At 38.9% G+C, this 255825-nt stretch overlaps 3 protein-coding genes and 1 long non-coding RNA gene across 9 annotated transcripts; 1 reads left to right on the plus strand and 3 right to left on the minus strand.

Annotated features, from left to right (window-relative positions):
• Positions 1-29105: 29105 nt before the first annotated feature.
• On the minus strand, positions 29106-43746 carry LOC126930918 (uncharacterized). Its single transcript, XR_007717709.1, has 3 exons — positions 42091-43746; positions 34740-34856; positions 29106-32102 (listed from the first exon to the last, which is right to left on the minus strand). It is a non-coding gene; the product is annotated as an uncharacterized LOC126930918 (long non-coding RNA).
• A 40-nt stretch (positions 43747-43786) lies between these two features.
• Positions 43787-184799, minus strand: SLC41A2 (solute carrier family 41 member 2). 6 transcript variants are annotated; one of them, XM_050748473.1, is made up of 12 exons: positions 170141-170434; positions 164797-164911; positions 153957-154678; positions 139744-139851; positions 126308-126379; positions 120146-120290; positions 117398-117544; positions 104075-104222; positions 98397-98476; positions 83047-83178; positions 81356-81504; positions 43787-44728 (listed from the first exon to the last, which is right to left on the minus strand). In XM_050748473.1, the coding sequence occupies exons 3-12, from the start codon at positions 154509-154511 to the stop codon at positions 44543-44545; spliced, it is 1722 nt and encodes a 573-aa protein (XP_050604430.1). In that variant the 5' UTR covers positions 154512-154678; positions 164797-164911; positions 170141-170434; the 3' UTR covers positions 43787-44542. The 6 variants fall into 6 exon arrangements, with proteins under 6 accessions (XP_050604430.1, XP_050604429.1, XP_050604431.1 ...); XM_050748472.1 differs by lacking the exons at positions 164797-164911; positions 170141-170434 and adding an exon at positions 184670-184799; XM_050748474.1 differs by lacking the exons at positions 164797-164911; positions 170141-170434 and adding an exon at positions 184565-184799.
• Positions 184800-213013: 28214 nt separating this feature from the next.
• Positions 213014-214108, minus strand: LOC126931660 (keratin, type I cytoskeletal 18-like). The gene has a single exon (XM_050750017.1). The coding sequence runs from the start codon at positions 214106-214108 to the stop codon at positions 213014-213016; it is 1095 nt and encodes a 364-aa protein (XP_050605974.1).
• Positions 214109-223138: 9030 nt separating this feature from the next.
• On the plus strand, positions 223139-231511 carry NOPCHAP1 (NOP protein chaperone 1). The gene is made up of 4 exons (XM_050748499.1): positions 223139-223282; positions 224966-225052; positions 228532-228668; positions 231269-231511. The coding sequence occupies exons 1-4, from the start codon at positions 223168-223170 to the stop codon at positions 231485-231487; spliced, it is 558 nt and encodes a 185-aa protein (XP_050604456.1). The 5' UTR covers positions 223139-223167; the 3' UTR covers positions 231488-231511.
• The last annotated feature ends 24314 nt before the right edge of the window (positions 231512-255825 follow it).

Here is a 255825-nt window from a genome sequence, read left to right on the forward strand (position 1 = left end):
CATGCTCAGTATGGCATATGGACATGTAATTTCACATCTTTGTGGAGTGTGATTTTCTTTTTCTACATATTTGTATGCAGTAGAGGGCCTGTTGTAGAAGACGCTCCCTGTATCTTGCTGTACTGTTAAAGAAAGCTGAATTCCACATTGCCAACAAAAGCGTGAAAATGTTCATGAACCTTCCTCCAGGAAAAGCCATTCAAGCCTGATTATTTTTCTAAGTAACTTCAATTAAATTGAAGAAAAAAAGAAGCTGCTTTCTGTGTATGGTTTGTTCATGGCTCATTAACAAAAGACTGTAGGGGTGGGGTGGGCCGTGGACTTTAGCATGCGGGGGGCCCTGCTCATGTGTATCAAAGGATGAACATGCGGGCTCCGTTGGCAGACTCAGCCCTGGTAAAAACTGCCATAGATCCGAATTCTTTCTGTTTATCGGGTGAATGGAAGCTTTTCTTCATTCCATTTTTTCTATAAGCTCTTTGTAGAGTAACGCATTAGAAGGTCCACTGTGATCACACAGTTCCACTACTCTTGCGAAGAGGCCATGAAGGCTGTCAGTAAATGGCTTTGGTGGCAGAGCCAGTATTCAAGCCCAGGCTGATGCGCCTTCAGAACCCCATGTTTTTGGCACTGAACAACATGCCTCTCTAAATGGCCATCCATGGTGCCACTGCTAGGAAGTTGCAAGCCAGGAAGCTGCAAGCCTGCACTTCAAGTCCCAGTTTTTCAATCCATATCCAATCCTGTTCTGATTCCCCACAGAGCTTCTTTTGGCTCTATGGATGAGCATCTTTTAGCTTCTTTTTTTTTTTTTTTTGAAACGGAGTCTTGCTCTGTTGCCAGGAGGGAGTGCAGTGGCGAGATCTCAGCTCACTGCAATCTCCACCTCCTGGGTTCAGGCGATTCTCCTCCTTCAGCCCCAGAGTAGCTGGGACTACAGGTGCACGCCACCACGCCCAGCTAAGTTTTGTATTTTTAGTAGAGATGGAGTTTCACCATATTGGCCAGGATGGTCTCGATCTCTTGACCTCATGATCCACCCGCCCCGGCCTCCCAAAGTGCTGGGATTACATGCATGAGCCACTGAGCCCGGCCGTATCTTTTAGCTTTATTGGTAAAAATGATTTCTGTATATTTTTCCAAAGAAGAAATTATACTCAATGTTGTTTCTGTATTTCATTGTATTCTAATTTAATTTTAAGAGACAAGGTCTCACTCTGTCACCCAGGCTGGAGTGCAGTGACACGATCATAACTCACTGCAGCCTTGACCTGGGTGCAAGTTATCTCCTGGCACAGCCTCCAAAATACCCAAGGATTATAGGCATGTGCCACCATGCCCGGCTAACCGATTTCTTTAAACATAACATCTAAACATTTTTAACATTAAAATATTGGGTGAGAAAATAGATCCCATTTTCAACCATGCTAGATATGGTTTCTAATCACCAGCTGGCTTTCCCCACTGGTAGCTAGTGCCCACCCATGGGCATGATACCCAGAAAGACCAGGAGCCACTGGCTAACAATACATTTGGCCAAGAATACATTGCTGGTGTCATCACTGTCCTTGCTATGGTCCCATCTGGTTGGGAAATGCCCAGATCACAGAGCTTAGTCATCTTAGATTCATAGAAAACATACATCCTTTTTCATCAGTGAATGGATGTGACTTTGCTATAGCCTGTCTCTGTCTCTTTTGGAACATTGTAAATGTCAGTGGGAAGCAAAGCTAGACAAGGTCATCTCTAGCCTGTTTGCTCCCCTTGGAGTGAGACTAACATGCTTTCTTGCCAGCTAATCGGGAGGTGTTTCTGATGGCGCCCCAGGTGCCCTCTGTCTGACCTGCAGAAGCTGCAGAACCCGAGAAGCCTGTGGCCCAGAACACTGCCCGGGCCAGGTCAGGGTAAGGTTATTATTGTTCCCCCAAGTGGACAAAAATAGGATGAGGCAGAATCATTAGTGTAAGATGTAAAGTACTCTTTCTCGGGAAGAATTCCTTCTTCTCAAGTTACGTCTTTCCTACATTTTTGGATTAGAATACCTTTTCTTTTTTTGTTATGTTTTGTTTGTTTGTTTGTTTGTTTTTGAAATGGAGTCTCGCTCTGTGGCCAGGCTGGAGTGCAGTGGCGTGATCTTGGCTCCCTGCAACCTCCACCTCCCAGGTTCAAGCGGTCCTCCTGCCTCAGCCTCCCAAGTAGCTGGGACTACAGGCACCCACCAACATGCCCAGCTAATTTTTGTATTTTTAGTAGAGACAGGGTTTCACCATGTTGGCCAGGATGGTCTCGATCTCTTGACCTTGTGATCCGCCTGCCTCGGCCTCCCAAAGTGCTGGGATTACAGGCATGAGCCACCGTGCCCAGCCTCTTTTATGATAATAGATGTTAATTGATACCAGGACATAAAATATTGGTAACTTAGGGTCAGCCCCCAATGTCATTTTAAACATTTTCTGAAAAAGTCATGATATCCAAAAAGACCAGGAACCATTGGTCAAGAATACATCTGGGTCATGAAGCGATGGGAGAGAAACCTCAGGGCCTGGTGGACAGAACTCTGTGGAAATCCTTTCTGAAGCACAGTCCTGAGTGCCCCACAGCTGGACCCCACAATGTGGCCAGTGGCTATGGCCTTCGCGTTCTGGGGTGACTTACAAGAAGCTGAACACTGGGCTAGCTACATTCACTGTAGATAGTTCATCAGACATCTTAGGTCTGGGGTGATGAATACGTCTGGTGTAATGCGAAAAAGGAACATTCTAGCAAGGCTGAGATGAGAAAAACAACCACCTTTTCCCTATTTCGCAATCTTCACCTAGCGCCTGCCTCTTCCCCAAATTGTAAGAACCCACAGGTGGAGAAAGCAGTCAGAGGATGTGAGTGAAGGCCGCCTGCTGGTTCCCAATGCGTTGCTGGCTGAGAACCGTTCCCAAACAAACTCCCTTAGTCACTTCCTCTTTGAAACAGGGAAAACAGTAATATCTGGATTGTGCCACGATTGAAAAGAACCCTGTCCTGGCTGCAGTTCATCCACCAAGGAGCTGTCTGCAACCTACAGGTAATTACTTCCTAGGTGGGGAGGGGACCTCCATTTCCTCATCTGCGGAACAAAAGAGCTATATCTGTGGTTTTCAATGCGGTGTTTAAAAATGAGCCTCTTAAAAATTCTTGCATTCTGAACACTCATATGTAGAACAGATGCAGCAGAGATGCTGTGATTGAATGGGTCGAGGCCCAACTCTGCCTCTTTTTTCCCATAAAGTCCCTGTAAACCTTCATGGGCCGTAAGGTTCTAAGGAAAACAGTTTGAGAAGCGGTAAGTCATGTGACCTCTGAGCCTTTTCTGCTTTGACTTCTCTAATGATCTACCTGAATCCTCTGTGGCTTCTGCTGCTTTAGGCCTAAGAGATTGACCGGTTAGATGGTACCACGCAGGTAAAAACTGCTTTGAGAAGGGAGTTAAAGGGATGATGGTAGACGGAGATTAAGATGGAAGAACAGAAATTATAAGAAAAAAAAGAAAGAAAGAAAAAGAAAAACGTAAAAGCTGATGCAGGAAAGAGATAGCTCATAGCTAGATTCAAGATGGTAACCGAAATTTACACTCCTCTTTCCAAACGCTCTACCATGGAAACACAGGCTCCACCTTTCTACAAAACCCTATTATTCTGAAATACAAGAGACTGGAATGAAAAACTGTCTCTGCATTAATCTGCTTTTTATTTTTCCATGTTTTATTTGTTTTTTGTTGTTGTTGCTGCTGTTGTTTTTTGACACAGAGTCTCCCTCTGTCGCCCAGGCTGGACTGCGGTGGCGCGATCTCGGCTCACTGCAAGCTCCGCCTCCGGGGTTGACGCCATTCTCCTGCCTCAGCCTCCCGAGTAGCTGGGACTACAGGCGCCCACCACCTCGCCCCGCTAATTCTTTGTATTTTTAGTAGAGACGGGGTTTCACCGTGTTAGCCAGGATGGTCTCCATCTCCTGACCTCATGATCCACCCACCTCGGCCTCCCAAAGTGCTGGGATTACAGGCGTGAGCCACCATGCCTGGCTCCATGTTTTTTTTTTTTTTTTTTGAGACGGAGTCTAGCTCTGTTGCCCAGGCTGGAGTGCAATGGCCGGATCTCAGCTCACTGCAAGCCCCGCCTCCCGGGTTCACGCCATTCTCCTGCCTCAGCCTCCCGAGTAGCTGGGACTACAGGCGCCCGCCACCTCGCCCGGCTAATTTTTTTTGTATTTTAGTAGAGACGGGGTTTCACCGTGTTAGCCAGGATGGTCTCGATCTCCTGAACTCGTGATCCGCCCGTCTCGGCCTCCCAAAGTGCTGGGATTACAGGCTTGAGCCACCGCGCCCGGCCCCATGTTTTTTTTAAAAAAATAATAGAGCATCTCATTATGGGAGGAGAGCAAGGGCTTTGGATTTCACGTTGGTTTGGACAAGCCAGCAGCAGCTAGAGAAGGAGATTATTTTGTGGCTGGGACCAGCCTTGGGCTTTATCTGACAGATCAAGCCAGAAACAACTTTGTGCCTGGAACTAAACTGGCAAAAAGATGGAGAAAAAAAAAATGCCTAAAGAAGAGACGAAGGAAGAAGGACCTCTGACTATAGAAATGGTATCTTTATTCTGAGCTTCTTTGCACAATGAACACAAACTCAACTGTGGGTGGCTTGGAAATGTTCACTTTTAATGTGCTCTTTTCCAAATTCTATATTTTCATAGGGAAAGCTGACCATAAAGGTAGCTAACTTATTAACCATTCGTTTATTATATGCCACACAGTGTGTTACATGCTTTCCATTTAATCCTCACAAACAACCAACAAGGTAGATACTCGGATCCTTTTTACAGATTGATATGGTTGGCTGTGTCCCCATCCAAATCTCATCTTGAATTGTAGCTCCCACAATTCCGACATGTTGTGGGAGGGACCTGGTGGGAGATCCTTGAATCATGGGGGCGGTTTACCACATACTGTTCTCATGTTAGTGAATAAGTCTCACAAGATCTGATGGTTTTTAAGAAGTTTCCCCTTTCACATGGTTCTCATTCTCTCTTGCCTGCCACCATGTTAAGACGTCCCTTTGCTCTTCCTTCATTTTCCGCCATGATTGTGAGGCCTCCCCAGCCACGTGGAGCTATGAGTCCATCAAACCTCTTTCCTTTATAAATTACCCAGTCTTGGGTATGTCTTTATTAGCAGCATGAGAATGGACTAATACACACATAAAGATGCAGAAAATTAGAATAAATAACTTGCCTCTAGTTACCCCGAATTCAGATCCAGGTCTGGTTGACTCTCCAGCCCACTAAAATTGGGCATCATTGGTGGACCAAGAGTAGAGGATGCCAGAAGTCTAAATCTGGAGGCCAATGGTACTACAAAGAGACATGGATAGAGAGGAAAACTTTAGCCCAGTTGGCAAAAGCTTGGAAAACCTACTGGACTGATGAACATCAAATTTGGACAAACTGTTTAGAAAGCTTGGACTTCCAATAGAAGCCAATGAATAGCAAAGTGAAATTCAAATCAGGGGTCTCTGTGAGAGGGAGGGAGGGAGGGAGCTATAAGACTACTGAATGGAAAGAAAAAGCCATAAGTATTCTGATGCTGTAACAGAACAAGCCAGCCTGAGTTTGCAACATAGCCCCAAATCAAATTCCAAGGGCAGCCATTCAGGGTAGAGGTTGTGTTCAAGCAGCTGCACACACAGCAACACTGCCATGCAGTCCACTTGGGCAAGCAGCAGTGGGACTGGAGTCATTTAGCCCAAATGAAGGACATTTCCAAGCAGTACAGAAAGGCCAGACAAAAACAGGGTAAGAGAGAGAGACTCCAGGGCAGGTGGGAGTGTCTTAGGGCACCTTTGGATGTCTCTTCTACAGAGTTCCCTCTGCATGGTGGCTCCCTGCAGACAGCCCTAGGCCTTACTCTGTAAGCTGAGAGCTCTGAGCTTCCCCAAATTCCCTCCATCTCACCCCCAGGAACCTGCAGCTGTCAAGAGATACATTCATTCCTTCATCCATGCAAACATATATTAAGCATCTGCCTATGTCAGCTCTTGTGCAAGATGCCAAGAATATGGGAATTCTTAAGATTCATAAGTGGACAACATAGAAATGTTAACGGGTAGTTACGGAATAGTTGACACATGCATGAAGACAAAACACCAAACTCCCCTTGGGAAAGAAGTGATGCAAGTTTGTAGCTAGAGAGATGGAGAAAAGTTGAGGGTTTGGAACAGTGGCTCCCAACCAGGAGTGATTTTGCCTCCCAGTGGATAGATCCCCACAATCAAAAATTGCTTGGTTCACAGTGTCAATAATGTCGAGGTTGGAAAGCCCTACACTGGATAAATTGATTTGGGATAGAATCTATGGCTTTTAGTAACTGAATGGGAATGTAGGTGAAGAAGAGGAAAATAAGAAGGGAAGGAGGATTGCCACAAATCGAGCTTGGGCAACTGTAGCTGGATAGTGGGGCCATCATTGGAGGTCAGTTAATTAGGAGCAGAAACAGGTTTTGGGGAAGGCTGTGACTTAACTATGAGACATGCTGAATTGAGGTTCAGGTAAAACATCCAGGGGAAGTTGGAGCGGTTCTAGAGCCTTACTACTCAAAGTGTGGTTTGTAGACTAGGAACATGGAAATTACTTAGGAGCTTGCTAGAAACCCAGTGTTTCAGGCCCCACACCAGCCTTCCTGCATTTAAGGAATCTCCCCAGGTGATTCATATGCTTCACATTTGAGAAGCCCCTGTCTAAGCACAAGGGACAGCCTGAGGAGAAGCTGTGGTTTGGGAAATGGGGTCATGTTTCATTACCGTTTACTCTTCCAGCAACCCTGAGACACATATGATCAGGTCCACTGTGTCTGGTTGTGCAGGCTGTGCACTGCACAAAGGTAGGCCCAAGATGGGGTTGACGTTTGTGATTTACTCTGAAGGACTGGATGCCTTTTTCTTACCCTACTTGCCAAGTTATGTGCCCAAAAGCTGTAACCACCCAGAAAATGAATTGTCAAATTTGCACAAAAGCCCTGTGACTTAGCAGTGGCCCTAGATATAAGGGTTTCACATCCCTTTATCTGCAGTTCTGAAATCCACAGAACTCTGAAAACGAAATGTTTTTTCATAGATTTGCAGCAAGCTCACTTGGCAGAGAAACCTGACCTTAGCTAGCATGAGACTAATTATAGTCTTTATTTATCCCACTTACTGTGAATATTCATGCATTTTCCTGCAGAAATATTCATGTGTTTTATTATGGGAGTTCAGCCCCGTATTCTACTAGGGTATTAAGAAATACATGGTATTTGCATAGTATTTGGGGGGAGAAATTCTTAATTCTAAAACATGTCTGATCCAAGGGTTTCAGATAAGAATTGTGAATTTGTACTACCCCAATTTTAGAAATGGGTCAACTGAGGCTCAGAGAGGTTAAGTCACTGCAAAACTAGTACGTGAGAGAGCTAAGGTTCGTTCAGACCCATGCTCCTTTGGCATGACACTTTCTCCAAGAGGATTATTAATGAGCTAGACACTGCTCAGTTAACAGTCCAGGCCTTTTTTCTTTCACAAGCCATGTGGATTTTCAGACAGAAACACAGGGAAGGGGCACAAGGAGCATAAAATAAAATAATCTGCTTTTTGTGTGGGTCTGCCATAGCAGAATGCCAACTCCGACACCTGAGCTGTATTTTTCCAAACAAGTCTCTGCAAGTTCTGACAGCATTCAGCCCAAAGCCAGGCACCCCTGTGCTGGAAGCATCCATCAACTTCAGCCTCACTGGCAGACATAGAGAATCCCAGCTACATTATAAAAGAATGAAAGCAGGCGAATTCTCTTGTTAGATCTGTGATTGAGATGAGGCGAACTACAGCAAAACAGCAGGATGATCTTCTGTTGTACTATTCTTATTCACCAGAGACACAAGTCTCCATTAGCGGCAGCAGGATCCAAATACCAATTCCTTCTTTAAAAGACATTTGTGTGCTTTGGAGAACAATGCCTGTCATTGCTTCAGAACCAAGAGTTGCTCCCATTTCCCTTCTCCATCAAGAAAGAATAGGCTTTATTCTTCTTCCAGAAATAAACCTAGAGCTATAAATTATTAGCCAGATGAGAGTCAATGTACCTTCCTCTTTGAGATGTTGCAAACTCTAAAATTCTATTCATGTGATATACCCACGTCTGTATTCTTCCCTTTTGAGCTTACATGTTGGGGTGTTGCTACGAGTTGAATGTTGGAAATTTGGTATCTTGGCATCAAAATCAAGGATTATTCATTATTCATTTAAATGAATTTAAGCTTTCCTTAAAATATTTACATGTAAAAAAAAACCCTTTATTTAAATATATTCCACTGAATATTGAACTCAAAATCATTTTTGTGATTCTTTCCATTGTTTATACATGAATTACATATTTATATGTATGTATCACTTTAGATTATTCTATATACATATTCCTATATCTTCTTTGGAGAAATGTTTATTCAAATCATAAGTCCTTTATCAGAAATGTGTTTTACAAATATTTTCTCAGTCTGTGGTTTGCCCTTTTCATTTTCTTAATGTCTTTCAAGGAGCAAACATTTTAAATTTTGATGAAGTCTAATTTATCCATTTTTATTTTACAGCTGGGTTTTTTGTGTCCTGTGTAGGAAATCTTTACCTAACCTAAAGTCTCCAGGATTTTATCCAATGTTTTCTTTTAGAAGTGTCATAATTTTTCCTTTTACATTTACGTTTATGACCATTTAGTTAGTATTGTATATATGAAATAAGGGTCATAGTTCAGACCTTATAAATATCCAGTTGTTCCATTACCATTTATTGAAAGAGCTGTACTATTTTTACATTGGTGCCTTTGTCAAAAATCAAGTGATCACATCTATGCGAGCTTCTTTCTGGACTCTCTCTGTTGTTCTATTGATCTATATGCCTGTTCCTATGCCAATATCACACCGTCTTAATTATTATAGCTTTATAGGAGGCCTTGAAGTCAGTATTATAATTCCCCAAGTATGCTTTTATGTTTTTCTTTATTGCACGGGCTATGACTTCCAACACCAGGTTTAATAAAAGTGGTTAAGAGGAAAGCTTCAGTTTTTTACTATGAAGTAGGATTCTAGCTGTAGGTTTTTTGTAGATGCCCTTTATCAGATTAAAGTGGTCAATTTGCTAATATTTTATTTAAATTTTTTTCACCTATGTTCCTAGAAAATATCACCCTATATTTTTCTTGTGATGCTTTTGTCTGGTTTTGATGGTAGAGTAATTCCGGCCTCATAATACAACTTGGGAAATATTCCTTCCTCTTCTATTTTCTGGAGGAATTTGTGTAGAAATTGTATTGTTTTTTCCTCAAATATCTGGTAGAACTCACTTGCAAAGCTATCTGCTCCCGGAATTTTCACTGTGGGAAGGTTTTTGATTACAATTAATTTTACTTAATAGGTAAATATTTAATAGATAAATAAAATTATTAATGTTAAGTAAGCTACTTAAGTAATCTAATTTTTCTTGAATGAGCTTTGGTAAAATATCTTTTAAGGAATATGTCTGCTTAATCTAAGTTGCTGAATTTATTGGCATAATGTTGTTTATAATTTTATCTTATTAACATTTAATGCCTGTTGGATAAGTAGTTCTATTCCGTTTTTCATTCCTTCTGTTGGTAGTTGATGTCTTTCTTTTTTCCATTGTCTGGCTGGAAAATTTTCAGTTTTATTCTTTCTAAGAACAATCTTTTGGTTTTGTTGATTTTCTCTGCTTTTTTTGTTTGTTTGTTTGTTTTCAGTTTCACTGATTTGTGCTCCCATCTTTATTATTTATTTCCTTCTCTTTGCCTTGTGAATAATTTGTTCTTCTTTTTCTAGTTTATGCCAGAACTTTAGATTATTAATTTGAGGTCTTTCTTCTTTACTAATATAAGCACTTAAGGCTAAAATTGTCCTTCTAAGTACTACTTTAGCTGCATCCGATAAATTTTGGTAAATTGTGTTTCCATTTTTATTCAGTTTAAAGTATTTTCTAGTTTTCTTTATAGTTATTTCTTTGATTCATAGATTATTAAGAAGTGTTCTGGGAATATTTTTGATATTTTCATTTTATTTCCACTTAAATTCCATTGTGGTCAGAGAACATATTTTGTATTATTTCTGTCCTTTAACTTCATAGAGACTTGTTTTAAGGCCCAGAGTAGGGTCTGTCTTGGTATATGTTCCCTGTGGACTTTAAAACTATGTATATTCTGCTATTGTTGGATGGGAGGTTTTATAACTGTCAACTGAATCAAGTTGCTGGATAATGTTGTTCAAGTCTTCCATATCTTATTCATTTTCTGAACATTTATTTATTAATTATTGGAAAAGGGGAGTATTAAAATGTCCTATTATAATTGTGGATTAACCTATTTATCCTCTCAATTTTTGCCTAATTTTAAAACTTTAAAAATTAGTTGCATACATAGTTCTCTTGATGAATTAACTCCTTTATTATTATGCAATGTCCCTCTTTTTCCCAGCAGTATTCCTTGTTCTGAAGTCCACTTTGATACTACTATAGCTACTCCAGCTTTCTTTTTTCAGTGTTTGCATTATATATCATTTTCTCTCTTTTACTTTTAACCTATCTGTGTCTTTATGTTTAAAGTAGCTTTCTTTGTTAACAACATATATTTGGGTCTTTTAAAATCAAATTAAGTTTAATTAAAAATTTCTTTTAGAGACAGGGTCTCACTCTGTCACCCAGGCTGGAATGCATGGTGTGATCATAGCTAACTATAGCCTCTAACTCCTGGGCTCAAGAGATCATCCTGCCACAGCCTCCCAAGTAACCAGACTACTTGGGCAAAGGTGCACACCCTTTGCCCAAGTAATTTTTTACTTTTTGTAGAGGCGGGGTCTTGCAATGTCACCCAGGCTGGTCTTGAACTCCTGGCTCCAAGCAATCCTCCAACCTTGGCTTCCCAAAGTGCTTGGATTACAGGCATGAGCCACCACAGTTGGCTAGGTCTTAAAAAAAAAAAAAAAAAAGTAATCTGACAACCTCTTTCTTTTAGTTGGAGTATTTAGACCATTCACATTTAATGTAATTATTGATATAGTTAGGTTTAAACCTACTATCTTATTGTTTCCTATTTTTTATCTTTTTTCCTTTTTCCCTCTTTTTCCTTTGCTTTGCTTAGATTGAGTATTTTTATGATTCTAGTTTTCCATCTACTTTTGGCTAATTAGCTATTTCTTTGTTGGTTTGTGTTTAGTGGTTGCCTTAGGATTTATAATATGCATATTTAAACTTATTACAGTCTATCTTTAAAAAATTATGCTATATACACATTTAGCATAAGAACCCCACAACAGATTACTTCCATTTACCCCTTCTTTTTGCCCTTGTTGTCGTATATTTTATTCTACATGTTACAAACTAAAAAATGTATTATCATTTTTGCTTTATCTGTCAATTATCCTTTAAATATGCAAAAAGTGAGAAAGACAATTTAATATTTACTCACACATTTACCATCTCTGGCCCTTGTTCTTTTGCATAACTCCATACATCTGGTCTCATTTTCTTTCAACCTTTCCTTATCATTCCTTGTATTATAGATGTGCCAGCAGTAAATTATCTCATCTTTTGTTTGACTGAAAACTCTTGATCAGATTTGAAAAGTGTGCGGCCATTACTTCTCTAAATATTCTTTTCTGCCCCCATACTCTTTCTAGGACTCCACTTATATGTTAGGCCACTTGATGATGTTCCATTGATCATGAATGCTTTGTTCATTTTTTAAAGTTTTTGTTTTCTTGGTGTGCTTCATTTTGAATAATTGCTAATTGCTCTGTCTTCAAGTTTACTGATTCTTAATCCTGCTGTTAATGCCATCCCAGGGAAATTTTCATTTCAGATGTTGTATTTTTTATTTCTATAAGTTCCTTTTGGATCTTTAAAAGTATTACATTTCTTTCCTTATAATGATCATATGTCCTTTGTATCCTTGAGAATGTGGAAGAGAGTGTGTGTGTGTGTGTGTGTGTGTGTGTGTGTAATCTTTTAATGTTATTATCTGCTAATCCATCATCACTATCATTTTTGGGTCTGCTTATATTGACTAATTTTTCTCCTGATTATTCCAATTTTCTTGGCTTTTTGTATGTCTAGCAACTTTTAATTTGATGGTGGATATTTAATTTTACATTTTTGAGGCTGAGTTTTAATATACTCCTTTAAGGGGTATTGGACATTTTCTGGCAGGCAATTACACCACTTACGGATTAGACAGATTCTCTTCAGGTTTGTTTTTAAACTCAGTTAAAGTGGGTCTGGAGTAGCCTTTATTCTAGAGCTAATTTAACCCCATTTGTAAGGTGTGGTCTTTCTGAGGGTTCCACTTAATGCCATTAATATTTAATGAGGTCTTTTACACTTGCTAGAAGCAATTCAAATAATTCCTGGCATTGTGTAACCTCTGGGAAATATTTTTCATATAGCACCTCAGCAATTATCCTTTGCTTGGAAGTTGTTCTCATCTGGCCTTGTAGGATTTTACTCTATCCAAATTTCTGATGCTCTTTCTTAGTGTAGCTGTCTTCACTTGCATACCCTGCTCTGCACCTAATTCTAGCCACTGAGGCATTTCAGAATTTCGGTCTAACTCCTCGACTCAGAGAGACTGTATGGAATTTCCTTCTGTGAACCACAGTCTGGGAATTACCTCAGATAGAAAGTCTTGGCAATGTGGGCCTTACCTCCTTTGTTCCCTTTTCTAAGGAATTTCAGACACTGCCTGTTGTTCAGTGTCTGAAAATTGTTATTGTCTATGTTTTGTCCATTTTTCTAGCATTTTATTGTGGGAAGGCAATTCTGGACTGTCTTATGCTGTCATAGGTGGATGCAGAAAAATGCCTGTTTTAATACCTATAGTTAAGCCAACATCTTAAGGCTATTTAGTTAATCCCTTAACACTAAGAATTTAGTGTTATTTCTCTAGTTTTAAATATTATGTTTCATAATGCTTTTTCTAATTATTTCTATTTAAAACATTATACCTAGTACCAATGTGAACATTATTATTAAAAATGATTTTTTTCCTTTAGAGGATATTTCCTTGAGATTTAGAGTTACCAGAACAAAGGATACAAACAGTTTTATAGTTCTCATTGCAGTATTTCCTGATTGTCTCCAGAAAGATAAGACTCATTTACAGTGCCTCTAGGAGTATGAATACATATTTCTCCTGATTGCTAGCATTGGCCTTTATCACTCTAATTTATTTTCATTAGTTGAATGCGTGAGTAATGGTGCCTAGAAGATGGTTCAATTTGTTATTTTTTCTCATAGTGCTAGGAGTGCATTTTCTCAATAGATAATTAAATGTCTGATTTTTCTTGTGTATATACTATCTGTTCATCAATCTTGATGATGTAGCAAGTAGAATTATGGTATTTGTATTATAGATCTCCTTACATTTTTTAGAATTGTATGCTATTACCTGTTGTGTTTTTCACATAGCTTAATCCCTTCTTTTAGTTTACAAGTGACTTTCATTTTTCAGTCTTCTTTAAGCAACAGATTGCTAGATTTTGTTCTTAATTCTGTTAATGGTTCCTCCTCCTCTTCTTCTCGTCTCTTCTTCTTTTTTTTTCTTTGAGACAGAGTCTTGCTCTGTTGCCTAGGCTGGGACAATCATGGCTCACCACAGCTTCGGCCTCCTTAGCTCAAGCAATCATCCAGAGTAGCTGGGACTATAGGCATGTGCCACCACACCTGGCTAATTTCTTAATTTTTGGTAGAGATGGCATTTTACCATGTTGCCCAGTCTGATCTTGAACTCCTGAGCTCAAATGATCCACCCACCTTGGCCTCCCAAAGTGCTGGGATTACAGGTGTGAGCCATACTGCTCCTGATTCTTCTTTATCCAGAGGATTTTATCTTTTTGGCTTAAATATAAGTTGATACATTTATACTTTTTACTACATCTCAGTCTATTTTTAAGGGCTACTATGGCTTGTTTTCTCTTTTTATTTGCATTGCCACTGTAGTAAATTTCAGCATCTTGATTTCCCTTCATTCTGCACTCCCAATCTACTGGACTCTAAATTCCACGTCTGTGTTGTGAAACCACGTCTGTGTTGTAACTGCCATATTCTCAGTGTCTAGCACAGTGTCTGGCACATTGATTTATTCATTTAAAAATAATTATTGAGATCCTGCCGTGAATGCTATGGAGACCAGGTGTATGTGGCTTAACCCAGTAATCAGCTCTTTTCAAGAGTCAAGTTTTATCTTGTGCTCCTCATATTTTATTGTCTGTTTTATAGTTATTAATGTTTCTTTGTTAACTGTGCCCTCTGGGAATATCCTAGACAATTTCTCTTTCAGAAGGGTTTTCATGTAATTCAAATCTGCATTGCACCTGATGGAAGTTCTTGCAGCTGTGGGATGTGGGGTTGACAAATTATTTCAGTACCTCTGACATAGCTCATATTAACTCATAAAAGGTCAACCTGGCCTAGGTTAAAGGTCAAGCAGAAGGCCAACGAGACCTTGAAAGGTCAACCTGACCAGCCCTGCAAGGATACTGACAACCCCATTTCTCTTAGTTTTGTATGTTTTCCCCAAAGCCTTCCTTTTCTTTTCTCCGTATTAAGGGGTAAACTCCAAATTTGTTTTCTTCTTACATCTCTCAATACTTCCTTTCTTTTTAAATCCTTAAAAGAGGCTGTTTTTAATTCTGATGTCTAAAACATTGACCAGAAACTTTCTTTGAATGTTACTCTTTAATTTTTAAATTAATGTTATTCTTTAATTTTTTTAATGTGGATTTCTTTCATTCTCTCCCAGTGACTGAATTCAGATTGCCATTCAGGATAAAATACGGATCTTTAATGATTTTCTTGGCCCTAGTATATCCCTTGAAGCCCTAGACACTGTTGGGATCTGCTTGTCCTACTCTATTTAATGAGTTCTTCACAGAACTCCCAAGATCTGTCCATTTTTCCTGCATTCTAGTCTGTGTGTCTGTGATTTGGTCTTGATTTAGGTTGCTGTGCAGGTGCATCTCCCACCTTATAGACTGGCTTTTTGTGCTGATGCAATAGCATCTGTGTAAACTTTGCCAAATGCTTGGTTCAAATGAAATCTTATGCAGAAGTCCAGTCTGAAAAAGAGGCATACCCAGAGCTGCTTTGGTCATTGGTGGTGGTGAGGGAAGAGGATTGAGAGGGTATGGAGCCGTCCCAACTTCTCCATCCCCCATTGCCATAAGTCCCCAAGAGAATTCTGAGAACCCAAGGGTTCCAAGTAGTTTTACTCAAGCTGCACTTGCATCGGGTCTGTTTCCCCACCTTGGTTTTATGTCCTAGACACATTTATAAGCCTGAGTCCTGTCTTTCATGTTTGCTCAACTTTCCTTTTTAATACCATCATTTCTTACTTAATATTTTACATTAACCCATGTCTTATCCCTCATGCTCCCTTGAGGGTCCTTAGAAATCCAGGCAGATTTGGTTAATTTTTTAAAAATCTATTTACACTTAGGGATTGTGAAGAAGCCAGGAAAAAGTGTTTTGGATTTCTAAAATACACATATGGGCATCTTTTTATTTATTAACAGCTTTTATATGTTTTCAATATTATTCCTTAAAGCAGCTGTTTCTTTGAGTTCTCTTTCACACCTGCCTGTCACTTAGGATTTCCATTTGTTAATTTACAAATCTGAATTGGAAGTGACAAAAGCAAAGCACAAGGTAACTTTCCTGATTTTAAATTTTACTTATACATCTAAGGGTCATTTAGAAGCTCTGTGCATACCCAGCTAGGGTCACAAAGAAGCCACTGCCATTTACTCTATCCCTAAATACTGTTTTTGAGGTGCAAATACTAATATAGCACTTACCAGACTTATAATAGTTAGGTTTGTGTGTTTTTCCTCCATTAAATTGTAAAGCTCTGAAGGGAGCATTTTTCTCTTTATCCATTATAGTACTTAGTATGATGCAGGTGAATCATACATACTAAAATGGGAAGGGCATCATCTACTTTTACTTCCAGAAAGTCTTAAGGAAGCCAATTAAAAAGTTTAACTATCTTGGCATTGGAAAAAATCTGACACAAACTGACTTAGAGAGGGAAACAGAATGTGGATAATGTTTCTCCCCCAGATGGAAAAGGATTTAATGTTCACTATTGATCTCAAAAGGGCACATTTTCAGATGACAAGTGGCTCTTCAGGATAGTGAAATGGCAAAATGACTGGGTTGACATAGGACCAGTAGTGCTTTAATATGGAAAATGTAAAAGGGGAACACATCTAAACTACATAGACACAAGAGTGGTTTGGGATCACCATGTAGTTGGGAGCCATTATTTCCATGGTTTGTTTTGGCAACAGGTACCCAACAGTGAGCTCAGTCCCACTGGTGAGAATGAGCAGCAACCCAACACGGCAGGCAGGACTCTTTTCCTACTGGGGCTGGGCACATGTGAACCTTCTCTTGGTTACATGAGGTCTGAGCTGCCTCACCTGGAGCTGATCACTCAGGGCCTAGGCCGGGGCCTCTGCCACAGTCAGTAGTTGGCTGGCCAACATTATTTGGTCGATGTAATTTGAGGTGCTGGGCAAGGGTCTAAGTATAGTTGTTGCTTGGTATTCATGGGAGATTGATTCCAGGACCCCTACAGATGCCAAAATCCAGAGACGCTCAAGTACATTATATAAAATGGTATAGTACTTGCATATAACCTATACCTATCCTCCTGTATACTTTAAATTATCTCTGGTTTAATTGATGTACATGTTATACAAATAGTTGTTATACTGTATTTAAAAAAAATTTTTATTGTTATATTGGGTTTCTCTCCCAAATATTTTTTATTTGTGCTTAGTTGAATCAGCCAATGCCAAACCCACAATATGGAGGGCAGAGAGTAAATTCCCACCAGGCTTGGCTTATCAATTCATTCATTTCACATGCATTTATTCAGACATTAAGGAATATCAAAATGAATCAAAGTACTTGTCCTCAATTTGGTCACAAAATAGATGATAATAAAGCCAAATATGGTAAGGGCATAGCTCACCATCTTGGGGGACAATTCTGCTTAGACAATGTTACTTTATCACTGACATTTGCTGCTCTGTGATTGACTATGATTCCTTGCTTCCTAATGTGGAAATAAGCCTCTTGCAATATACATTTCAGTCAGGCTCCCAGAGAAGTGACCACCATAGAAATGCTCAATTGTCCTAATTATTCTACAGTGAAACCCATCTGTCAACAAATGAAGCCCATGCATGGTCTTTCTCTTACAACATATAAACACACAGCCAGGAATCTCCAAATATTTGGGAAAGCCAACCAACGCAAAAGGAAGAGCACAAAGCGAAGGCAAAAAATAGATATGGAGGAAATACAGAAGATTAAAACAGATAAACAAAACCAAGTAGAGGTAAGAGAGGATATTATATACATAAAACAAGAAATGCCAGGAGCAAGAAGAATAAGCAATAGAGAATAGAGAGGGGGAAAAAAAGGCTCTTGGAAATTAAATATAGCACACCCAAAATAAATTTAACTGAAGGATAGGGAGATAAAGTTGAAGAAAGCTCATAGAAAAAATTTTAAAAATACACAGATAGTGGCCGGGCGCGGTGGCTCAAGCCTGTAATCCCAGCACTTTGGGAGGCCGAGGCGGGCGGATCACAAGGTCAGGAGATCGAGACCACAGTGAAACCCCGTCTCTACTAAAAATACAAAAAATTAGCCGGGCACGGTGGCGGGCGCCTGTAGTCCTAGCTACTCAGGAGGCTGAGGCAGGAGAATGGCGTGAACCCAGGAGGCGGAGCTTGCAGTGAGCCGAGATCGCGCCACTGCACTCCAGCCTGGGCAACAGCGTGAGACTCCGTCTCAAAAAAAAAAAAAAAAAAAAAAAAAAAAATACACAGATAGAAAACAAGAGAGATGGAAGAGGTAGTTTATCTACCCAGGAGGTACAATTTCCATCTAATAAGAATTCCAGGAAGATAAAACAGTGAGTAGGAAATTATCAAAAAGTAGTGGAACTTTTCCCAGAAGTAAAGGAGACACTCTGTGTGCTCAGCACAGTGAAAAAACAAATGCCCACACCAAGAAGCTTATCATAAAATTTCATAACACCAAGAACAAATGCTTCTGGTAAAAGAAAATAAAGACAAATAGATAAGTAAAACTACCATATAATGGGAAAGGCAAGTCATAAAAATTACAATATAATGAGGTGTCTTTAGGTTGAAGATGATATACTGAGCAATTAAGTTTACCACCTCTTAGTCCTAGCAACGCATCAGGATTGAAAGAAAATCAAGCCGTAAAATTGCTGAGAATAGAAAAGAGAGTGGACATCTGCGTTCTTAAATTGTAGCTACCAATGGATAGAAAGTGGATGGGGTATCACAAAAATGCAGGGAACGAGCCCCATCCCCAGACATACTGTCGAGAGCTCTTTCCTCCAGGTGCCCTCAGAGTCAGCAAGTACAATGGACGAATTTCAGACAAAGAGCAGACGCTGATAGAAATTGTAGAAAAACATCAAGTACCTGCTTTCCTCACCCCTATGAGTGATGGTGGTATTTTCCACCAGGCTTAAACCAGATAAACATCCTCTAAAAAGTTGAACTAGGATTTAGGGTTCCTCTAGTGGTGGTTGAGTTCTCAAAGTAGAGAAAGTCATCCCCATTGGACATTTGGAAGAGAAAGTATATCTGCTTGTTCCTAACCTGGACATGTTTTCATGAAAGCTTTTAGTGATGCCCACCACTGGATATGCCCTACACCCCTAAACACAAATATACACATACACCACACACAGAAATACACACACATTATATAGTCCTTTGACCATATCATGCAAAAAAAGAGGCCAGTAAAGACAGAGAAAATCATGCCAATGACCTAAGTGAATGAATCTAGTGACACAGGATCCTTTTGGTGCTGCTTTGCCAGCCAGAAATCTCCATGGGCAACGGTGCCTCTGCCCAGGCTTTGCTTGGCCTTGGGTTTGACACTGGGCTCACTCTGCCCACTCGGCCTGACAGGCTATGCTTGGCTCATGCCCTGTCCTGGATCCTACACCCACCTCAGGATCTGTGCTCAGCCTGCAGCTGGGTTGGGTGTGCCGTGACCTGCTTCTGCCTTGGCTGCCAGCGTCTGGATGAGGGGAATGAGGTGGCACCCAAAAACTCAGAGATGCCAGTAACCACTGAGCCCTAAAGGGCATTACGGCTCTCACCTGGGGCGTCTCAAGGTTTGAGCCCCCAAGAAATGTTACAGCTCTCTCTCATCCCCACCTCCAGCAGTGTGGCAAATGGGGGATGTGTTACAGCTTATTTGTGTTTCATCTCATTCGCTCCTGCTGCCTGCAGTGCTGTGAATGGGCGTGTGTGGTACCTAGTGGCTTTTACTCCCCAGTTGCTTGGTGAATGGGAGGGAGGGTTGCAGTGTTACAGCTATTTTTGCTCCAACATTCAGCAGGTTCCTGGTTCTTGTCCTGTGACCAAGAAGAATGAAGTTATGTGGACACCAGAGAGTGAGCAAGGCAGGGAAGAATTTTACTGAGTGACAGAAAAGCTCTTGACAACAAGAGGGAGCCCAAAAGCAGGTAGCCCAATGTGTGACTGAGTCTGGGGTTTTTATGGGCTCAGAATGGGAGAGTGTGTGCTGATAGTCCATGGGCAGTCCTGGTAAAAGCACCATTTGATTGGCTAAAAGGCATTGAGGAAGTTCTTACTCCAGTTGTGGACCCTACCAGGAGCTGGTAGCTCAGTTTTCAGGCTTTAAGCTGTTTTTGGCTTGAACGTCGGGTTTCACCAGGGACCCATCCCTGTCTGCTGAGGAATCTGTCTGCCTCCTTTCGCTATCACTAATACCATAAGACATTCAAGGAAAAGCTACTTCACAAAGGAGAAAAATTTAGGGGAACAAAGAAAACAATGAATGCTACATATTAATCTGGGTTTTTAGCTGCAGAGTGGAGTATCTACCTGGGTTTATACATTTATTCAACAAATATTTAAAGGCCTACAATGAACCAGGTACTTTTTGAGGTGTTGGTGGTACAGCAACGAATAGATTGGACATGACACCTTCCTTTCAGTCAAGTGCAATCAGGCCTTCTGGATGAAGAACAGCCAGTGCAGAGGCCCTGAGATGACAGCAGGCTTTGTGTGTTTGAGGAGCAGCAGGGTGACAGTGTTACTTGGGAAGATAGCACAGGGAAGCATAGTAGGAGGTAAGGTGAGGCCACATAAAGCCCTTCAAGAGACTGTCTTTACTATGAAAGAGAGGGGAGCCACTGGAGAGCTTTGAGCAAAGGAGTAGAATGATCTGATTTTACACAGATCACTTTGGCTGTGTGTGGAAAAGACGCTAGAGGGTCAAAATGGAAGACAGGAGACCAGTGAGGTGGCTATTGCAATAATCCATACCAGAGATGACAGTGATTTGGTACAGGGTGGTAGTAGTAGAGATGATGAAAAATGGTCAAATTTTAGAGACATTTTAAAGATACAATTGGATTTGCTGGTGGTCTGGCATCAGTTATGAGAGAGGAAGAAAAGTAAAGGATGGCTTCCAAGTTTTTGGCCTCAACAACTAGAAGGATAGAGTAAGATAAATATAAAGATAATGATGAAACTAAGAAAAATAGCTAACACTTTTATAGGACTTACTATGCATGATCAACTGTTTTAAGCACTCAACATATATTCATTAATTTCAACCTGACAATAGTCCTATAAGTTAGCTAGTCTTATTATTAGCATTTTTCAGATGAAAATATCAAGGAACTTACCTGTGGATATATACCCAGTGAGTGGCAGAACTGAGACTCAAACCCAGCAGCCTGGCTTAGTACTCTTAACCACTATTTTCTTTTTTTTAGGAAAGACTATGAGAGGAGCATGTTGAGGGTGGACTTGAAGATCAGGAGTTCGGTTCTAGACAAGTTAAATTTATGACACCTGTATTCATTATCTATTGCTACAAAATAAAACTCAGTGGCTGAAAAACCCCAAACATTTATTATCTCACTGCTTCTGTGAGTTAGATCTTGAGTGCAGTTTAGTTGAGTACCTGTGGCCCAAAGTCTCTCTTGGAGTCACTGGGGCTTGGGCTGTGGTCTCATGGGAAGGTTTGACTGAGAGTGAGGGATCTGCTTCCCATCTAACTCACATGGTTTTTGGCAGACATTGGTCCCTCGCCACAGAGGCCTCTCTGCAGGGCTACCTTATGATATGAGAGTTGGCTTTTCTCAGGTTGAGTCATCCAAGAAAGGGCTAGAGAGAGTGAGTGCCCAAGATGAAAGGCACAGTCTTTTTATAACATAATCTTGGAGTGACATTCATCACATCTACCATATTCTATTAATTAGGAGTGAGTTAACATGCCCAGTCAGCCCACAGTCACGGAAAGAGGATTACACATGGGCACAAATGCCAGGTGGTGGGGTTCACTGCATATCCATGTGGCAAGGTCATATAGGCAGTTGGAAAATATCTGGAATCTGAGGGATAAGTCCAGGCTGGAAAGCCATCATGGGGAATGTATTTATTATTGGATAATCTTTGAAAGGACTGGAGGGGCCGGGCGTGGTGGCTGTAATCCCAGCACTTTGGGAGGCCGAGATGGGCGGATCACAAGGTCAGCAGATCGAGACCATCCTGGCTAACCCGGTGAAACCCCGTCTCTACTAAAAAATACAAAAACTAGCCGGGCAAGGTGGTGGGCGCCTGTAGTCCCAGCTACTCGGGAGGCTGAGGCAGGAGAATGGCGTAAACTCGGGAGGCAGAGCTTGCAGTGAGCTGAGATCCAGCCACTGCACTCCAGCCTGGGTGACAGAGCGAGACTCTGTCTCAAAAAAAAAAAAAAAAAAAGGAAGGACTGGAGTAGTCATCTCAGGCTGAGTCTCCAGGAACATCTCCCTGAACCATACTCCAGAACTGGTCTGAGAAGAGATCTGCTGTGGCCCCTGCTGCTATGGACTCCAAAAATGTTGCACCTCTGCCTTCCCCCAGTGCCAGCAAAATAGGCGCCAGGTGTCCTAGCAGGTTCTTCTTGCAACTAACTTTAGAATCAAAGCTCTCAAAAGAGCATATGCTGGTTGGCTGAACCAAAGTCTATATTCTAGTTACAAGGAGATGGAAAATGTAATATTTGTCATGTCTATGATGAGAAGATGAAATTAATATTATGAAAAGGTATCAAAATATGGAGAGAGTGCTCAAAGATTTCAGGCATCTATAAGTGACTTTTCTTCATCACATTCTGGGAGGAACTGAGATAATTGAGGAGAAAATGAAGGCCATAAAACAAATCTAATTAAGAGCCACAAAGATATGGATAGATATCATATCCATCCATTCAAAGTACTAACAAAAAGAAGCAAAAAACAAGAGTAGGTTGTGAAAATTAAAGATATAAATGCATAAATGAAGAATGTAATACATTGGGTGAAATAAATAGATGAAAAAATCTCCCAGAATACAGAACAACAACAACAAACACCCCAAAGAAATGGAAAATCTGAGGGGAAAAAATAAGAAATATGTAAGATCAGTCCAAGATGGTCCAAATTTAAGACATCCTAGAAAGAGAAAAGAGAGAAAAAAAGCATGAAATGGTTTTTTTTAAATCCCAGAACTAAAGGAAGATATTCAAAAAAGTTTCCTAAGTTCCAAGTTCAATGAGTGAAAAATGACCCACATAGCTATAGTACCATGATATTTTGGAACATGGAGGACAAATATAAAGATGCTGGTTAAACCAATAAAAATAAGCTAACATTTTAATAGGCTTACTATGTGTGATCAGCTGTTTTCAGCACTTGACCTATATTGGTTAATGTCAACCTCACTATAGTCCTACAAGTTAGCTACTCTTATTATCATTATTATCATTTTTCAGATGAAAGTATCAAGGAACTTACCCATGGATACATACCTTGTGAGTGGCAGAACTGAGAATCAAACCAGCAGTCTGGCTTAGTACTCTTAACCACTATTTTCTTTCATTAGTGACAGTGAATTCTAGAAAGCAGTAAAGAAATGCCTTCAAAGTTCTGAAGAAACATAATTTTAAATGGAAAATTACCTAAAATATCAATCAAGTATTAGAGGAATATAATACATTTTCACACATGCAAAAACTCAAATATACAAAAACCCATTTTCAAACATGCATGTGTGAGCGTGCATGTTTGTTATATAGGTTATATATGCATGTTTATAGGTTATATATAACATGCGTATGTTATATAAATGTTATATATAACATGCATATGTAGGTTATATGTGCATGTTTGCATATAGGTTATATATACATACATACATATATATAGGTAAGTATATATACTTTCCGAAAAAGTAACTTAAGGATTTAGTGCAACAAAAGGAAAAATAACTTGAAGACAAACAATGGCATGACCTCCAAGATCAGTGAACCAATTAAAGAGTGCAACAAAAAGTAATCCCAGATAACTTCTATGCAAATGGGCATAAGCACTGGCCATCTTGCCCCTATTTTTACACTTCTTTGGTAAGAAACTCAATTCCAGGAGACAGATTTTTCAGTTTGGAGTCTATCTGTATGCTTCCTTTTGTACTGAGACAGATATGATACTATAGTTATGGCCTGGAGATGGGCTGCAGGTAGGATCTGATGTCGTTTCCCAGGGAACTCAGGCAGACACAGCAGGGAGCAAGTGGGGCTGCTTCAGCATAAAAAGCTGCTGAAAAGCTATTGCCCACTGCTATGTGCAACATTCCATGGCTTCAGTTCAAGGATAAAGCCCTGTTCTGACCTCTCAAGTTTCTGCAGCTTTGGGATCCTGGGAGACAGTGCCTTAGGAGTAGACACCAGGACTCTCAGGGCAGGAATGGCACCAACAGGAGTAACACCCCTACCCAAACAGTGTCTTGAGCTTTGAGCATGAACAAAGGGAATCCTGAGCTGAAGACCCTGAGAGGATGACTCTTGCCAAAGTGAAGTGAGAGACCCCGGGGAGTCCTAGAAATAATTGGGTGAGGCTTAAAGAGAGGGAGCTAGTGTTTCGGTGATATGCAAATAGACTAATGAGCAGGAGAAATTTGAGTACTTACTGTAAACATATTGTAAACATAAGACCTTATTTGTACTCAGAGGTTGTTGAGGTCTGGGGACACCTGAATTATATTTATCCAGCTTAGCATTGTCATTATCATCATCATTAACATCCTATTCTGCACACACTCAGTATAATAGCAATTGTGCTTTATCTCAACTTCTTTTTGGATGCAAAATGATTTCAGTCTATGTGTCCTTTTTTACCTTTCCCATTCCAGCCTTGCTATTCATTCTGTGGTCCACAGACCAGCAACATCAGCATCACCTGAGAACTTTTTCGAAATGAAAAAGTTTGAGAACATCAAGCCTCACCCTAGGCCCACTGAACCAGAATCTGTAACAAAATCCCCCAGTGACTTATATACACATCAAAGTTTGAGAAGTTAATAACCACTCTTAAGGAGTGGTTATTGACCTGGCCTGGAACTGCTAAATTCCTGGAACTACTAAACTCCAGTGATAAATGTCTGGCTCCTGGAACTCTCAGAATCACCTGGAGACCTGGGTTTACAGTGCTGGAGTCTGGGAGCATGGCACTGGCATCTGGCAAGGGCCTTCATGCTGTGTCATCCCATGGTGGAAGGTGGAGGGGCAAAAGACGAAAGAGATGAGAACGAGTGGGAGCCAAACTCGCTTTTGTGACAACCCACTCAAGAACTAGGGCATTCCCAATGACAATATTAATCTATTTATGAGAACAGAGCCCTCATGACCTCATTACCTCTCATTAGGTCCCACCTCCCAACATGGTTGCATTGGGGATTAAGTTTCCAGCACATGGACTTTGGGGGACACATTCATGCCATGGCAGCCTCATTACAGATTCAAATATGCATCCTTTCTTCTTTCTACTATAGGCTTGCTCACTTCTGACTCCCTTTTTCTCAACAAATGATTCTTTGGCCATGGTTGACAGGAGTCAGCCATTGAGGAGTTGGGAGATAAGGAGGAATTGAGCTTACTGGATACAATGGATAATGAGGAGGCCAGCCCTAACACTGGCAAAAACACACGTCAAAGAGAAATGAGAGTAGTAGGGAGATTATGCAGGACCTTGTTGGCTGGGTAGAAGAGTTCATTTGGTGTGGTGGGAGAAATGAATGCCAGTGAAGATTGGAGAGAAGGGAGAAAGGATATGCTGAAAGTTAAGTTGAATTTAGTAAACAATTTGTATTTGAAGATAACGTATTTACCCACTTAAAACCAAGCATTGAAATGGTCATTTAGGCATTCTTCTCAGAAAACGACCTACCTAGGTGTTTCTCATACAAATCTGCTCTGAAGCCAGTAATGACATTTAATAAAGTCTTGTTCATTTTGTTCTCTAACCAATTGTGAGACTGCTTAATCCACAGTGCAGAGATTTGTATAGTCAATAACTGCGTTAAAGAGCCTCAGTTACTTACATACGGTGTCTAATTTTGGTGTTAATTATATCCATTAACCCAGACAGAATTGTTTTAAATTTCTGCAAGATGGTTAATGTGCTGATTCCTCTGAGGCCACTAACCACATTTTTCCTTTGGCCACATTCATAATTGGGGCTTAATAAAGCTTCTTAATCTGAATTTAGCCTCAGGATAAACGACCAAGAAGTCTAAAATTCTTCCTCATGTGGAATACTTCACAATATGCTTGAATTCAAACTCAAAATTAACCCTATTGGCGTTTTCCCATTTCTTTAATTTAGAATCTTTAAGATGGAGAGCACCCTTCAATGATTAGGAGAAATACAAGATGGAAATAAAGACTGTATTACTTACAGGTCCTTGGGCGGGACATGGCATGCCTAGAGGCCACACACACGGAGGTCAGAGAGCACAGGCAGGGAGAAAAAAAAGGGACCCATGGGCCAATGCCTTTATTGGGTACTGGGCATTATCCAAACAAGTTTCCTGTGTGGAGTTTTAATTGGTGGGTTTAAACCAAGCAGGCACAAGTTCAGAAGGTCATGCAGTAACTGAGAGGTGATCACTATGGCAGATCTGCACAGTTCCTGTGGGGTGTAAGAGTGAGTGGGGCCAGTCAAGCAGGCTGCATCTAGCTGTCCCATGGGGAAGTGGTCACTAGGGAGCAGTTGTATAAGGCAGGTATCTGGATGGGGCACATTGAGGAACTTGGTAGGGAGTTGGACTGGAAATAGTGTCAAGAATGACTGAGCCCTGCTTCTGGTATGAGAAAGTCTAATGTATTTAAAATGGATGCCAAGGCAACACAAAATACGTAAACTGTATAAACATAAACATAAATTTTGTGGGGTATAGTGAATTAAGCATTCAGTTTACCCAACAAAAAGTTGACTGAAAGAGGGGGCCAGACACAGTGGCTCAGACCTGTAAACCCAGGGCTTTGGGAGGCTGAGGCAGGAGGCTCACATGAGGCCAGGAGTTGGAGACCAGCCTTGGCAACATAGTGAGCCCCCCATCTTTTGGCTGGGCGTGATGGCAGGAGGATCACCTGAACCTAGGAGTTCAAGGTTCCAGTGAGCTATGATCATGCCACTGCACTCTAGCCTGGGCAACAGAGATCCTGCCTCTAAAATAATACTTTTAAAAAAAAAGTTGGCGGAAAGATATACTAAATAAAAGTACAGAGGTTTGTATCCTTCAGATCCTCTTAAAGAAAGATATTTATTATTGGAAGTTAGTAGTTCCAGGAGCTGAGGTCTTCCTCGGCTGAACAAGTCACCCCATCTACCTGGTTAACTGGGCTTGAAACGTCCCTGTATTTCACCCTTTACTTTTAGGGGCACCTACTGTTAATATTCTCAAGGGCACTATCTTACCTCTTATGGTGCATTTCAAAGGATGTGGTTGATTCGTTTGGGTCCAAAAATAGTACAGTCCGATAATCTGATCAGTAGCAAGACATAACATCACAATTGAAGTTGTATTTACTATATTTTGTTGCACACTAGGTCTTAGGGAGATACCAAGCTGGATAACAGTTGATAGAACAAGTTAGAATATAATTTGCCCAAAATGTCTGCAGACGTTTTGGAAGCCTGGGAAATGCAATGAAGAACTCTCGTTCTGTGTGCTCCTGGCCGTGTCATATAGAGGATTACTTGCTCACCAAAATCACCTTAAAAAGATGCAAGAAATCCTTAAATCACTATCCTGTGATGATATCAATCAACATGGTTTTATCACTAATGAGAGTGACAGGCAGTAGCCCGGGCAATGAGTATGCCACAAGTAAACCTAATATCCCCTATCGTAAACACTACAGCCAACTTCATTTGAAAATCTCATTTAGAACACACACTCTTGGCAGGTTTCTTTCTCTTCTAGGACACATAGCTTTTTAAAAAATACAAAAATAGGCCAAGCACAGTGGCTCACGCCTGTAATCCCAACACTTTGGGAGACCAAGGCAGGCGGATCACCTGAGGTCAGGAATTTAAGACCAGCCTGGCCAACAAGGCAAAACCAGGTCACCACTAAAAAAAAATACAAAAATTACCTGGGTGTGGTGGTTCACTCCTGTAATTCCAGCTACTCAGGAGGCTGAGGCTGGAGAATCACTTGAACCCAGGAGACAGAGGTTACAGCAAGCCGAGATAGCGCCACTGCACTCCAGCCTGGGGGACAGAGCAAGAATCCGTCTCAATAATAATACAAAAATAATACATGTTCATTGCAGACAATTTGAGAAAGAGAAGCATAAAGAGAAAATAAAATAATCTAAAATCTCACTGCAAGATAATGAACATTTCCTTCCAATCTCTTAAAAATGCCTGGTTACATATTACATGTATATTTTGTTCTGTGTTCTTTTATGTGATGGTCAGTCAGATGTGGCTACAAGAGGACACAGGAGAGGCTCAGGAAAACAACAGTTTATTGTATTCACAGATTCTAGAAAGAGGAAGCATGGCACTCCTGCAGGGTCACATGGGGAAGCCACATGGGATGATTAAGGGGCAGAAAGCGGGGGCAAGGGGAAAGTCTCGGCCAGGGCCTTTACAGGGGCTTCCTGGGAAAGGCAGGGCAGGGCAGGCTAAACTGTTTAGAATTGGCTAATTTGAATAATTTTGGTGGGCTCTAAACTATAGGAGTGGTCCCTGGTTGCCCAGTACCTGGCCCTGGGGTGACTAAAGCCGAGGAATACTGTCTCATGGGCCAGATGAAGCAGGTGTGGCTCTGGAGTGGCTAGTTTGCATATCAAAGGCATGCTCCCAGCTGAGTCTTTTGCTTTCCGGAATAATGGGCTAGCGGTAGAGAGTAGTCTGTCTCCAGCTCAGAAGGATTTTTTTTGTTTGAATCCCGTGTTGTTGTTTTTTTAATGGGACAAAAACTTTTTAATCTTTTTTTTTTTTTCCAAGTAAAGCAATTGGACAGCGTTCCTTCTTTTCTTTTTAAAAAAAATTCCATAGGTTTTTGGGGAACAGGAGGTATTTGGTTACTTTTTTCTTTTTTTTTTTGAGACAAGAGTCTGGCTCTGTCGCCCAGGCTGGAGTGCAGTGGTGAGATCTCGGCTCACTGCAACCTCCGCCTCCTGGGTTTGAGCGATTCTCCTGCCTCAGCCTCCCAAGCAGCTGGCATTACAGGCACCCGTCACTACGCCCGGTTTATTTTTGTATTTTTAGTAGAGAGGGGGTTTCCCCATGTTGGCCAGGCTGGTCTCAAACTCCTGACCTCAGGTGATCCAGCCGCCTCGGCCCCCCAAAGTGCTGGGATTACAGGAGGAGCCACCGCGCCCAGCTGAGTAAATTCTCAAGTGATGATTTGTGAGATTTTGGTGCACTCATTACTCGACCAGTATCCATTATACCCAATTTGTAGCCTTGTATCCCTCACCCCTTTCCTACCCTTTCCCCCCCGGAGTCCCCACAGTCCATTGTATCATTCTTATGGGTTTTTAAGAAGTCAAAACATCATGATATACAGACAATAAAATGTATACAAGTTATATTTTATTGTATCTATTACAATATATTAAAAATAACAACAATGCATATTTCTTTCTTCTGAGCCCCATCCCGACTCTTCCACTTCAAAGTCAGTGTGGGGGCCCTGTGGGAGTCCCTTCTTATTTCTGTCCCCAGAGCATGTCTCAAGCCATCTTAGGGGAAGAGGAAAGCTGGGACTTCCACTGGTCCTCGATGTCCCTCTGTGTTCAGTGGCCTACAGGTGAGGGGCTGCCGTCGTTCACTGAATGTAGGACGGGAGGCCAGCCTCCCCACCGGCCCCTTTGCTGAAGCAGACATACACGGCGCCCCGAAAGAGGATGGAAAGTCCTTGAATCAATCCCTCACGGCTGTCAGGAAGCTGAATCCGGGAAGCGGCAGGAGCGGATCAGCGGCGTCCCTGACTCACTGAACTTGTACCGCACTGCTCTCTCCTGTACTAGGGCTCTGAGGTGCGCAGGCCCCACAGCTGACTCAATTAATCTGAAGTGGGGTGGAGCCATCTGTGTTTCTTTTAGGGATTCAGGTGACTCTAATGTGCGAGTGTGAAACACTGGCTAAGCCCTCAGCGCTGTGCTAGGCGGCCCTCGCTTATACCCTACTTATTCCCACTTCTGCCTTCTCCCCGTGGTGTCCCCAACCTCTTCCTTTCCCTTGGGCACACCACCACTCCTGCAGAAATAGCTCACGACGACGTGCTCAATTCCACGACCTGTGGATTCTCCGTGGCCACTGGCCTCCTTGCAGTTTCTGCTGTTGACGCTATCAGGGGCAGCAGCGAGCGCGGACTCAGTGAAGAAGGCCTCTAGCTTGCGGCTGGGAGTTGAGCTGGAAAGGGTCTGGATAAGGGTGAGTTCTGATGCTGTTTTCTTCAAAATAAGGTCTGAAAGTACATACCTGAGCTTTGTGAGGATTCATTTACTTCTCCCTGAGTTGTATTACAGTTTCTTTGCTTTGACTTAGGAAAATTGATAAACCTATGTGACTTTCTTTGCTTCTCTCTAATCTCTGGGTGGGAGATGGTGGAGGAGTCCGCAGCAAACTCGAGTGAATCCGTTACTTCTCTTTCCCACCAAAGGTCTGGAGCTGAATCTAGTCTCTGGTTTTGGCCTATAGACACTGCCCTTTTGATCTGAGGGTGAAAAGGGGATTCAATCTAAGAGTATTTCATTTCCTAAACAATCTGGAAGAGATGTATTCGTTTAAAAATCATTCACTGTTTGAGGAAACACTTTCCACATATATTCTATGCATTCTCTCTATATATATGCCATGCCTTTTTCACTTCCATTATATTGGGAAATTTTCCCCTATGTCATTAAATGTTTTTGGAAAAGATGATTGTCCATGAGGATACATATTTTGCAAATTTTATGTACCATAGTTTTTTAACCATTTCTCTATTGCTGGACATTTAGTTTGTTCACGATTTTTACTCTTATCAATAACTGCTTTAAATTTTCTCACATATAAATCTTTGGTCCTCTCACATCATTTACCATGAATATTGAGAATGCCATATTTTATCCTTTTGGAGTCCTCTCGGTGTTAAGAACAGAAGTAGTTTCACATGTGATGCTTAATTAAAGCTTGTTAACTTCACTCATGGCCTAGATCAGCTTGCACTGGGGCCCTATAAAACCTGTCTCTTTAATAATTAAGCCATATGAAATCACAAGAGTATGCCAAATCTAGTCAGCATCTATCACGACTATCCACCGTATAAACAGGCATTTCATGTTTCTGTTACATTCAACTTCTGAAATGCCATTAGCAGAAACCATTAAAGCAAACAACGAAAACACAAGTAATAATTTCTTTAAAAAACACTTTGCAATGCCTGCATCATACATATTAATTTAAAGCTGCAGCAACAGAATCTCATATTCAGATGGTGTCCTTTCAAAAGGAAATGTGTAACAAATCCCTAGCAGTACTTAGCTTAATGTACCTTCCTGGTGATTTATATGATGCACACATCATTGTGTGCATAAAGTCCAAATTTCATGACACAGACACACACAATTTTATGGATGACAGTAATATTCCAATGAATGATATAAACATCAACTGTTAATTCGCTAAGAGAGATAGAAAGTCAAGGCAAAAGAGACTATGTCCCAAAACTACCTGACTACTGCCTTTAGGCAAAAGATGTTTTGGAAATCAGCTTTTAAAGACTTTAGTTTTACCATTGCCCTGAAGCAAGCTGAACCTAAAATGTTACTATCTGCCCAACCCTGGGCCCAGAGTTGCCCATGGAATACAGGTTGACTTCACCAAGATTCAAGTGAATCCATTACTTCTCATTCCCACAAAACGTCTGGAGCTGAGTTTAGTCTCTGGTTTTGGCCTATTGACATTGTCATTTTGATCTGAGGGTGAAAAGGGATTCAACCTAAGAGTATCTCATTTCTTAAACAATCTAGAAGAGAGGTATTAGTTTAAAAGTCATTCATTGTTTGAGGAAACACTTTCCACATATTTTCCATGCATTTCTCTCTCTCTCTCTCTCTCTCTCTCTCTCTCTCTCTCGGTGTGTGTGTGCATGTGTATGTGTGTGTGTAGACACTACCTTTTAGAATTTTACTCTGTTATATAACTTTACTTTGCAATTTTACTTTCCTGAAAGTGCCTGGATAAGTAATGTGTAAAGTGTAAGGCAAAGTTGTTTCTGTTCTATCTTGAGCAGTTCATAAAATAACCTTCAGGGCACCTTCCCTATGATCTGCAGATTGGCTTGCCGCGCACTGCAGAGGTGCCAATCATTCTTTTTCTGCTTACTCCTCTCTGTGAGAGGACTCACAGCACTGGAAGAAGTGGTCCAATCACCATGTGATCTCTGCTCCTTAACCTGGCCACAGCAGATCGAAGCCAGAGCCCAGATGAGTCATTAGATTTTCTGCCCTGAGGAGTTGGAATTGTGACTTAGTGACTGGGTCTGTTAGCTGCACGGGTTTCTCTTTCTTCTGTTTCTCAAATAGCCTCAAGCCCTTCAGCCTCCTGGGCGATGTCTTCCTTGAATATCCAAATAAAATGTCTTAAGTCCTGCGGTGGAGACAAATGCTATGTGTTAAACTCAATTTCATTTCTTCTTCCTCTTCCTGGGCACACAGGAAGACCACATTCCCGAGCTTCCCTTGCAGTTAAGTTGTGCCATGGCTGTCAGGTGCTAAGCAGAGAGGCAATGGCCAGGAAGAGGAGGCAGGAGTCTCTTCTTGTACAAGAGTTGACAATTAAAGAGGAGAAGAGTAGAATGGTGTTGGTAAGCTCAGATGGAGGCTTTTCTTTCCAAGGAAGATTTGTGCGTATGATAGAGCAGAGAAGTGGGCCACTGGTGCTAAAGAGAGGAAATGTGGTAGAAATGGATGGGTTGAAGGGTGAGCTTGAAACAATATGGGCATGTCAAGGCAGGGACAAGGAGTTACTGAGGAAGCTTATCCAGAGGCCTCAGCCTTCTCCCTGGAGTCAGAACCACCTGCTAAGGGCAGTGGAGGAGAAAGGGTGGGAAAAGAGAAACTCTGAAACTGCCCTCTGGCCAAGTTCGTGGAGCTGGACAGCATGGATTTGTAGTAAGCCAGACATGATTGGTTTTGTGCCAAATCCATGGAGTTTGGTGTGATCCGGGAGAAGGACCAGAGAAGGCTGACTGTGGGAATTATCAGAAGTCAGAAGCCTATGTTAGTATAACATTATCACTTGCCTAAAGAACAGATGATAGGGAGAAAAATGTTATTCTTCTAGGCCCATATTTATTCACTATTTCTTCTTACTAATAATACCCCAGTGTCTTTAAGTACTAAAATGTTCCATTTCTATGGAATATTTTCTCTCATCTGTACGAATAAAAAGGATGTTCATTTTTTTAAACATCAGGTACTCATTACTAAACAGGACAAAATCAATCTTTTTTTATTTTTTAAGACCCAAAACAATAGTTAACTACTATTTGAGCTGGGGATCTATTGTCTAGAAAAGTAATAATTATTAAGTAATTAAAAAAATAAATATAAAAGTAACAGGTTCATTTCTGAAAATTTGTTCAGCACAGAAGAGTTTTAAAAAGAAAAAAAATCCATAATCACATCATCCAGAGCAAAACATTTAAAATATTTTGGTGTCTTAAAAAATTAGTGTCATTCCAGATAAAGTTTTGTACTCAGTGTTTTTTACACATTATTTAATATTTTCCAAACTCATCAAATGAACTTTAAAATATAAATTTACTGACTATAATATATAGTACCCATTTTTTTTGAACTTTAAGTCTGTTTTGTTTGTTTTTTGAGACAGGATCTTGCTCTGTCACCCAGGCTGGATGGAGTGCAGTGGTGCAATCATAGCCCATTATAACATCAAATTCCTAGGCTCAAGTGATCTTCCTGTCTCAGCCTCCCAAGTAGCTGGAACTACAGGTGCATGCCACCATGCCTGGCTAAATTTTTTTTTTTGAGATGGGGTCTCACTGTGTTGCCCAGGCTGGTCTTGAATGCCTGGCCTCAAGAGATCCTCTCACTTCTTTGGGAGGCTGAGATGGGCGGATCACGAGGTCAGGAGATCGAGACCATCCTGGCTAACACGGTGAAACCCGGTCTCTACTAAAAAATACAAAAAACTAGCCAGGCGAGGTGGCGGGCGCCTGTAGTCCCAGCTACTTGGGAGGCTGAGGCAGGAGAATGGCGTAAACCCGGGAGGCGGAGCTTGCAGTGAGCTGAGATCCGGCCACTGCACTCCAGCCTGGGCGATAGAGCAAGACTCTGTCTCAAAAAAAAAAAAAAAAAAAAGAAAGAAAGAAAAAAAAAAGAGATCCTCTCACTTGGCCTCCCAAAGTGTTGGGATTACAGGTATGAGCCACCAGTCCCAGCTTGTCTGTTTTCAAATGAAAAATTTAAAGCTGAAAATTGCTGCAATGTATATTCTGATTATTACCTTAGGACCGATTTCTACAATGGCATATCAATAGAGCAAAGAATATATTTTTCTTTAAAAATAAATTTTCTTTAAAAATAAAAGTTCTAAATGATTTTTTGAGATACATCATTCAAAAATGAAAGTGACCTATAAAATATACACTGACTAGTCTTGTCCTCATCCCTGTTCCCATTCAGTTTATTATGCCTTGTCCCCTATAGGTAATCATTTTTCTCAGTTTCCTGATTTTTCTTCCATTGTTTCTTGCTCAAATGTTTATTTCCCAGTGAGAGAAATACCCTGTTTCTTACAACCTTACAAAAAGGGAAGATATTTTATACACCGTTCCATGCCTTGCTTTTTTCACCTTACTATGTATCCTGGAGATCTTACCATATACATTTGTAAAGATATTTCCTGTTCCTTTTGTCTCTCAGTTGCATAATGTTCCACTGTATGGATATACCATAATTTATTCCACTAGGAGCCCTGAGTTGTTGTCTTATCTTTTGCTATTACAAACAAAGCTATAATAAATAATCTTGAAGTATGTCATTACATATATGTCTGGAAATATATGTAGAATAGATTTCAAAAAGTTGGATGCAGGGCAGCCCCTAGGATGTGTGGAGCTCCAGACAAATATTCTTTGCAGGGCCACTGCCCTCATAGGCCATTTGGCTTTAAACTGTTTTGCAAAATTCTTGAACCCATTTGAAGCTTAGTGATTTATCGATGAAGATTTAGTGTAATGGATAGAAAAGAGGTACTTACACATTTGGCTATTGTCCAGTAAGTGCAAATGAAGATTCTTCATAGTGTCCAGATACTATCTTTTTGTGTTTTTTCTTTATTGTCAAATGTTATTCCTGGCTAATTTCCTGTCTCCCACTGCAAGGAAAAGTTACCAATATTGTTACTAGTTTCTATGCCAGGGCTCTTCAGAACCTATTTGTATTGAAATGGTACCACATTGACATCACCACATCGACGGCAGGCAAGAAGGACACCAATTGAAAGGGCCAGCTGTGGAGCAGTGGTCTTGAATACCTTTGGAAGAGAAAGGGACAGCCATCCCTAGAGACCTGCCTGACATGTGCTCTAGAGCCAGCAGAGGGGGTGGGGAAACCTCCCTGAGTGCAAGTGATGAAGTGTGCACAGGGTAAAGGGTGACTGCTACCACCGTGTCAGACTTGAATGCTCTAGATGGGAGGCAACGCGGCAGCCAGAATGCTGACATGAGACAGCTACGGCTTGAGTCCAAGGGTTAACTATGGACAGTTAGTGGCCCAGAGCTCTCAACTTGCCTTGTGTCTGACATGAGAGTCACACAAAATCAACATGTCATTTTGGTCAGTTAGAGTAATCAACTCATCAAATTGCCTTCCTGGAACAAGGGCTGGCCATAGAATCCTGGAACTACCCCATAGGCATGAGTCTCTGGTCTCTGGTGGACCTCAAGCAAGGGGAAAAACAGAAACTAGGCCCACTGCCAGCCCACTGGCCAGTCTCAGGCTTTGGATGGCAAATTACAAAACTGTAAGGTAGGAGCTTCTGCCAACTGGATACCATACAGGATCAGTTCCAAGTTGGGGCACCCTGCCCAGATGGCACTGCTGACCCCAGCTGGTCTTAGTATCGGGGGGAGACTTAGAAACTAGATTTAGAAATTAGGAATTCACTCTAAAGAAGAGGTAGGGGGTGTGTGTGTGTGTGTGTGTGTGTGTGTGTGTGTGTGTGTGTGTGTGTGTGTGTGTGTGTGTGTGTGTGTATAGGGACAGATAGTAAAGATTTTAGGCTTTCAGGCTCTATGGTCTTTTTTTTTTGAAGCTACTCAATTCTACTGTGTACAGAGAGAGCAGCCACAGACCTTATGGAAATGAATGGACATGGCTGAATTCTAATAAGCTTTATTTATCTAGGCAGCAAACTGGATTTGGCCCACTGGCTGAAATTTGCCAAACTTTGCTATAAATCATGCAGCAAAGGGTCCAGCCTTTCCTTGCCTAGTAATGGTGGAATTACAGGATAGGATGACAAGTGCATTTGTAATTTTGTTATATATGGTTAGATTCCCCACTACAGAGCTTTTATTCTGTTCTACCACCAGCAATTTTGTCTCCCTACAGCCTTGCCAAGGGAATGTTTTATCCAGTTTTGAATTTTGCCAATCTGATAGGTAAGTAGTATTTCAGTGTGATTTTAATTAGCATTTTTTTGAGTGGTATTAAAGATTTTTTTTTGTGTGTGAACCATCTCTTCTCTGGTTATTTTACTATTGGGTTGTTGGTATTTTTTCCCTTGATTTATAAAAGTTCTTTGTTTGCTAAGGAGATTAACCTTCAACCTGTATTTGCATTTGTTGGATAAAGTGTTCTATAGATGTCAATTGATCAAGGTGGATGACAGTGTTCAAATGCTTGAGATACCTAGTAGTCATTCAAGTAGAGTTGTCTGGCAGGTATTTGGAAATACAGATTTAAAACTCAATTGAGAGGCTGGGACTAGATAATTTTGGAATAATCAGTACAGATGATATTTATAACAATAAGATGGGTAAGATCACATAGGAAAAGAAAGTAGATAGAGAAGAGATGATAAAACTGAGTCCTAGAGCATTCCAACATTTAGAGACTGAGAACAAGAGAAGCAAACAGCAAAACAAACTGAGACGGGGCTTTTAGTAAGGTAAGGAAAGAAAGCGAAGGGCAGACTTTTGGAAGCAAAGTAAAGAAAATATTTCAAGAAGGAAGGAGATTCCTGTTAAATGACTTTACAGATTAAATAAGGTAAGAATTCTTATTAGAAATTGATCATTGGATTTGGCAATGTGGAGGCTATTGGTGACTTTGACAGTGAAGACATGTTTTTGGTAAGGAATTTTAAGAGGAAAAGAGTAATTTTGTATGAGAAAGAATCTTGAGTGGCATATTTTTGTCCTAACATCAAATGACTGGTTATTTAAGAAAGAGGAAGTAGAGGACAAAGCAAAAAAGCTAAGTGTATCGAGTGTCTGAGTAAATCATGATAAGGTTTGTGAAGAATGAATTTATAAAAGGAATTTTTGTGTAATCATGTTGGTTACAATTAGAAGGGAATTATTTGTAAGTTTTTCTAAGGATTGAGCTTTGATATTAAAAATACACTAACACAAAATTAAATTTTTGGTCGTCTATGCTAGAATAGCAAGGTTTTCTCGAATTATTGATCTGCTCTTAGCAAAAATTACAAGAGATTTTTATTTTTAATTCTAAAATCTGTTTCTTAGCAGCCATTTTCTAAACTGTAGACAATTTCTATTTCTGCCACATTTCTTCCTGACATTCATTTAATGTCCTTAGTTTCAGGCTGAAAATGCTCTCTTTATTCGGATTGGTAATTTCACTTATCAAGGTAGAGTTTTCCTATTGAAGCTTCTCAGATCTATTTCTCAGAAGTTCGACTTTGGCTGTATCTAGGTACATGTGATTTGCAGGTCATACCATCATTGCCTCCTGTTCTTTCTCTACTTGAGAAGGACTGAGATGATCTCTCTCTCCTTCAACTTTTTTCTCATTCCTTAACTTTTTTCTCCAGCTCTAACTCTGTTATTATAACCTGACAGTAAGATGCTTATTGAAGGCCTGGAAAATTAGTGTTTTCTTCTAGTATAACTTAATTCTGTTGGCTTTTCTTAATGTGTCTGAATTGTTCCATGTAACCAGGAAACTTCTGATGATGTTACTAAGACACATATATTCCCCTGCTCAAGGTACTGGTTTTCTTGTTTACATTTCTCTATAATATGGTATACATTCATAACCTTGGGCACACTCTTCCTGTGTCTGATTAAGTTCAAGTACCCTTTCATGAGGTTTGACTTCCAGATTATCTAAATAGGCTTCCCATAAGGAGAAGCAGTTACACTGGAGGAGGTTTTTCTTTATCTTTTTGGTAACTGGCCTAAAAAGCAAATATTTTATATTTTATCAAGATAATTTCCTCTTGTCTTCATTTTTATTATTATGTAGAAAAACTGAGCTTTGAAAAAGTTGCCTTTTTTTTTTTTTTTTTTTTTAATTTATGAAACTTCCTGTGTTGCATTTGAAGTCTTTGGATTATCAGTCTGGTTAAATGACTGGCTATTATTTCCCAGTGACCTGTTTTGATCAAGTATTTTGAACTTTTTGACATCTTTGGCAGGCTTCTCCAGGATCAACATTCTAAATTAAATCTTTTTGACCTAGAATTAACTTCAGGATTTTCCATGTGGGCCGCTGGAGAGCCTCAAAGGATGTATCTTTCATCTTGTAGAGACATTAAGTGACTAGGCTTGCTTAGTAAATTGTATGGGAAGTATTGTCAAATGATAAGTGATGCTAGGTTTTCTTTCAGTTACATTAATGGGCATGTTATTGATATGAATGGCCCCAAAATGTATAAAACTCTTAGAAATCTAATATCTTGTTGGCCATAATTCTGGTTATTATATTATATGCCACAAAACAACCAAATTTCCTTGTCAATCGCTGATTATAATGAACCAAAGTCAGATTTTTAATCATGACTATTGTAAGTCTCTGTCATTCACAATTATTGTTTTGATTTTTCTCCAAAAGCATTTGCAATTAGTTTCATGAAAAATACTCTAACAAGTACTCTTAAATACAGATTTCTAATAACTGTAAGATCAATGGACTACATAAAAAATTTTCAAAACACTAATGAAGAAACTGATGGGTTCATAAAATCGATAATCAAGCAAGACAAAAATTAATTACATAAGATTAAGTAACTGATGAAGATGTTTTCATGTTTATTTGAAACATTATTGGTTCTTCAATGTTTTATTTTCCGGATTTGAGGAACTTTCTTTTCTTAAGTTATCCATATTTTACAGAAATTTGGTAAAGTATACTTGTGTGAACAAAGATGGAAGCATTTGCTTTTCTACCTACTTGATGCCTCCAACATGTGGGAACAATTCATGGTTATTTGCATAAATTCAGTAAAAATCTGCTTTCTATAACTGTATACAATGAAAACACTGGTTATATTACCAAGGCTTTGACTGATATAGATTGGAGAATGTGCACAGAATGCCTGACTTCAAGGGTTCTCAGCCTTACAGTGAATAAAAACTCACTTCCTGGCAGGCTCAGGAGCCTTAGGACTGTAGGTAACATCTAAAGTCTTCCTTAGTTTGGCTTCCTCAAGAGGTTTTTAAATTTGAGGTTCCTGTGTGATCAACATAGGCAGAAAAAGTTATGTTTATAAAGAAAAAGCTATAATATATCTGCTATTAGATTGTAGCTCTGTGCACTGTTTTCAGGTTCTTATTTACCTATAGAGTAGACTAGATCCTGAATTCTTTGATATTCCTCTAATCCAACTTTCTTCCATGGAATTACTAAGAACAGGAACTGCTCTGTTCCTAAATCTCTATAAGCTGAAATGATACATTTTAAGGAACAAGTCTTGTGTCTGATGTATGGGCCACATAAAAAGTTCACCAAACTGCCTAATGCCATAACCAAAGATGTTCAGACTGCAAACAGGATAAGAAATTGACATTTTCATGCTGTAGACAGCTTTTCCCAAGATATTGGCACAAGACTCTATATCATAACAAGACCCTGACCTCCCTTACTGCTACCTTTTTCACTTGGCAGGATAATGGTGTAATTTAAATTTCTTAATCAGTAGCTTCTGCCAGTAACTAGACAGAAACTAATCTAAAAGATTCCTTAGCCCACTTATTGGGTGACTTTGGCAACATCCTTAATACAGTTAGTGCTCACCTTTTGCTTTAATTCAACCCAGTCATGGGATACTAGATGATGAATAGCTTTATATTATTTATTGGCTAAATAAGAAAATGTCTGTGCTATTGCAAATATTACATGCTGTACCTGGATAAATCCCTCTGGGAAAGTTGAAACCCATATAAGCAAAATAAAAACGTAGCCACATGGTTACAACAGGTCTTACCTAATTCCCTATGGTCATTTCCTTCATTCAACTGGTGCCTTTAAGCCTAGATTCACAGCTCAAAACCAATATGCAAACTGGGGTTTTCATATTACTATTATTTCCTTTTTAAAGTTTGCACTATTACTTGTTAAATTTTTGCAGAAGTAGAACTCCTAACAGAACAATGCTGGCCCAGCACTTTGAGACAACAGCAAACGACTATGGAACAGAAAAAACTGAACTTAATAATGGACTCCAGATAGACTTGGCCTGAGATCCACTCCCTGCAAACCTCCCTTGTTGCTCAAATGTGGATAATAGGGTTTTGACACTGACTCCTAGCCACCATTCACTTCCTCTAACATAGGACCAGATCAGCAACCCAGGACAGGCCCATCCTGGCACCAGGGGATATCAACACCTGAATACAGGATGGTTGGTCAGTGATGCTTTTAGAGAAATATCTTGATCAAAAGGGGGAAATGTGAAACTTGTCAGAAACATAATGGAGTCACTTGTGTTAATAAAACTCTGACAAATAGAGCCAGAGAAGGCTGTGAAGAAAGGTTTCTCATGCATAAATGCCCAATAACAAAAACCATCACAAAAGACTGCAAAAACCACAACGTTGTACAAAGGCCATTGCAACCTTACACACAAAAAATACTTCTGTGAGAGTATCTGCCCAGCAAATGCCTGTTCAACCTCAGACTGGCATCATGCTTGCTATCGATCCTTGTAGCCAAGGATAATTATCTCAAAATAACTCATAATCCTTCTTTAAAAACATCCTCCTTCCTTTACCTCCCTGAATATGCAGGTAGTTCATATGCAATGAGAACACTGTGGCACGTGTATTCACATTGCAATGCCTATTCCTGAATATCATTTCCTTTTAGAAACCTTATCTCTGTTTACTATCTAGGTTGACAACAAGTTTGGTTCAGTAAAGTGCTGGGGACAAAGACCTGTCTCAGAAAGTAAAGTCATTAGAGAAATAGAGTAGGTTGCTGGGTAGTTGAGGGTTAACTTGATATCCGAGGTGATAAATTTAAACATCTGTCAGAGGAGTTGTGTGTTTTTCATGAGCCATATTGAGCACTCAGGTACAGGCAAAACATAGAGAGCTTCTTTATCCAGAGTTTGTGTTCTGTCCTGCCAGCATGAGAGAGGCAGTTGCAGATGTATGGATTGATGAACCAAGCAATGTAAGTTGGATAATGAGAGGAGTGAGGAAATGAGGAGAGTATTTGACCGTCAAAAAGTAGTAAAGCAATGCATTGGAGGTATCATATGTATACATAAATTACCCCAGTCTCCTCTGGGAGATTTCCACACTGGCTTGATGTTCTCTAGTTCATCAAGAAGTAAGCATAACAAGACTGGGTAATTATTTCTTAAATTTTATTCTTATTTGAGTTTAAAACAATTCGAAGATGGCAGAACCCCATTATAAATGGGTACACTATACCATAGATATAAGGCAAGGAAGCCCAGTTACTGAAAGATTTTTTTGAATGGCCTTTATTTGGCCACATCATTGATAGTTTATGGTGTAGAATTTTTGGACATCTCCCAGAAGATATATTACCATAAGTTTCCATTTTATCAGGTTCTAAGAAACTTTATTTTTGAAAGAAAAAAAATGGGGAAGAAAGAAAAATGTTTTTAAAAGTGTTATCTGTGTATAAATAAAGTGGCTGATAAATTAGTGAAAAGGAAGAAGTTTGGAAAGCAGAAGTTTTTATGTTGTATAAAAAGACAGTGAATTAACACTACTTAAGACTAATACTAGATGACTGTTGTGGGTAAATGAGTCATTTTATCTGTTGCTTACTTGTGTGAAGGCTTTCAAAAGGTCAGTCATAATTTAAAGGAATCTACATCCCTTTTATAATCAGTGAATTGGTAACTAATTTTTTTTCTTCTATTACATGCCTTTTAGGCATTTGGTTGCTCTCACCAAGGTTGGGTAGCAAAAGAGAAAGGAGACAGAACTCTGTCAGTCATTATATTTATTTAACAGCATTTATGGCAAATGGCCAGACCTGGGCAGGGTGGTAGCAATGATAGATTTTACAAATTAAGGCATTGTTCTTTATTTCAATATTTTCATTTACCTATATTTTCCTTGTCTTAGGACTATGAATAATTTCGAGCTGGCAATACTCACCATCAGGATATAATAAATGGAGATTTCTTTGTCTGAAATTGAAAAGATGTAGTAATACTCTATCATACTTGTAAAAATTCTGTTTTTCCAGTTGGCTTCCTCTCGGTGAAGTAGTTAGGTAGTCCTGGTATATCTGGAGGGTCATAAACGTGTCATAGAAAGAGTACTGGCATTATGAAAACCTGGATGTTAGGGACTTCACAATTTGGTCATTTTGCAGTGGTACAATCTTAGAAATGCAAGTTCTCTGAATGTCGGTTTCCTCTGCTGTAAAATAGACATAGGAACATCCATCTGACATATTTCACAGGTACTACTGTGAGTATTAAATGATATTGTGTGCTGGAATGTGTACTGGAATGTGTAATACAATAAAGTTGTTGATTAATGCTTTTCAAACGTAGCTTGCCCTGTATATTTTTTAAAAATCAAAATAGAAATCATTGGGAAACGTAAATGTTTATGAATCATACAGTCAAAATGTAAATAATTTACAAATACTTTACAATAAAATCAAAGATATTATTCATGGATTTTTTTTTAAGTAAAAAATCTTTGCAGCTAAATATTCATCAACTTAAACTTATTCTTTCTTTTATAAGAATGTTCACTATGTGACATTACAACTCTCCAAAGGAGAAATTCTATAATTAGTTCAGTTCTCTGCCTTAAAAGTTTCATTATAAGGCAGAATGGAATAAAGTTTAAAAATAAGCAAAAATATATAACTCTAAACTACAGTACCCTCATTTAAAAGAGCTTAACAAGAATACTTTTCCCAATATATTTATAAACAACCTAATATTTGTATAACACAAAGTTACAACTTAAATCATGATGATCAAAGTTAATGTGCATTTTGATGCCCTTATCAGCTTAAATTATTAAATATCTAACGGTCTTGAGATTGAATTTTAAAAAATGAACTACACGTGCTTTAAAAACGGTTACCTATTCAATAACTAAGGTGTTGGTCAAGTGTTTAGAATATAGGCCAGAGTTTTAGAAAAAATATTTGAGAAATATAGTATATATGATAAGGTCCCATGTAGAAATAAGCCTGTACAAATGGATGTTTAAGCATGAACAATAATTGAGGTAACCCACCAACTTCTTTTTTAAAAGGGTAAGTCATGGGCTTCTTTAAAAGAGCAAATGAATCACTTGCTCATTTTAAATCTCCTATCTTGATTATATTAAATAGTACCACTTTTTAAAATAAGAAATTATTAATTACAGTGTAGGTAACAAATTAGCTGGGCGTGGTGGCACATTCCTGTAATCCCAGCTACTCAGGAGGCTGAGGCAGGAGAATCACTTGAACCCAGGAGGCGGAGGTTGCAGTGAGCCAAGATCACACCACTGCATTCCAGCCTGGGTGACAGAGCAAGACTCTGTCTCAAAAAAAAAAAAAAAGAAAAGAAAAGAATATAGGTAACAAATAGTAAATTCTGGTCAGTAGCAAAATTTTTGGACCAAATGACAAAACCATGTCAATAAAATGTGTTTAAGAATAACTATATTGCTGATATTCCAACAGCACTATGACCTTTGCTATCAGCAATCCAAGATTTAGTTCTTCATCAAAAGTCTCTCTCTCTCTCACACACACACACACACACACACACACACACACACACACACACACACACACACACACACACAACAATTTCTCATACCGTCTTGTCTCTACAAATGCATCTCAGGTTATCTTCTGTTTTTGAAGATTACATTTTTTAAAACACTTCAACATTTTTCCAACAAATCAACGATCAAAAAATAACCCACTGCTCTCATTAACAATCTCTCAAGATCACTCGATGTTTAAAGGTTAGCCTGACAAGAACTTGCAGAAATGAAATTGAATTGGCATCAGCACAGGGTAATTTTAGATGGAGGTAAAAGTGAGTTTATCTTATGCTCAGCAAAACATATTTAGGTCAGTTTAAATATGAGCAATTGGTAAATTTATCCTCAGTTAGCATAGTGGTGGGCATTGTTAATACGATTCAAAGCTTGGTTGGGCACCCTTCGCTTTATAGTATGCCTGGGATACAGCACATCTGTGAGACAAGAAAGGCTAAACTAGAGCTCTGCTTCTTCTAATCCTGCATTACAAATTAAATAATACAGTACATTTCTGCTATGTTTGTGGTTTTAAAATTATTCACTATAAACATCCTATATTCTTCCCTAATTAATTTCAGAGCTGGAGCTTATATCTATGTCTATGTCAAATTATTTATTCTATGAAAAGCAGCACAAATACTCTTCATTCTGGTTTTGACACAAATTCCTTAAAAAAAAATTAAGGCCATTTAATTGAATCAGGGCCAACTGAAGATTACCCTGGCAAAAGTCAAACCACTGATTTAAGAGTTTTGAAAAAGAGCCATAAGTGGTTGTCGTGTATTTTCTTCATTGGTAACTTGAGAGCAGTTTGTAGAATTTATTAGTCTCCAACATCTCCATCTCGATCTCCAATAAGCCAAAGAAAATGAAAACTTAAGGCTAACAGAGCTGTCCCGAGCAGATCACCCAATGCTGTTAGGTAGGGGATAGAGAAACTATCCGGGTCCTTTCCTTTCCTCCAGAAGTGATGGACCATCCAGTCAGCAATCCACAGCAAGGTAAATACCTAGAAAAGAACACCAGAGATTACTCCTGCTGCCTGGACATTCCTAGCCCATGAAACATGGCCACAAGCCTAAACCACTGGCTTCTGGAAGGAACCGCATATGTCTAAGTCAAGAACCATGCTTGAAAAGAAGAAATACTTAGTTGACAAGAATATCTCCATTTCACAAGAAAAAAAACAGCATGTATGTTTACAGGTACTAAAATTTTTCTTGAACTTTTCATATAGATCTCATTCTAGCCTAATAGCCATAATAATTTTGATATTTTAATAGCATTGTACTGTTTCCAAAAGACTTTTTCTATGTGATAAACCTGTGAAAAAGGACGATATTATGAAGAAGGAAATAAAAATTAAAATAAGGAATTATTTAACAGTCTCCTGCTGCAGGTATATCCAATAAAATAAAGATGGAAAACTGACCATTCATTTACTAACTATAAGGCCATTTGTGACTTGCCAAGGAAAATTTCAGTTCAGTAGTAAGACCAATAACTAGAAGGTAAATGCATTTAGAAATGGCTCATCTATGTAGTTATAGATACATAGATATATCCATAAAATGGAAATAGTTTAAAAGACTATTCAAACATGAAGGTGTTATATATAAATATTTTCTAGAATATCAGAATATAAAGACTTTTGTGATGCTTTGAATTTTGGGACCAGATAAATGATTTTTTTCTTTGATCCACCTAGAGTAGGGAGACTTTCTAATTTTCAAATCCCTGAAGCAGTGAAAGAAATCGGGGACTAGAAAGGATAATGTTCACTGGTTTTGGACAAGTTGGCAAGTATAGCACAGTGGTTAAAAGCACTTCTTTACGGCCCTTCTCTATTGTCTACTAGCTGACTGTAGGCAAGTTACTCAACCTTTCTGACTCTGTTTATCCAAATGAACATTAAAATGGTACCTACCTCGTAAGAATGTTGTGAGGATTAAATAATATACTAAATAATTCAGTACCTGGCACACAATAAACTTTCAATAAATGTCCGTTATTAGTCTATTTTAACAGTTTTATTCTTATTACTATTTGTGGCCCCTCAAGTATTGGGGAACACCTTGGTATGTGCAGGAGGAAGCCAACCCCAGGTCTAGGGTCTAGGCCAACAGACCTTTCACTAACCTGGCAAGTAGGCCGTGGGGGTGAGGCATTTGCCTGGGGACCTAAACTGCTGCGTGCTATCATTTTAGCTCTAACACCTTTACCAGGAAGGAGAGTGGCTTGTCCAAACATAGGAAGACATGTACCTATTCCAAATGCATGAACTTTACATGCTTTGGACATCTGTCAGAGGTTGTACTTTAAGCCCTATTGTCTTTTGCATGTGGTCAGTTCTTCATTAGTGTTTCACCGGTAGAGACTGTTTTGGAATCATATAAAGTTTTACCAGGACAATCTGTTTTGGGTATGGAGGAAGCATGAAATATTAGAAAGAATCCTGGACTTGGAAGTTATAAAATCTGGATTTGATTCTCAGTTCTGCCTTTGGGTAGGTTTCTTACCACTCTGAGCCTAGCTATTCTCATTTGAGGAAAATATGGGGCCTAATATTTGCCAAACTTACTTTGAAATAATAAAAACTTTGGTTTAGGGGGATGAAAGGAAAGGCAAAAAGGCAGCATGATGTCAAGTTCCATCACTGAAAGCAAAATGCACAGACTGAGAGACAGAGAGTCATCCCATAAGACCCCCAGTGAGCCAGGCCACATCTAGACTCTGTTTTGGATGCCCTATTTTCAGAGAAACTGGTTCACATCTGCGTCTTCAGTACCTAGCAAAGTGACTAACCTAAAAAGTAGACAACATCTGATTGATGGAATGCAAATCAGCTGGAGACAGTGTCATATAGGAGATTCCTATGAGAATAAGAATTGTTTGTCCCGGGCAAGGTGGGTGGGAGAAGTGAACCTGAGACAAAGGTTATGTCAGGAGACACTAGGTTTCTAGTATGTTGCTTCAGAGAGTAGAGTGTTAGGTTAAAGAAAAAAAGACCAAAAGCAGAACTTAAAAAAAATTGGCTATCTATAAATAGAACAAGTTATATAGTAAACTCAAAATTACTGAAGTATATGGAGGTTTAATAACTACATTTGCTGATCGAATAAGTAATATATACAGGAAGAAACAATTGTTTTTAAAAGAATGAGGGTAGCTAATTTCCCTGGGATTAGCAAGAAAAATAAATGAATAAATTTATATTCTATATTATAATATTACATGTTTACATATTAACAATGTGTTAAATATATACTTATATACACAAATTTATATATGATACATACATCATTTAGTAATTTCTTATATAATATCTGCCCTGAATGATTTTTCTAGACTAAGGTTGGCAAACTACAGCCCATGGGCCAAATTCAATCTGCCACCTGTTTTGTAAATAAAGTTTTATTGGAACACAACCCATTTTATTGCCTATTTAGTTGATTTTTTATTCCTTGCCACATTCTCAGGAAGTAGGTAGGCTTACTATTCCTAATGTTCATTTGGAGAAATTGAGTCGGAGAGGTTAAGTGGCTATGTAGCTGTCACAGAGCGCATATGTTCCACTAATCCTCTGACATATAAAAAACTTGCTGGCAGATTGCAGGGTTGAAATGTGTTTTATCTGTTTTATATTTTAAAAGATTCTGCCAGAAAATAAAACCAACCTTCTTCAAACAAACAAACAAACAAAGAAACTAAGGCAAAGTCCAAGAAACCTGCCCATGATCACACAGCTTACAGGTGGAGTCTGGTTCAAATTCACTGAGTCCAACACTAAAGCCAGTGTTCTTAACCATCACTACAGTACCTTGTTTTAGTAAAAAAGAACTTTACATTATGAGAACATAAACTGGTACAACTACTTTGGAGAACAATTTGGTAATATCTATTAAATTTGAAGATGTGCATCTCCTTAATTCAGCATTCCTACATAGAAATAATGTTTTGGTTTTTTTTTTTTTTCTGTGCCACTGGGGAAAAATAAAATTGTTCATGGTCAAAGGATACTAGCTCAGGGGCTCTGCTGACTCTAGGTCTCCCTGTTGCTACCCCAAGGACTGAGAAGACCAGTATCTTGGTGTACTTATGGAAACCATACAGAGAAATTCTTATAAAAGCATACTGAGAGATGTGCAAGAATATTCACTACATGTCTGTTTTAAGAGCAAAAAATTGTATCTGTTGACACAGAATGGCTAAATTCACTGTTAAGTCACACAACTGAACACTATGTAGAAGCTAAAATAAATGAAAAATGAACTATATAAATCAACACGAATATATCTCAAAAGCACAAGTTGAATGAAAAAAGTGGAAGACTATGCATATCATTTCAATAAAGTTTATAAGTATAAAACTATGTTATTTATAGATATATACATTTGTAGCAACAGTATAATAAATAATATAATGGCAAGAATAGATGCCCATTTAGAAGGCTGATAACTGTTAGGGAGGGATGAAATGAGCTCAAGAAGGGATACACGGGAGTTATCAACCATATATATGATGCATTTTTATTTATTTTGAAATATTTGCTTCAGATCATTGATAAAGCTGAGTGGTAAATACATGGTTATCTTATTTCCTATTACTTCCTGTATGTTTATATTTCATAATTTAAAAAAATGTAAACAGTTGGGTTAATGGTAACTCACTGGCCAGGGCCACATGAGCTACAACTTAGAATATCTACTGAGAGGGACACATGAGAAAAGAAGTCAGTGTGTCCTGTAGAATCCACGAAAGGTTTGGACTTGGAAGTACCAGATGGTGCTGAGGCTGAAAGCAAGGCTAAGGCCAAAAGATTACTTAAATGTCTGTGTGTAGAGCTAGCTCCACATTCACCATTTCTGCAAACTGTCCTCTCCATGTAGGAAAATAGAAGGATGTTTTCTGGAGAAACTGAGTGTTAGAGACTCAGGACTCAAAGACACTAGAAACTATGAGGTAGTAGCTGAGAATGGGGGTAACTGAGAGTCTGCATACCTAACCAGAGTATTCCTCCAGATTCATATTTTGTTCTGAGAACAGTCAGGAAGAGAGGAGAGTAGATGCTCACCTTTGGAGGCCCCCAGTTAAATGGCCAGTCCCCATGTCCATTAATGTAAAGCATCCAGTCAACAGCCCACCCCTACTTCCATGTTACTTAACCTCTCCATGTCTCAGTCTCCTCCCTGTTCAAGACAGAGATGTGATGTGAATGTTAAATAATGCAGAATGGTTAGAACAGTGTTTGGCACATTGGAAGAACTTAAAAAAGATTTGCTATGATTTTTAAAAACAGGTTATGAAGAAATAAGAATCTGATTTTTTTCAACAGCAACACTGGGAGACAAGGAGTAACATCTTCAAAATCCTGAGAGGGAAATATTTCCAATCTATACATCTGTGCCCAATTTATCAGTCAAGTGTTGAGAGTAAATGAAAGGCCTTTAAGACATGCATGTACTTAGAAAATATTTCTCCCATGTTCTCTTTCTTTGGAACTTTCTAGAAAATGTGTTGAAGCAAAATGAGGGCTTGAATCGAGAGAAAAATGGAATTCAGAAAATGGAAGAGGCAACATAAGAGAGCAGTGAGAGAAGGTTCCAGGATGACAGCTGTGCAGTGGCCCAGGGCACCAAAGCCCGAGCAGGAGAGTGGACTGCTCTGGATACGAGGTCTCCATGATAAAGGCAAGTGGGCAAATTATCTGATATAATAAACTTTGGAGGGGCAAAACACTAATTTAGGCATGTGATAGCTGTTGATGGAGCACCTGCAAAAAAAAATTAGAAATTTAAAAATTCAGGCTAGGCATGGTGGCTCATGCCTGTAATCCCAGCACTTTGGGAGGCCAAGGCAGGTGGATCACCTGAGGTCAGGAGTTTGAGACCAGCCTGGCCAACACAGTGAAATCCCATCTGTACTAAAAATACAAAAATTAGCCAGGTGTGGTGGCACAGACCTGTAATCCCAGCTACTTGGGAGGCTGAGGCAGGAGAATCACTTGAACCCAGGAGGTGGAGGTTGCAGTGAGCCGAGATCATGCCACTGCACTCCAGCCTGGGCGACAGAGCAAGCCTCTGTCTCAAAAAAGAAAAAAAATAATAAAATAAAAAATTCAGAAATGTAGAAAACTATGCAAGTGGAAAAATATGGTAATTAAAAAGAGATAAAGAGAAAGAAAATAGAATACACTACATGGCTCCGTGAGAAATGACATTTATAAGTCATAGTAATAAAACCATTTATTTAAAAAAGTTTGAGCATTACTACACTAGGAGGATGGAAGGTGGGGAAATAAGGCACAGGGCAAGGTAGCAAAATCCTCGTCTACCACAACTGGAAGTCAATAGATAATTTCTCAAGTTAATAAAGCAAAATTAGCAATCCAAACAAAATATGGGGATAAATAACAAAATAAATAGCTAAAGGAGCTTTGGAGGACTATTAGTAGTTAGAGTTTTACACATACACACACACAATTTAAATATATATGTATATATCCATATAAATACAAACGGGTTTTTTGTTTTGTTTTGTTTTGTTTTTGAGATAGAGTCGTGTTCTATTGTCCAGGCTGGAGTGCAGTGGCATACTCTCAATTCACTGCAACCTCTGTTTCCCAGGTTCAAGTGATTCTCCTGCCTCAGCCTCCTGAGTAGCTAGGACTACAGGCGTGCACCACCAAGCCTGGCTAATTTTTGTATTTTTCGTAGAGATGGGGTTTCACCATGTTGGCCAGGCTGGTCTCGAACTCCTGACCTCAGGTGATCTGCCCACCTCGGCCTCCCAAAGTGCTGGGATTACAGGCTTGAGTCTCAGCACCCAGTCACAACTGGCTTTTTAAAAAATTGAAATAGAATAGAATGGACTAGAATAGAAAGTAGCATGTGTAAAAAAGTAGCACTGTAAGGGTATTTCATAAAACTTTTGTTTTAGCTATGAATTTGCACATATTTATCTATGTATGTATATGTTTCAGAATAAACATATTTCTTACAAGTGCTGTGGTCAAAACATAAGAAAGCTACTCGGTCAGGCATGGTGTCTCATGTCTGTAATCCCAGCACATTGGGAGGCCAAGGCAGGTGGATCACTTGAGCCCAGGAGTTTGAGACTAGCTTGGGCAACAAAGTGATACCCTATTAGCCCCCTGTAGATCCAGCTACTCAGGTTGAGGTGGAAGGATCCCTTGAGTCCAGGAGGCAGAGCTTGCAGTGCGCTGAGATCTCACCACTGCACTCCAGCCCGGGTGACGGAGCAAGATTGTGTCTCAGAAAAAAAAAAAAAACAAAAACACAAAAACAAAAACAAAAACAAACAAACAAAAAAAACTGCTCATTTAACATACTCATCTTACATGTTAGGTTGTAGGGATCTAATGTATCAATCCCCGAAAGAAGAAAACCATGTCTTCTTTCTGTTTGGTCCCTTGGTTTCCAGCAAAATACTTATACATGATAAATGAAACAAATGTTTGCTATTGAAGAAGCTCTATCACTGAATAACTGTTACTGTCAACAAGTGAAAATTTCCTCATCTGTAAAATGGGGTTATCATTACCTACGGATGGGCTGATTGCCAAAATTAAACAACATAATATATGTAAAGGGCTAAGCAAATGCTTGGTTTAGAGTAAGTACTCATAAATATTGGTGCCATCATCACTGATACATCAATTATTACACTCTCTCAGAATTCATGGACTTTATTTAAAAGATTGTTGGAATAGAAGTCTGGTTTCTAACGCTAATCAGTCATATGATTTATCACTTCTCTGATCCCTCATTCTTTAAAACAAATAAATTTATGTCTTCATAATCTGTTCTAGCTCTAAATTACAGAGGTAAGAAATTTCATTGTGAACTACGCAGAAATTGCTCTACTCACCTTTGTGATATTCCCTCTCTGCTTTTGCACATTTACTTATACAATATGAGTAAAGTTCTCTTCCCGTGCAATTTATTTTTAAAGGTATTGTGATGATAAAGTTCAAGCAGGTTTAAATTTATGTGTTTTTTGCAAGTTAACAAAAGACATCAGTTTCCTTGGAACTCTGTGTGTAATAAATTATTAAAATGACAATAAGTGGCAGACACTTCTTAAATGCAACATTTTTTGTTTTAAAACTAAATGATAATTTAAGGAATGCATGCTTTTCCTTGGGAAAGCACATTGAACACACCAAGGGTAGACTGTGCTTTTATATCGTCTGTTCTTTATGAAATATGCATAACCTCTCTAGGTAAATATGCCTTTTGAAAAGGCAACTTTGTAACCTCAGCTAATTATGCATGTTCTAAATGTATTTCTTGGAATTTAAATAAATATATAAAACAAAAATATATATTTGCTTTGGACGATATTGATTCTTTCAGCCAGCTCCTTCTTTGAGCTAGAATCAACATTCCCTTGTGTTAGCATCCCCTTAATGCCTCAACTGCCAATAACCACCTTGTGTATAGTGTGAAGAAAGATGATTTCTTTGGGAGAGGAATGCTTAGAAATATGATACAAATAAACCCGAGAAGTAGCAAATTAATACAGTTCTTCCTAACCCCTAACTTTACAAAGGTTGAATTCAGGTCCCCTACAAAAATATGCTTCCCTAATCCAGGTTTCCAGGCTGGAAACCCTACTCATTAAAATCTAATATTTAAATGTCTGCTAAGAATAATTTAGGATTATCAATGAACAGGAATTCAGTCTACTTCTTATATTCAGATATAAGCATCTTTTCTTTGGCTTGAACTATTTCGTTGGGTGGCAGGTGGGGGAAGGTGGGAAATAAATGGTGTTGTTGAAAAGAAAACTAATGTTTGATTACCTTTTTCCTCCTGGGTACTATAGTGGGTATTAATATCTGTATTTTCATAAGGGAAAATTTAGATGCAGAATGGTGAAGTGGTTGCCCGGTAACACAGCTAGCAAGTGGTAGAGTCAAATCCAGGTCTGTTTGATTCCAAAGCCCACGCTGCTTCCCCCATACCACATTACCCCTGCTGCGCACTGATGGGGGGCAGCCGAAAAGGAGAAGGAAGTGTTTCTACTTGTAGATATGAAAAAACAAAAATAGAAACACAACCCAAAAAACAAGAACACAAAAAAGACCCAGATGAAACTTCCATTTTTAGCAGCATTATAAACAAAATACCCCAATGACCTACCAACAGAAAACAACGTAAAACGTTCAATAAAATATAAAAACTATCTTTTAAAATGCATCACTGAGCTGGCATGAAGGAAAGGAATCCTCGGAGGCCCAAAACAAAGGGAAATAGCACGCCAGGGTAAGACTATGAGGATTCTGAGCAGGCGGCTGCCCTAGGCCGTTTGTGCCCTGGGCCGTTTGTGCCCTCTGCCTCTCCAGGGGACATGGAGGCATCCTCTGCTGATTTTGATGGTGGCACAGCAGACGGGAGACAAAAGCAAGGCCTGTCTCAGGTAGAGAGTCTAATGGAAGATTTTCATGTAAAATAAAAAGCTGCATCTCTGAATAAGAAATACACCAGCCCCTGCAGAAGGAGCAGGAAAGAAACTTATCTGACTGTGGTACTACCATGGTGGGAAAAAAGTCTCCCCTAAGAATTTATAACCACAGGTGACCACTACATGGATTTGGGCCAGGATCCAACTACCTATGTGATCTAACAATCCCAAATTGAGGACAGTTGTCCCTCGGTGTCCACATGGGAGGATTGGTTGCAGGACCCCTATCCCGCAAGGATACCAAAATCCAAGGATGCTCAAGTCCTTTACATAAAATGGTGTAGTATTTGTATATAACCTATGCACACCTTCCCCTATACAATTATGCTTTGCTTAATAATGGGGATACATTCTGAGAAATGCATCGTTAGGCAATTTCATCACCGTGCAAACATCAGAGAGTATATGTACACAAACCTACATGGTATGGCCTACCACACACCTAGGCTATGTGGTACAGCCTACCGTTCCTAGGCTACAAACTGTATAGCATGTATGTGACTGTAATGAATACTGTAGGCAACTGTAACAGAACCGGAAGTATTTGTATACCTAAACAGAAAAGTTGCAGTAAAAATACAGTACAAAAGATAAAAAAAAAAAGGTACACCATGTAGAGCACTTACCATGAATGAAGACTGCAGGACTGGAAGTTGCTCTGGGTGAGTCAGTGAATGAGTAGTAAGTGAATGTGAAGGCCTGGGACATTACTGTACACTTATGTAGACTTTATAAATACAGTACACTTAGGCTACACTAAATATATAAAAAATCTTTTTGCTAATCATTAAACTTAGCTGAAAGTACCTTTTTTACTTCATAAACTTTTTGTTTACTTTTTAAACACTTTTGTAATGACAAAACACAGAAACATTGTACAGCTGTACAAAAATATTTTCCTTCTTTATATCATTATTCTATAGGTTTTTTTCCTATTTATTTTTATTTTTTCCTTGCCTCTCTCTCCTTTTTTCTATTTTTGAGTTTTTACTTTTAAACTTTTTTTGAATATAGTAGTAAGTACCCAAACCAGTAACAGTTGTTTACTATCATTATCAAGTATTATGCATAATGAAATGTGCTAGACTTCTATATGACTGGCAGTGCAGCGGGTTTGTTTATGCCAGTGTAACTAGGACACACTAGATAACTAGCGTACACACTAGGTACAGCACAACTAGTAACACACTAGGACGGTAGAGCCACAACATCACTAGGTGATAGGAATTTTTCAGCTCCATTATAATCATAGGATGCGATCATATATGTGGTCTGTTGTTGACCAAAACCTTGACACAGAGCACATGACTACACTGAAGATTGTTAAAAGAGTAGATTTTAAATGTTTTCATCACAAAAAAATAATTTTGTGAGGAATGGATATGTTAATTAGCTTGATTTAGCCATTCCACAATGAATACATATATCAAAACAGCATGTTGTATATTATAAATATATACAATCCTTATTTGTCAATTAAAAAATAAAAAGCATCGGTGTTCTAAAAGAGCAAGAGCTTGGTATAAAGAGTCATAAGACATAGACATGAAATGAAACAAGATACTAATAGGAAAAATAATAGAAAGCAGAATCAGAACCTGAAAGATTTTAGACACTAGAAAAATCTGGCACAGAATATAAGTATGTATCATATTTTCAAAGAAAAAGAAGAAATGAACAAATTAGTTAGAAAACCAACCAGAACTTTTAGAAATAAAAGTTTCATCCTCTGAAATTTAACTCAATAAATAGGTGAGATTAATAGCACATTAGACACACTTGAATATATACGTAATGAAAGATGAATCTAGAGGAATGGAAAGTAGCACAAAGATATAAAGAGTGGGGAAATATAAAAATAGATGTCATAAATATGGAGGGTAGCATAAATATGTAGGATAGTAATTCTCAAGCACATCTATTTGGAGATCCAGAAGCAAAGAAAAGAAAAAACAGAGGACAGCCGGACGCGGTGTAATCCCATTGGGATCATGCCTGTAATCCCAACACTTTGGGAGGCTGAGGTGGGTGGATCACAAAGTCGGGAGTTTGAGACCAGCCTGGCCAACATGGTGAAACCCCATCTCTACTGAAAATACAAAAATTAGCTAGGCGTGGTGGCAAGCGCCTGTAATCCCAGCTACTCGGGGGGCTGAGGCAGGAGAACTGTTTGAACCCAGTGGGTGGAGGTTGCAGTAAGCCAAGATCCCGCTATTGCACTCCAGCCTGGGCGACAGGGTGAGACTCTATCTCAAAAAAAAAAAAAAAAAATTTAAAGAGAAAGTCACCATCTTAGTGGGAGATGAGAAAACCAGATCATTTCAAATACACAATTAACAAATTTGATCTAATGGATGTATATAGAATACTGTAGCCAACATTTAGAAAATATACTTTTTTTCAAACACATAGGTAATATTTATAAAAACTGTCCACCTACTAGGCAATAAGAATATTTTCAATAAAATCCCAAAGGATTACTGTCACAAAGGCCACACTCCCTAATTGCAGTGCAGGTAGAAATCAGTAACAGATACCAAAAAAACCCCATATTTTTGGACACTTTAAAGTATACTTCAAAATAAATCATGTGTCAAAGGGAAATCATAATGCAAATTATTAAATATGTAGAGCTAATCAATAATTAAATCTTATGTATCAAAAATTGTAGAATGCTGGAAATGCAGCACCTAAATGGTTATATTAGAAAAGAAAGACTGAAAATAAATGAGTTATGTATGCATATCTAGAAGTTAGAAAAAGAAAAATAAACCTAAGGTAGAATGACAAACATGATAGTGAAGACAAAGTCAAAGTTGATCCTCTGAAAAGGCAAATAAGACTAATAAATGTTGGATAATCTTAAGATAAAAACAGAAGATACAAATAAACTATGAAGAATGAGTACTGTGCTAGATATTGACTATTGGCACTCAGCATCCATTCTCACTCCTTTTGTGGTCTTTCTTATCTTACGAGGAGAGAAACGCCTACAGCTATAATTCTCAGACTTCCTTACCAGTAGGGTTCCAGCTAGAGATTAGGTTACACCATGTTGCACTCGTGTAAGACTTTGGAGGTATGAATTCAGTAGAACCCCCCCTTCCCAACCCTTTTTTTCCTCCTGTAAGAATACAATGCTGTGGAGTCTTTAGTAGGCATGAGTTTTCACAAGGGTTGACCGGATTCAGCAGTTAACAGCCTCAAGGTCTGGGAATAGCTGTGATGCTGTAGTAGTTGTGTTAAGTTTCCTAACGTCTCAGTAATACCAGGCATCCTGACTCTCTGGACCAAATCTGCTATAGCAAACCTAAAGCCAGTGGCAGCTCCCTTCCCTCCACACTGGCTTTCTGTCCTCCCACCCTGGCAAGGTCTAACAATGCTTTCAAATACCTTCCTCCATTCCTATCAACACACCTCTATGAGACTGGTATGAGCATCGGTAAACCAAACCTAGGCCAGGCATGGTGGGTCGTCCCTGTAATCCTAGTGCTTTGGGAGGCCAAGGCCAGAGAATTGCTTGAAGCCAGTAGTTTGAGAACAGCCTTAGCAACATGATGAGACCCTGTCTCTACCAAAAAAAAAAAAAAAAAAAAAAAAAAAATCAGGCATGGTGGTGTACACCTGTAGTTCTAGCTACCCAGGAGGCTGAGGCAGGAGAATCACTTAAGCCCAGGAGTTCAAGGTGATAGTGAGCTATAATCATGCCACTGTACTGCAGCCTGGGCAACACAGTGAGACCTATCTCTATTAACAACAAAACAAAACCTAGAAACAATTTACATATACATTATCCTTGTGAATAGCGTTACAGCAGAGTAGATAAGTTAACAAGAAACAAGGTCATTTGTCATATTTAACATTTTAAATATTTACATACTTGACATTTAATCAAAATATGCACAGTCATTTAATGTAGGGTTTTTTTGTTTTTTTCAGAGTTTTGCACTTGTCACCCAGGCTGGAGTGCAACGGTGCGATCTCAGCCCACTGCAACCTCCACCTCCTGGGTTCAAGCGATTCTCCTGCCTCAGCCTTCCAAAGTAGCTGGGATTACAGGTGCCTGCCACCACACCCAGCTAATTTTTTTGCATTTTTAGTTGAGACGGGGTTTCACCATGTTGGCCAGGCTAGTCTTGAACTCCTGACCTCAGGTGATCCACTCGCCTCAGCCTCCCAAAGTGCTGGGATTACAGGCATGAGCCACTGCGCCCCGCCTAATGTAGGGAATTTCTATATCACTCTTGACTTTTTATTTAGTTCCAATGTGAAAAGACAAAAAGTTATGAGTATAATAACAATCTTCTATATTGTTATACAAGAACTTTCAGTGAACAATGTGTACAGTTTCTATGATTCTTTTCTTTTCCTCTATGTTATGTTTCTTCTGACTATATTTCTTGAAATGTAATTTTGTATCTATTGAATCTAATAATTTAAAAATCAGGGCTTTAAAAATATGTAATATGTATTTTACATTACATATATATACAAAAGTTGGTTTCCTTTATAATCCTATGTATTTTATTGCATGCATTTAAAAAAACTTGAGAAGAATCCCTAATATTAAAAAAAATTCCGAAGGAATCCATGACATAAAATGGTTAAGATCTTCTTTACAAAATAAACTCTTGTAATACTTTCCAGGAGACCTACACGATAATATTCATAGCCTTGATTTTTAATAGTAAAAAGCTAAAAACAATCTAAAAAGTCCATTAAAAGAAAAATGGTTGAATAAATTGTGGAATATTCACACAATAGAATACTGTGTAACAGTAAAATAGCTGAATGGTAGTCCAACTAAATATAGTAGATGAATAACACTTACATATGTGAATGAGTCTCAAATACAAGGCTGAGCAAAAAAAGTACTTAAGCATATATTCAGTATGATTCCATTTTCTAAAACTTAAAAACATGTTGAAATAAAACAACATTCAGGTGTCCAAATACATACAGTAAAATAACAAGGGAAAACATAGCCATGAAAGCTATCAGGATGAAAAGTTTCCTCTGGAGAGGAGAATGAGGCACATAGGTGTCTTCTAAACCTGTAGGTACTAGGGCAATTGTAGTGTTATATTTTTGAGCTGACAGGGAAGTGTACTAGTATTTACTATGTTATTATTCTTTATACCTTATACATATTGTTCTTTATTCAACAGTTAATGTACAATTTAGAATTTTAAAAAATATCATCATTCTTGGCTGGGTGTTAACTATTGCCTAGTTACACCTGCCATGGACACTCCCTCATCTGACCATGACATTCTGATGGAATAATGCAAAGAACTAGAGACAGCTAATGTCACCTGATATTAAGAAATGATAGCCTAAAAATCAAGGAAATATTCAAACTAAATAAGTTATTTCTTGGTTTCTAACAAGAAGAAGGAAAAAGAAAAAAAGTGTGAATGAAGCATATATAAATAACTAAAATAAATGAACATTTATTGATTTTCTACTATATGCTAAGTATAATTAGTGTAATACTCTTGATATCCATAGAATATTAAGGAAAGGTGCAATCAACAAAGGCTAGGCCCTGTACAACTTATGTGCTCCCTTTTTACTCTTTGTCCATAGTCAAAATGGCCCTGATTCTACTATCATGCCCGCTTCAAATAGGCCTTCTGCAGGTTGCCCAGCAAAACATTTCACTGGAAAAACGCATATTCGCTTATTGAAAAGTGTTTATTGAGTGTCTTTCCAAAGCACTACTCAAATTTGAAAAATTATTTTTAAAAAAGTTTTAAAAAATAGCATACACACCAAAATATTTGTGATGATGGCCTTTGAGTGTGGGGATTGTGAGCAATTTTGACAATAAGGAATATATGCTGTTTTATGAGAAGAAAACTCAATAGACTGAAAAACAAAAACAAAAATAGCCCCATGAAACAATGACCTAACATCCCTCTCTTGACTAAGCTCAGTATAGAGACCCATTTCTTAAGTAGGGGACATATGGTCTCAGAAAACAGATTTAGAAAGATGATTTTGAAATCTGTAGGAATTGAGTAATAGATACCTCTAGAAAGTGAAACTACCTGAAAAAATTTTAATTGCAAGTAAAAAAAAAATCAGAAGTATAGCTCTGAACTTCTTTGACATAAGAAGGGTAAAAAACAAAACAAGAACCGTGATAAGAAGAAAACTCATTATATTGAGAGGGGATTAAAGGAAGGGGCAAAGAAATAACGGAGAAATTTGAACACTATAAAATAAATTTTGTTTTGACATGGGAGAGTCTAAAGTCATTGCTTGGAGAAAGAATATAGAGAACAGCATAGAGTTTGATGTACAAAAGGAAAAAATGCTTAATTAATTAACATCTTGGAAAAAGCAGCTATGAGAAATGACAAGTGTGAAAACCCAGACATAATCAACTTGGACTTCCAGAAGGTCTGAGATACAGCATCACATAAGGATTTGTAGATATAATTACTACTGCTGTTGAAATGCCAAAACTCTATGTTGAGAGTAGAGAATAAAAGGATGTTGATTTTGGCAGAAATCACAGTGGCAAAAACATCTACATTACATTTGGTTATTCAGTATATCTATACCTATCAACATAAAAATACTCATATATGTATGAGAGCTACCTACAGAAGAGTTTGCAATTTAAATAAAGAGGTAAATGATTTCTTTTTAAAACTAAAATCAAGAACAAGTTAAAGCTTAAAAGAAAACAACAGTTGCTTAAGAATAGACATATAAATCAGTGGAACAGAAGAAAGTCTAGAAATAGACCTGCATATATATATATAGTAAACTGATTTTTGACAAAGATGCTAAGATAATTCAAGGAAGAATGATAGTCTTCCCAATACATGCTGCTGTAACAACCGGATATTCATACTGAAAGATACGAACCTCAAGCCTTATCATATACCATACACAAAAATTAATTCAAAATGGTCAGAGACTCAAATAAAAACTAAAACTAGAAAATCTCTAAAACAGAAAAGCCTCACAACTGAGGGATACGCAAAGATTTCTTAGGATATAAAAAGCACTAATCATTTGCAAAAACTGATAAACTGAACTTCATTAAAATTAGAACTTCTGCTCTTAAAATCCATGGTCAAGAAAACAAAAAGGCAAAATTTAAAGATCTAATATACAACATAAAGACTAAAGTTAATAAAATTGTATTGTATTAGGGATTTTTGTTAAATAAGTAGATTTTAGCTGTTCTTGTCACACACAAAAAAGTTACTACATGAGATGATAGATATTTTAATCTACTTCACTATAGTAACCATTTTATTATCTATATGTATTTCATAACATTGATATGGAAGTGCCAGGAGGGGTGTGGTCCCTTTAAATGATATGGAAGAGGGGAAGGGAAGTGCTGAGGGGAAGGGAAGTGCTGTGTGGAGGAGGGGCATGGTCCCTGGCTAGGGTTCCACCCTCAGGCCTGTGCCCATGGACCTATGTGAAGACAGGCATTTTTGTTTCTCTGCCCAAATGTTGCATTTCCCAAGAACACCCTGGCCTGCCACATCCCCATCCTGTGCCTATAAAACCCCCCGAGACCCTAGCAGGCAGACACACAGGCAACTGGACATCGAGAAGAGCACATTAGTGGAGGAACATATGGGTGGCTGAACATCAGGAGGAACACACTGACAGGCACCAGCATGCAAGCAGGCCATCCACCAGCAGAACAACGTGGAGTCTGGCTGGGGAAGGTGAAGGAGAGCCCAGGCCTCTGAGCGGCCTGGCTCTGGGGGAAAACCATCTCCCTTCTGGCTCTCCCATCTGCCAAGAGCTACTTCCACTCAATAAAACCTTGCACTCATTTTCTAAGCCCACGTGTAATCTGATTCTTCAAGTACACCAAGACAAGAACTCAGGATACAGAAAGCCCTCTGTCCTTGCGATAAGGCAGGAGTCTTAACTGAGCTAACACAAGCTGCCTACAGATGGCTAAACTAAAAGAGCACTCTGTAATACATGCCCATTGGGGCTTCAGTTTTAAACATTCACCCGCAGACACTGCTGTGGGGTCAGAGCCCCACAGCCTGCCTGTCTGTATGCTCCCCTAGAGGTTTGAGCAGCTGGGCACTGAAGAAGTGAACCACACTCCCATCACATGCCCTGCAAAGGGGACAAGGGAACTTTTCCCTTTTCAACTGGGGGCTCATCCAGGATTGTGGAAGGTGTGAGTGAATGTGAAACTGTCGGGTTTCCTCTCTTCTGAAACTCTACCACCTTTCTCTCTTTCCTGTGGGTAAGAGGCTCTGTCTCCCTTCATGGAGTTTTAAACCGCCCTAACTGGGCCAGGTAAAACCCCTAGACTTTGTCTCTTTTTTTTTCTCTCTCTCACATGGTTTAAAATGGCTCTTATCTCTTTCTTTATAATGTTAACAGTTTTGCTACAGGCTGTGGCAATGTTACTAAGTAAAATGAGCATTTGGCTCAGTCACCAAAGGTACAAATCAGACCAATTTTTTCCTAGAGGTGCATGTATGCCTCCACCTTGACATCCACAGGCATGCATGACTCAGGGCACCTCTCCTTATTCTTACCCCTCCAAGCCCAGGCACCTAAGCATGCCTGCAGCAGGCAAAAGCCAAACTCAACAGTCACAAGGAGGGCAGGAGAAAACCAGTGGTAGCCATAATCCCATGGGGTCAACAGATAGGGCGCTTCTCGCCTGCTGTGCCAATGGAACATTTCTCCTTTGGCCAAGGAATTTGACCCAGTCTGAACCAAGGGAAAGATATAAGAATTAGAGGAACCCAGCTGCACTAAGCAAGGGGTTCTTCCCCCAGAATCTCCCCCTTTTTGCCCCTTAAACTGTTTTTCTGTTTTTTTCCTTTTCTGTGTGAGAGGGCTCCCCCTCCCAACTATGTTTCTGATACGGAAGTTAAGGGAGGAATGACCCCTGCTGGCTGAGAACTGCAAATTCAGCAGGGCTCATTTGAGACACTCTAAACAGATACAAACAGCCTCTGAAATATCTTTTCAGTTCCAAACTCGACTCCAAGCTTCAGGCTGAAGCCCTAGAAAGAAAAACCAGGTCCAAGGGATCCAAAGCCAGGCAACAGGCACAATGTAAATGAGAAGGACCAATTTCTGCTGACTGAACCCCACTCCACGGAAGGAGGCCATGCTTTATGGCATAAACAGGCCCAGGGAACTCAAAGATTGCCAGCAACAGGGAGAAAGGGAGGCATAGGTGACAGCGGTTAATTCCTATTCTCCAGGTTTTCTCTGCTTCATGGGTACATACTGCAATTGTACCTATGGCCAGCACCTGCCAAGGTCACCAGGACTCAGGGATAAGAGGTGGAGAGTGAAGGGAGGATGCTCACTTTCTCTCTCCATTACATTCTGAGTTTTCACTGAAAGAAGGAAGGGAAATGAGGGAAGCCTCTATTCCCTGTCTTTCAGAATGGGCAACTAGTTCTCTTCACCACCCCCAGCTTATACTCCTCTGGAGTGTATCCTCAATCATTGGGACTGCTTTGACCCTCAGAATCTGGAGGAAAAGCACCTCATAGCTCCCTGCACAATGGTTTGGCCAAATTATGATTTACAGGAAGGACTGGCTTGGCCTCAGGAAGGGACCATTCATTTCATTACTATCTGGCAATCAGAACTTTTCTGTAGACGTGAGGACAGATGGTCTGAGGTCTCATATGTGTAGGCTTTCTATACCTTGCAAGGTAATTCCGACCTTTGCTGACAATGGAGGATTGACCCAGCCTCCATGTTTGCCATCTCAGGGAAGGCTGCAAGGGGCCAGGCCAGGAAATTAAAGATATGAGTCCCAGAGGCATCCCCAGCAGAGGAGCCAGCACCCTTAAGCCCTGCCCCTCTGGGTCCACCCCAACCTTTCTATCCAGCTTCAGCCTCTCCCTTACCCCCTCCTAGAAATCCTCACTCTAAACAAGCCCCAGTCTCACTCTTGCTCCTCCAACAGATGCCCAGTGAATTTGGGCCCGGTAAGGTCCAGGTCCCGTTCTCCCTACAGAACTTAAAGCAAATGGGGGATCTTGGCAAGTTTTCAGATGACCCTGATAGATATATAGAGGCTTTCTAGAATTTCACCCAAATATTTGAACTCTCCTGGAGAGACATTATGTTACTTTTGAATCAGAACCTGATGGACGCTGAGAAGCAGGCTGCTCTGCAAGTAGCAGACAGATCTGGGGATGAGTTTTGTATCACATATAGTGTCAGGGAAGGGGGCGAATATTATCCAATTGGAAGAGAAGCAGTACCAGTGTATGACCCTAAATGGGATCCCAGTGACGAGGTGGAGGACTGGAAGAGGAGGCAACCTTAGGTGTGCATAATAGAGGGCTTATGTAGAACTAAGACCAAACCTCTCAATTATACTGTTGTCCATGATCCATCAGGGATTTGATGAGAATCCCGCTGCCTTCCTGGAGCAGCTAAGAGAGGCCTTGGTAAAGCACATCTCTCTTATCTCCTGATTCAGTTGAGGAATAGCAATCCCAAAGGATACATTTATTACTGAGACAGCCCCTGATATCAGGAGGAAGCTATAAAAACAGGCCCTGGGACCAGATAGTACTTTAGAGAACCTCCTTAAAGTAGCCACCTCCGTCTTTTATAATAGACAGGGAGGCCCAGCAAAGGGAGAGAAATGCAGGAAATAGAAAGAAGCTTTAATGGCCCCCAAGCAACCCCAGAATTCCCGGAGTGCACCTATCAACTGCTAAAGATATGGCAAGAACAGCCATTTCTCATTCTAAAAGTTTATCCGCTCCCATATAGTCATACAGGGTCATAGAGTTAGTTCAAGGTACAATATTGTTTTTCTTTTATTTCACTTCTTATCTCTGTAATCTTTGGCACTAAATTCTTTCCCTGTATAATACACGTATAACCCATGTATTCTTAACCTTATAAAACTTGTTTTTTTCTCTCATGCCTAGAAGTCATCAACTCCAAACTGGCAACCAAAGCCTCAGACGATGACTCCCCTTTGCTAGGAACCCTTAGATAGACTGGGAGGAATCTGACTGCTGTTTTGCCCAAAACAATGCCCCCCATTGGCAGGAAACAGCTAAGAACAGTCATTGTCCATATTCTAACGGCAGTACCATGTACCTCTTCAGAGGGGGGAAATGATATGGAAGTGCTGGGAGGCGCAGGGTCCCTTTAAATGAGAGGGAAGTGGGGAAGGGAAGCGCTGTGTAGAGGAGGGCGTAGTCCCTGGCTAGGGCTCCACCCCCAGGCCTGTGCCCACGGACCTAAGTGAAGACAGGCATTTTTGCTTTCCTGCCCAAATGTTGCATTTCCCAAGACCACCCTGGCCTGCCACGCCCCCATCCTGTGCCTATAAAAACCCTGAGACCCTAGCAAGCAGATACACAAGCAGCTGGATGTCAAGAGGAGCACCATCAGCGGAGGAACATATGGGCGGCTGAACGTCAGGAGGAACACACCGACAGGCACCGGCATGCCGGCAGGCCATGGACTGGCAGAACGATGTGAAGTTTGGCTGGGGCAGTTGGAGGAGAGCGCAGGCTGCTGAGCGGCCCGGCTCCAGGGGAAAACCATCTCCCTTCTGGCTCCCCCATCCGCTGAGAACTACTTCCACTCAATAAAACCTTGCACTCATTCTCTAAGTCCACGTGTAATCTGATTCTTCTGGTACACTAAGGCAAGAACCCCAGTATACAGAAAGCCCTCTATCCTTGCGATAAGGCAGGAGTCTAATTGAGCTAACATAAACCATCTATGGATGGCTAAACTAAAAGAGCACCCTGTAACACACGTCCACTGGGGCTTCAGCGGTAAACATTCACCCCTAGACACTGCCGTGGGGTCAGAGCCCCACAGCCTGCCCGTCTGTGTGCTCCCCTAGAGGTCTGAGCAGTAGTGTATGGAAGAAGCCAGCCACGCCACCATTGCATGCCCTGTGAGGGGGACAAGGAACGTTTCCTGTTTCAACATCAATGTAAACCTCAAAAATACATAATAACATTTTTAAAAATGAAAATAAAAAGACAATTCATAGACTGGGAGAAAATATTTCAAATACATCTATCTAACAAAAAAAGTAGTATCCATAATATAAAAAGAACTCTTAAAACTCCATAAGTCAACCCACTTTTTTTTTAAAAAAAAAAAAGGGGCATAACATGAATGGTTAATAAATCCATAAAAATATAGTCAATATCATCAGTCATCAGGTAAATGCAAATTATGATCACCATGATACTACCTTTACAGCCACTACAATGGCTAAAGGTATTAATAGAAAGCCTGACAATACTAGGTGATAGCAAGGATGTGGAGCAACTAGAACTCTCATACTAGTGGGAATGCAGAATGGTATAATCATTTTGGAAAACATCTTAGCAGTTTCTTGTAAAGTTAAACATTTACTTCCATAAGACCCAGAAATTCTGCTATAGGTGTTTACCCAAGAGAAATGAAAATATATCTGCACAAAAATGTGTACATGAATATTCATAGCAGCTTCATGCATAACAGCTCCTACTGGAAAAAACCCGAATGTTCACTCACGGGTGAATGGATAAACCAGTTGTGATTTATTCATACAATGGAATATTACTCAGCAATAAAAATAATTAAACTACTAATACATGTAACCATATGGATAAGTTTCAAAATATTACATTGAATAAAAGGAGGAAACAAAGAGTACATATTTAGATTCATTATATAAAATTCTAGAAGAGGGAAATATAATTTATAGTGACAGAAAAGAAACTAGTGGTTGCCTAGTGCCTGGCATGGAGGGGAACTGACTGCAAAGGAGCATGAGGAAACCTTTTGGAGGTGAAGGCAATATTCTATATGTTGATTATAACAGTCATTACATGGGTGTATGCATATGTCAACATGGGTGTACTTTATATAAAGTATGCCTTAATGTTGATCTTTTAAATTGTCTTTGTAGATTGCAGATTTCGTCTTTGTATATTGAGTAGCAGTGTGCAGCCCTCCAAGCCAACAGCCTGTAGCCAGGGTCACCTAATGATAGCCTGTAGGGCAAATCTAGCCCTATATGGCCCACAAGATGGGAATAATTTTAGTTTTTAACATTTAAAAAAACAAAGGAAGAATATTGCTTTGTGACACATGAACATTATATAAATTTCAAATTTCAGTATCCATAAACAAAGTTTTATTGGGACATAGCCATGCTTATGTAGTTACATATCATCTATGACTACTTTTGCACTATTATGGCAGAGTTGAGTACTTGTGACAAAGACTATATGGCCTAAAGGCCTAAAATATTTACTATCTGGCCCTTTACAGAAAAAGTTTGTGACCCCTACCCTAGAGTACAGGAATTCTTCCTGTCACTTCCCATTACCAAATAATGGAATTAACCAGATTGTTCTCAGTCCTTTTACTTATCTCCTGTGATTGGGGAGGTGGATCATAAGCTTTGGAGTAATATAAGTCTAAGCTCAAATCTTATTTACCACTTAACTACTACAGTTGTCCCTCTATATCCATGGAGATTGGTTTCAGGACCTCCTGCAGATAGCAAAATCCATGGATATAAAAATCTGCAGACACTGAAGTCCCTTATATAAAATGGCACTATTTGCATATAACCTACATATGTCCTCCTGTATACTTTAAATCATCTTTAGATTACTCATATAATACCTAATATAATGCCAACACATCACTTCACTCACGAGGATTCAATGTAGTGTGAAACAAATTCAAGTTTTGGTTTTTGGAACTCTGGAATTTTTTTCCTGAATATTTTTGATCCAAGTTTAGTTGAATACACATATATATATATGGAACTCACGGATGTTGAGGGCTGACTGTGTATTACTTTGGGCAAATTTTTTAAGTTTTCAGTTTTCTCAGATTTTTCACTTGGAAAGTAGGCGAGATGATATACATCTCAGAGGACTGCTGAAGGATTAATGAGATAATGTAAATAAAATACATATTGTCTAGTTGTTAATAAACACTTAATATTTCTTCATATTCTCCTTCTAAATAAAGTATTTAAATACAGGGCTTGTCAAATGGGGAAAAAAGAATGAGCCTGATCACCTACCAGTTAGTTTTCAAATTAGAAGGCACAAGCTATTATTTCCTACATTAAATTAGTTCTTATGCTGGCAGAAGTTAGTTATCAAACTTCATTTACTTTTAAAAAACCTTTTATGCCTATATTCCTACTTGCTATAATCATACAATATGTAGTTTGTGTCTGGCTTCTTTTGATTAACCTTATGTTTGTGAGATTTACTACATTGTTGTATGGAGTTGTAGATCATTCATTATCCCTGATGTATATGGTATAATAGTACTTCACTGTGAAGCTTTACTTACTTTCTTTTCTTAAATTTTCATTTTCATTTTTAAGAGATGGGGTATTACTATGTTGCCCAGGGTGGTCTTGAACTTCTGAGCTCAAGCAATCTGTCCGCCTCAGCCTCCTAAAATGCTGAGATTACAGGCGTCAGCCACTAAGCTCAGCCTATTTACTTTCAATCATAAAATTAAAATCTCTTTTTCTCTCTGTCTCCGTAGAGACTGGGTCTCCCCGTGTCTTAAAAAATATAAAATGTCTTAAACTCCCAGCCTCAAGCGATTCTCCCACCTCAGTCTCCCAAAATGCTGGGATTTTAGGCATGAACCACCATGACCTGCCAAATGTAAAGTTTAGCATTCTAAACTGGCTATGATGTTAAAATACCTACAGTTATGCTCCAAATAATTACATTTCTGTTAACAATGGACCACATAGATGATGGTGGTTCTGTAAGATTACAATACCGTACTTTTACTGCACTGTTTCTAAGTTTAGATATTGTATCCCCATTGTTAAGCAACATATCACTGTAGTCGTTCATAGAATATTTTATTACACTTGTTGAGAATGTAATTTTACTTTTTAAAAATATACTTTCAAATTGTTTATGGGTGTAAGTTTAATCTCTCCAACTGATCTGTTACCTCTTTCAGATAGAGAACCTTGTCAGGTGCTTCCCTATTACTCATACAAAGTACACTTAATATATCTAATTTAATGAATACTTATTTATATCTAACATAGAAAACAGCGTGATGACATTCCTGGAGCATTCAAAGAATAAGACATAGTTATTGCTTTCAATGGGATATCAGAATCGAAATGAAGAAACATAACTGAAATGCCTTAAATAATTCACAAATAATACGAAACAGTATTCATTTTATAAATATTTATGTGCCAAGCAGAGGGTTGGGTGCTGAAGCTTCAGTGATGAATAAAACAGAATCCCTGGATGAGCCTGAACTGGCCACATCCTCTGCTATCCTCTGGAAAATGAAAGAGACTTTGACAGAGCTAAAAAGTAACAATTCATCAGAGAACACAAACTGAGGTTCTTCAGCATACCTTCAGAAGCAGATGATCTGTGGGAATTGACTATTAACCTAAGATTCTCAGAACAAAGAGATGACTACACAAAGTAGACAGATTCCACCCATGACCATTAGAACAAAATTTTTCTGTGTCACACTCCTTTGCATTCCTGTCTTTACAGATTATCTCTCTTGTACAATTCCTGGCTCTTTCTTCCTATGTAGAAATTAGTTTCTTTAATGCCAATCCAGGAACAGATTAATTGTTCTGCAGAACTATTTTAAAGCCAATCCAAGGATACGACTCCCCAGTAGCCTTGGATGGATTATGTCTCATTAGAGTCCTTTCTGGGAAAACAGTAACTAGTGGAACAAATGCCTAAAAATATCAACCTCATCAACAGGACAGTCAACTGGACAATTCGAATTGACAATTCAAAATTGTCCATGAAGATTTACCTCTCACTTTGGCTGATACAGTAAATAACACAGTCCAAGCCCTAGGGGAACAATTTAATTTCCTTAACTCAAATAGTTATAGTTAATTGTTACAGCTATAGATAATACAACGGTGTTGTATTTTCTCTTGGGCAACCTAAAACATTGCTAACACTTCACGCTACACCTGAACTAACATTACAGATGAAACGAAGCAATCTATATTTAAGCTAAAAAGGAAAAAAAAAAAAGGCAGCCAAGCTACCTGGAGAAACATACAGACTTGTTTTCTTGGTCGGGCCTCAAAATTCTTATGTCTTGGTACTGATGTGCCTTCTTGTCCCTTCTTAAAATATTTCTCATTATTTTTGTTTGTCTTACAGTCACTTAATGCTTACTGTCCAGTCTCAAATGCTTTTGCACAGCTATTGTCCCAGCAGATGGTTCAACAAATGATTCAAAGATAAAAAGAACATGAAATCATGCTGATTGACACTTAAACTGAAAAGAGTTCTTTACACTGAAATCTCATCTTTAAGGAGAATCAACAGCAGAGTTAAATGTCTGGATAATTCTTAATTATTTCTCCTGAGTGAAGAGCAAAAGTGAGAACTAAGAATAAAAAAGTTTCTACACTCCTTGGAAAAGACTGATTGTTCTTTAGCCACAGTAACAGGTAGCCACCAAAACTGGTTTTAAATTCATTCAATCAATAAACGTGCCTCATTGAACATGCTTTAGAAGTTAGCCAATCAATGATAGTCCTTGTTCCTGAAGTAGCCAATTAGGAACTAATCCATTCCAATAAACGTACCCCTGAGGGCCAACGGTCATACCCAAGTAATCATACTTCTACAGATGACATTAGTCCAAACATGCTTTTGAACATTTGCCAGTTCCTGAAGCCATGCTTCTCTAAAACCCTACAGAAGATCAATAGTTGGCTCTGCTTGTGCCTGATCCCAGTATAACTCCGTTACAATAGTAAGTAAAAATTCAGCTTTGTCTTTTTATTTCAGATACTGAGTGACGGTCTCACCATCCTTTGATACCCTTTAAGCTTCCCTTTTAATAAATGCAAAAATCTTTGGAAACTTTTTGCTTTAATACATTTTCCTAGATAGTACAAAAATATAATTTAATTACCTTTGTTATGCTGAACTAATACGGATGTTTAGCTTTCAAATTAAAAAGTAGTATTACGCTAATATCTATTCCTAAAAATAGCTAAACATTTTCAATTACAGAATCATTCAGGTCAGTGTTTTTTTTGGGGGGGTGTGGGGGGTGAATACTCTAGGGTCACAAATCAACCCAGATTTTATTCTGGCAAATTTCCTGAGTAATTATTTTTATGCTTTTCAATTAAGTGGTTTCACTCGGTTATGTTATAAGATTTTTTTGTAGATGATGTGAAAATTCCGCTAAATCATATCTGCAATGTCAGCAGGATTCAGAGCACAGGAAGCAATGTCCTAAGCAGAATACTTCAGAAAAGATGGCTCAGCTTCCCTGGTTCCATCTTCACCCTTATCAGGCTTGACAAGACCGAAAAGAGCTCTCTTTCCCAATGCCTCGCTACACAGGAATCAAGCATGCTGTGCTTCCAATAAGGCAGACAGTCATTTCATCTTCTGTGCATCACTGGCCTGGAGCCCAAGCATACCTCTCTAAAGAATTAACCATAAATATGGATTTAGAAAGGTGTCTCAATTTGAGACCTTACAACCTAAGCTGTAATAGCATAATCACACTACAACATAACACAAATGCAATCACGAGGCTGTTAAAAAATCATCTCAAAAATTCACCTGCTTCAAATTCTTATCTTAAGGTAACCACATTGATCAGCTCCAAAAGTTAAAGTAGCTGTTTTTACAGCTAGAAAAAAAATTCTAGGAACTATAGGTCTTCCCTTCACATCTCCTTTATCATTCTCTTTATACTTCTCCTTCAACCCAAGCTGACAGACAGAGAAACCAATTAAGAGACAGAGGCAGAACAGTCACATAGAAAAAATAAAGAGATCCTACTTTCAGTTAGAATCTGGTAGAATTAAGTCCTGAGGAGTGAGAAGAAATGTGAAGATTAAGTAACCTGTTTAAATATCCTGGTTGCTTAGGTTTATCCTTTGAGATGCCATCTGGGAACAGGGTTTGAGTTAGCATCATGATTTAAAAAAAATAAAAGACATAGCCACATCATGTAATGAGGGCCTACTGTGTGTCAAGTATTTAAATATTATAACTGCTGTGCAAAAAGGAAGCCTTATTATTTTATATGCAAAGAAAGTAAGACTCCAAGGAATAAAGTAACTTGCCTGAGGCTAAGCTAATTAACTTGCTCAGCTACTGGGTGGTTATCCTGGGATTCCAATTATAGTCATGTTGTTACCATATGGCTACATTCTTCCTTATCTAGAAGAGTGACTCCAAGGAATGGAGCAAGGTATCAGAATCAAGGTAGAGACTCTTAATGCTGGTTTCATAGGTTCTGATTGCTCCACTGCCACCCTCAGAGAGTCACCATCCCAGTAATCCACAGCTATTGATGATGATGATGTTGATAATAAAAAAAATAAGACAATAATGATGAAAATAATAGCACCTTAAATGCATTATTTCATCCTTATAACAACCCACAAGGTTGGTCTAGTCTTAGCCCCTTTCTACAGGTGGGAAACACAGTGCCTGAGCAGTGACTGCCTAAGCTGATGCAGGTAGTTGATGGTGGAAGCCAGAGCCCAAGCCCTATAAATTATCTCACACTGCATCAGATGAATGTGTCAGATCTCTCAAGTTTGTTGGGAGTGGAAAAATAGTTGAAAATCACCATTCTATAGAATAAACTAAACTCTTTATCATCTGTTCTTTAAGCTCCTTGATGATCTTGCTACAACCTGTAATTTCTAACCTTATTTTTCATCACTCCTTTTAACTCCCGGAAATTTCTTGCTGTTTTCCATAAATACCCTGAGTTTTTCTCATTTGCCTAATGCTACTCCTTTTAGCTGAAATGGCATTTTCTATGGATTCCAACAAAGCAAAATGTTATCCACTATAAAACTTCCCTCCTCACATTGAAAAAACTCTCCCACTATTGAACTTCCATAGTACTTTGTCCTTCTCTCAGAAAATTCAGGAGTTATTTATGTGCTTGGAATGGATTCCTACTTGACTTCAGTAGGCATTGATTCCGTGTGGATCCTGTGGAATGAATATCCTTCTGGGGCAATATGCCTGGCTGGAAGAAGTTGAAGATCTAATGAAACCAGAGAGAAGAGGCAGCTGTAAATCTTTAGAAGTCCTGAAAACTATGATCCTCAATAAGAGCAAAACAAAGCATCTTTTTTTTTTTTTTTTTTTTTTGAGACAGAGTCTTGCTCTGTTGCATAGGCTAGAGTACAGTGGCATGATCTCAGCTCACTGCAACCTCTGCCTCCTGAGTTCTAAGTGATTCTCCTGCCTCAGCCTCCACAGTAGCTGAGATTACAGACATGCACCACCACGCCCAGCTAATTTTGTATTTTTAGTAGAGGTGGGGTTTCACCATGTTGACCAGGCTGGTCTCGAACTCCTGAACTTAGGTGATCCACCTGCCTTGGCCTCCCAAAATGCTGGGATTACAGGTGTGAGCCTCGCACCCAGCCCCAAACCTATTCTTATAAAACACAGTGGTTAGGAATGTAGACTTGAGCCAGTCTCCATCTTGCTGTGTGGACTTGGACAAATCACTTAACTTCTATGCCAACTGCCTCATCTGTGAACAGGAAATGAAAACAGAACCTTCCTTACTGGGCTGTTGTGAGGACTCAATCAGTTCATATACATAAAGTGCCTAGAACAGTGCACGGCTCATGATAAATACTATACAAATATTTGCCATTATTATTTCTGAAACTCATATGTGGATTGGAAAAGTGGCTCCAGTTGCAAGAGGGGAACTGTTAGAGATCAAAAACTTTCAGAAGAAACAATTTAGATGAAGCATATAAAATGGCTTATCTATAACTGAAGCAGTACCATTTTCCTCTAAAAAGTTATAGACCAAGAGAAGATATAAGTGAACACTATAAAATAATAAATCAAATGATGGCAGAAATAGGAGAATATACACTTTCTAGGTAAAGTACAGAGACAACAGAACCAAGGAGTCCATCTGGAAACCTGAAGGAGATTGTTTTAGGTCAAACAAATTTAAAACTTGATAGCTTCTAACTTAACAGATGAATTTAAAATTAGCTATTTAGACTTGGAATACAATTGTTTTCAGGAAAACAATGTTTTAAGTATTGCCTGGGTTTTCTGGTTAATCCATAAAAGCCAATTTAACTTAATATTAGTCTAGTAGTAACAACAGATGATTTTAATATTAATAGACTATTTTAATTACCAGACTGTTTTAATATTAACATATATTTTACTAGTCATGTACAACAATGGTTTTGTAACACATCATCTGTACTGTAGGAATGGCAACTCATAAAATCATATATCATGAATGCAGGAAGGGATTTGAGTGACAGCTAGGGTCACTCAAATAATTAAGGTGGGTCACTCAAATAATTAAGGTGGCAAGCATAAACCACTACTTAGCTGGGCAAACTAGGAAGTATAGTTTGCCCAGCTAAGTAATGGTTTATGCTTGCCACCTTAATTATTAACAGCTCCCCGTTAATTAAATCACAGAGGAAATTAAGTCACAGAGAGTGTTGTGACTTAGCAAAAGTCATAGAGTTAAGAAGAGACTCGAATTAGAACCCAGAAATACTTATTCCTAGTCCAGGAGTCTTCCTATTAGACTGCATGGACTCACCAGTATGAAGACGATGATGAAGGCTATGATGGTCAGGATTCGGGGCACCTGTACACATGAGATACAGAATCTGTGGGAGTAAAGCTCTCCTTATCCCAGAGGGACTTTCTGGGGTCAAGGGCTGAGGGATTTAGGGGATCCTTGCTTGTGTATCTAAGGCTGGTCAATTTCCTTTTTTATTGTCCCTACTTGTGGCTTCTTGCTCAACACCTCCCTGGAATGGGAAAAGTTATGGGGGATATAAGGAATTTAGTTTGGGATGTGTTGAGTGTGAGATGTCTCTTCAACGTTTAACTGGAGATGTAGAACAGGAGTCCAGACTGGAGATATCAGTCTGAAAGTAAGCAATGAAAGCGTGGTATGTGAAGCTTAGGGCAGTCATCAGAGAATAAGAAGAGTTCTGCAGTAAAGAACAGGGGCCAAAAGGAAGGTAAGTGGTAAAGAAGCGAGAAGGGGCTCAGGGAATTGAATAACCAGCTGTAACACTGAGGGAAAGAAAAAAATGAGGCCGATGACAATAAACATGATAAACTGCAGCTACTACCATTATTGGAAACTTACTATGTTCCAGGCACTCTACCAATATATATATTATCTTAGCCCTCATTTCTAGCCTCTGATGTAGGGGAAAAATAAGGTTACAAGAGGTTAAGAAACCTGACTACGAATACAAAATAAGTAGCAAAGCAGAAATTCAGACTCAAGGGTGACTCTGAAGACTCTGATCTTTCTACAATGCTCTGCTTACTGGGAGCTTATCTTTTCCCCTTCGTATGTGATGTATGGATGACAGACAGTCTGGCTTATATTTTTCTTATGTGGAAAAATTTACTTTTATGTCTTTGTAGTTAAGATAATATTGAATCATGTGAACATGACTTCAGAATGAGGATACTGTCAATGCTCCTTCTGGTAAGTATGTAGAGGTCACTGGCTGTATTTCTGCTCCAAGCATGTTCTACTGGATGAGCAATGGAACATGTTTGCTCTTAATCTGCACTATTAGTATTGTAGGTATATTCATATTACAAACACATGTTCAACAACCAGGAGCTTTGATTATTTATAAAACAGAAATACTTATTAGGAAGTTTATTAGTTAATATGCTGATTATAAGTTTTGTCATGAGGGGCATTTATCTGTGCTCGGGCTTTGCTGAGAACAAGTATTTTTTTCTTGAGAATATGAATCTGTTGGAAAATATGAGTTGGTGTAATTTGCATGTATGTATAAAATTCAAAAACAAGTATTGCCTACTGAAAGTAATAGCAAAAACTAATGAGACTTCTGTTTTTAAAATTATATTAATAAGAAGTATGAACACTAGTATTTTGCCAGGCCCAGTTTTATATTTGTTAATATTGAGTTTCTCAGTGGTTAAAACTTATATTGTCTGATCTCCTCCCTCCAAAAAGAATATATTAAAGCACCTTCAAAGAATGAAAGTTATGCATGGGCACAAAATTTAATTTATTCTGAAGTTACAGAAGAAAAAGACTGTATTGTTACAAGGAAGTAAGTCTTGGGCTCTTCTTTAGCTGTTTCATGCATTTCAAACTAATCTACAGCTAAGAGAAGATTCTTAAGGGCAGGGACAATCTTTTTTATTTCTTTTGTACAGTGACCAGCACAGTAGTTGGCACACTATATGTACTATATACTTGATACAATCCTGATATTTATAATTCTCAACTTTATGTATTGAGAATTTGTTGTCATTCTACCCTTTAAAGGAAACATTTGTTTCTCCCATGTGAAAACACAGATATAGCCAAAAACAAAGTTTTTCTACAACTAAACTTTCAAAATAAATTTCCCATGGAATTTGGTGCTGTTAGAATTTTAGTAGAGTTCTTAATAATCTGATTTTCTGTAAGAAACAATAATTGCCTAAAATAGAGAATTCAACATTTCATTTAGAAATAGTTTTAATTCATTGTTTACTAATTATATTAACAAATACCTTGTTGGAATTCAATAGAATAGGGCTATTGAATTTAAGGGCTAGAGAAGTCTCATTTTTCTTTTCCCACTGGGATATTTTGCAGCAGAAAACATATTTATATACTTCATATTTACATAATCATAATAAAACAGAAAACTATAATAGTAAAATAAAAGGGGTTGTTTTTAATCAAATGAGTAAAATAGTAGATTATAAGGATAATGAGATTTGAATAGCAATAGACTTATTTACATTTGTGATCACTTATCTAATTATAGTCTTTTTTTCTCCTTTTTCAGTTTTTTTTTTTTTTTTTTTTTTTGAGACAGAGTCTTGCTCTGTCACCCAGGCTGGAGTGCAGTGGCATGATCTCGGCTCAATGCAACCTCCGCCTCCCAGGTTCAAGAGATTCTCCTGCCTCAGCCTCCTGAGTAGCTGGGATTATAGGCATGAACCACCATGTCTGCTAATTTTTTGTATTTTTAGTAGAGATGGGGTTTCACCATGTTGTTCAGGCTGGTCTTGAACTCCTGACCTCATGATCCACCCGACTCAGCCTCCCAAAGTGCTGGGACTACAGGCGTGAGCCACGACGCCTAGCCTCCTCTTTCAGTTTTTCTAGGGGCAGTCTTTTCGCCTCTTGTAGGATATGTCAACCGACAAGATGACATGTTTATGTTTTTGATTTTTTCATAGACAGAGGATATATATTTAGGATTTCTAACACAAAGGGGAACAACTAATAGAAGCCTTAAACAGTGAAACAAACCAAAATGTACTGCTGTTCCTTCTTTGCTCAAGAGATTGTCAGTATGCTTATTTAATTGAGAGTTTTCTTTGTACCTCCTCAGGTTTATTATGCTGTCAAGGGACTAGTCTTTGAAGAATACTGTAGGGCGTAAGACAAACAAACAGAAAACCCTGAAAATGACAGTAAGATTCCCTTTGTTACATCTTAAAAGGAAGGCTAACAATGCCCATCCTAACTTGGAATCCTATATTATGCTTTTGAGTTCGTAAGTTAACAGGCTTTGAGCAGTCAATGGAGCATCCAAATAAGTAGATGTGAAGGCTGGGAAAATCACTGCTTAGAGAGAAAGAACCCAATAAACATGTCAAAATTTGTAGAGGAAAGTATACTCTGCTTCTGTGAAATCAAAGCTGTGGGTTCAATGTGCTAGTTTGACATAAATTAAAAAATTATACTAAAACAAACAATAGTGCCTTAAGCACAGCTGGTAGTCTTATAAAAGCTGACTGATGGTATAAAAGGTATAATGGATCAAGATGGTCAGCTAGGTACCAACCCATCCTTACTGTTGAAGAAAAATAAACTCAAAAAGCCATGTGATTGGAGGTATGTCAAATAGGAATGTCTCTTAGCACATTACTGTGGTCTTGACACGGTCTAGCTACTCTGATTGCTCTCGGGGACTAGGCAAGAACACGAATAGAGTATAACCCATCACATCTTCTGACTGTGGTCCAGTGGCCTAAACATCGCCTAACAAAACCATATTTGATAGCTTCCTTCTAATTGCAAGACACATAATAAATACCCCTAAACAATGTAATTTGTGACTTATAAGTAGTTTTTCTTAAATTTAAAAAATAATTTCAAAACATGGGAGCTAGTGTGTGCCAAGGGCAAAATAAGAAACTAACTCAGCCATTCCAATGCCAGAGAATTTCAAATTTAAGTTGACTTTTTACTTTTCATTTGAAGTAAGAAATACCCATTCAGCTACAAGACCAAAATTGAGAGATGATATACTCTGAAAAAAAATCTTATACTAACATCTAAAATTTGAAAGTTTTATTTTAAAAAGTCCTTATTAAGGAAAACTTCAAGCATATACAAAAGTAGAATCGTACAAATTAACCCCACTCACTGTCAGGAACCATCACTGAGCTTCATCCATTATCAACTCATGATCAGTTTTACCCCGACACTTCTGCTTCCCAAGAAATCAAGTTATTTCATCTCCAAACATCTCAGGAAACCTTACAGTTTTAACTGATCACTATTAGAAGTTGTGGGATTCTGTTTCATTTTTTATTGCTTTTATTTCGGATATCTATGTCAGTGAAAGAGAGGAAACTGGTGTTTATTGAAGACAAGGAAAATAAAAATCTAGATTTTTTTAGTTCTTCTGTGATTTTCCATACTTAAATAGTTATAAAATTTTCTCCTCCTTCCACTGAAGGAGATGAAGCTGGCAAGATATAGTCATTCAGTTTTAACAAGCATTAATTGAGCACTAGGGACAGGACTGGGTGCTGGAGATACAAAAATGAGTGAAACAAAGAACCTATCTCTAGAATGGGTGAGACAGACACAATAAATATTATAGATAACGTCAATATAATATGGAAAATGCTAGGATAATGGTATTCACAGGGTACTTTGGGAAATAGAGAATAAGGCAATCCAGAGAAAATCAGATATTCAAGAAAGGCTTCCAGGAAGAGATGATATCTGAGTAAATGCAAAAGTGCTGCAAATGATTGTTACTATGTCATTATAATAAGTGCAATATGAAGGTTCCTTCAAATAGATTTCCTTCATTTAGTGGGTTGGGGAATTAGCAGGGAGGCTCCTCAAAGAGTATTAGTCTGTTGAAGAGTATAAAACAACATTAATTTATAAAAACAGCCACTATATCATGTCCTGTGGGGAATACCAAAGGGAAAGGCACGGTGTCAACCCTCAAGAAGGTAGGAATGTAGATGGGGAGAAATTCAGCATGCATTGGAAAACTGCACTATAGAATATCCAATCAAATTAGAGAGTTTAGGGATGAGAAGAGTGGCATGAACTTAAGTATTTGAATAAGAGCTTGGACCAAGGTTGTGAATATAAATTCAACCTAGATCAAAAAAGGAAGACAATCTAGTAAAGAATATTAAAAAGGAAGTTCTAAGTGGTCAAAGATTCTTTGTCTTTAAGGAGTTATTTCGTCCTTCTGTTCATCTTTGGACTGACTGCAGCCAGGTGGGGAAGGTCAAGGTCTTTTACCCAAACCTTAAAGAGGTGTGTGTGCATGTGCTTATGTGTATACTAGTGTCAGAACATGTAGATTTGACCTAAGAATTTACAACCTATTCTAAGCTATTCCATTAGAAAATGCACAATATCAGGCTGCAAATGCAAAGATCTACTCTGGCAGATATCTGATTCTTGGGGGAAAAATGAAAAGCAAAGCCCATAAAAATTAAAGTTATAAAAGACACATAAGAAAATTCAATGAACAGTATAGTTTCCAGTTGTCATTCTGAACCAGTGACACACCATTTATAATACTATCTTTTTCTTTTCTTTCTTTTTTTTTTTGAGATGGAGTCTCGCTCTGTCACCCAGGCTCCAGTGCAGTGGCGTGATCTCGGCTCACTGCAACCTCTACCTCTTGGGTTCAAGGGATTCTCCTGCCTCAGCCTCCTGAGTAGCTGGGACTACAGGCGTGTGACACCACGCCTGGCTAATTTTTTATTTTTAGTAGAGACGGGGTTTCACCATCTTGGCCAGGCTGGTCTCGAACTCCTGACCTTGTGATCCACCCACCTCGGCCTCCCAAAGTGCTGGGATTACAGGCGTGAGCCACCGCACCCAGCCTATAATACTATCTTTAATAACAACAACAATAGCATCAGATAACACTTACATGGCATCTACTATAAACACACTTTATATAAGTAACTCATTTAATCCTCAAAGCAGCCTGTCTGGTAGATAGTACAACCTTCTCCCATTTTACAGAGGGGGTAACTGAGACACAGAGAGACTAATAATTACTCTTTTCTCAATTCTAGTTATTCAACTTTCACTGGTGAGAATTTAGATCAGAGGTTTAAAAGGCATGTAGGTATACAGTGGATATATGTTGAAACTTTTTAATAAACTAGAAAAATTACTTATATCCTTCCTTGACTTAAGTGAAATGCTGCATGATAGTATGTTGGCACAGAACCATAAACATAAATGTCAAATAATCCATGAGGCTAAGAGGTAGAGTTGCAAATAGGAATATGCTCCAGCAATGGCTTGTTTATCAGCAATTCAAACACTAGTTTCTGAATATTTCCCCTGGGATTGAAGAATTAATCTTTATCACAATAGTTACACAGAGAACAGCATCAAACATATATGACAATAAATGACCATATAATATACAGCAATAAAAGTAGCCATTTGCTATAAGTTTTGTCCCTACTGAACAGTAGAAAAACATTACTCCCCAGGTAGAGGTACTTGCTTTTTCTTTCAAACTCTGAAAGCACTTCATATAGAGCTAAACTCAGTACTTACATTATAGTACATTGTAATTCTTTGTTCATGTAGTGGCCTTCCCACTAGACTATGAGACCTGAGTACGGAGTCTGAACTTATTCCTCCCCGGATTTAAAAGCCATCCCTCTATCTAGTAGCATGAAAGTTTACTGGATGAATAAATTAATTAATTATTCGATAGGTGACTGTCAGTAAAATCTAAGGCACTATGAAGTATAATAGACAAGCTAAAAATGTCAAGTTGTAAGGGTTTTGTTATTTTAAGAATAGATTCTAATTTCCCTTGTATTTAAGGCCTTTTCTACACCAGCCTTAATCAACCTTCTTAACCTTATCTTGTCTGTTAGATCCTAGATATGAATTATTGTACCTTGCACAAGCCCTGTGCTTTCTCACCTCTGTGTTTTAACTCAGTAATCTCCAAAAAGTTTTAGATTATGCAGCTCTCTCAGTATAAAATATTTGGTATACTTATTTAACATTGTGCTAAAATATATTTATTACTAAGCAAACACAAAAATAGAAGAAAAAAGATACTTTAAACAAATGAAGTTTTAATCTTTTCTTCCTCCACATGATGCATTGCTCTGTGTGTATCCCACTTTGAAAATCGCTGATTTATATCAAAAAAACAAATCTCATAGCATTTTGTGAGAATTAAATGAATCAATACATATAAAGCACTTATAATGCTTCTGAGCATATAGGAAACACTATAAATGCCAACTAATTTCATTATCATCATTATCATCAATGTAGTTTCTTTTCAGTGGAATAATGTCTACATACCTACCTTCTAGCCTCATTCCTACATGCCAAACTCCTTGAAAGTCAAATGATAAATGTTATCTCTTCAAAGAACTATTTGAATCCATCTCTTAAGGGATTAGGACTTACCTCACTGAAGAAGGTACCAAATCTACAAAGTTTAGCAAGGAGCCATGCCCAGGAAGCCAAAATAAAACTAGAACCATTGGTAAAAATTAAAGATGTGTTTATGGAAAATGATGCAAATGCAAAGAGATATGATTATTAGCCCCATGGGAAAGAAAATACAAGAAAAGTAAATATAAGCCATAGTGAAATTAACTGACTCTATAATAAACAATGTTTACATGGGCCTAATAATATAAATATTGATGACTAACAAAAAATTGTTTATTAGTTTTAAGAAGATCAAATCAATATGAAGATGGTTCAGTTGATTTTTGAGATGGTAAAATATGTCATGTGTTTTTAGATTTCCATAGTTGTACTTTTACAGCAGTCTCAGCTTAAAAGAGGTTTCAGAAGTTTTAACTCTTACCTGTAGCACAGCAGCAAATAAATACACTACTATGAAGATTATAGTTAAAGAAGTATGACCACTTTTCATCAAATGAATAGTGTAGAGGAAAATTAAATGTCCAGGAATCACTAAAAGCAGCAGAACTTGAGCAGACTTATTATTTACTCCTGTAATATAAAATGTAAAAGTAATTAAAACGAAATTATATTTTGGTTAATAATAGGTCATAGTTATTAAAATTTGAGGATTACTTTCTAGTTACTATACTTCATACTATCATATGAAATTTGATTGCCAAAAATAAATTTCAAGTAGTTACAATTCATTTCATTCTCTGAAATTTCCACTATATATGTTAATTAAATGAAAGGTGGTTGATAAAAACTTGCTATGAAGAACATCGGTCACACTTTAATATCTATCATAAAAACAGAGGGAAGACAAAAGAGAAAATATAAAGTTCTTAAAGTACAAGAATGTTTTAGTTTTACTAATTTCTTTAGACTTCTATCGCTGGTATTAAAAGGGTAGCCATTTCTGATCTTCATTCATAGGTCAATAATTGCCAGGCACTGTGGCTCACACCTGTAATCCCAGAGCTTTAGGAGGCCAAGGTGGGAGGATTGCTTGAGGCCAGGAGTTCAAGACCAGCCTGGGCAACATAGTGAGACCTCATCTCTACAAAAAATAAAAAAATAAAAAATTAGCCAAGCAAGGTGGCTCGTGCCTGTAGTCCCAGCTACTCAAAAGGCTGAGGTGGGAGGATCACCTGAGCCAGGAGTTTGAGGTGCAGTGAGCTGTGATGGTATGCTACTCTCCAGCCTGGGCAACAGAGCAAAGCCCTGTCTTAACAACAACAAATTTTTTTTAAAAAACAAAAGTCAATAATCACACTTATTTTCATCAGGGAAAAAAAATATATAAGAATTGTGAGGTTTAGGCCGGGCACGGTGGCTCAAGCCTGTAATCCCAGCACTTTGGGAGGCCGAGACAGGCGATCACAAGGTCAGCAGATCGAGACCATCCTGGCTAACCCGGTGAAACCCCGTCTGTACTAAAAAATACAAAAAACTAGCCGGGCGAGGTGGCAGGCGCCTGTAGTCCCAGCTACTCAGGAGGCTGAGGCAGGAGAATGGCGTAAACCCGGGAGGCGGAGCTTGCAGTGAGCTGAGATCCGGCCACTGGACTCCAGCCTGGGCGACAGAGCGAGACTCTGTCTCAAAAAAAAAAAAAAAGAATTGTGAGGTTTAAAATTATGGTCTTAGTTTTTTGGTAATCGTGTGCCTTTGTTTTTTCATAGTCACATAAATAATGCATCGTCCTTGAAACCGAGGTTATCCCTTCTCATCTGGTTTGTTTGAGATCAAGTTGCCTACATTTAGAAAGGCCAAAATAATAATATAGATAAGATAGTACATCTGCCTCCCAAAATCACCTGGCAATGATTCTTTTGTCTTTCACAAAATAAGGTTTCTCTTTCACAACTAATAAGCAAGATACCTCAGAAACAGGCATCAAAGAAACATTATACAAAGATCCTCGGCAACTGTAGAATTGATACACATGCCTTTTCATTCACTGGGATTAGCTCTCAGAAATAGGAAAGTTCAGCAACTCTCACAAAACACATTCAATAAATGCTGCCTGCCTATAATCTTAGAGAGCAATAGGCCTTGATCTAAAATATGCAAAAATCCATAAGCACATACCTGGACCAAAGAAAGTTCTAAATGGGTAGTAACAACCTTTGGGTTCATCAGGCAATTCTCCTGGAATGCTATGTAAATGGAGGTAGGTAGAAATCCTGCTAGCCTGAATGGCCACCAAATTACCACCAATACCTGAAACACAAGGAAAAACAAAGTAGCAATCCTCATATTTTAAACAACTTGCATAAATTCAACCAAAAGCAACCCTCTTCATGTAACATTATGGGCCAATAAAACAAAATAAAGAGTTCTGAAATGTTGATCTATTTAATGTTTAAGTAGACATTCCAAAGGCATAAAGTGATTGTTAGATAAGATTAATTCATTGTGTTTTCAAACTTGACTGTATGGTATGAAAGCAGACCAGAGCAGGTAATTTTTAAAAATCATTATCAAAACCAAGATATAAAATTAGGTACCAAGATCCTTCACGTTTATCACCTTAATGACAGGGAAGATAAGCTAGACTTACTCAAATAGATAAGGCTAGAAACTTTTCTTCTCAGTTTACTAAAGAAATTGGCACAGAGCCACTGGAAAAAATACTCATTACCCTCTAATATAATCCGAAGCAGAAGAGTTGATGCCAGGATGTGAAATGAATTCCAAAGAGTGGTAAGCCCCTCCAAGGTAAGACGGGATACTCAAATGGTTTCTCCTTTTGCAGAGTATAGGAGAAAGAAGTTAAGCCATAAAAGTGAGTAAGAAGAAAACTGAAAAATTCAAATTCTTAACTGCTGAGGGTAGGACTGCCTAAGATTGAGGAAAGAGCAAGAGAATCTCAAACCCCATCCCATGCCTTTCACTAAGAAACATCAGCAACTGACTGTGGGAGAAGAGGAAGAGCACAGATAGTTAAACCTTCTAGGCTGCAGGCATATAGCCCTCCAAGCTGCACACTAAGCACAGGATAGCCAGAGCATGCCCATAAAGAAAGTTGAGGTTAGTGGTGTGCTGAAGGTAATAATAATAACCACAAAAAACAAACCCAGTTCAAGTGCCGACTAGATTGACTCAATCCTCCATCCTAATGATGTAGCAGAAGAAAAGAACTCCTATTTCTAGGCAAAAATAATATTTATCTCAATCTCCAATGGTCTTGTATATATAATGTCCAGCATTCAATTAAAAAATTAAAAGACAGGGAAAAATAAAGAATATAAACCATTGCAGGAATTAAGAAGTCATCAGAGCCAGACCCAGAGATAAATCAGGTTTTGAAACCATCCAACAAGGAATTTAAAATAATTATAATTAATACGTTAAAGGATCTAGTGGAAAAGGTATACAAATATATTAAAAGACAGAGACATAAATTAAAAGTAAAAATATGGAAAAAGATATATCATGCAAACACTAAGAAAAAGAAAGTGAGAGTGACTATATCAATATCAGGAAAAAAAAGGCATTCTAACAGGGAATATTACCAAGGATGGAGACGAACATTGAATAAAGTTTAAGAAGGTCAAGATGGCCAGTAGCAGTGGCTCCCGCCTGTAACCCCAGCACTTTGGGGGGCCGAGGTGGGCGGATCATGAGGTCAGGAGATCAAGACCATCCTGGCCAACATGGTGAAACCCTATGTCTACTAAAAAAATAGAAAAATTAGCTGGTTGTGGTGGCATGTGCCAGTAATCCCAGCTACCCTGGAGGCTGAGGCAGGTGAATTGCTTGAACCCCGGAGTTGGAGGTTGCAGTGAGCTGAGATCGCACCACTGCACTCCAGCCTGGCAACAGAGTAAGGCTCTGTCTCAAAACAAAAAAACAAAAAAACAAACAAACAAAAAAAAAAGTCAAGTCTTCAAAATACATCAAGCAAAAACTGATAAATCTGAGAGGAAAAACAGACAGGTCTGTTTTTACGCACAGATTTTACCACTGTATCTCATTCATTGAGTACACATATAGTAAGTCCTCACTTAACGTCATTGATAGATTCTTGGAAACAGACTATAAGCGAAATGACGTACAGCAACTCCTAGAATAGCATCATTCAATGTCATTATATAACATTGATGAGAAAAAAGTTGGTTTTGTTATGTATTGTTTCACCTAAAGTCACAGTTTTAAGAACCTATTAAGGATGTTAAGTGAGGACTTACTATATTTTAAAAATCAACAATGATATAGAAGACTTTAATAATACTATCAGCCAGTTTAATCTAAATTACATTTATAGAACATACTACCCAAAACAGCAGCATACATTTCACACATGCACTCATGGAACATTAATGAATACAGACCATATTACAGGCAATAAGACAAGTCTCAATAAATTAGAAATGATTGGAACAAGCAATGTATGCTCTCTTTCCATAACAGAAAAGTAAGATATCTGAGGATTCCCCCAAATATCTGGAAAGTAAACAGTACATTTCTAAAAAACCCATAGTTCAAAGAAGAAAACAAAAGGAAATTTGGAAAGTATTTTGAATTTACTACAAATGAAAACATAAAATATTAAGATATGTGGGAGGCATATAAAGCAGTACTTAGCAATCCATAGCATTACTTATATTAGGAAAGAAGAAAGCATGGCCGGGCGCGGTGGCTCAAGCCTGTAATCCCAGCACTTTGGGAGGCCGAGACGGGCGGATCACGAGGTCAGGAGATCGAGACCATCCTGGCTAACAAGGTGAAACCCCGTCTCTACTAAAAAAATACAAAAAAAAATTAGCCGGGCGAGGTGGCGGGCGCCTGTAGTCCCAGCTACAGGCTGAGGCAGGAGAATGGCCTGAACCCGGGAGGCGGAGCTTGCAGTGAGCTGAGATCCGGCCACTGAACTCCAGCCTGGGCGACAGAGCAAGACTCCATCTCCAAAAAAAAAAAAAAGAAGAAAGCTTTCATATCAATGATCTAAGGCTCACATCTTAAGAACCAAGAAAAAAAAATTAAACCACAAGAAAGTATAAGGAAGGAATAAAATAAGAACAGAAATTAATGAAATAGAAAATAAAAAAGCAGAGAAAAATAAATGAAACAAAAAGCTGGTTCTTCGAATAGATAAAAAAGAGATAGAAGACACAAATTCCAATATCAAGAATGAAAGAGACATCATCACTATAGACAGTGCGTGCATTAAAAGGATAATATAGGAATATCATAAACTTTAAAAATACTAAACAATTAGCAAATCAAATCCAGCAACACATAAAATGTATATCATAACCAAATTTGATTTATCCTAGGAATGCAAGACTGATTTAATAGCTGGAAAGAAACTAAAGCAACTCAGCACATTAACAAATGAATGCAGGAAAAAATAATATAATTGTATGAATAAATGCAGCATAATTTATACAATTTTATATTTATCATTAACAACTCTTAGCAAACGAGGAATCAAGTAGGACTTCTTTAACTTGATAACCACACACCCACACACACACGAAATCTGAGATATGACAAAGGAGGAACTGCAAATCAATAAATAGTGCTATAGACTTGTAATAAGTAGTGCTAAGATAATTATGGAATATGCCAAAAACCTATGCAATTTGATCCCCAGTCTCATATCATGCACAAAAATAAATTCCACATTAATTAAACACATCATGCAAAAGAAAAACATATTAAGTTTTACAAGATGACACAGAATGGATCAAAAAGGATTTTTTAACAAAACAGATAAATTACACACCATAAAGGAAAAAGTTGACAAATCTGACTACAGTGTAATTAAAACCTTCTGTTCATCAAAAGACACCATAGAGAAAGTGGAAAGACAAGCCACAGAGTGGAAGAATTTTTTTCAACACATATAATTGTCAAAGAACTACTATCCAGAATATATAAAGAACTCCTACATGTAGAGAGAATCAGTAATTGCAGAAATGCGAATAAAAGCATAATAAATATCATTTCATACTCATCAGATTGGTAAAAACTTTTAGCGTAAAAACATCAACTATTTAGGCCGGGCGCGGTGGCTCAAGCCTGTAATCCCAGCACTTTGGGAGGCCGAGACGGGTGGATCACGAGGTCAGGAGATCGAGACCATCCTGGTGAACACAGTGAAACCCCGTCTCTACTAAAACTACAAAAAAAAAACTAGCCGGGCGAGGTGGTGGGCGCCTGTAGTCCCAGCTACTTGGGAGGCTGAGGCAGGAGAATGGCGGGAACCCGGGAGGCGGAGCTTGCAGTGAGCTGAGATCCGGCCACTGCACTCCAGCCTGGGCGACAGAGCGAGACTCCGTCTCAAAAAAAAAAAAAAAAAAAAAAATCAACTATTTATAATAACGTGGAGCAATGAGAACTCTTACACAAAGCTAGCAAGAATGTCAACTGTTACAACCCCTTTTGAAAACATTTTGGCATTGTGTAATACAGTTGTTGAGGCCAAGCATAGTGGCTCACACTTGTAATCTCAGCCCTTTGGGAAGCCGAGGCAGGAGGATCACTTGAGCCTTGGAGTTTGAAACCAGCCTGGGCAATATAGTGAAACTTCGTCTCTACTAAAAATAAAAAAAATTAGCTGGGTGTGGTGGTGCACACCTGTAGTTGCAGCTACTCAGAAGGCTGAGGCAGGAGGATGGCTTGAGCCCAAGAGATTAAGGCTGCAGTGAGCCATAGTCATGCCACTGCACTCCAGTCTGGGTGACAGAATAAGGCCCTGTTTTAAGTAAGTAAGTAAGTAAGTACATAAGTAAGTAAGTTAGTAAGTAAGTAAATAAATAAATAAATAAAGTTGTTGATAGCCATATCCTACAATCTAGCAATTCCACTCTTAGACAAATACTCAAAGAAATGCCTACATAGGTACAACAGTTGGAAGAATGAGCTCTGAAAGAAGTATGAAATCAAGAGAACTTGACATCTTAAATTTATGAAGGACTCCATTTAAATCACACCAAAAACACTGGCGAAGGAGATTTCTGAACAAGAAGAATTAGAGAACAATTGCAACAGGATGTCTGAACCAGGTGCTAAAGGTCGAAAGCTTTGATGATATCAGAGAGAATCAGACGGCAGCAATCCTCTGGCAAGGTCTATTACCCACTATTGATCCAAGTTACCTGGAAGCAAAATAGATTTCCCTCCAAAAAAAAAAGTGTGATGAAACTACCTTGTTTTTGTTTTGTTTTTATAATAGGATTATCTGACTTGTGCTAGATTATTAATTCTTTGCTTAATAATTTAGGATGTAATATTTAGGATCCAGTTTCTTACTAAGAAAAAACCCAGCTCTAGCAGCCTCCAAATCTAAGCAGTTTAATCTTGGGTATCCATAAGCATTATACTCAGAAACAAAGATTGAGTAATTTTGTTCAAAGATATTTAGGTCAATATTACCTATATATCACCTTTATATTGCCTGATACCTAGTGAAGTTTTGGCATTCACTGAATTCTAATAATGTTAATTTGTTATTGTGGAATAAGAATTTAATATTTTTTAATTGCAGAAAAAATGTAAGTACAGAAACAGGAAAAGCACGAGCTTCCCCCCTTCTAAGCTGAGAGGCTGATCGCTTTTTGTGCCAATGACCAAAAATGAAGCAATTTAAACATTATAGTTTTAAGGCTGAAATTATAATGTCTTGATCTTAAACTAAATGTAGCTTCATGATTTCCTCATCTCATTTAGTAAATAAAAAATTCATTAAAGCAAAGCTTAAGATAATTTAAAATGCAGTTCATCATAAAAATTTTAAAATATGTATCCCAGGGAGTTCTGAAAAAATTTATAAAGGAAAATAAATTTCTTTAAAAATGTGTTTAAAAGTCACATGGACCAGACAGAATAATAAGGCACATAAATGCAGAGCTGTGTTCTCTGTAACATTCTGACTGTGGCTCAAACTATGTGGGTTTGAAAATCACCTCAGTCACTTGCTATGACATCACTGATATTTAACTTCTCAGAGCTTCAATTTTCTAATCTGAAAATAAGGATAATTTAATATCTATCTAATAAGGATGCTGAGAGAATTAAATAAAATAATGCATACATGAAAGATGCTTAGCACAGTTTCTGGACATGGCAAAGGCTTAAAAATGTTAAATATTATTATCAATAATAATAAATTTATGTAAATAATGTGATTCTGACTTGGCGTTTTCTTAACTGTAGGTCCTGACATTTTCTGGAGAATTCATCGGTCAGAGGATGTCCAGAAACTGTATTGCTTTTCAATTCACAGACTACTTTGTTTTAAAAAATATATATGAAAGAGAATAAATCATTTAGTGCCCATTCTATTTATTTATTTATTTATTTATTTATTTTTAGAGACAGGGTCTTGTTCTGTCTCACAGGCTGGAGTGCAGTTGCGCCATTATGGCTCACTGCAACGTCGTACTCCTGAGCTCAAGCAATCCTCCTGCCTTGGCCCCCTACATAGCCGGGACTACAGGTATGCATCACCATGCCCAGCTAATTAAAAAAAATATTTTTTTCTTTAGAGATGGGGTCTCACTATGTTGCCCAGGCTAGTCTTGAACTCCTGGGCTCAAGAGATCCTCCTGCCTAGGCCTCCCAAAGCACTGGGATTTAGGCATGAGCCACCAAGCTTGGCTAGCACCCATATTTTAAATAATCAATTAAACAGCCTTCTGTTTACTCAATGAATTTTCCACTAGAAGTTAGAATTGACTATCTTTTTAAAGTCTGGATTTTTCTAAATCTGAACTTACTTTCTAAAGAAAAGAATAGAGGCTGGTCCAATGGTAGTGGGTTATCAGAACTTATTCACAATAGTGTTGCTACAGTTGGTATACAACTATCAACTGCTAAACTCACTGACGTTAAAAAACAAACAACTAGACAGAACATTGAATAATTAGCATGTATTGGTACTCATCTGATAATAGCATATAAACAAGGCCAATAGTTTATACCTCTAAGTGAGGGTAAATGAAAATGTCTCAGAAATTGAAAGCGGCAAGAATATTTAACTATATAATGCAAGCGTTTTCACAAAAAATTACTGGGTAAACCAATAAGGGGTAAATTAGCAAAAACAGCTTTGTAATCTTTCTCTTTATAGTCACTCAAAAGGAAAAGAATCTAATATCAAAAAACTATACTTAATGCAAAGCAGAAGATTACATTCAGATACGTTTTTCAATGATGGATATTTTCCATAGGAATGCATAAATTGCATTCCTCTTCAGTTACTCTGGGGATTTTCTTGGGGGTAATGTTCTATGTGGTATTTTATTGGATATGGAATGCTTCAATGCAAAAACAGACAGCATCTGCTATTAAGCCAAAGTATATCTGTTCTACAACTGCAACTTCCCTTAAATTGAGTTTGAAACAAAAAGCTACTAATGATTAATTGTAGCTCTCTTCTAAAACCCACAAATTTGTTGGTAAAACTTTATAAAACTACTTTTATATTTATTTGTTGCCATGTAACAGACAAAGATAATGATAATAAATATAAATAAAGTCTTATATAAACAGCTTATCACCTTATCACCATTGTAGTCCAGGAAACACAGACATAACTGATGTTATAATTGTACCAAACTAAAAAGAAAATGAATGAGAGACTTCAGAAAGACACTGATACCATTTTTCCAGATAAGGTGAATAAAATTTTTAAGTAAACAACATAATTATTGAAGGGGCTAATTAAAGTTTTAGCCTCTCATGGTTTCATCATGATCATTGGTTATATTTTTAAACTATAACAAAATTATTACCTTAGAATAGTTTTCTTTAATGTCAAAAAATGCTTTCTTGCTATAATGACATATACTATGTTTCTACTAAAAGCTAGTCTGTCAACATTTCTTTTAAATTATTTAAAGTCTTTAGGGACTAATTGTGTTATTAAAGCCAGTGGAGAGCATCTAAAGATAGTCTCACATAAATTAAAAGCATTAGTAAAAACAACTTGTCAATACGCTAATTAATATGCAAGATTCCTCAGTATCCACAAGACCGAATTTTAAGTGTCTGATGCTTGAATAAGCTCAGCTGATGAAATAAAGTTTGAAAGTAGGAAGAAATTATCAGTAGGTTCATCTAGGGACTGTTTTAAAATCCAAATTTATGTTTTGTTAAATATAGAAATATATGTTTCCAGTAAATGTTTAGCACTAACGTCATGGAATATATTTCAAATTCTGTCAAGAATTCCTTTGCACATTCCGAAGGGAACCCAAAGCAAAAGTTCATTTTCTTAAGAAATAAATCTTTATAATCAACAGTATAATAAGTCTGGCCCCTTCCTACATCCCTAACTATTTTCGCCATCTCTACGTACCTCTGCATTTTCACCTGTTCTCCTCTCAAGACTTACCAGAACTCACATGCAGAAATTACTCTTTTAGTTTCAAGAAATGCAAAAAGATGGAGGAGAAACAGCTTCCATTTTTTTCATATTTTTAAGAAGAAATACATTGGAACACCCTTTTAGTGAAGACCTTTTTATTTAAACAAGGGTAGGCGTATTCACCTCCCTAGTCCCTAATGCATTACCTTTACCATTTCCCTCCCAACACACTTGTAGACAAGGTGGTAAATGGCTGATGAACTCTCTAAATTTTCTACTTCCTTTACCATAGATCATGCATTCTTTTTTAAATAAATTACGTATGTATGTATGTATTTAGAGACAGGGTCCTGCTCTGTTGCCTAGGCTGGAATGCAGTGGTGCAATCACAACTCACTGCAGCCTTGATCTCCTGAATTCAAGTGATCCTCCCACCTCAGCCTCCCGAGTAGCGGGGACTATGGGTGTGTGCCACCATGCCTGACTGATTTTTCTTTTCTTTTTCTTTTTTTTTTTTTTTTTTTTTTTAGTAGAAATGAGGTCTCACTATATTGCCTTGGCTGGTCTCAAACTCCTGAGCTCACACAATCCCACCTCCTTGGCCTCCCAAAGTGCTGGGGTTATAGAAGTGAGCCAACGTGCTCAGTTTAGATTATACATTCTTAACAGAGGTGAAAACTGGTTCTTGAGGGGAGAAAAAAAATCACTCATTTTATTTATAAAGCCCATTTACACATACAGCACATAAATGGATAAAAAGTAGATGTGTAATATGAAAATTTCATGGGTAGGTACATTTAGAAAAAAAAAATGATTCAAACGGCTCCTTCAGAAGGTGATGATGAAAATAAAAGACGGAAAAACACTGCCTTAGATCAGCAATTCCCAACCAGTGTGGCTCAGATGGGTTACAGCTGTGTCAAGATACTATCCTCTAAGCTCTTGGCATATCAGGTACCTCTGGTTACAAATGGCTGCCTTCTTCACCCTAGGGTGCCATCCGAATATAATTTTTATGTGTGCTATGACATGAGAAAGATTAGAAAACACTGTCCTAGAGAAATGAATATCTCTACTTTCTTGGGACAACTGAGGCTGTCAGTTGTAAGGTCCTTGTTCATCTTAGTCTCTATCCCCTCCACCTGTCTTTCTTCAGGACTCCTTTTCTTACCACATTGAAATAAGGGGTTATCCTTTCTTTCTAAGGCTACTGTGTGGTCCATCACTTCATGGGCCTTGCTCCCTCATTATTCACCATCTCTCATGCATCCTTGATCTTTCCTTCTCTATTACTCCTTTGCCTCCTTGCCAACAAACGTACCCACATGTCTCTTCTCTTGGAAAAAGTTCCTCATCTGGACTTCCAAGTGTTATTCCAATTCTTTTCTTTTCACTGTCAATCATTTAACATGAAGTCTAAAAGTGCTACTTCTAAGATGTTTATTGTTTTATACTATTTAATAAATACAAAAATAACATTTATAAACATATGTAAGTTATAAAGATTTATACTACAAAAAAACACCCATGTACCCACCACCCAGTTTAAGAAAAGGAATGCATTATCTTTAGATTTGAAGTGCCCTCTGCACTCTTCCCTAATCTCATATCCTTCCTTCCCTATCAGAGTGACTATATTTGTGTTTTTTATTCTCTTGCTTTTCTCTGTGTTATTACCACACACATGTATATTCCTAAATACTATATAATTTGGTTTTACATACACTTGAACTTTATATAAATGGAACAATTTATCATATAAGTTTCTGAGATTCATCCTTGCTCTTCTGGGACATGTAATTTATCCATTTTTATTGTTAATAACATTCTATTGTAAGACTGTACTTTCATTTATCTAGTCTGCTACTCAACAAACCTGAACTCTCAAATGACTTCCTGATACTGAATAAATAGTCCCTCTTGATTCCTTCTTGGCTACAATAACATAGCTTTCATCCTCCTTCTAACCAATGCATCTCTAATTCAGAAGTTATTTCAAGAGCAGATAAAAATAGAGAGGATAAGGGAGAGGAAGTATGCGATTGGGGATGTCTTGTTTGGGACACTGGGTAGCTGACACCACTAACTGACACAGGAAACACCAAAGGGCAGGTTTGAGGGGAAGAGGATAAGTTCAGTTAGAAGTTTCAAATGTTCCATGTAGAAATATCCAATTTAAAGTATGGATCTAGAAAGGAACAGATATGTCAAGACTAGGGATAAAGCCATGAAATGAAGCCATATGACAAGGACAAGTTGTTCTCAAACTTTTGCATGTATCAAAATCAATTGATGAGTTCTACCTCAGAGCTGCTGATTCAGGCTTAAGAATTTGCATTTCTAATGAGATCCCAGGTGATATTGCTGGTCTAGGGACCACACTTCAAAAATCTCTGGATGAGACAATATTGCCCAGAAAGAAGGTTAAAAACTAAGAATAGGAGCTCAAGAGCAGGGACTTGAAGAATACAAAGAGGCAGGTAGAAAGAAGGAACCAGTGAAGGAAAACGAAAAAGAATTTTCAGAGAAGGGATGAGAATGGTAGAATTGCAAAAAGGGTATAGTAAATAGTATTAAACAACTGAATAGAATGAAGACTGAAAATAAGTCATTGGATAAAGTAATTAGGAGGTCACTGGAGAGCTTAGTAAAAGCAGTTTTGTAGAGTGAGAAGGAAGAAAAAATACTATAATGAGTTGAAAAAATACAGACTACACTTGGGAAAGTTTGACTGTAGAGAGTAGGAGAGAGAACAGAAGCTTGAGAAGGCAGAGCACTATGGGAAAGGTGACTTGGGATAAAAAACTTGTGCACATTCGTAAGCTAAAGGGAAAAGATGTAAGAGAGGAAGACACGGGAGATACCAGAAAAGTTAAAATAATTGATGGAGTAAGGCTCCTGTTGGAGTTGTAATGGAATAGTATCCAGGGCACAGGTGAACTAGTCGGTCCTGGGCAAAAGAATCAGCTCTTCTGAGATGGGGTGAAAGAATTTAAAAATAGACATTGTTAGAGATAAGAATAGTGGTGAAGGGAAAGAAGAGAGAAGCATGCTGGGAGAGACATGCCTAAAGCCTCTATTTCCTCTGTAAGCCTGCCCTACAACAAACATTAAAGGAATTTCTTCAGGCAGAAGGAAAATAACACCAGATAAAAACCTGCATCTACACAAAGAAAAGAGTGTTGGAAATATAACTTTATATGAGAAAATATAAAAGATATATTTTTTCATTTTTAGTCTCTTTAAAAATAACTGAAGCAAAAAATAATAACAATATATTACAGGACTTACTACAAAGTAAAATGTATTTCAAAAAAGAGCACATAAGAAAGAGGAGTGGTAATTCAAGTATAGTGACATAAGCTTCTTATCCTATATGTAAAGTGGTTCATTATTGTTTGAAAGTAGACTGTGATAAAAAAGATATAAGCCCTAGATCAATGGTTCTCAAAGTGTGGTCTAGGGGGTCTGAGGAAGGCTAGATCTAGAAATCCCAACACCTAGCTAACAGAAGTACCAGAAAGAGAGACTCACGTATATGTTAGCATGACAAAGGCTTTAAGAAATCCTGTAGTAAACAAGTTTGTTTAACTTAATGTTTACCAAATTTGATTGACCACAGAACTCACTTTTCAAGTTATACTTATTAACATCTCACAGAACTGGTGTTACCAAGAAATACATTTTGGAAAATGCCATTAGTTCTGAAAGACATTAATACATATTAAAAGATATTCTAGTCACAATATGAACACAGATAGGCCTTACTTTAAATAATGTATGCATTCTTGTAGCTAATAAAACATAAATTAGTAGCTGCATATTTTGAGGAAAAAAATCATAGGCTTTAGAATAGACCCAATCTGGGCTTCAATCGTGACTGACCACTCACAAGGTAAGAGACCTTAGACAACTTACTGATCTTATTGTGAGGATGACATAACATGTATAAAAGAAACCTGTGAGTTACCTGGTACTTAGTGGTAGGTACTCACTAAATAGCAGATAATGATGAGGATAGTGATGAAGATAAACAAGGGTCCTCTAAATAGTACATTCCCCAACACATTTTAAATGAAATTCAATTCTCAAATGTTCCATCTTCTTTCAGGAACATAGAATAAACCATTTCTATTAATGTTTTTTAAAGAGTGGAATTTATAAGTTCATGGTGTACCACCATGCCCAGCTAATTTTTGTATTTTTTGTGCAGACAGGCTTTGTTCGTGTTGCCCAGGCTGGTTTCAAACTCATGAGCTCAAGCGATTCACCTGCCTTGGCCTCCCAAAGTGCTGATAGCCAACTAACAGGTTTACTTACTGAGAGGCTAAAAATACATTACTATGAATATCACGCAATGCCACGGCACAGACGTCCAAGGAGAGCATTTCAGTGAAGCTCTAGAATTGTTTCTTATGTAAGGTAAAACAACTGAAATATGCATTAAAGTCTTATAATAAAAGGGTTATTGTAATTTAAGTTAGATTTCTTACTGAAATGTTGTTTAATATAGCTCTAACAGTCATTATGAGTAATGTTTATGCTCATGAACTCATCCATTAATATTCACAGAAGAGGATCTGAAGAGGTGGGAGGAAAGCAGTAGTTATTCCAGGCAGTGAAAATTAGATGAATCTTTGTGGGGACAATATAAAAACCTAGCTAGAATAATAATGAAAAAACTTGAACGTGTCTTTGCGAAACAATGAGTTCAACCATGTACAGAGGGCCTTGAAAGCTAGGAAGAAAAATTCAAATTTGATTTGATAGGCAGGGATAAAAAAGCCACTGTTTATTACATGGGTCTTAGGACCCATGTAATAAAAACAATGTTTAAGAATGACTAGGCTATTAGTGACACTTAATTTGCATCAAATAGAGAGTGAGTCAGGAAGGCTACTTTATTACTTGAATGATGGCTATATTGAGACATTAGGCTACAAGGGTAAGACATGCTTGTTATATAAATAAACGAGTGAGCAAGTGAACTGTGTTAAAGGGCAAGTAGACAATGGCTTGGTCACTTTTCAGTCAAAAAGGATGAAGGACCATGTTGAAATAGATGGTCCCACAATTTTATGTGTGGGCAATGGGGAGAATGGAGGCACGAAGAGAGAGACCTATAGGGAAAATGTGTTCATTGATATTCTAAAGGGATATAAAAATTAAAATACTCAGTAGAAATTTTAGATATGAAATTAGATTTTGAAGAACTTGCCTTTATATGTCATATATATATTTTACATATATACATATATACATTTTTTTTTGAGACAAGGTCTTGCTCTGTTGCCCGGGCTGGAGTGCAGTGGCATGATCTTGGCTCACTGCAACCTCTGCCTCCCTCCCAGGCTCAGGGGATCCTCTCGCTTCAGCCTCCCACGTAGCTGGGACTACAGGCGTGTACCACCATGCCTGGCTATTTTTATATTTTTTGTGCAGACAGGGTTTGGTCATGTTGCCCAGGCTGGTCTCAAACTCACGAGCTCAAGTGATCCACTTGCCTTGGCCTCGCAAAGTGCTGGGATTACAGGGATGAGCCACCATGCCCGACTGACACATTTTCTTTTTACACAGATACGCAAAGTAAATTACACTAAATATGTAGTATATCCTGGGACATGTTTTCCCCAAGTAGAATTACTGTTTAAATTGCATTGGTCTAGGCTATACTTAAAATCTACTTTAGAGTTCAACAGTGAGAACACATGGACACAGGGAGGAGAATATCACACAACAGGGCCTGTCAGGTCGGGGGCAAAGGGAGAGAGAGCATTAGGACAAATAACTCATGCACGCGGGGCTTAAAAACTAGAGGACGGGGTGATGGGTGCAGCAAACCACCATGGCACATGTGTACCTATGTATCAAACCTGCACGTTCTGCACATGTATCCCAAAACTTAAAGTAAAAAAAAAAAAAAATCCACTTTAATGACAGCCACCCCAGAAGCTGGTAGACTGGATTAAAATGATCTTATTAAATGTGATTCATACATAAATGTCTGTGAATTTAAATATTATAATTCCCATTTCATAGATAACAAAAAAATATATGACAGATTTTCAAAGGGGTCAGCTGAGGACCAGCAGATTTTTCTCTTTAATTTTTTTTTTTTTAAGACAGGGTCTCACTCTGTTTCCCAGGCTAGCATGCAGTGGCTAACTGTAGCCTCTAACTCCTGGGCTCAAGCAATTCTCCTGCCTCAGCCTCCTGAGGACACACCTGGGAATACAGGTGTGTGCCACCACACCTGGCTAATTTTTGAATTTTTTATAGAGATGGGGGTCTCACTATGTTGCCCTGGCCTCAAACTCCCAACCTCAAGCGACCCTCCTATTGAGGCCTCCCAAAGCACTGGGATTGCAGTCATGAGCCACTGTGCCCACCCTAGATTTTAATGAACTGAATGGACTCAAGCAATGTTTAAACCCAGCTGTCTCTAATTTATCCACAAAAATTGACAAAAGGGGCCGGGCGCGGTGGCTTAAGCCTGTAATCCCAGCACTTTGGGAGGCCGAGATGGGCGGATCACGAGGTCGGGAGATCGAGACCATCCTGGCTAACACGGTGAAACCCCGTCTCTACTAAAAAAATACAAAAAACTAGCCGGGCGAGGTGGTGGACGCCTGTAGTCCCAGCTACTCGGGAGGCTGAGGCGGAAGAATGGCGTGAACCCGGGAGGCGGAGCATGCAGTGAGCTGAGATCCGGCCACTGCACTCCAGCCTGGGTGACAGAGCGAGACTCCGTCTCAAAAAAAAAAAAAAAAAAAAAAAAAATTGACAAAAGGAACAACAGAACAATATACGATAGCAGATAATCCCAATGTAAATAATAAACTAAATCTGAAATGTATTTTGCCACATAAACTTAAGTCAGGTATCCCTGACTCTCAAACTAGTGGTTCATGATAAGATTAAGAAAGAGGACTTTTCAGAAATGTATTCCACCTACTGAGATCTGGGAATGTCATTCTCACTGTGAGCAACAACTTAGGGTTGGAGGGAGAATGGCTGGATAGGAGTACAGACCTCTTGAATCTGAGCCCTAAGACTCCTAATAGTACCTAAGAGTATACAAGATTTGATATTATCAGGAAACAGTATATCTAATTCTTACCATTAATAACTGGCGTGTAAACAACAATCCCAACCAAGTTTGGGTCAGATACAGTTGTGTCCAGAATAAGGCCCCCAATACTGAAAGAGATAAAATTATACAATTTAGAGAAGAGGAAAGAGAATATACTTCAAGTTATTCTGTACATACAGACACCCCTCCTTTTTAAAATAAAATACACATTTTAAAAATAGAGCAAAAAGAAAAATATTCAAAGTAAAAATCAATGTCAACAGTAAAATGTTGAAAATAAAACATGGCATAAGCTCTAGCCCCAAATTTCAGAATTCTGATGTCTAAGATATGCAACTTGTGAAAAGAAAAAGCATATGCTTTAAATGCATTAAAATGTCGTGAACAGCATACAAGAAATTATTAACCATGTCTATTTCTGGGGGTGAGGGTGACAGGGGACTGATGGTCATTTTATATTCTTCTGTGCTTATTAATTTTTTAAAACCATGCCATTGATCACTCTCATAATTTAAAAAATAATTTTAAAAAGAGTATGTTTTCATATTTGAAATAAATAAGGCATAAAATAGGTTATTTTTATTGTGTTAAAACTAGATATTGTTAGGATGTGTCTTATTACCGGCAAATTAAAATAATGAGTTATTGCTACAGAAAGAGCTGATCTTGAGAACAGAAATCTGGAAAACTAACATATCGTTATATGGTAGCAAGCGGTACACTTTCAATGTGTCAGTGGAACTTGGAGACTTTTAAGTTTCCAAGGCCATTATCAAATAGTTAACATCAGTTTCTGAGTCTATGTAGTATAAAACATTGCCAGTCCTAATATTCCATGGGATCCTGTGCCCAAATCTTCCATAAAAATGCCATCTGCATTACAACAAAATGAACTACATACTGTCACAGAATGGGATTGATTGTCAAAATATCAGATCAAATGTTCTTACCTGATAGTTAACATTAAAACAGTATCAAATCTTTATTATTTTAATTCTTTAGTAAATAAATGAATTATGTCTTAATATGCCTAAACTGTAGGCGTTCTCACTAAAGAGGTACATTGTAGAGCCCCAAAATAGTTCTCTTTAGAAATATTTTAACATTTTAAGCCCTAATTAAAAGAACAAAGTACATATTTCAAGAACAAACTAGTTATGAGTCAAAAAATAAACCTCTCTGACAGAATATATAGATCCTGTTGTGGATATAACATAACAACAATTGCTAAAAATACATTTTTTTAAGATTCCTGTTAAGCCCGGTGATAAAAGTTACTATAGAAAAAATTAGAAAAGACAAAATGAATAAAGTAAAAACCAACCCTAGTTACATCGAGTTACACTGTTAGTATGCTGTTATATAGGCTTCTAGACATTTTTTACTTATATATTTTGTTACTTATTTAAATTGACAATAAAAATTGCATATATTTATCCTATACAACATGTTTTTAAATATGTATATATTGTGGAATGACTAAATTGAGCTAATTAACTTATGCATTACTTGACATACTTATTTTTTGTGGTGAGAACACCTAAAATCTCTTGGCAATTTTGATGAATACAATACACTGTTATAAACTATCATCACCATGTTGTACAATAAATCTCTTGAACATGTTCCTCTAACCAAATTTTTAATCCATTGACCGACATCTCCACAACCCAGCGTTTTTACTATGTACATTTTTTAAAATAAAAATTAAATGATAAAAGTAGTTTTATTTGCTTTTATTAAATTTTATTTTTATCATGTAGATGTATGTCATTAAAAAAGTAAAAGTACAGCTGGCATGGTGGCTCGTGCCTGTAATCCCAGCACTCTGGGAGGCTGAAGTGAGAGGACTGCTTGAGACCAGCAGTTTAAGACCAGCCAGGTCAACACAGCGAGACCCTGTCTCTACAAAAGAGTAAAAATGTTAGCTGGGTGGGTGCATGCCTGTAGTCCCAGCTGCTCAAGAAACTGAGGCAGGAGGGTTGTTTGAGCCTAGGAGTTTGAGGCTGCAGTGAACTACAATCAAGCCACTGTGCTTCAGCTGGGGAAACACGGTGAGACACAATCTCTTAAAAAAAAAAAAAAAAAAAAAAAAAAAAAAAAAAAAAGAGGTATGTAAAAGTACCATAAAGTTTATAATAAAACAATAGTCCCTAGCCCCACCTCCAGGTCCTTCTCTCTACTAGAAATTATTTTTAACTTCTTTAGTAGTTTCTTCTGGCATTTAATTTTTCTAAATAACATGCTTATAATGCTATTTATTCATTTTAAATTTTAGACATTTAGCAAATGACTTCCTACTATGGCAGATGAGTATTTGACCTCTCTTACACTTCCCTCCCCACTTTGATCCCTTCCCAAATCCCTTCCTCCTCCCATCCTGCTAATCTGGTTGTAATTTCTGGTGAAATACTTAGGGGTGACTTTATTATAATCACGGAAATTTCATTATTCATAGCTGAGCCACAGAGTGTATTATTAGATATCTTCACTTACACTTTTTGTTTTACCTCCTATTTTTCTTCACTTTTTAGGTACCTATTACTAATTAACCTCACATGTGTAACTAAGTTGATGAAGTACCTTTCAATGCAGTCAAACTCATCAATTCTACTTTTCTTTATTTGTCTTAGAGACCTCCCTCCTTAAGCCCCTGTTCTCCTGTCAATCTGGATGGTTGCCTGTCTAGGCCTGATGCACAGCTGTCATCCTGTACCTTCCCTCCAATACCCCCTTGGATCTTGGTCTATGTACTATAACAAAATTCCACTATTTCGTGGGATCCTGTTGCCTGAATCCTCCAGGAAAAAAGCAATCTACATTACAGAAAAATGAACCACATGCTGCCACAGAATAGATTTCTTCTTTCCTGTATCATCTTTCTTGATTTATTTCCTAACTTTGATAGACCACACCTCCTTTCAGCTTTATACAAAAGGGTAGAGGGGCAGTAAATTCCATGAGATCCTGCCTGTCTGAAAATTTCTTTAGTCTTCTCTTACACGTGATTGATACTGTGACTATATTTTATGTTCAAAATAATTTTCTCTCAGAATTTCAAAGAAATCATTTTAGTGTTGCTATGGGACATAATTCTGGTTCCCAGTGCTTTATATGTAACTTATTTTTTCTCCGGAAACATTTGAGATTCATGATGATATGCTTTGATTTGGGTCCCTCCTCCTTTAATTTATTGCACTGGGTACTTAGCGGGCCCTTTCCATCATGCAGCTCGTGTTTTTCTGTTCTGGGAATTTTCTTGTATTATTTATTTGATAATTTTCTCTCCTTATCATTCACCTCCTATTGTCCATCTCTTTGCTTCATTGGTTGCTTTTCAGGAGGGTTCCTCTATTGTAACTTCGAACTTTTCTACAGAATTTGTTTGTTTCTGCTATTTATGTGTTTTTTAATTCCCAAAAGCTCTTAATGTTTTTCAGATCTTCTTTTGCATTATGTTCCTATATTATGAATATTATGCAATAGCTATTATGCAATAACTTCTCTTATTTATCTGAGGATACTGATCACAGTTTTCTGAAAGTACTGATGGTACTTTCCTTGAGTATCATTTTTTTTTCTGTCTTTTATGTTAGAGGCCTTTATGAAATGTCGAGCAATCCTTTACTGGCTGCCCCTGTTTAAGGGGCACTGCAAGGCATACTTGGAGTTCTCTGTGTACATGGGCAGAGTTTGTCAGCAAGTGGGACTCACAGAAGACAATCAGGTGGGCTTGCAGCTCTGTCATCAAAGGACTCACAAGGGTTAGTATCTGCAGGTCTGATCTTTTGTGCTGGTAAGTTTCCCCAGACAGGAATTATCTAATTTTTTGCCTGGGGGTAAAAGGCTGTCTCCCAGCATTATACAAAGAAAAGGAAGTGGGATAGGGTTCTCATTGTTCAGTGTGTAGATGTTTGCTTAGTCTTGCTATTTTTCATACAGTACTTAAGCCACATCCTCACATGTACATGTGTTTTTGAATCCAGAACCTCTCCAATTTAGCCTCTTGAGAGGTTATTCTTGTCTTCTGCTAGGGTGTGAGGGGACAGTCACATGGGTGCTAAAGCTGGAGAAAGATTTTGGGGATCTAGTTGCTCCTTACCTAAACTTTCAACCAATCTTCTTCATTGAAGCTTTCAGATTACTTGATGCCTTCAATTCCTCTTTCTGGGTTTCTGAGGCTTGCTTCTGATAGTTAGTTAGGTTTCAGCTTTTTTCATTCTGCTCATTCAGTTAACAGCTCTTCATCTGATTCCTATCTTCCTAACGTTGTCAGATCTCTCACCTGCTGCCCTCTTTGCTCCCCTTCTATCTTGGTGGTTTTATAACATTTTTATTCTCTTACTGTCCTTTTAGTAGTTTCAGGAAGGAAAAGAAATGTTTCTTAACCTACCATGTTTAGTAGGAAACTCATACTTTTTTTTTTTTTTTTTTTTTTTTTTTTTTTTTGAGACGGAGTCTCGCTCTGTCACCCAGGCTGGAGTGCAGTGGCCGGATCTCAGCTCACTGCAAGCTCCGCCTCCCGGGTTCACACCATTCTCCTGCCTCAGCCTCCCGAGTAGCTGGGACTACAGGCGCCTGCCACCTCGCCCGGCTAAGTTTTTGTATTTTTAGTAGAGACGGGGTTTCACTGTGTTACCCAGGATGGTCTCGATCTCCTGACCTCGTGATCCGCCCGTCTTGGCCTCCCAAAGTGCTGGGATTACAGGCTTGAGCCACCGCGCCCGGCCACTCATACTCTTTTCTAGGTTGTTCTTTTCATCAGATGTATAATAAACATCTTTCCGTAGCAATAGAAATGTTACAACGTTATTTTAATGGCTGATATTCCATTTTGTGACTATATAATAATTTATCTGATCAATACCATATTGCAAGACCTTTATGTTGTCCTATTTATTTTTTTTATTAAACACTCTGGGGTGATGAGGATGCTTGCAGCTAAATCTTTTACATACGTCCTTAATTACATCTTTAAGGTCATCAGAGTCCTAGATATGGAAATAGCCAACGGAATATACATTTCTTTTTTTTTTTTTTTTTTTTGAGATGGAGTCTCGCTCTGTCGCCCAGGCTGGAGTGCAGTGGCGCGATCTCAGCTCACTGCAAGCTCCGCCTCCCGGGTTCATGCCATTCTCCTGCCTCAGCCTCCTGAGTAGCTGGGACTACAGGCGCCCACAACCGCGCCCGGCTAATTTTTTGTATTTTTAGTAGAGACGGGGTTTCACCGTGGTCTCGATCTCCTGACCTTGTGATCCGCCCGCCTCGGCCTCCCAAAGTGCTGGGATTACAGGCGTGAGCCACCGCGCCCGGCCGGAATATACATTTCTAAGGCTTTATGATATTCATCTGAGCAACTTAATACTCAGAGTAAGTAATGTCCTTGTCAGGTTAACACACACATACACACACAAAGACAAACACCACTAAATTTTACTCAGTCTGGTAAGGCTTTGGTTGGAGAGAAGTTTGAAACTGGTAGCCAAATGAGGTTCTTTATGTCTACTGATTTCATTAATAATGCCTGTCATTCAGATCCCTTGTTATAATACCTGGGAGAATAATGAATTGGCTATATAAAATAATTAACCTAAGAAATAAAAACAGGCAATTCATTTGTTTTAATATGCATGTACATATATGCTTACAGAAGACACACAAAGACAGAGAGAGACATACACACACACACACATTTTAATACTAACCTACTTATAACCATAGCTGTTATGACAGGCTCCCAGCCTGAATGGAGAACTGTTCTTGTGGCTGGATGTTTGGCAGCTATTATAATCCAAATAGGAGTTAGAGCCAAGAAAAAGACACCAACTAATGGAGAAATGTAGTAATAGGTCTCTAAAATTAAAAAAAAGAAAAGAGAGAGACAACATTTAAATCTCTCTTCTGTATAGCAAATCTAAATTATCAAAGTTTACTAGAAGGTATGACACTATCAAACATATTAACATGCTATACATTTTCTATAAACTTCAAACAAATTTATAACTGTAGATAAGGCAAAAATATTAAACAATGTAACTGAAAAGTAAGACATTGATTGAACAAACATTTATTAAAATAGTTACATGATCTACATGGAAATAGCATAAAAACAATAACAACAAGAAGAACAATAACAGTAAAAGGGCTAACATTTATTGGGCTCCTACTATATACCAAGTACTATGCTAAATGCTTTACATTCATCATCTCATTTCACCGTCCCCATCCATATAAAATAGATACTGTCATTTCTATTTTATGAAGAAACCGAGGCTTAGAAACTTAAGAATTCAGTGAGGAAATAGGGAGAGCTGGAAGAAAATATGTATCTGACACCAAAGTTAATGCTCTTAACTTTAAAGGTATATAGGATATTGTTTTTGTCCATAGGGAACTTATAGTATGGGCATTCCATAAAATATTGGCTGTCTACTGATAATAGATATCCAAGCTCCAAAATGAAATAGAAAAACTAGGTTTGATTCTCAATTCATATTTAACTGTCAATCTCCCTAGGGTTAAAAGTTGCATATCCCTTATTGAAAGTCTTATCATCTCAAGGCATTTTTTTGATAATATCATTTTAGCTGATCAAAGTTTCATTACTATCAGGGATTTCAGCTAGGATATTCCTGGTTTCTTCTCCATAACTCTAATTAATTTATTATGCAAAGTAAGTACTTTTTAACTTAAAGGCAGAGTTTATCTTGCAGTCCTATAGCCTACAGCCTTAGATTCCTTAATCTAAGTCAAATGTTACTTAATATTTTGATCTTACAGAATGCTGCAACCCTTACCAACTCTTATCTTTGACTGAATTTTCTATTTCTTTTGCTTCTTAAGATATTTAAAGATCTTCTCACCTATGATTAAAGATGCTTGAACTACATACAAACCCAAAATTTTTATTTTTTCCATATCATGTAGGAATAAGCAATTATTATAGATATTAAAATAAAGCTAAACAAATTTTACTCCTAAGCTTTTGTATGGATTTGCCATCACATCTTTAAAATAATTATACTAACAAAATTAATTTTTATATTTTCTTCTATTTAAAGGAATATGACTAATGCTACATTGTGTCATTTTCTCCGTGATTTTTTAAAAGACGAAAAAAACCTTTTATTTGTTGAACGGATTCCCAGTTCTCCTTGTAAGCCAATAGATAGGGATAAATAACATTCCAGTTAAGAAGCATTTTAATCTACTAAAACAACTAAGGTTGCCAACAATCTCTTTAATAGAACTAAATAGAAAACAAAATGCATTGAAAACCACTAAACACAAATGAAAAGAACTATTCTGCTAGGTCAGATCATCTTAGTATTTTATTCTCAGGTCAAGGGAGGAGCACTCTGCTAGACTTTAAAGAAGTTATCCTCAACATTAAATCTCTGGAAGGACATCTGAGGTTGAAAAAAGCACCTACCACCCCCACCCCAGAATCACTGCCCTGAATTTTCAAAGAGGAGAAAAAATGCCTTAGGAAAGAAACTAAAAATAATGAGCAGGCAGTTCCTTAAAAAGTTAAACAGAGTTTAACTTGACCCAGCAATTCTACTCCTTCATGTACACCCAACAGAATGGAAAACATATTTACATAAAAAGTTGTACATTACATAAAAACTTGAATGTTCATAGCAGCACTACGCATAATGGCCAAAAAGTAGAAGCAACCTAAACGTTCATCAAATGGTGAATAGATAAAAAAAAACTTGGTATATCCATAAATGGAATATATTACTTGGCCATTTCATTAATCCATACAATTGAATGTTACTCGGCACTTCATATGATTCAAAACTGATGCATGTGACAACGTGATGAACCTTGAAAACATTATGCTAAGTGAAAGATGCCAGACACAAAAGGTCACATATCAAATGATTACTTTTACATACTATGCCCAGAATAGGCAAATCCAAAGAGAAAATAGATTGGTGATTGTCAGAGGAGGGGTGGAATGAGGAATAACTGCTAAAGTATTCTGTTTTGTTTACAGACAGGGTCTCACTTTGTCACCAAGGATGGTGTGCAGTGGCATAATCTTGCCTCAGTGCAGCCTCAAATCCCTAGGTTCAAGTGATCCTCCCATCTCAGCCTCCCAAAGTGCTAGGATTATAGGCATGAGCCACCACTCCAGGCCCAGCGTTTCTGTTTCAGGTGATGAAAATGTTCTGGAATTAGATCACAGTGATCCTTGTACAACCTTATGAATATACCAAAAACCACTGATTTGTACACTTTTAAAAAGTGAATTACGTGGCATGTGAATTACATCCAATTTTAAAAAATCCTCACAGAGGGGAAAACAGGAAGGAGGACTGCATTCTTCAAAAATGTCAATGTCATTAAAGAAAAAGGATATACATACATACATAGACAAAGAGAGAGAACAAAAGATAAAACAAATGGGGTAAAATGTTAACCTTAGGTGAATCTAGGTAAAGAGTATGGAGGTGTGTGTTGTTTTTTTTTTGGTACTGTTTTGATTTTTGCAACTATTCTATAAATACATAATTATCTTTAAATAAAAGTTTTTAAATGTTAAAAAAGTGAGAAAACCATGATAAAACCCAAATTTCCAAATGATTTACTGTAAATGTATTCTACTTCAATTATCTGCCAAATCCAACATGCCGATTCCCACCAAATTAGATCATATGGATAATTCTATAGGACACTCCTAACTTATTCCTGGCTAACTTCTAATCCAATTTTGATAGGTAGGGAAAATTACAAATATATAAAAAGAGATGATACAAACATTTCTCTTTTTTGGATATACTGGTGTTTTATAGACGTCATAAAATTAAAGAATTACTTTTAGAAAACCACCAATGACACAATCAAGAGGAAACAGTCAATTAAAAGCCAACTATGAACTTCCGCATTAATATTAAAATGTGAAATCATCTTCCTTCTAAGTGAAACACATTTAAAAGATCCTGGTTAAAATAATATTTTGTATTAAAATGTGGGTATATCATAATGGGTATTAGGGTAGGCTGAATAAAATCTACGTAATAATTCACAGGACCTGTGAAATGCTACCTTATATGGCAAAAGGGGATTTGTAGAAATGATTAAGTCAAGAATTTTGGGATGGGAAGATTATCCTGGATTATTTGTGTGACCCCTAAATATAATTGCAGGTATCCTTACAGGAGGGAGGCAGGAGCAGATTTGGCTGCAGAAGAGGAAAAGGCAATGTGACCACAGAAACAGAGACTGGAGTCATACAGCTACCAGCCAAGAACACCGGCAGGCAGCCACCAGAAGATGGAAGGGGCAAGGAACAGATTCTCCCCTGAAACCTCCAGAAGGATCCAACCCTGTTGATACCTGGATTTTATTCCTATATAACTCATTATGAATTTATACTTAATTGTAATTGTTCTGGCTTCCAGAACTGTAAAAACAAAACAAACAAAAAAACCCCAAAAACCTTTTATATTGTTTTAAGCCACAAGGTTTGTGGTAATTTGTTACAACAGCAATAGGTAACTAATACATGCATATTTAAAACTTTTTGGAATGTTAAGCCTAATAAATGTCCATATACATTTATACTGATTCTGTGATATAGGCAAACTACAGAAAAGTACAGATTAACACAGCTAAAGTGGTTCAAATTGCTCTGATGCCACCTAACTGGCAAACATAACTAGCATCTTTTGTGACTCACAGTTTTCATTTTATATTGTTGATGGCATTTCCCAACTGCTATTATCTCATTTCATTAATAGTTTCATCATTCTCACCCCAAATTCTTCTGAAATATGTAGCTGTTATGATTGACAATTTTTATGTATCAGCTGTTTCTGTGTAAACAACAAAGCAATGGGCACTGTAAGTTGTGATTTTTTTTTCTAAATGCCCCTTAATAATCAATCTAAATGTTCTCAGGGAACTGAAACTCTAGAAATCACTCTAACCTAAGATGGTACAGTGCTAAAAATCCCTCAAGCATAGAGACATTCAAGATAAATTTAGATTCTACTCACACCACCACATTAAGGCAGAGATATTCTAGAATGGTCTGTAAATAACCAGGTGGCATCCTTGTTAGTCTCCACAGGAATGCAGTAACCTGAGGCTAATTGCTACTGCTCTTACAGCTTCAGCCAAGTCATCTGTTTAAAGTTAATCTTGAAAAATGAAAAATCAATCAACATTTTGCCTTTCAGATCTTGCCTACAAAGAGAATATCTAATAACTTTTTCAAATCAATAAATATCATGTACACACAAGAATTATATAGCGTTATATAATATGTGAAAAGGAATTTTAAAAATCTTATTGGAACTTATGCAAACAGAAAGAAAGAGCAACAATCATGTGAACATACATATATTCCAGTTACTGGCCCAATGCTGAATCCTGTTAATAACTTTTAAAGATTACTATATGTTTAAAGATTACTATATGAATGTATAAATGCCTTTATATTGTCCCTGTAAGCCACACAAAAGTATATCAGAATCCAGAGCTTAGATTACTCTCTGAACTTTCTATTTCCATTTGAAATAGATCTTTTCTAGCCATGTGTTGTCATTTTTATTTTTCTATAGTGGTACTAATTCCCAGATACTTTCTGCTAAGGCAAGATATCCTTCCAATGTTTCCCCAATACTATATCCTCATCAAAAAGATTTTTTGTTACAATCTATTATGTTAGTGGACAGTTACTGTGCCAAAATCATTCTGAATAACTTCTAATCACGTTAACTGAAGTGCTTTCAAAAGCAATAAGGCATTTGGTGAAGTACTGTTTACTAAACATCTATTTTGTACATGGCACTATAGGGTGCTACAAAGAAATAAAATAAGAACACAGTTTTGTCCTTAAGAAGGTTATATCCTCATAAGAGAAGGTATAACATTTATAGAAAAAGCTATAATTACCAGCCAAACATTAAACATGTCATAAGAGAAGTGTCAATTAAGTGCTATAGGAATTCATAGGAGAAAAAAGATGACTTAAGACTAGGAAAATCTATAAATGTAGACTTTAAAAATGAGAAGGATTTAGATTGGCCTTGATGGGAAGAAGAGGATGAATTGGAGGAGGGGAATAAGAAGGAAATAAAAAAAAAAAAAAAAAACAGATGATATATGAGATCAGTAACAGCTGAGTTTGGCTTGAGTAAACGGTATAGAACAGGAAAAGCAGGCAGAAGCTTGAGAAGGTAAGTTTCCAACTGATTCTGCAAGGCCTAAATACCAGGCTAAAAACTTTAATTTTGTCCATTAAGCAATAAAGAGTTACTAAGGATGACTACAAAAAATAAAGTCAATTGGGGTAAACAAAGCTTTAGGCTTGTTTTATTCTTTTTTGGAGGAGTGGAGAGGAAAAGGAGGAAAACTGCATATTTACTTCAGATACCAAAAATCAGCAAATTTCAGCAGAAGCAAAAGAGAGGTAGCACACATTAGCTGGGTGTGGTGGCTCACACCTGTAATCCCAGCACTTTGGGAGGCCGCCACAGGTGGACCACTTGAGGTCAGGAGTTCAAGACTAGCCTGGACAACACGGCAAAACCCCATCTCTACTAAAATACAAAAATTAGCTGGGAGTGGTGGTGGGCGCCTGTAATCCCAGATACTTGGGAGGCTGAGACTCTGTCTCCAAAAAAAAAAAAAGAAAGAAAGAAAAGTAGCACACATTGAATTGCATGGATGCAGAGAGCCTTAGTATATGTACGAAAGCTAACAGGACATGACGGGGTATTCAGTCATTTCAGAATACCCAGAATTCTAAGTAGTTGAATAAGACTTTTTTCTTTTTTATATACATACTTAAGGTGTACAACTTGATGTTTTCATAGACATACATATATAATTATATGGTTAATTATATAGTTAAGTGGTTACTAGAGTCAAGTAACTAGATTTAACATCCATCATCTCAGATATTTAACCCCTTTCCACCTTTTTGTGGTAATTACATCTAAAGCCTACTGTATTGGCAAACTTCTAGTTATAATACAATATTACTATAGTCGTCATTTGGTACATTCATTGAATCTCTAGATTTATTCATCCTACATAACTGCAACTTTGTACTCTTTGATCTACATCTCCCCATTTCCTGCCTCACCTCCACCCTAACCCCCATTCCCTGTAACTACCATTCTACTCTTGGTTCCTATGTATCTGACACATTTTTAAAGATTCTCTATATAAGTGAGATCATGCAGTATTTTTACTTTGGCGTCTGGCTTATTTCACTTGACATAATGTCTTCCAGGTTCATTCATGTTGTTGCAAATGGCAGATTTTCCTTTTTTAAGACTGAACAATATTCCATTGTATATATACTACAATTTTGTTATTTACTTATCCATCAGGAACATTTAGGTTGTTTCCATATCTGGGCAACTGTAAATAATGCTGCAATGAACATGGGAGTGCAAATATCCCTGTGAAGGGCTGATTTCATTTCCTTTGGATATATACCCAAAAGGGAGATTGCTGAGTCATGTAGCAGTACTATTTTTAATTTTTTGAGAAACCTCCATACTGTTTTCCATAAAACTGCACCAATTTACATTTCTACCAACAGTGTACAAGGATTTGCCTTTCTCCACATCCTTGCCAACACTTGTTATCTTTTGTCTTATTGATAATAGCCATTCTAACAGATGTGAAATGATTATTTCATTTCAGTCTTGGTTTGCTTTTCTCTGATGATTAGTGACATTGAGTACCTTTTCATATACTTGTTCCTCATTTTTATGTGCTCTTGAGGGAAATGTCTACTCAGGTCCTTTGCCCAGTTTTTAACTGGGTTATGTGTTTTTGTTACTGAGTTATGTGAGCTCCTTATATAGTTTGGATATTAACTCTTTATCAAATATATGGTTCACAAATATCTTCTCCCAATCCATAGGATGCCTTTTCCTTTTCACTTTGTGGATTGTTTCTTTTGCTGTGTAACTTTTAAATTTGGTGTAGTCTCACTTATTTTTGCTTTTGTTGCCTGAGGTTTTTTTTTTGTTTGTTTTTTGTTGTTGTTGTTGTTGTTTTTGTGTTTTTTGTTTTTTGTTTTGAGACAGAGCCTTGCTCTGGTTGGAGTGCAGTGGTGCAATCTTGGCTCACTGCAAGCTCTGCCTCCTGGGTTCACACCATTCTCCTGCCTCAGCCTCCCGAGTAGCTGGGACTACAGGCGCCCATCACCCCGCCCGGCTAATTTTTTTGTATTTTTAGTAGAGACGGGGTTTCACCGTGTTAGCCAGGATGGTCTTGATCTCCTGACCTCGTGATCTGCCCGCCTCAGCCTCCCAAAGTGCTGGGATTACAGGCGTGAGTGATCACGCCCGGCCAAATGTTGCCTGAGTTTTTGATGTGATATCCAAAAAATCATTGCCAAAGCCAATGTTAAGGAGCTTTTCTCCTATGTTTTCTACCAGGAGTTACATGGCTTCAGATCTTATGTTTAGGTCTTTAATCTAATTTTAGTTGTGTAAGATAACTATTTCTGTGTATGTATAAGATAAAGGTCCAGTTTCATTCGTTTGCATGTGGATATCCATTTTTCCCAACACCATTCATTGAAGAGACTATTCTTTCCCAATTGTGTCTTCTTGGTGCCCTTGTTAAAATTTATTTTTTATTTTTTTTTTTGTTAAAATTTATTTTACTGTATATACTTGGGTTTACTTCTGGGCTCTCTATCCTGTTCCACTGTCTGTTCCCATGCCAAAACTAAACTGCTTTGATTACTATAACTTTGTGACATAATTTGAAATCAGGAAGTGTGATGCATCCAGCTTTGTTTTTCCTAAGATTGCTTTGGCTATTCAGGGTCTTTTGTGGTTCCATATGAATTTTAGAATTCTTTTTTCTATTTCTATGAAGAATGCCATCGAAATTTTGATAGGAATTGCACTGAACCTGTATATTGCTTTGGGTAGTATGGATGATACTAATTCTTCCAATCCATAAACATGGACTACCTTTCCATTTATTTGTGTCTTCTTCAATTTATTTCATTAATGTTTAATAGTTTTTATTATAGAGATATTTCACCTCCTTTTCTAAATTTATTTCTAGATATTTTATTTTACACAGTGTGCTGTATGTGAAACCATACTTGCATCCCAGGGATGAATCCCACTTGGTCATGATGTATAATATTCTTTATGTATTGTTGAATTCAGTTTGCTAATATTTTATTGAAGATTTTTGAATCTGTGTTCATCAGAAATATTGGCCTACAGTTTTCATTTATTTTGTTGTTGTTGTTTAGGCTGTTTTTGTCTTTCTGTTTTAGAGATGGGGGTCTCACTATGTTGCCAAGGCAGGACTCCAACTCCCAGGCTCAAGTGATCCTCCCATCTCAGCCTCCAGAGTAGCTGGAACTACTGGTATGTGCCACCACACCTCACTAGTTTTGTTTTCTTGTGGTGTCTTTGTCTGGAAAATTGGTATCAGGTGATGCTGACCTTATAAAATGGGTCTGAGCTGGGTGCAGTGGCTCACACCTGTAATCTCAGTAACTCAGGAGGCTGAGGCAGAAGGACTGTTTGAGGCCATGAGTTGGAGACCAAACTAGACAACATAGTGAGACCCTGTCTCCAAGAAAATATTTAAAAATTAGCTAGGCATGGTTGTATGCACTTGTAGTTCCTGATACTTGGGAGGCGGAGGTGGGAGGACTACTTGAGCCCAGGAGTTCAAGGCTGCAGGGAGCTATAGTGCCACTGTACTCCAGCCTGGGTAACAGAACAAGACCCCCATCTCTGAAAATAAAAGTAAAAAGAAAAATAAATGAGTCTGGAAGTATTTCCTCTAGTTCTATGTGTTTGGAAGTTAAGGATTGGTACTAATTATATGAATGCTTGGTAGAATTCAGCCATGAAGCCATCTGGTCCTGGGCTTTTCTTTGTTGGGAGGCTTTTAGTTACTACTTTAATAACTGTTATTGGTCTGTTCAGACTTTCTATTTCTTCCTCATTCAATTTTGGCAGGTATATGTTTCTAAGAATTTATCCATTTCCTCTAGGTTATCTAATTTGTTGGCTTAAAATTGTTCATAATCGTCTCTAGTGATTTTTATTTCTGAGGTCTCCACTTTTGTTTCTGATTTTTTAATTTCAGTCTCCTCTTTTTTTTTCTTAGTCTAGCTAAGGCTTTGTCACTCTTATTTGTTAGAAGAGCCAACTAAGTTTTGTTAATGCATTCTTTAGTTTTTCTATTCTCTATTTGGTTTATTTCTGCTCTGGTCTTTATTATCTCCTTCCTTCTGCTAACTTTGGGTTCACTTTATTCTTTTTTTTTTTTTCTAGTTCCTTGAGGTGTAACATTAGGTTGTTTATTGGAGATCTTTCTTCTTTCTAAATGCAGGTGTTTATCGCTATAAACTTCCCTCTTAGAACTGCTTTTGCTGTGTCCCTTAGGTTTTGGTATGTTGTGTTTCCATTTTCATTTGTCTCGATATATTTTTTTAATTTCCCTTTGGATTTCTTCTTTGACCTCTTGGTTGTTCAGGAGCATGATGTTTAATTTCCACATGTTTTTGAATTTTCCAGTTTTTTTCCTATTATTGATTCCTAGTTTCATACAACTGTGATCACAAAAGATACTTGATATAATTTCAGTCTTCTTAAATTTCACTCTTCTTAAAGTCTTCTTTGTTAAGACTTGTTTTGTGGCCTAACATATGATCTCTCCTGGATGTTCCACGTGCACTTGAAAAGAATGTGTATTCTGCTGCTGTTGAATGGAATGTTTTGTATATATCTGCTAGGTCCATTTGGTCTAAAGCATAGTTCAAGTCCAACGTTTCCTAATTGATTTTCTGTCTGGATGATCTCTCCAGTGTTGAAAGTGGGGTACTCAAGTCCCCTACTACTATTGTCTTACGATTTTCCCCTTCATATCTGTTAACAATTGATCATATATATATTTTGGTGCTCTGATATTATGTACATATATATTAACAATTTGTTATATCTTCTTGATGAATTGAGCCCATAAGACTTTTCTTAATGCCCAGTTCTTTGAGCACTATATAATATATGGCCTCTATAACTAAAGCCTACTGCTATCATAAAATCCTCTCTTTATCTCTAAAAACTGCTAAGTGTTTTCAATATAGTTCAGGAAATAAACTTGGTTTCCAAAAGTGAAGCTTCTCAGCAGGAGGAATGGGGTCTTGGAATTTAAATGTGTCTGTTCCAATCTTGGTATTCAGAATACAAATATAAGGCATCCAACTGCTGTTCTTATGAGGCCCCCTAGTGCTCACAGAGCAGACACTTTAGCAATGTGAACACAGACACTTTAGAAATATCTTTAACTCTTAAATTAACTATGGGATTGATCTGTAACACATTAAAAAATATCTTTAGGGGAATCAATGATACAGAAAAAATGTAAAAGACTATTTTAGTTCATTTATCTTGAATTACTTTGAGCCAACTTTCAGAAGACAAGGATTAGAAAATCCTAAGCAATATTTAATAACATTATTTTTCAAAATCATGATCTGTGATAGTAACATTCCATTTTACTTTATTTCTTGATCCAGTTAAATTATTAATGCACCACTATATGACATTCAAAATATTGAAAGCTTTAGATGGCAACACATTATGACTAAGTCTTTTAAAAGGAGAGTTTATCCCTTGTATAATTAAAAAAAGTAAAATTTTAGGTGGGGCAGGGTAGTTCACACCTGTAATCCTGGCACTTTGGGAGGCTGAGGTGGGCAGATTGCCTGAGCTCAGGAGTTTGAGACCAGTTTGGGCAATGCGGTGAAATCCCATTTCTATTAAAAATACGAAAAAAATCAGCCGGGCATGGTGGCGTGTGCCTGTAGTCCCAGTTACTTGGGAGGCTGAGGCATAACTGTCACTTGAACCCTGGAGGCAGAGGTCGCATCGCACCACTGCACTCCAGCCTGGGTGACAGAGCGAGACTCTGTTTCAAAAATTAATTACTTAATTAAATTAAATTGTAAAGGTCAGGTGCATTATTTTCCTCAATAGTTGTTTATCTTCTGGAATCTCATAGTACTTAAGTCTGTAACATTATAACAATTGTCATGTTTATCATGATAACATTCTTCAATGGCATTCTCTTTCTTACTTTCTTACCATTGTCTTTAACTGAGGAGATATCTGGTATTTGCAAGCAGCTGAAAAATGTGTTATAAATGACTTAATGGTAATTTAAATACCCAAATCTGCAAATAATATACCTGTATTTTTTATGTATATAGGGTAACCTGTCCCAGAACCAGTACCAGCCCTCCATCCCTACCCCCACCCTCTATGTTCCTGGGCAAACCCATAGAATTTCTGTCCTTTTAATGATATTGAGACAGAACGCTTTATCCTCTTCTACTCCTCTTTTCCTCTCTCTTTCCTCCTCCTCAAATTGGGAGAGACTTATCTAATTAGTAATACTAGGGAAAGGGGCACTAACTCATGCCTAACTCATGCTGTTACTGGCTTTCTCTTTTGAGATACAGCCTATTAGTGACAGTCTCTCTTCCCCAATACAGTTAACAGCTTGCTCTATGGGTTGAGGACTACAAGTTGTCCAGCTGTCTGGCTGAGAGTGTGTGGGTGAGTTTATAATAGAGTAAAAGAAGAACATTAAGCCATAGTTTCTATTACTAGCCATAGCTAATATTTCAATCCCTGACTTCAGCATCTATTTCTAAAGAAGGAAAAAGTATTATCAATTTATCATCCAAACAATATAAATGACAGCAGATTTAAGATTATCCCTTTAATAACATAACCTACTTTCTGTGCTTTTTTTTTTTTTGAGTGTGAGGGAAGGGAATGAAGTGTTGTCTTTAATATACTTGAACATATATCATTCTTTGCAAATTGCACAACAACATAAAAAAGCCAAGACCTTTGGAATAAGAGCTTACATTTAGGCCATTGATCATTTCTTGTCTTACACCTCACTTAAAGTAGATGCAACTTTATCTTCTAAATGAGAGAAATATTCTTTGAACATATACACCAAGTCTTATTAAATATTGTTTTTATGCCACCCACTAAATAACTTAAGGCAATTTTATATACTAAATGAAGCTTCCTTGGTATCTCCAAAGGTCACAGAAAACTATTGCCTTTGGTTGGTTAAAGCCCTTTATTTCAAGAACATATATCTGAGACTCTTACTTCTTCAAATGAAATATGCTTTAGATTTATTTTAAGGTATACCATAAATCTGTATAGAACCCATGAACATATGTGAGGATATGTGAATAAATGTTAGCCTCTGGCTGGCATATATACTCATGTTTTTTTCTTGTATTACTGTAAGTTTCTGTTTTCTTTAATTTGGCATCTAAAAATAATAAAACCACAACGAACTTTTAGCATTTAATCAACGCTCACAGATCATATTCATTTACCATTTACCCAGAACACAAATTTGCATTAAAACAACTCATTAGATTCCATAAATACTCTATCACTATTTATCAGGAATTACATATATGGCTCCAACTTTATACAGCATTCAGTCTAATTTTCGTGGTGATTTTTTTTTCCTTTTTGTTAGTAGCCACGAAGCTACTTATTGGTGTGGGTTTCTAATGGGGAAAAAACATTCCATTGGTAAATTTTAAGTACCACTTATAAGCTTATATTCTGAGATGATTCTAGGCAAAGAACACTGAAAGTTGACTCCTAGCTGCTGTACATTTAGAGGAAAGGACAGAAATCACAAAGTATGATAAGCCTGCGTTCAGCTTTTTAACTAGCAGTTATATAAACTTGGGTAATATACATAACTTCTGTGATCCTTGGTTTTCTCATCTAAAATTAGAGATGATAATCCTTATTTTACAGTTTTAAACTCTATGAGAAAAAAAAAAAGTGGGAACCATAACACATAGCAGGTATAAAACAAATGATAGTTATCCTTATCAGTCTCAACAACAGTTCTAATGCAAATGAAGGCTACCATGGATTCATGGCATTGCTGCAACGATATTTATTTAAAGAGACTTGAGACAACACACAATATTTAGTTTTAAATCAACTTACCAAGACAGGAGTATAAGCCCTGACTTATCCAAGCCAATATGGCAAGAGTTATAAGGTCGCCAAAACTAGCAGCAATGGGTGTAGCAACATTATCAGGATTTATACCAGTCTTCTTTGAACCAACGATAACCCCAACCATTATTATTCCTAGAAGAAAGAATGTTCATTAGTTTTTAGGCTATGATTTAAAGAAAATCAATCTCCCAAATACCAATATGTGTAGGATAGACAAACAGCCTATCAGTTCCAGTTAGACTGCTTAGATAAGCTGACTAAAGCAAACAAAACATTTACTCTAATGCTTTGGCAAAATGCCTTTCAACAAACTCCAAGTGGGGATCTTTGAAAATTTAATAAGTTCAGTGTTGCATTTAGAGGCCTGAAAGCTACTAAAATTATGTTAAAGCTAAAATTTCAAATTTAGTGACATGTATATCTTAGATATAATGTATTTGTGTGTAATGAATCCAAAGGTTTTAATTTTAACCCTCAAATAAAGTATGCAAACATTTAAAAAAAGGTGAGTCATATGTATATGTACAACAACTGGGAAGAAGACCAACAAAACTAGATTTGTTCACATATGGCAGCTAGAAATAAATGCTTGTTTCGTTTTATTATTTAAAGACGTTGAAGTGTTAAGCAGCGGCACATAATTAAATTTTAAAACATTGAAGGCGAGAACACAAGAAACAGTCTTTGTAAAAGATATTCTTTAAACCTGAAGTTTCTGTCTATAAACCTACGAGAGAATAAAAGATTAAAATTTAACTGTGTACTTGTACTTTTACATCCTAATTTTCTTAAATCATACAAATGGGATAAAACTATTAACATTTTTATTCACACTAAATTGTGTAGATTTTGTCACACCAAGATACTCATTAAGAGGATGTAGTAAAGAGAAAACTTTAAATGTGCTAACCACAAATCAACATGAAAGCCTAAGTATGGCTATGGAAAAAAAAATACCAGAATCTCACTGCACTTTTAGAGTTAAAATGACTCTAAATGTTTTTGCTCCAGCATACTCACTTCATAGATAACAAAACTGAGGTCCTATAGAGTAGGGCTTAAATTCTTGCCTAAAGTCACATAGCTTATGACTGTAGCCCAGTGTTTTTTACTCTACCTATTATAAAGCCAAAATTTTAATAAGCAGAATTTTTGTCTTGCATCAAACAGTGCCTTACATTTCAGTATTCTGGAGGCTTTTTAAATTACTAGAGACTTACCTTTCCCATAATATCATTGGGAAAAAAAAAAAAAAAAAGCTATAGCAGAAAACTTTTTTAAAAATGCATTATGCAATAATCAAGCAAGATGTAATTGCTTAGAATTTTTTTCCAAAAAGTACATTTGAAGATGTATATGGGAAGTTCTCCTATATATAGTATCATCTATATCTTTTCAGCTGAAAACAAACATTTTATGTGTATCATAGTCCAGTGGAAAGAGCTAAGAGTCAGGAAACTTGTGTTTTAGTTCTGATTCGACTGGTAACAAGTTGATCAGACTGGACAAGTCACCTTACCTAAGTTTTCTCACCTACAAATATAGCTAAGAGTTTCTACTTTACATATACTAAAGTGCTTATAAAGGTCAAGTTATCATAAAATTAGAACACACATTATTCAAAGTAAGAAGCTTTAAACAAATACATTTTAAAATTCTGAATTTTTGGTAGTTTTGAAAAGCTTTCAAATACTTGTTAGACTGAACAATTCTAAATGACACTTTCTAAATGAAATAAAATCAGAAAGAAAAAAGAAGTAAATGAGCCTTAAAAAATAGCATGCTGATGGTATAATTTTTTTTTGGTACCAAAAATTTAATATTCTGACAGCTTGACTTTACTCTGTTTTGGTCAATGTTAACTCCATTCAATTGTAGTAATTCTTTATAAAGACAAGAAACTACCCCTGATACAATTAAAGTACTAAAACAAAATGCTTGAAAATATTTTGGAAGTCATAATTTTAATAAGATTCCCTAAATTCCCAGAACCTAGCCAAAAAAGTTAGCTGCATTGTATGATCACCTCACGTGACAATAATCCATTTTAAACTTTGCTGGTGATACAAGGGCAAGAAAATGGCAATTATAAAATAAAAAGAAAAAACTCTTTATGATTTTGGTTCCACAATAAGCTAATTCTCTAGTGTAAAGTTCATACTAATAAATATAAAGAAAAATAACCAAAATAGAAGTTCTAAAGTAATTAATTTTTAAAACCTTCTGGCTCTTGAAAATTCTATAGCCAACAATATACTGTCTTAAGTATAAGGTTATATTTGTATTGCCACAGAAACGGAAGAAATTTTTCTTGAAATCTGAAACAAAAAAATGTCAACAGAGGATGGCTTTTGAAACCCAGAATTCCTGGAACACTTGTTACTCAAGTGACAAGCCAGTAAATCCCCTGCATGATGTCCAGAAAGAGTTTCCCAATTCATTTAACTTACAGAAACAAATCAATGTTTAGACAATTCTCCTGATGTTTTTGGGGAACTATAACAGAGTATCCAAGGCCAGTAGACAACCTCAGAAAAGCCTGTTGTACACTAAGGTTTATAAATAATGAAATGTAAATATATCTGGAATAATTGAGACATTTTTTAAGTTTGTAGATAAGATTTTTTTCTGTTGCTGTCATAACAAGTATCATTTAAATAAAAATAGTCATCTTAAGAAATAAACCGTTTAAATGTAAAAGGCTATAGAGTAGACATTTATAAATTCACTTACCCTGCAGAAGAGATGCAATGAAGGCAGTTGCCACACTGCTGGAGCACAAAAGTATGGAATGATCAAGGTAATATTTTCCTTCCGGAATCCAGCCCAATATAATTGCTGCCACAGCTGCTAGAAAACCAACTACTGTTGCCTGAACCTGAAAATTTTTTCATAAATCCAATTGAATTATTCACTTTAAAAACACATTTAAAAATTTTGATTATGTAAATATTACTACAAAAAGTCAAAAAAAGTATTGCATATAATAATTGAGCTACATTACCTTTTAGAGTAGTTACTATATTTCAGTTTTAATATTCCCTAAGATGGTGGGTTCTCAAACTGCCCTGATGATCTGGTGACAACAGGTATGGAATGGAGTCCAGGAATCTGTTTTTAACAAGCACCCCAAGTGATGCTGATGGTATAATTAATAGATCACCTAAGAAAATGCCACCTTCAGACTGAGAAGTACCCAATCCACACATCTGAAGTCTGACTCTAGAGGTAGTGTTGGCAAGAGATTGGATTTTATAATAGAAATATAGAAGTTTGACTCCTGGTTCTAGCACTTAATCTTGTAGCAAATATTTAAATTCATTAATTCAATGAGTATTTATTTAGATTCTAATACATATAATGTGCTATGTTTTGTGTTGGGCTACAGCAGTGGTCAATGTAGATTATTCCCTGCCCTCACAGAGCTCTTGGTCAGTGGGAGAGACAAACATTTGAAAATAACCTCACAAATAAGCACAACTATGATTAGTGCTATGAAAATTTCAGTTTCTAAACAGTAAGACAACAATGATAACCTCAAACTTTGTGATTTAAATTAATTATATAAATATATAAAATGCTTTCCACAGTACTGACATAAAGCAACACTAAAAAAACCTGTGACTAAGAAATAACACTGACCGCTAACTCAACTTCAGATTAATAAGATGTTAGAACTAAAAGAAACCCTAAGGGAATCATCTATTGCACTGATGAGTTTGTGTCATGGACTCTTTTGACAATCTGGTAAAAACTCTATAGAATAGAGTTCTCTTTCTCTAGGCAAACACAGAGGCACTCAGTATTTTGAGTAGAATTCTTGGTGTTCATGGACTCTCTGAAGCCTATCCATGTGCTGGAATTAAGGACTCCAAGCAAAAAATACAGTAAATCAACAGAAGAGCCAGGACTATAGAGACCAGATATCCTGGACTCCAGTCCCATGAACTTATATTAATACTATAGCTCCTGTGGATGTCATCCACAGATTCAGAGCTGAAATTCAAACTAATAAGCACCATGATGAGTGTAGCAGTTAAAATATTTCAGTATTTTCATTCTGGTTAGTAAATAATGTAATTACACTTTAAAGCAGTAAAATTAATTTATAATATAAATTCTAGCACTATGATTCCAAGTCCTGTCTGGCTTGACATTGGAACACAGAGCTAGAGAGCCTACTGCAGACATCATGGTGTGTATATATATATAAATCTATCAATTTCTGAGAAAATAAAAGCACACAACTGAGATGAGGAAGTCCTATTCTGGAAACCTGCAAAACAATGACTAACTGAAAAATGACTAATTGTACCCAAGAGAAAGCAAAGTATGGGTTCAAGTAGTAGATGGGAAGGTTAATAGGGGCCATGGGCCTGAAGAGATGTTGGTACAGGACATGTCCCTCCTGGTGAGGAAACAGTTCCTCATGTGGGACTAGAGACTTTGCTTTATTTGGCTACTTATATATGTATTTGGTCCAGGAGGCCATTCTGTACAATCATGAAGAAATCTGTGACAGGCGATCTGCCTGGGACTCCATTTAATAGTGAGAAGAGCACACCCCTGAGCAAGTGGGAGTGTGGGCCTCCTCTGTGCTTTCTACCCTTCTCTCTTTCTACCCTCCACGGCCAGTATCCAGGCAGAGGAGACTTGTGCAAGCCCATCCTACTCCCCTCCCCACACTCATCATTTACTCCTTCACAAGCGTTAGCAAAAGAAGCCTCAGGAAGAAAAAACTCTCTCTCCCAACCACTACCCCCAGCGCTCCATTTTCTTTTCTTCTCGCTTTTGTCTACTTGTGACTGGACTTCAACCAATTGCTGCCTCACTGGCTGGCACCAGGTGTGTCCTGAGGGGCCTGGTTGGGGTTCCCTGTTCTTCATACACCCTTGGCGGAGTAAGGCACATAAAGACACAGGCTTCGGGCTATGGCAACTAGAATCAGTGAATTCCTAGCCATGTCTGACTCCCATCTTGACTGACAGTTGCAGGGAGAGAGGATGATAAAGAAAAAGTGAAGACTAAGAATGGGAGGAAAAATGAAAAGCTGAGATGAAAATTATTAGAATAATTTGACAATTTATACTATAACTCATATTACTTTGTAAGAGTTTAGGGTATTTAAAAGTAAATGGAATATATTTTCAAATTTTATATACTATTTACAGTACTCTACTGGTTGTTAAATATTTTGATTATTACCCCAGCATAGATTCCTACCATTTCAAGCTGAAAAAGATCTTAGACATCTCTAATACAACAATGGTATTTAGAAGAGGAAAGAGACTTTCATGACTGTTATTTAACATACTACTATGAGTCCTACCTAAAGCAAGAGAAAGAAAGAAAGGGCATCTAAATTGGAAAGAAAGAAGTCAAATTATCCTTATTTACAGATGATATAATCTTATATTTGGAAAAACCTAAAGACTCCACCAAAAAACTATCAGAACTGATAAATTCAGTAAAATTGTAAGATACAAAATCAACACACAAGAATCAGTAGCATTTCTACATGTCAACAGTGAATAATCTGAAAAAGAAATGAAGAAAGTAATCCCACTTACAATAGCTAAAAGTAAAACAAGATAGAGCTAGAAATAACCAAAGACATAAAAGATCTCTACAATAAAAACTATAAAACAGGCCGGGCACTGTGGCTCATACCTGTAATCCCAGCACGTTGGGAGGCTGAGGCGGGTGGATTACATGAGGTCAGGAGTTCGAGACCAGCCTGGCTAACATGGTGAAACCCCGTCTCTACTAAAAATGCAAAAATTAGCTGGGCATGGTGGCGTGCCCAGTAATCCCAGCTGAGGTGGGAGAATTGCTTGAACCCAGGAGGCAGAGGCTGCAGTGAGCTGAGATTGTGCCATTGCACTCCAGCCTGGCAGCCTGGGCAACAGAACAAGACCTCGTCTCGGGGAAAAAAAAAAAAAACTATAAAATATTGATGCAAGAAATTGAATAGGACACCAAAAAGTGTAAAGATATTCTATGTTCATGGATTAGAAGAACCAATATTGTTAAAATGTCCATACTACCCAAAGCAATCTACAATGTAATCCCTACCAAAATGCCAAAGACATTCTTCACAGATATAGGAAAAAAAAAAAAAAAAAAATCCTAACATTTATGTGGGATCACAAAAGACCGAAATAGTCAAAACTATCCTAAGTAAAAAGAACAAAACTGGAGGAATCACATTACCTGACTTCAAATTATACTACAGAGCTACAGTAACCAAAAGACAGCACTGGCATAAAAACAGACACAAACCAATGGAAGAGCATAGAGAAACCAGAAACAAATCCATATATCTACAGTGAACTCATTTTGCCAAAAGTGCCAAGAACATACACCGAGGAAAAGGCAGTCTTTTTAATAAGTGGTGCTAAGAAAATTGGATACCCATATGCAGAAGAAATGAGACCCCTATCTCTCACCATCTACAAAAATCACATCAAAATGGATTAAAGACTTGTATCTAAGACCTCAAACTATAAAACTACTACACAAAAACATCAGGGGCACTTTCCAGGACATTGGTCTGGGCAAAATACATTGAGTAATATCCCACCAGCACAGGCAACCAAAGCAAAAATGGACAAATGGGACCACACCAAGCTTAAAACCTTCTGCACAGCAAAGGAAACAATCAACAAAGTGAAGAGACAACCCATAGAATGGAAGAAAATATTTGCAAACTACCCATCTGGCAAACGATTCATAACCAGAATATATAAGGAGCTTAAACAAATCTATAGGAAAAAAATCTAATAATCTGATTTTAAAACAGGCAAAAGATCTGAATAGATATTTCTCAAAAGAAGACATACAAATGGCAAACAGGTATATGAAAAGGTGCTCAACATCACTGATGGTCAGAGAAATGCAAATCAAAACTACAAAGAGATATCATCTCACCCCAGTTGAAACGGCTTTTATCCGAAGGATAGGCAATAACAAATGCTGGTGAGGATGCGGAGAAAAGGGAACCCCCGTACACTGTTGGTGGGAATGTAAATAGCACAAGCACTATGGAGAACAGTTTGGAGGTTCCTCAAAAAACTAAAAACGCAGCTACCATACGATCCAATAATCCTGCTGCTGAGTATATAATCCCAAATAAAGGAAATCAGTATGTTGAAGAGATACTTGCACTTCCATGTTTGTTGCAGCACTGTTCACAATGGCCAAGATTTGGAAGCAACCTAAGTGTCCATCAACAGATGAATGGATAAATAAAATGTGTACTTATACACAATGGAGCACTATTCAGCCATAAAAAAGAATGACATCTTGTCATTTGCAACAACATAGATGGAACCGGAGGTCATTATGCTAAGTGAAATAAGCTGAGCAGAAAAACAAACATTGGATGTTCTCACTTATTTGCGGGATCTAAAAATCAAAACAATTGAACTCATGGAGCTAGAGAGTAGAAGGATGGTTGCTAGAGGCTGGGAAGGGTAGTAGGAGAGTGTGGGGGAGGTAGGCATGGTTAATAAGTAGAAAAAAATTGAATAAGACCTAGTATTTGATAGCACAACAAGGTGACTTCAGTCAATAATAATTGAATTTTACAATAAAATATAACTACAAGAGAATAATTGGATTGTTGTAACACAAAGGATAAACGCTGGAGGGATGGATATACCATTTTAGATGATGTGATTGTTATGCACTGCAGCCTGTATCAAAACATCTCATGTACCCCATGAATATATACACCTACTATGTATCCACAAAAATTAAAAATGGAAGGAAAAGACCAGTCTGGACAACATGGCGAAACCCTGTCTCTACAAAAAGTACAAAAATTAACCAGGCATGGTGGCATGTACCTGTAGTCCCAGCTACTCAGGGGGCTAAGGTGGGAGAATCACTTGAGCCCAGGAGGTCAAGGCTGCAGTGAGCCATGATTGCGCTACTGCACTCCAGCCTGGGCAACAGAGCAAGACCCGGCCTTAAAATAAATAAATAAATAAAAGAAAAATTTATTTCAAAGAAAAAAAAAATAAAAGAGAAAAGTGAAGTCCGGAAAAGTCAAATAGATTAACAAAGGTTATAAACTGTTTAATGTTAAAGCTGAGGTCAGATTGCAAATTTTTCTATTTCCACGTCTGTGATCTCACAAGCACTTATACACATATTCAAAAAGTGTGCTTTATTTCTTTGTCCTTAAATTACATGAAATTCTGTTCATGCAACCACGTTCTCAACATTATGTCCTAGCTGAGCTAGTATCAAAATTAGTGTGCATTCCCTAAGCTCACACTAGCTAGAGAATTACTAGGGGTAGCCGCAGTCTTCAGTTTTAGGGGTAGGAGAGGGTGAAGGAAGAAGAAAAAGAGATATTCACCTAAGATTAGAGAGAGCTGTAGATTATACATGATCTACACTTCACAGTTCAGTGTATATGTAATTGGTAAACTACTGTATTGTGTATATTAATACTAGTAACATTAACAAATTAAGGAAAACAAACAAATATCTGACCATAATACATAGAAAAGAACTCAGTTTATCTTTAAATAGCAAAGTAAAAAAAAAAATAGCACTTAATGAAGTGTTAAATACTTACTAAACAGATATATTAATGCAAATTCTGGCTCTATCACACACTTATGATAGACAATATTTTGTATATTTTTTCCATATTTTGTATATATTTTTCATATTTGTAAAAACTAGTCTCTAAACAAAGAATAGCTTTCAGAGGTCATGGGTATCCATTTACTCCATCACTTTTTCAAGGTACTAAATTATTGTTTTGGTCTTTCTGAAAACAAAGGGTAGACTCACAGTACTAAAATTTACAACAATCTTATAGGTAACACTCAAAATTTGTACACCCAAGATCTGTAAACAAATACGTGTGCCACTTACCTGCTTTAAAGCCAGGTTTCCAATTATTAGGTTCCACTTTTCAATGGGCGAATCCATCTTCCCAATATTTACCTGTTAAAATGGATATTTTCATGTATCACTGAAGAAAATCTAAATGCTCTCTGCTGTGTTCAAACAGCACATGAAATCTTAAAGCCCCAAATAATTATTCAGTAAATCCAATGAGCTCACAGTGTACTTTGAAGTTAATTCCGAATTTACTACCAGCCTTTCAGCTAACGCTAGGTTTGCCTAACATGTTTAGAGAAAAAAAATTTTTTTTACTTACCTGTCTTACAAGAACTAGTGGACCCGTTAGTATTACCCACTCACTGATGTTAACTTACAACTAGCATCATCATGTATCATCTTAGTATGCCAAATTTTGTGTATTGAGGTCCATTGTAAATAATTACATAATTTTGATCCACTAGCAGTTAATTCCAAATTATAAAACTAATGTAACTTGAAGAATTATTGACCCAAAAAACAAGATATAAACAAATCATTCACATGTATACAATTTATATTTGAGTCATGACTAAAACTGTTAGCAATAAAATTCATTCAGTTTACAAATAAATTTTGATCATGTACTTCAACTATTAAATTTTACACATCTTTCTGCTAAATGGAAGAACACTCTCCAAAATAATATTATCACTTACATACTCAATTGCTCTGTGAGCTAATTCATATTTCTCAACCACTTAGGATTCAAAAAGTGTATTTCCAAATCTGCCAAGTTTTTCTAATGCAGTTGTTTGGAAAGCAATGAACAATCATTTAGTAAAAACACTACACGGAGTTGCATTTCAATTACTCATGATGTGCTTGGTCATGAAAGACTTTCAAATGATCTACAGATAAATGGATGAAGAGGAAAGTAAGTAAGGGTTGTATTCATGGGTAGTTTTAACCAGGTACAGACTACAGTTTAGGTCACTGGCTTTAGACAAGCAGGTTAAGAGTTATATAAACATTTCCTCTATCAATCTGGAAAACAGATTCTGTTCTGTAATCTCACTGTGGACTTTAGTCTCAAAGCATCCAGCAAATGCAAATATTGAGATTTCTCAGTATTTCAGAATAATTATTAATGCAGCCTTTATTTACATATTTCTTTACTAAGACTGGGAATCTAAATCATTGGTGAAATTCATGTTTGTAGTTCTAACAACCTGGGGCTTTGCTCAAGTGAGTAATAAGGTACAAGCAATGTTTACAGAGTGAACCTACCTCAGGTTTAGAGTTCAAGAAATAGGAATGAGTGAAATTAGTCTTATTTTTAAATAACTCTTATCTATATAATAACTCTTATCTATAGGAAGCAATCTAAAATGATTCCATGAAAAAGTATAAGACATCAAGACTCCAGGGTTGCTTAATAATCAATGGAGACATACACATATTCAGGTCTAGGAAAAGATCAAGAAAGATAGGAGTTACAGAATGAATGAGTGCTATGAATTGGGTTTGCAACTGTGCCACATTAATTTGGCACTATCACCACCAGCCCCTTCTAAGGCTTGTAACTACATTCCCCAAAATCCCCTCCCCTATAGCTTCAGGTAACAGTCTGCCAGTGAGAAGAACTTGCCTACGATTTGGAAGTCACCAGTGAAGCAGAGGCTATTATTTTTGGAAGGTGATCAGACACGCAGGTGTCCAGACTTCCTTGCTGTAATGTATGTATGGCTTTCTTTCCTGCTCCAGGGCTTCAGGCAGTTTCTCTGAGCTTCCTACCACAGATCTTCATTTCTCCAACTTCTACAATCATGTAACCCCAAATTTCTCTATTAAATTCCCTATTGATTCAATACATACCATGGCTCTGTCTTCCTCACCAAACCCAAAGTGACACTTTTCTTTTTCTTTTTTTTTTTTATTTTATTTTTTGAGACAGAGTCTTACCCTGTCACCCAGGCTGGAATGTAGTGGCATGATCTCAGCTCACTGCAACCTCCATTTCCCAGGTTCAAGCGATTCTCCTGCCTCAAACTCCCAAGTAGCTGTGATTACAGGTGCCCACCACCATGCCCAGCTAATTTGTGTATTTTAGTAGAGACAGGGTTTCACCACATTGGCCAGGCTGGTCTTGAAATCCTGGCCTCAAGTGATTTGCCTATCTTGGCCTCCCAAAGTGCTGGGATTACAGGAGTGAGCCACCACACCCAGCATCATTTTTTCAATTAATCAGTTTGCTTTTTTTCATGATCTCTAGGGTGGCATTAAACAATTAATTTGTTTTATAAATGAAGATCACACTCTCTGAGTCCCTTCCTAATCTAGAAGTCTCTGAATGTTTACTCTTCTTAGTCTAAGATAAAACAATAAATAACAAATTAAAACAATGTATGGCATACAATAAAAAATAAAATGTAGAATATATTTATAAATAATAACTTCTTTTATAAAGCAAAGATTTTCCAGAGTAAGATTTTTTTTTTAAAGTAAACTAAAGAGAAATGTTGCCCCAAATTTACCTTGTTACGGAAAATATGTCTAGTATAGGCTTGCATTGGCATGCGGATAGAGGTGTGGCAGGACACAGAAAATTGATTTTGTTGCCTCCATCTTGTAAAAACTACACCAACAGGTGCTGACCCATCCTACTGTCCAGTGGTTTAGTGTTAGTATAAGCCATCAAGTTTTTTCTAAAGTGGAGAGGGAGAAGTATGAGTGTTCTGTGTAAAGGCCTTTGCTAGACCTACTTTTTTAGATTAGCTGACCTGATGGTGCCCAGCTAGACAAACCAAGAGCTTAGATGGTGATCAAATATAATAGGGCATGATCTAGTGAAGACTTCTGTGTAACCCAGTTTTATTTAAATTATGTATATCTTAAAGTATTAGAAAAATAGACCAATATTTTTGCAGAGACATCAACTAATTTTTTAGGAAAGAGTAGAGCTGAGGTGGCCAGAGCCTGAAGATGTGTTATGTGTGGTCAGCACAGTGGTTTCAAAATTTTTGAATCTGAATGCCTTTAGGTAGAATCTGTCATCTCTAGTTTTTATAACCCCCAAATCCTTCTTCTGCATAAACAGACGTTACTTATCTGACACTGAGACATATTAGTTATGAGCAAGACTTAGGATTTATTGGAGCTACATACAAAAGGGGTCTTGGATGACCTTGAAATTATAGATTTATAAATATAGCCACTACAATACTAGAAAAAATATGTTTAATGAATAAATACTTGAAACAAAGGTACTGAAAGTCTCCATTGATGTTATGATCTTAAAAAACATGTATTAACTATATGTGCAAAAAAATAGATTTTTTTAAAAAAAACAGAAAGTTACCATTGTTACTTCCAAGTGTTCGGTGTATGGATAATTTCTATTTTTTACTTTGTCCTTCAGTGAATTTTTCAAATTTTTACCACTGAACATGTAGTACCAGTATAATCATTTTATTTAAAAACAGATATTTGCAAAAGAAATATCTAATAAAGGGCTGCTATCCAAATGATACAAAGAACTCTTAAAACTCAACTATAATAAACAATCCAGTTTAAAAAATGGGTCAAAGATGTTAACAGACACCTCACCAAAGAAGATATACAAATGGCAAATAAGCATTTGAAAAGATGCTCCATATCATATGTCATCAGAGAAATGCAAATTAAGACAACATAGCACTATACACCTATTAAAGTAGCCAAAAGCCAGAACACTGACAATACAAAATGCTGGTGATGATGTAGAGTAACAGGAACTCTCATTCATTGCTGGCGTAAAGGCCTTTGCTAGGTCTACTGATATTAGATTAGTTGACCTGATGGTGGGAATGCAAAATGGCACTCTTCACTCCAGACCTTCCATTTAATTCTTTTTTTATAGTTACTAGTTCTCTTTTAAGGCTCCCTATCTGATCACACATTGAAACATATTTGTCTATTATTTGAACATATTTCCCTTTAGTTTGAACATATTCATACTAGTGGCTTTAAAGGCTATTAAATCTAATATCTGGGCCCAATTGGAATCATTTTTCATTAACTGGATATTAATTATACTTTTCTTGAATGCCAATCACACTTTTCGGTTTCTTTCCATATCTAGTGATTTTGGGTTAACCAGACAGTGTAGATAATATGTTGTAGTGACTCTGGATACTGTTATGATCTTGTGATGATAATTGAGCTTTCATTTTAATAGGCAGTGAACTTGCCCAGACTCACACTATAGGCTTTTGTCTCTCCCATAGAGTGAAGCAGCTCATCTCTCTGCTTGGTTCTTTCAGCTACCAACAAATGCCTTTTAGTATAGCCCTTTGAAAGTCTCTTCTGTACCTGTGCACTTTAAGCAAACTACACCACCAAAGATTTGGGCACAAATTATGCTCAGATTTCAGGGCTCACTCTCCATGCAATCCTCTTGCTTCTGAGATTCCTTTATAAGTTTCCATATGCTCTGTCAGCTCCCAACTCTGTCGTCTGATAATCCAAGCCACTAAAACTTCAACTTTCTGCCACTATAGCTATGCATAGATCACAGAAGACAATCAACAAACACAGAAATCTTAACCAGTGCATTTGTTTTTCAAGTGTAGGCTTGTCTCACATTTCTGCCTACTTTATTGTTGTTGTTGTTGTTGTTGTTGTTACCAGACTCATTTAGGTTATTCCTATGCATACTCACTTTAGTACTTGGCCAAAGATTTCATCAGATCTTATACTCAGATTTTGAGTCTCCCCTTTCCTGCAATTCTAGAATTTCCTCCCTTAATTCCCAGCCACTCTGCCAGCTCTGAACTCTGCTTTGAGCTAATAAGACTATCAGTTTTCTGCCATATGATATCCAAAGATAGGGGATTTCCCTCAGGCAAAAACATCAATAACTTTGCAATTCTTACTCATTGTAGTATGGTCTTTTAAAGGTAAATGCCACTTTCTACCTGCTTCTGATCACTTTCCATTGCCTTCAAATAGTTTTCTAGATTTTATAATTGTTAATCTCTGGAGGCTTCACCCAACTATTTCATTCTGCCATTAATTAGAATTAGAAACACTGTTATATATTTTCATATGCTTGAAATATTTTATAATAAAACATTGTACACAAAAACACACACACAAATATCTGTCCGAATGTACAGAGATTATATATATGCTCCTTTTCTTGATTATGATGGTAGTTTTTACAGGTATATATCTAAACTCAGCAAACTGTAGACTTTAAAATTGCAGTTTATTATATGTCAATAAAGCTGCAAAAAGAAAAAAAAAAAGGTGGGGAGGAAACCCTAATTGATTAAAAACCTAGTGGACTATAACAGTTTTCGATTATACATAAGTAGTTCTACTCCACAAAGCTATGGCTAGGGATTGATATTTATAACTTAAGAAAGATACTTTAAAGTGAGGAACTAACAGGAATATGCAATTCCATTTGTATCTAGCAATCAGGTTGTACAAGAACATGCAGAATTATGCCAAATTTAGGAAATAATACTGAGATTGTAACTATAACTAAATTGTGCCATAGTTATTAATATCATTATCTGGGTTTTAATTTGCCTTTATTTTAGAACTTTTAGAATCTGAATTGCAAATCTAACTTAAAATTATTAGGGGAAGAGATTTTGCCAATTTATTCATATCCCTCATATCCCTCCACTGGAATGTAAGCTCAACAAAGGCAGAAATATTTTCTGTTTTGTTTATTACTGATCTCCTGGCATACACAGCAGTGCTTGGCACATAGTAAGGGCTCAAAAAATGTTTTTGCAATTAATGAATGAGAAAGGTAGAGTGTTACTAAATAATTTAGATAATCAAGTGTTCTCTGAGAAGAGGTTTGAGGCAATAGAAATCAGTTTTGCCTAGAGTAGAAAAGTACTAATCAAATCATGCTAGGTGATTTACTCCTGGGAAATAGTTTCACAAACTTTTTTTTAAAAAAATACTGGGGCCAGGAGTGGTGGCTCACGCCTGTAACTCCAGCACTTTGGGAAGCCGAGGCGGGCGGATCACGAGGTCAGGAGTTCAAGACCACCCTGGCTAACATTGTAAAACCCCGTCTCTACTAAAAATACAAAAAATTAGCCGGGCGTGGTGGTGGTCACCTGCAGTCCCAGCTACTCGGGAGGCTGAGGCAGGAGAATGGTATGAACCTGGGAAGCAGAGCTTGCAGTGAGCTGAGATCGTGCCACTGCACTCCAGCCTGGGTGACAGAGGGAGACTCTGTCTCAAAAAAAAAAAAAAAAAAAAAACAGTCTTTAGGGCAGTGAACACCATTTTTGACTTCTTTATACCTAACATTCAAAAGCTGAAAATTTTAGACCTCAAACAATAGAAAAACTCAACAATTTATAGAATCACTGTACTTGGTTCATTTTCTAATTATATACTACTATTATATATCTATAATGCCTACTATAATTTCATATATACTATTGAAAAGATTAAAATCCAGGAAAAAATTATTCAAGTTAATCATCATACCTTTAGAAACAAGTTTTGACTCAAGTAAGATGGCGATGATAAAGTTGATTTGGATACATCATTTTTTAATTCCCTTGTAAAAATAAGAAACCTATTTTATTTATTTATTTATTTATTTTAAGACCAGGGTCTCACTCTGTTGCCCAGGCTGGAGTGCAGTGGCCCCATCTCAGTTCACTGCAACCTCCTCCTCCCGGGCTCAAGCAATCCTCCTGCCTCAGCCTCCTAAGTTGCTAAGACTGCAGGTGTGTGTCACCAAGCCCAGCTAATTTTTTTATTTTTTGTAGAGATGAGATTTCACCATGTTGCCCAGGCTGGAAAACTATTTTATTGAAATATCTTTTTATCTGTAACTGTTTAGTCTTTAGATTTATAGAATAACAAGCTTTAAAAACAACTGACCTTCCACAGATTGAATGAGTAGACTGTATTTTATGATATCTTATGTTTCAAGTTCTTTATCTTTATACTTGCCAAAGGCCTTCCTTATAATCTTATAAGCTCATTTATCCTGATTCTCCTTCAGATAATCAAAAAAATGAGAAAGGACCCTTGAATGGAGCAAAAAGATTAAAGTAACCATCAATCGGCCTTCTATAGCTATAATTATTTTTCTCCTAATTTTACAAGTGAAAACAAATACTACATAAAAAATGTAAAATGTTTAAAAGCATTTTTTTTGCACATAAATGAAAAAAACAGCTTTCAAATAGTGACTGCTTTAAGTTAAAAAAACAAACAAACTATACTCATTCACCCTTCTCCCTGGAACCACTGAGTACAGTTAGAAACCTGCTTCGGTAGTCCCAATTATAGACAACAGGCAAATAAATTAAGGTGGTGACAGGTGGGGCATAAGGAAAAAGAAAGAGGAATTTTTTTTTTTTTTTTTTTTTTTTGTTGAGACAGAGTCTCGCTTTGTCGCCCAGACTGGAGTGCAGTGGCCGGATCTCAGCTCACTGCAAGCTCCGCCTCCCGGGTTCACGCCATTCTCCTGCCTCAGCCTCCCGAGTAGCTGGGACTACAGACGCCCGCCACCTCGCCCGGCTAGGTTTTTGTATTTTTTAGTAGAGACGGGGTTTCACCGTGTTAGCCAGGATGGTCTCGATCTCCTGACCTTGTGATCCGCCCGTCTCGGCCTCCCAAAGTGCTGGGATTACAGGCTTGAGCCACCGCGCCCGGCCCAGAAAGAGGAATTTCATAGGCAGAATTCACAGACTGGACAGTAACTGGATAGAGAGCGAAGAGGGACAAGATGATTGATAATGTTAATAAACTGACAAGAAATACAGAAAAAAGAGTATGAGTATAACTGGAAATAAGAGAAACTAATGAGTTTCGTTTAGAATGTATTGAGTGGTATCCAACAGGCAACTGAAAATTCAGCTCTCAAGGTCAGGAAAGAGTCTGGAGATATAGATCTGAGAACAGCAATGTGCAAGCAGTGCTGGATTCCACGAAATTACTGAGGAAGAACATGTAGAACAAGGTACTAAAATTTCAAGAAAACCTCAAATTTAGAGGATGAGCAAAGAAAAACAAACAAAAGACATAGACTGACAAGCAGTGGTGAAAGAGCTGGGAGAATGAGAACACAGTGAGGTCTCTCTCAAAGCCAAGGGCTATAAAGTTTTCAACTAGAGAATAATCGGTGAAGAGTTCAGAGAAGATGAGGCTTTGGGGATTTTGCCAACAAGAAGTCATTAACTTAGAGTTTCTTAACAGCCCATAGAGTATCAGAACTGAAATACACCCAACACTTCTCTAGCATTCTGTCGGAACTGTAGTTCTCTACCCAGCAAACTTGAGATCTAGTTCTCTAAGCAATTAAAACACCATAAACTAAAAGAATATACCATGTTATCATAACTTGGCACCACAAGTTGCTACTTTCCCATCTACTAATTTGTTGGCTTTTACCCCTCTCAGATCCAGAAAGAATTTTTAGTGATGGCTCCTAGTGTTTAATTTCAGTTAATCCATCTATCAATTCTGTTGATTCTCTCTGAAAATTAATTCTGGACTCCAGGTACCTCTCACTACATTCACTGTTACCATCTTGAATATCATCTCTAACCTATTATTGCAACAGACTCCCAACCAGTCTCACCGCTTCAGTCCTTGGCCCCCTAAATGCATATCTCAACGCAGTAGTCAATCTGTTAAAAAATATCTATCAGATCACATTAACTCCTCTGTTTAAAACCTTCCATTGGTTTCTTATCTCACAAAGTAGGCAAATCCATATATAATCTGGCCTCTGGCTCATCCCCTAAAATTGTGCCCCCTCGCTCACTTGGTCCCAGCCCTATTGGCCTCCATGCTCTTTATCTAACACAGTGGTTTTCAAACCTCAATGTGTATCAGAATCATCTGGAGAGTGTGTTAAAATTTAGATTTCTGAGCCACACCACTGGAGTTTCTGATTTAGTAGTTTTGGAGTGGGGCTGAGAATTTGTCTTTCTAACAAGTTGCGGATGCTGCTGACCAGAAGAGCACACTTTGAGAACTACTGATCTAACATACCAACAACAGTCCTGCCTCTGGCCCTTTGCTTTGCCTGAGACATTCCTATCCCAAATGGCCTCAACGCTTCTTATTTACATTTTCTTACTTCCTTATAACATTTTCTTATTTCCTTGACTGAACTATCTTCTAATCAGTAGCACAGCTCTCAATCCATGGAATCTGGCAGCTCTACCCCTACCTCTCCAAAGAAAGGCTGTTAGATCACCCTGCAGCAGAGTAGAGACCACAGATGGCAAGCTTCTCCCCTGTGCTGAGCTTCTAATCAGCTCTATTGGAGACTCCTTCTCTTAAATATGGACAGATACATATAAGCAGACATTTGAGAACAATACCTAGTGTAAAATATAGACACCACAACAAATTAACTAAGGTTAAAAAAAGATTAAATTCACCTTCATTCAGGTTTAATGGTAGTATGTGATCACATTAAACAGCAAATATCATTTGCAGCATATTGATTTTTAACCAGATTCCCTATAGCATGGCCTATTTCAAAACAGACTGGTGTTTTAAATGTATTATTTGGACTTAAACAAATTCTGGATAATGCTCAAGAACAATGCTTTCGAAATATTTTCTTTGAGGTAAGCTAGCCAAAACTTCACTTTTCCTGCCAAAGTTATCAAGTTGCTTAAATTCTTGTATGCTTAACTGTATTTATCAGAGCAAAGTTCATTTTCCAACAAATGAAACTAAAGCCACCTTTTAACTCCCATTCAGATAACTTTCTTCTTCAAATTTTCCCGCTTTTGTTTCTCAAGGCCTCTTCATTCTCTATCTCCTGCCAAAAAGCCTCTTGGATTGAGTTCTATCTACGCAAGGTAATCCACCAGTTCTTATAACACAAGTAGGAAAAGATGAAACACATGCATATAATTTCACTAATTCTCAAAATCTCAGTAAGACTACAAAAAAGTTTTTTTGTTTTTTCTTCTTAAAGATAAAAGCTAGAGATATACTTGACACACATTGCAGCTGGATGCCAAATGGTCAAGTGTTGAAATCAACATTCAGCTGACACCAAATGTCACCATTATATAAGGAAATACTGGAATACAGGAACAAATATAAATCTTAGACCATATGCTCCAGATACCTGAGACCAAGGTATCTCAAGTTAGTGTTACTAAAGGCAGACCATGCCACCACTAGGTGCCAACCAACCCCAGGAGCACCAAGGGATGGGTGTTTGTTGGAGGTGTAGATGGAGCTTAGACATGGGGCCTGGTGTATGTGTGAGGTCTTTCAAAGTGCAGCACATATTGCCAAGGGTGGGAAGGGAATTGGGGCAGGCCTCAGACCAGGGGGTGGCTCAGTGGCTCTCTCTACAACACGATGTTCCAAAACAGAACCCAACAAGTCCAAAAATTCTAACTCTGATCTTGGACTTCCAGGTCTTCCTAAGAATATATTTGTCAAGGTAGACAGAAAGAGAAAATGTTTAAGTGTGTAAGTTTGTTCTATAATTTTAAGCTATGTAGATATATGTTACATAGGTCTCCATTTGTATTGCTACCCCAAGCCCATCTGTTAAATGCTTAAAAAACATTTAAAATGCTTTTAACAAAGCATTTAACATGCTTAAAAAGCATGTTAAAAGCCCAACGGTCTAGAATGCTTATAAATATTTGACATTGTTACAATTATTAAATACAATAGTAACCTGGATTGATTTTTTATCAGATTCTGATATGGCTGACTCACTTTTACTATTCAGGTTCCAGCTTACATATACCTCCTCAGATAAGTCTTTCCTGACCACATTGTATAAAATAGCCTTCAGGAATCATCCGTCATCACATTATCCTGTTTGATTTTCTTCACTTCCCTTACTGATATCCAAATTTATGCAAATTCCATCACAGCAGAGACCTTGCCTGCCTTGTTATTCATGTATAGACTAATGGATTCTTATTTTATTCCATGGGTTATATATAATCTGTAACTGTCATTATCTATTGTATGGCTCCAATTTTCCAAGATTTGGCCTGGCCAGTATGTCACTCGTTATCCTTTTGTCATGTCCCCATTTTTTTTTTTTTTCATTTTTAGCACTTTACTTTCCGGCACCACAAGATATTCGAGGTTCATTATATACTTTTCTTCTCCAGCCCAAGGAGCTCCTATTATTTTTCAGTCCTTTTAATATTCAATAATTACAATGACTACATAATATAGACTAAAGTGAATTTACCAAAGTAATTCTACTCTATGAGTTTGGCTCTACCTAAGTGGCTGACTGATACTCCCAGACATCATCTATAGTTTACCAACTAACTACATAGAAAAGTATTATATCTGTAAATAACAATGTTTGGAACAACATTTAAACATTTTAAATATTAAGTACCAAAAATATTATGCATTGGTGCTAAGACCAAGACCTTAGCAGATCATTCTTACAAGGCACATGGGGAAGTTATTAGGTTTTTGTTACTGCTGTTATTTATTGATTTTATAAACTCAGACAGAGTTACTCTGTGCAGGTAAAAGGAATGGAATGTGACTTACTCCACTATATGTAGAGCTGTGTCCTCAGGAAAGTTACTCAACTGTTCTAAGCCTCAATTCCTCCTCTGTAAAGCAGGATAATAGTGCTTATTCCATAGGGTTGGTATAAGATATCCCTGAAAAGCAGTTAGCAAAGGACCTGGCGTATAATAAGAGCTCACTAATACCAGATATTTCATTATTGTCCTCTGCAGATATAGCTATATGACCTTTTATATACTATATAAGGAAGGAACTTACAAAGTTCCATAGGGTACATGAGCCATTTTCCCTTAATTAAGCAAACCAGGCCAGGCACAGTGGCTCACGCCTGTAATCCCAGTACTTTGAGAGGCCGAGGCAGGCAGATCACCTGAGGTCAGGAGTTTGAGACCAGCCCAGCCAACATGGTGAAACCCCGTCTCTACTAAAAATACAAAAATTAACTGGGCATGGTGGTGCATGCTTATAATTCCAGCTACTTGGAAGGCTGAGGCAGGAGAACTGCTTGAACCCAGGAGGCAGAGGCTGCAGTGAACTGAGATCACGCCACTGTACTCCAGCCTGGGCAACAACAAGACCCGTCTCCAAAAAAAAGAAACAATGAAGCAAACTAGTAACATTAATAAAACATTATTTTATGCATTTCTTTCCAAGCATCTGCTTTACTCAAGAAACTTTAGGAAACTGACAGTTGCCTGGGTGGAAAAAGGGGGAGAGGGGAAGTGGGACAGAGGGTGGAGAGTCCTCCCATCAACAGCACGGTTTTCAGCTCCCACTTCTTGCCTTTAGATACGTAAATTTTTTCCTAATTGGTAGATGGATCAACTCTATCTTGCTCTATCCTCTTAAAGGAAAAAAACTTTATATACTAAAGGAATTTCAATTAGTAATATTAGCTGGTGACTTAGTTAAGTTTTGGCTAGCATTTCATAGGCAGATAGCTCTTTGAAGTGAACTTTACTGGCTACGTGGTTTTAACCATAACTTGGTTCCATGATGGCAAACCCCAAAATAACGTTATAATAAGATAATAACGTCCTTTTGAGCTTCTAAAAATAACTCAGAACTGTGCTACTGGCAGTTTTTAATTGTTTATGCTTTTTGAATGACAATTTTGCAATATGTAGCTGAAGACTTAAAATTACAGATTTCTTTTTTCTGAATAGTAATTACAATCCTAGAATTGGCCCTAAAAAAATAAGAATGGAAAAATATCTGTACAAGAATGAATATTCATCACAACTTTGTTTATAACAGAAGACTGTTAGAAGGAGCTTAAACATCCAGTAACGGATGATGAAGTAAACTGTAATAGAGATATACAACAGAAAAGTACATAGTCAATAATGACACGGATCTACATTTACTGATATGGAAAGATGATCATGATGTATTTTTGAATGGAGATCACATTATAAAAGAGAATATATAGAATTCTAGTTCTGTTTTAGAATACACAGTATGTATTTGCATTATGATATACCTAACTATATATAAGTATAGATATGTAGGTATAGAAGAATCTGTATCAAAATATTAGTAGAGGTTACATCTAAGTGGATAATTAGATTTTCTTTTTTATATTTTTCACTTTTCTTTAGTTTTTATAATAAGCATGTATTACTTCTACAATTACAGAAAGTTTAAATACCAATCAATCAACCATCGAACCATGAAGAATCTCAATATCTGATTTACCCCATGCCTTAAACATTGATGATAAGTACCAGAATGTCCTGGCATCAAAGGAGGTAAGTAACTACTTCCTGGGATAAAAGAGGGCCTATAATTATCAGATGAGACAATCTTTCAGAATATGGTATCAGGCATAATTACTTAGCACAGCCCTGAAGTGCAGAAGCATATCAGAGAAAGAAATATTTTCCTGATACAAGTTTCCCTTAACAGAGAGAAACAGTATAGGTAACACACATAATTTGAGGTAGGAAAAAACTTACTGCAGTGGATAATCTGGATGCCAATGTCATTTCCAAGTTCCCTTTGAGACCAAGAAGTGCCGGGACTAAAATGAAAACTTCTGTAACTTTTCTGAACACCTCCCAGTGCTGTAAGAAAAATAAAATAAAATTTTCTGGCACTCTTTAAAAAATACTTTAGAACAAAGACATTTCTAAAAATCTCAAAATCTCAGTCTTTTCCCCAACTTGGCATCTACATTTTGAATAACTATACAGTTCATGTAATCAGCGAGCACCTAGCTTAACCCCATTCTCCTCAGCTCTGAAGCTCCAAGTCCCTTTAGAAGATACAGTTAGAGCTGGGAGTCAGCTGACATGCTGCTACAACCCATTCTACATCTACTTGTTACATAAGCCTTATATTCCTAAAGGTTTTACTTTATCCCTTTATGATGACAATCGTTAGACTGGAACCAGACAATTGATTTGAATCTTGCTTCCAATACTAATTAGAACAAACCCACTGGAAAACTATAGTGCTATTACTATCTAATTTCACAAATGAATAAAGACTCAGAGAGATTAAATTATTTCCCCAAGATCAAAAGATGGGACCTAGAGTTGACCCCAAGAGTTCTAAGTAATTCCATGTTTTGATCCCCATTTTAAGGTGTGAGGCAGAGAGGTTCATAAAAACAGCTCTAAACTGGAAATAAGGTTTGTGCTTCTAGCCATGGATCTGTCATAACTTGGCTTCATGATCCTGGATGAGTCATGTATCTTTCTGATCTCAATTTCTTCATCCATTAAATGAAAATAATATCCGTCCTGTCTAGCCTTTGGAGAAATACCATGTATAAATGAAAAATAAACTTCTAATCTCCCCAACCAAACGAATAGACCCCCTTCTCAGCCAAGGGCATTCCAAAGCAAACCTGAAAAACTAGCTTAGCCATGATGGGAAGGGGGCGGGTCAGACATGCCTCATTATACCCTCCTCCCTTTAAAACTCAGGCACAACTGACCAACATTAACATTAAAACAGAGATCTTAAGACTGACAAAATAGACTCTTTGTAGCAATGAGATACCAAATTCCAAACTGTCTCTAGTATACATGACAGCAGACCCTGAATGAAACCAAAGTATTTCACCCCAAAATGTATTTCTTTGACATATTTTTTAATGGCCCTGCAAAGCTGTCTCTTGTGGGGAAAATCTATACTCTGTAGCAAAACCTTTTCCCTTTTCAGGTCTTTTCCTAATCCAGGAGAGATTAAGAATCTGGCAACTTTTTAAGTCTGGTAAGAAACATTTACCGTCTATTCTCTCTGAAGCCTGCTACCTGGAGGCTTCATCTGCATAGTAAGAACCTTGGTCTCCACGACCCCTTATCTTAACCCACATATTCCTTTCTATTGATTCTACGTCTTCAAATAATTTAGTTCTTTAAACCAATTGCCAATCAGAAAATCTGTGAATACACCTATGACCTGGAAGCCCCCACTACATTTTGAATAATTACACAGTTCACGTAATCAGCGAGCACCTAGCTTAACCCCATTCTCCTGAGCTCTGAAACTCTGAATCACTTTAAAAGATGCAGTTAGAGTTGGGAGTCAGCTGATACGTTGCTACCACCCACTCTACATCTACTTGTTATACAACCCTCGTATTCCCTTATATTGATTGCAGGTCCCACATTCCTGAACCAAACCAATGTATAACTTACATGTATTGATTGATGTCTGCCTGTAACTTCTGTCCCCCTTAAAATGCATAAAATCAAGATACAACCCGACCATATTGGGCACATGTTCTCCATATCTCCTGAGGCTATATCACAGGTCATGATCTGTAACCCTGGCACAATAAACTTCTAAATTGAGACCTGTCTTGGATGCTTTTTGGTTTACATATGATAATAAAAATAACAGATATTAAACTAACAGATATTAAAGAGACATATAAAGATATTAAAGATACAAGTATCTTAATAACACAAAGTGACATTTTACAGGTGCTATTAAAAGGTGATTGTCCCAGTAAGAGCTTTTATGAGCTAGGCATATTAACTTTATGTCAAAAAGTATCAAAAATACACATGTTATGAATACCAGGACAGATGAGAAAAGTAAAACTTATTATCTATCAGATAAATGAAGGAAAATTTCAATTTGTTTCCAAATTTTCCCTAGGCTGTTCCAAATAGATGTAGAACTGGGGGGCCTAAAGAGACCTCAGAAAATATTTATCAGATCAGTCTTCTGTAAAATCCTGGTTCAAAGAGTTCACAAGAGAAATCCCTCTAATTGGGTTCAAGCCAATTAAGGATGGGCCTAAAAAAGCACTGGGAGGGGGGGTTCAATGGCACCCCAGATTATTAGTCTTAAAAACTAACCATCAAACAATTTTGTCCATGTTTACAATGGGCTAATGATTCTGATGTGCTAGTGAAATATGTATCTTTCAAAGACATTGGTAGCAATGATGATAATGATGACTAACAGATAATAATAATAAATATGAATAATATCTGACATTCACTGATTGTTATGTTCCAGGCACTTTTCTTTAGACTCACTCACTTAATCTTCACAACATGAGAGATAGGTATGATTTTTATCAGATCCCAGATATAATTCAGAATACCTTTTACCTAGGTCATCATTTTATGGCACCTGCTATGATACCGTGAAGCATATATTTGGTCTTCAACCCTGTTTCCTGGCATATATCTAAAATCGTTAGAATCTCCAAAGTGATGTCTTTGTGTATGCTGATTGACGACAGCTGGCAGCCCCAGGTAGCTTCAGGATGGGGACTGGTCACCAGAAAGACCAAGGCATGATTAGAGGACTGGGACTTTCAAACTAACCACACCCACACAAACACCTTTGGGGAGGATGGAGGGACTGAAGGTTAAGTTGACCACTGATGACCAGTGGTTTAATCAGTCATGCCTACATCATGAAGCTTCATAAAAGTCCAAAAGGACTTGGTTTGGAGAGCTTCCACACAGCTGAACATTTGGAAGTTCCTAGATGACGGAGCACACAGGGAAGGCATGAAAGCTCCGTGCCTCTGCCCCCATACCTTGCCCTACATATTTCTTCATCTGTATTCTTTGTAATATCCTTAATGATAAACAGGTAAACATAAGTGTTTGCCTGAGTTCTGTGAGCTGCTTCAGCAGACCAATCAAACCCAAAGAGGAGATCATGGGAACCCCAGCTTGAAGCCAGTTGGTCAGAAATTCTGGAGGCCAGGACTTGCAACTGGTATCTCAAGAGGTGGACAGTCTTTTGGACTGAGCCCTCAACCTGTGGGATCTGATGCTACCTCTAGATAGATAATGTCAGAATTGAATTGGAGAACACTAATTCTGCATCAGCCAGTGTCTGCTGCATAATTGACTGCTTGCTAGTGTGTGGGGTAAAACCCCCATACATTTGGTCACAGAAGTCTTCTGTGTTGGTTGTTGCACCATGAAAGCATCACATGCCATCACGATTTAGACCTGCTAGAATGCATGCCTATAGGTTACTCCCTTTGGTTATTCTTTCCACATTCAATTCAACTGAAATACTTATGTGAGAATTACTACGAAATACTTAACACCTTAGCATTGGTGTGACAACAGTAAGAGTTATGAATTATTGATTTCCCATATTGTGCCAAAAAATTCTCCATTATTTTCTCCATACTAGTGAGAAATAAAAATCCAAATCCCCCCATAGCAACTGAAAGAACCCCCTCACAGCCAAGAGGGGCCCCAGAATAATCTTGAAAACTGAGTTATCGGCCAGGACAGCATGGGAGATCAACAACCACATCCCATTATACCCCTTTCCTTGTTAACTGCCATAACGCTTTCTTCCCTAAGGGCTAAATAAAAATCAACCTTTTCAAAAGACTCCACTGCTGATCTTGACTGCTTCCACCCTCTTTTGTAGTTTCAACAAAACAACTGACCAGCACTCCTTCCTGATAAGAGACCACCGATCACAGAGTGGTTCTGGCCAGTCTACATGCAACTCATGAAGAGGTATGAAGTTCCACTGCACGTGCACACGTTTCTCCTTTTACAAATATTCATGACTCCTCTTACAGAATATTAAATATGTACATTTGGCCACCCCACTCAGCATAAATTCCTATTTCCTTTTTCTCCTCCTTTGAAGTGTCTGTTTCTGGCTTCTGACTAGAGGCTATGCTTCCCAGCCTGTCAGAATGGCCACCTTGCAGGCTGCAACCCTGTATGAGATATAAAGCTTTCCTTTCCAAATGTATGTACCTCATCATTCAAAAGTTAACACCAGGTCAGGCAGTGGCTCACGCCTGTAATCCCGACACTCTGGAAGGCCGAGGCAGATGGATCACTTGAGGTCAGGAACTCAAAGACCAGCCTGGCCAATGTGGTGAAACCTCATCTCTGCAAAAATCAGCTGGCATGGTGGCATGTGCCTGTAATCCCAGCTCCTTGGGAGGCTGAGGCAGGAGGATCGCCTGAACCCAGGAGGCAAAAGTTGCAGTGAGCTGAGATTGCGCCATTGCACTCCAGTGTGGGTGACAGGGTGAGACTCTGTCACACACACACACACACACACACACACACACACAAAGTTGCCACCACCTGATGTGCTTGCAGAAGTTCCCAAACTTTCTCAGTTCATGGCATGCTTAGTATCTGAGAAATATTTTCATAGCATCCTTAGGACAAAAAGAATACCTAACAATCCTATGTATTAAGCAGTTAGGTCCGAACAACTTAATAAATATTTATTTCCTAACATTTTAGTAACCATTTGAGGAACTTATACAGGTAAACTGAAAGAAAAAAATAGTATTTTATGTCATTTTTTACAACCACAATTATTTACTAATGGGATATACATACGTGTTGGGCACTGCACAACTTCTAAATGTTGGAATTGGAAACTGTCACCCTCATTTCCTGTTTTATATTGATTTTTGTGTGACTCTTGCTTTTTATCACAGTGCTACTGAAAACACAGTTTTGCAAAGACATATCATCCAAAGAAATGGCATGTGATCTAATGTTGAAATGTTAAGCCACTTTGAGCTAGTAGTCTGTAGTGCATCCAGGAGACATTGCGTTTCCCTCGAAAACTTAAAATACCCCACAGTAACCCTGGGGTGTCTTGACACACAACTGGGAACTACGAGAAGGGCGAGAAGTAGTATGCACAGGGGTCAACAGCAAGGGCTCTAGAGTCAGATCACCTTCACTGAAATTCTGACTGTACAACGTACTGTGTGATTTGCGCAAAATTATGCTTTACTTTCTGCATCTGAAATATGGACATACTTGTACCACCTCAGAAGATTCTGCTCATGACTGTGCCTGCACATATTAATAATTGAGTGTTTATTAGCTGTAAGACCAGGATGCATTGTCAGTTAATTTTCCTGTCAAGAGGACATAATGCAGAAAATGTCCAGAGAGGGAATGCTGAGGCAGCTAGTTTAAAAAATAATGTTCACTTACTTACAAATTTCACCATGATCCAGCATGTGCTCTGGGGCTATGAACCTGCCCTAAAGTATAACTTCTTGTCATACCTAACTTTGCAAGTGCATCAATGCAGAAACTGAGGTATACATCTACAAGTCAAACATAATGTCAGATTACTTACATAAATACTAGACTTAACACCTAAAAATCTGTTTAAATCCACAAGAATAAACAAAAATGAAAATTAAAAATAATAAGTTGAAGAACACTTCTATAGACTCCTAACTTTAAAATGACAGAGAACATTTTTTAATTGGTAAAAGAAGGTTATGCAGTTAAAAAAAAATACATACCCCAAATCCTTATATATGGGAAAAATTTTATTGTCATTTAAACTTAGTTTGAAAATAAACCTATTCACTTTTAAACATACGACAAAATTACCTTCAATCATAATTATAGAAATACAAATGAAAAGGTGAAAAATTTTCATTGATGAGTTGGTAAAGATCAAAATGTTGGAAAACATACTTTTGCTAAGAGTATAAGGAAATAGGCACTCTTTTGCACTGCTTGTGAAAACGTAAAGGTTTAACTTCTTTGGTGGAATCTGATAATACCAATCAAACGTAAAATAACCATAATTTTGACTCAGAATTCTACTTCTAGGAATTTGACCTAAAAACAAACTTGCATATGAGTTCAAAAACACACCCATATAATAACTCTTCTTCATCACTGTTCATAACAGTCAAAGATTTGAGGGAATTAAAATCCCCTTCATAAGGTAACTTGGCAGATTGATTATGATACATCCTTATATAAGTGCATTATCTGTCTGAGAAGAATTTGGTAAATCTGTGTGTACCTACATTGAAAGAGCTCTAAGACAAATTAAGAAGATCAAAGTGAAGAGCTACATTATAGAGTATTATTTGGTTTTTGTTTTTTAGAAAATACATATATTAATGCAAATGCATGCATTTCATATCTGCTGAAGGAGATACAAAAAAATAAAATAAAAACTGTCATTTCTATGGAAGGGCCCAGGGTAAGGGTGCATACCGCAGAGCAGAGACTTTTTTCTCCATCACTTATGCTTTCATACTGCTTAAATATGCTTAACCAGGTACACACATTACTTTTTTTTAATTAAACTTTTTATTTTGAAGTAATTGTAGATTCACGTGCAATTATAAAAAACTAATACAGAGAGATCCCATGTAACCCTTACCCCGTTTTTCCCCAATGGTATCTTGCAAAACTACAGTACAATATCATAACCAAGATATTGGCCATCCTGGCTAACACAGTGAAACCCCATCTCTACTAAAAAAAAAAAAAAAAAAAAGGCCGGGCGCGGTGGCTCAAAATCCCAGCCCCGATCATGAGGTCAGGAGATCGAGACCACTAAAAAAAAAAAAAACAAAAAATTAGCCGGGCGAGGTGGCGGCGCCTGTAGTCCCAGCTTCGGGAGGCTGAGCAGGAGAATGGCGTGAACCCGGGAGGCGGGCTGAGTGAGCATCTGGGAGCAAGCCTGGGGAGTGAACTCCGTCTCAAAAAAAAAAAAAAAAAAAAAAATTAGCCGGGAGGCGGGAGCCTGTAGTTGCAGTGAGGCAGGAGAATGGATGAACCACGGAGGCGGAGCTTGCAGTGAGCCAAGATCGTACCACTGCACTCCAGCCTGGGCAACAGAGCAAGACTCCATCTCAAAAAAAAAAAAAAAATTAGTTGGATATGGTGTCACATGTCTGTGGTCACAACTACTCAGGAATTGAGGTGGGAGGATCACTTGAGCCCAGGAATTTGAAGCTGGGCTCCAGCCTGGGAGAAAGAAACCCTGTCTCTTAAAAAAATAAGAAGAAAGAAAAGAAACAAAGATTGTCTACAACCTATAAAAAACTACCTTGAGAGACCAAATATAATAATTATTCGTATTCAAGAGGGAGTTGAGCAAGAGCAAGAGATAGAAAGCTTATTAAAGGAAATAAAAACTGAAAACTTTCTAAAACTTGAGAAAGCTATAAATATCCAGATACAGTAAGGTCAGAGAACACCAGATTTGACCCAAATAAGACTACCCCAAGGCATATAATAATAAAATCTCAAAAGTCAGAGAGAGAATTCTAAAAGCAGGAAGAGAAAAAGAAGAAATAACATATAAAGGAGCTCCAGGTCATCTGGCAACAGACTTTTCAGCAGAAACCATACAGGCCAGAAGGAGGTGAAATAACATTTTCAAAATGCTGAAAGGAAAAAAAAAAAGCTACCATCCAAGAATACTATATCCAGCAAAGCTATCCTTCAAATATGAAGGAGAGAAAGTTTTTCCCAGACAAACAAAAGCTGGGAGCATTCAGCACCACTAGATTTGTCTTATAAGAAATACTAAAGGAAGTTCTTTGACCTGAAAGAAAAAAACACCAATGTGCAAAAAGAAAACATTTGAAGATATAAAATCCACTGGTAAAATTAAGTGCACTGCAAAACCAAGAATATTCTAATACTGTAATTAGGGTGTGCAATCTGCTCATAACTCTAGTATGAAGCCTAAATCACAAATCTATCAAAGACAATAATAGCTACAGCAACCTGTTAAGAAATAGGCAATATAAAAATGTGAAAATTGGAATAACGAAAGGTCAAAATGGAGGGAGCAGAGTTAAAGTGTAGTTTCTTAGTTTTTTTCTTTGTTTCTACTATTTTCTTTGTGATCTAAGATAAGTTGTCATCTCCTTAAAATAACATTATAAGATTTTTTGTTAAGCCTTATGGTAAACACAGTGTAAAAATCTATAACTTATTCACTAAAAATAAAAAGCAGCAAATTAAAATATGCAACTAGAGAAAAAACACAAAGGAATCACAGAGGAAGACAGTAAGAAAGGAAGAGTTACAAAACAGGAAGAAAATAAGCAACAAAATGTCAATTGTAAGTCCTTACTTATCAATAATAATACTGAATGTAAATTACTCGGTTCTCCAATGAAAAGGCATAGAGTGGCTAAATGGGTAAAGAAATAAGATCCAGGTTTCCGCCTACAAGAAACCCACTTCATCTATAAAGACACACCTAGACTGGAGGTGAAGCAGTAGAAAAATATATTCCATGCAACTAGAAACCAAGAAAAGAGCAAGGAGTAGCTATATTTATACTAGATAGAATAGACTACAAATCAAAGACAGTAAAAGAGAAAGAGAGACCACTGTATAATGAATGATAAAGGGGTCAATTCAGCAAGAAGACATAACAATTACATATATAATACATATATTATATATATATCCACCCAACACCAGAGCTTCTAAGTATATAAAGCAAACATTTATAAATCTAAAGAGAGAGAGATAGACTACAATACAATAATAGTAGGGGACTTCAACACTCAACTCTCAATAATGAACAGATCAGTCAGACAGAAAATCAACAAAGAAACACTGGAGTTAAACCACACATTAGACCAAACAGGCCTAACTGACATTTAGAGAACATTTCACCCAACAGCTACAGAAGATACATTCTTTTCATCAGCATGCAGAGCATTCTACCAGAATAGATTATATCTTTTTTTTTTTTTTTTTTTTTTTTTTTTTTTTTTTTTTTTTTTTTTTTTTTTTTGAGACGGAGTCTCGCTTTGTCGCCCAGGCTGGAGTGCAGTGGCCGGATCTCAGCTCACTGCAAGCTCCGCCTCCCGGGTTTACGCCATTCTCCTGCCTCAGCCTCCCGAGTAGCTGGGACTACAGGCGCCCGCCACCTCGCCCGGCTAGTTTTTTGTATTTTTAGTAGAGACGGGGTTTCACCATATTAGCCAGGATGGTCTCGATCTCCTGACCTCGTGATCCGCCCGTCTCGGCCTCCCAGAGTGCTGGGATTACAGGCTTGAGCCACCGCGCCCGGCCCAGAATAGATTATATCTTAAGCCACAAAATATTCTCCACAAATTCAATAGACTAGAATCAATAAGATGAACCTCAGAAACTACACAAACACATAGAAATTAAACCACATGCTTCTGAGTGACCAATGAGTCAATTAAGAAATTAAGAAAGAAATTTAAGATTTAAAATTTTCTTGAAACAAATGAAAATGAAAATACAACATGCCAAAATCTATGGAATACAGCAATAGCAGTATTAAGAGGAAAGTTTATAACAATAAATACTATGTGAAAAAATTGAGGCCAGGCGTGGTGGCTCACACCTGTAATCCCAGCACTTTGGTAGGCCGAGGCAGGTGGATCACGGTGTCAGGAGATTGAGACCATCCTGGCTAACACAGTGAAATCCCCTATCTACTAAAAATACAAAAAATTAGCGGGGTGTGGTAGCGAGCGCCTGTAGTCCCAGCTACTCGGGAGGCCGAGGCAGGAGAAAGGCGTGAACCTGGGAGGCAGAGCTTGCAGCGAGCCGAGATCACACCCCTGCACACCAGCCTGGGCAACAGAGCAAGACTCCATCTCAAAAAAAAAAACAGACTTCAAATAAACAACTTAACAATGCACCCCAAGGACTAGAAAAGCAAGAACAATCCAAACCCCAAATTAGTAGAAGAAAATAAATAATAAAGATCAGAGCAGAAATAATGAAATTCAGACTAAAAAATACAGATGGGTTAAACGAAAAGTTATTTTTTGAAAAGATAAACAAAATCAACAAACTTTCAGCTAGACTATGAAAAAAAGAGAGAAGTCCCAAATAAGTAAAATCAGAAATGAAAAAAGATTCATAACTGAGACCACAAAAATACAAAGAATCATCAAAGATTATTATGAACACCTATACGCCAACAAATTGGAAAACGTGCAACAAGGATAAATTCTGGACACATACGACTACTGAACCATGAAGAAATACAAAAAACTCAAGAAACCAGTAACCAAACATAAGCCTCATTTCATACTCTACACAAAAATCCATTCCAGGGAGGGAATGATCTAAATGTAAGAGCAAAACAACAAAGCTTCAACAAAGTAATGCAATAGAGTATCTTAATTACCACAGGGTATGGAAAGATTTCTTAGACAAGAGACATAAAATACAAACTATAAAAAAGTAGAAGGAAAAGAACTATTTCAAAATTAAGAACTTCTGCCACAGAGGAGAGAAAAGGTATTAATATATAGCACTAAAAGCCTCATATCCAAAATATAACTCCTACAAATCTATAAGAAAAACACTAACAGCTCTCATAAATCTATAAGAAAAACAAATAGAAAAATGGACAAAAAAAGCTTTACCAGTAATATCCAAATGGTCAGTATACATCATTAGTCATCACAGAAATCTCCATTAAAACCACAATGAGATACCACTCCACATGTGCCAGAATTTCTAAAAATAAAAAGACTACTGATTCCAAGTAGAAATAAGAATATAGAGTATTGAGATCTCTCATACTCTGCTAATTAGACTGTAAATTCGTACAACCAATGTGGAAAATCATATGACATCTACTAAATTTGAGTATCTCCATATCCTAAGACCTGGAAATTCCATCTCTACATACATACCCAAAAGAATTTCATGAACATGTGCATTAAGAGTCTGGAAGCAGCCGGGTGTGGTGGCTCATGCCTGTAATCCCAGCACTTTGGGAGGCTGAGACAGGCGGATCACCTGAGGTCAGGAGTTCAAGACCAGCCTGACCAACATGGAGAAACCCCGTTTCTACTAAAAACACAAAATTAGCCAGGCTTGGTGGTGCATGCCTGTAATCCCAGCTACTCAGGAGGCTGAGGCAGGAAAATCGCTTGAACCTGGGAGGCGGAGGTTGCGGTGAGGCGAGACTGCACCATTGCACTCCAGCCTGGCAACAAGAGTGAAATTCTGTCTCCAAAAAAAAAAAGAGTCTGGAAGCACCATTGCTCCCAATGTCTATCTGTAGCAGAATAGATACATTGTGGTATAGTATATCCATATAATGGATTACTATCCAGCAATGGAAATAAACTACAGTTTCATGAAATTTATATAATGTGGAGGGGAAAAAAGCCACACACACACAAAAAAACACGTTCTATACTTCCATTATATAGTTTATAAAGAGTCAAGTAAAACCAAACTATGTGTTTAGGGATACACACTTATAAAGACAAGCAAGGAGGCGCTTACCAGAAAATCAGATTAGTGATTACCTTTGGTGATGGGGACACAAAGTGCAGCAATTGGAAGAAGGCACAAGGAGGACTAAAGTAGTAGTACTGGCAAAATTGTATTTCTTGAGCTGGTTGATCGTTATACAGTTGTTTATATTAAGAAAATTCACTGAGATCTATTTTGTATTTTGTATACTCTAGATGTATTACATTTCAATTAAAACGTTTAAAAGAGCACATTCAAATAAAATATTTAAAAATATTTATATTATGTTTCTACAATGTTTAACACTAAAGTTTAACATTATAAAATCCTTAGGGCTAGCACTGTAAAAGTTCATAAAATCGTAAAAGGAACTTTTTCCAATTACATGTGTGCTGTTCTCTCAGTATCAGGAAGTAAGTCAACATTACTCCAGATACACAATGAGCTATGTAAATATTCTGCTAAGCTGTACTCTAACACCTTAGTCCTATAGATGTTACCATTCTATAGTTAAATACTAAGTGTTTCTTCAGAATAACTGGTATCTCAATAAAAAATCCCAACCAAAACTAGTCTATCTATTGTCACAGCTGTGATACTACTATAAGAACTTACAACAATTATATTTCAAGTGAATGGAGGTTTGATATCTCTTTGGTATTATTATCTTTTTAAAACTTTAATGTACTGCAGTACAGTTCCTCTCATATCCTTTCTCCAACTGATGGTGGAAAAATGTTTCTATGTACATTTTCCATTTAGATAAAAATATTACCTCTTGAATAGCATCTTAGAGTCACAAATAACCTGAGGTTCCTTTAGGGAAAAAAACAATGAAAGATAAGAGCACATTACAGGATAATATGTCTAATACTTTCCATTTCTATGACTGATAAACAAAAACTGACAGAATAAATTGTCAAATTTTGGCAATTTATTACTTTAGAAAGATAATTATATAATAGGTATTTGGTAACCACAAGGCATTAAGAACACCTACAAATCTGCTAGACATGGTGGGTCACACCTGTAATCCCAGCACTTTGGGAGGCGGAGGCAGGCGGATCACTTGAGGTCAGGAGTTTGAGACCAGCCTAACCAACATAGTGAAACCCCATCTCTACTAAAAATACAAAAATTAGTGAGCCATGGTGGTGTGAACCTGTGGTCCCAGCTACTCAGGAGGCTGAGGCAGGAGAATCACTTGAACCTGGGAGGCAGAGGTTGCAGTGAGCCAAGATCATGCCACTGCACTCCAGCTTGGGCGACAAAGCTAGACTCTGCCTTAAAACAAAACAAAACAAAACAAAACAAAACAAAACAAACCGAGAATATCTACAAATCAATAAGGAGCACATAAATTTTAAAAATAAAAGATACAAAACAATTCACAGAAAAAGAATGGCCAATAAACATATGACAATATGCTAAACATTAATAATAAAGAATGCTAATTAAAACATGATAACATTTTCCTGCCATTTGGCAAATATGAAAAAGATCAAGAAGACTCAATGTTGGCTGGGCACAGTGGTGCACACCTGTAAACCCTAGCACTTTGGAAAGCCAAGGTGGGAGGATTGCTTGAGTCCAGGAGTTTGAGACCTGCCTGGGCAACACAGCAAGACCTTGTCCCCCCAAAAAATTTTTTTTAATTAGTGAGGTGTAGTGTGCCTGCAGTCCCAGCTACTCAAGAGGCTGAGGTGGGAGGGTCACTTGAGCCCAGCAGGTTGAGGGTGTAGTGAGCTGGGCCACACAGCGAGACCCTGTCTCAATTAAAAAAAGAAATAAAATAAATACCCAATGTTGATATGGACATGAAAAAATAAAAGTACTTATATTTTGACAGTAGGAGTATAAATTGGTACAAATTTTTTAGACTGCAACTTGACAGTATCTACAAAATTTTAAACATAGATATTAATACATACCCTAATATCCAATAATGCTGTTTTTAAATCTAGCCTATGAAAATATTATTATATGAATATATATCCTTATATTTGTAAGGATAGTTATTACAGCACCAACAGGGAAGAAGGAGTAACTAAATTTTGGTATATACATTCAGTGGAATATCATGCACTCAGTTTAAAATGCAGAAAATGTTTGTGTACCAATTTGGAGAGATGTATTACTAAGCAATGAAAATAAGTTGCAGAAAAATATATATAATGTTTTATTTTTATTTTTGAAAAAACTCTCTTATGTATATATGTAAGCACAGAAAAAAGCCTGCAAGTGTATACAACAAACACTTCACAATGGTAATCTCTGCAGAGGAGGAGAGTTTTGATTTGGAGATAAGGAATAAGAGAAACTTCATGTTTTATTTAATACCTTCTAATGTTTGAATTCAATTTAATGAGTATATATTAACTTTTATTTTAAAAGTAAGAAAGTATTTAAACATAACATTTTGGGAAGTTTTTCTTTTAACCAAGCTATTTTGGGGTCTGTAGAGAAGAGTTACTTTATAGTCAGAATAACTATTCTTTCAGAATTTCTAAAGGGGAAAAAGAAAAACTCCCACATAGAAATAGATTCTCTCCCAGAGTCAGCATCTGTTCATTTTACCAGGGATAAATTAAATCTAAAGTAAATGTTTGAGAGTAGTAACCTACAAAAAGCATTTTAAACAGAAATGGAACAACAAAAAAAGACAGGAAAGTTAAAGGAAGATGAAAGCCCACCTGTACTATATCCAGTACCATGCCAGCTGAAACTGTTCCAAAACCCGCTAACAAAAAGGGCACAAGTATTTGCAATGCCATGATGCCACTGGATTCCTTTGGTAATTTTGGGGTCACTTCTACAATAGCATCTTCATCACCATCACTAGATACATCTTCATCTTGTAACATGGCAGTGGTTTCTGAAGTCTCCCTTCCATCACAGTAATTATAATTGGCATAGTCATCATACTTTTGGTTGCAGCTTGATGATGCGTGCCCGTTATTGGCATGAAAAGACTGCTCTGAGAAACTGTGATACTCCATGTGTTGCTCAGATCTATTACTAAAAGTCTGTACTGCAGTTGATAATCCATCTTGCCAAATGCCGTTTGCTTTTTTGTGCCTGTCTTCTTGGTTTTTCTGGTAAATTACCGGAACCATACTCAAGAGTAAATTTAAAAACTTGTCAGATTGAATTGTGTTTAAACGTAAAGTCCAATCTACAAAACCTCCTCCATTACTTGGACTACCACTTGTTTTATCGGTAATAGATCTTCCTTTACTATTAGTCATATTGTCATCGCAAAAGACCCTGTACTCCTCAGATCTCAAGCTTCGTGAACCACAGCAGATGAATCAGAACCACACGAACACTGGTTTAAATTAAGTTGTTGACTTCATTGTGTAGAAAATATTTCCACTAATAAAAGATGTTCAGAAGTTCCACAGAAGGACTGGATCTGGAAAAACAAATAACTTTTTAAAAATCAGATAAACAAGATAGTTTCAGCATCAAGATAGATACTTAAATTCTTACAAAGGTATTAAACACACACATTCTTAAACCAACCCTAAGGTACTGATACTATACTTTGTGGGCTTAAAACATAACTGCTTTGTGCCATACAACTTCTTCGTGTACAGAAATATAATACGAGCTATTTTTGTGCTCAGTCTTGGTTAAAAGTATTTCTTATCTTTGCATACTTTCTGTGATCAATATCCACATAAGGTCTTAAGCCTCTTCAACTGCCAGGCTGGAGTGCTGAAATCCCACGAGTAGTGGACAAAGTTTTTTTGTATTTTTTAAATAATGTTAATGGATCTTTTATCGGCCTACTATTGCAAATGTTTTAAATAAAGTAATGGCTTTTATTACTATTGCAGGGACTCAGAATCAAATTGCTACACCCTTTGCATATGTTAGTACACTACAAAAGTAAGATATATGGCATTATACTTTAAACATTAAATAATAAACCATATTACTTTATTTACAATATAATATACATTTTATTATTAAGACATGAAGAGACAAGGATGATGTTTACTATAAAAACACTTGGTAGGTATCCTGAATACTATATAGGGCATTTATTTCACATATAAAATGAGGCTGGAGTCATATTTGTACCTCTGAGATATAAAAACTCATTATAATTGATTTGGGAATATAATCCTTCTTTCATTTAGGAATAAGAAAACTAAAAAGAAATTACAAATATTCATTTAAACCTCCATTTGCAAGCCAGCCAGAAGAAAGCTTGTAATGCACTTATTTATGCCCTGCTCTGTCCATTAATGGTTCTCAGTTGCTCTGGCCCATAATCCCAGGGGAGGTCCCTGACTGGCTGGCCATTCAGTGACTAGAGTCTCTATGAAGACTTTGAACTAAGAGACATGAACACATAACTGTGGCACATCAAAGAGTGATGGGCACTGAAGCTGCAAGGTCACCCACCACCTGACCAGGGAGACAGCCTGACAATTGCTGCCATAGCTGGCAAGGCTTTCCAAGCTATCAGGTGCGTCTCAGAAACACCTAGACCTGTCTTATACTTCTAAGAGCATCCAAGACCAAACAAATGGCACTGATTTGATAAGGGATGGGTGGCCCCAACACCTAACTGGACTGCATTTCTGCCAAGCTAGACTGAGAATTGTTGCTGCTACTATTGCTTTTAATGAAAACTACTATATTCCTTAGTATTTGTTTCCAATGTCTTAGAATATCCAGCTCCTCTCTGGATAGGAAGATCAATAGCAAGGAGTGGCAAAGGGAGAAAGAGAAGCGGCTATGTAGGACATAAGTGGGTGCTAGGGCCTGGCTCATCAATTCTATCACTCACTCACTTTCCTTTCCTCTCTCTTGTGATTATGGAGAGGTCTGGGATCTGGGAATTCCTTCTGGGGAACATTCTTAAAATATAGATTCCAGGACACCAGACCTACTGACTCAGAATGTCTGTGTTTGAGGCCCATAAATTTTTTATTTTTAACTTCTCCATGTGATGATTATGGTGCAGACTTCCTGTGGACTTGAACTGAGACTCTGATGAGTAGATTAAGCACCAGTTCCCATTTTTGCCACTTATAGGCTGGCCAGTATACAGAGAAAGTTGGTGTTTAAAGAAAATCAGATTTGGCCGGGCGCAGTGGCTCACGCCTGTAATCCCGGCACTTTGGGAGGCGGAGGCGGGCGGATCACGAGGTCAGGAGATCAAGACCATCCTGGTTAACACGGTGAAACCCTGTCTCTACTAAAAATACAAAAAAATTAGCCGGGCGAGGTGGCGGGCACCTGTAGTCCCAGCTACTAGGGAGGCTGAGGCAGAAGAATGGCGTGAACGGGGGAGGCGGAGCTTGCAGTAAGCCAAGATGGTGCCACTACACTCCAGTCTGGGAGACAGAGCAAGACTCCATCTCGAAAAAAAGAAAAAAGAAAATCAGATTAATGAAACCAATGGCCAGAGTGAAGCAGAGATGAAACCCTGTAGTCCCAGAAAGAGAGAAAAGAGCAGAGAGCCTTCCAGGTAATGAAAGGCTGAGCTATACATCTGGAACTTAGGAGATCCCCTGCAGCCTTACATGAGTTAGATGGAGTGGGTGCCTGTTCCTTGAACTCATCTACCTTTTTAAAAAGTAGTGAGTATTTCACTGCCCCAGTAGATCTTTAATCAAATAAAAGGCAAAACAAACCCCAAAGGGATTGAGCTATAAGACAGTTCTATTCCACAGGAGGACCAGTGATAGGAAACTTCTTCCTCCTGATGCAGAATTTTCAGGATGATCAAAATGGAAATGCAGAGAAATGTAGGTAAACAAGAAAGAAAGATGACAGTGTCACCATTCAGCCATTCTAAAGTCCAGAAAGCTCAAAATCTGTGCTTTGAAAACCTGACCGACTATCAAAACTAGGTAGAAAAATGGAGAGGAGAGAAAGAAAACAAGGGGGAATTTCCCAAGACCAGTCATCTCAGAATTTCCCAAGATCAGTCATCTCTCAGAATATGTGCAAACATGGCTAAGCACGTAGTCAACACTGAGCGGGCCCGTGGGATCCAGATGCACAGACACATCCAGGTCATACTTTTGCTCCTAGTATTCTTACTTTAGTATAAGCTATTCAGAAGTTTAGATGGAGAGATGGATACTCAACCAAGGATACCATACACAGAGACCATCCAAATGTGTACAAAATTAAAAACAGAGTGCCTCCTGGAAAAAGGAAGCCCTGTAAGTGGAGCTCTGGTCTGGATTTTAGCCCACGCTCTATCCCCTCAGCAAACTCCTTCATGCAGTGCAGAATCTGCATAACATTACACATCAGACTAGGTAGTTGGGTAAAATATGAAACTGTGCTTAAAGGACATAAAACACATATGGTGGACAGATATTTTTTGTTGTTTGCTCAGCATCTTTTCCCAATTCCTTTAGCTAATGTTATCTCCATTACCTATGGTAAATCCATTTCCCTATTCCATGAGATTCTAGTAGGTATATCAATCACAGTACCCTACTCTGCAGACCACAATAATGTCAAGTGGCTCAAAGAGGATCTGAGTCCCTTCCTGGAATTTTATATATTTGCTGCTTACTATTTCCTGAGTGCCCACTAGATGCTGGGGCTACAGTAATGAAACAAATAGGCACAGTTACTGCTCTGATGGATTTTACCTTGCACTTGGAAGGAAAAACAATAATTAGGTAAGCAATTAAATAAAGGAGATAATTTGTGATAAAGGCTACGGAGGAAACAGTTGATTAAACAAAAAATAAATGACTTACAGGGCTATTTCAGAGGGGAAGGCCTTTGCGGGAAGAAAGTTCTCATTTTCCTTTAGAATGACTTAATTCTGAAACTTTCTGTCACAATGTCTTCCTCCTCACAAAGCTCCCTCTACCACCACCACCATCACCACCACTTGGAAGAAAGCCATCTACATGAGAAGAGGACCTACAGAAAGAGGGAATCAGAGCTGAGGTAATGAGAGAGTCCTGACAACATAATTAGAATCTCTATACCATTTAGTTAAAACCCACTCCACTCCTGTTCTTCCCAAGTATAGGCCAATAAATCTCCTTCATTGCTTAAGCTACTCTGAGTCATGTTTCTGTCCTAACAGCTGGGTTTTTTTTTCTGTTTTTAAATAACGCAGTTTGAAAGTGCCAGGAATGACCTTGATACAAGTATATGCCACAGACCACATATCACCATCGTGCATTGAGGAAAATGTGGGCTTTTAAAAATTTTATCCTTCTTTTTATCTGGTTAATGAATAATTATCAGTTATTTCAATGCTTGTTTATTGACAAGGTCTATTATCTCCTTAAGGATTCCTTAAACTTTCTTCCTTTAACTAAATAAATCACCTGTTATAAACTCTTCTTGCTGAATAACGAATTACAATCAAAATAGCTTTGCGAGTAATCCTAAGCAAAAAGAACAAATCTGGAGGCATCACATTACCTGTCTTCAAACTACACTATAAGGATATAGTAGGCAGGGTGCAGTGGCTCATGCCTGCAATCCCAGCATTTTGGGAGGCCGAGTCAGGAGAACTACTTGAGCCCAGAAGTTGGAGACCAGCTTGAGCAACAAGGCAAAACATTGTCTCTACAAAAAATACAAAAATTAGCTGGGCGTGATGGTGTGCACCTGTAGTCCCAGCTACATGGGAGGCTGAGGTGGGAGAAGCACTGGAGCCCTGGAGGTCAAGGCTGCAGTGAGCTGTAATTGCCTCATTGCTCTCCAGCCTGGGTGACACAGTGAGACTTTTGTCTCAAAAAGAAGAAAAAAAAAATATATAGTAACCAAAACGGCATGATACTGGTATAAAAGTAGATAAATAGACCAAAGGAAGAGAATAAAGAACCCAAAAATAAAGCCAAATACAACCAACTGATATTCAAGAAGCACACAAAAACATAAATTGGGAAAAGCACATTCTGTTCAATAAACAGTGCTGAGAAAATTAGACAGCCACATGTAGAAGAATGAAACTGGATCCCTCTCTCTCACCATATACAAAAATTAACTCCAAATGGATTAAAGACTTAAATCTAATACCTAAAGCCACAAAAATTGTAGAAGAAAACCTAGGAAAAAACTCTTCTGGGCATTCGTGTAGGCAAATAACTTATGGCCAAGACCCCTAAAAGCAAATGCAATAAAAATAAATAAGTAAATGAGACATAATTGAATGAAAAAGCTTTTGCAGAGCCAAAGAAACAATCACAAGAGTAAACATAACCTACAAATGGGAGAAAACATTTGCAAATTATGCAGCCCACAAAGGACTAATATCCAGGATCTACAAGGAAGTCAAATCAGCAAGAAAAAAAACAAACGATTCCATCAGAAAGTAGGTAAATGACATGAATAGACACTTCTCAGAAGAAGACATACAAATGGCCAACAAACATATTTAAAAAGTGCTCAAAATCACTAATCATCAGGGAAATGCAAATTAAAACCACAATGAAATGCCACCTAACCCCAGCCAAAACTGCCATTATTAAAGTGTCAATAAACAATAGATGTTATCACGGATGTGGTGAAAAGAGAATGTTTACATACTGCTGGTGGGAATGTAAATTTGTACAGCCTCTATGGAAAACAGCATGGAGAGTTCTTAAAGAACTAAAAGTGGATCTACCACCATTCGATTCAGCAATCCCACTACTGGGTATCTACCCAAAGGAAAAGAAGTCATCAAATCAAAAAGACACCTGCACACATATGTTTATCTGTTTATTACAGCACAACTCACAACTGCAAAGATACGGAACCAACCTAAGTGCCCATCAATGAATTAGTGGATAAAGAAAATAAACATAAATATAAATATATACATATACACACACACACACACACACACACCATGAAATACTGCTCAGTCATAAAAAAAGAACAAAAGAATGTCTTTTTGCAGCAACTTGGATGGAGCTAGAGGCCATTATTCTAAGTGACATAACTCAGGAATGGAAAACCAACTACTGCATGTTCTTAGTTTTAAGTATGGGTATGCAAACGCATACAGAGGGGTATAATGGACACTGGAGACTCAAAAAGGGGGAGGGTGGGAGGAGGGTAAAGGACAAAAACTACCTGTTGGGTACAATGCACACTACTTGAGTGATGGGTGCGCTAAAATCCCAGACTTCACCACTATACAATTCATCCATGTAGCCCAAAACTACTTGTACTCGTAAAGCTACTAAAAAAAAAAAAAAAAAAATTGTTTAAGTTTTATGGTCGATTTAAAATGGGCATTGTGCATATATACCACAAAATTAAAATCATTTGTTCTGTATTTGTTATCCATCAATCCATCAATGAATGGGAAAAAAAAGTAAATTTTAAAAAAAAGGAAATAAAATTGGGCAGTTTCCACTGGCTTTAATGTGCTTAAAGAGTGCCATTGAGATATTTATCTCTAGCTACTTTAATAAGTTATACTAATCTGATAGTAGCATAGTGGGGAAGAACCAGTGTCTTTAGAACTCCTAGTATTCTTACTTCAATATAAGCTATTCAGAAACTTACGTGGCTTAGGTTTAAATTCTGGACTCTCTTTGTAAACTATAAAGCAACAAATGCTTAGAAGAAAAGATCCACTACTTTATTCCTTAACAGCCAATATTTGTACAAGAGAGATGTTTAGAGAAAAAGAAAAAAGAGCATCTACAACCGGTACAGAAAGTAGAGTGGTTAAAATCGTGGCTTGGGATTCTATCTGCACTCCCATGTTCATTTCGGTATTGTTCACAATATCCAAGATATGGAAGCAATCTAGGTGTTCATCAACAGATGAATCGATAAATACAATGTGGTTTATAAACTACAATGAAATACTATTCAGCTTTAAAAAGTAAGAAAATTCTGTAATTCTTGACAACATGGGTGAAACCAGAGGACATTATGCTAATTGAAATAAGCTAGGCACAGAAAGAAAAATATTGTACTTATGTGGAATCTGAAAAAGTTGATATCTTAAAAACAGAGAGCAGACAGGTGGTTACAATGGGTGGTGGGGAGGAGGAGGAATGGGGAAAGGAAAGTTGTTGATCAAAGGGTATAAAGTTTTAGTTCCCGGGAGAGACAGTTTTTGGTTTATTGTTTGTTTTGAGACGGAGTTTCATTCTTGCTGCCCAAGCTGGAGTGCAATGGTGCAATCTTGGCCCACTGCAACCTCCACCTCCCGGGTTCAAGCAATTCTCCTGCCTCAGCTTCCTGAGTAGCTGGGATTACAGGGGCACGCCACCATGCCCGGCTAATTTTTTGTATTTTTAGTAGAAATGGGGTTTCACCATGTTAGCCAGGATGGTCTCAAACCCCTGACGTCAAGTGATCCGCCCTCCTCAGCCTCCCAAAGAGCTGGAATTACAGGCATGAGTCGCCGCGCCTGGCCTGGAAGAGTAAGTTTTGGTGATCTATTGCACTGTATGTTGACCACAGTTAATAATATATTCTATGTTTCAAAATGCCAAAAAATATATATATATAGATTTTCAATATTCTCACCACACACACACAAAAAAATGATGTCAGTGAGGTGATGTATATGTTAGTTATCTCAATTGAATATTTTCTATAATGTATACATAGATCAAAATATCACATTACATATCATATAGTTATTACTTATTAAAAATAAATAAAATTTAAGAATTATCTAAATTGCTCATGTACTGTCAATAAAAAGATGAAGCATGATTCAAAAATCTTAGATTCAGTTGGATGTAACAAATGTTGTTATTTACTGGTCTTGTTCCAAAGACTCTTTAGGTGCTACGGGCAGACAACACAAAGGCCACTCTGACCACGGTTATACACTGCATAACATTTTGGTCAAGGATGGACCACATATATGATGGCGGTCCCATAAAATTATAATGGAACTCAAAAATTCCTATTGCCAGCCTGGGCGTAGTAGCTCATGCCTGTAATTCCAGCATTTTAGGAGGCTGTGCTAGGCGGAGCCCTTGAGGCCAGGAGTTTGAGACCAGCCTGGCCAACATGGCGAAACCCTTTCTCTAGTAAAAATACAAAAATTAGCTGGGCATGAAGGCACATGTCTGTAATCCCAGTTACTCGGGAGGTCGAACCATGAGAATTGGTTGAACTTAGGAGGCAGAGGTTGCAGTGAGCCAAGATCGTACCACTGCACTCCAGCCTAGGCAACAGAGCGAGACTCTGTCTCAAAAAAAAAAAAAAAATTCCTGTTGCCTAGTGACATCGAAGTTGTCAAAATGTATGTCATAGCATGAGGCATTAGCCACACGTTTGTGGTGACACTGGTATAAATAAACCTACTGTGCTGCCAGTCATATAAAAGTATAACGCAGACAGTTACGTATATATAGTACATAATATTTGCCAATGATAATAAATAATGGTTCTGTTACTGGTTTATGTATTTACTATACTATACCTTTTATATTATTTTAGCATGTATACCTGCTCCTTTGTGTGCTACTGGCCCAGAAAACCTTGCAGTGGGGCAAGATGGAAGGTGGAAGACAGTGATAGTGATGTTCTTGACCCTATGGAGGCCTATGCTAAGGTGTGTGTGTATTAGTCCATTTTCATGCTACTGACAAAGACATACCCAAGACTGGGCAATCTACAAAAGAAAGAGGTTTAGTTGGACTCACGTGGCTGGGGAGGCCTCACAATCATGGCAGAAGGCAAGGAGGAGAAAGTCACATCTTACATGGATGGTGGCAGGCAAAGAGAGAGCTTGTACAGGGCAATTCCCATTTTTGAAAAACCATCAGACTTCGTGAGACCCATTCACTCTCATCAGAATGGCGCAGGAAAGACCTGCCCCCATAATTCAGTCGCCTCCCACTGGGTCCCTCCCACAACACGTAGGAATTATGGGAGCGACAAGATGAGATTTGGCTGGGGACACAGAGCCAAACTGTATCAGTGTGTGTCTTAGATTTTAATTAAAAAGTTTTAAAAAGTAAAAGAAAAAAAACAAAAATTGAAAAAAGTATATAAAGAAACAAAGAAGGAAAATATTTTGTGCAGCTGTACAATGTGTGTGTGTTTTAAGCTAAATATTGTTACAAAAGAGTCAATATTTTTAATATTTAAGGTTTATAAAGTAGAAATGTTACAGGCTGGGTGCGGCGGCTCATGCCTGTAATCCCAACACTTTGGGAGGCCAGGGTGGGAGTTTTCCTTGAGCCCAGGAGTTCAAGATTACAGTGAGCTACGATTGTGCACTGCACCCCAGTGGATGACAGAGCAAGACCCTGCCTCTAAACAATTATTTAAATTAAAATTCAAACAATGAAAAATTAAAAGTTACAGTAAGCTAGAGTTAGTTTAATATTAACAAAGAAAAATATTTTTGTACATTTTATGTAGCCTAAGTGTGTTTATAAAGTCTACAGTAGTGCACAGTAATGTCCTGGCCCTTCACATTCACTCACCCCTCACTTACTGACTCACCCAGCGCAAATTCCAGTACTGAAAACTCCATTCATGGTAAGTGCCCTATACAGGTGTATCATTTTTTATTTTTTTCTACTGTTTTTACTATACGTTTTCTATTTTTAGATACACAAATACCATTGTATAACAACAGGTTTGTACAGCATGTTACTGTACAGTAGCCTAGGAGCAATAGGCCATACCATACAGCCTTGGTGTGTGGTAGGCTCTACCATCTAGGTTTGTGTTAGCATACTCTATGATCACGCAGCAATGAAATGCATCTAACAACACGTTTCTCAGAATTTATTCCCATCGTTAAGCCCTTCATGAAGTGATGCATGACTGTATTTAGTGCCTTAGATTCTTGGTATCAAAGTGTGGTCTCGCGTCCAATGGCATGGCATCAACTGGGAGACTAAGAAATGCAGGACCTCAGTCAGCTCTCATCCCAACTCAACCTCCTGGATAGAAATCTGCACTTTAAATGGTATCCCAAAGGATTTGTGTTACTTTGAGAAGCACCTCCTGATACATTCAAAAAGGAATCTGATTTATACCTAATATACCAGACATTTGATATTATCAGGTTTTCAAGCGTGAACAAGGATGTACGCAGTGGTAATGCATACAGCCCTACTTGTGCAAGTATAAACTGCCAAAACCACTTTGGAAAACAATTTGGCATTATCTACCGAAACTGAGAGGCATGTACCCCACAATCCAGCATTTTCATCCTTAAATCCCTGCCCTAAGGAAATACACACTACGCCGGAAGACACATGAAAGAATGTTCTTGGTAGCATTATTCATACTAGAAAAAAAAAGGAATTAATCTATGAGAAAGGATAAATTGTGGCATATCAATACAACGTAATATAAAAATAAGGTTATGATAAACACACATTTCAAGAGAGTGCTTACATTTGGTGAAGTGATACAAAAGCACCCAGGAGGTTACAAAGGTATTGGTTATATTTTTTAAGTTTGGTGGTAGGTACCTAGTGCTTATTATTGTTTTTCAAATTGTGCATATACAAGACTGCTTCAATGTGATTGATACTGTGATGGATGTTATTATTACTCCCCATTATTGCTCCCCTCCTGCAGGAGGATTCTTGTCCCTACCTGTTGCCATGTTATTTGCAGGGACTATAGGAGAATTATACTTCCTCATCTGCAATAGCATCAGGTTTGGCCATGGGACTCCCTTTAGCCAACAGAATAAGAGCATCAGCAACACCTACAAACAGAAACAATTCAGCTATGTCTCTTTATCATGAGAATGGCATGTCGTAGGCAGTTGCTGCTTCTTCAGACTGGGTCCCAAGACAAAGACACATGGAGAGATACAGCGACCACAGCCACCCCACATCAATCCACAGGCTACACATAACAGGAGAAAGAAATAAAGCTTTGTCCCGGAAAGCCACTGAGAGTTTGGAATTGTTTGTTACCACAGCATAATCTAACAAAAGCTAACTTAAAAAGTGTATGTCTTAAAAAGTAATCTGACCCATAGATTCCTATCCATTTTAGTTTAGAAGAGTCTCTCTGACATACTGAGCACTTAAAGGTTCCAGTCTATGGTCAAGGAGTTTTAAAACACTGGCTTCCAAACATTTGAATCTCAAAAACGTAAATTTCCTCCGAAATTTTACAAAGTCATAAAACAGTCTTTTCCTAAAAAATGAGCATACATTTTAATGCCAAAATATAGAAAGGACAAAATCTCAGACTAAAGGGCAGTCCTTTTCATCGAACACATTTACATTTATGGAAAAGTTCATTTCATGTTCCCTGCGAGAGCTTTGTCATAGTTTACCACTGGTTTATAGAGTCATGTCAGGGAATCACTGACTTAAAAGAAAATAAGATCAGACGCTCCTTATGAATTCAACTTTACTTACAAAAATAAAAAAGGTTCTTGCTCTGTCACTCAGGCTACAGTGCAGTGGTACAATCATAGCTCACTGAAGCCTCAAACTCCTGGGCTCAAGTGATCCTTGCACCTCGGCCTCCCAAGTAGCTAGGACTATAGGTGCAAGACACCACACCCAGCTAATTTTTAAATATCTTGTAGAGACAGGGTCTTGCTATGTTGCCCAGGCTGGTCTCAAACTCCTGGCCTCAAGTGATCACTTCCTCCTGCCTATACCTCCCAAAGTGCTGATATTACAGGCATGAGCCACCGTGCCCAGCCATAAAATTGCTTTTTTAAAAAAGTAAAGAAAATGAAGTATATTGTATGTGTGTGGATTTACCAAACCAGAATCTTGGAGAAACTCTGCCTATTGCACTGAAAGAGGCATTCTATTCCATTGCAAAAGTTAAATAACAATGCTTAGGAAATCTAGCAGAGCTGAGAGTCAGGAGACACAGGTCATTCTTAATTACTAAGGAAGGTATTAAATTGGAGTTTAATGTTTTGTTTTCTTCCCACAACAATAAAAGAAGAAGTTCTAATGCAATCTATTACCAGTAATTATTTCATTTAGTTGAAAATCCCAACTTGTTGAGCAGGTATGTATATTTATATAAACATACTAAAATCCATGGTACTATCACACACACACACACTCACACACACATACAGACACACCCAGAAATTGACTCTTTATGGTCATTATATATTCTTACTTTTGCCACTCTGCAAGTGTTCTTTTCATTTTTTCTTTATACCTCCTCTCTTTCTGTTTGCTATTTTTTTTTAAAGGCTCACCTCTAAAATGGAATGAAAGTATCTGAAAGTATCTCCCTTTTTTTTTTTTTTTTTTTTTTTGCTAAAATACATAGTTAGCTCCTAGCAGGGCATGGTAGTTTGTTCATGCCTGTAATCCCAGCACTTTGGAGGGCCAAGGCAGGTGGATCACCTGAGGTCAGGAGTTCGAGACTAGCCTGACCAATAGGGTGAAACCCCATCTCTACTAAAAATACAAAAAATTAGCTGGGCATGGTGGTAGACACCTGTAGTCCCAGCTACTTGGGAGGCTGAGGCAGGTGAATTGCTTGAACCCGGGAAGCAGAGGTTGCAGTGAGCCGAGATCATACCACTGCACTCCAGCCTAGACAACAAAGCAAGACTCCATCTAAAAAACAGTAAAAATTAAAAAAAATTAAAAATAAGAAAAGTTAGCTCCTAAGAAAAATCTTGACTTTTTTGCTTAACCTAGAAACTTTCCACTGAAACTGAATTCAAGAACTCACATAGGTTTAATTTAGGAAACAGACAGTGATGTCAAACTTTCTTAACAAGTTGGGGAACATGGAAGAGAGGTGAAAGGACAATTAACTGTCATGTCAGTAACACTGAATTGCTGTAAACTGGATGGTCCTGAATTATCTGCACAAATACGAGCGCTTGAGACATCACAGACACAATTTAGCTACTGATACCCCAAAGCTAGCTGATTCCATAAAACAATTGCTCAGTTCTAGGGTTGCCCACTGATAGAAAAGAATAATGTCATAACATTTATCAATCCTAAAGTTTCTACATGCCTAAACATTTGTAAAGGATTTGTTTAAGCCTACAGAAGAAATAACAGATACATTGAATAAATCCTCTATATAATAAATCCTCAATACATCTAAAATAATTTTTGAAATAAAACCAGACCCAGAGCCACTGATTTTGTTCTCAGAATCACAACCCTCAACTCCAGCCTCCCAAAAAAAATTAATATAAATTTTTAAAGGAATTTTTATTTGGAAGAAGGATACATCAGAAGCAAGCCAATCAATCAACTCAAACACAATCCAGTTAAACCAACTCGTAACTGAGAAAATATTGACAGAATAAATATGCTACGTGTCCAAAGACCTAAGTAGATTGCATAAACAGAGTACAGTTCATTCTATCAGTTAGATTATATCTAGCTCCTATCAAACCAGGCGACTGAAAAGTGAAAAATATCAAATAGTTAATGCATGTGGGGCTTAAAACCTAGATGATGGGTTGATAGGTACAGCAAATCACCATGGCACACGTAAACCTATGTAACAAAACTGCACCTTCTGCACATGTCTCCCAGAACTTAAATTAAATTTTAAAAAGTGAAAAATAATTCAATCATTTAACTTGGAATTCTGATTACACTGAGAGCGATGAATAAACAGTTTTTATAATACAGGAACAAACAATTAACAAAAGTATTAGCACTGCTGTCTAAGACAAGTCAATCAGTAGATGGATGCAAACAAGGTGAATTAGAGAACTCTATTTTGAAGTTGAGAAAGTGCTTTTAAACAACAAAAAAAGAGAGGTATATTTATTTCCCCTACTCTATCTTAAACATTTCTTACATGTATCTTATTTTTTAAAAACTACCAAACACTTAATGACTCTCTCTTACAATTGACATGTGGCGGGGCACAGTGACTCACACCTGTAATCCTAGAACTTTGGGAGGCCGAGGCAGGTGGATCGCTTGAGCCAGGGAGTTTGAGACCAGCCTGAGCAACATGGCAGAAACCCAACTCTAAATAAATACAAAAATTAGCCAGGCATGGTGGCGCATGCCTGTATTCTCAGCTACTCTGGAGACTGAGGTGGGAGGATCACCTGAGCCTGAGAAGTCAAAGCTGTAGTAAGCCATGATCGTGTCACTGCACTCCAGCCTGGGCTACAGAGTGAGAGCTTGTCTCGAAAAAAAAAAAAAAAAAAAAGGGCTACAGAGTCTCAAAACAAACAAAAAAAGACACAATTCATAAATTTCCTGCAAATGATTTCAGAGAACTTTACCTCCTCATCACTCAGCACCTCCTCTCCTATATAGTCACGGGAACGTTTATTTAGAAATTACAGCTACAGAAGGCCTTACTACTTAAAAATAGTATTTTTGCTTTTCTTCAATAAAAATTGAGCCAGCTTTTTTTACTTTAGCAGTGAGGAAACTTACAGCTACATCTGAGACTCAAATTTCATAACTGACTTACTCATCTAATGGTATACTCCTAGTTTCATTTTCTCTGGTACTCTGTAAGTTGTATTATTTATGTTTTATTCTTATGTACTCTATCTTGTTACACAGAGTCAGCTTATAAAAAATACCTACAAGAAATAGTGAGTTCCCTGGCACTTATAAATCTGAAATAGCTAAATTTAGAAACTAAATAACTGCAGTTCATTAGCATTTCAAATGAGTAGAAATTGTTATTCAGGATTCATATAAAAGTATACTTTCATACTTTATCCTTAACACATTTTTATACTCTCACAGTTCAATTTTTAAAATGCAAAACCCACTCTGGGACCAAATTAAAATACACACTTGACTCTGTATAATTAAACTGAAAGTTAAAAGCTTCCAGAATTTTAAGGTGCAGAAAAGATGCCAATGGGTTAAAGTTTAAAAGGAAAAAAAAGCAAAAACCTTCTTTTTAAGAGGAGAGAAAGGCAGAAAGGGAGCCAACGTATCAATGTTTAGAAGAAAAACAAAATCATCTTTCTAAGAAAAGTAAATTATGTTAATCAATCTGGAATCCTCGCTGAGAAAGTTAAAGAAATTCGAAATTGAATACAATGTAGAACAGAGGAGCTTCAAAACACTGGACCCTGGGGCCTCCTCAGCCAATGGATGCCCTGGATTCTCCCCTTCTTAGGACCTCTAGCAGCTATAATATTGTTATTCCTCTTTGGATCCTGTATCTTTAACCTCCTTGTTAAGTGTGTCTCTTCCAGAATCTAAGCTGTAAAGCTACAAATTGTTCTTCAAATGGAGCCCCAGATGCAGTCCATGACTAAGATCTACCCAGGACCCCTGGACCAGCCTGCTAGCCCATGCTCCGATGTTAATGACATTGAAGGCACACTTCCCAAGGAAATCTCAACAGCACAACCCCTATTACACCCCAATTCAGCAGGAAGCAGCTAGAGCAGTCGTCAGCCAACCTCCTCAACAGCACTTGAGTTTTCCAAGTTGAGAGGGGGAACTAAGAGACAGGACTAGCTGGATTTCCTAGGCCAACTAGGAATCCCTAAGCCTAGCTGGGAAGGTGACTGCATCCACCTTTAAAGACGGGGCTTGCAACTTAGCTCACACCCAAACAATCAGGTAGTAAAGAGAGCTCACTAAAACGCTAATTAGGCAAAAACAGGAGGTAAAGAAATAGCCAATCATCTATCACCTGAGAGCACAGTGGGAGGGACAATGATCGGGATATAAACCCAGGCAGTCGAGCCAGCAACGGCTACCCTCTTTGGGTCCCCTCCCTTTGTATGGGAGCTCTGTTTTCACTCTATTAAATTTTGTAACTGCGGGAAAAAAAATGTAAAAGAAAACAATTACTTGCCATCTATAAGGTTATCATTTTTATTCTACAATCTTAGACCACGAATATCTCATAATTTTCACGGCTATCACATGTTAAATACTTACTTGGAGCACTCATCCACTAAGCCCTTCTCTTTCCCCTATCCCCAGAGAGAAGTAGCACTCTACCATGAACTGGTGGCACTGAAGCACATTACCTCCCATTAGATGATAAAGTGGGCAGCCTCCACACCGAGGTCTTCCTCAGGTGGTGGTCTAACATCACCTTCCCTCTCTGGGACACCTTCGTAATGGCACCACCCAGGGGATGAGGCCAATCTTCTACCTTCCCCAAACTGCACTTTCCATAAATCAGTTCAGGTGCACCAACTCATCACAAGAGACTAAATTGAGATTACGTAAATCACAGGTACACAGTATCATGTTACTCAATTATCTGGGCATCAAGTTGAAACAATGACCTAACTCTGAGTTCTTTACTCCTGCAATCAAGTTTCTCTTCTACCCTTTGGTCAGGGCTGAGCACTATTTCATTCAAATGGCAGTTTGTGGGTTTGTTTTCAAAAGAACTCTTTTCTGGAGGGTTCTAAGCCCAAAATGAAATTTAGGCTAAAACTATTCTCAAAACCACCCCAAAGGCCAATTTAGCTGTCATATAGTGATCTTTGCTCATAAAAATTCCCAACTACCCTTCTTTCCCAGATTATTTAAAAGTGTGTTTCTAATATCCACTGGCATAGAGTTCTCTCCCATTGTTTTAATTTTTTTCATAAAAGTAATATGTATTCAATGTAAAAAGAAAAAGAAAAAAAGAGGTCAGGCATGGTGGCTCATGTCTGTAATCCTAGCACTTTGGGAGGCCAAAGTGGGCAGATCACCTGAGGTCAGGAGTTCGAGACCAGCCTGGCCAACATGGTGAAACCCTGTCTCTACTAAAAATATAAAAATTTGCCAGGCGTGATGTCGCACACCTGTAATCCCAGCTACTCCAGAGGCTGAGGCAGGAGAATCGTTTGAACCCAGGAGGCGAGGCTGCAGTGAGCTGAGATCACACCACTGCACTCCAGCCTAGGCAACAGAGCAAGACTCCATCTCAAAAAAAAAATAATAAATAAAAATAATAAATAATGAAAAAAAAAGAAGGCTGGGAACAGTAGCACCTGTATTCCCAGCACTTTGGGAGGCCGAGGCAGGGGGATCACAAGGTCAGGAGATTGAGACCATCCTGGCTAACATGGTGGAACTCTGTCTCTACTAAAAATACAAAAAATTAGCTGGGCGTGGTGGCGGGCGTCTATAGTCCCAGCTACTCAGGAGACTGAGGCAGGAGAATGGCGTGAGCGTGGGAGGTGGAGCTTGTAGTGAGCCAAGATCGCACCACTGCACTCCAGCAAGGGCAACAGAGCAAGACTCCATCTCAAAAAGAAAAAAAAGAAAAGAAAAGAAAAAGAAACAACAAAAGATAAATAAAAACTGTTTATCCTGAAAATCCACCATCCAGAGATAGTCATTGATGACATATTGGTATATATAAATTTATATTTTTTCCAAATACACGTTTAAAACAAAAATAGGCTCAAATTGGACATACTGCTTTCCAACCTGCTTTTTCCATTTCATAACATATCCAAAAAATTTTCTCAATCAATATTCTACAGTTATCCTTAAATAAAAGGTGACAGCCTTCATTCAATTAATACATCCTAAATACTTTCAGACAATTCAGAATTCTGCTGTACTCCATTTTTTCATAGCCATAATTCACTTATATTTTATATCGGTTACATACTTGTGAATAAATAACTACAAATGAACCATCAACCTCCAAGGTGAAGCAAGGTGATACACCAAGTCCATGGTGTATTTTCCCTTCAATCCATCACATATAATTCAAAATGAAAATAACGCCAAACAAAACAAGTATAAGAGTCACAAAAAGGTGCAGGGCGCAGTGGCTCATGGCTGTAATTCCTGCACTTTGGGAGGCTGAGGTGGGTGGATCACGAGGTCAGGAGATCGAGACCATCCTGGCTAACACGGTGAAACCCCGTGTCTATTAAAAATACAAAAATTAGCTGGGCGTAGTGGCAGGCGCTAGTCCCAGCTACTCGGGAGGCTGAGGCAGGAGAATGGTGTGAACCCAGGAGGTGGAGCTTGTAGTGAGCTGAGATGGCGCCACTGCACTCCAGCCTGGGCACAGAGTGAGACTCTGTCTCAAAAAAAAAAAAAAAGAGTCACAAAAAGGTATGATTTTTCCCCATGAATTCTACTTCATTGTTTTTAAAAAATGATAAAACATTAAATTTTTTAAAATCTTTTTTGGCAACCCTTTCTAGCACTCAAACATGCTTCAACTGCATATCAAGCATTGTTCCCAGGGATTGAGAAAGGAATAGATTTTTTATTCTAAGAAGTAGCATAGGAGTTTTAAATTCAGGTTATAAAATCCTTAAACAATCAAAATCCCATAACTAAGTTTACAAATTTCAATCAGGCACTTTCTTTTTCTTTCTTTTTTTTTTTTTTTTTTTTTTTTTTGTAGAGATACGGTCTCACGTTGTTGCCCAGGAGGAACAGGATGGAGTGCAGTGGTGTGTTCCCGGCTCACTTTTTCCTTGAACTGCTGGGCTCAAGCAATCTTCCCACCTCAGCCTCCCTAGTAACTGGAACTAATTTTTAAAAAGTTTTTGTGGAGACAGTCTCACTACATTGCTCAGGCTGGTCTTGAACTCCTGGCCACAAGCTGTCTTCCCACCTTGGGCTCCCAAAGTGTTGGGTTTACAGGTATGGGCCACCACACCTGGCCCAGGCACATTTTTAAAAAGAGAATACTAACTACTTATTTAAAGTTGTATTATTCATGTGGAATCTTTATGGCAAGTACTTTATGCTATGTTTGAAATTGTACAAAGTTTACTGAGATGTTTGCAATGCTTTCATTTGATGAAATATGACTTGTATTGAGTGATTTTTATGGGGGAATTTCAAGTGACTTCTTTGTCAAATCTTTACACTTCAATTAAGAGAGACAATCTGCTTCCAAAAATTAACTGTCAAGAAGTGTCAACACAATAATGATAATAAGAGCAGTTAAGAGCTAGGGCTTCAGAGTCAAACTGGCTTACATCCCGACTTTCACAAACGGTGGGACCTATGCCTCCATACCTCAGTTTTCTCATGTAAATACATCTCCTTCACTGGTTTATTGTGGGGATTAAATGACTTAATACATATAAAGTGCTTAGAACAGACTTCAATAAATGTTAGCTAATATTATTACTATTCATCACTATTATTACACATTTTCATAAAAGGCTCAAAATCTAACTTCCCACCTCTTTCTCTTCTTACTAATGAAATATACTATGTCATACAATCACAAAAATGTTGTACATTACTGTATTGAATTGCTGGCTTTTAATTTATTTTTATCTTTTTTTTTTTTTTTTTTTTTTTTTTCACTCTGTTGCTGAGGCTGGAGTGCAGCGGTGCTATCCTGAGGCTGGAGTGCAGCGGTGCTATCTCGGCTCACTGCAACCTCCACCTCCTGGGTTCAAGAAATTCTTCTGCCTCAGCCTCCTGAGTAGCTGGGGCCACAGGTGCACACCACCATGCTCGGCTAATTTTTATATTTTTAGTAGAGACGAAGTTTCACCATGTTGGCCAGGCTGGTCTGGAACTCCTGACATCAGGTCCACCCGCCTCAGCCTCCCAAAGTGCTGGGATTCCAGGTGTGAGCCACCATGCCTGGCCACTGGCTTTTAATTTTAAGATAAACTGTTTTGTTCTAATTTTCTATTAAAAAATCAACTGGATTTTAGTATTTATATTTTATATAACATTCTATTTTTCATTAAACTGCCAGTATATTTTTAAATTACATACATATTTTACATATATATATGTGTGTGCACTGACGAATATAAATACATACTAAACAGTACATATGTATACCAAAAAGTACAAGTCTTCAGGGAATCACAATGTTTTAAAAGGAAAAAAAGACAATGAAAGTTGGATTAGGAACTAGCCCTAATACTGTTTTTTTTAATCTAAATATCATATCTCACATATATTTTAATTCACAAAAGACATCTAAATAACATTTTTATAACTTACAAATAAACCAGATTATCTTAACTCACACAATAAGGGTTATCCTGGGCTAATGAACTAAGTCTACTCAACCAGAACTCATGAAAGCATTAGAATCCACCATGAGTTTGCCTGGGGTCATTTTGAAACTCCACTAATCTAGAAATGTGACAACACAGTTTGCTGACTTTTCTCTGAAATAATTAAAATTGTTGTTATGGAAATTCTTTATTGTTTCTTATCTAAAAGACAGGCGAACGTAGCAGATAAAATGTAGCAGCTGAGCTTTTGGGAGCTAGGGATCCCTAAAAATTTTGCTTTCTTTGTCATATTTATAACAGTAGCCCTTTGTTAAGTCCCAGTAGAATACATTGGATAATGATGAAAAAAATGTTTATTTCTCCAGGAAGTAGTCCTTTGGCCTAATTTGCTTACTATATCATTTACACTTACCAGGAATATGAATAGCTTATCAAAATGCCACGCTCAGACTAAAAAAGCGCTGCTCCAAAGAACTAAACTCTAATCAATAAGTCCTACAAAATATGTAAAAACTTAAACCTAAAGGAAAGGAGATCACCCATTCTATCTACATCAACACTACTTAAAGCAAAAAGAATCGGTTTCTCTTATATATACTGACCTCATTTTATCTTTTGTGAAAAACCTAGAAGATAGGTATGTTCATCCTTTACAGTTTAGAAAACTGCATCTCAGAGAGGTTAGATAATATGCCCAAAGTTACAACGTTAGTAAGATAAAGACACAGGACTTGAGTTCATGACTTTCTGACTAACCAGTTAATGATAAGGAAGCCACTGCAGATATTTCTCTGTGTTCTAATCCTCCAGCAACAGTGTACGCAGCCATGGGCACGAGGATGATAGAACCAAGGTGTATCATCAGTGTTCCCTCTCAGCTCCTTTCATGCCCAACACTGGAACCCAGTAAACTGGATTCAAGTTATTTTTGAACACAGTTTATTGCTCAAGAATGGAAATAGCTCCTTCCCAGGTTTCACCTCTGATTCATAAGTGAACTATCTCTGCACTGTCTTCTGTTACTCAATAAATGAACAAATATGGCTGGGCACGGTGGCTCACGCCTGTAATCCCAGGACTTTGGGAGGCCGAGGTAGGCGGATCACCTGAGGTTGGAAGTTCAAGACCAGCCTGACCAACATGGAGAAACCCTGTCTCTGCTAAAAATACAAAATTAGCTGGGCATGGTGGCGCAAACCTGTAGTCCCAGCTACTCGGGAGGCTGAGACAGAAGAACTGCTTGAACCCAGGAGGCAGAGGTTGCGGTGAGCCGAGATCATACCATTGCACTCCAGCCTGGGTAACAAGAGAGAAATTTCATCTCAAACAAATAAATAAATAAATAAAATGAACAAATATTTTCTGAAGATCCAGAAAAGTAATATCATAAATTGCCTTGTTTATAAGTACCAATATAAAACAGTGTGGAAGAAATAAGAGACCACTTAAAACTTTAGTACCTGCTCCCAGAATGCTCTTGCTTTATAACACATTATTTCACCTATTTACATTAAGATCATCCTTTATTAGTCTATGAGCTTTTGCTACAAAATTCTGCATATTACCTACACAGTATTGGACAAAATGTAAGTGTTCACCAACTACAAGCTGAAAGGAGGAATGAATAAAATGATGGTGAGCTAAACTTTTTTTTTTTTTTAAGACAGAGTTTCGCTCTTGTTGCCCGGGGTGGAATGCAATGGCGCAACCTCGGCTCACCACAACCTCTGCCTCCTGGGTTCAAGCAATTCTCCTGCCTCAGCCTCCTGAGTAGCTGGGATTACAGGCATGCGCCACCACGCCTGGCTAATACTGTATTTTTAGTACGGACAAGGCTTCTCCATGTTGGGCAGGCTGGTCTCAAACTCCCGACCTCAGGTGATCCGCCTACCTCAGCCTCCCAAAGTCCTGGGATTACAGGCGTGAGCCACCGTGCCTGGCTGGTACACTGAACCTTTAAGGAAAGGTAAGATTTAGAGAAATTGAGGGGAGGCTGGGAGGGGAGAGACGGAAAAGTGCCTTTCAATGAGGTGAACGGTAATCAGGCAGAAAATGATGGGAAAATGGGAAGATATGAAGAGAAGATTCAATATGACCAAGCAGCAAAATGAGAAACTTGGGGAAGACATGGAATGCCTGACTAGGGGGCTTAGGACTTTGTTTTCTAAATTAGGACAGTTGTTTTTAAACTTCCATTTATTCATTGATTTTAATTTTGAGACAGGGGCTCTGATATGCTTTGGTTGTGTCCCCACCCAAATCTGATCTTGAATTGTAATCCCCATAATCCCCACGTGTCTAGAAAGAGACCTGGACGGAGGTAGTTGGATCATGGGGGTGGATTCCCCCACGCTGTTCTCGTGAAAGTGTGTGAGTTCCCATGAGATCTGATGGTTTTATAAGGGACTGTTCTGCCTTCGCTCCTCACACTTTTCTCTCTCTTGTTGCCATGTAAAGAAGGCCCTTGCTTCCCCTTTGCCTTCCACCACGACTATGAGTTTCCTGAGGCCTCCGCATGCGGAACTGTGAGTCAATTAAACCTCTTTCCTTCATAAATTAGGCAGTCTTGGGTATTTCTTTATAGCACTGTGAGAATGGACTAACACAGTCTCACTACTTTTCCCAGGGTGGGTCACGAACTCCTGAACTCAAGCCATCCTCCCACCTCAGTCTCCTGAGGTAGTTGGGACTACAGGAACTGTGGTTGGCTAAACCTTTATTTTCAATGCAGAGGAACCCTTTATTTAAATTAAACCCTATGTGAAATCCTAACAAATAAAACAGTTTTGTAAAAGCAAAATAGTACCCATTGAAGCACCCTGGTTTCCAACCACTGGGTCCCCATGTTATCCAACTTGAGAAGACCCTGAAACTCCTCCTCACAGTTTAAAAACCACTGGATTAGAAAAAGATCTGCAAGGCAAATACCAAAGTGCTCAAAGCATTTACCTCTAAGGAACTGGGTATGCCTAGATTGAAGTGGCTGGGGGAGGGGTAAGCAGTAATATAAGCAAGATTGAAATACCATTTTCACTTTTTTTGATTCTGCATATTTTTATATTATTTGAACTTCTCTTTAAATTGAGTACTTTTTACTTTTTAATTTAAAAAGTAATTAACAGGAAGAAACTACTGCTCTATAAAAGAATTTTTAACGGTTAAACTTTTTCAAATGCATTGCCATATTTTAGTAAATAATTTCCCTATAGCAGGACATTATTTGGCTAAATTACCTTGCAATGAAAATGAATATCTCTGTGCCTAATACTTTCCCATATTTAGAGTTATTTCCTTAGGAGAAATTTATACAAGTTAACAGTTTCCATTTAGTTCTACAATGTACTGCTTAAAATAAGACTCTAGGGAATATAAAAAGATAAAATTCTCTGAGTGCTTTTTAAAAGCCATCCCATATTAGCAAAATTTGATTTTGGCATTCCAGTTTAAGATACATAAACCCTAACTTAAAAATTAATGAGCAAAATTTTCACAAATCAAAAATTTAGTAAGATAAATTTGAATCAGAACTGAAATTTCCTTACCTTTCATGAACTTATCATAACTTATTTTACCACTGATCAGAACCAAACACTGAAAGAATCCTTCCTCTATGGTTGGGTTTCACAATTTAATTCTGTGAAGTCATAATACTGTGACAGTAGAATCATTCATTCTCTGGCAACAAACTGACATCATTAAATTCTTATTTGTAAATTCTTTAGGCTATATGGATGTTCTATTTTCATTTGTAAGAACAAAATCTATTTACTGTTGACTCTTCATTAAGCTCATATGATTGATATATTTTCATCCATTTAGGTTGGTGCATAAGTAATTGCAGTTTTTGTCATTACTTTTAATTGCAAAAACTGCAATTACTTTTGCACCAACCTAATAATTTATTCCTTTTGTCCTTAGCCATTTTTCTAAAACTGCCTTTGGGTGAGTGCTCAGAGAATGCCTCTAAATTCAAACAAAACAGAAATGATTTCTGGATTGGCTGCTCCTGTGAGCAATCTGTGTCACTGCCCTGTACTCCCTGGGAGAAGAAACATCAAAACCACAATGTTCATTGTCCTTTTTATTATCTCTACTACTGTTTCAATATAAGAATGACCTTTGTTAAATTATCTTTTAATAAATATATGCAATTCTATCACTAAGATGATTTCAACTGAGAAAAAAAAATTTGAATGAAAACTTTTTCTTTGTCCCAAAGCAGACATTACTAGAAACAGCAACGTCATGTCTACTACTGCATAACGTTCCTCATATTAAAGGTAGTTAGACTCTATCAACGAAGATTTGCTTAGTCTCTATGGTGAGCCAGGCACTATACTAGTTGCCAGAGAAATCTGTTCTCACAGACCTTTTGGTCTTGGTGCAAAGGTACTTAGGCAAACGAATCTTTATGAACTGGGAGATTCCAATAACAAAAACAGTGGGAAGATTTTTTACAAGAAATAGATTGGAACCAGGTTTTGGAATACCTGTAATGCTGGGCCAATGAATTTGAAGTTTACATTCAAGTTAAGAAAGACCAGGTACTCAAAGAGATCTTTTTCTAAAGATCTCTAATCAGACCCCAATTAGAACTTTTCAATAGCTTGTTATTTCCACTAAGATAAATCCAAATTCTTTAACAACTTAACTAAATCCTGCATAAACACCCCTACTTACTCCTACAATCCAGTAAGTATCTGAGTGACACACCCTGATTTTCTACTGTATTTCTTTAAAAAAAAAAAAACATCTGGATTACAACTCACTAATTTGCTTTCACAATCTACTAGTAGGTGCCTGCAGTTAAAGAAAAAAATATGTCACTTTAGTGTACCACATTCGCACACCTCTTGGCCTTTCCACATGTTCTTTTTGCTCAAAACACTTTTGGTCAACCTCACTCTTCCCTTTTACCTAGCTACTTCCTATTCAACTTATGATCTCAGCTCTTAAACATCATGTCCCTGGCCCTCATAGATAAGTTCCCCTACTTCTGTCGTTCCAAAGCACTCTACACTTAACTAATGCTTATTATGCTTTATTGTAATGGAACTTGTACTAATTGTTTTTCTAGGTAGTAAACTAGAGCAAGGACCCATTCTTGTTCATCACAGAATCCCAAAGCCTAGCCCAGTGCCTGTTATGTATTAGACATTCCATAAATATTTAACCAGTACTGGTAAAACAAGGAGATATACTTGAATAATCTATATATTTAACCACACAGTAAAATAATCACTCAAAAGTTTCTAAGAGATTTAGCTATTTCCAAGGAAAATATATAGTCAGTTCATTTTTATAAATGGTGAATTAGTTCCTAGGCTAGCCTACAAAACACTATTTCCCATAACATACTTAACTATGAGAGGATGGCTGTTTACTTCTCTCTGCAATGACAACAGAACTTGCACTCCTCTAAGTAGGAGAAAACAAGATTAAAGGAACACTTTTCTTTCTCTCCACCCCCATCACTGGTTCCTTCCGCAGGAAAGTGACTTATCTAATTGCTAGGATAGGTATAAAGGTCAACTTTTCAGACAGGCTCCACCCCTGAGCTCTCACTGGCTCTCTTGGACTTGCTGTGCCCTCAAGGACAGAAAGTTTTCCTTTCCATTGTAACTCCTACAAGATAAGCTCCTTAGGACAGGACTTTCCCTTCCATTTCCTGGTGCAACAGTTTCATCTGTGTAGGTAAATTAAGAAAGAACAGTAAGCATGGGTCTAAGCTCAGTTCCCCAATCTAGCTTTAATCAGAAATGAAAATTACACTACTATTTTAATAGTATTTAAATCCTCATCTGGCTTGAGTCTGATCTCAATTTGACTAGAATCTGGAGAGAAAAGGGGTGTAACTAGCACACTTGAAAGCTTCAACACGAACAACAGTAATCCCAGTCTGATTTCCGGGTCCTAGAACAGTTAGCATGGAGAAGCAGGCAGGCAAAAGGGAAGAGGGATCAAATGAAGGAAAAGGTTCCCACTTTTCCTATTCAGACATTTTTCTTGGGCAAAAATGTCTAAATAAATCGAATCTGTCTTTATATCCTACAACCTTTCCTTCCAAATTGTTTCAGTCTTTTCTCATGTTTCAGATCCCTCACGCTATCTGAAGCTTTCCATTTTTCTTTTTTTTTTTTTGAGACAGAGTCTTGCTCTGTCGCCCAGGCTGGGGTGCAGTGGCCGGATCTCAGCTCACTGCAAGCTCCACCTCCCGGGTTTACGCCATTCTCCTGCCTCAGCCTCCTGAGTAGCTGGGACTACAGGCGCCCGCCACCTCGCCCGGCTAGTTTTTTGTATTTTTTAGTAGAGATGGGGTTTCACCGTGTTAGCCAGGATGATCTCGATCTCCTGACCTCGTGATCCACCTGTCTCGGCCTCCCAAAGTGCTGGGATTACAGGCTTGAGCCACCGCGCCCGGCCGAAGCTTTCCATTTTTAACATCCTCACTTTCAGAAATAGGGCAAATTTTGCCCAAAATTCCAAAATGTTCCATGATCCCATAATACTTACATCTCCTATCCCTCCTCAAATCAAAACTCCCACTTCCTTAGTGTAGCTAACCAAGAAGAAAGCAATCTGATTAAATCCATTCACATTAAAATAGAGTAACTGACAGTTCTAGTCATTTCCATCTAAATAGTTCTATATTTGTTATTTTTAAGCTAAATATATCTAACTATAGTACGTTCAGAGAGAAGAAAAGAGGTCTCTACCCTCATCTACCATAAAGGAGACAGGTCAGCTGTGACCATCACTTCTCAGGGATACCTCCATATCGTTTCCCAATTGTCACTGCCCTCTACTTTCAGTCCTTCCCAATAAGAGCCACTAAAAACTCCAGGAGGCAGAGAAGGACAATTTGGGAAAACATCTGTAGCTGCAGGATATTTGTACATCATTGAGTAAGTTGGTAACAATCAATATTAGGTTGGATAGTTGATATTTTCAATATGTTTGATAATAATTTCATTAGTTAAAACAAAGTGAAAACACATTTTGGGTTATAAACCTGAAATTACCAGCCTCATTCTTCTAAATAAAGGCAGGGGCATAAAAGGGTTAATTCATATATCCATCATTTTGTCATGTGTAGGTTGATGAGCAGAGTAAGGCTGTGCTTCACATGCTTTTTATCAGTTGCTTACCTATTATTTCCATTGGAAAACCTTTACTTGTATTTCCATAAAGTTTTGGAAATTGGGAAGTATACTTTTAAACAATGACAAAGATTCTTTTCTTGACGAAATTTTACTCAGGCTCCTGAACCTTCTCCTAGGCCCATCTGCGCACTTCCTTGTAAAATGCGGTTTTATCAAAGAACCTTGCTAAGTCAGTTTAGCAAGAGCCCCTGACTCTTGGCCCTCGTTTTTTTTTTTTTTTTTTTTTTTTTTTTTTTTTTCGAGTTGAGACAAAGTTTTGCTCCGTCACCCAGGCTGGAGTGCAGTGACGTGATCTCAGCTCACTACAACCTCCACTGCCTCCTGGGTTCAAGCAATTCTCCTGCCTCAGCCTTCCGAGTAGCAGAGATTACAGGCGCCCACTACCACACCAGGCTAATTTTTGTATTTTTAGTAGAGACAGGGTTTCACCGTGTTGGCCAGTCTGGTCTAGCACTCCCAACCTCAGGTGATCAGCCCGCCTCGGCCTCCCAAAGTGCTGGGATTAAAAGCATGAACCACTGCACCCAGCCGGCCCTGGCTTTCTGATTACCCTTGCTGCCTGATTAACCTCACAATCTGATTAGGTTCCTCATCTTCCACTGTCCCCCAGGTGGTGTCTGATCACCTGGCCTGTCTTCAGCAAGAATCCTGTTAGGTTGGTTTGGTCTGAATATCCATTACCCCCGATGTTTCCTCTCAGTACTTTTCTGTCCACTGACCATAACACTGCTCCTTGGCTATAAATTCCCATTTGCCCATGCCATATTCAGAATTGAGCCTCGTCTTCCTCCCACACTGCAAAATCTCATTCCATGGTCCCTTCACCTATCACAGTCGTCCTGAATAGACTTCTTTACCATGCTTTAACAAGTATCATTGGATAACTTTTTTCTTTATCAACAATCATATTAGATCAGTGGAAAATTGAGTTTGAATTCCTGGGAGGTAACATCAGGACTTTTTAGGTGTTTTTTGCTATGAAAGACCTGATGGTGAATTTGTGTGCACTCAGAAATTAACCATGAAATAAGCACAGCAGCATTCATTTAGCTGTAAGTGGCTCTTAACCTTTGTGCCATCAAAAATAGTTATTTACCACCCACACGTGAACATAATTGTAATAAAAACTACACTGCACAAACTTAAGAAAACAAGATTCTCCACTTTACTGAGAAGTTAAACATATAAAAATTTGAGTAATTTGTTCTTGCCATTTATTGTTAGTTTGTTCAGCTGGCCACCAATATAAATAACTTGCAATTAACGTGATAACAGGGATTTTCAAATTGAGCATAGAATATATGAAAGTACCAATTAAGGGTGGTCTCTCTTGACTCCAGTCAGGAATATGCCTTCTGTAGCCTTGCTCAAAACACCAGGGCAGTAAATGTAAAGGGGCAGTAAGATGTCCAAGAATGAACACGTAGGGTATTCTTACAGACTGAAGTGGCACTTATTCAACCTTTACCCAATAGTAAGCATTAAGTTTTTCAGTATCAGATTGGCTGGATTTTTTTCAAGTCAGTGCCAGTATCCAAACCTATTAATAGAATTTTTTTCCATAAAGGAACAATAAAACTCAATAAAAAGCCAAGCAACCCAGACTGACCGCGGTGGCTTATGCCTGTAATCCCGGCACTTTGGGAAGCCAAGGTGGGCAGATCACTTGAATTCAGGAGTTGGAGACCAACCTGGCCAACATGGTGAAACCATGTCTCTACTAAAAATACAAAAATTAGCCAGGCAAAGTGGTGCATGCCTGTAGTCCCAGCTACTCGGGAGGCTGAGGTAGGAGAATCGCTTGAACCCCGGAGGTGGAGGTTGCAGTGAGCCAAGATTGCACCACTGCACTCCAGCCTGGGTGACAGACTGAGAGTCAGTCTCCAAAATAAATAAATAAATAAATAAATAAATAAATAAATAAGTAAAGAAAAAGAAAAAGCCAAGCAACCCAATTAAAATATGGGTAAAAGATATGAACAGACATTTTCTCCAAAGAAAATATATGAATGGCCAATAAGCACATGAAAAGATGCTCAGCATCTCCATTCATTAGACAAATGCAAATCAAAACCACAAAGAGATACCATTCCACACTCACTAAGATGGCTATAATAAAAAATAACCAGTAAAAAGTAACAAGCCTTGGGGAAGATGTGAAGAAATTGGAACCCTCATACACTGCTTGGTGGGAATGTAAAATGGTACAGCTGCTTTGCTTGGCAGTTCCTCAAAAAGTTAAACACAGAGCAATTGCCCTCCTAGGTATATATACCCAAGAGCACTGAAAACACATGTCCACAAAAACCTGTACACAAATGTGCATAGCAGCATTACACACAATGGCCAAAAACTGGAAACAACCCAAATGTTCACCAACTGATGAATAAACAAATGTGGTACACTGATACAACAATATTAATATGCTATAAAAAGTAAAGTACTGATACATACTACAACATGAGTGAAACTTGAACACATTACGGTATGTGAAAGACGCCAGACCAAAAAGCCACATATTGTACGCTTCCATTTATATGAGATTTCCACAACAGGCAAACCCACAGAAACAGCAAGTAGATTAGTGGTGGCTAGTGGGGTGGGGTCAAGGGGAAATGAGGAGTGACTACTAAGAGAGACAGGGTTTCTTTTGGGGATGATGATCTGGATAGTGGTCATATTTGGAAAACTTTGTGAATATATTAAAAGCCACACTTTAGAAGGATGAGTTTTATGGCATGTGATGTATATCTCAATTTAAAAATTGTCCACTACAAAAAAGATGACATATATACGTAATATACATATCAATGTATATAGGTAGCACATACATATGTGTCATCTCTCTCTATAAATGAGCATTTGGGCTTTTAAAATTGAGATATCCTCCATATATATAAAGAGAAGAATGAAAGAACAGGGTGACGGGGCCCTCGCGGAGCCCTGAACAGGCATATGGGGTGTGCCCGAGCCAGCCTCGCAGCATCTCCATCCCAGCTCACCTTCAGCCATCACTCAGTCAACCACCCGCCGCCTGCCCCTGCCTTGGGCGCCCGAGACCGCTCATCCGCGGCGGCCGCGGAGCAGCTTCCCATCGCCCGATGTGGGGCAGGCGCGGGGGCCTGGGCTCGGGCGCTACCCGGCGGCCCCGGGAGGCGTCCGCAGGGGGCACGGCGACTCGGGCGGGACCGCTCCCACCGCTCCCCGCGCCCCCGCCGCCGGGTCCCGAGCCCAGGCCTCTCGGCCCCACCTCCCTCCTGCACCTGGGATGCGCCCGAACGCGGTGCAGCGGCTGAAGCCGAGACTTCCCCTCCACGGTCACCTGTGCCGGAGCGCGGCGGCGGCAGCGGCCGGTGTGAGGAGAAGGGTCCCCGTCTCCTCAGACCGGACCGAGACACCCGGGGCGGGGGATGGAAGGGGCATTCACCTAGTCCCCAGCACCGGTGGTGGCGGGGAGGACAGCGGCTCCCAGCCCACGGCTCCTTCCTGCTCCCGCGCCTCCTCGCTCCGCAGCGTCTCCGAGCTGACAGCCCGGCCGCCGGCGCCCGCGGCCCCCTGACTCCCTGCCGCCCCGCCCCCGCGCGGCAGTCCCGCGCAAGCGCAGCCGCGCCGCCGCCGGGGAAGCCCGGGCCTTGGTGATGTGGCCCGCGGGGCGGCGATCTGGAGCGACAGCGCCGCCCCGCCCGGACCCCGGCCGCGCCCTGGCAGACAGCTGTCGGGAACGGGGGCGCTGGACGACGGCGAGGGGGCAGTTTTCTGGGGATCCTGCCCAGGAGAGAAGGGCTGTGGCGTCCTTCCGCAGCCCTCTTCCCCACCAGCCCACGCACGCCCACTTCACCGCCTGCTCCAAGGTCCGAACCCCCGAATCCATGACTCATGATTTCTCTTCTCAGACCAGCGGCCTGTTTTTGGCTGAGGTCACATTTCTTGCAGACAGGGGTTAAAACCGAAGCACGTGTCTTTCGGCCCGGCAGCGCATAGTGTGGGCAGTGCAGGAGCCGAGAAGGGCAGGGACCACCGCCGAAGGGGTGAGGTTTAGGGCAGCCCCGTAGCACCCTCCCCGTGCCAGGCAGGTGTAGGCGCCAAGCACACGGGGCGCTGAGGAGTTGGCTGGGGTGCCAGGCTTTTCAAGTTTCCCCACACTTGCTTTTAAACCTAGATCAAACTGATCCAAAGTCTGCAGGTAAATCCAAGAGCTCATTTATTTTATTTACAAAACTATTTATTGAGCATCTACTGTGTATGATTCAGGGAATGAGACACACCCCAGGGATACTACAGTGAACAAAAGCAAGGTGTTGGTACGAAGCCTGTTACTTTACAAATTACACAGCTATTGCTAGGATTGGTGGCTCATGCCTGTAACTTCAACACTTTGGGAGGACCAGGCGAGAGGATCGCTTGAAGCCAGGAATTTTGAGACCAGCCTGAGTAAACACAGAGAGACCCGAAGTAGCTAGGAGACTGAGGTAGGAGGATCGCTTGAGCCCAGGAGTTCAAGGCTGCAGGGGGCTGTGATCGCATCAGTGCACTCCAGTCTGGGACACAGAGTGAGACCTTGTCTCTAAAACAACTCAAAATGACACAGCTAATGATACTCTTTTCCTCAAATCAAAGCCTCTACCAATTCCAACCCACACCAGTGATTTAGTAGCAGCTTTTTCTGGTGCTGAAGGACACCGGCATACATTTATCCAGGTTTTGTTTTTTGTTTTTTGTTGTTGTTTTTTTTCCCCCCTTATCCTTTGCAATCAGACTCTGAGCTTTAACCTTCACCTTCAGGGTGAAGGGTGCGTCCGTATCACTCTTGGCTATCTGCAGTCATGCTTTTTATAATGGTTCATCCTGGTGTTCCTCACTACCTAAAAATGAAAGTATAATTGCAAGGAATATGGAAAAGCAATGTTTTGACTGCATTTCCAACTGGTTTTTGTTCTGGTTGTTTTTTGAATTACAGATCATTAGAAAGTAGCTGCTCTTGAAAGTCTGGCAGAAGTTCCACCCGGTAAGTGTTCCTCCCCTGAGTGTGTAGTCTTTCAAGATTTCTACACAAAGCATATACAGAAGCCAGCCTCTCTTTTTTGAAAATTCTTCCACCATTTTTTTCTGAGCGAGCTGGTGGTTTCTACTGTCCTTCAGAGCATTACATGGCATGTGGCAGGCAACCTTCTACTTATCTTCTTCATTCAGTACCACAAAGTAGTACTTTGGAGTTATGTTAAGCTTCAAGTTGGAATTCAAATTTAAATCAAATTTCAGCCCTGAAAATAACTCACATTGGAATCGGATGAGGAAATGCCCCCTTGTGAAAAACAGGGTCCTAATGGGTGCAGACAACAACAATCCCATTGCTACTTCATCTCCCGTCTGACAGCTGGCAACTTCAAATGTGAAGCAAGTGGCTTGGAATGAGGCTGTGTAGTAATGCTGTTGTGATTGCTGGAAAAAAGCCTGAGAGTTATGAGAGTGTATAACAAAGGAGCCTGTCTGTGCTAGGGGGTAAGAAAGATCTCCTTGAGGAAGTGACATTAAATCTCAGCCTTGAAGAATAAGGAGTTAGGGCAGGCAACAGAGAGAAGGGGGTGGGGTGGGCAGTGCATTTAGCTGTGGAAACTGCAGGTTTGAAGGCCCTTTGGTAGGAAGGGGTTCTGTGAAGGCTTTGGGAAAAGGCCACTGTGCTTAGACTGAGAGAGCTACCTGGGAAGGAGAGGTGGGTGGGCCCTTGAGGGTCAGGTTAAGGACTTTGGGCTTAATCCTAAAGACAAAAGAAGCCAATGAAGAGTTGAAAAGGTCCATCTGGACATGAGAAATTGCATTTGTAAAAGATGATCCTGGACGCAGTGGCTCACGCCTGTAATCCCAGCACGTTGGGAGGCTGAGGTGGGAGGATCACTTGAGGCCAGGAGTTTGAGACCAGCCTGGGCAACATTGCAAGACCCTCAGATCCCCAGACCCCCATCTCTACAAAAATAAAATAAAATTAGCCAGGCTTGGTGGCACGCACCTGACTGAGCCCAGGAGTTCAAGGCTGCAGTGAGCTATGATCACGCCTCTGCATTCCAGCGTGGGCAGCGGAGTGTGAGACCTCGTCTGTTAAAAAAAAAAAATAAAGATTATTCCAGCTGCAAAGTGGAGAATGAATAAGAAAGGTGCAACAGAGGATGTGTGACAACCAGTTTGCAGGCAATGGAGATTAGGAGACAATGGTGGATTGAAGATATAGGTCAGGTATAGAACTGTAAGGATTTGATCGAATGCACGGAAGGTAGTGGCAAAAAAAGTGTCAAAAAATGACTCCCAAGTTTCTAACTTGAGCTTATGCCATTTCCTGACTTGGGAAATGTGGAGGAGGAGATCAGAAGGGGACAATTTTGAATGGCTTTAGATATGTTGAGTTTGATACCTCTATGAGACATTCAAGTGAAGATACTGACTCTGTTTGAAAAATAAATCTGCAACTCAAAGTAGAGATCTGGATTGAGATGAATCAAAACTAAATTTTAGGATAGCATGTATAATGAACTGTTCGTAAGAATTTAACCTCTAAACTTCAGAGAAAACCTGAGCAGACCGGGTGTGGTGGCTCACGCCTGTAATTCAGCACTTCTGGGAAGCCGAGGCAGGTGGATCACTCGAGGTCAGGAGTTCGAGACCAGCCTGGCCAACATGGTGAAACCCTATTTCTACTAAAAATACAAAAATTAGCCAGGTGTGGTGGCATGAGCCTTTAGCCCGGCTACTCAGGAGGCTGAGGTATGAGAATCGCTTGAACCTGGGAGGTGGAGGTTGCAGTGAGCCAAGATCACGCCACTGCACTCCAGCCTGGGTGACAGAGTGAGACTCCATCTCAAAAACTGTGGGGAAAAGAAAGAGATCAGCCTGTTACTGTGTCTATATAGAAAGAAGTAGACATAAGAGACTCCATTTTGTTCTGTATTTGAGATGCTGTTAATCTGTGACCCTACCCCCAACCTTGTCCTTGCAAGAGACATGTGCTGTGGTAACTCAAGGTTTAATGGATTTTGGGCGTGCAGGGTGTGTCTTTGTTCCTAGAAAAGCCAGGTATTGTCCAAGGTTTATCCCCATGTGATAGGATGAAACAATGCTGCTAAAAGGTTTATCTCAAGGCACAGGATTTTCCTTTAAACTTATTCCTGTCACAGAGATCCTTGTTCTTATGTCTTACTGCTGATTTCCTCCCTAAAAACGATCCTATTGTCCTGCCACTCCCTTATCTTTAAGATGGTAAAGATAATTATCTATAAATACTAAGGGAACTCAGAGACCGGTGCCGGCGTGGGTCCTCTGTAAGCTGAGCGCCGGTCCCCTGGGCCCCCGCTTGTCTTTCTCTATACTTTGTCTCTGTGTCTTATTTCTTTTCTCAAGTCTCTCGTTCCACCTAACGAGAAACACCCACAGGTGTGGAGGGGCAGGCCACCCCTTCAAAAACAAAAACCTGAGCAGAAGCAAAGGGAATCTAATATTTACTATGTATGAAACACTTCGCATAGATGATTTTCTTTAATCCTGACACTCTATAAAATGATATTATAAACTCATTTTAAATATGAGGAAACCGAGGGTTAAATCCTTGCTCAAAGTTACTCAAATTCCCAAGTCCTACCTCAGACCCATTAAATAAGAATCTCTGTGGGTATTTCTGGTGATTACTGAGGTTCAAGAACCACCATGTGGCCTACTTAAAAGTGGTCCCACAAACCATATAAAATGCCCATAAAGAAAATTAACTAGAGAAAAACCATCATTCAGGGGACATGCAGCCCATGCAGCCAATGTTCCAGACACATGTGCTAGCTTCTGCCCCTACCCCCACTATCAGTGCCCTTCCTGGGAATCTCTACAATATTCATTTGTTCGTTCATTCAACAAGTAGCTATTGTGGGCCTCTTTTGTGCCAAATATAAATCATCATTCATTCATTTATAAATATTTTTTGAGCACTTAGCTAAATGCCGTGCTCTGTCCTATGCTCTGGGAATACAGTATTGAACAACATAAAGCAATGCCTGCCTTACGGCGTTCATGTTCAAATGGGGAAAGACAACAAACAACTAATAAATAAGCAAATATATATCTAGGTATATGGTGATAACTACTATGAAAAGAAATAGAGTTAAAGAGTTATTACTGAGAGTTTGGGGGCAGGGGTGGGGAAGGTGTGGAGAGGAGTGGGGACTGTTTTATATAAAGTAATCCAGGGAGACCTTGATGGCTTGAACAAAAAGGAGTGAGGGAGCAGTAATGATATCTGGGGAAAGTACAGCAAGCACAAAGGTCCTAAGACAGGAGTGTGTATGTTGTGTTTAAGAGACAGCAAGGAGTCTCCTGTGACTGTAGTGAAGTAATCAAGTGGTTGAGATGAAGCAAAATTAAATTTGCAGGCCAGGTGCTGTGGCTCATGCCAGTAATCCCAACACATTGGGAGGCCGAGGTGGGTGAATCACTTGAGGTCAGGAATTCGAGACCAGCCCGGCCAACATGGTGAAACCCCGTCTCTAACAAAAATACAAAAATTAGCCGAGCCTGGTGGTGCGTGCCTGTAGTCCCAACTACTTGGGAGGCATGAGAATCGCTTGAACCCGGGAGGCGGAAGTTGCAGTGAGCCAAGATTGTGCCACTGCTCTCCAGCCTGGGCAACAGAGCGAGACTCCAGGAATAAAAAAAGAAAAAATTAGATTTGCAGATGCAGTCAGAGAAGTGGCTAGGGGCAGCGCTTGCAGGCCATTGGCTTTGACTCTGAGCAAGGTGAGGGCCACTAAAAGGATCTCAGTGGAAGTGGCCCACTCTGGCTTAGGTTTCAGTGGGATCACTGTGGAGAGCCAAGTGCGGAAGCCAGGGCAGAAGCAGGAAGACCCCTGAGGAGGCTTTTGTAATAATCCCAATGAGAGGGATGGTAGCCCAGCCCAGGGTGGGCACTGAGGAAAAGCACTGGACTCTGATACATTTGTTTGAGAGTAGAGCTGAAATACAGGATTTCCTAATGGATTAAATGTAGAGTTCAACAGGGAGAGAGGAGTTAATGATGCCTCCAAGGTTTTTGGCTCAGGCAGCTAGAAGAATGGAATTCGCATTTGCTGCAGTGGAAATGACGGTGAGAATAAAGTCTTGAGGCAAGTATGAGGTCACCTACTGAGGGCTTACTGTTCTAACCGCCTTGTCTCTATGAACTCCTTCAGTACTCATGACAACTCTCTAAGACAGGTACTATTTTCATTCCTGTTTTATAGATGCGGAATAGAGGCTTTATCCTACAATGTACCTCAGATTCCATGTCTGTAAAATGGGAATAATACTCCTGAGTTTACAGCTGCATTGCCTATCAGGGAAGCCAGACAATTAGATAAACAATATAATATCAACAGTGATGGTCGGGAAAGTCTGAGGGGCTATAGTTACACAAAACAGAAGCATCATTCCAAGTTTGGGGTTGGGGGCAGAAAAACATCAGGGAAGACTTCTAAGAGGATGTAATATTTAGATTCTAAGAGCTAAAGAATCAATAGTCATGCTGCTGTGCTTTGAATGTATCCCCCAAAGCTCATGTGTTGGCAGATTAATTCCTGATACAACAGTGTTGAGAAGTGGGTGATTAAGAGATGATTAGGTCATGAGAGTTCTGCCCTCCTGAAAAGATTGTTATCTTGGGAGCGGGCTCATTATCACGAGAGTGGGTTTGTTATAAAACTGAGTTCCGCCTTCTCTTGCACACATGCATTTTTGCTCTTTCACATACATATGCGTGCACACACACACACACACACACCCCGCTTTGTGATGCCTTCTGCCATTTTATGAAGCACCAAGAAGGCCATCGCCAGATACAGCCTCTCAATCTCAGACTTTCCAGCCTCCAGAACTGTGAGCCAAATAAATTTCTGTTCGTTATAAATTACCCAGTCGGTGATAATCTGTTACAGCAACTTAAAACAAATTAAGACACATGCTAAGAGAAATTTTAGGACTTGCGATAAGAAAGGAAGGAAAGAGTATTCCAGGAAGAGGGAACTGCTTGTACAGAAAAAAGAGAGGGGCGACTTTTAGTAATTGAAAGGATTTCAGTGTGATGTTTGTACTCTCTCAGAGCACCTTATTCATTGGTCCCTGCTGCGAGTTTTTCTCCACAAGTACATGGTAATGCTGAGGCACGATAGGTAGTCAAGGAAACGACCATGTTCTTGGAACGCAGCAACCATGGTGACTGTACGGCCAACACAGTCAGTATTCGCATTGGAATTGAGTTCATTCAAGCAAAGCTATCTTCAGTAGGGATTTTGCCTTGTAAAAAGCATGCATATTTTAATTTTACCTGTCTTCAAACTGACGCTTTGCTCAGTATAATAGTAAACACACTCCTGGGTGGAGATTTCAGATGCTAATGAGACATGCGACATATGAACAAGTATGACCAGCTACTGTGCGTGTGCACCCAGAAGAACACCCAGAACTTGCTTACTAGTAACACTTCTTCCCATCTCCTTATGAATAACCATGTAAGACTCTCATAAAGGGAGTTTCTCCAGCAATAATCAACGCTGCACCACCCTTACGAGCAGCCCACCCTGAATTCTCTCTCTCTCAGGGTGTACTATTTCTGCATGTAACTTTCAAAATACTCTTTTTCTTTTGCAATAAATTACTCTACGCCATGTGTCTCCTATTTAAATTCTTTTAAATTAAGAAGCCAAGAAATGAGGTTTCAAAACAGCTGTCAACAGTGCTTCAAAGGATTTCTGTTTCTGCTGTCCTTACAATGTATCTCTGAGGAGGCAGAAGTCCACCGTCCTTGAATGCTCACTGGGTCCCTGTTGTTCCTTAACCATGCCCACGAGTTCCTGCCTCCAGACTTTAGACTGTTCTCTTTAACTAGGACATTCTCTTCTCCCAGAAATCTTCCAGGATCCACACCCACCATGTGGACTTAAGGGTATCAGTCCTCTTTATTTCCATAACAGCCATTGAATAACATGATCAACTCTTTAAAATACCAAATCATAAAGGTTTGCTTATCTGTCCATTTCTCTACTAGGTTATCAACAGGTTCTTTATATCTCGGGCTAGCATGATGTTGTTAGCCCCAAGTGAATACTCAATAACTTTCCCCCTGCAATCAATGAATGGATACATTTACCTCCCTTTACCATTAGTGGTGCTGCTACTGGCATTTTGATTTTCTATTCTGGTTCTAGCAGAATTATTAATTTGTTTTAAAATCTTAACTATATATTACAGTATCTTGGCTTTCTTAACCTGATTTTGTTAGGTTTTTGCCAGGAGACATGATTTCCACAACACTGGGATGTTGAAGGCTAAGATATTTTTCAGGAACATATAGGCATTGACTGCTTTTCTGGGGGGTGAGAATGTGCGCTTCCCTATACTGTTTGGTTTAAGGGCTATAGAAACTCAATATCTGATACCATTCCCTTAAATGGAGGCTCATCTATCCACAAAAAGACTTGTATAAAACTGCCGATAGCAGCTTTATCATAGTAGTACATAACTGGAAAGAACTCAAAAGCTCATCAACAGGAGAATGAAAAAACTAACTTGGGTATATTCATCCAATGCAATACTACTCAGTAATAAAATGAAACAGATTATGGATATGCTTAACAAAATTGTGAAACTCACTAACATTATTCTGAAAGAGAGAAGGCCCTGATAGTAAAAACAACAACAACAACAACATACTAGGCTTCTGTACCAAATTACCACAAACTTAGTAGCTTAAAGTAACACAGATTTTTTATCTTACAGCTTGGTAGGGTAGAAGTTCTAATACATGTCTCATTGCACTAGAATCAAAGTGTCAGCAGGGCTGCATTCCTTGTGGAGGTTCTAAGGGAGAACTTTATTCCAGCTTCTAGAGGCCACTCACATTCCTTGGCTTGTGGGCCCTTTTCTCCCTCTTCAAAGACAGCAATGTGTTAGGTTGGTGCAAAAGTAATTGCGGTTTATGCCATTACTTTCTTTTTTTTTTTTTTTTTTTTTTTTTTTTTTTGAGACGGAGTCTGGCTCTGTCGCCCAGGCTGGAGTGCAGTGGCCGGATCTCAGCTCACTGCAAGCTCCGCCTCCCGGGTTTGCGCCATTCTCCTGCCTCAGCCTCCTGAGTAGCTGGGACTACAGGCGCCCGCCACCTCGCCCGGCTAGTTTTTTGTATTTTTAGTAGAGACGGGGTTTCACCGTGTTAGCCAGGATGGTCTCGATCTCCTGACCTCGTGATCCGCCCATCTCGGCCTCCCAAAGTGCTGGGATTACAGGCTTGAGCCACCGCACCCGGCTATGCCATTACTTTCAAAGGCAAAAGCCACAATTACTTTTGCAACAGCCTAATAGCATTTTTGAGCCTGCTTCCATCCTCACATCTTTCTCTGCCTCTTTTTCTGCCTCCCTCTTCCACTTTTAAGGGCCCTTGTGATTATATTGGACCCACCCAGATAATCCAGGAATCTTTATTTTAAAGCCATTAGCGAACTTAGTTTCATCTGTAACCGTAATTCCTTCTTGCCCTGTAACCTAACGGGTTACGGAATCAGGACATGTACTTATTTGGGGATTGTAGGGAGCATCATTATGCCAACCACACTGTGTGATTTCATTAAGTTTTTAGAGAAGGCAAAACTCAGCTATGGTTTAAAAAAAAGAAGAAAAAGAAGAAAAGGGAAAAAAGAGAAAAAAAGACCAGGAGAAGGGAATGGGGAGGGGTGAGGGGAAGGAGAAAGAGAAGAAAAAGAAAGGTGATTGCCTTTAGGTGGGAGGAAATTGACTAGAAAAGCACATGAGGGAACTTTCTGGGTTATGGAAATATTCTGTATCATTAGAGGCATGTGGGTTAAACATACACATGGACTTATCAAAACTCATCAAATTGTAGATGTAAGATTTGTGCAATTCACTGTATGTAAATTATACCTATAAAAAAAAAAGAACTGTAAACAAATATTGATCTCTAGATTTGCTTTTCATAGTGCTATGTATGAGCAGGTCTGAAACTAGTTTCTGAGTATGCTGAATGACAGTAAGGTTTCCAGTGGTGTGCTGCTAAACTGGCTCTCTGGGGAAAAAAAAAAGCACACACACACCCCCACACCTTGATTTGTAGCATTGGCTAATTGCTATGTTGTGAATAGTCCCATAGCTGATTTCAAAACCAGCTCGCAAAATTACAAACCTTTAGTAATCAGCCCTATGAGCTGATTGAAACTGGCATACATGCCGGGCGCGGTGGCTCAAGCTTGTAATCCTAGCACTTTGGGAGGCCGAGACGGGCGGATCACAAGGTTAGGAGATCGAGACCATCCTGGCTAACACGGTGAAACCCCGTCTCTACTAAAAATACAAAAAATTAGCCGGGCGAGGTGGCGGGCGCCTGTAGTCCCAGCTACACGGGAGGCTGAGGCAGGAGAATGGCGTAAACCCGGGAGGCGGAGCTTGCAGTGAGCTGAGATCCAGCCACTGCACTCCAGCCCAGGCGACAGAGCGAGACTCCGTCTCAACAAAAAAAAAAAAAAAAAAGAAACTGGCATACCACGCAGGTTTCCCCTTGTTTAAGTTTTAAAACAGGCCGGGCGCGGTGGCTCAAGCCTGTAATCCCAGCACTTTGGGAGGCTGAGATGGGCGGATCACGAGGTCAGGAGATCGAGAGACGATCCCGGCTAACACGGTGAAACCCCGTCTCTACTAAAAAATACAAAAAAATAGCCGGGCGAGGTGGCGGGCGCCTGTAGTCCCAGCTACTCGGGAGGCTGAGGCAGGAGAATGGCGTAAACCCGGGAGGCGGAGCTTGCAGTGAGCTGAGATCCGGCCACTGCACTCCAGCCTGGGTGACAGAGCAAGACTCCGTCTCAAAAAAAAAAAAAAAAAAAAAAAAAAAGTTTTAAAACATGCATTAATAGATATAGAAATATAGATATATGAGGAGATGAGTGTGTGTGTGTGTGTGTGTGTGTGTGTGTGTGTGTGTGTATCTGTCTCCTTGCCCTCTGCAATGAGAAGACCTAAAAGTTAGGACATATTGGTAGCAGGTGCACATTTTGCTTCCAGATATCTCTTTCTAAATACCATCATTCTCCACTTGAAAAGGAACCAGTGTTCCTTGGCGAAAAGGCTAGTTCCAGGGCTGGAGTATAACAAAAGTACAAAAGGAGCTTGGAATAATGGATTGCACCAGAAATTAAGGAAGTGCTTAAAGAATGATGGGCATTGGCCAGGTGCGGTGGCTCACGCCTATAATCCCAGCACTTTGGGAGGCCAAGGAGGGCGGATCACTTGAGGTCAGGAATTTCTGGCCAACATGGAGAAACCCCAGCTCTACTAAAAATGCAAAAATTAGCTGGACGAGGTGCTGGTGTGCCTGTAATCCCAGCTACTCAGGAGGCTGAGTCAGGAGAATCACTTGAACCCGGGAGGCAGAGGTTGCAGTGAGCCAAAATTGTGCCACTGCACTCCAGCCTGGGTGACAGAGCAAGACTCCATCTCAAAAAAGAAAAACAAAAAGAAAGAATATAGACATATATAGAAAGGAGATATTTGCATACTGAACAAGTTCTACTTGGACAATTTTAGTACCAAGTGTAATAAAATTACTGTTGTATCAAATATAACCGTAATGGACTAAAGCTCATTAAATGAAGTTACATGTGTCAAAACTGATATAAATAAATAAATAAATAAGTAAATGGGAGAACAGAAAGCTCTGCCTCACAGTGGAATATTAACTAACACATAAAGAACAAATAAAAGCATTAGAAAATCATTAGTAGATGGAAAAATTCAGGAGTGAAAGTTTGATAAGGGACAGGATGTTGACATATATCCCCACAAATACTTGTTAATTACAAAGAGGAAAGTAGTAATTCCTTACTACTTTCTTTTTTTTTTTTTTTTTTTTTTTTTTTTTGAGATGATGTCTTGCTCTGTCACCCAGGCTGGAGTGCAGTGGTGCAATCTCAGCTCACTGCAACCTCCGCCTCCCGAGTTGAAGTGATTCTCCTGCCTTAGCCCTCCTGAGTAGCTGGGATTACAGGTGCACGCCACCACACCCGACTAATTTTTTTTTTTATTTTTAATAGAGACGGGGTTTCACCACATTGGTCAGGCTGGTCTCGAACTCCTGACCTCATGATCCACCTGCCTCACCTCCCAAAGTGCTGGGATTACAAGCATGAGCCACTGCGCCCGACCATGCCTTACTATTTTCAAGGGGGATTTGTAGTAATCACCCTTACCCATGTGATTAAAGTTAACATCACCAGTAATGAGACAAATCTACATCATGGGCCTCCCGATATGATGCAGTGAGAAAGACCCAGTATCACTTCTGTGGTATTCCTGGCAAAAATGTATAATCTGAATCTAATCATGAGGAAACAGCAGACAGACCTAAACCGAGGGACATTCTGAAAATTCTCTAGCCTATCCTCTTCAAAAATGTCAAAGTCACAAAAGACAAAAAGGATGAGGTATTGTCACAGATTGATGAGAGAAGACTGAGTGCAATGCATGATCTTATGTTGGATCCTGTACTTGGAAAAAATTAAGCTATACATGACGTTATTGAGACAATTGCAATTTGAAGACACACACTAGATTCCATGGTAGTACTATATGTTAAATGTTCTGCTTTTGATCATTGTACTCTAGGTATATGAGGATATTGTTGTACTTAGAATTTACACACTGAAGTATTTAGGGATAAATAGGCATAAAGTCTACAACTTGCCCTTGAATTTTTTTTTTTTTTAAAGTTTGGCAGTAGGAAGAAAGAGATAGAAAGAACGAGATGTGATACAACAAAAAACAAACGGAGCACAATGTACCATTTTTAATCTATTTAAAAGGTATACAGGAGTTATAGTACTATAGCAACTTGTTTGTAAATTTGAAATTATATCAAAATAAAAAGGAACAAAATAGGGTACCTGTAGTGCCAGCTACTGAGAAGATTGAGGTGGGAAAATTGCTTGAGCCCAGAAGTTTGAGGTTACTGTGAACTATCATCATGCCACTGCACCAGCCTGGGCAACAGAGGAAGACCCCATCTCTAAAAAAAAATAAATTAAAAAAAAAAAAGTGTGACAGGCACATAGCAAGCTTCTTTCGCAGGGCAGAGAGGTAAAAAAGCCCTACAAAGGTAAAAGCCAATGCGAAGAGGTAAAAGCCCTACAAAGATATGCCGTTTCTGTTCCTGTTCTCTGTAGTCACCTCTTTTTCCCATATTCCCTGTATTCTTGGCTAAATAAATCAGGAACTGATAGGCAGTGTGTAGGTGGTGTGTTTGGGCAACTTCAAAGGGAAAGACAGCCATTGTGACTATATGAAAGTATTCATTTTGAAATAATCTAGACCTCTCTGTCCCAGAGAGCAACTAGGGGCCCTGTAACGGTTTGTAATCAGAATATGTAAACTTGCAAAATGTTCTTAACATGAAATAGATAAAAAAAGGTAGTGTAGGATGAGGAAAAAGGAACAGTACAAACTGTACACAATTTACAGATGTAAAAAAGAAAGTTTCCTTGTAGTCCTCTCCCATTATTTAATTATTCTATGTAGTCTCTCTTCTGATAGTTTCTATCAGATTGTACACCTTTCATAAAACAAATCATCAGAATGCATCGTTATCGGCCTAATTATTCCTATGTCTCCTAAATACTTTTGAGGAAATGCTAGTGACCTAGCCCGAGATACTTTGTTTTGCTAGAACAAGATCCTGGAGAAGAACTACAGGGAATAAAAATAACTAAAACTGATTAAAATGGAACAAATACTGTTGATCAAAAACCAATGAATTATATAATAGGAAATTGTTCTCTCCTGCTATAAATCTGAATCTTTGTTTCCCCCCACCTCAAATTCATATATTGAGACCTAACCCCCAAGGTGATAGTATTAAGAGATGAGGCCTTTGGGAGGTGATTAGGCCATGAGGGCTCTGTCCTCAAGAATGGGATTAGTGTCCTTATATAAGAGGCCCAAGGGAGCTTGTTCACCCCTTCTGCCATGTGAAGACTTAGCAAGAAGGCACCATCTTCGAAGCAGAGTGAGCCCTCCCCAGACATTAACTGCTGACGCCTTCCTGACCTCCAAAATTGCGAGCAATACATTTCTATTGTTTATAAATTACCCAGTCCAAGATATTTTGTTACAGCAGCTTGAACAGAGTAAGACATTCCCCCTGGCCAGGCACCGTTGCTCATGCCTATAATCCCAGCACTTCGGGAAGCTGAGGCAGGAGGATCTGTAGAGGCCAGGAGTTCACGACCAGTCTGGGCAAAATAGTGAGGACTCATCTCTACAAAAAAAAGAATTTAAAAAATTAGCCAGGCGTGGTGGCATGCCCCTGTTGTCCTAGCCACCCAGCAGGCTGAGGTGGGAGGATTGCTTGAGTCCAGGAGTTCAAGGCTGCAGTGAGCCATAATCACACCATTGCACTCCAGCAGCCTGGGCAACAGAGCAAGACTCTCAAAAAAACACTGCCCACCCACTTCCCTGTGCACATTCTCACCCTTTGTTACTAAGTTGTCATTTCTGATTCACTGATATTTAGCAGAATTGAACATCAGTCTTTTTTATGCCATGCCATGGGTGAAATTTTGAGGAAGAAATGATGCCCTATGCTATGTTCAAAATTCAACACTGAGCAAACTAATTTAAAAATTCCAGCACATGAGGCAGAGAATCAAGCTAAGTCCAGTTTAAGATGGCTACTCTTCAGAATAGTAGTCTACTAGAAATAAAATCCTGCTTCTCCACCAGTGAAAATATTATGTTGCTAGAAATCAAAGCATTTCTTTGACACAAATGTTTTATTTTATCCATACGATCAAAATAGGTTAAGAGCTAACCAAAATAAATGATTTGCACTATAATTACACCATAATTTTCAGCATTAATATACATGTCTCTAGAGATAAAACAGTTTTAATTGGCAAGATTAGGTAATTAAATTAAATAGATAATTGTTCCTAAGGGCCAGGTAATAGCCCTTTGAAAACTTACCGGCCTAAATACTCAGTTTGGTTAGTCTCCTGAAGATAAAAACTGAAGCTGAAAGATGAAAAATGACCTTTTAGAAAAACCTCAAAATTATCAGCCCAGAATTACAAATTGCAAATATTATTGTCTATAGTCGACCTATGGGTCGACTGATTTGCATATATGTTATAGTCATTTTTATGGGCAAGCTCTAATCATATGAAACTGAAGCTGGACCTTATTGCCGATTGGCTGATTTCCTTGCATCCTCCCCTAAAGCTACAGCTCCGCCTTCTGGGTGGGATTAGTTCCCTCCCTGGCCAGCTGCAGGGGTGGGACCTGATTCAGATAATTCCACTTCCCTTGTCTCAGCTAGTTCAAGGGTGGGCCTATGACTCAAGTTGGTTACTTTGACATTTTAACTTTTAAATACCAGTCTTATTTTACCTCATTTCTCTCAATTTCCTGAAAAAAGTTTCAATTTTTTTTCAAAAAGAAAAAAGAAACTCAGGAATGTATACACATATTGCCAATTCAAATTCAAGATTACAGGAATAGGGCAGTTACTTATTTTTTTTTTTCTTGCACAAAATATCTGAGATGTGGCTGGGCGCAGTGGCTCATGTCTGTAATCCCAGCACTTTGGGAGGCCTAGACTGTGGGGAAAAGAAAGAGAGATCAGCCTGTTATTGTGTCTATATAGAAAGAAGTAGACATAAGAGACTCCATTTTGTTCTGTATTTGAGATGCTGTTAATCTGTGACCCTACCCCCAACCTTGTCCTTGTAAGAGACATGTGCTGTGGTGACTCAAGGCTTAATGGATTTTTGGCTGTGCGGGATGTGCTTTGTTAAACAAGTGCCTGAAGGCAGCTTGTTGGTTACAGGTCATCACCATTCTCTTAATCTCAAGTACCCAGAGACACGTACAGGGCCAAAGGTGGCAGGGACCTCTGCCTAGGAAAGCTAGGTATTGTCCAAGGTTTCTCCCCATGTGATAGTCTGAAATATGGCCTCATGGGAAGGGAAAGACCTGATCGTCCCCCAGCCTGACACCCATGAAGGGTCTGTGCTGAGGAGGACTAGTACAAGAGGAAAGAAGGCCTTTTGGCGGATGTTGGCAGTTAAGGTAGAGAAAAGCATCTGTCTCCTGCCCATCCCTGGGCAATGGAACATCTCGGAGTGAGACCCGATTGTATGCTCTGTTTACTAAAATAGGAGAAAACTGCCTTACGGCAAAAGGTGGGACTTGCTGAAACAATGCTGCTAAAAGGTTTATGGAGATGTTTGCATATGCATATCAAGGCACAGCATTTTCCTTTGAACTTATTCATGTCACAGAGATCTTTATCCATATGTCTTACTGCTAATTTTCTCCCTACAATGATCCTATTGTCCTGCCACTCCCTTATCTTTAAGATGGTAAAAATAATTATCAATAAATGCTAAGGGAACTTAGAGACCGGTGCTGGTGTGGGTCCTCTGTATGCTGAGCGCCGGTCCCCTGGGCCCACTTTTTCTTTCTCTATACTTTGTCTCTGTGTCTCATTTCTTTTTTCAAGTCTCTCGTTCCACCTTACGAGAAACGCCCACAGGTGTGGAGGGGTAGGCCACCCCTTCATAGACAAATGGATTTCTTGAGCTCTGGAGTTCGAGACCAGCCTGGGCCATATGGTGAAATCCTGTCTTTACCAAAAATACAAAAAATATTAGGAGTGGTGGCACATGCCTGTAATCCCAGCTACTTGGGAGGCTGAGGTGGGAGGATTGCTTGAGTTGGGGAGGTGGAGGTTGCAGTGAGCCAAGATCCTGACGCTGCACTTCAGCCTGGGCCCATCTCAAAAAGCAAACAAAACCCAAAACAGCCGGGCGCAGTGGCTCATGCCTGTAATCCCAGCACTTTGGGAGGCTGAGGCAAGTGGATCACGAGGTCAGGAGATCGAGACTATCCTGGCTAACACGGTGAAACCCCGTCTCTACTAAAAATAGAAAAGATTAGCCGGGCGTGGTGGTGGGCACCTGTAGTCCCAGCTACTCGGGAGGCTGAGGCAGGAGAATGGCGTGAACCTGGGGGGCGGAGCTTGCAGTGAGCCGAGATCGTGCCACTGCACTCCAGCGTGGGCGACAGAACGAGACTGTCTCAAATAAAACAAAACAAAACAAAATCTGAGATCCAAATATTAATATAATTACTTATTTGCGTTATTCAAGAATACCCATATAGCAGTTTTTAAATAACCATACAAATAATACTACTAAAAATTAAGATGATTCAATTCATTGTAACAGCCAATCGACAATAAGGTCCAGCTTCAGTTTCATATGATTAGAGCTTGCCCATAATAATGACTATAACATATATGCAAATCAACCAACAAATTTCTTATATTTATATTCCTTTCAAATATCATAAAATTTATTTTATTTTATTTTTTATTTTATTTATTTATTTATTTTTTGAGACGGAGTCTTGCTCTGTCGCCCAGGCTGGAGTGCAGTGGTGCAATCTCGGCTCACTGCAAGCTCCGCCTCCCGGGTTCACGCCATTCTCCTGCCTCAGCCTCCCGAGTAGCTGGGACTACAGGCGCCCGCCACTGCGCCCGGCTAATTTTTTCTATTTTTAGTAGAGACGGAGTTTCACCATGGTCTCGATCTCCTGACCTTGTGATCCGCCCACCTCGGCCTCCCAAAGTGCTGGGATTACAGGCGTGAGCCACCGCGCCCGGCCAAATATCGTAAAATTTATAACAGTTTATCTTTTTTCATATTTTCCTATAACAGAAGCAGCTTCCTTCCCCCTGCATTGCTCTTCTTGTTCAGAGCCTGTCTTATGGCTATTGTCTATCTTTTTATACGAACTTTGTAATCCATTTTCTCACTCAAAGGGAAAAAATACCTGATGAGATTTTTATTAGCATTGTGAAATGTTCACAGACTACTTTGGGATATTGACATATTTTTTATGTTTGGTCTTCCATCTAAGAAGACCATGGTATATCTTTCTACTTCCTTAAATCTACTTTTTATCTTTCAGGAATGTTTTGTGGTTTTCTTGATGTGTGTTTTGCATGTTTCTTGTTAAGCTCATACCTAAGTATTTCACTTTATCTTATTCCTATTATAGATTTTCTCTTCCAACCTGTTTTCTTTTTTTAATTTTTTTTTATTATTTTTTTTTATTTTTATTTTTTTGAGACGGAGTCTCGCTCTGTCGCCCAGGCTGGAGTGCAGTGGCCGGATCTCAGCTCACTGCAAGCTCCGCCTCCCGGGTTTACGCCATTCTCCTGCCTCAGCCTCCCCAGTAGCTGGGACTACAGGCGCCCGCCACCTCGCCCGGCTAGTTTTTTGTATTTTTTAGTAGAGACGGGGTTTCACCAGGTTAGCCAGGATGGTCTCAATCTCCTGACCTTGTGATCCGCCCGCCTCGGCCTCCCAAAGTGCTGGGATTACAGGCTTGAGCCACCGCGCCCGGCCGTTTTCTTTTTTTTAAAAGAAAACTAATTTTTTGTGGGTACACAGTAGGTGTGTATATTTATGGGGTACGTGATGTACTTCAATACAGTTATGCAGTGTATAATAATCACATTATGGAAAATGGGGTATCCATACCCTCAAACATTTACCCTTTTTGTTACAAACAATCCAATTATACTCTTTTAGTTATTTTTAAATATACAGTTGAATTATTATTGACTAAAGTCACCCTGTTGTGTTATCAAATACTAGGTCTTATTCATTCTATTTCTTTTGTACTTATTAACCATGCCTACCTCCCCCACGCCCTCCTACTACCCTTCCCAGCCTCTGGCAACCATCCTTCCATTCTCTATTTCCATGAGTTCAATTGTTTTGATTTTTAGATCCCACAAATAAATGAGAACATGCAATGTTTGTCTTTCTGCTTGGTTTATTTCACTTAGCATAATGACCTCCAGTTCCATTCACGTTGTTGCAAATGACAGGATGTCATTCTTTTTATGGCTGAATAGTGCTCCATTGTGTATAAGTACCACGTTTTCTTTATGCATTCATCTGTTGGTGGACACTTACGTTGCTTCCAAATCTTGGCCATTGTGAACAGTGCTGCAACAAACATGAAAGTGCAGATATCTCTTTGACATATCGGTTTCCTTTATTTGGGATTATATACTCAGCAGTAGGATTGTTGGATCATATGGTAGCTGTATTTTTAGTCTTTTGAGGAACCTCCAAACCATTCCCCATAGTGCTTGTGCTATTTACATTCCCACCAACAGTGTACAGGGGGTTCCCTTTTCTCCGCATCCTCACCAGCATTTGTTATTGCCTGTCCTTCGGATAAAAGCCATTTCAACTGGGGCGAGATGATATCTCATTGTAGTCTTGATTTGCGTTTCTCTGATGATCACTGATGTTGAGCACGCAGCTTTTCATATGACTGACTGCCATTTGTATGTCTTTTTTTGAGAAATGTCTATTCAGATATTTTGCCCATTTTAAAATCAGATTATTAGATTTTTTTTCTGACAGTTGTTTGAGCTCCTTATGTATCCTGGTTGTTAATCCCTTGTTAGATGGGCAGTTTGCAAATATTTTCTCTCATTCCGTGAGTTCTCTCTTTCCGTGAGTTCTCTCTTCACTTTATTGACTGTTTCCATTGCTGTGCAGAAGGTTTTAACCTGATGAGATCCCAACTTGATGAGATCTCGTTTGTCCATTTTTGCTTTGGCTGCCTGTGCTTGTGAGCTATTGCTCAAGAAATTTTTGCCAAGACTGATGTCCTTGAGAGTTTCCACAGTGTTTTCTTGTAATAGTTACATAGTTTGAGATGTTAGATCTAAGTCTTTAATCCACTTTGATTTTTGTATCTGGTGAGAGACAGGGGTCTAGTTTTGATGCAGAGCAGGGGAGCCCCAAAGTGGAGTTTAGCCTGCAAGTGTTCTTCATTTTGCCCAGAAAAGAATTCAAGGGCAAGCCAGAGGTAGAAGAAAACAGCTTTACTGAAGAGGCAGTGTTACAGCTCTATGACTGCTCCTGCAGAGCAGGGCTACCCCATAGGCAGAGAGCAGGAGTTCAGTGAAGTTTTGCAGTCATATTTATCTCCACTTCTAATTACAAGCAGATTAAGGGCGGTTTTTGCAGAAATTTCTAGGGAAGGAGTAGTAACTTTTGGGTCATTGCCATGGAAAGGGGCAGTAACTCCCAGGTGTTGCCATGGCAATAAGTTGACATGGCACACTGGTGGGCACATCTGATTGGAAAGCTGCTTCTGCCCTGGCCCTGTTTTAGTCAGTCTTCAATCTGGTCCAGTGCCCCAGCCCCACCTCTGGAATTGAGTCCTGCCTCCTACCTGAGTGTTATCTTCTACATAGTCTTCCTGTATTTTCAAACTGCATAGAATTTGTATGTATGAAAACTATTACTTTCTGTACATTTATTTTCTTTCCTGCTACTTTACAAGAGTTTCTAGTTATTTGTAGCAGTTTTTCTGTTGCTTTTTTCCCCTAGATATGGGATCGTAACATATGTATATACAAATAGTGTTACTTCTTCTATTCCAATTCTTATGTCTTTAATTGTTTCTCCTTATCTAATTGTTTTGGCTAACACTGCCACTTCAATATTTTAGTAGTGGCAAAGATTGTGAACATCCTTGTCTTTCCTCTATAGACGTTAGCAGGAAAGCTTCTAGCGCTTCCCCATTGAGTTAAATGCTGATTTGGGGGCAGTGATATACATACTCATATAAAAATATATAAATATGTGTGTATGTATATTTATATACACAAAATATATATGTGTGTATATATACACAAAATATATATATAGTGTCATTTAAATATATATATTTTGTGTGTGTGTATATATATACACATACACTCATATTTATATATATATATTTTTAGGCAGAGTCTTGTTCTGTCACCCAGGCTGGGGTGCAGTGGCTCAATCTTGGCTCATTGCAACCTCTGCCTCCCCTTCCAAGTTCAAGCGATGCTCGTGCCTCAGCCTCCTGAGTAGCTGGGATTACAGGCACATGCCACCACACTCGGCTAATTTTTGTATTTTTGGTAGAGACGGGGTTTCACCCTGATGGCCAGACTGGTCTTGAACTCCTGGCCTCAGATGAACCACCCACCTCAGCCTCCCAAAGTGCTGGGATCATAGGTGTGAGCCACCTCGTCCGGCTGGTATATACATTTTATGATGCATAGTAAGTATCAGTTTTCATCTTACGGAATGTTGAATCATGTGAAATATCTTTTGGGTATCTATAGAGATAATATGATTTTTCTTCTTAACTCTTAAATTCGTGAATTGTATTAATGAATATTCTACTATGTTAATAATTATATCAATATCCACTCTTGCCCTCCTGTAATAAGAACAACTCATTGTCAATCACTTATATTACAACTATTTTTAATGTGCTTTTGGATTCTGTTTGTTAATATTTAGTTTGTTGCATCAATATTTACAATTAAGATTGATTTGGGCCAGGCATGGTGGCTCATGCCTGTACTCCTAACATTTTGGGAGGTGAAGGCAAAAGAATCACTTGACCCGGGAGCTTGAAGCCAGTCTGGGCAACATAGCAAGACCCTGTCTCTACCAAAAAAATGCTTTTTTAAAGTTAGCCCTGCTTGGTGGTATGTGCCTGTAGTCTCAGCTACTTGGGAGGCTGGGCTCACTAGAGCTGAGTTCGAGGCTGCAGTGAGCTATGATACTGCCATTGCAGTCCAGTCTGGGTGACAGAGCTGAGGCAGGAGAATAGGGTCTGGAGGCAGGGAACCTAAGGCCAATTAATGCTGATTTCTAAGAACTGAGTCAAAAAGAAAACCTCACCTCTCCACACCCAAGTAACAAAGGATCAGAGGCTACTTCCTCTGCACTGCATCATAGATGAAAAATGGAGGCCGGGCGCGGTGGCTCAAGCCTGTAATCCCAGCACTTTGGGAGGCCGAGACGGGTGGATCACGAGGTCAGGAGATCGAGACCATCCTGGATAACACGGTGAAACCCCGTCTCTACTAAGAAATACAAAAAACTAGCCGGGCGAGGTGGCGGGCGCCTGTAGCCCCAGCTACTCGGGAGGCTGAGGCAGGAGAATGGCGTGAACCCGGGAGGCGGAGCTTGCAGTGAGCTGAGATCCGGCCACTGCACTCCAGCCTGGGCTACAGAGCGAGACTCCGTCTCAAAAAAAAAAAAAAAAAAAAAGAAAAAGAAAAATGGAAAGTACCTCTGATTGGCCCCCTCCTGCAACCAATCAGACTGGTCACAGGCCTCTCCTTTATTTACCTAGGGTATAACCAAGTAACCAATGGGAAACCTCTAGAGAGTAGTTAAACCCCAGAAAATTCTGTAACCATCGTTCTTCAGCTGCTTGCTTGAGCCTGCCCCTGCTCTGTGGAATGTACTTTTGTTTCATTAAATCTGTGCTTTTGTTGCTTCATTCTTTCCTTGCTTTGTTGGTGCATTTTGTCCAATTCTTTGTTCAAAACACCAAGAACCTGGATGACTAGTAGCCAAGACCCTCCACCAGTAACAGAGCAAGAACCTGTCTCTAAAAAAAAAAAAAAAATAGTTAAGTCTGTCAGTGCCTCACCCATACTGCAGTGGCACTTACTATCTGGCACACATCTTCCCAACTTACAATGAACATCATTTGCAATTCTTTGCTTTCTTTGGCCAGTTAATTAGCAAGCAAGAAACACTAGGAAATCTGCACCCCTTAGGAGCAGCCCTCAACCAATGACTGACATGAGCTAATGGATAAAATACCTAGGCCCTCCCAAAATAACTCTGAGGCACCCAGTCGTTATTATTTGCCAGAGTTCCCCATCAGGAGGAACTTCCAAGTGCCCGAAGCAGCAGTTTGCTTGATAGTAACACTTTATTGGTCACCTTCCTTTCCAGGGTTCTCTTTGTCATTCTGGGCTCCCAAACTACTTGCACTTGAATTCTTGTTTCTAAGTTAGCTTCCAGGAAAACCCAAATAAACCAGGTTTATAATTTTATTTTTTGTACAATATTTGTGAGGTTTGGGTATCAATGTCATATTCATTTTTTAAATTTTGGAAATTTTACTTTTATTTTTTATACTCTAAAATGATTAAAGTAGCATTGAATTTGTCTGATCTTTGAAGGTTTGGTAGAAATCCCCTGTGAAACTCTCTGGACATGGTGTTTTTATGTGGGAGTTTTTACAACCTTCTCCATGTCTTCTATAGAAATTGGTCTGTTTAGACTTGCTACTCATACTGGGGAAATATATTTCTGGAACACTGTCCATTTCAAATGTTCTTATGAAAGCTGATTATATGAAGTGAGTCATTCTTGTCATACCCAACTCAAATAGACTGGAGGTTGGGGGAGGCTTGGGGGTGTGAATGTCCCTACCCCCCACAGTGGGGGGAAGAGGAGGGATGGAAAGCATTCAGGATGCATAACATTGCTCCCAAAGTGTAATTCTCTCCAACTCCAGCTGCTGAAACTGTCAATTGTAACCTGTGACCAGTTCGGTTTTATCTACAACTGAGGAAATAACTTGCTGCAACTCTAGAACTAATTTTGCCCACTGCGGTCACTCACCAGTCAGAGCTTGCCAGTTCCCCAGTACCTTACTAGTGCCAACTAACTTTCCCAAAGATCAACATCTTTCCTTTTTATAAAACCTACCTCCTCTCTGTTCTTCCGACTTGATACCGAAGAAACACGGTCTGCGCGTATCCCTGTATTGCAATTTTTTCTTCTCAAATATATCATTTTAATTTCAAAGATTGTCTCTGCATTTTTTTTTGACTTTGACAGTTTCATATAGGTTTTCAAATTTATTTGCACAGAGTTGTACAAAGTAGTCATTTAAAATTTTTTCCAAATTTTCTCTGATTTTATAGTTATTGTTCCATTATTATTTATTTATTTATTTATTTTTTTATTTTTTTATTTTTTTGAGACGGAGTCTCACGCTGTTGCCCAGGCTGGAGTGCAGTGGCGCCATCTCGGCTCACTGCAAGCTCCGCCTCCCGGGTTCCCGCCATTCTCCTGCCTCAGCCTCCTGAGTAGCTGGGACTACAGGCGCCCGCCACCGCGCCCGGCTAATTTTTTGTATTTTTAGTAGAGACGGGGTTTCACTGTGGTCTCGATCTCCTGACCTTGTGATCCGCCCGCCTCGGCCTCCCAAAGTGCTGGGATTACAGGCTTGAGCCACCGCGCCCGGCCCCCATTATTATTTATTTAATGTATTTATGCCCCCAAACCTTCCTTCCTCCCTTTTTTGGTTTAGGTGAGTTACTGGCTTGTCTATTTTGTTGATTTTAAACATAATTAGCTGTGGTTGGGCACTGTGGTTCACACCTGTAATCCTAGTACTTCGGGAGGCCAAGGTGGGCAGATCGCTTGAGCCCAGGAGTTCCAGACCAGCATGGGCAACATGGCAAAACCCTGTCTCTACCAAAAAAAGATGTAAAAATTAGCCGGGCAAGGTAACATGGGCCTGCAGTCCCAGCTACTCGGAGAGCTGAGGTGGGAGGATTGCTTGAGCCCAGGAGGTGGAGGTTGCAGTGAGCCAAGATCATGCCACTGCACCCCAGCCCTGGAGACAGAATGAGACCCTGTCTCAAAAATAATAGTAGTAAAATTAGCTTTTTTTTGCAGTTTTATTTTACTATTTCTTTTCGATGCAGGGATTGCTTAGTAATATGTTTTTACAGTTTTAGGCGGAAGAGACTTTTATTAAAAATGTCATTGTTTTAAAATTGTATTTAATTGTGGTCACAGAATATAACATATCCTTTGTATTTTTGGAATTCATTGAGATTTTCTTTGTGGCCTATGATATTTCAATTTTGTGAATACTCCATGTGACTTCAGAAGGAAGTTTAATCTCTATTATCAGAGTTCAGTGTTCAATATATATTTACTAGATCTACTTTGTCGATTTTGTTTAGCTGCTCTAAATCCATACTTTTTTTTTTTTTTTTTTTTTTTGTCTAACTAGGTCTATTCTTTTCTGAGAAAGGGTATTAAACTTCCAATTATTAGCGTTTTTGCTTATTTCTCTTTTTATTCCTTTTACTTTCTGCTTTTTAATGGTTATTGCTGTGTTATTAGGCACACAAATATGAATGATGGTTGTCTTGTTTAGATCATGTCATTTAGCATCATAAAGTGTCTTTCTGTCTCTTTTTGAATTTTTGCTTGTCTAATAACAAAATTGTGCCTCCACTTTGTTTTTACTTGCATACGCCTACTTTATATATAACCACTCTCTCATTTGTACTATTTTATCTTTTATTTTAGATGAGAGTTTCACTCTTGTCGCCCAGACTGGAGTATAATGGCGCTATCTGGGCTCACTGCAACTTCTGCCTCCTGGATTCAAATGATTCTACTGCCTCAGCCTCCCAAGTAGTTGGGGATTATAGGTGCGCACCACCATGCCCAGCAATTTTGTGTGCGTGTGTGTGTATTTTTAGTAGAGACAGGGTTTCACCATGTTGACCAGGCTGGTCTTGAACTCCTGACCTCAGGTGATCTGCCCACCTTGGCCTCCCAAAGTTCTGGAATTACAGGCGTGAGCCTAGATGAGTCATTTCTATCCAGCATAGAATTGAATTTTGACTACTTCTCCAATCTGAAAATTCTTTTTCTCTTATAAATGAGTTAAGTCTATTTGCATGTAGTAATACAATTGATATGCTTCATCTCAGTTTTGTCTTTATAAATCATATGAAGTCTTTCCTATGCAGTCTGTTTTATTTGCTCTCCTTTTTCTGTTTTTTTTTTATTTTATTTTAGTATTTAGGAAGATTTGTATTTTGTTCTAATAACTTTATATGACACTATTCAGACTACTCTTATTTTGATATTGTCCTTTATCTTCCTACTATCAACAATATTAAAATTAGCTAGTAACCTCCTCTTTTCTGTCTCCCCTTGCCCCAAATGCCTAATTTAACTTTTTATTTCATTTTTTAAAAGCAATTTTTCTCTTCTCAGATAGTTTCTGCCTTCTCCCCATTTTTTATTTTTGTATTACATCTACATTATCAATACCTATAAAAATTAAATACTTTTTTTTTTTTTTTGAGAGGGACTCTCACTCTGTCACTGAGCAGTGGCACTGTGTTGGCTCACTGCAACTTCTGTCTCCTGGGTTCAAGCAGTTCCCCTGCCTCAGCCTCCCAAGTATCTGGGATTGCAGGCGCCCATGACCACACCCAGCTAGTTTTTATATTTTTAGTAGAGATGGGGTTTCACCATGTTGGCCAGGCTGGTCTCGAACTCCTGACCTCAGGTGATCTACCCGCCTTGGCCTCCTAAAGTGCTGGGATTACAGGCATGAGCCATGGCGCCCGGCCCATTAAACACTATTCTTTCAAACTTATTCCCATTGTTTAGCGTCAATTCTACTGTAAAATGCTCACCACCATAACTGGGTGACTCTAGTTTAAGGTCTCTCAAGAGGTTGCAGTTAAGCTGTTGGTAGAGCTGTAGTTTCATCAAAAGGCTCAACCAGGTTTGGCTCACGCCTGTAGTCCCAGCATTTTGGGAGGCAGAGGCAGGAGGATAGCTTGAGCCCAGGAGTTTAAGACCAGCCTGGGCAGCAATGTGAGACCCCACTTCTACAAAAAATTAAAAAATCAGCCAGGCATAGTTGGCATGTGCCTGTAGTCCCAACTACTGGGGAGGCTGAGGTGGGAGGATCATTTGAGCCTGGGAGGTGGGAGGTTGCAGTGAGCCGAAATCATGCCACTGTACTCCGCCTGGAAGACAGAGTGAGACTCTGTCTCAAGAAAAACAAAACAAAACAAAAAGACAGAAACGGTTTCACCAGGTAAGGACCTGCCTCCAAGCTCTCTTACGCAATAAACTCATACAAGGAACTGACAGGATTCAGTTCCTTGTGGGCATTGAACTGAAAGTCTCAGTTCTGCCTTGGGTATTGGCTGGAGGCCAATCTCAGTTCCTTGCCATGTGGAACTCACACAAGGTAACTCACAACACGCCAGCTGGCTTCTCTCAGAGTGACAGAAAGCAGCAAAAACAGAAGTCAAAGTCTCTTTGTAGTCTAATTTCAGATGTAACACCCCATTACTTTTACTATATTCTATTCATTAGAAGCAATTCACTATATTTAGTCTACACTCAAGAGGAGGAGATTACATAAGGACATAAATACCAGGAGATGGGATCACTGGAGGCTATGCTGGAGACTGTCTGCCATATGACAAATACCTAGGAATGGAATTGCTGTGTCATAGGGTACACGTACATTTATAAGAAACTGCTAACCTATTTTCCCACGTGGTTATACTATTTCATTTTCCCTCCCACAAGGTATAAGAGTTCCCAGTTTCAAGGTTTCTTAACCTTGGCACTATTGAAACTTTGGCCCAGATAATTCTTTGTTGTGGAAGCTGTGCTTTGCTTTGTAGAATGTATAGCTGCATCTCGGACCTCTATGCATTAGATGCCAGTAGCTCCCTGCTGACTGTGATGCCCTACAATGTCTCCAGGAATTGTCAAATGTCCTTTGGGGCAAAATGACTCACAGCTGAAAACCACTGAATTGCCCCACATCCTAACCAACAAGGTATTTGTAATCTTTAGTTTTAGCCATTCTAATAGAAATGTAGTGTTTTTTTATTGTAGCTTTAATTTGCATTTTTATAACGACCAATGACGTTACACCTCTTTCTATTTATTTTACATTTGTATGCCTTCTTGATGACGTATCTATTGAGCTTTTCTGCCCATTTTTATTGGATTATTTGTCTTCTTAATACTGAATTGTAATAGTGTTTATATTTTTCAGATACAAGTACAGTCATGCATCATTTAACAATGTTGGATACATTCTGAGAAATGTGCTGTTAGTTGATTTTGTCATGTGAACACGGGAGAGCATACTTGCATAAACCTAGATCCTGGCCGGGCACGGTGGCTCAAGCCTGTAATCCCAGCACTTTGGGAGGCCGAGACGGGCGGATCACGAGGTCAGGAGATCGAGACCATCCTGGCTAACACAGTGAAACCCCGTTTCTACTAAAAAATACAAAAAAATAGCCGGGCGAGGTGGCGGGCGCCTGTAGTCCCAGCTACTCGGGAGGCTGAGGCAGGAGAATGGCGCAAACCCGGGAGGCGGAGCTTGCAGTGAGCTGAGATCCAGCCACTGCACTCCAGCCTGGGCGACGGAACCAGACTCCGTCTCAAAAAAATAAAAAAATAAAAAAATAAAATAAACCTAGATCCTATAGCCTACTGCACACCTAGGCTATACCGTGTAGCCTATTACTCCTAGGCTACAAACCTAGGAGCATGTGCAGCATGTTACTGGACTGAATACTGCAGGCAATTGTAACACAATGGTATTTGTGTATCTAAACATATCTAAACATATAGAAGGTACAGTAAAAAATGGCGTTAAAATCATATGGAAACACCTTTGAATATATGGTCCACTGTCGACTGAAATGTTACTGTGCGGTGCAGGCCTGTATTTCATTAGATGTAGGTTTTGAAAATATATTCTCCCAGTCTTGGCTTATCTTTTCATTTAGAGTAGCATGTTTCAAAAGCAAAAGATTTTAATTTTGCTGGAGAAAATGTATCCATTTTTCATGTATGTTGATAACTTTTATGTCTTGTCTTATTCCATTCCGGCTGCTGTAACAAATTACTATAAACTGGATGGACTACAAAAAATAGAAATTTCTTTCTTTCTTTTTTTTTTTTGACCTCCGAACTTTTTATTTTCCTCCTGCTCCCCAAAGGGTACCCTGTCTTCTGCTGGATTAATGCCTCAGAACTTTGGTGTCCTTCATCTCAGACAACACTTTGCCATCCACTGTCTGGTGGGTGGTGGTCTTCTGGATGGTTTGCATGGAGTTGTTGCTGTCCAGGGCATCACCAAGATTGAACTCCTCGCCATCTTCCAGCAGGCGGTGGCAGGTCGCCATCTCAGCCTCCATCTTGACCTTGATGTTCAGCAGGGCCTCGTACTTCTGGGCCCGGCGCTGTCCCTCTGCCAGGGTCTGTGCCAGCTCTGATTCCAGATGCAGCAGGACCCCGTTGAGCTGCTCCATCTGCAGGGTGTGGCGGGCCTCCACCTCCCTCAGGCTGCCCTCCAAGCTGACTTTCAGATTTCTCATGGAGTCCAGGTCAATATCCGAGGACTGGACTGCATGTCTCAGCTCTGTGAGCGTCATCTCAGCAGCTCCAACCTTGGCGGACTGTGTGGTGACCACTTTGGTGCTCTCCTCATTCTTCTGAGACCAGTATTTGTCCAGCTCCTCTTGGTTCTTCCAAGCCAGCTCATCATATTGGTCCCAAATGTCTGCCATGATCTTGGCGAGGTCCTGAGATCTGGGGTCATCTACCTCCATGGTCAACCCAGAGCTGGCAATCTGGGCTTGTAGGCCTTTTACTTCCTCTGCGTGGTTCTTCTTCATGAATAGCATCTCCTCCTTGAGCGCCTCGATCCGTCTCCAGCTGTGGCCGAGTGACACTGGTGTCATCAATGACCTTGCGGAGCCTATGGATGTCACGGGCCATGGCCAGCTCTGTCTCATACTTGACCCTAAAGTCATCAGCAGCAAGACAGACATTGTCGATCTGCAGAACAATGCAGGCATTGCAAAGATCTGAGCCCTCAGGTCCTCAATGGTCTTGAAGTAATGGCTCCAGTCTCTGACCTGGGGTCCCTTCTTCTCCAGGTGCTCCCAGATTTTGCTCTCCAGCTTCTGGTTCTTGGTCTCCAGGCTCTTTGCTCTGTACAGGTAGGAGGCCAGGCAGTCGTTCAGGCTTTGCATGGTCTTCTTCTCGTTCTGGATGCCTCCCATTCCTGCCAGACCCCCAACCATCCCCACGGCCAGGCCCCCAGACCCCATGCCGCCCAGAAGCTGGTCAAGCAGGATACGGAAATCCAGGAACTAGAGCCCCTGGTGCCTGCATAGACGCTGACCATGCTGCTGACGGGCCAGGCACCGTAGCTGGGCGCCTGGACACAGCCCAGGGACCGGTAGTTGTTGAAGGTGGAGCGAGTGGTGAGGTTCATGGTGTCCGGGGAGGCGGGTAAGAGGACAGGACTCAGACTTTCCCGATGACCAAAAAGTAGAAATTTATTTCTTAACGTTTCTGGAAGCTGGGAAGTCCAAGATCAAGACACTGGGAGATTTGGTATCTGGTGAGGAAGAGCTTGCTCTCAGGTTCATAGATGGCTCCTTCTTGCTGCATCCTCACTTGGTGGAAGGGGCAAGATTGCTCTCTGGGGCTTCTTTTATAAGGACAATAATCTATCCATGAGAGCTCTGTCCTCATGACCTAGTCACCTCTAAAGGCCCCGTCTCTTAGTACCATCACATTGGCAGTCAAGATTTCAACTTATGAATTTTGAAAGGATAGTAGCATGTTTTATCTAAGAAAGTTCTGCCTGAATGAAGGTTACAAATATTTTCTCTTTTTTTCTAGAAGTTTTATACTTTTAGCTCAAGTTTGCCTTTCTGATCCATTTAGATTTAAATTACATTTCTGGTGTGAGGTAAGAGTCAAGGTTCATTATTTTGCATATGGATCCAATTATTCCAGACCATTTATTAAAAAGAGTACCTTTTCCCAATTATATTATCTTGATACCTATGTCGAAAATCAATTAACTATACATGTGTAGATCGATTTCTTGGATTTCTATGCTGTTCCACTAGTCTAATAGTCTGTCTTTACACCAATACCACTCTGTTTTGACTCTTGTTATCTTTATAATATGTTCTCAAACCAGACAGTGTTACGTCCTACAACTTTATTCTTCTCTGTCAGAAATGTTTTGCCTTTTCACTTTCATATAAATGAAAGTTCTTTTCATTTTCATACAAATTTTAAATCCATTTTCTCAATTTTTACAAAATAGCTTGCTGAGATTTTGACTAGACTGCATTGGGCCTATCTATTAATTTGAGGTGAATTGACATCTTAACAGTAATGAGTTTTCTGACCCATTAACATGGTATACATCTCTATTTAGCTGTTCTTTAATTTCTTCAACCAAGCTCTTATAGTTTTCACTGTAATCATCTTTCATATATTTTGATAATTCTATCCCTATGTATTTTGTGTTTATATTATGAATAAAATTATTATTATTATTATTATTATTTTTTTTGAGACGGAGTCTCGCTCTGTCGCCCAGGCTGGAGTGCAGTGGCGCAATCTCGGCTCACTGCAAGCTCCGCCTCCCGGGTTCACGCCATTCTCCTGCCTCAGCCTCCCGAGTAGCTGGGACTACAGGCGCCCACCACTGCGCCCAGCTAATTTTTTCTATTTTTAGTAGAGACGGGGTTTCACCATGGTCTCGATCTCCTGACCTTGTGATCCGCCTGCCTCGGCCTCCCAAAGTGCTGGGATTACAGGTGTGAGCCACCGCGCCTGGCTGAATAAAATTATTTTAATTTCCCATTGCTTGTTGTTAGCATATAGAAAAATGGTTGATTACGTATATTGACTTCATATCATGCTACCTTCCCATATTTATTTATTAATTCTAATATTTTTTGTAGCTGGAACTTTGGAAAAAATCAATAAAACTGATAAACCTTAGGATTTTCTATATAGATGATTATCTCATTTGTGAATAAAAACAGTTATAATCCCTTCTTTCCAATCTTTATGCCTTTTATTCTTTTTCTTGCCTTATTGCAGAAGTAAAGACCTCTAGTTAATTGATAAGTAGAGGTGGCGAGAATGGACTTCTTTGCCTTATTCTCAAAATTAGAGGAAAAATATTTATGATGTTAGCTGTTGATTTCTCATAGATGTCCTTTATTGGGTTATGGAAATTCTCCTCTACTACTAGTTTGCAGAGAGCTTTTTATCATGAATAGGTATTGAATTTTGTCAAAAGTTTTTTTGCGTCTACTGAGATGGTGATACAGTTTTTTTTTTGCCTCAGTCTGCTATTAGGATAAATCACATTGATAGATTTTCTAAAGTTAAAACAATCTTCCGGCCGGGCGCGGTGGCTCAAGCCTGTAATCCCAGCACTTTGGGAGGCCGAGACGGGCGGATCACGAGGTCAGGAGATTGAGACCATCCTGGCGAACACGGTGAAACCCCGTCTGTACTAAAAAATACAAAAAACTAGCCAGGCGAGGTGGCGGGCGCCTGTAGTCCCAGCTACTCGGGAGGCTGAGGCAGGAGAATGGCGGGAACCCGGGAGGCGGAGCTTGCAGTGAGCTGAGATCTGGCCACTGCACTCCAGCTTGGGCGACAGAGCGAGACTCCATCTCAAAACAACAACAACAACAACAACAACAACAACAACAAAAACCATCTTCCATTTCTTGGATAATTATACTTGGTAACAATATATTATCTTTTTTATACATAAAGAAATTTATTTACTAAAGTTTTGTTCAGAATTTTTGCATCTATAAGGAATATTGATCTATACTTTTCCCGTAATGTCTTTGTCTGATTTTAATATCAAGCTCACCTCATAAAATGAGCTGGGAAGTGTAATCATTTCTTTTATTCTCTGGATGAGTTTATGTAGAACCTCCATTATTTCTTTCCTAAAAGTTTCCTTTAACATATCAGTGTTGTGGCTGATGTTTTCTTTCTGAGAAGATTTTCAAATATGAAATTTTTAATAGAAGATATGGGGCTATTCAGATTACCTATATTTCTTTAATGAATTGTGGCAGTTTGTGTCTTGCATAGAATTTATATGTGTCATCTAAATTAAAAATTTTTTGCTAAAATTTTTCAGAATATTCTCTTATCCTTTTGATGTGTGCTGAATTTGTAACAATATTCCTCTTTCATTTTTTTTTTTAACTGATAATTTGTGTCCTCTCTCTCTCTTTTCTTTTTTTTTCCTGATTAGTCCGGATACAGTTTATCAATTTACAGATTTTTTTTCCAAATAGTCAGTTTTGGGTTTTTAAAAATATTTTTCTATTGTGTTTATTTCTTATTTTAGTCTACTCTTTATTATTCTCTTCCACTTGCTTTGAATTTAATTTGCTCCTTTCTTTCTAGTTAATGCTGAAGCTTAGATAAATTTTTGAGATTTTCTTTTTAAATATAAGCATTTAACGCTATAAATTTTCCTCTTTGCACTGCTTTTGCTTTATCACACAAACTTTGATATTTTGTGTTTTCATTTTAATTTTGCTCAAAATATTTTATAACTTCCCTTGTATTTTTTATTTGACTCATGAGTTTTTTAGAATTGAATTATTTAATTTCCAAATATTTGGAGGTTGTCAAAATATCTTTTTGTTATTGATTTCTAGCTTAGTTAAGATCAGATAACTGTATTATTTAAGTTTAGTTTAGTTAAGATCAGATAACTCTATATTATTTCAGTTATTTTCATGTTTTTTGACTTGTTTTATGGCCTTGCATATGATCTATGTTACTGATTGCTGTCAACAGTTCAAACAATGTATATTCTGCTGTTGCAGGGTCTGTATGTCAATTAGGTTAAGTTGGTTGATAGTAAGTCTTCTTTATACTTATTGGTTTTATGTCTACTTGTTCTATACCAATTTCTGAGAGAAGAGGGTTGAAGTCTCCAAAAGTAATATAATATTTGTCTATTTCTCTTTTTAGTTCTATTAGTTTTTGCTTCTTATTTTATAAAGCTCTGTTATTAGGTGCAAACACAATTATTGTTATATCATCATGACAAGTGTATCTCTTTATCATTATGAAAAGTCCCTTTTTACCCTTGGTAATATTGTTTTGAAATCTATTTTGTCTGAAAGCAATATAGCTACTTCCGCTTTATTTTTGTTTAGTATTTGCATAGTTTATCTCTTTAAATCACTTCACTTTTACCCTAACCGCATCTCTCCAGTTAAAGCAAATTTCTTGCAGAGAGCCGACAGTTGGGTTTTGTTTTATCTAGTCTGTCAATTTTTTTTGCTTTACGTCTTAGAACAATTGCTATGGTCTGAATATTTGTGTCCTCTCAAAGTTCATATGTTACAATCCTAACCGCCAAGATGATGATATAAGAGGTGGGAACTTAAGGACGTGATTAGGTCATAAAGGTAGAACCCTTATGAATGGGATGATGCCCTTATAAAGCTGCCTTGTCCCTTCTGCCATCTGAGAATGCAGCAAGAAGGGGCCATCTATGAATCAGAGTGTGAGTCCTCACCAAAAACCAAATCTCCTTGTACTTTGGTCTTGCACTTCCAGCCTCCAGAACTGTGAGAAATAAATTTCTTTTATTTATAAGCTTCCCAGTTTATGGCATTTTGTTATAGCAGCCCAAATGGAGGAAGACACCAATTTACATCTAATGTCATTACTGAAATGGGTATAGCTTACCTGTACCATGATGTTATTTGTTTTCTATTTGTCCCAAATGTTCTTTGTTCCTCTTTGTTTTTTATGTTGCTTTCTTTTGGATTAATTGAATATATTTTATGGCTTCATTTTTTTTTTTTTTTTTTTTTGAAAGCGAGTCTCACTCTGTTGCCCAGGCTGGAGTACAGTGGCATGATCTTGGCTCACTGCCAACCTCCACCTCCCAGGTTCAAGCAATTCTTCTGCCTCAGCCTCCCAAGTAGCTGGGACTACAGGTGCACGCCACCATGCCCAGCTAATTTTTTGTAATTTTAGTAGAAACAGGGTTTCACCGGGTTGCCCAGGCTGGTCTTGAATTCCTGAGCTCAGGCAATCCGCCCACCTAGGCCTCCCAAAGTGCTAGTATTACAGGCGTGAGCCACTGCGCCCAGCCTATGGCTCCATTTTATCTTCACTATTGGCTGATTAGATATCCATCTTTTTAAATTTTTTTGTAGTTGCTCTAGTATTTACAATGTAAAATTTTAACTTGTCACCATCTATTTTCAAACCCTACTAAAAACACTTCACATAAAATATAAGATCCTTACAACATATATTTCCATTTACCACCTCCGTTTTCTGTGCTATTCTTGCCATACATTTTGCTTCTATATTTGTTATAAACCCCACGATACATATTTTTTTGCTTTAAACACTCAATTATCTTTCAAAGAGATTAGAAGTAGAAAAACTATGTTTTATATTCACCTTCATATTTTACAAAACTGCTCTTTTAGTTAACAACATAATTTTCTGGAAGGGTGACTAAATTCTGCCAGTGCATTTTCTACACTATCTTGGCAAGATATGAATGTCTTCATTTCTCATTTCTAAGTTATTCTTACAAACTAGCAGTGTTGATATAGTTTGGATGTGTGTCCCTGCCCAAATCTTGCACTGCACCACGTCTGGCCACCTTGCTCAGTCTTTCTTGCTCCTGCTTTGGCCTTGTGATGTGCCTGCTCCCTCTTTGACTTCTACCATAATTGTTGGTTTCCTGAAGCCCCCACCAAGAAGCTTAGCAGATGCTAGCATCATGTTTCCTCTACAATCTACAGGATGATGAGCCAATTAGCCTCTTTTATTTATAAATTTCCCAGTCTTGGCTATTTCCTTATAGCAATGCAAGAACAGCCCCATTCATTTTGCATGGCGCTGTACCTGTGGGATACTTCAGATCTCAACCAACAATTCACAAAAGTGATTGAGGACATTTCCATTGGCTAGAATCCAGGTTTGTCGAGGTGGTCAATCAATAAAACAATTAATTAACAATTATTCGTTTGTTCATCTTCTTTTTGTTCTTTCATTCATCAAACACAGATTAATCATTAACTGTGTACCTATTACAAGCTCAGTGCTGGGAATGCAAAGGATCTCTAGATTTAATAGGTTTTAACTGGAAGTATGAGATTTAATAGGTTTTAACTGGAAGTAGGAAGATAGTGAAATAACTTTTAAAATGCATTAATCAGTGTTTTCTTCCTCAGTGCCTACTGTTATTTCTCTCATAATTCTTAAGGCCTAGCTTTTGTAACTTGGTATAATATAGTGTTATTTTATGATGATGATCATCATAATGCTGCTACCAGTGAGATGGGATTATTCCCTTGACCTTGACCCCCTTCATGGGCAGGAACTGGAATGGCTTATTTCACTCAGCCTGCTGCTTGCCACTCCTCACGAGAGTGAGTGAGTCAGGAACCAGAGCGAAAATATGAATGCTGGAACTGACCAGTCACTCCTCTCTGGTGAGAGCAGGCTGTGTGTGGGCTTTGGAGCAATGTCCCAGCCCCTGCCCTCATGGGCTCTTGTCTGGTATCCAGAAAGAATCAGGTCACATGAACAGATCGAAGGGTAGTATATGTGGAGGATTTTCTTGGGCAATGGATGTGGCTGTCAGTGGAATGGGGAATTGGAAAGGGAATGGTGGGGGAAGAAGGTGATCTTTCCCTGAAGCCACACCATCTGAAGTTGACCGCATTTATCTGTAGTCTCTGCTTGTATCCCCAACACTTAGCCATTTATATTGCTCTTCCAGCTGAAGTCTTTTTATGGGCACAGGATAGGGGCATGGCGGGCTAAAAAGGCAACATTTAGCTGAAAAATGGGGTCAGCTATTGTCACTTAGGGCCACAGTTCCATGCTTTAGAGTGGGGTTTAGCCGGGAGCCCAATCATTCTGTGTCACCAGTGCCATTACATACATTTTACTCCTTTTCTCTTTTATCCCTTATAACATCCCCAGGAAGTATTATTTTCCTGATTCTACAGAGAAGGACAGAAGCTCAGGGAGTGATCTGCCCAAAGTCACAACTACTATATAAATAATATGACACTGGATTTAATCCACTCCAGGCTGACTCTGGAGCCTCTGCTCTGTCAGAAGTAAGCAGAAAAGATTGGTCCAAGATTTCTGCTGCTTCTGCTTTGAATCCTGTGTAAGAGGGGTCTGGACATACTGCAGGTGGTCAATAAAGACTTAACAAAGAGGAAAGGACACAATAGAGTGAAAAGGCAACCTACAGAATGGGAGAAAATATTTGTAAATCATAATATATCCAATACAGGGTTAATATCCAGAACATATAAAGAACTCCTATAACTCAACAACAAAAACACAAATAACCAGATTTTAAAATGGGTAAAGGAGTTGAATAGTCATTTCTTCAAAGAAGATACATAAATGGCCAACAAGCCTATGAAAAGATGTTCAGCATCACTAAATCATTAGAGAAATGCAAATCAAAACTTCAAGATATCACTTCACACCTACTGGGATGCCCACTGTCAAAAAGAAAGAAGCAACCACACAGAAAAAAGGAAATATTGACAAGGATGTGGAGAAATCGGAACTCTTGTGCACTGTGGGAATGTAAAATGGTACAGCCACTATGAAAAACTATATGGAGGCTTCTCAACAAGCTAAAAGGTAGAATTACCCTATTATCCAGTAATCTTACGTCTGGGTATGTATCCCAAAGCAGTGAAAAGCAGGGTCTCTAAGAGATATTTGTACAACCATGTCCATTGCAGCATCGTTTGCAATGACCACGAGGTGGAAGCAGCCTGCACACCTGCTGAGAGATCAATGGTAAGAAAATGTGAGGCTCTAGAACTAGAAATACCATTTGACCCAGCCATCCCATTACCGGGTATATACCCAAAGGATTCTAAATCATGCTGCTATAAAGACACATGCTTACGTATGTTTATTGCGGCACTGTTCACAATAGCAAAGACTCGGAACCAACCCAAATGTCCACCAATGACAGACTGGATTAAGAAAATGTGCCACATATACACCATGGAAAACTATGCAGCCATAAAAAAAGGATGAGTTCATGTCCCTTGTAGGGACAGGGATGAAGCTGGAAACCATCATTCTCAGCAAACTATCGCAAGAACAGAAAACCAAACACCGCATGTTCTCACTCATAGGTGGGAATTGAACAATGAGATCACTTGGACACAGGAAGGGGAAAATCACACACCAGGGCCTGTTGTGGGGCGGGGGGGAGGAAGGGGGAGGGATAGCATTAGGAGATATACCTAATGTAAATGATGAGTTAATGGGTGCAGCACACCAACATGGCACATGTATACATATGTAACAAACCTGCACCTTGTGCACATGTACCCTAGAACTTAAAGTATAATAGAAAGAGAAAGAAAGAAAGAGAAAGAAAGAGAAAATGTGGTATATACATACAATTGCATATTATTCAGGCTTAAAAAAGAAGAGAATCCTGTTATGTGCTACAACATGTCTAAACCTTGAGGGTATAATTTTAAGTGAAATTTAGTCACAAAAAGACAAGTACTGTGTGATTCCACCTACATAATGTATCTGAAGTAGTCAAGCTCATAGTAACAGAAAGTAGAACAACGGTGGCCGGGCATGATGGCTCACGCCTGTAATCCCAGCACTTTGGGAGGCCAAGGTGGGTGGATCTCCTGAGGTCAGAAAACCAAGACCAGCCCAGTCAACATGGTGAAAACCCGTCTCTACACAAAAATACAAAAATAAGCCGGGCGTGGTAATGTGCACCTGTAACCTCAGCTACTCGGGAGGTTGAGGCACCAGCCTGGGCGACAGAGCAAGGCTGTTTCAAAAAGAAAGAAACAAAGAAAGTAGAATGGTGGTTACCAAGGGACTGGAGTAGGGGTAAATGGGTATAGTTTCAGTTTTGCATGATGAAAATGACCCAGAGGTCTGCCACCACTGAATTGTACAACTAAAAATGGTTAAGATGGTAGATTTTGTTACGTGTTTTTTCACCAATTAAAAAATAAATTTAATAAAAAAGGATAAAGAGGAGGGCAGCCTAATGTTATGCTCTTTATGCCCGAATTTGGCGAAATCGAGCCAGCTCTTTTTTCCTATGACAGAGTCTGAACCTTACTTTATCCCAGGGATAGGAATGGCCCCAGCTCCCGCGCAGCCTCCGGGCTGCACCACGCTCACCCGGCCTCTCTCTCCGCTCCTTACTCCGCCCACCGCAGTTTCCTCCAATCGTGGCCCTCGCCCCGCCCCCTTACCCGAGCCTCTTTCCTGCATCCGGGCCTGAGAGGGCAGGCTTGAGGGAAGCATGGAGGTCCGTGGCAAGCCCCAGGGTAGCGCGAGTTGCTTGTCGCCCACCCGGGACTCCTCTAGAGTCCCAGTGTCCAAGGAGCTGCTGACGGCGGGAAGCGACGGCCGCGGAGGTGACGGACGGGTGACAGAGGCATGGGCCGCACACGTGCGGCGGAGGCGGCGGCGCGGCCGGTGCAGCCCGGGGCCTGTGGCTCCCTGTCCGTGTTCCGTACCCTCGAGGGGAGCCCCGGGGACTGCTGCGGGATTCCGGCGTGCTTTGCTGGCGGCAGGGGTGGGGGCTTTGGGGCGGGCACCCGGCTGCGGGCCCGGAACAGTTTCCCCAGCTAGTGGTTCCTATTCTACAAGGTAGTGAGCGCCCACCCTGCCAGGCGCCGCTGCTAGGCACCTCCCCTGCACTGAAAGCTGGGACGCTCTCGAACTCTTTTGGAGAAGGGAGGGCTTTTGGTCTGGCTGCCTGGGTCAGAGCAGTTGGCTGGTAGGGGGAAGCGGAGTAATATTATGCTAACAGTCTCTTCCTCCTTCACACCCACACCGACCACCCCTTAGTGGTGCTGTCTTGTACAGGAAGACATGCATCCGGGAAATCCACACAGCATTTCAGACACTATAGGTAGAATTTCAAAGCATGAATTCGAATCCCAGCTCCACTAGTAATTAACTGGTGGGACTTAGAGTTATTTTCATTCCCTACGCCTCAGTTTTTGCATTTGGAAAATGGTGGTAGTAGTAATGCCAGTAGAATTTTTGTAAGGAGGAGAATGCGTAAAAAGGCTTGGGCATGTTGTCAGTAAATACTAGCTTGAAGAAGGGTTTTATGAGAACCCAGAGATTCCGAGGGAAGTATAATAATGATAACCAAAGCTTATGTAGTCCTTACTATGTATGCCCCAGGAACTAACTCATCTACTCGTCACAACAACTCTTTGCAGAAACTCTGTTATCTCTGTTTCATAGTTGAGGAACCTGAGACATGATTTATCATACAGGTAATTTACTTTCTGGAGATCATGTGGCTAGAAAATAGCAAAACTGGGATTTGAATTCAAGTAGTCTGGCTCTAGAGTCTGTGCTCTCATCTCGAATCCAGTAGGCTTTGAGTAGTAGGCATTCAATGGATGTTTGTTGCGCTCTGCTTTGCTGATTTGTTTTTTAACCAGAGAGTTAAGGGATTTTCCGGGTATTAGAAATAGGGTGTGCAAAGCCTTGAGTTTCGTAAGTTCCCCTCTTGGAACTCTGATGGGGTAGAGAGTTGGGATGATTCAAGTGTGAGAGATGAGGGTGAAAAGGTAGAGTGGGTGACAAAATCGCCAAAAGGCTGTTTTTCTTGGGTTGAACATCTTCAGAGAAGGGAAAATACCAGGCAAGCGTGTTTTACTAATGAAGAAACAAATGCTTTGAGATCAGGTGAGTGGCCCACTGTTACACAACTAGTAACCATTTCTGGCTTCACTTAACCATTGTTATGCTCTGTACTGCTTCCTCCATTCTGTCATTGCAGACCCACGTTTGTCTACTGATGAATTTCTGATCCAGAAAAGTGCAGATTAATGTGCATTTATTACCTGTCATTGGTGTTAGAGGTGAATGAGACAGGCTAGATGTAAGAAAGGAGAGGTGTCTGTACATAAAGAATTAAAATGTTGTAATGGAGCTTGGAGTGCTGCTTTAAAAAAAAATCTTGGGGTGTGTGAACAGTCAAGACTTAAAGACTGGTCATGTGAGGGGCTTACTGATGGGCCTTTGCTTTTTTGTGCAGTAGTAAATTAAGGGTGTTTGTGTGTCTGTATTTTCAGGTATATGGGACAGGTTACTCATCAACTCCCAAAATAAGTCCAGGAAGACCTCCTCTCTTCAAACAGTTCGGATAGAGAGGAGTCCCTGTAAGTACCTCTTCCCCTCTCTCACGCTCTCTAATGCTGAGTTTTGTCTAATTAAGCTGTTATTTGTTGGGACGGTCTCTGCCTTTATGGTCAGGTATCAAACCACAGATAGTCCAGTGGAACAAGTCTTACTTGGGATTTACATGATAAAGTCGGTACACAGGATAGAATTTCTTACATTATTTCTCTACCTTAAGAGGGTAGCTTTTTTGTGAAAAACTGCTTGTTGGATGAATTTTGGGAAGTCAAAAACAATTGTTAATCTCCATGGCAAATTTTTTTAGAGGTTACTGAGCTTCAAACTTAGTATATATGGATGGAAAACCACAACCACATCCCATTGAATTGGACACAATTATTTAAATGATAAATATTACTTAGAATACAGCATAATGGCCAATTCTCTTTATTAATTATTCTGTATGTTGCTGTACTGCACATTCGTAAGTATGTCCCACACTCAGACTTTAAGTATTACATGAATGCCCTCTCTGTAATTCACTCTTAATGTTAAAAAAAAAAAGGCAAAAATTCAATAAAAACAATGTAAATAAGCATGAAGGTTATCACATCAATAAACTAAGAAATCATGAGTACTCTGAAAGGAAAATTTAACTAGCATTATTACTGTAGCACTAAATCTACAATAGCTAAAATGACGACATGGTGGCTGTCCATCCAAAAACCGGTTTTTGTGGACATAGGTTTTTGTTTTGAGGGGTTCCTTACCTAGGAGTGGAATTGCAGGTATATGGAAGGTGTGAATTTTTTTTTTTTACGAAGAAGAAATTGCCATTGTGCATTTCCACCAGCAAGGTATGAGAGTTTAGTTGCTGCATATCCTCACCAAAATGTGGTGTGGCCTTTTTAATTTTAACTAGTCTAGTGTGGATATAGTGGTATCACGTTGTGATCTTAATTTGTTTATAATGGCTAATAATGTTGAGCATCTTTCCGTGTATCACTGTTTGTATGTCTTTGGTAAACGGCCTGTTCAGCACATTTAAATCTTCAGCACATTTAAAAAATCAGGTTTCTCATTGTAAACATCATTCTTGATAGTGCAGCTCCGTTGGTGATAGACTTACCAGCCCTGTGTGTCTGAGAAAGTCTTTATTTTGCTTTCAGTTTTTGGAAGATGCTTTAATGGATTTAGAATTCTAGGTTGACAGTGTGGGTTTTTGCTTTTTCTTTTTTCTCCAGTACTTTGAAGACGTCACTACACTTTCTTTTCAGTGGCATTGTTTCTGATGCCTGTGTCTACTGTCAGTTTGTGTCATGAATATGGTGTTTCTTTTCTTCTCTGGCTGCCTTTAAGATTGTCTTCATTACTGGTTTTTACTGATTTTATGGTGATGTGCCCTTTGTAGTTTTCTTTGTGAGTCTTGAGCTTGGGTTTGTTGAACTTCCTGGATCTATGAGTTTATAATTTTTATCAAATTTGGGAAATTTTTACGGATGTTGTTGCTTGCTCCTGTCTTGCCTCTCCTGAAGGGACTCCAGTTACACCTAATTTTGACAGTTGGGGTTGTCCCACAGCTCATTCATTGTTTGTTTGGGTCTTATGTTTTGTGCGTTTCAATTTGGATAGCTTCTATTGCTGATTTCCTTGAGTTCACTATTCTTCTATATTGTCTAATCTGCTGTTAATTCTGTCAAATGTATTTTTTCAAGGTAGATACAGTTTCCATCTCTAGAAGTTTGAGACTGTTTATATCTTTTGTTTCTTTCCTTGTGTTTGTGCTTTTCTTTTCTTCCTTGAACATACAAAGTATATTTATAAGAGCTGTTTTAACATTCTTGTTGCTGATTCTATTGTCTGCGTCACTTCTGAATCTTTATTTTTTTCCCTACTCTTTATGGATTATGTTTTCCCGTTTATTTGCATGTTTGCTAATTTTTTATTAGATGCTGGACATTTTTAATATTACGGTGTCGTGTGTTGGATATTATTTAATTTAGAAGAACTACGACTGGACTAGCCTCAGCGTTCAGCATATACTCTCCTAGAGTACCATGGAATTATTTGGCTTCTGAGGATCAGGGTTCAGGCCACACATTTTGGTACTTGTTTTGCTCTACTTGATTCATTAGTTGGAAACAAAAGCGGGACCAGGTTTTCTGTCTGTAGCAATAGATTTAAATCTGAGGACAGAAAAATACCTTTTATTTGTATTAGTAATTTCTCTTTCTGTATATCCGAAGGGGAATGAGAGCTAACATTCCCTATTGTGTAGGGCTTTATTTGTGTACATGCTCTTAGGGAGTCCTTCCAGCACCTTATTTTACAAATAGAGGTCGTCTACTTGACCTTGGCCGCTATTTTCTTTTCTTCTTCCTTACGCTGGACATTTTAGTCATCTGTTATGTAGCCATAACAGTTACGTAAGTTCTGAGAGCTTGTTATATGCATGATTATGTGCTGGGCCTCTTTTGAGAGAGAAAATAAATATTCTTGTTTGTTGACTGCTCTGTATTTGGCACAGTGACTGACAGTTATCACTCCCTTTTTATAGATTAGTACACTGAGGTTTCAAGTGGTAAAATTAAATGTATTAATTAGGATTCTTGGTTGCAAATGGCTAAAATCCAGCTCAGATTGCCTTAAGCAGAAAAAGAAATTATGTTGGCTCTTTTTATTGGGGGAAAAAATACTCCAGGTGCAGTAATTTCAGGTGCGTCTGGATCCAGGTGCTCAGTGTTCTCAGAGGTCAGCCACTCTGTCTCTTAGTCCTGCTTTCCTAGGCATTGGGCTAATCTAGAGCATACTCTTCCCCCACGTGTGGCGAGTTGCCAGTTTATCAGCAGCTTCAGCCTTATATTCAGCCAACTCAGTCATTCACTCAAAGATTTCTCTCTCAACAGTTCAACAAAAGGTCCCGAGTAATCTCTTATTGGCCTGACTAGAGCAGCGTGTCACTGTGATACCACTAAAGCACAGTACAGTGGCCAAGGATGTGGAGGATGTAGGCATGGGGTGAGGGGCAAGAGTGACTAAGAGTGACACCAGCTTAAAAGGAAAGCAAGGGTTATATTATCAGAAGAAGGGGAACAGATGTTGGGTAGGCAGAAATAATCACTACTTAATTAACTGGCCCAGGGTAATTCAGATAGAGGTAAAACTAGGATTCTGTATATACCTAGTCAGTCTTACCCTAAAGCCTCAGAACCTGGTGCTCTTAACTGTTAAGTCACACTGCCTCCCTATTTAGTTACTATTCGTTGAATGCTAGCCTTCTAGGAGTTTACAGTCCTGGGGATATATGAGAAACAAAACATTTGAGAAACAATTAATTGCTGGATTGTGTAGTCCTACTGCTTTATTCAGAAGAGGATGGAGGGTTTTTAAATGAAGGGAACTAAAAGATATGTAATTATGATTGCTATTATTAATACTCAATTCAGAAGTGTTTATAGGAAATCCTAGGTTTCAGAATTTACTAGCATAAATGTTGATATGCTGTATTTACTTTCCACAGTATTGGACCAGGTGCAGACCTTTCTCCCGCAGATGGCACGGGCAAATGAAAAGCTAAGAAAAGAAATGGCAGCTGCGCCACCTGGTCGTTTCAATATTGAAAACATTGATGGGCCTCATGGTAAAGTTATACAAATGGTAACTATGCTTTGTTTTCATATGGTGAAATTACTAGTCTACTTGTCACCTAAGAAGAAGAGAACTTTTCCATTTTATTTTCAAGTTTTCATTGTCCTGGTGTTAACTCATGTTTCCAATGTTGTATAGGTACATAGTCGTTTTATGATTTAGTCATATGATGTCACAGGAAGGTTTTTTTTCCTAAGTCAAATGCTATATTTGTTATTCTGAAGCATTAATCTACTCAATGTCCTAACTGGATTTTTTTTTCTGTCCAAGCCCCAAAAGAGGTGATCATAGTCTGATTTATTGAGTATGCAAAAATAAATGATGTGTAGAAGAGAGCAATTGATTACATAAGCTATGTGTAAAAATGTTCTCTCAGTTTATACTCATGTCTTGTTTCTGCACTGGAATTCCCTTTATAATATCTGTGTCTGGACAGAGCTGAGACAATTGTTAATAATATCTAATTCATTAGCCAGTCTGGTCAGCTCTCCCTCCAGAATATATCCCAAATCTAACCACTTTGTACAACCTCTGCTGTTCCTTTGGACCTTTGTTGGCCCAGGTAATTATGGTCTCTCCTTTGGAGTATTGCAGCAATTTCTTAACAGGTTTTCCAGCGTTCACTGTTTCTTCCCTGGGTTCTGTTCTTCACACAGTTTGGGACCTGGGGGCTTCCCATCACGTTTCAAATAAATTAAGTCCTTCAAGGGGCCCATATGATCCTGCCTGCAGTTCTCTTATCTCAGAGGTTCCCAACCCCCAGGCTGTGGACTGGTGCTGGTCTGTGGCCTGCTAGGAAGCAGGTCGCACAGCAGAAGGTGAGCAGTGGGTGAGCGCGCATTACCACCTGAGTTCTGCCTCCTGTCAGATCAGCAGCGGCATTAGATTCTCATAGGAGCACGAACCCTATTATGAACTGTGCATGTAAGGGATCTAGGTTGTGTGCTCCTTGTGAGATTCTAATGCCTGATGATCTGAGGTAGAACAGTTTCATTCCAAAAACATCCCTGCCAAGGTCCGTGGAAGAATTTTCCACAAAACCGGTCCCTGGTGTCAAAGAGGTTGGGCACTGCTGCTCTGTCTGACCTTATCATTTACTACACAGTCCTCATCATTTACTGCCCTCCAGCACCAGTCTCACTGTGCCTGATCTTCTCCCCCATGGTTTTCTCAGGTAGAATGCTTTTCCCTAGATTTCTCCATTTCGACTCCCTCTGTCTCTTTTCAGTTGTCACCTGATCGAGAGGTCTTCCCCGATAGCTCTATTATTATTTTATCTTGCTTTATTTTTCCATATTTTCACAATCCTACATTATGCTTTATATGTATTTGTTTATTGCCTTTCTTTCGCCTCTGGAACAAGAGTCAACAAATGTTTCTGTAAGAGGCCAGATAGTAAATACATTAAGTTCTGTGGGGCTTACTGTCAACTCTGCTGTCATAGTGTGAATGCAGCCATTGACAATACATACATGAATAAGCAAGGGGAAAACATTTTATTGGGGAAAAAAAACTCCAGGGGTGGTGATTTCAGGTGCACCTGGATCCAGGTGCTCAGTGTCCTCAGAGGTCAGCCGCTCTGTCTTTTGGTTCTGCTTCCTAGTGTTGGCCTAATCTAGAGCGTGCTCCTCCCCCACCTGTGGCAGTTTGCCAGTTTATCAGCAGCTTCAGCCTTAGATTCAGCAACTCAGAAAGATTTCTCTCTCAACAGTTCCAACGGAAGGCCCCGAGTGATCTCTTACTGGCTCAGTGAGAGTAGTGTGTCACTGTGTATGGGTGCTGAAATCAGAATTTCATACAATTTTCACCTTTCGTGAATAGCAGTATTTTAATTTCTTCCCCTCAGCCACTTAAAAATAGAAAAAACTTTCCTACTTTGTGAGCTGAACAAAAATAGGCAGTGGGCAGGATTTGGCCTGCAGGTTTTAATTTACGGGTCTCTGCCTGAAAATATAAATTTCACCAAAGCGAGAGGTTTGTTTTGATTTTTTTGTTGTTGTTGAGTCTGTGGTACCTAGTGTAGTGCCTAACTCATGTTAGTATTTGCAGAATGAATGTTGTTGAATGTGTTTAAGGTATATAGAATTAGGCCATAGCAGATGTTTTAGACACTTATCGTAAATTTAAATCATCATTATGGCAGACCCTGACAACTAAAAGTATAAAAGAGCCATGTTGTATTAAAAACGTTTCTTATCCTTGTGGCCTGGTGTGCTGTCTCACACCTGTAATTGCAGCACTTTGGGAGGGCAAGGCAGTGGATCATTTGAGGTCAAGAGTTCAAGACCAACCTGGCCAACAGGGTGAAATCCCATCTCTATTAAAAATATAAAAATTAACTGGATGTGGTGGGGCACACCTGTAGTCCTAGCTACTTAGGAGACTGAAAGGTGCAAGAATCACTTAAGCCCAGGATGTGGAGGTGGCAGTGAGCTGAGATCACGCCACTGCGCTCCAGTCTGGGCAGCAGAGCAAAACTGTCTCAAAAAAAATTCTTATCCTTTATGTTTCAGTATTTTTGCTGAGTATTGGTTATTCTCAATATTGTTTTATTATGACTTTTTAAGGAATTGCTCTGAAATAGATTTCCTGCCCGCTACTTTTTGCAGGATGTGGCTTTGTTTGAGATGAATCAGTCGGATTCAAAAGAAGCGGACAGTTCAGAAGAGAGTTCACAAGACAGTTCAGAGAACAGTTCAGAATCAGAGGACGAAGATGACAGCATCACATCTGAAGTCACCATAGATAACATTAAGCTTCCCAATTCTGAAGGTGGAAAAGGCAAGATTGAAGTTTTGGACAGTCCAGCAAGTAAAAAAAAGAAATAGTCAAATAAATTATCTGAAAAGAAACAGGTGACATATGTCTGCAAATTCTGTGAAAAAGAATGATTCACTGACTTTTGCTTTTCAGGCACCTATAGTGCTTTTATGTGTTAAAAACTTCAGACAAATTAAATTTGACAGTTTATTTGATCAAAGAATGATTCATGAGTTAGGTAGCATTGTAAACTGAAAGGGGTTCAGAGACCTCCACTCTACAGCATGGAAAGTGTGCTTTTATCAGCTGAACACAGAAGTAGAGTACAGAAATAACTTGATGGGTTACAGCTAGGTGTTTGCCTAAATAAGGCAAAGAGGAGACTTAAGGCTGCCCGATGTCCCATAGGTATGATCTGATCTAAGGAGACCTAAGGCCGCCTCGTCTGATGGGCTGAGGCTTGGCTGTTTGTGATTGGCTGAACTTGGCTATTTGCTATAAAAATACACTCCTGAGTTAGGTTTTGGTGTGTTCATGATTGCGGTTAGTAATGGCCTCCTGCTTATTTAACAGTTTCCTTTTTATCAGTCTCTGGATCTTGAAGAGATTGACCAAAACCTTAGGCATTGATGCCACTCTCCATCACCATTATAATGGACTTGTTTGGTCTCAGGATGGAATTCACAAGTCATGATGTCAGGTCAGTAAGACCATTTAGCACATAATGGATGGCTGTATAAAAGTGCTTAAGACTCTTGAGAGGGTATCGCACACCAAAGAGACTATTACGATGACTTTCAGGAGAATAATACCAAGAAACTGAAGTGTACTGCTTGACAGGAGCGCCTATGAACCATACTCATCAAAATCAAGTCAAAGTTCAGGCAATATAGACGGTTCACAGTATTTGAGAACAGTTAATCATGGTATTTGTTTGGGAAGTGATGGGGATTAAGGACTGTGGTTGCTGTAAATGGTCTTATTTAAAGAGGTAGCCGTTTTTTGTCATTAGCCTTATAACAAAAGTCATAGGAATCTGGAGACCCCCTGGAAGAAACATAAAGATTAGAAAACCTTGGAAAAGCCCAGCTTGTCATCCACCATTTGGGATGCCTGCAAACTTACTGTTAGCTCTTCCTGCAAACATCATATGTTCTGTTCCCTTGAGAAATGTCTTTCATGCATATGGTGGCAGTGTCCAAAGAAACAACAGTATCAGTTACATTATTGTATTGAATTTTCTGTAGTAGCAAAATCTGGAAAAATAGGTACAACGTTCGGTTTTGTTTAGCACCACACATAACTCCCAACATGAGCAAAGAGGAGATCTAAGGCTGCATGATATCCCATTAAGTGCTTTTGTTAAATACTTTCAGAGGGTGACTTCTACCCCAGGAGGTCTGGTTGGCCGTAAAATAAGATTTTTCCCTATCTGTGCATTAGTTTTAAATTCCATATGACTAGCACCCAACCACCACAAAGAGTGAGTCCCCAGGAGCCCCACTGCAGTCTTTCCTCAGTGGAAACTAGCTTATCTTTTTTTTTTTTTTTTTTTTTTTTTTTTTAGATGGAGTCTTGCTCTGTCGCCCAGGCTGGAGTGCAGTGGCGCAATCTTGGCTCACTGCAAGCTCTGCCTCCCAGGTTCACGCCAGTCTCCTGCCTCAGCCTCCTGAGTAGCTGGGACTACAGGTGCCCGCCACCATGCGCAGCTAATTTTTTTTTTTTTTCTGTATTTTTAGTAGAGACGGGGTTTCACCGTGTTAGCCAGGATGGTCTCAATCTCCTGACCTCGTGATCCACCTGCCTCGGCCTCCCAAAGTGCTGGGATTAGAGGCATGAGCCACTGCCCCTGGCTGGAAACTAGCTTATCTTTATTTTCATCTATTCCAAGGTTGGTGCTAATTTCAATTGCTAAGCATTTTAGACTCTGATAATAGGAGGTATTTATGGGGACTTTCGGGGAAGCTATTTGGAAGGCAGGATTGAACCATGCCAAACAGTAAGATCCTAACCAGTGGGGAGCAAAATGGAGTAAGCATATTTTCTGTAGACCAATACAGGCAGACCCTCTGAGACTGGAAAAGAGGGCTACCTAGTAGTAATTGAGCATGAGTCAGTTCAGTTCATCCACTGGTACATCTGTATAGTTCCTGAACAAGGTCTAGAAGGAAACTTACTTTTTTATAGTTCCTCTCCTTTTAAAAAAATATTCTACATTTTATTATTTTCTTTTTTTTTTTTTAACTTTCAGGTTCAGAGGTACATGTGGAGGTTTGTTATATAGACAAATTGTGTATTGTGGGGGTTTGGTGTACAGATTATTTCGTCACCTGGTGATAAGCATGGTGCCCAATAGGTAATTTTAAATCCGCACCCTCCTCCCACCCTCCATCCTCAAGTGGGCCCTGGTGTCTGTTCCCTTCTTTGCGTCCATGTGTACTCAATGTTTAGCTCCCACTAATAAATGAGAACATGTGGTATTTTTCTGTTCCTGTGTTGGTTGCTTAGGTCCTGATTATCTTTTTTAGTTTCCTGCCTTGAAGATCTGCCTGATATTGTCAGTGGGTCTCCCAGTATTATCTAAATCTCTTTGTAGGTCTCTGAATGCTTGCTTTATGAATCTGGGTGCTTCTGTGTTGGGTGCATATATGTTTAGGATAGTTAGGTCTTGTTGAATTAAGCCCTTTACCATTATGTAATGCCCTTCTTCGTCTTTTTTTTTTCTTTGTAAAATATATTTTGTCTGAAATTAAAATAGCGACCCCTGCCTTTTTCTTTTGGTTTGGTTGGTAGATTTTCTCCATCCCTTTACTTTGAGCCTCTGGGTGGCATTGCACGTGAGGTGGATCTCTTGAAGATAGCCTACCATTGGGTTTTGCTTCTTTATTCAACTTGCCACACTGTTTCTTTTGATTGGGGCATGTAGCCCATTTACATTCAAGGTTAGTATTGATAAGTGTGGATTTGATCCTGTCATATTGTTAACTGGTTACTGTGCAAACTTGTCAGTGTGGTTGCTTTATAGTGTTACTAATCTGTGTACTTAAGTGTGTCTTTGTAGTGGCTGGTAACCCAGTCTTTCCTTCTTATAGTTAGCACTCCCTTCCAAAACTCTTGTAAGGCAGGTCTGATGTTAACAAATTCCCTTAGCATTTGCCTGTCTGAAAAGGATCTTATTTCTCTTTTGCTTATGAAGCTTAGTTTGGTCAGATATGAATTCTTGGTTGAAAATTATTTTCTTTAAGAATGCTACTATAGGCCCCTGATCTCTTCTGGCTTGTAGAGTTTCTGCTGACAGTTCTGCTGTTAGTCTGATGGGGTTCCCTTTGTAGGTAACTTGTCCCTTCTCTCTCGCTGCTTTTAGCATTTTTTCTTTCATTTCCACCTTGGAGGATCTGATGACTATGTGTTTTGGGTTGATCTACTTGTATAGTATTTCACAAGGGTTTTCTGCATTTCTTGAATTTGAATGTTGGCCTCTCTAGCAAGGTTGGGGAAATTTTCATCGGTGATATCCTGAAATATGTTTTCAAAGTTGCTTGGTTTCTCTCCCTTTCAGTCACAGCAGTGAGTCATAGATCGGGTCTCTTTACATAATCCCATATTTCTTGGAAGTTTTGTCCATTCTTCTTTATTGTTTTTTTTCTCCAAGTTATTTCAGAGAGCCAGTCTTCAAGCTCTGAGATTCTTTCCTCAGCTTGGTCAATTCTGCTGTTAATACTTGTGATTGCATTATGCAATTCTTTTAGTGTGTTTTTCAACTCTATCAGATCAGTTTGGTTCTTTCTTATAATGGCCATTTTGTTTATCAGCTTCTGTATTGTTTTATTGTAACCCTTAGATTCCACAGATTGTGTTTTGACTTTATCCTGTATGTTGATGATCTTCATTCCTGTCTGTATTCTGAATTTTATTTCTGCCATTTCAGCCATCTCAGCCTGATTAAGAACCATTGCTGGGGAACTACTGTAGTTGTTTGGAGGTAAGAAGACACTAGTGCTTTTGAGTTGTCAGTTTTTGCACTGGTTCTTTTTTATCTTTGTGGGCTCATGTGCCTGAAGTTGCTATCCTTTGGATGCTTTTTTTTCCTTTTATCCTACTTTATGTCCTTGTGTGTATTATTGTGGTATGAAGTGGGTTTAGCCAACTGATTTCATTTCTAGAAGGTTTTCAGGGGCCAAGGCTCAACTCAGGACTCCTAGACTATGTGCTGTAATTCTGCGGGGGGCTGATGTCAGGTCCCCGGCTTTGTTCTCTGGCCACTGGAGGTTAGGAACCTGCTCTGCTAGAGGGGCCAAGATATTTCTGGACCACTGATCAGAACAATTCAATGGGTGGTCCCAGCCAAAGTGCTTTGTATGGCAGTGGCAGTGGGATCTGTCCTTATATGCACGTGCCAGCAGTAGCAGTGGGGTGCGGTGCACACTCACCAGCTTCGGAGGGGTGCTGGCAGTTGCAAGGGTGCTGTTTTTGTGCAGGCTTTTGCAGTGGCTGTGGTGTTAGCATGGGGGTGGGGCGCTGCGGCCACTGCTAGATTGTGTGTGCCCTCTGTGCATGGCAGTGGCCACTCAGGGTATGAGGGCAGGCCGCTGGTCTCCATGCATAGTTTCACACCACTGGCAGTGTTGACACAGAGGCAGGGTACTGGTGGCTGTGGGACTGGTGCCAAATGTGTGCACATTCTTGCAGCAGTGACTGCACAGGGTGCAGGGCAGGTCCACTGGTCACTGTGCCTAGTTTTGCAACTGGTGGCTGTGTTGGTGTCGGGGTGGGGTACTGGTGGTCTCTGTACCTGCAGATGCTTCAGTGGCAGTGGCAGCATGGTGGTCGGGTGCAGTGCACTCAAGCCAGCAGTAGTGGCATGGCCGAGTGCACTGGCAGGAAATTGAAAGCAAGGTCTGTGCACAGGTGCTGGGAAAGTGATTCGGGTATTGGCTGCATACGAGCACCTGCAGGCAAGGTGGCATGGGGGAGGCTGCAGTGGGAGGAGAGAGTGGGATCAGGTGGTCTGGTGCACGGTCTGTTGTGGGTGGGAGTGGTGCTGGAGTTCTCCGCCATTCAGGCACGATCTGCCAACTCAGGTTGGTGTAGGCCCCCAGGACCCATCCCACCTGGGCATCCAAGGCTGCACTGCAAGCAGGGACAGCCAGGCTGAGGCCCAGGAAGAGGCCAGGAAACTGAGGAGTGCTTAGTTCAGATTGGCCAGGTCTCATAGGAAAGACTGCCCTGCATTTTTTAGGTCTGATAGTTCCTCTAGGGTTGAAGTCTCTTAGGGGAGCAAGGTGAGTCATGGGTGATGGGCATCACTGGCCATGATCCACTACAGATGCTCCTGCACCAAAGCCTCTGGGCTCGGCACCAGCTAGAGTTCTGCTCCTACCACTTCTCTAAGAAGCTCTCCCTGCAAGCTCAAGTGTTCATGGGGATCCTGGGGTCTCCTGCCAGATTCCAGAGGCCTGTGGTGAGAGTCACTTGCTGTTTGCCTGCTCAACTCACCCCATTTCCAGGAGTCAGGGGCCAGGAACGAGTCCTAGTGTGTGGTAGCCCCTTGCAGCGTTCCTCGTTCCTCCCTCTTCAGCCCAGCACCTGTGTCTTCCCTTCATCCACTCTCAATGCCCTCCCCCTGAAGATCTGCTACGAGTGCGCCAGTGTTCCTGATATCCCAGGCCCTTGGTGGCAGGTGTTCCTTCTGGCAGCATCTAGCTGATCATCTTGCCTCCGACCTGTTCCCTTTGTAGCGTAAGTGTGCATAACCACATTTAGTGGAAAAGCACCTTACTATATTTAATCCAATGACATTATACAAATAATCACAAGTGCCCACATAGATAGTCCCCAAGTCTTGAGTATGTGATGCCTGGAAGCATAATATACCTTTTGTAGGCATCGCTTGGTTTGATGTTCTTTATTTGATAGTGGTTAGGTTGTTAATTGGAAAGGTTAGGATATTGCTTTCAGTGAGTGTAGGCAGGCAAATAGCAGTGACATTTAGAACATCAAGGATTGCTTTCTCTTCCTTTGGGGTTTCAGGGTAATTCTCTTTGGGAACTCAGAGAGGTGTTGGCATTAGTGGAACTGTTTCCTGGTTTTTACTCATTAGCCCACAAACCCAAATAGTTGCTCTGTTTTTTTTTGCTAGAGCATGAGCCTTACCTAAAGCGGTCATAAATTATGGTCCTATGGATTTTCCTGTAAGAAAAAGGAAAGATTAAGGCAATAGGAAATAAGGGAAAAAGAAAAGGGACATAGTTTTCATGATGACAGAGAAGAGAACTCTTGATCCATGATCAAATTCTTACCATCCATACTGCAGCAAAAGTCTGGAGGCTCTGAACTTTTGCTGCAGTATGGGTGGTAAGAATTTGGTATGGTCCCTTCCATAAGGGTTTGAGGGCAGTGTTTCACTCATGTTGTTTTCAGAAGACCCACTTTCCATGTTCCAGATTGTGAAAGATTTGGTTGTCCTCCATTGATAGATCATGAAAGGCTTTTTTTTTAACCTGGTGAAAATACACTTTGGCATAATACATTAAGGCCTTGCAGTATTTAGTCATGTCAGTTTATAGGAGCAGGAGATATATGAGGTTTTGTTATTAGGGGCATAGGTTTTTCAGTAGCTATTTCATAAGAAACTAATTTATTTTGTATTTTCTGTTGGAGTGGATCTAATTGCCCATAAAGCCAATGGTAATACCTTTGGACAAGGCAATTCAATCAATTCGGTTAACTTTACCAATTTCAGTTTAAAGTTTCATTTATTCTTTAGACCTTTCCAGAAGATTAAGGGTGTTAGGGATGATGGTAATACTATTGTGTTTGATGAACTGTTTTAGCTGTTTTATAACTTGTCCACTGAAACAGGTTCTTCTATTGCTGGAGAGTCCTCCAGGGAAGCCCCAGAAGGAACATACTTTCTAACAACTTCTTAGTTATCGTCATAGCATTGGCCTTCCTACATGATAAGGCTTCTGTCTGACTAGAGAACACACAGACTTTTGTAAGAACATATTGTTATCCCATTAAAGGTGGCAATTGATGAAATCCATCTGTAAACATTCAAATGGCCCAGCAGGCAGTAGAAATGTACCACCTAAAATTTTGATTATCTTTCCAGGATTATGAGCTTGATAAACCAAACATTGGTTGTAAACCATTTAACAATTTTAGAATACTCATCCCACCAATATTTTTTCAGTTTCTGCCTTTAGAGAGCATAACAGTTCTGGTTCAGGAGACTGTAAGATTATTTGTCCCTCTGAAAGAGAATTTTATATGCCCTTTTGCCTTGGAGAGCAAGTCTTGCCCCAGCAGATTTACTGGGGCAGTATCACATAGTTAAAAAGTATGATTTTCTGTAAATGACACCGATGTCAGCTGGATGGCTTCCACTATGGGAACCTTTTGAACTTGATTTGAAACCCTACCACAGAAATGATGTTTCCACAGAGTACATGTTTTTACTCTGAGGGATGTATTAGCTTATTAAGGTAGAGTTTATGGTAGATGAAAGTGGCTCTAGTATCCACCAGAATTGTGTAAAATTTTTCATTTGTTTTAACTTTTGTTTTTCCATGTTTATTTAAAGGTATTATGGGGAGCAGTTTTCTGGAGAATTCCCTGGATGCTCATCAATGTTGATTATTATCTCTAGAGTTAAGACCTTGTGGACTCGCTCTGGTGGAGGGGAAATAGTATGGCCCAAAGGAAGGAGGCTTACTGGTATACCGACATAAGAGTGTGAAATCTCTTTTCCAGCATCCTAGTTGTTTGCAATGAAGGGCGACACCTTAGGGCAAATAATTTATTGGTCTAAGATCTCTTGGTTTTAGCTTGAAATAAGGGAGAGGAAGTCCCTTTGGTCTTGGTCTTTGTGATTATTGTAATTAGAGAGACAAGCTTTTTGACCTTTGGTCTTTTACTTACTCTAGAATTCTAGAGTTTAGCTAGGGCTATCAATTCAATCACATCTGTAACTTCTCATCCTGGTTTGTGTTTTTTATTCAGGTTACTAAGTTCAAGATGAGCCCCATTTACAAATAGAGCAGTTAATCCTGTTTCAGGCATTGCCAGAAGTATCCCTTGGTGTATTGGAACCTGGAATGTTTTGCAAATAGTCTTTCTGAATGGACCCTGTAATCTGAAACTGGTTCATTCTATTTTTTGTCTATGAGATTGTACGATGGACCAATTAATTTTTTGTAGCAATATCTTAGGAATTGAATTTTAAAGGTTTTCGACAATTTTTCCAGCTCTCGTTGGCCCTACTCTTGATGAGGTTTTGGGGGGGTCTTTAATATCCTCATTAAGTTTTTCCCATTCTGTTGTCATACATTTTCAAGCTTTGCTGTGTCCCAGTATCATATGAATAAATTGGTCGGGGAGTCCTGGCTTGTAAGCTCCTGTGAGAATTCTAAAATCTTCAGTACATTTTTGGGGGTTTTCCCCTGGGCTAGGGAAGTCTTTTACCATGTCTGGAAGCTTAATTTTTGACCATGGAGTAAAGGTGGTTATGACAGGCAGGCCTGGCTGATCAGAGAATCTCGTTTTGTAAGGCATTTGTCTAACTTGCTTTTTTTCATTATCTTTAGAGTGAAAGAGTAGTTGAGCAAAAAGGTTATTAGACTCAGAGTATTGAGGTAAGGATGGGTAAAGAGAAAGAACAAAACAGGTTTGAATCAGTCAAGTTAGTCTTTTTTGTATCATCCTTAAGCTTCTTAAGCTTTTCATTTGCCTTCTCTAAGGACTCTTTTAGCTGCCTGTGTGTACCAATTTAAAAAATGCATCTCATTGCTTATGAAGCATTTTGGATTCTTTCTTTTGTAATGTGCCTTGCAAGTGAACAAGTTTATGCCTATGATTGACTGAAGCTCAGCTGTTTCTCTCTGGCTTAAACCTAACTATTTGTTACAAAAGTATACTGCTAAGTTAGGTTTTGGTTTGTTTATTACTGAGTAAGATTGCAGTTTGTATATAGGAACTACAAGTACCAAGGGAGTCTCAGGCTAATAGCCTCCTGCTTATTTAATTTCACATATGTAATATTGGATGTGTTTTGTTTCTTAGAGAAACCAGAGCTGGTTTTTAAAGAGTTGGAATATATAGCATTTGGATGTCTTCCCAGAGTAGAATGACCTTTACTCTCTTCTAAGGTAGAGTTTAGAAAGCTTAATTTTGTGCATGGTGATGAGTGAATTTGTTAGCATCTTTTTTCTTCAGCATGGATTTCAGAAACATCAATTTTGTTTTAAAGTAAAAATAAAGGCCAGGCGTGGTGGCTCATGCCTGTAATCCCAGCACTTTGGGAGGCTGAGGTGGGCAGATCACGAGGTCAGGAGTTTGAGACCAGCCTGGCCAACATGGTGAATCCCCATCTCTACTAAAAATACAAAAATTAGCTGGGTGTGGTGGCACATACCTGTAGTCCCAGCTACTTGGGAGGCTGAGACAGAAGAATCACTTGAACCCGTGAGGTGGAGGTTGCAGTGAGCCAAGCTCGCACCACTGCACTCCAGCCTGGGTGACAGAGCAAGACTCCATTTCAGAAAATAAATAAATAAGTAAAAATTACCAGTTTTGTTTTAAATGATCCCTTTGAATAAAATAACCTAGTTTTTTTAGGTTATTATGAAGTCAAACTTATTTGTCACCATCAAAATGGGTTTAATGAGGGAGAAATATGTGAAAAAGAAAAAAGATTTTACAAAAGAATTACTTATACAGTTGATCCTTGAACAATGCGGGAGTTAGGGTGCTGACCCCCTTTGTGGTCAAAAATCTATGTATAACTTTTGACTCCCCGAAAACTTAACTACTAATAGCCTACTATTGACCAGAAGCCTTAGTGATAAGATAAATAGTTGACTAACACATATTGTGTATGTTATATATATTACATATTGTATTTTTACAATGAAGTAAGCTAGGGAAAAGAAAATATTACTAAGGAAATCAGGAAGAGAAAAATATACTTATTGTTCTTAAAATGGAAGTGGATCATCATTAAGGACTTCATCCTCATTTTCTTCAAGTTGAGTAGGTTGAGGAGGAGGAAGCAGAAGGGTTGGCAGAGGTGGAGGAGGTAGAGACGAAGAAGGCACACTCATTGTAACTTTATGGAAATACATTGTAATTTCTGTCTGACTTTCTGAGTTATTCATTTTGTTACTAGTGGAGGATCTTGACTCTGAGTCATCTGGGTTCTTGGCGTTTTGAACAAAGAATTGGATAAAACATGCAAATCAATGAAAGGATGAAGCAACAAAAGCACAGATTTATTGAAATGAAAGTACCCTCCACAGAGTGGGAGCAGGCTCAAGCAAGTGGCTCAAGAGTACTGGTTAGAAAATTTTCCGGGGTTTAAATACCTTCTTGAGGTTTCCCATTGGTTACTTGGTTTACACCCTATGTAAATGAAGTAGTGGTCTGCAGCCAGTCTGATTAGTTGCTGAAGGTGACCAGTCAGAGGCTGAAGTGAAGTTACTGCATTACACCCTATGCAGACATCTGATTGGTTGTGGAAGGTGAAGTGAAGTTACAAAGTTATAACCCTGCGCAAATGAAGACTAAGCCTGTGACCAGTCTGATTGGTTGCAGGAGGGGACCAGAAGTACTTGCCATTTTTCATCTGTGACACAGTAGTGGGGTAGTTGCAAAGGGAGTAGCCTCTGATCCTTTTGTTACTTGGGCATGGAAAGTTGGGGTTTTCCTTTTGATTCAGTCTAGGAAGTCAGTGTGGATTGGCCTTAGGTTCCCTGCTTCCAGACCCTATTCTCCTGGCTCAGTTTCTCTAAAAATGTTTCTATACAGTACCAATCTTCTTCTACCATTTGCTTTAGTTTTAGCGTGTGTGTCATAGATCCATGTTGTGAAAGAAGTCAAAAGCAACCTTGAATGATCAGAACCCTTCTGCCAGATTGTCTAATGTCATTGTGTTTTCTGGTACTGATGCTTCTCCACCTTCCTCATCGTCTGGCACTGTGGCTCAGAAGCATTCATCTCTATCAAGCTGTCTTCTGTTAATTCCTCTGGTGTGATGTCTGTTAGCTTTTGAATTTCTCCAAGATCCCTGTCTTGAAACCCTTCACTTCACCTGCCCCACCTTTTTTGCCACATTCACAATCTCATGATTTCCTTGATTGGCTCCATTGTGAATCTTATGAATTCATGCATGATATGTGGACACAGTTTTTTTCAGCACAAATTTATTGTTTCAGGCTTGATGGCTTTTACAGCTTTTTCTATAACAATGATATTGTCTTCAATGGTGTAATCCTTCTAGAATTTCATGATGTTCTATCAGTGTTCTCTTGCATAGCTTTGAAAATTTTTTCCATAGAGTATCATGTATAATGAGCCTTAAAGGTCCTCATGATCCCCTGACCCTAGAGGCTGAATTAGAGGCCTTCTGTTTGGGGGAAAGTAGACCACTTTGATACCTTCAGAGTTGAACTCATGGGTTTCTAGGTGACCCTGGGCATTGTCTGATATCAGAAGAACTATAAAAGACAGTTCTTTATTGGCAAGGTACTTCTTGACTTTAGAGACAAAGCATTGATGCAACCAATCCAGGGAAAGGGGTCTTGTCCAAGCCTTTTTGTACAATCAGAAGACTGGCAACTGGTGTTTATCTTTTCCAGGCGCGGGGATTAGCAGCCTTACAGATAAGGGCAGCCCTGATCATAAATCTGATTGCACTTGCGCAGAACAGTAGAGTTAGCCTGTCCCTTCCTGCCTTAAATCGTGCTCACTTCTTTTACTAATTGATGTCTTTTGTGGCTCTTTTTTTTTTTACTTTTAGGTTCAGGGGTACTTGTTTGCAGGTTTGTTATATAGGTATTTTGTGCATCATGGGAGTTTGGTGTGCAGATTATTTCGTTTGTGACTTTTTTTTTCCCAGATGAGGGTACTTTTGTTTGTATTAAAAACCTGTTTGAGAAGGTATCCTTTCTTCGTGATTTTTTTTTATTGACACCTGGGAAATTGGCTGGTGCCTCTTGGTTAGCAGAAGCTGCTTCTCCTGTTATCTTGACTGTTTTTGTTTTTTTTTTTTAAGTCAAACCTCTAAAATTCTCAAAGCATCTTATGCTGGCATTGAATTCTCCAGCTTTAGAACCTTCACTTTCCCTTTGCTCTCAGTTGTCATTTAATAACTTCCCTTTTTTTCAAATCATATTAGAGTCTAGCCTTTTTGATAGCAATCCTGCACCCACATAAAAGCTGCATTTTCAATAGGAAATAAAAATGTATTTCACAAAAAGATTTTTGTGCCCACTGGCACAGCTGCAGCAATGGCTTCACAAATTTCCTTTTCTTTTTTAACAATGGTCCTTATGGTAGATTCATTTATCTTGAAATGGTGGGCAACCACAGATGCAGACCTCAGTCTATGGTGCACGTCAAGCAATTCATATTTTTCTTGTAATGTCATGACTTTTCTCTGCTTCTTGGAAGAAATTCTAACATCACTAGTAGCACTTTATATGGTTCCTACCTATGGTGTTATTCAAGGTTTACAATATTGCACTAAAGATGAAGAACATGTGATAACCATAAGAGATCACTTGCAGGTTTGTTACATAGGTATATACGTTCCATGGCGGTTGGCTGCCACCATCAACTCGTCATCTACATTAGGTATCCCTCCTAATACTATCCCTCCTCTAGGCCCCCACCCCCCAACAGGCCCCAGTGTGTGATGTTCCCCTCCCTGTGTCCGTGTGTTCTCATTGTTCAGCTCCCACTTATGAGTGAGAACATGTGGTGTTTGGTTTTCTGTTCCTGTGTTAGTTTGCTGAGAATGATGGTTTCCTGCTTCATCCCCGTCCCTGCAAAGGACATGAACTCATCCTTTTTTACGGCTGCATAGTATTCCATGGTGTACATGTGCCACGTTTTCTTTATTCAGTCTGTCATTGATGGGCATTTGGGTTGGTTCCAAGTCTTTGCTATTGTGAACAGTGCTGCAGTAAACATACGTGTGCATGTGTCTTTATAGTAGAATGATTTATAATCCTTTGGATATATACCCAGTAATGGGATTGCTTAGTCAAATGGTATTTCTGGTTCTAGATCCTTGAGGAATTGCCACACTGTCTTCCACAATGGTGGAACTAATTTATACTCCCACCAGTAGTGTGAAAGCATTCCTATTTCTCCATATCCTCTCCAGCACCTGTTGTTTCCTGACTTTTTAGTGATTGACATTCTAACTGGTATCTCATTGTGGTTTCGATTTGCATTTCTCAAATGACCAGTGATGATGAGCATTTTTTCATGTGTCTGTTGGCTGCATAAATGTCTTCTTTTGAGAAGTGTCTGTTCATATCCTTAGCCCACTTTTTGATGGGGTTGTTTTTTTCTTGTAAATTTGTTTAAGTTCTTTGCAGGTTATGGATATTAGCTCTTTGTCAGATGGATACATTGCAGAAATTTCTCCCATTCTGTAGGTTGCTGGTTCACTCTGATGATAGTTTATTTTGCTGTGCAGAAGCTCTTTAGTTTAGATCCCATTTATCTATTTTGGCTTTTGTTGCCATGCTTTTGGTGTTTTAGTCATGAAGTCTTTGCCAATGTCTGTGTCCTGAATGGTATTGCCTAAGTTTTCTTCTAGAGTTTTTATGGTTTTAGGTCTTACATTTAAGTCTTTAATCCATCTGAGTTAATTTTTGTATAAGGTGTAAGGAAGGGGTCCAGTTTCTGTTTTCTGCATATGACTAGCCAGTTTTCCCAGCACCATTTATTAAATAGGGAATCTTTCCCCATTGCTTGTTTTTGTCAAGTTTGTCAAAGATCAGATGGTTGTAGATGTGTGGTGTGAATTCTGAGGCCTCTGTTCTGTTCCTTTGGCCTATATATCTGTTTTGGTACCAGTACCATGCTGTTTTGGTTACTGTAGCCTTGTAGTATAGTTTGTAGTCAGATAGCATGATGCCTCCAGCTTTGTTCTTTTTGCTTAGAATTGTCTTGGCTATACGGGCTCTTTTTGGGTTTCATATGAAATTTAAAGTAGTTTTCTAATTCTGTGAAGAGGGTCAATGGTAGCTTGATGGGGATAGCATTGAATCTATAAATTACTTTGGGCAGTGTGGCCATTTTCACAATATTGATTCTTCCTATCCATGAGCATGGAATGTTTTTTCCATTTGTTTGTCTTCTCTTATTTCCTTGAGCAGTGGTTTGCAGTTCTCCATGAAGAGGTCCTTCACATCCCTTGTAAGTTGTATTCCTAGATATTTTGTTCTCTTTGTAGCAGTTGTGAATGGGAGTTCACTCATGATTTGGCTTTCTGTTATTGGTTTATAGTTATTGGTTTATAGCAATGCTTGTCATTTTTGCACATTGATTTTGTATCCTGAGACTTTACTGAAGTTGCTTATCAGCTTAAGGACTTTTTGGGCTGAGACGATGGGATTTTTGTAAATATCATGTCATCTGCAAACAGGGACAATTTGACTTCCTCTCTTCCTGTTTTTATATGCTTTATTTTTTTTTTTTTTTTTTTTTTTTTTTTTTATTTGAGAGGGAGTCTGGCTCTGTCACCCAGGCTGGAGTGCAGTGGCCGGATCTCAGCTCACTGCAAGCTCCGCCTCCCGGGTTTACGCCATTCTCCTGCCTCAGCCTCCGGAGTAGCTGGGACTACAGGCGCCCGCCACCTCGCCCGGCTAGTTTTATTTTGTATTTTTTAGTAGAGATGGGGTTTCACCGTGTTAGCCAGGATGGTCTTGATCTCCTGACCTCGTGATCCGCCCGTCTCGGCCTCCCAAAGTGCTGGGATTACAGGCTTGAGCCACCGCGCCCGGCCTATATGCTTTATTTCTTTCTCTTGTCTGCTTGCCCTGACAAGAACTTCCAATACTATGTTAAATAGGAGTGGTGGGAGAGGGCATCCTTGTTTTGTGCTGATTTTCAAAGGGAATGCTTCCAGCGTTTGCCCATTCAGTATGGTATTGGCTGTGGGTTTGTCATAAATAGCTCTTATTGAGATATGTTCCATCAATACCTAGTTTATTGAGAGTTTTTAGCATGAAGAGGTGTTGAATTTTATTGAAGGCCTTTTCTACATCTATTGATATAATCATGTGCTTTTTGTCATTGGTTCTGTTTATGTGATGGATTATATTTATTGATTTGGTTATGTTGTACCAGCCTTCCATCCCAGGGATGAAGCCGACTTGATCGTGGTGGGTAAGTTTTTTGATGTGCTACTGGATTCAGTTTGCCAGTATTTTATTGAGAATTTTTGCATCGATGTTCATCAGGGATATTGGCCTAAAATTTTCTTTTTTTGTTGTGTCTCTGCCAGGTTTTGGTATCAGGATGATGCTGGTGTCATAAAATGAATTATGGAGGAGTCCCTCTTTTTCTGTTGTTTGGAATAGTTTCAGAAGGGATGGTACCAGCTCCTCTTTGTACCTCTGATAGAATTCGGCTGTGAATTCTTCTGGTCCTGAGCTTTTTTTGGTTAGTAGGCTATTAATTACTGCCTCAATTTCAGCACTTACTATTGGTCTATTCAGAGATTTGACATTTTCCTGGTTTAATCTTGGGAGGGTGTATGTGTCCAGGAATTTATTCATTTCTTCTAAATTTTCTAGAGGTGTTTATAGATTTGTATAGAGGTGTTTATAGTATTCTCTGATGGTGGTTTGTATTTCTGTGGGATCAGTGGTGATATCCCCTTTACCATATTTTATTGTCTGTTTGATTCTTCTCTCTCTTCTTCTTTATTAATCGGACTAGTGGTCTATCTATTTTGTTAATTGTTTCAAAAAACCAGCTCCTGGATTCATTGATTTTTTTGAAGGGTTTTTCATGTTTCTATCTCCTTCAGTTCTGCTCTGATCTTAGTTATTTCTTGATCTTAGTTATTTCTTGTCTTCTGCTAGCTTTTGAATTTGCTTGCTTTTGCTTCTCTGGTTCTTTTGTGATGTTAGGATGTCAATTTTAGATCTTTCCCACTTTGTGATATGGACATTTAGTACTATAAATTTCCCTCTAAAACACTGCTTTAGCTGTGTCCCAGAGATTCTGGTACATTGTGTCTTTGTTCTCATTGGTTTCAAATAACTTACTTATTTCTGCCTAAACTTCGTTATTTAGCCAGTAGTCATTCAGGAGCACGCTATTCAGTTTCCATGTAGTTGTGCGTTTTTGAGTGCATTTCTTAATCCTGAGTTCTAATATGATTGTACTGTGGTCTGAGAGACAGTTTGTTATGATTTCCGTTCTTTTGCATTTAGCTGAGGAGTGCTTTACTTCCAATTATGTGGTCAATTTTAGAATAAGTGCAATTGTGGTGCTGAGAATAATGTATATTCTGTTGATTTGGGGTGGAGAGTTCTGTAGATGTCTATTAGGTCCACTTGGTCCAGAGCTGAGTTCAAGTCCTGAATATCTTTGTTAATTTTCTGTCTCATTGATCTATCTAATACTGACAGTGGGATGTTTAAACTCTCCCACTGTTATTCTGTGGGAGACTAAGTCTCTTTGTCGGTTTCTAAGAACTTGCTTTATGAATCTGGGTGCTCCTGTATTGGTTGCATATATATTTAGGATAGTTAGCTCTTCTTGTTGAATTGATCCCTTTACCATTGTGTAATGCCCTTGTTTGTCTTTTTCTGATCTTTGTTGGTTTAAAGTTTGTTTATCAGAGACTACAACCCCTGCCTTTTTTTTTTTGCTTTCCATTTGCTTGGTAAATATTCCTCCATCCCTTTATTTTGAGCCTATGTGTGTCTTTGCACATGAGATAGGTCTCCTGAATACAGCACACTGATGGGTCTTGACTCTTTATCCAATTTTCCAGTCTGTGTCTTTTAATTGGGGCATTTAGTCTGTTTACATTTAAGGTTAATATTTTTATGTGTGAATGTGATCCTGTCATTATGATGGTAGCTGGTTATTTTGTCTATTAGTTGATGCAGTTTCTTCATAGTGTCTTTGGTCCTTACAATTTGGTATGTTTTTGCAGTGGCTGGTACCGGTTTTTCCTTTCAATATTTAGTGCTTCTTTCAGGAGCTCTTGTACGGCAGGCCTGGTGGTGACAAAATCTCTCAGCATTTGCTTGTCTGTAAAGGATTTTATTTCTTGTTCGCTTATGAAGCTTAGTTTCGCTGGATGTGCAATTCTGGATTGAAAATTCTTCATTTTAAGAATGTTGAATATTGGCCCCCACTCTCTTCTGGCTTATAGGGTTTCTTCATAGAGATACACTGTTAGTTTGATGGGCATCCCTTTTTGGGTAATTCAGCCTTTCTCTCTGGCTGCCCTTAACATTTTTTCCTTCATTTCAACCTTGGCGAATCTGACGATTATGTGTCTTGGGGTTGCTCTTCTCGAGTAATATCTTTGTGGTGGTCTCTGTATTTCCTGAATTTGAATGTTGGCCTGTCTTGCTAGGTTGGGGAGGTTCTCCTGGAAAATATCCTGAAGAGTGTTTTCCAGCTTGGTTCCATTCTCCCCGTCACTTTCAAGTACACCAAATCAAACATAGGCTAGGTCTTTTCACATAGTCTCATATTTCTTGGAGGCTTTGTTTGTTCCTTTTCATTCTTTTTTCTCTAATCTGTCTTCATGCTTTATTTCATTAAGTTGATCTTCAATCTCTGATATCCTTTCTTCTGCTTGATCAGTTAGGCTATTGATACTTGTGTGTGCTTCACGAAGTTCTCATGCTGTGTTTTTGAGCTCCATCAGGTCATTTATGTTCTTCTCCTAACTGGTTATTCTAGTTAGCAATTCCTGTAATCTTTTTTCAAGGTTCTTATCTTCCTTGCACTGGGTTAGAACATGCTCCTTTAGCTCGGAGGAGTTTGTTAGTATCCACCTTCTGAAGCCTACTTCTGTCAATTTATCAACCTTATTCTCTGCCCAGTTTTTTTCCCTTGCTGGCTAGGAGTTGTGATCCTTTGGAGGAGAAGAGGTGTTCTGTTTTTTGGAATTTTCAGCCTTTTTGCTCTGGTTTTTCCTCATCTTTGTGGATTTACCTACCTTTGCTCTTTTATGTTGGTGATCTTTGGATGGGGTTTCTGTGCAGACGTCCTTGTTGATGTTGATGCTATTCCTTTCTGTTAGTTTTCCTTCTCTAACAGTCAGGCCCCTCTGCTGCAGGTCTGCTGGAGTTTGCTGGAGGTCCACTCCAGACCCTGTTTACCTGGGTATCAGGTAAACAGCAGAGGCTGCAGAACAGCAAAGATTGCTGCCTCTTCCTTCCTCTGGAAGCTTCGTCCCAGAGGGGCACCCACAAGATGCCAGCTGGAGATCTCCTCTGTGAGGTATCTGTCAACCTCTGCTGAGAAGTATTTCCCAGTCAGTAGGCACAGGGGTCAGGGACCCACTTGAGGAGGTAGTCTGTTCCTTAGCAGAGCTTGAGTGCTGTGCTGGGACATCTGCTGCTCCTTCAGAGCTGGCAGGCAGAAATGTTTAAGTCTGCTGAAGCTGCACCCACAGACAACTGTTCCCCCAGGTGCTCTGTCCCAGGGAGATGGGACTTTTATCTATAACCCCCTTGACTGGGACTGCTGCCTTTCTTTCAGAGATGCCCTGCCAGACAGGAGGAATCTAGAGAGGCAGTCTAGCCACAGCGGCTTTGCCACACTGTAGTGGGCTCTGCCCAGTTCGAATTTCCCCATGGCTTTGTTTACACTGTGAGGGGAAAACTGCCCACTCAAGCCTCCGTCATGGTTGACACCCCATTTCCCCACCAAGCTCGAGTGTCCCACGTTGACTTCAGACTGCTCTGCTGGCAATGAGAATTTCAAGCCAGTGATCTTAGCTTGCTTGGCTCTGTGGGGGTGGGATGTGCTAAGCTAGACAACTTGGCTTTCTGTTTTCAGCCCCCTTTCCAGGGGAGTGAACAGTTCTGTCTCGCTGGTGTTCCAGGCACCACTGGGGCATGAAAAGAAACTCCTGCAGCTAGCTCGGTGTCTGCCCAAACGGCCGCCCAGCTTTGGGCTTGAAACCCAGGGCCCTGGTGGTGTAGGTACCCAAGGGAATCTCCTGGTCTGCAGGTTGTAAAGACAGTGGGAAAAGCACAGTATCTGGACCAGAGTGCACTGTTCCTCACGACAGAGTACCTCACAGCTTCCCTTGGCTAGGGGAGGGAGTTCCCTGACCCCTTGTTCTTCCCGGGTGAGGCGATGCCCCAGTCTGCGTCTGCTCCCCCTCTGTGGGCTGTACCCACTGTCTAACCAGTCCCAGTGAGATGAGCTGGGTACCTCAGTTGGAAATGCAGAAATCACTTGCCTTCTGTGTTGATCTTGTTGGGAGCTGCAGACCAGAGTTGTTCCTATTTGACCATCTTGCCAGACAGCCAAGAGATCACTTTTTACTGTGATAGGCAATTTACTGTAGAGAGGAACTGTTCACACAGAGATGATTAGTGTCACATGGTATCGTGAGTAGACACTTGCAACACGAGCTCATCGCAATAGCAACAGGAGATGACCACAAAGTTATTACAGTACCAGAGTTAATTTTATGTAATTATGATTTAATACTGTGTCTTTGCACTTGTTTGTATTTCTTTCAACTGCAGACGGCACTAAGTACCATCTATAAGTGTTTGTGTGGGTAAGTGCTAATAAATTCTAACTTTTTATAATATATTTATATATTTTTTATGGTAGAAATGATGAGATGGACTGGTATCTACATATATTTTATGCATTTTTTACATACCTAACTTCTCAAATTTTTTTATATTTTAAGCCATGCAGTTCATCTGTGAATTTTTTCAGATTGTCACAAATCTCCAAAAATGTTAAAAAATATATTTATTGAAAATAATCCATGTATAAGTGGACCCACACAGTTCAAATCTGTGTTGTTCAAGTGTCAGCTGTATTTAGCTATTCTGAATCTATTTTTATTTTAAAAATTCCTTTCTAGTTTGAGTTGGAAAACTGATGCTTTATAGTGTAATCACTGTTGGTGACAGTGCAAGTCATACAATGCACGCAGAATTTACTGGTTGGAAAAATTAGTTTTTAGTTGATTTTTTTTTTTTTTTGTAAAGCAAAACTTCTTAGCTATTAAAACTGTTCCACACAGTTGCCCACAGCTCGAAACCTATCAAATGTAGAAAATAGGGACATCACAGGAAAATTTGGAGGGCATAATACAAAGAAGGGCGACAGCTGGTTTTCCCTTCCAAAGGTCAAAATGACCTTAGGCTGGAGTTGCCTTTCTGCCCTGTCCTTGGTTTTACTAAATTTATTTGGGACCTCATCTACCATGAGCCTGACTTTTGCTCAGGAAAGAGGCCTGAGAATTTAAGGACTATCTGTGAGTGGGTAGAGCTGATAGAACTTTGTCTGCTAATGTTTTCGGGTTTTCTTTGAATTTTATTCTTTCCGATTCCTCACGTTGGCCTGAGGCTTCTTGTGATTGCTGTGAAGATGATTATCCAGGTCCTTTGTGATCTTTCTTATTGGACGTCGGAACCAGCTCTCCTTGCCTGTGACTCACTCGCTAAATGTGTAAAGAAATGAACAGATCTGAAACAGGATTTTTTCACCTGGAAAAGAGTACACCCGAACTGTACACAGCCGTGATGAGTTACTGGCATAAATACTTATTTAAAGATCTTCTTCCACTGGATGCTGTGCTACCTTGTGTGAACAGTTGCATTTATCTATTTCACTACTTAGCATAGTGTGTGGTACACAGTAGGCATGGAATAATGATAATAAATGGATTAAATGGATACGTGAAGGTATACAGGAGACTTTAATAAGCCATCATAGATGGTTCCAGGCAGGAGAATATGAAGGTGTAATTTCAAGTACAGTTGTTATTGTCAGTTTTGCTTTCTACAGTTTCAGCTACCCATAGTCAACCACAATATAAAAATATTACATGGAACATTCCAGAAATAATACATAAGTTTTAAGTTGCTGAATAATGTGATGAAATCTTAGGCTGTCCCAGTTCGTCTCGCCTGGGACATGAATTGTCCTTTTGTCCTGCATATTCATGCTGTATGTGTTACCCACCCTTTAGTCACTTAGTAGCCTTTTGGATTCTCAGATTGAAAACAGTGTGTATAGGGCTCTGTTCTATCAAATGTTTCAGGCATCCTCTTGGAATGTGTCCTCCATGGATAAAGGGAGACTACTTGTGTAATCTGGTAAAATGGATGAATTATTCATAAACAATGTCAGAACCAGCTATTTCAAACAAGATTAGATTCTCTAGCCTCATATCATATGCCAGGATGAATTTTATATGGATTAAGGATTTAAATGTAAAAAAAAAAAAAATTTTAAGAGTTCCATACTAAAATACAGGTTTATATTTAGTAAAATAGTCAAGAAAGGTTTTTTTTAAAAAAGCATAACATCAAAGCCTAAAATTACAAAGGAAAAGAGTGCAAAATTCATCCTCATAAATATTAAAAACTAGTGTGTTGCAAATAAATTCAAAAGATAAGGGAAATACTGGGAAAAATATCTGAAATATGACAGAGTGTCATTAATATATCACAGGCTTTTACATTTTAGAAAAAAATGACTGATAATCTCAGTAGTGAAAAGACCATAGGAAATAAGGAAGTAATTCACAGAAAAAGAGTTCAACTCCATTTATCAGAGAAATGCAAATGAAATCAAGATTGCATTCTTCACCTATCAAATTGGCAGATGCAACAACAGCTGGTACTTACTGAGCCCCTTCTGTGTTAGCAACTATTCTAAGAGTTACCACCACTCATACATTATGTAAAGGCTAATGGGTTGTAAATTTAACTTTTGAGGACTTTATTGTATGTATGCATGTTAGTCTGTTCTCACACTGCTAATAAAGACATACCCGAGACTGGGTAATTGATGAAGGAAAGGAGGTTTAATGGACTCACGGTTCCACATGGCTGAGGAGACCTCACAATCGTGGTAGAGGGTAAATGGGAAGAAAGTCATGTCTTACATGGCAGCAGGCAAGAGAGCTTGTGTAGGGTAGCTCCCCTTTATAAAACCATCAGATCTTGTGAGACTTATTCACATGAGAGCAGCATAGGAAAGACCTGCCCCCATGATTGAATTACCTCCCACCAGCTCCCTTGTGGGAGCTACAGTTCAAGATGAGATTTGGGTGGGGACACAGCCAAAACATATCAGTATGTTATGGCCTTATCTAAAAGTTGTTTTGTTTGAAAGCAGTTTGCCCTACAGTGTGTGGAAAGTACATTACTGTTGTGCTTTGGTTTTCCAACCCTTTGCTTACTCTGGTGCTTAAGTGTGAGTTGATGGCAGTCATTTGGAGAACAGTTGCACTCCTAAAATGAATGAAATGTTCTCTTCAAACTTGTGACGTACCGTCTTTCTATGGCGCTGTGACAGTTACAGATCCGAAAATTAGGTATAATGGCTTTTGAAGCAAAAATCTCATTCTGAATAAATCTCCCATCTGTTCCAATAACATTTTAATTATGCATCAAATATGGTAGTTATTTTAAAAACTGCCTAGCAGGATAGTTTGTATTACTCTGCCTGTATCCATGACTGTGATAAGAAATGTAAGAAAAGGCCAAGCATGGTGGCTCACACCTGTAATCCTAGCATTTTGGGAGGCCGAGGTGGGTGGATCACCTGAGGTCAGGAGTTCCAGACAAGCCTGGCCAGCATGGAGAAACCCTGTCTCTACTAAAAATATGAAAATGAGCCAGGTATGGTGGCGTATATCTGTAATCCCAGCTACTTGGGAGGCTGAGGCAGGAGAATCGCTTGAACCTAGGAGGTGGAGGTTGGAGTGAGCCAAGATCATGCCACTGCACTCCAGCCTGGGTGACAGAGACATTCTCAAAGAAAAGAAAAAGAAATGTAAGAAAAGAGGTTGAGTCTTACTTTCATTTGTATTTCTCTCACTGCCTAGCATAGTGCCTTTCACTCAGTTGGAATATACAATAAATGTTCATTAAACTGACTTGTTTCCTTTTCTTTATGTCAACAAAATAATTCAGCTTAAACATCAGTTCACAATCCTGGGTCAAAATCCTGAAGCAAAAATACAGGATATATATGATTTATAGACTTTTCCCAAAAGTTTTAATGTTGGAATCTTTGTGTTTGACTCCCCACCATCTGTTCATGGAAAACTCTTGCCAGTTACTGGTTTAGGAATGGGCACGTGATGTGAGCCTAACCAGCAAGGCTTCTGGAAGGTCTGTAGACTTTTGGGAAGGAAAGTGCAGTCATGTGCTGCATGATGATATTTTGGTCAGTGATGGACCACATATACAACAGTGGTCCCATAAGATTATAATACTATATTTTTACTGTACCTTTTCTATATTTAGATATTTTTAGATATACAAATATTTACTGTTGTGTTACAGTTGCCTACAGTATTCAGTAGAGTAACATGCTGTACACGTTTGTAGCCTGGGAGCAATAGGCTGTATCATACAGCCTATTCGCATGACACAATCGCCTCATGATGCATTGCTCAGAAGAAATAGTGCGACACATGACTGTATTTCTCATTCCTAGAAAGGAGGCACATGACAAGATGATGATTGTATCATACAGCCTAGGTGTGTTGTAGGCAATACTATCTAGGTTTGTGTAAGTACATTGTGGTGTTCACGCAACAAAATCGCCTAATGTTGCATTGTTCAGAAGGAATCATGACACATGAATGTATTTCTCATTCCTAGAAAGGAGGCACATGACAAAATGATTCCTTTCTTTTAGAAGAAAGGACAACATAGCAAGGCAGGAAATTTTCCCTGACCCCTTCGTGGGAGTGCACAGGCACTAGAACTAGCCAGCTGCTTCAGTGCCAGAAGGGGCAGACTCCACTCACTCTGTCCCACTGTGTTCCACCCCTTGCAGGAAGGGGAGTACAGGTGAGCAGGTGCAGGAGCTGGGTGAGCGCTTTTGGGCACTGGCAGGAGCAAAACTCCATGTGGCCTCACAGCATCATCTAGAGGGCTGCCTATGACCCCTGAAGCCCCAGAAAGAGGGTTACAGTCCACACTCTTAGCTTTACTGTCCATAGATGGCTTAAGTGTTAACAGCTCAGTGGAGGGTCAGTGTGACAGCCTTTTGCACCTGCACCCAAATTCTTGTCCAGTGTCCAGGAGGAATGAGGGTGCATGAAAATTGGAGAGGGTAAATGCAGGGGATTTTATGGCCGATGAAAGCGTCTTTCGGCGGGAAGGGGAGCTGAAAAAGGGACGGAACAGGAAGATAATCTTCCCTTGGAGTCCAGCTGTCCCTGGCCTGGCTGGGCTCCTTTTTGAAGCAACACTGTCAAGCTGTCCTTTTGAAGTCACGCTGCTTCTCTCCAACATCCAACCATAGTCTTTGACGGCCAGCTGCTGCTCCTGTTCTCTTTCTGCTTGCAGAGGTTTTTGTGGGCACAGGATTGGGGTAGGGCAGGCCATGGGTGGTTTTGGAAAAGGCACCA

This window comes from Macaca thibetana, chromosome 11, assembly GCF_024542745.1.
Source record: "Macaca thibetana thibetana isolate TM-01 chromosome 11, ASM2454274v1, whole genome shotgun sequence".
In the NCBI taxonomy this organism is placed as follows: Eukaryota; Metazoa; Chordata; class Mammalia; order Primates; family Cercopithecidae; genus Macaca; species Macaca thibetana.

Bases quoted from the DNA above. Each gene is read 5' to 3' on its own strand.
- SLC41A2 (XM_050748472.1), bottom strand. From the start codon at position 154,511: ATGACTAATAGTAAAGGAAGATCTATTACCGATAAAACAAGTGGTAGT. The intron at 104,223-117,397 runs GTAAGTTGATTT...TTTTAATTTTAG, and splicing joins GGGCTTATACTCCTGTCTTG to AGACCTATTACTACATTTCT. The intron at 83,179-98,396 runs GTAAGAATTAGA...CTTGTGTTTCAG, and splicing joins TTACACGCCAGTTATTAATG to GTATTGGTGGTAATTTGGTG.
- LOC126931660 (XM_050750017.1), bottom strand. From the start codon at position 214,108: ATGGGGTCTGGGGGCCTGGCCGTGGGGATGGTTGGGGGTCTGGCAGGA.
- NOPCHAP1 (XM_050748499.1), top strand. From the start codon at position 223,168: ATGGAGGTCCGTGGCAAGCCCCAGGGTAGCGCGAGTTGCTTGTCGCCC. The intron at 225,053-228,531 runs GTAAGTACCTCT...TACTTTCCACAG, and splicing joins TCGGATAGAGAGGAGTCCCT to TATTGGACCAGGTGCAGACC. The intron at 228,669-231,268 runs GTAACTATGCTT...TACTTTTTGCAG, and splicing joins ATGGTAAAGTTATACAAATG to GATGTGGCTTTGTTTGAGAT.